This window comes from Corvus moneduloides, chromosome 1, assembly GCF_009650955.1.
Source record: "Corvus moneduloides isolate bCorMon1 chromosome 1, bCorMon1.pri, whole genome shotgun sequence".
NCBI classification, from domain to species: domain Eukaryota; kingdom Metazoa; phylum Chordata; class Aves; order Passeriformes; family Corvidae; genus Corvus; species Corvus moneduloides.
In genome coordinates, this window is record NC_045476.1 from 111,323,315 (window position 1) to 111,611,672 (window position 288,358).

General features: G+C 39.3%; 3 protein-coding genes across 9 annotated transcripts; 1 reads left to right on the forward strand and 2 right to left on the reverse strand.

Moving 5' to 3' along the window:
* Positions 1-24,349: 24,349 nt before the first annotated feature.
* On the reverse strand, positions 24,350-25,765 carry LRRC30 (leucine rich repeat containing 30). The gene has a single exon (XM_032122275.1). It carries the CDS (start codon positions 25,763-25,765, stop codon positions 24,737-24,739), a length of 1,029 nt encoding a protein of 342 aa, XP_031978166.1. The 3' UTR covers positions 24,350-24,736.
* A 25,587-nt stretch (positions 25,766-51,352) lies between these two features.
* On the forward strand, positions 51,353-152,226 carry LAMA1 (laminin subunit alpha 1). The gene is made up of 63 exons (XM_032122279.1): positions 51,353-51,460; positions 72,624-72,794; positions 73,143-73,255; positions 80,356-80,598; positions 86,117-86,296; positions 89,099-89,188; positions 89,670-89,787; positions 90,884-91,062; positions 92,546-92,651; positions 93,147-93,307; positions 96,173-96,313; positions 97,281-97,454; positions 99,027-99,128; positions 99,850-100,061; positions 101,232-101,343; positions 102,249-102,359; positions 103,111-103,238; positions 103,836-103,922; positions 104,172-104,383; positions 104,885-104,991; positions 105,947-106,127; positions 107,363-107,499; positions 110,156-110,392; positions 111,475-111,618; positions 111,966-112,145; positions 112,740-112,925; positions 113,057-113,184; positions 114,200-114,320; positions 114,466-114,603; positions 116,333-116,454; positions 117,334-117,420; positions 117,667-117,860; positions 118,814-118,956; positions 121,863-121,961; positions 122,897-123,008; positions 123,176-123,338; positions 125,745-125,955; positions 126,188-126,304; positions 126,392-126,555; positions 127,715-127,853; positions 129,043-129,136; positions 130,347-130,463; positions 131,884-132,066; positions 132,362-132,516; positions 134,360-134,503; positions 135,291-135,424; positions 135,582-135,732; positions 136,267-136,391; positions 137,670-137,820; positions 138,958-139,102; positions 139,705-139,846; positions 140,975-141,089; positions 141,279-141,449; positions 141,873-142,024; positions 142,513-142,698; positions 143,164-143,326; positions 144,455-144,567; positions 145,641-145,830; positions 147,771-147,929; positions 149,019-149,172; positions 149,759-149,892; positions 150,961-151,183; positions 151,664-152,226. Exons 1-63 carry the CDS (start codon positions 51,376-51,378, stop codon positions 151,822-151,824), a joined length of 9,297 nt encoding a protein of 3,098 aa, XP_031978170.1. The 5' UTR covers positions 51,353-51,375; the 3' UTR covers positions 151,825-152,226.
* A 1,142-nt stretch (positions 152,227-153,368) lies between these two features.
* On the reverse strand, positions 153,369-230,589 carry ARHGAP28 (Rho GTPase activating protein 28). 7 transcript variants are annotated; one of them, XM_032122307.1, is made up of 15 exons: positions 230,304-230,585; positions 188,874-189,073; positions 184,112-184,329; positions 178,117-178,204; positions 176,033-176,190; positions 172,266-172,431; positions 172,062-172,153; positions 170,220-170,297; positions 166,860-167,022; positions 165,593-165,675; positions 164,262-164,459; positions 162,097-162,240; positions 159,820-159,974; positions 159,117-159,181; positions 153,369-157,291 (listed from the first exon to the last, which is right to left on the reverse strand). In XM_032122307.1, the coding sequence occupies exons 1-15, from the start codon at positions 230,432-230,434 to the stop codon at positions 157,200-157,202; spliced, it is 2,031 nt and encodes a 676-aa protein (XP_031978198.1). In that variant the 5' UTR covers positions 230,435-230,585; the 3' UTR covers positions 153,369-157,199. The 7 variants fall into 7 exon arrangements, with proteins under 7 accessions (XP_031978198.1, XP_031978188.1, XP_031978179.1 ...); XM_032122297.1 differs by lacking the exon at positions 159,117-159,181 and having other exon boundaries at positions 188,874-189,052; positions 230,304-230,587; XM_032122288.1 differs by lacking the exon at positions 159,117-159,181 and having other exon boundaries at positions 230,304-230,586.
* Between the last annotated feature and the right edge of the window lie 57,769 nt (positions 230,590-288,358).

Below are 288,358 nucleotides of genomic sequence, written 5' to 3' on the forward strand. Positions count from 1 at the left end.
TTAGTGCTAGTAATGCTATTTTATATACTCACAAAACATATGGCAAGTTCATACTTTTAAATTGGCTAAATCTCTCTTGTTTGACAGTGCTGTACTTGCCCTGAATTTCCAGAAGAATTTATTGAAGTTTGGGTCTCCCACCTTCAGGGCAATCACTTAGAAGTGCCCTGGAGGGGCTGGGTATTTAGCAACAGATCAGCATTTCTAGGGGCAGCTCTTCCAAGGTAGCTCACTTCTCAGAAGTCAAAGCCTTACACATTCATAGCACTGCCAGCAGCATAAGCACAGCTGTGCCACTATTCAGCTGAAACGGGGAGAAAGGATGCATTTAAGGAGACACAATACATTTCTCTGGTTGACTTGGCATAACCTGATGCGATTTTCCTTTCAATTTGCTGCAGTCCCACGTGTAAGTCAAATGGAGCAGTAGCACATGTATCTACAGCATCTGTAACAGTAAACTTGCTTGGACGCTGCTGGTTTGTTGGAAGCGGGGGGAGGTTCTTTGGTCATTTGGAGTGTGTTTTTTAATGTGCAACCTTTGCTGTGACTTCAGGATAGTGGCATCATTTATTTAATTTTTAATTGGGAGTATTTTGACCTGATGATGTCCTTATGGTTTGGCTGAAATGTGTTTACTAGAACAGCAGAAATGTTTTCCCATTCTTAGTAAACTGAGAGCAAATAGAAGAGAAGGTAGGATTTTGGAGGTTATAAAAACTTGTTGCTGCATGCCATCTTTTTACTGCTAGCACTCCTGATGCCCCTAAACCTTCTGTCTGAACTGCCCACACTCATCTTGAAGGTACACTGGAAAGTCTCATCTTTCAGTCTAAAATAGCATCAGTCTTTTCCATTGCAAAAGCGATCAGGGAGATAAAACCATTACAAAAATCGGTTCACTGGGGTTAAGCGAGTGTCACTCAGCTTTCAAGTACTACATTGTGAGGTTCCCATAAATGACGGGAGACGAGCAGGGGGAAGTTCGTTCTCTCAGTGTTGCAAAAGCCACGTTCTTGCACTAGGCATGAGCAGGAATCCATGTCCACTGGGGAGAGGCAGCTGCTGAGGAGCTTCAAGACGCTTATAGTCAGCAAACAGCACTCTAAAGTAGTTACTAGAAATACTTGCCTAGAAAACTTGCTGACTTAACCAATTTAGCAAAGATCTTGAACCTGATTCTGGACACAAGCAAACAAAAACCCCCTTGATTCATTTATGTGCACAGGGTGGAAAAAAAGGGGAAACAAAGCCTTGCATACTGACCTGGTACACTCATTATGATTAGCACAGAAATCATGCAGTCTACACTGAGCAATTCTGTTCTTTTGGGTATCTGCAGAAATGGCTGAGAGCAGAATCATCCTCCTCCTCAGCTATCCAGAGTGTTCAGCAAAGGAGCATTTTTGCTAATGGTATTTGGTTTCTAATACCTTTTAACTCACACATTAAGAATGGAGACAAACTCTAGAGACGGCACTAAGAGTTTCTAAAATGTGGGTGATAAAGATGCTGAAGTCTGCAGATGCAAATGGTTTTGAATGAGGGAGACTGAAAACAGGAACAATATCAGCTAAGCTTACTTTTGGAGTTCTTCAATTATACTTTGTGAGGGAGAATAAAGGAGAAAGCTTATTTTATGCAAAATCAGAAGAAAGCTTTAGGCTTTTGATTTTTGAAAATTAAACCTTATTATTATATAGTTAAAAGCTGGAAATGATAACTTCTAAGAAAATTTTTTCCTTCCTAACCAACAAAAAACCGAAAAAAATCAACTAAATTTAAAACCCCTCTGTATCTAAACCTGAAAACTTTGAAAATAAAAAGTAGTTTTGCACTAAAGAGTAAAAGAATAATTTTTGCAATTCAGCATATTTAAAGACAGTTACAAGAAACAGAAAATACAGGGGGACAGAATGAGAGAAGTGTGAACAGACATGTACATGCATGTATGGGTACATATGTGCAAGTGTGTGTGCTTGCAGATTGAATTAGGAACAGATAAAAAATGCAATATACAATTGACCTTACTGCTGCAGTCTCAACAGACGAGGCGGTTGGACAGGAGATGTCAGATTTTAGCTGCCTCTACTGAATTCCTTTTTTCCCACAAATACCTCATCTTCCATTTTAGTCAGGAGGGAACTTTAATGATTATTTTCTTGAAAAGTATGAAAAAGTACATAGGCATATGCTGGTTTAAGGCATATCCATAATTTAGTAGCATTAGCCCTGTTACTGTTACCACTATGTTTCTGATAAACAGGTGTTCTGGTCGAACACGATGCAGAAGTAAGTTTGCTTACAAATCATAAAGATTTTATAAACCATAGAGATGGTGGAAACACTTCTATGGATTTCCTGCTAGCAGTGTAGTGATAAAACAACCACCACCACCACCAAGTGAAAGAAAAAAAGAGCCCAAAGAAATTAATATTTCATATTTGTTTGACATGTAAGGAAGTCTAACTGAAATGAACTGGGGGTACTAGGGTTGACAACATTTAACATGCCCTGAATGGTATTCGTCACCACCCTGACTGATCAACACCACCAGGACGCTCATACCTGGAGCTAAGTTAGGGTGAGGCATGAATTCACTAAAGGGCATGGCTGACACTCTCACGCAAGTCTCCAAAAGCAGGAGAAATGGTTTGCCAGAAGAATTCTAAAGTTCAATGGCAGATGTAAAGTCCTTCCCCAAGATGGAGTAATCCTGTGCTGTGACATAGGTGGGGGACTGGCAAAAAGGCAGCTCTGCAGAAAAAGACTTGAGGCCTTTGGCAAATTGCACAAGAGTCAGCAATGCACCCTGGCAGCAGTGCAGGTGAACCTCTTGTTGGGCTGCTTTAGCCCAGCTGTAGCCAGTGAGCTGGGAAAAATAATTATTCCCATGGTACTGGAGGGACTTCACAGGAGATACTGCACTCATTTCAGGGATACCCAGTTCAAGAGAGACATGGACAAGCTGGACCAAGTTCAGTGGAGGACCATCAAGTAGCTTGGCAGCTGGGGGACATGACATGTGTGGAAAGGGAGCTGGGGTTGAAGGAGAGGAAGTCTAGTGGAGTGCTAACTACCTTCCACTGCCTAAGGAGGAGTTACAGAGAAACCAAACCTCTCAGAGGCACAAAGAGAAATAGAATAACGAGTTGCACCCAGGGAAATTTGGACTGGATATTAAAAATGTTTTTCTATGCAGAAAAAGTGTTTAAGTCTTGAAGCCAAGAAAATTTGTGGAAACTCCACCACTGGGGATTTTAAAGTTTGACAGGTAAGGGCCCTGAGCAACCCTAATCACACTTTGAGATCACTTCTGCTTTGTAGCAAGAAGCTGGACTTGTTGACCTCCAAAAATCCTTTCTGATAGGACCTTTCTATGCTTCTTTGAAATGATTTAATCACATGGGGAATTTAACTGACCAGGAAGAAAAAAAAAAGCAAAAGTTTACAAAATCCTGTAAAACTGAGCAGAACTAATTAGAATTAGAAAACTGCTTCTATAAGCCTGCCCTAAACTCCTGATTCACATCCATATAGCTAGTTTAGGTAATGCAAGCACTCCAAAGACTAGTAGGTAATGATCCACATGCAGAAAGGAAGTTTAATGTAACAGTAGCATGTGGGTCAGTCCAGACACCGGGGGGCAGGAGACGTTTATGTTTTCTGCCCTGTCACTTTCTGGAGGTTGATTAAATGCAGTGTCTGAGAGCAGGTTTGCATCCTGACAGTTTGGCTTGGGGCATGAAAAATTTGAGCCCTAATTCCACCTTTGAAATACAGTGAGCCTGTAGGCTCTCAGTGGAAAAAGCATGTGGATCTGGGATATGAGAAGAAAGCTGCCTGTGCCAAGAGACAGAGTTTTCCAAGCGGAGCTGTGCCTTAGGTCTACTGTTCTTGACACAGGAGAATTGGATAAAAAGCACTCATATTCCTCTCCTCACAGGGTTTACAGCCTAACACCAGCTGAAAGTGGGTATGGACAGACTTTCTTTCAGAAAGAGCTAGGCAAGGTAGAGGACACTTACTGTCTCTTTATACGTTAGTAGCAGTTATTGAGCTCTTTGTGGAAGCAAATGTTTGCTCAAATGCTATTCACCCTATCCCACCCCTGAGCTGAAGAGTGTCTAATGTCTTAGGGCATTTGCTAATTGTCAGTCTGCAGCTTTGTGAGGGCAGGAGAAAGTGAAAGGGAGGTATTCCCAGCTCTGCTGTGAGAGTTCTTCAACTGATAAGAACACAATTCTTTATTTTTATTTTAAAAGGAAGAGGGTTGGTCACTTCTCAGAGGCTTATGTTTTGCAATTATACATACACACTTCTAATAAAGGCTGGCTCTGTAGCTCTACCTTACAGTTTTTGACTGGGTGACTACTTACTCAAAGACATATGCAAGCCAGAGAGCATTAGAGTTGTGTTTCACTTGTAAGAAGGATGTTCAGAAACCAGCACCCCCAAGCTCAAGTATACAGGGAGAACTATGCAGATCCAGCAACCTCACCCTTGCCGGATCCCATGGCCACTGTGGGCCATGTGGGGCAAGAGAAGGAGGTAATTCATTTCACAAGTACAGCCAAACATTTTCTTCATGGTTGCTTCTTCGGTGCAGGGCACAAGGGAACCTGCAGCACTGATTGAACATGTAAGTAGTGACTATGCTACAGAAGAGGGGTGGGAGTAATAGTTCCTGAATAGTTCCCCTGTAAATGCATGCTAGAGTGTTTTTGCTGGTAAACCTTTGCCTGTGGTGATAGTATTAATGAGTAGTTTAGTGTTCAGTGGCTGTCTTCTGAGTTGGCAGTGGCAGCATAAACCAGAACTAGTTCCTTCTCATGAAATGTTAGTTTTTATCTGTGGAAGTCTCTACATACCTATCTCCAGTGTGTTTTAGTTTTTTTATGTTGACTAAATTATAGTCTCTTTCCAAATTATCTACTAGACAGCATATTTACTTACGTAGCAAACTAAAGAGAGAAATATTGTCCCTGTTACCAGACACTTGATCTATTAATGCCCTATGACCTCAATAATAAATTACTTCAGATTTGTGATAACAAATATCTGCTTGGTCTGACTACACAAATAATACTGATTTGCCCCTTTTCAAAGGCCTTGTGCAACATTGCCAAATATATTGCATGCTTGTTGCAAATTCAGAAGTATTTATTGATTCAAGAAAAGTCCGAATCTAAAGTGTTAACAATGAACTTACCTGAAATGAGTGTCTTTTTTTCCAAGAAAGATGGTCCAAGATGATTGCTTGAGAGGCAGGAGTGAAATCCATGCAGTCTTAAATTTCCATTTTCAAGAAAGTAGGTCCTTGCTTCCAGACTTCTATCAAATCTGCTTATGTTCTTCAAAACATGATGTACCACATCTTTTCTTTCGCAGAGGTGAAGCCCTGAGCCTACCAAATGAGGCAGAATGTGAGTTAAGATAAGCAAGGATATATTTTTAAAACCCTCTTCGCCTATGGGCTTCAAGCTGTAACTTGCCCCAGTTACTCTGACAACTTCAATCAACCTGGAAGTTCATTATTTCTTTTCAATTTATAAAGCCTGCATTCATATTATAAAGCAGAAGATAATCCTTATGAGTTAAGATAAATCCATAGGCAATGCTCACTTTAGTTCTAATTAGAATCTGCACGTTTATTATGGAAAATGCAAGTTGTATGATTTAATCTTTCATATTGACAACACTGACCATATTATTGCTATATTATAAGTTTGCCTTTCACATATATAGCAATATAAAAAGGATTATTAACTTAAATCCTGTATTACAAACACTGATCCATGCAGTGAAGCAATTACATTACAGCAGTTTAATATATAGAGGCATAGAGCTCTTTCTACCACAGTCAATAGCAATTTAGCCATTAACTTAAATGAAAGCAAGATTAGGTTTAAAAGAGGTAAAATGCATTTTTTATAGCTACAGTTAATGACAATGTCAAAGTAAAAATAATGAGTCAAATAATTCATTGTGTACAAGTGCCACTACTATCTAAAAAAACCACACTCAAACCAAAACCTCTTATTGTTAATGGCATTTATATCATCAATCAGAACATTTACAACATCTGGAGAAGGTAATAATTGCTTCAGCTTGGTTCTAAACTTTATCTTGGATTTAAGTCCAAGTAGTAATTATCAGGGGCTCATGTTCATCAGATCCTCAGAGACATCAAAACTCTGCAAGCTGCTGGGACTTGTGTCTACCAACTCCCCACGTGTGAGGAGTTTGATGCAGTAGATGGTCCCTGGAAGCACCAGTTGCCATTAGCCAGAGCTGACTGTCTATACAACCTGAGTACTCACTAGTTCTCCTTAAAAGAGGCTATTCTTCTCACTTTACACAGTATATATGTATACATATTTTATATATATATATGTGGTATATGGGGGTCCTGGTTGATGGCAAGTTGAACATGAGCCAGCAGTGCCCTGGCAGCCAGGAGGGCCAACCCTGTCCTGGGGGCATCAGGTACAGCATCACCAGCCGGGCAGGGGAGGGGATTGTCACACTCTGCTCTGCACTGGGGCAGCATCACCTTGAGTGCTGGGGGCAGTTTGGGGGGCCACAATATAAAAAACATATAAAACTATTAGAAATCACCCAAAGGAAGGCAATGAGAACAGTGAAGGACTTGAGGCGAAGCCATATGAAGAGTGGCTGAGGTCACTTGGTCTGTTCAGCCTGGAGAAGAGGAGGCTGAGGGGAGACTTCATTGTGGTCTGCAACTTCCTTGTGAGGGGAAGAGGAGGGCAGACACTGATCTCTTCTCTGTGGTGACCAGTGACAGGACCAGAGAGAACAGTGCAAAGCTGAGTCAGGGGAGGTTTAGATTGGATCATAGGAAAAGGTGGGTGGTTGAGTGCTGACAGGCTCCCCAGGGAAGTGGTCACAGCACCAAGCCTAACAGAGTTCGAGAAGTGTTTAGACAATGCACTTGGGCACATGCTGTGATTCTTGGGCCTGTCCTGTGCAGAGCAGGCAGGTGGACTTCAGTGATCCCTGTAGGAGTCCTCCAAGTCAGGATATTTTATGAATCTATGATATACTTCAAGCTGAAAGCTCTCACCTTGCAAATTGGAAACTGAGGCTCAGTTCTCTCCTCTGTTGTGACCCTGACAAAAGAATGACTGTCCTAGCTCACAAACTAGCTAATAAACTAGTCACGGGTGTCAGCTCCCTATCCACTTGCTGTTGAAGCAATTACATCACACACACACAAAAGTGAGGAGGTGAAAAGTGAGCACAGAAGATCCTACCTGTACCTGCAGAAGACCTACTTGGTCACCTCTAAGTCAGGTGAAGGAAGTTTTTTTCTAATGATTCTCGCAGATGTGTGAAACTCTTTTTCAAGAAGAAATGCCTTTACTGACAAGTGCTCAGACTTTCCAGCTTTGCTTCTCCTTAGCTATTCCAGGCAATCAGCTTAAATTGAGCGTGTAGCAGGATTCTCTGTGACATGAAAAATTAGAATTTGATTTTCACTGGCTATGGCAGAGAACTGAAATTGTGTTTCTCATAGCCAGTACTCTGACTTCTGCACAGTGTTAGACTTTCTAACTACATCAGGGCTCTTGATGATTTGAATATGGATTTCTGGCTCCACCTCTATGTGAGGTAAACCTGTGCAACTTCTCACATAAATTATTTGTAAAATATGTTATCTTCCTAGAATGGCAGCTGTAAGTCTAAAACAAAGGCTGGGAACTACTAGGAAACATACACACAACTTGGCAGAATTGAGAGTTAAATGCTGGCTTCCAGCTCTGAGCAGAATTCCAGAGGCTATTAGGCATTTTGTATTTTTGCAGAACATTGCTTGTCTTTGCGGTGCAGGAGATGAGGCAGCCAATATCAAGAAAATATGGCAAAATCCAGTATACCTAAGAGGAATGAAAATATCAGTGTTTTCTGCCCTGAGGAAAAGTTTGAGATTAAATAAGAACCAAACCTACATCTTCATGTATTTGAAACCAAACATTAGCAAGAGTTTTTTTAATGCTTGAAAATACCTCTTTTATTCCTTTCTTATGGACATTGCTGAAGAAATGAGTGGGTGGTGATGTATTCAAAGCATGTCTTGTCATGTCTAATTAACTATATAAAGAAATCAAATAACCTTCTTCTTCAAATATATATAGGCCATTAATAAGAAATTATTATTTTATTGATAGAGCTGACTATTGGCTAGGAGAAAAAAAATGTTCTTGAAGCTAATCAAGACCCACATTTTTCCAAAATGTTACTGAGGACCATTAGCACTCAGCTGTCTAAAGCAATCCTCAATCAAGTGATTTAATAGAAACAATATCAATAGAATAAAATATTGTGAAAGAATATGTCTCATAGTTTGAAAAACTGTTCCTGGGATTTTATTTTATAACTTCCCATGATTTGTCTTAGGCTTTTTTATTCTTACAAATGGAGACCATTCTCTTATGATAAAGTTCTAGCCAATTGACATTATCTGTTAATTATTTTTGTAACATATTCATTGCAGAATTTGTTCAAGTAAGAAGTTATTGTTTAATTTCCATGATGGATGTGCTCATTTCATGAGTATTAGATTAGTGGAGAGTATACAATTTGTATTAACACACATATGTCATTAAAGAATACATTGTTTTCCAGCTGTCTTCAAACAAAAGCAAGCCTAAGAGATACTGATTTGCTTTTTCAACATCTACTCATGTGGCTAGTTCCAGTTAATATTCATGTGAGTAAGGATTACATAAATCAGTCTAAAGATTTTGCTTTTATTTTCCTTTGTTTTGCCTGATTTTTCTTCCATGTTCATTCTCCTAGAAAACACACACACAGTTTTTTCTTGAGATTGCTTTCATAGTAAAATTAATTTTTATGCTAAATGCAACCAGAAACAAACCAAAAGGGCAACACTTCTTTCCTAAAGAGGATTAATATTTCTGTACGGTGAGGGAAATTCCTGGATTTTGAGGGAAACTGAAGTGAGGAACTAAGTATAGGTCTTCACTCTCTAAATCCCTTAATGTCAATTAACTCCTATAACAAAAAAAAAGGGCCAAACATTTACAGGGTGTCAAAAGGGCAGCACAGATTTTAGAATTTCATGCCAAATTAGTAGTTCCTGTACTTTGCATTGTCCTAGCAGCCAGGAAACTCCTGCACCTGCAGTCATGGGTGTTTCAAATTCAGATTTGAGGCTCATTGAGATTTAAAATTCTAGAAGATGTGTGGGCTTCAGACAGTCACAAAATCTGTCTTGAACTGCTGGTGCTCACTTGCTTCTAGCTCAAAGCTACAAGGCAAAGGTGATGAGGAATGTAGTACTTTCAGTAAACCTTGTGCCCACCACATCTAGGCTGGGAAATGCTGAATTTCACTGCATCACCCTGCAAGAAACTCAGAGCACAAAGGGACCCTCAACAAGACGATGGACAGAATAGTTGATCTCAAAATGACAGTAGAGTATGATTATGGTTTACCTCAACAACAGAAGGTGCAAAGAACTCCTGGCTTCCACACCATAGATATAACTTTGGTTATCAAAACAGGATTTAGTGCCTAATTTCAAAACTATGATGTGATCTTGGCACTCAGCAGTCACTTAATCCTGGTGGCATTTTACCACCTTCTTTTTGACATAACGTACTGGGAAGCTGAGGTGCAAAGAAGACCAATGCCTCAACCACCTGAGTGGATGCTGGTGTCCAGGATCCCAAGTCAGGCTTGCTTTGATATTGTATCTTCCATGAAGGTCACTTTTATTTTTTTACTGTTCCCACACTTCCACAGGAAGACATAAAAATATGGTATGGGAAATATTAGCTTGGTGGGAAGGTTTCCTACTACTCAGACAAATATAAACTATGTGCCAGTACCCGCACCTCCCACGTTCCTCCCATGTTCCAGAGTAAAACAGTGCTCTGTGTCCAGCCCAAGCAAAGAAGCTATGTGGGTCACCACCCTCAGACAAGTGTTCTACCTGTTGGATTCAGGGGCACAGCAGCTCTTGCTGGCAACTTCGGTTCAGGACACAGGATGTGAGCTGTGGGGAAGGATTCAGACACCCCTGTGTGCCCAGGGTTTCCTATCTGCACTAGGCAGCTCCCGTTCGCCTTGTGGGACTCTCACCTTCCTGATCTGAAACACCAAACTTTTTTTTTAAGTGGTGCCAAATAGTGGGTTTCAGTTTCCATGCAGGTGACCAGGGACCTCAGGATCACACATTTTGGCACCAAGTCTATGGTTTTTAAAAGGGCGGAGTTAAGCATTTGCCAGGACAGACAGAAAGCAGTTGCAATTCCTCTATTTTTTTTCTTTTAAGACTTTATCTTCAATAAGGTTCCAATTGCCTTGATGCTGGTTGATTTTAGTGGATGTGTTCAGCAGCTTTCAGGATAGAACTGCATTAAAAAGCCAGCTCATGCATATGCAGTTAGTGGTAAATAAACAAGTATCTCTCTAATTAAAACACATCTAGGAAAGTCTAAACTAATTTAACATCTAAATGACAGGTTATAAAGAGGTAAGGCAAACCCAGAAATATTAGCCTTTTAAAAAATTGCTTGGCATAAAAATTGTAAAATGAATGGAGATAAACATCAAGGCATCTTGCATGAAAAACCAAAGGAAAAAAAAATCACTGAGACAAAGTTATGGAAAGAGATAAAAGTCCATGTGTGCTGCAAGTGAGAAGACATGGCAGAAACGTGCTCAGCTTCCCCAAGATGCTATTAATGTCTGAGAAAAAACACTACTGAAATGTAACAAACTAATTAAATTTGTCATACACGGGAACCAACGGGAATAAATTATTATGCAAAAGCAAGGTTTTCCCTACATAAAGCAAATGTTAGGAGTTGGTGTGGTGGCAAGTAAGGAGTGGGGTGAAAGCAGGGCTGCCCAGGGGATGCTCACACTGAGGGACCCTGGCACTGGAGCGTCACACTTGGATGTGGATGGACCCGATCACAAAAATGGGGTAAAATGCCACGGAAAGAGAGAGGATTGGAAGGAAAATTGTGCCTGCGACTTCCTACAAAGGGGAAAAGAAACTGCAGGACTGCCAAAGCAACAGTGCCATCTGCTGCGTACTCCCCTGTGAAAGCCAGATGATTTTAGCTGTCTCCTGCTCTGCTGCAGCGATGGCAGCAAATCTGAGAGCCCCCACGTAGCACCGAGCTGAGGAGGGCAAGATGAAATCCAGCCCTCCCTCTGGCCCAGCCTATGTACCCAACTGTGTGTACAGGCCCCCTGGGAAAACATGTCTGGACTATTGTTGCTAGAGGCATTCCCCATTTGGAAAAATAAATAAATAAAATATTTTCTCTCCCTCAGTGTAGCAGGACCCTGTGCTCAGACACTTTTGAAGGATCAGTCCACTATAAAGCTGTCTGTCAGTGAGACAGGCATTGTGAACGTGTAAGCAACCAAACAGCTGCTGTCCAATCCCTTTCCTGTGATGTATTTCTGTCACCTTGTAAAAGGGCTTTCTGTTACTCGTGCAAATCTGGTGTCAGTTTCAATCCATATTTTTATACACAGTCCTTTTCACAGTGTTCATTACATCTCTGAATGCCTTTATATGTTATATTATCTGAAGCAATTATAACAGAAAAGTCTAATCAATATTATGAATTTTTATAATGCTTTCCATCATGGCTCTCAAAACTAATTTCTAAATATTGAAACTGACAGAACTCATAAAATACAGGTGTAGCCACTCCATGCACAATTCTGGTGGATTTAATGCTATAATCCACATATTCATGTTTATGCATCTAATAATTTTAGTCTTTACTCAACACTCTCACTTTTTTAAAGAGTTGCCCAAAAACATATTCAGGACAGAGCAGGAATGGAGTTTTGATGAAATGATTCCCTTAGATGTGACCTCCTTCTGGATGTTTAACCTCTTTCTTAAGGATGTTTTCCAGGATGGATAGTCTAACATCATTAGCTCAGGAGGTGCTAATTTAAGAGGCTCCATTAAAAAAATCCCCCATACTAGGACATTTGGCTTCAAAAATGTTTGTAGGCAAAAGGCTGTTCTTGGCATACTTCAGCATCTACTAATTTTCCTCATTAGACCACTCCTGAGGCACGCACTCTTTTTGTACATGTGCTACTGGATCCCTGCAATTTGTCTGCTCGGGGTGTTCAGCTTTGGTGTTCTGTTGATTTGCAGACTTTCCAGCTGTCCTCCATGTCCTCTGCTACTGTTCCTAGACTCATTCACGATGCATGGAGGCAAGACTTCTGGAATTAGCCAGTGTGGGATTCTGGGGCAACAGATGCTGTGTGGTAACTCAGAGATGCTTCATATTGCAGACCTGATCTTCACAATTAAGGGTCCAGATTTGAATTTCAGAAAGTGATAAAGCTTGTGATGGAGGATTTGCTGTGATGAGGGATAAATTCCAAGGACTGAAGTCAGCTCCTTCATGGGTTCAGAATATGAATCCCAGTTTCTACTGGTCATGAATGAACACATGCTCCATCACTAAGGTACCTGAATGTCTGCCTTAGCACACATGGGCTGCATCAAGGATGCATTTTTTCTGATTTGGACTCTTTCTTGGCTTCTTGGAAGTTTACATGATTACTTTAGATTGGAGTAGCTGTAAGATCTAGAGGCTTCACATTAATTATTAACCTCAGTATCTGACTCCTATATTTTAAGATCTACAGCTCTGAAAAAGGAGACACTGCTGGCAGTAGCTACCTTGGGAGGGTTGAAATTTATTAGAAATCAAACTAATCTATACTGTCTCCTGCTCAGGAAATTGAATTCTAGGAGTTTGTGAGAGTCAACTCAGAGTTTACGGAGACTCTTAATTCACATGAATGAGGAACATTTACATTGAGATAAGAAAAATATGTTGATCTGTTTCTTGTTGCAAATCAAATTTAGTCATACTGGAATTCAATCTACCATATTTAAACTAGTTAGCGGGGCCTTCAGAAACTGAGAGCAGAGGCTTTGTTCTTTAAAAATAGATGCAAGATTATCTATTAAAAAGAAGAGACACTCATTTTGTGAGTAATTAGCCAACAGACAGTTATAATCAAAGAGTAATAACAAGTTCCCATTATTTGCTTATGGGCCTCTGCTGGCTGAGGTCCAACAGTGGCAATTTTTGAGAGAGTTTTTTGTACTCATGAGCTTAATCAAAAACAAGACTCAGCTCTGTATTTGCCTCCACAAAGTCAATGGACTAAACTCATCAAAGTCGTAGGGTTAAAATTAGCTCAATGAGTCTTTGTTGAATTGTTTATAATGCAAATGGTGGCTATACACAAAAGAACTAACAGGGAGTCTGTAGATGGATTTGTTTCTTTGTTACCTCACTGAGCAGCTGGAAGGTGTCTCCATGAAGAAATATAATATATGACTTCTTGTGAGCCTGAAAGAAACCCTACCCTCCTATTGTGTAAACTCTCTGCTGCCCTTTTCCAAGAAGGTGATGGACATCTTTGTGCCAATGCTTATTAACTACAGTTAAAAACATTATTAAAAGCTCACAGATGCAATTTATTCCAGCTAGCACAATAAACCCTAAATAAATACAGTTATGGTTATTCCGTCTGAAGTCAGAAATTTCAGCATTTGCTCTGCCTAACACTTGCTGGGGGAAAGTAGAACTGAACTTCAGTGAGGAATGGGTGTGGGAGCTGTCTCTGGGAAGTGAGGAATTGCTGTAACCCCTGCAAGCCATGGATGACCAGGCCCAGTCTCAGGTGCCTTTGTCACAGCAAATGCCTGTAGGGATCCAGTTTGCCTAGGAACAGCTTTCTGCTGCCAGCACCCCTCTGTGTGGAATGAAGACATCTGACACTGATGTTAAGTGAACAAAGCCTTTTGAAGCAACTGAATCCCAGTGCCACAAGCATGTTCTGGGGTAAAAGCAGATGGAGGGAGAACTCAGACAAGGTTTGAGGGGCTGTATTAAGCTTTTAGCAATATCTCCATGCTCTGGCTAACCTGTGTGAGTGCTGCTCTTTCTGCTTATGTGTTCTGTCAGCAAGGAGTTAAATTCTTAGCTCAGACAAGGCTGAAGAGGTGCACATTTCTTGATTTTCAGCTTTGCAAAAACCTTTGACCAACATCTCAAAGTGTGACAGCCTGAGAACATATTAATGAGCAGCTACTTCCCAACGGGAACTGTAGTATCAGCATTTCTTCTCCCTGTGTTGTTTTCTGCTGCTATCATGAGTGGCAACGCGGAGGTGCATGAGCAGCTCAAAGGTGGCTTCAGCAATGCAGGTACCTAAAACAGCCAGGAGGGTTTGGGATATGGAAGCAGATATCCTATCCTTGGAATGACAGCTCTCTTTTATCTGAAGATGGGGTTATGAATATAGCATTTATTTTTGTACTACCAAATAGAAATGATGACATAATCAACCAGCACTTCTGCTGTTATTCTGCAAGTACCAAAGTACGTAAACTGAAAGGCCAGAGGAATTATTCTTTTGCAGTTATCCTTAATTCCTCTGTAGATACAGAAGTATAATGGGGAGCCAGAAATGGACCTCTACAATGCCCTATTTAACCTATGGGAATCTTTCCCTAGAAGAAGGGGTGGGCACACTGTGTCAGAAATTATACACAGTGATAATAATATATTAGACAGGAGATAATGAGCCTTTGAGGGATTCCTAAATGTATTACTTGTTAATTTAGGAGGTACCCTGATTGCAACTTATGAGGTGGTACTAATTTAGAAGGTATCATGAGTAACTCTGCTTGCTGGAGGGCTGAAATGTAAATCCCATTGTGCAACAGGGAAAATGAAAATGCTCCTTCCATTAAGTCTGTGATCTGTCCTGCACTTGCCACAGGGAATAGCATAATTTAGAAAGCTGCCTTCTAGGATGTTGAACAATCATGCCTCGTCAGTGAGATCTCTAGATTAAAAATGTGAACATTTTTACATTACTAGAGGGATTATTATATTTTGTTTAATATTTAATATATTTGACATCAAACTACCATGTAACGAGTATAATGTATTAAAATGTCCTTCTAGTCATATTATTTCCCTGCTTTTATGTAATAGGACTCTAACTGCATTTTCTCAGTGATACTGTACAGTGGTTTGATTTATATTTTGTAGTGTCAGGCTGAGAGGGACTTTAAGATTGTCATAGTCAGTTCAGATCTATCCCCGAGTTTCTACGGATCCTGAAACAGGAGGTCCTCCTTGGAGGCAGAAGAGTTTTGGTGCCCTTCTTTAAATGTAAAACTGATGCAGCACCACCTTCCACAGAGCTGGATGCACCTTCAGGCACCCAGCAGCAAGCAACAACACTGTTTTCCACACTGACTGATTCCTTCCAGAACTAGTGAATGAATTTTACTGTTATGCTGTTACAGCACCTTATACCATAAAGCATTGTGTACCCTGGGTCCCTCCCTCTTCACTGCTGCACACCTGCAGCCCCCACTGTTCTCAGCAGTGTGGTAAAGCTGGGAGGAGCTGTTCCCTTGGTCCTGCTTTGCTGGGCTGAGTACCTCATGCAAGGAGACCCCCTCCCCCAAAAAAATCACCTGATAGTCATGGCAGGGCAGTTCTGAGCTTCACACCACACATGCACAGCAGCTAGGTCACTCCAAACCATGTAAGCAAATTTGTGCCTCCTTATTGGATCCTGTTGTCTTTCCTTTCTTTATTCTACCTTTTTGCCTCCTGTCCTGAGGTTTACGTGAGTAGCTGTCTGTGAACAGCGTAATTGTTACTGCTGTCTGTAATTGTGGCTATGCATTGTTGCTCCAGCTTCAGACTGCAGCTTCCCTTACGTAGAAGTAGGAGTACATTCCACACAGGTGAAAGGGAGGGAGGCAGGCATACTTTTACAGTAGAGAGAGAGATATTGACATAAATCTCACTGTCTACAGCACATGGTAAAATCTGTTCTTGTTTTATGTGTTTCTAAATCATTCTGTAGCAGTAGGACCACAGGGGTCCAAAATTCCTCACTTCTAAAGTAACAGAGACGGTGAATTTATGGGGGGCTTCACAGGAAACAGGAAGGGATCTCTGGAGAATGTCAGGAGAGGACAGGACTTCTTCATGGTGGTTCACGGACTCTTTCCTGTACCTTTAACATTGCAATAGCCCTTCAGGAGCTGGTTAAGATAAATGTCCATCTAGAATCATATTGGAAACTGAGGATTTAGGAGGTACAGGGACACAGAAAAATGACACTAAGTGCAAAGTATATTCTGCTCTTCAGACTAGTTGCTGCTCCCTGAAGTTTGTTCTCCAGTTTTCACTTATTCTAGTTGTTTGTCTTTTTCTTTTTTTTTTTTTTGTTATCACTCTGTGTAGTTAATGAACAGAGGAGTCTACTAATGATTAACTTGATTTGGATGCCAAATCCAGAAAAGGAGAGTTGAACTGGCATCAGTCAAGCAGTCAACTTTAATTAAAAATGTTGAAACTCATTAATAAGAAACAAAGAGAGAAAACAAAAAAAAAAAGGAAGGAGAGTGGGGAGCAATAGGAAAGAGAGAGCATAATCAAAAAAGAATGAAGGACAAATCAGAGGAAAAGGCAACAGAATTAATGGGAAAATGCAGATAACTAGTACAGAAAAAAACTGTACATCAGTTCTCCTGGCTTCTTACTACAGTGATGAAACGTCTAGCAACATCCTCTAAAGTGGTAATCCTTTCTCCTTTGCCCCCCTTGTATTTATTAATTATCTGATATTTTAAAATATTTGGTTGCTTGTATCAACTGTGGCAAGGCAACCGTGGGGCTTTTCTGCTGTGGATTTGTTGTTGAATGTGCACACAATCCTAAGCCCTCCTCAGAACAGCCAGCTGCTGGTTTGGGGAGTACAAGAGAGCAGGGACTGTTGGGACAGTTTGGTGATCATCACCCTGGCAACACTGGCAAGAGAAAAGCGATGCTTGTCTTTATCCAAATCTAGACTGTGCTAAATTGATGTAAATGTGAAAATGACTTGCTGAGAAAAGCTATTAGCTTCATGGAGAAATCTTGAAATGTCACTGCTTTGCAACGTATTAGCCTTGCTAAAGAACATTAAATAGCCTCTCTAATGGACACCTGAGACATCAGGAAGAATTCCGAGTGTCTAGTGAATTCCCACATTCTCCCCTAAGGTTAGTCCCTATCAGGATTTGGACATGCTGGATGAATTTTCTCACCCATGCACTCTAATATCTGCATGCCAGTCCAAGAAAGATGAAACATCTTAACTGCTGTAAATTCATAACTTTGAGCCAAATGATAAATAAATTAACTCTCCCTCTGATATGAGCTTTGTGAAACTGAAAATTTACCAGTTCTTACTAAGAGCAATAATTTCCTTTCTGTTTCCCAGTCTCCAGGGCATCGTTTAGACCAGAGCAATCTCTGGTCCTCCAAGTGGGACTAGAAAATGTAGTACCTGAAGTCTGCGTGATACTGGCTTTATGTTTTTACACAGTATAAGAAGAGGCTATGTAGACTCACAGTAAAGACTGTTATATTTGCTTATCCAAATAAAATATGGACGTTGAAGGGCAAGGTTAAAAGACATACATCAGCTTTTTACAAACAACCACCTACTAAAGTTTTTCTGAAGTAAGTAAAATATTGAATCAACTCTCTCTAGGAGCAGCCCAGACAATTGAGTGTGGAAATTCCATTTGAACCTCCTACACACATCCAGGCCAAAATAGGCTCCAGAAGCATTCAGTTTGGTGTCAGATACATACATTTTTCTCAGACAAGCAGGCTCTGTAGAATTTAACTTCTTTTCTTCTTTTATGGGATAAAGAATGCATTTTAAATAGTTTCCTGTGAGAGCTACCAAATGTTTTGTGACAGAAAATGAATATGTCTTTTTGCATGATTATTGATCAATCAAAAAAAGACCAAATATGAATTCTTCCATATTTTAAATCCCCACATAGATTGATAAAAATGCCACAGAACTTCTTGATGTCTAATGGTAAAAAACATACAGGAAAACGGATGTGTAAGTAATTCAAAAGCAACATGATTAACCGTCACATGTTTTAAGTCCTGTTTTGATGCTAAATTACCAGCATTTTATTTGCTGCAGAATATGCTACTTTTCAGTTGGCTCATACATACTCTTCATATACTACATTGCAAAACATGGTAACAACCTCCCAAATACCTCCAAACATACACACATGTGCTTAGGGTGATTTCATTTAGTGAATTGAACTCAAAGTTAGTATTTTTGTGGCTTCATTTGTAAGTAGACGGAACACACAAATGCCATTCTTCACAGTGTTATTTTCAAACTGGAAAGAGAATGTAAGTGTGCTGAAAGATATAGAGGACCCTTGTGCATAGCAATAGCTGTGGAAAGGCATTACCTTAACCAAGTCATGCTTGGTTGAATGAATTTCCCAAAGTGAAGGTTTTATTCTTCTGTACTCTTCAGCTCTCCTATCAGTGCCATTCACAGGGCACTAGATTACTCTATACCAGACAGACTTCTCTATTTACACAAACAATTTAGGAACTATTAATAGCTTCTGTTGTTCCCTGTAGTGAAAGTATGTATACATGCATGGGCCAGTACAGAAACTCTATATACATACACACACAGACTTTCATTATGTTAAAAAAAAAAAGGAAAAGACAAAGAACAAGCAAGGAAAGTATAATGATAATAGCCATGTTTTCCAGGTAGAAGCAATTTTTTACTGTAACCATTTTCCTGTTACTCACTTGGTAGTTTCTTTTAGCTGATTTTGGAATGCTGTTTCTAAAAATACAGGGACTTCTTCTGTACGTGTCCTGCTTACACCTGTTTTGAGGTGGAGCATTTTAATAGCTAGGGAGAAAGGATTTTCTGACATCAGAAGTATCTGTCACAGAGCATTGCAGGTGTGTTGTTTCTCTGACACATCTCAGCAAATCTGAATGTTATACTGTACTGAGAGAGGGTGCTTTGTGCCCGCTGCACACATGCTGCAGAGGCAAGGAAGGCCAGTCAGAGGAAGGCATTGGTACCCTACAGCTTCACTGACCTTACTTTACATGCTTAAATTAGTCTGCAGATGACCTGGAGCTCTCTGTATCCATCTCTCTCTATCAACCATGGAAACAGTGTCTGGAGAATAACCGCTGCCTGATACCTTGAAGGCAAGTGCGTAAAGCTGGTGTCGTGAGCATGACACCAGTTTTGGGTAGGTTACTCATCCTGTCACCAGTGGTTGTGGAGCCTGTCAGGCTCCTCTGTCCTGCACTCCTTCCCTGCAGGGTGAGAGATAAGAACCTGTGTACATTTTGATGCCCACTCACACCCGGCAAAGCTGCCTTTGCAGAAGGAGAAAAGCAATTCATTGCTTCTGTGAACACACCAATGATGCAAAGGCTGGAGAAAGTGAAGCAATACTTATTTCCCTCAGAGAGTTGTATCAAAAGAGTAATTTTTGGTTTTTAATGTCTGGAAAGTGGAAATTAAAAGCAGGCTATCCATCAATGAATTTATGCTATCTGAAACTCCTCTGAGCCCTAGGAAAACATAAAGCTTTGCCCTTTGGTCTTCTTTTCACTCTGCCTGGGTAAGCTCACTTTATGGGGCAGCATAATTTGCAGTGACCTTTTCCGAAGTTGTTGATACATTTCCTGCTTTGCTGGAAACCACCTTTTTAGCCATGCATGATGTGACTCCACATACATTGGACTATAAATTTCAGGCTTTGTCATTAAACACTGCAAAGTAAACACCTGCAAAGGTGGCTGTACTGGTGCAGGATGCTATCAGTTCTGCTGGGCAGTGCTGAGGGGCAGTTTTTGAAGGCTGGCTGGCTCTTGTTGCACCGCAGATAAATGCATGGAATCAGTGAGGGAGGGTCATATTTTATAATTACTATTCTGCCTCTTACTTGTACAGAGGAATGATCATGCAATTTTATAAAAGGAATTTCAGACTTACTCCATATGTGAGTATTAAAGTCAACCTCTGTACCGATATATCTAAAGCCTTATTCCCATTTAAACATTTACTGATTTATTAAATCTGGTTTTTGCCACATATAAAATGGGAGAAGTATATATTCTCATATCAATACAAGCCCTTCTAGAGTCAGAAGTTTTCTTTTGTCTGTAAATATTTCAAGATTTCAGCTCCTACATGTGAGAATGGCAGAAGAACATGTGACATAATAATATACATGTTTTCTTAATATTTTATGTATTATTATATATTGTTATTTTTATATAATTATTTTCATGCATACTTATTAGAACTCGGCCACTCAGCCTGAAACACTCCTTGAATCACTTAAGAGCTGCTGTCTGAAGGCTGTGAAGCAAATTTGCCCTTGAAATTTGGTGAAATCATAATGCCCAGATGATTAGTTAATTTTCTTTGCTTTCTTGCTTACTTTCTTTCTTTACTTCTATTTATTTCTCATGTGCTGAAGACCTTTGAGGCTTCTGTTTTTTCACTGTTTAAAGAAATAAGCTGAAGTATCAATGGTTTTTCTGCTTGCAGAACTTAAATGCTGTGGTATGTTTTTCAAGTAATGTGCTGGCCTAGTGAAGTAAATGACAAGTCCAAATCTCTCCAGAGCCAATGTAATATTTTTTAGATTCATCCTCCTTCACTAATTTAGAATTACCAACTGAAAGATCTGGCTTCCTGAAGCTATCTGAAGCACAATAAGAAATTAATTCATTCATATTCTAAAAAATTTAAACTGCAGAATGCATATTCTTGTAGTAAAATGATTAGAAACTGTTCTTTATGTTGACAAAAAGAGAGGGGAATTTTGATGAAAACAAAAAAGAATGGAGAAAATATTGGCAAGTTGGTAAAAAGAAGCTGACACATTTTTCAACCAGATTAATAATCATAAACTTTTAAATCTGAATTTCAAGATATTTCAACTGGACTCTGCAAAACTCTGTTTTGAAATGCCACTGCAGTCCACATCTTGGAAATTTTCCACATCTCTGAAATGGGTCTTTGTAGGTTCTTGCTGCTTTGCTCATGTAATGGGCTGGTGTTCCTGGCCAGGTGACATGCCCATGGGTGCCCCACAGGGCTGCTGGAGCAAGGCAGTGTATTTTGGGAATTTACCAGTCACGAGTGGCATTAAGAATTTGGCCCATGTGCCAGAGTTGGCGAGTGGCCTCAGAGCAGTAGGCACAATACATTTCAGCATTAACTTCCAGTTAGGTATTACAGCAATATTTCAGATGAAAATGTTTTTCTTTCAGTCAAAGGTTGAACCACTAACTTTGGTTAGGCCAAAAGCCTGAAACCTTCCAGTTTTCAAAGGCTTAGCTTGTTGACTAGACTTTAAATTTTTCACAGAATGCATCTTTCTTTTCAATTTAAAATAAAAATAAGTGGAACCTTTTCACCAGATCTGACGAAATGTACCACCCATGGGATTGATGACAGCTGAGAAGAAAATTCTATAGCCCTATTGTGTATTACATTTATTCCAGCCAGCTTGACCCCTGACTATATTCTTTCTACTTTGTTCTTGTTTTTTGCTTTTTCTTTTGTCCACATCAAGAGTTTTTCTAAGCACCTTGAGAGCCTCCCTGAGCAACAGCCATAGAAAAGCCACCATGCCAGAAAAGAATCCTTTCTACCAGTGGAACCCACATTGTCCATTCCTTTAAAGAACACTACCACCACCAAAAATAGTAGATGAATCAAATGTTATGCTGCTGTGAAGCTTAGGATAAGAAAACTTCAGTGCTTACCAGAAACAAGAGTAATATTCTGCATACAGTTCTCTGAAAGATTATAAAATTAAACTTGTATCATTTGATATACACATAAGTGGTACTGTTGTCATATATTATGAGATATGACTACAGGCCCTGCAGCCTTTCAGTTCCTTTTTTCCTTGTCATCTGCACAGCTAATATCAGATGACAACGCTGAGATCCACCAATTCTTTTCTAATGCCCTGCTCAAAACTAGAGCCAGCATGTGACATTATGCATTCTGTCTCCCTCCTGTGCCCTTGCTTGCTTCTTCTGTCTTGCTCCCTCTCAGATGCAAGTACATATGTCATTAGTTGCCTCTCATGCATATTTCTATACAATAACAGTGGTATACAATATTTTCTTTTTATAGGAAGAATTCAGAACACTACCTTCAGTCATGAGAGATAATTTTCTGTATCTCTTGAGAAAGCTCTATAAGGGCCTTGGCTGAGGAATGAAAAAAAGACTAAAGCAGATCAGTAGAAATTATTTTCTTAATGGTAAAATCTGAATTATACATTAAAGTACCATTTATTCAATCAATTTTATTATTCTGTTTAAAAAGGCAGTCACTTTTATGTGTTTCATATGCTTACAAAGGTTTATTAGCTTGAGTAAAAGGTCATTATTATTCAATTGAGTAATTTAATTTTAAATTATTGGTATTGCACTTCATATTATAACTGCTTTCGCAGATGCATTTGATTATGTCAAATTTGCCTTTTAATCCTCTGTCTGGAGATCATTTTCTTGAATCATTCACTGTTTCTCACCCTCATAGTGGTATCCTAATGAACACACGCAGTCCAGCCTCACATCTTCCATGTAAATTACTGTGCATACCTCTCCTAGTCAGATCATATCAGAGGCTATCTGGTGTCATATAATCCTGGATACTGACATGTGGAAAATCTTTTCAGGTGATTAATGCCATAGGCATCTAATTTTCCTGCAAAGCAATATTGCAGTGTTTACGTGAATGCCAGACTAAGGGATATGAAATGAGCATTTAGAAAAGTTAATAATCTGTCCCTAATCCCCTCCAAGAATTATCTGTTGGTATTTCTAAAAATAATTGCAGCTTTATTCCTTGTTGCTAATGGAATCACATATTAATTTATTAGATGCATTTTTCATTAAAAACTTGGAATTTTGCACAGGTGAAATAAATACATGTAAAGCTACACTTAAAATATCTTTGCATTTGAAATATATATTAAGTAAAAAAATTCACAAAATATTTGTTTTCTTGCTTTGTTTGCTTAATGCTTGAGCAAATATGCCCTTCAAAAAGGTTTAATGTTTGCTAGAAACATAAGATCTGTCCTTGACTGCACACTTGGAGACTGTGATTTCCAGGCCTAACACTGAAATTCTCAGTTAAGATATAAATCATACACAAAACAATCCAACACAATAAAATATCAGGTCAGGCAGACCCAGGGTGGAATATTCTGTGAGCAGCAATTCCTCATTGCTAGCATTCAACACCACACTGATAATGTCAGTGTGCCCAAAGGTGCTGTCTTTACTCACATGTACCTATGAATTACATAATTGTCTGCTTTATCAGGCTGCTCCTACCTCTGCTGAGGAGCTTTTCCCTCAGCCAGGGATTACCCATTAACTTCACTAGAAGCAGATCAGTCTTTCACAGCCTTCTATAATTTTGAACAAATTATGTTTTAGAAAGTAATCATTGATTCCTGAGATTTGACATAGGAAGCACTTTGAAAATGGCTTTGAATACTCATAATTAGCTCAAGAATTACAGTCTCATTCCTCTCTTACACTGCCATTACAAGCATTTATCTCAACTGATTTCAACAGAGCTGCTTCTGTTTTACACTGGTGTGAGGGAACAAGAAACCCAAGTTGCATAAATTGTTAACAGCTCTTTCATACTGCCTCTTTATTACCAGATAAAACTTTGATGAAGGACATTCACAGAAGATCAATATGAGAAACCTCATAAGACTTGACTTTTATGCTGCTGGCTGATACCGAAAATCCCAGAAATAACTATTTGTTTTTGAAGCTCTTACTTAAGGTGATGACTGGGTTGATGCTGCTTTTCTTGAAGGAAATATTTCAACTTTAGGAGATGTACTGCCTCCTGAGTAAAGTTACTTCATAGCTTGGATTGCAGGGATATGGGAAAGGGAATGGAGAGCAGTTGTACATGTAACAATGAGCAACTCCATCCTTTGTGTGAGGGAAGAAGCCACAGTCCTTTCTCTGCTTTGTGCAGATGCTGCTCCCGGCTGTGATGCACTGCTGTCAGCATCCTAGGAGGCTCCAGGGAAGGGTTGCTTGTCTCACCAGGGGTACAAGGAGCTCTGGAGAAGTTTGGGATCTACTTCCAAAGAACTGGGAAATTGCCTCATCACTGGCAATCTCTACCTGTAATTTATACAAGCCAGAGCACAGCTGTGTGGTAAACAACAAGTGGTATTGAACTGGCCAGTAATATACTGTCTGTGAGCTAATATAGCTCAGGATATATTCACTGCCCAAAGCAAACATTTTCCTTGAGATTCACTTAGATAGCAGTGTTTGTTTATGTCATGGTTTACCTGTGTATGAAGAAGTGAGCAGGAGTAGAAATGCAACGGCAATCACAGAGAGAAAGTCTAATTTATATTAATATTTCTCCAACCTAATAGCTGTCAAATACACATTTCTGCACATCCAGCAGTCTGCTTTAACTTGTTTCTGTCAAATGACGAGCAAATATTTTATCACAAGTTTGTTGTTGGGTTTTCTTCTAAAAAAACCCCCAAGTATCACAACAGTGAAGGTTACAGAGGTAGCTATTTTTAGAAAGTTTGCTCTTCACACACTTAATCAAGACCATTGTACTTTACTTGCTTTCCTCCAACTGTTACTAAAGCCATCCACAGCCTTCAAAATCCAAGCATTATGAAGTGGAAATGCCTGTGCAGGAAAGCTCTCTGATGTGATTGAGTCTTGATGACAGGCTTAATCCCAAGCTCAGCAGAAGCTCAGTTGTGCTCCTTTTTGTCCCTGAGGTAGTTGAAGAGGACGTCCAGCCCCCCCTCAACAACCTCAGGCAGGGGCCGGGACAAGGGGTTGTGGGCGATGTGGAGGCCTTTGTCCATCGGGTTCCAGGCAATGCGGCGCAGCCGGCGCAGCAGGTACAGGTCCTCTGGGAGGCTCTGGATGGCATTGTAATCAACGTTCAGCAGCTCCAGGGTGCTGACATAGCACAGAGACCGTGGCAGACTGCGTATGTTGTTATTTTCTACAATAAAGATTTGCAGATTGACCAGATACTGGATACTCTCTGCGATGTTTTCCAGCTTGTTGGACCCTAGGTGCAAGAAGTCTAAGCTTCTCAGGGCGAAAATGCAGAGAGGAATTTGCACAAAGCGGTTGTTACTGAGGTTCAGTTTCCTCAAACTTGTCAGGTCGGTGAAGCTCAAAGGCAGTTGTGAGATGCAGTTGTGTGAGAGGCTCAGAACCTCCAGCTTCCTGCACAAGCTGAGCTCTGCTGGCACTTCTTTCAGGCAATTCATATTGACAAACAAGACCTTCAGGTTCCTCAGCAGCCCGATCTCCTTAGGCAGACACTTGAGGCAGTTGCCACCCAAGTTCAGCACTACCAGCCTGTCCAGCTTCCCCAGCGAAGGAGGAATCACCACCAGCTGGTTGCGTGAAAGGTTCAGCTTCTGCACCTCGTGCAGTCCCCACAAGAAGTCAGGTGTGCTGGTCATCCCTTTCATTATGAGGCTCAAGCTGACATAACGCAATCCCCGTTTCAGCAGTGACTTGGGCTCTCTCCCTGCGAGAAGGGCGTCTTCCCATGCAGGCAGCTTTGGGCCTTTCCTAAGGAAAACCATGCTCCTTCGCTCCTCGTTCTTCGAGTGCTCAGTTCCCATAACACTCTGATTCACTCCTGAGAGAACTGAGATTTTATTCCCTTGCAATGTGCAAATGCCAACAGAGGATGACAGCCTGCAGGAGGTGGGAAAGTCAAAGCAAGGAGACAAGGAGGAGCCTGTGAAGTGCATCTCAGTCCACCGGAACAGTTTCCACAGCTGCTGAGGGAAAGTTTCACTTTTGGGGGCTTATGTTGATCTTGGTGCACAGTCTGTAATGAAACACTTGCTCCTGACTTGTGAGCAAACCTGTTCAATTCAAACTGAATGCCACAAGACAGCTGTCACTGTCATTTGGCCTGGGCTTTATTGGACAGATATGTATCTTCACTGCAAAAAGGTCACAAGGATGCTGTATATAACTTCACTATGTCAGCTTTCTTGGCTATCTGGTACATATCACGGCTGCAGGACAATTAGCATGAGTGAGTTAAAAAAAACCAAACAAACAAGCTAAAGAAGAAAACAAGCAAAGAAGCTGTCATTTCAACTCAGATTTGAAGGATGTTTTCATAATCACTTTTATTTTGGTTCCTGATTTCTCTGAAGTAGTTACCAGTCTACCAGAAAATTTTGTATGCTGCAAAAATACTGATAAAGACTTTTTATGTCAGTCCTTGTTTTCTGCTTAGTTAAAAAAATAATGTTCACAATAAGTTTTAGCTTTTATATCTCCTTTTTGGTGAGGATTGGCCTCTCTCTTTTCAGAAAGGGTACCAACTTCACTGCAGGAGTGACATTTTGCAGTAGTATCTGTGCCCACTTGGATGATTTCTTGCTGCACATGGCACCAAGTGTGAGCAGTCATATCACACAGTTCTAACCAAATTACTCTGTCCTAAACGTCCTGTGATACTTTCACATCTATTAACCAGATTCTTGGGGTCTGATTCTTTTGTGCTCTAGAAAATGGAGCCTCTTGATGTCCCTTCCCTTGTGAACTTTCATGTCTTCCTGGGCTATTCTGGGGTACAGGGAGATGAGCAGTCAAATAGCTTGAACTGTAAGTGACATTTAGATCCAATATAGAGGGGCTGATGGAAGAAGAAAGAAGCAGTGAGGTATAATAATACCCAACAACAGCTGAAGTGAGCTCTGCTGGTGAAAGGAAATTGTATTGCTACAGGAGTACATACGCAGTGAGTTTAAACTCAAAGGGACCATAAAAAGGATTTGCAAAAGCTCCAGGTATCATCTAAACTAGTTGAAAATTGCAACAAATAGTACAAGACTTTCAGGACTTTTCCTCTCCATTGAATCAATGGTGATGAAGGTGTGTTGTTGCCTTCGGAGAGATTTGGTGATGAGTGTACCCTCCCTTACCATCTCATTTCAGAGATCCTCACCTTAAAACCTTGTGTTAGCTCAGATGCTAAAGGATTATGCAGAAAACTGCATCTGGAAGTCAAAGCACTCCAGCAACCACTTTGGAGTCAATCCCCACCGCCCCTTCTTACTGCCAAGCACCACTCAGTCTCCTCTGAGCTTTGGGTCAGGGCTCTCCTTTGAGCTTCAGGATCCCTCATAGAGCTGCATCTGCTTGGGAAGAGAGGGCGGAGAGGGGGCATTCCTGCAGTTGTGTCTGAAAAGTGGGGTCCTTGGAGACCTCAGGAGAGCAATCAGGACCACGGGGAGCAGTGCAAGACAGTGGCGAGCTGAGCGAGCTACGCAGTTAAAACGTGTTTGAACAGGGCTGTGTGACACAAAACCAACTTGTGCTGGGGCTGAAATATTGCATTCCCTGGAGTGCCTGGATGAGCCTGAAAAAGGCTGAGGCCAGTTGTATCTGGTTGGAGTGAGTTGGCAGCCTGTGAGTCACAGATCCCTCCCTCACACGCACTTTTTGCCAGTATTCCTCAGTTTACAAACAAATGTTATACTAATTGCCATCACAGCTGTAAGCTCTGACTCAGTGTTCTTGTTAACCATCATCCCCACACGCTGCCCAGAATGGGAGAGGAGATGCTCAGGGGGAAGAGGAAACCCAGTGGCTTGGGCAAGACTGGGCCTTGCATGATGGGGCCCTAAAATGTGGCCCTTCATTCCAAGCCGGTGGAGGAGAGAAAGCATGAGCCTCTCATGAGCTCTGCCTTTGGGTTGTCTGCCCAGCTGCTGTTAAAAATGCAGTTATTCTCAGAGAGCATCCATGGATTTGAACATGGCATTTTGCTTCTGTGGGGCAAACGCAAAGGGAAGAAAAAGGCTTTTTGGAGAGCATGTGTAAAATTAGGCATTTCCTTTCTTTTAGTCTCACTGCTGAAATGAGGAATCTGCCTCAGAGAATCTGCCAGAATCTGCCAGAGACTGGCTTTGCTCCCTGTGGCTGGGCTCCCACCTGTGACCATGGCCCCATGGTCACTTCAGAGCTCTTTCTTCCACAGGTCACTTTTAGTAACAAATGAAAACAGAACACAAAGGAAGCACAGTCTCCCTGTAGCCACTGCCTCCCCCCATGGCTGGCCAGATATTTTTGGATGAGAACGTTGTTCCCATCTCCAAAACACACTGGAGTTCACTGCCTGGGGACTTGGCAGTGCCTACTGTGGCTTCTCACCACAGAAATCCTCGTTTCCTAACAGCGTGACTCAGCCAAAGTGCTCTGTACCCTGCCCTGGCTTTGCATCACACTGTCCATTTGAAACTAAGCCTGTGATACAGCCCAGCAGAGTCTGGGCTGGACTGTTGCTGGAAAGCTTCACCAGGGGATCTCTATCAAAGAAAAATTCTTGCTCTGCTTCAGCCTCACAGCATCTCCTGCTATTGCGCTGCTGTATCTCCACTGCCTGCCAGACATCAAGCAGCAGCAAAGGGGATTTAAAAAAGAAATTCCACATCTGCAGCTCTCATTGTCCAGTTCCCTTCCTGCCTCTGTGAGTATCATAACCTCTGCATGAAATTAAAAAAAAAGACAAACCATTTCCTATTCTTTGTTCTCCAACAGAAAAACAGGCTATTGAGCATGCTTGCAGTTGTGGAGATGGGAAAATCTGAGGTAACCAAATTAATTTTTTTCCTGAAATCGAGATAATAAAACCACAGTGGCCTCATCTGGACATCTCAGGAACTAAAATTCTGTACGAAAATAGTCCCTTGTCTCTTGGTGTCCTGGACTGGCTTTGTTCAAACTCTTCTCAGTTCCCTTTTTTCTGTGCTGCCTGCTGCCCTACCCTGGCCCATGCTGCGCTGGGCTGTGAGGATGAATCCATTCCTTTGGAATGCTCTTAGGCAGCACTGACCTGTGTCCACACAGCCTGGCAGAAAGCAGAATTTTGTACATGCAGGTTTGGAAGCCCAGATTGGTGGGCTTTACATGACACAGTGTACTTTGTAGATTAAAAGAAAATGTTAGCATGCAAGGGAAAAAAATAACCCAAAGCTTGTTGTAACAACTTTGTAGTCTAACCAATATAATAAAAGAAACTGCACTATTAACAATGATAAAAAACTGATAAGCTGACAAAAATGACAAGCTGTATTTTCTGACATTCTTTGACAATGCAAATTATTAGATTTTTTTTTTCTTAAGGAATCAGGATTGTCAGCCCTAAAAAAACCTGAAGATGAGTTCACAAAAGACCTGGAATTTTAAAGTCTATTATCTTTGGGATCTTTTATTTGTCTTCAGGTTTTGAGTCTGCAAAATGCACTTGGGAAACATTTTCTAGCTTTTTTCTGCATCCAGGCAGGACTTGCCATAAAACCAATTGCATTGGTTTTAAGTCAAAGTTGAGATCATCACATAATTACTTTTCCATATGATGTGAGCTTTTAATGAAATATCTGATACCATCAGGCCTTTTATGAAACCATAGCTATTTTGACACACTGAGTTTAAATTTTGTTTTTGCTGCAAAACCAATCCTGTCATTGTCTTTTAAATTACTGAGCTTACAATAGATACCTATAGTTTCATTATCATATACATATAGGTTCATAATTGATTTTGAAACAAGTTTTGTGTTCTGTATGAAGGAAAAACCTTATATAGTTCCTCTGTCTCAATAAGTCTACAAATGTATTAATATAAGAAGAAATTCTTTAAATCTTTAAGCATAACCATTTCTAAAATGCTGGGAAATTCAACCCACACTCTTTTGGAAGAAATTTTCATTTCATTCATTACCTAGGTCATAATAAACACCTGTTTAAATGAGGATGCAGAAGCTACCTAACCATTCCTGTGACAGGAAGGATGATTTGGCTAAAAAGGGTTAACTTGTTCCAAGTTCAGCAGAAAACAACAGTCATGCTGGAGAAATATTCATTACAAATACAGCTGCAGCTATTGAACCGTTTTTGCTTTTGCCATTTCTTTCCTCTGAAGTAAATAAAGGGTTTTAAAAGTATCAGTGCCATTCAGACTGCCAGAGAAATCCTCTGGTTGTAGTACTAAGGAAGCAAATTTTGTAGGGTTTTAACTACTTTGTAGTGGTTTGTTGATCTTGCAGCTATTCTGAAATATTAAGTCAAATTTCAATGGTAATTTGAGATTTATGAGATGTGACACAAGACAGAAACAATTCTTAAGGCAATTTCGGATTTCCTGTTAATTTGTTTTTAATTATGGTGCTGTTAACAGCTTTTAATGACTGTTTGTCCCTGGAGCTTTCTTGGAATGTTTCATTAAGGTCCCATGTGGAGCTGCTGGATTGCCTGACCCATGAAGAATTGGACCTTGAGGTGAATGACTGCTTGTGCAGGGGCTCATTTTTCTGCAGGCCTCTTGACAGAAGACAAGCTTGAACTGAACATAGTATAAAAATATAAAAGAGAGATTTGGGGTTGTGAGCGTAAGCGAGCCTAGAAATGACAGGCTCTTCCTCCTGATTGTCAGGGATAGCAGCAATTCTTCTATGACATGGGATTACAGGAAGTTTTATTCCTTTTTTGCAAACTTGCCATAGTATTTTGAAATTCCAGAAAATACATGAATGACTGGTTTGCCACCTCCTACTTCTGCCACAATTTCCCTATGTGTACACAAGTCAAACAGCTGGTCTGTCTGTCTGTATAAACAGAGGCAACCTGTGATCCTACACTGTGCCATCATCCATGTTCTCTGGGGCCCTGTTTCACCTGGTGCCCATGACAGTTCTCCCTGGCAGCATCAAAACTTGCTTCCTGTAGGTGCTTGACCACTCTGCAGGAAAAGGGGTGTGTAGCACACAGATGTGCCCTAGGGCTCACCACCATCCTGCAGGACTGCACAGAGGGCTCTGCCCTGCTTTATTTAGCCATCTGCACACAGTGTTCATGACTCAGCCTTCTCCTCCTCTTATGGCTAGTGTGGTGACAGATTTGACACCAGTTACAAATGTATCTGAAGTCATTACATGGAGGATAGCATTGCAATATAGAAAGCATACACTGCTCTATTTTTCATCACTACATTTGTGAGCAGTCACATCTACATTCATAAATTTCTGTAAAATAGCCTGTACCTGTCTGGTAGCAATATGGATGTTTGCTAAATGCTGCTCAAAGGCTGTGGCTTTCTGAATAAATTTGAAAAAAAATTTGGAGCAGATTGTCCAAATTGGACGAAGTACTTTTACTATAACTGCTGCCACATGCCCTCTGCCACAGGTACTCTTTTCCACAGAGCTCTTGAAGGTCATTTTCCTACATTTTGGATATGTAATAAGAAAAGAGAAATTCTTGGAAAGTAGAAGAGACAGCCTGATAGTTCCTTGTCTAAATCTAATCTGATATATTAAGACATGTTTCTTGGCCTGTCTCACAGAAGCAGTTAGATCATGTAAGTGTCCATCACGTGCCTACACGGTTGGCCGGCCTTCCTTCCTTCCTTCCTTCCTTCCTTCCTTCCTGCCTTCCTTCCCGCCTTCCTTCCCGCCTCAAGTCTTTCCAGACTTATTTCAGTGCCTGGAACAGATTCAGTCCAGCTGCCTGTGGTGTACAATGCCCAGCTTTCTGAAGCATCTTGTGCCCAGGGATTACATGTCACTCTGGAATGACGGGAATATCCCCACCCCTTGTAAAGCTGTTGCTCAGATTAGCAGGGTTTTCTTAAACATCCACGTGTGTGGAGAGTCCAAAAATAAGCATGACTCTATGGGCTGCTGGCAAAACTCCCAGTTCCTCCTCCAAAGACTGTTTTAGTATTCTAAGTTTAACGGGTTGTTGTAGTTGCCTAGATTTCAGGAATCTGAGTCCAACCTCTGTTCTGGAAACAAAAGGCAGAGAAAACCCTTAGGGTCCCAAGAGGAGAGAGGAATTTCCATGGGGTCCTACTTGAGGTACCTGTAGTTCAGAGACAGATGGGACTTAAGCAAGACCATCCGTTCAGCATTATCTAGTAACAGTCTTTAAGATTCTCCTTGCTCAATCTGCCAACATGCTGATTTTAACAGAATTTTTAGAATCAGCAATTCTCTCCAATCCATAGTCAATGTCAATGTGCCTCTGTTTTGGCTCCATGAGAGTTTGTATGCCACAATAAAGACCAGATGACTCAACGTTATCTATTGCATAATTCATTGCGGCTGTACCAATATCTCTCATTTTTATTCTAATCGTTTAGGTGTATCTGAAAATGCTGGAAAAAGCCAGAGGGAAGTTGAAAACTTACTTCAGAAATATTATGAAACACTAAGTGATCCAGGTCTTTGTGCCTGATTTAGTGTATAAAATAAATGCATGCTTCTCCAGTTGAAAGCACAAGTCCTTTTTATCTCAGTCCTCACGAAATTTGGTAAATCAGTACTGCAAATCAATGGGACCCAGTATGAAGGGGTTTAGGTACTTCCATCCAGAGTCCATTACAAAAATGATTGCAAAAAAGAACTTAGGAAATAATTCAATCAAAGCTGTTGTGGAGCCTTAATCCCATATCCATAATTCTTACACAAATTTTACTGATATAAGAAGAAACTCTGCATTTACCTTCATATGCCTGATAAATGATGAGAGAATCTAATTAAAACTCCCTAAAACACATACCAGTGTCTCAGTTTGGGATTTTTCGGAGACATTATCAAATGAAAGAGCAGACATCCCTCTAGACATTTGAAGACTCAATGCCGACAATTAATAGCTTGACTTTTAAATTTCCAAGCTCTAATTTAAGGAAACATATTGAATGCTTAGCTCAAAGGGCTTTAGTGAACACATAAAATTTCTGAAGCAATCAGTAAAGCAATACATCTAGGCATTATTAGTATGACAGTGATATTTAAAATGTTATGAAATAATACAGGTCACTGTATGGTCAAACAAAAGCTGGTGAGATCTGAGCAAAGTTGCAGGTAAGGGGAGCTGAGGACATCACACAGAGCACAGCCTGGAGGCAGAAGATATAGCTCAGTAGGAGAAAAAAGCACATGAAAAGCAACTTGCATAAAAAAACTACCTTAAAAGTAATAAAACAGAGCAAATCAAAGCGAAAAATACGCCCAAGTACAAGCAAAAGGAAAAAGGAAAAGAAAGGCCCACCCATAATTGTCCTCTCTTATTTTACAACCTCTAATGAGCAACTTCCCAATAGAGAATCAAACACGAATCTGTTCTGTACCTGAACATCAGAAGAGATTAATTGTGGTGTACAGCCACAGGGTTTCAGCACTTACTGGACTGTGAGAAGACAGGATCTTGTAGTTAATGATTCCACCTGAGGTGGAATGACAGCACATTCGGCAGCCGTGCAGGTAAGTGGAAGGGGAGCACTGATGCTCTGATATGTGGCCAGGTCGGCTAACAACAAGGTAAGCTTTTTCAAAAAGGTGGAAAATGATGTGTGGCTCAAAAGGATTGCAAATGGCATTTAGAAATGAATTAAAATAGGAAGTTGGATTGGGGTGAGCAGGGTAAGAAGCTGAGGTATTTTATTTTTAATCATATCTTCCTGGACCAGGGAAGATGACAAGCAATATTTGCAGAGGGTTTGAAACAACAGTGTCAGCCTGTGCATTGGTCATTACTACACGCAGAACTCAAAAAACTGATGAAAGTAATTCTATGATATGGTTGCCTGTGAGATTGGAGACTAGACATGGTGACCCATATTGTCCCTTCCCATATTGTGGTCTTAAATCTGACCTCTTCTTCTGCTGTCTTCAACTCCCCTACATGTGCAAAATTCAGGAGCCTTGGTTCACAGGCCACTGCATTCATATTATCTTTGGTGCTGATCTCCACATTTTCTGCCTCACTGCATTTCACTTTTAGTTTACTAGATTTGAACAAATGTAGGCAATTAGAGGAAAGTGCAATTATAACAGATTTGCAGATGACAAGAAATCTTATTTTTAGCCAGGGCTGAGTGCAGATATGACCTGGGCTGGTGGGCTCAGAGCAATGTGCTGGCAGATGCTAGCAGAAGGTTACAGTCTATTTCCTTCCCTCTTCCATGGAAATGCATTCTAGTTTTCCAAGGCTAATGATCTTTGCTAAGCCATTTCATGAGCCCAGGCTGAATATACAATATGTTACAAATGTCTTAATTCAGTCAGTTTGGCATTCCAAAAATTATACTCTCAGATGTATTTAACCAGCAGTCTGGAAACCACTGGTGTTCAATGGGTTTAGACAAGTAACATTTCAGGAATATAGATTTTGGCAGCTTCACTTTAAAAGCCACTAGTGGAATTGAGCAGCAAGAAAAGTGATTCTAATATGATGGTTTTACCTCCCCCTTAAATGATGGTATCATGATACAGAAATAATAAATGGTAATATATGGGGGAAAAGGAATGGTGCTAGTCCCCCACTGATAAGGCAGAGCAAACATTTGTCTGCAGCCACCTGTTCTTGAACTTCTCTAACTGTACTTTTTCACTCTCTCACTCTGGAGCAAACTATGTGCAAGTGGGAAAGAGCTAAGTGCATTTCCTTGGGTGGAAAGCGATACGGAAATACCAAACACTGTCTGCTACCTGACATAAATACTGATCTAAAAATACACCACCTTCCCCCTAAACCCCCACTTTACATCATAAATGAAGCATAAGCAGACCCCAGAAAGACTGAAGCAGAATGTCTACTGAATTTATGATTAATAAGCATGTCAAGTTTTATAACAGCATCCTTATGTGGACACAGCTAATGGCCTTAACATTGCTTCCAGAATCAAAATTGAATGGTTGAGCAGATTTAGCTTCAGGAAGGCCCACAGTGATAAGGGAACCATCAGAGAAAATATGTGTACACATTTTTCAACCTGTCAAGTGAAAAGAATCACAGATGATGATAAGTCAAGGATATGCCCTCTCCTATATGAGTTGTATGAATGTTTGTGCTGAACAAGGCTTCTTCCTAAACAAGAGGGAAAAGGTGAATGTAAGCAGCAGCAAGATGCATGATTATCCCTTAAATTACACTCACACAAGAGCAATAATTACTCTGAATCAGCATTTAAACAGGGAGAATTGGGATTTGCTGCTCAAAGCTGCTGTAAATTGCTAACCCTGTGAGAAGTGCAGGAAGAAAAAAGAGCACAGGTAAGTGCGGCAAAAAAGGGGGCACAGATTTGGGTAAGCAACAAACAGATTTGAGAATTATATAGATTTTTTGGGGGAAGGATTTCACCTGTTGGTTCTTATCAAAGCCTCTAGAATACATCTCAGGCCCCAGGGACTGAGCCAGGCTGTGGGTGCTGAGGATTAGGAAACTGTAAGCTGGAGGACAACCTAAGGAGCTGCCAATTTGATGTACATTTCCTTCCTCTGAGGCACTTGGTGCTGAAGACAGGGCTGAAAGGAGTGTGCACCAGCCAGGCCTCATACAGAAAGACTCAAATGCCACAAGAACTTGTTCTGTTTCTAATTAGGAAAACAGTGTGTACAGATACGGACACAGGTAAAATGGAAAGCACTGGACATGGCGTGTTGTCTAAATATTGATAATTGCTGCTGGATCAATCTCCTGGGAAGGTCAATAATTGTCTAGTTACAGACGTTATTTGTGTCAACTCAAACTGTACCCTGCAAATCTCATAAACAAATCTTAGCTATTACTATAATGCTTACATGCTTTATTAGTTTTCAAAGAAGTGCTTTGAAAGAAAAAAGATGCTGTAAAGGTAGAAATCATAAATTATGGTGGATTCTCCATTAGCAGCAGTATAAGGCCATAACATATCCTTGCAGAAGTGGTATCCAGATAACTTATTGAACTATCCAGGCAATCACTGAAAGCATTTAAGGAGACTGTCATCTTGAGTTGACATGTGCAGCATATAACATCTGCTACAAAAATGTTAACTGACTTTGTGAGATTCTATTTCTATATAGTAAGCACATCTGTGCACCACTGATTTGTGAGAACATCAGCTGTGGTAGACCAACAGTCTCTCTCTCTTATTTCACAGCCTGGCAAACTTTTTTCCCACTTTGCTCTTACTGGGACAGCCTAGCAAACACCTTTGATGTTTTTACCAGAGAATGGACCAGCAGTGACCAACAGTGCTACAGAGGTAGTTTTTCTTAACCAGCTGCTGGAACTGCAGTGCTAATCTATATGCAGTCTATATTTCTTACACTACAGTATGTACAGCTTGTAGGAAGTATTAAATTTTACTATTGCAGCTTAAAAAAAGAAAGAAAAATAGAATTAGGCAAGACACTGCAGCACTAACTCCAGCCTCCTCCTTATGTGCTCCATAGCGAATCCTTCTCAAGACACCAGGGAGCACAGTTTCCACCGCACAGCTCAGCTGAGGTTTAAGCTTTGGCATCACCACACTTGAAACAGCAGAGCTCCAGTTCCTGCTCTGTGCTGACCTGAAAGCAAGGGTGGCCCCTGATGAAAACTTACTTCCTGAGACATTTAGGCAATCTGGGGTCTTCTAACACAAGTGCTGAGAGATGGGCTTTGTTTCAGACATAAAGAACACACGTGATATAAATCCCTCTATTCTGGAGAGGTCCCCATTGACAAGAGGTAAGCCCATCTACAAGACAGGCTGGAAGGAGGATCTGGAAAAGTACAAGCCTGTCAGTCTGACCTCAGTGCCAGGGAAAAACATGGAGCAGTACATTTGAGTGGCATCATGTGGCATACACAGGCCAACGAGGGATCAGGCCCAGCCAGCGTGAGTCTATGAAAGGCAGGACCTACTTAACTAAACCTTTATCTCTTTACAGGTGGCCATTATTTTCATATGGTATAGACATATATTATATATTTCCAACATAATTATTAAAATTATATTAACATTATACTATGTTCTATGTATGTTTTGTAGATGTAAAAATAACTTTTTTATGCAATCTATTGCATTTAGATAACTGTGACTAGGTAAAGCTATTTTGTATTCTGGGGCATTGACTAGACAAAAATATTTTCTAAACAACAGGCCAAATTCAGAATCAATGTCAGTCAATGCTGTTTATTTTGGAAGTCACACCTGTTAGTTTTTAGCTGGAATGTGACCCTCTGGCTTTGCATCTTAAGCATTCACACATCTCAAAGTCAAAAATGGGGGGGCTTTCTTACAGACTCTTGCAATCACGTCTCTGCATCCCTTCCTTATTTCTGAAGTTAGAAAGAGCTCTGTCTACTGATTAATGGAAAACTATGCCTGAACAGCTAATTTCCTTTAATTCAAACTCTTCATTGGCATTTTAGTGGCAAGTAACTGTACAACATCTATTGAATTTGTGCAGTCGTTGTGGCAGGTAAGACACGTAACATAAGACACATCTGCTCAAGTCTCTAGATCTTCATTGAACAGAGATTTGCACACAGTGCTGAAGTTATTAAGTGTACATCGTATAATTTATTAATGGAAAGCCCATTAGTTCCTGACAGAAGCTAGGAAAACAAATAGCTGTATAAATATTTAAGGTATTAATTCAAAGACTTTCAAGGAACATGCAGGGGACACTGGAGTATAGGAGCCAGGCCTTCTGTAAGGCTTGTGATTGCAAGATTCCTTCGTGAGATTTCTTCTCTCTAAACCACTGAGCATCCTAGTAGAGTGTAAAGGAGTCATTGAACTACTTCATCAATTATATAAGAATAGATGCTTAAATATATCAAACTATATGTACAATTCAGGATAGATTGTCTCAGCTGATGATGTGATTAAACTACTGAAATATTGTTTGCTTACAGGAAAAGATACTCAAATTGTGCTTGTATTCAGATGACAAAAAAAAAGATTTGAAGTCTCTTATAATATTGTGGCATTTTGTCAGAATATCTCTTATTCAGAGAGATTTTGAAACTGAGATCTTTAATATTCCTAGGTAGCTTACAGCATTGCCCACCACTGGCTCTGGCTGTGTTACTTGATCTTCTCGTAGGATTAGGACTGCCTAGGAAGCATAGCCTCACAGCTTTTCTGGGAAAGCTAAAAAGCCATGGCACGTGCTTACTTTGTTGTTTCCAGAACTGGAGATGCCTCAGAAAGAAGACGTTCGTCTTTCTGTGGCTGAAGAGTGTTCAGCCCTGGCCAGAGAGGGGCACACTTCTCCACAAGCAGCATCTGGCCTGCCTTTAAAACACAGCCTGATTATAGATGCCTCTTTCTCCCCTGCCTCTGGAGGTGAAGATGGCAAAGCGTGGCCAGAGAGAGAGCAGGCAGCGCAGACACGCTCTGCCCAGTGGCACAGACATGGTCAGGAAGCTGGAAGCTGGGGCAGAGCCATTGGGTACTTGTGACCCGGAGCTTTTTTTTCGGAGGTGTTAGTCTTGGTTTAGCCATGTAACTCCCAGTTTATGTGCCCTGTATGCAGGTCACACTGCCTTTGGTACCAAACCAGGCGCATTCCTGCACCTCCAGCACTTCTGCAAGAGGAGTTCAGGTGGTGTATCGCTACCACTATCCTGTACCCCAATCTCTTCATTGAGTCACTGGCCATTTTATAACTCTGCCCTGTGAAATCTCATCTATAAAGTAGAAATTTGGTACATTGGCTCTTCAGAGAACGGGGTAATCATGAAAACAGAAATATTATTGCTCTAAACCTATTTCCTCACAGTGCCTCAGTCCTGATTCAGAAAGATCGCTTTTAGAGATAGAAGGATAATTCAATCATCATTTAGTTTCTCTTCCTCTGAGACTCCCAGCCAGAAATGATTTATTGAAAATTGTCATGATAGCTGTTATGTTTCAGATATTCTTGGAAAGGCTCTGTCACAATGTGTAGCCGATTCACATGGACACAAAAATTAACTTTATTTTAAAGACAAGTGTTTTAAAATATGTATTAGAGGGAAAAAAAAGAATTTAAACTGAACAACTATTAGCTTCCCTAGATAATATATAGTTTTTCAGTAACAATTGCCTATTAATTATTTACTGCTAGCAAAAGATTTGATCTCAAGCGAATTCTTTGGATTTTGTTGGCTTTGCTGCAGTCGCTGCTGCAAGTCTGGCATATGGTAATTCCAAATTCCAGGCTCAGTTATTCAATTTTAGGGTTTTTTTGTGGTAAAGTTCAAACTGACTTTCATGAGAGATTTGCTTCAGGATGGGATGTGGAATTTATTATTTCGTCAGTATTACACCATATTACATACAATATATAAAAGTTAAACCCATTACCTTGGCAAAGCAATTAAACCCATGAACTTTGAAGGTGTCCTACTTTTCAAATGCAAATAAGGTAGTTCAGGAGGAGCCCAATATCAGAAAATTTTAAGGAACAAATGGCTCCATGAAAGTTATTTTTCAAAGGGATGAGGGTAATGTGGCATTTAAACAAAGCAAAAGATAGAAAACATGCCCTTAAATGTAGTGAAATGCTACAGCCAAGAGGCAGCCATTGTACTCAAAATAATTTTCAACCTTGCACATCAGCTCCAGCACCTATACCCCTCTCCCATTCACACTTTTGCAACCTTCTCTGGACTCTGTTTCTTGTAGAAATATATCAGGGAACAGTGTGTGAAATAAGCCTGATACTGTCAATCTTTGGGCACTATATGCATGATGAGGACACTCACACAGCTGATAAGTTACATCAGGTGGTGAAAAATAAATTAATAAATATGTAAAATGAGTAAATAAGCTCCATGCTTTATGAAATAAGCTAATGTTAAACTGTTCAAGAGTAGAAAAACTCCCCTACAGACAGCCTGTCTCATAATTTTTTTCCATCATAGTGGCTGTTTTGCCTGCCTGAAGCATCCAGACCTGGCCAGCCACTCTTTAGATGCCACCAGTTCCAAGTCCCTGCCTGCAGCAGGGTCTGCAAGAACCTGAACGTGGGGTTGCTGATATGCTTTGGGAAAGGTGTGGGGAAAAAAAAAAAAAAAATTACCATTAAAGAGTAAGCTGGTGGAATCTGCCTTGTGACTACTGGTTGCACTGATGTCAATTAGCACATTGAAGTGGGTGTTAGCAGGAAAGGAGTTCGAGGTTTTGACTTGCAGTTTTACAGTGCCATCCTGTGGCTGCCTTAAATGCTGCAGAATAAAATCAGGAACACTTGGAGCTGACTGAAGCTTTTGCTATGTAGCAAGATTTTCGCAGGTCTGGACAGTGAAACTATATTAAATTGATTAACAGTAGTTTATATTTCTTGGTTTAAATATTTATGGTTTATTACAAGCATTTAATCTTTAATGTGTTTTAAGTAGTTCTCTACTTTTAAAATACATGTATTTTTGTATTAGTACTAAAAATTTGATTAAGAACCCTGTAAGAATACAATGCACCAAGGCACAGCCTCGTCACAAATAACTTATCAGTGTCTGAAAATTGAGCCAGTGCAAAAGCTTCAATACTTAAAATAAGACTGCCCCATAAACTTTGTCCTTTTGCCCATATTTATTCATTTATGAATTAATAAGCCATCTGATTTCCCCATGAAGCAAAAAGATATATGTGTTCTCTTCTGGGATCCCACCACAAGAAAGACATCGAGGCTCTGGAGTAAATCCAGAGAAGGAAGGGCAAGGGAACTTGTAAAGGGTCTGGAGCACAAATTCTATGAGGAGCAGCTGTGGGTGCTGGGGTTCTTTAGCCTGAAAGAAAAGGAGGCTTGGGGGAACCTTATCACTCTACAGCTACCTGAAAGGAGGCTGCAGTGAGGAGGGGTCAGTCTCATTTCTCAGGTAACAAGTGACAGGACTAGAAGAAATGGGCTCAAGTTGTGCCAAGGGAGGTTTAGTTATCAAGAATTTTATTTTCCATGGAATGTGTTGTAAAGCATCAGAACAGACTGCCCAGGGAAGGGATGGAGCCACCATCCCTGAAAGTTTTCAAAAAACTTGTGGATATGGCATTTGAGACATGGCTCAATGGTGAACATGGTGCTAGGTTGATGGTGATCTTAAAGGTCTTTTCCAGCCTTAACAATTGGATGATTCTATGATTCTGTGAAAAAACCCCAACCCCTCTGGAAAGTTTTTAGCCTACGTGTTGTTGGTTTGGGATTTAAAGTTTGGGGTTTTTTCCTCTAGGGTCTTGAATTTGTGGCTTCATTGCCATGCCAATTAATTCAGTCTTACATGTTGTTTGTGTCATCAGCTTACAGAGATCATAGAGTAATTTGGAAATGTTATAATAAAAAGTGTTCCCCCAAAATCACAGTATAAACTCTATATGCTTACCTATGTTTATTTTATAGTTGGCTTGTATTTGGTCAGTCTTTGTCAGAACAACTTCCAATCTGCTGTAGTTCTTGATATTTTATCAACAATCCTACAGCAGTAATAGGTATTTTTTTCATGTTCCTCTATATCATTTACGAAATACTCTAAGGGGAAAAAAAAAGAAAAGAAAAAAATTGCTTCATTTTACTCTGCATGAGATACCTGTCAGGGGTTTTTTCCTTGCTTTTACACATGAGGAAAGCTAAAAAAAAAAAAAAAAAGAGAGACAACGATGGCTTTGTGGGCAGCTCAAGATGAGATATACAAACATTATCTTCAGGCTGATGGAGTCTCATACCAGATATTTGCACATTCCTGAGAGTACCTGTGGTGGGGTTGCCTTGGGCTGCAGAGCAGTGGAAGGGAAAGGGGAAAAAGAAGAAAGTTTTTGCAGATGGGGAAGAATTTTAATTACCTCTCACAGGACACTACCTTTGCTTGCTCCCTGCAGGCCACCAGAAATATGCAGGGAGGAATCCAGGAACAGTAAATCCAGCACTGCAGTGTCACTTAAAATCATCATTGACTAAAGTTTGGTAATGTTTTCATTTGTTTAAACACAAGCATTTCTTGATTGAAGTCAAAGACAGCTAGAGAGCTCAGCTCCTAATCTCTCAGCTCATCAAACTGATTGGCTTTGTGTCTTGTTCTCCAAAACAAACCTCTAATTAGCGCTGGAATTTACACAGAAACAGTCACCTTAGTAAATACAGCCTGACGATCCATCCATCATGTGTATAATATTTATGTAGGCACTGAGACACACTGCATATCTTTTCACTGTGCAATTCAGATTCTAAACATTTCCAATACCTCATAAATTTTTAATTATAATTCTTTCTAAAGTGGAGCCAATACCTCACTACATATTAAAAACTGTTAGACTTCGTCTTCAGTGATGAGCCTTTGTTTACACAGCACAAAAGACACAGCAAACACTACTGCCAGCCTCAACAGCATTTAACACAGACTTTGCACTGTGGATAGCTATGTAGGTAGATAGGGAATCCAAAAATAAGTTCTACTTAGTGCAATTTCACTCGACAGGTATTAACCTTAGATTGCCCCATAAACTTTGTCCTTTCGCCATATTTATTTATTTATGAATAATAAGGCATCTGATTTCCCCTATTTTCCAAGTCAGGCTATTCTCTCAACACAGCTTAAAGACTGATCCCATAACTACCTGTAGTTAGTTAAATGTAAGAGTATTTAATTCAAAAATCATACACTTCAAATAATGCAGAGTTCATTTCAAAGATAAAATGTGTTAACTCTGTTTCCATTCTATATATTAATGGTAATGTTTGAATAGTAGAGGATGTCTCTAATAGCATTAAAAAGGTGAAGCACAGAGATTTCCATTTCACAATTTCCCACTTTTATCCACTTGTGAAAATTGAGTTAAAACACATGTAAGGGTGCCCATAAGGTAGCAGCAAAGCACAGTCACCTGCTTTTATAGACAGGAAAAGTTGGTTCTGGTTTTAAAATAATGCTCTCTCTCTCACACATTGGGACACTCCTACCGTTCCTCAAATTAGGAACCCGAAATAAATTTTTGAATTATTATTTTTTAAATGGCTTCTGGTTTTAGTTTTAGGCAGGGCTAATTTCTTGTAAATTGGAAGTGATAAATTATTTAGTTTGCTAATAATGGCATTCCAGATAGGTGTAAGGCACTTTCTTGCAATAGCAGGAATGGCAGTTAAGGTTAAAAAATAGCTCACATTATGCTCACATTTCCTCCCACATTAATAAAGTTAAATTGCCTCTTGAATTGGATTCTATGGCAAATTTCTATAACAGAAGCTTAAAGCTGACATCAAATTCGTGTTTAAGCGTATAAATAAATTACTTAATTTTAAAAGCTTCAGAAGACAACTGGATCTGTTCATTGTTCCACAAGTTGGACTAAGGCCACATATTTAAGATCTTGGCTTTCATCTTATGCCTTCTTGAAGTTTTATTTCTTGCATTATCTCTATATAATCTACAAAAAAAAAAAGGTAATGAATCCTTGTTAATTTCACACCAAGATCCTTTAACACAGATTTTTTTGCATAGGCAGGTGTATCCTCTGAGCAGGAAAATCTCACCACTTGCCAGTAAAAGATCAACCACCAGAACAACACTGGTGTCCTACAGATCTTTTCCCAACTGCATACCTGACTACACTTGAAAAGAAATGTGAAATCACTGAAGAAAAGATCAGAGGGTGTGATTAACTGATTAACTCCTATTTAATATTTTTTGCAAAATAATAAGGAAGCAAAAATTGTCCACAAACTCCAACTGCTCCCACAAATTAATTGTGGTTTAAAAGTATGAGCTAAATTATAAATTCTCAATCCACTCAGAACTGAGATGTTAGGAGCATAAATTAAATGCCATTTAGCTTGCACATCTCTGTGAAGGCCAAGTCATATTCTCACTGCTTTGTAATACAATCTGGAAGTGAGGGGTTTGGATCCTTCAAGTTCCACAAGTCTTTCCCACAAGATCATTTTGGAGAGGAACAGTAAGATTTTTCATGCTTGTCTTGGTTTGAAAGACAGGTGTCTGCTAAGGAAGGCAGGAGCCCCCCTTGGAACGGCAGATGCGACCCCCCTTTCCCTCCGAGTTATTATAATTTTGAAATCAAGGGGCTTTTAGGCAAAGATGTGGGAAATAGGAATAACAGTTCTTTACTATTATATATCTCTATGTGTATAACCAGTCAAACAAACAGCAATAACTCTGGCAGTAACAGCAAACAATCACAAACCCAGTGCCAGCCTTCTCGGCTGTCGGGCCCTTTCCCCTCGGGTGCAGTTCCGCTCGCAGCCGGCAGGGGCGCTGGCGGCTCCCGGTGAGCAGGGCAGGTGCGATGGTTCCCCCGCGGCTGCAGGGGGCGCTCCGGAGCGAGCTCGGGGAGCACGCGGCACCGGTGCCCTGGGATCCCGGGAAGGGATGGGACAAAGGCTTCACAAACCCCTGGGCAGCTGATCCCAATGTCCGGCCGGACCCTCGGGAACAGCAGGCTGGAATGGCAGGCTGGAACGGCAGGAACGAGCACAAATCCCGGGTGGCAGACGAGATGTATCCAGACTTTCCAGGTGGGAAACCCCTGGAGGTCTGGGAAGGCACGTCGAGCACGGCTACAATGCAGCGAAGGCTCGAAGCAGCGGCGGGGCAGGGCGGCCACGGCCCGGCTCCCAGCGGGGCAGGGAAGGTGGGCTGGGGATCCTGGGTTTTTTCTCCACAGAAGGAAAAGCAGCTGACGAAAAACAGCCTCCCTCTCCAGCATTCGGGACCGACTAACTGCACACGCAGGTGAAACAAAAGAGTAGCGAGATGCACCCCACCCCCCGGCTAGCTCTTCGTTTTTCTTAAGTATGCAGCCATTTGTCCCCCTAGCAACACGTATGGGAAAAATTCCTTTAACAGAAAAAAAAATAGGAGAACTCCTAAAACCCCAACAATGCTGTTAACATTTGTTCTTCATGTTATAGATGTCTCTTGTGAACTTTACTGTGGTCATTCTTTAGCCTGGATGGGCTACTGAAGCCTTCAATCTCTTGTAAAGTTTAATTGAAACATAAGGAAGAGTCTCATGCCCAGACTTGGAAGAGCATTATGGAAGGGTAGTTGCTGATTACCTGTAGTGACAATATTGTATTCGCTATTGCCTATTGGTTCCATTTTTTCAACAAAAGAAAAATTAATGTTAATTCACTGTGATCTTTTGGGGAGGAGTGTATTTGCCATAATACAGTCAGTCCTGTTGGATAATAACCACAATTTCCAGCATGTGACCTGTATTACAGAAAATATGCCAAGACTTGCCTTCAACATCATTGATGCCAATGAATCTATTCAGATTCAGCAGAAACCAATTGTTATAAACATATATTATAGTATTGGCTGCTCGCAAAGTATTAAGGTAGATATTATATAACGTTAGAAATGCTTTTTGCTGTGTGGATGTAGTTTTCTCTCATTTTAGCAAGAATGTTAGCGAGTGTGAGCAATTAAGATAACCTCCAAGCGAGCAGAGGATGAGGCCCAAGAAGCTGCTAATCAACACTTTGTCCAGAGAACAAAAGGGCCCAAAGGCTACTGCAACCGGAGAACGAGCGGCCAGGAGAGTCCGAGAGCCGCTATCACCGCTCTGTCTGGGGGGCAAAGAGGCCCAAAGCTGAAATCAGCCCTGACTGTCTGGAGAATTAAGAGATCCACCCTACCATCGACTCTTACCTAGCGGGCCCAACCCCAAGAATCAAAAGAAATAAAACCACAAGGGAGAAGACTATGCATGCTCTAATAAGGCGGAACCAAGGAGTGGCCATGCAGAACAGCTCCAGGAAAAGTTTTAATATGAATAGAGAACAGACAGTAAAAATGGTATAAAAAGGACTCACCTCTAGCATCAGGTGCGCTCTTGGCAGAGCACCAAGGCACCCGGCCGTTATCCCTTTGCTTTATTTTATGTGTCTCTTATTGTCTTTATATTAAACTCTTTAAATTCTAACAGGAGAGTGAACCTCGTTTTTCGCACAAACCATGCCACCCTTTGCAGGAACAGCTTTGAGTTACCCAGTATCTCTTGCTGTCTGCATCTCCTGCTTTGAGAGCCACGAAGAGACCAGCTGCAAGCAGTGTCTCTATAGTCAGGTGCATAGGCACAACACAGGCATGTGAGGTACTTACCACAATATAAGGAAATACTTCTGTATTCAATTTCAAAACAGAGAATCTGAGGCAACTGCACTCATTTCATTGGGTCTATCCAATGCTGCATCAAAGCAGGGCTCCCAGGATGATGAGATCTAGGAATTACAGTCTATATTCCTCTTCTTATTAGTGTTTTATTATTAAAGCACTTTTATTATGCTAATACCTGTTGTGCCTTTCTTATTTAAACTGGGGAAGGACCCTGCACAACCAAGCAATGATGATGCTTCTGTGTGCTCCTAATTCCTGTCCACATCTCCTTCTTGGCAGGGCTTTTGACCTCTTTGCTTGGTACCTTCTTCTGAGCAGCCTGACAGGAGGTGGCTGGATCCTCTGCCTTTAGCTCCTGGGATAGATTACGTCTGGTAATAGGAGGGTGACTGACTGTTCACAGCCCCTGGAAAGCTGGATGAAGGGTACCACTAATCCTAGGTGCTGTCAGAGTGAGGGACATGGACGTGCATGAACATGGGGCCATGTATCAGGCATGGGTGATAGCCCAAGCTTTAAAAATCCTCTGTGTTACGGCAGTTAGGGTTCTGAGAGAAGTATGAATTTACACAGTTTCCTGGTTTGTTCTGCTCCCTCTTTGTGGCATCCAGACTGTCCTGGAGCTCCTGGTTTTCTCCAAAGCCAGCCCTCCTCTCTAGTGAGCACTTCAGTCCAGGCACCTCCTGAAGTCAGTGAAGCTTGTACCATGAAGCAGGCAAGCCTTTGCGGGACATTGCACTTGGGCACAGCTGACTTGGTGTCTTTTCTGGCTAGGCAGGAGGCACTCAATTTGCTTGTGCCTTTTCCACTGGCCTATGACAGCTTTGTGCACGCTCCTGGAGCAGCTGTTTTGCAGACTCCTCTGAAACAGCAGTTTTTCTTGAATCCTCATGGAAGCCTTTGTCATCTTAGAGACAAATAACATGGATTTCAAATTACAGCTTGAAATAACTTTCAGGAATAGAAAGGGCACGGACTTTTGCTGCTGAAGCAGACTATCAGGCTACCAGCTGAGGAATACCAGGAGGAACCTGGAAGATGTCCTGGCCTACATCTCTTTTCTTGGGTTGCACTTCCAGCCTGTCAAGCTGCTGAGGTAGTGTCTCTGTTGAGAGGAAGTTGTGGGCAGGGTGTGCTGTGAAGAGCTTTTTGCTTTGAATTTACTCCTCTCTTTAGTCTGTCACAGCTCAGATTTATTAACCTCTGGACGTACTTCTCTGAGGGAGGGAGAAATATACTTGAAGTGTTCTGGGGAACAGCTGAAGAGTTATCTAAACCAGCTTTTAGCAGTGACTGAATGTTTATATTAGCAGCAGACAGGCAGTTTATTGTATTGTTTTTACCTCTGATTACAAGTGATAATCATTTCCAAAATGCTTTTTCAGAACACTTGGGTGGTGCTTATGAGATAATGAGGCAGAGAGGCAGAATGGATTGCAAGTATGTGTAAAAAGCTCAACAAAAACCAGCTAAAAATTAGAAACTCTTTGTTGTACAGTACAGCTACAGATAAAAATCTTATTTAGGCTTTTGATGTAGCTCTGGATGTGTTTGTCAACTGGTTATAACAGTATACCTCCTTCTGGAAACTATTCCAAATTCCCTACCCCAATTCCAGCAGCTATTGCATCAGTGATGTTCACAGTGTAGAAATGTCCCTAAACGCATTGGGAGTGGGATGGATGGTAAGGTGGGATGGTGGGACATGCAAGTTATTAAATGTTATGGATGAGGAAAAGCACAGCACCGCTGACAGCTGTGAGTGCCCCTGCTGCCCTCTGGGGTCAGGAGGTGACCTCATGCTCCTGAGGGGCCTGAAGGGAACCTGACATGAACACAATAGCTCTGCCTTTAGCGCAGCAACACAGACAAAAGCTGAAAAAACATAATTGGTGCTCTCTTGGAGTTTACTTAGGTGCAGGATAGCAGAGTGGTTCTACTCAGAGTCTGTATTTGGGTTTTCTCCGTTTTGAGCTCTCCCAAACCTCTGGTTTTGCCAACGGCAATGTTTTTGTCCATAGGTTGTTATCTGTTGGATGGTTGGATTAACATATTCGCTTTGTGCTACATCATCCTAAATATCAGGATTTTCTATTTCTTTCCAATTGAAACAGTCCTTAAGACAAAAGTAGTTAATGAAAATACATCAGAGAGAAAATGAGATTTTAAGAAATTCCCTATAACCACGTCTCTGAGTATTTTTCTGGGTATTTACAGATTTTGTCTTACATTTCAAATTTGTTTGCTTGTTTTGTTTTGTTTTAATTAGCAAGACCAGTAAGTGTGAGGCATTCAGATATCACCATTCCTAAAGTCTGTGCAATCTCTGTCTCTCTTTCAAGTGAAGCTGGAGCAGCAGCAATTTAATTTTTCTAAATATAGATGTCTCCTGCACTATTTGAATGTGTAGTTCTACTAGCTGTCTTATGCATATATGATATAGTAGCATTCATAGTTTCTGTTTGTGCAGATGGTTTCCAGGGAATGTATAAACACGCACAAAAGTGCCCTAAAATCCTTTCATTCTTGCGCACGTTTCTTCACTCATTCGTGGTCTTACCTGTACCACGGCATTCCATTTTCTCATTGGGTTGGTTTGTCAAAGACTAAGAAATTTCTAATCTTCAACTTGCAATACCCGATGCACTTGCTCGGTGTAAATGTGAAGTTACACCTGCTTAAGAAGCTGAAATTCTCCTCTATCTTCATAATCACTCAAAGCTCATTAGAAAACTATGTTAGGAAAAAATTATATTAATGGTGCCATACCTTGAAAAGAGGATCCTTCTGATTGCCTGGTTTTTTGTAATACCAGCAATGAACTGGGGGAAAAGGAACAATAGAAAACACAGTAATCCTCTTCTCGAAGAATGTACATACTGAAATGAAATTTGAGAAGGATCCGTTTTCCTAGGAAATGATTATAATGGGCACTGAACAACGGTCATATCCTCCTGCAAACTAATTAGATGGTGGCTGTTTTAGTTGTATAGAGATGTTTAGTTAAACTATAATAACCAAGTCAGATGATAAAGTCCAGAGAGGGATTGCATTTTGTATTTTCTAGCTCTTGTGGAATATTCTGATGAGGATAAATACATGTAATAGTAAACTGGCTCTTATCATTTCATGGCTGCGAGATAGTACTCTTCAGCTTGCTGTTACTTGAATAAATGGTTAAATTGATCATAAAACATTAAACTGGCAGATTTTATGTTGCGCAGATGCTCCCTCTTTCTCTTTCCTTTGTACTTGGCTCCCAACTGGTACTTATGATCCTGCACAGAGGATTCCTTAACCTGACCTCTATGATTTTAGAACAAACGACACTTTGGCTCTTGAAATTTGTTGACTTTACTCTCCACAGATGTTTTGCTTTGCTCCTCCTTGCCTGTCCTGAAATTTAAGAAGTTCCTGGTGTGAGCAAAGAATGGATCTTTTGGAAGGGACAGATGTGGAGTGTTATTTATTTTCAGGCTCAAAGGCCTTTGATAAGGTTTTATGGCAGAAATTTTTCATTTTATATCTCCTTGACCCATAGATTTTTTTTCTTTGCCTATGTTTTGAATATAAACATTGCTATACTTTCTCAAGTATAACTCATAACTCTGAGTTACATGATAAAAAATTGCTTTTATATAAAATATGTAACTTACTATTATTTTCCTGAGTTTCCTGACTTCCCTGACTTCTTTGATCAATCAAAAAATCCCCAGCCAACCAAGCTGAAGTCCAAACTCTGCAAACAGCTGCCCACAATTTGAAGAATGCACTTGCAGCCTAACTCTACTCATGCAACTCACACATATTATTGTATTTTGAAATATGGTTTTTAATGCAATACCACAGAGAAGGGCACAAGGTTTTCCGAAAAAATAAACAGCATTTTTTAAACAAGCTTACTTTCTTTTCTTAAAAAAGAGGGATTTCGCATTTGAGAGATGGTATTTGTTGACTAAAATTCCCCTGCCTTAACCAATTTTTGGCATAGAGTTCTTTTCCCAGGAAAGTGTTCCTTGCTGCACCTTCCTTGAAATATTCATTAAAGAGTATTGTAGATATGAGCTTTGTGACCTGACAAACCTTAAAGCAGTAATGCCTAAAGGAGATGAACTTTCCTGATGTACTGAATAAATGTGTTTATCTTGAGAAATCTCTACAACCTTTTTGCTACATTTTATGCTAGTTTCATGAGGTAGCTGATTATTAAAAAGCAGAAAAGATTTCCTATGGGACAAAAAGTAATCAACCTCATAGTTTAACAACTGAGGAGAGAACTCATTTAATTTACAAACATGGCTGATTTGTTGTGTTTATGTGAAACGGGGGCTGAAAAAATATCAGCACGGGAACTAATTTTCAAAGGTGGGGATGACAAGTTTGCAGGGAAAGTCTTAACAGATATTTATTTATTTAACACGTGAAAATATCAGCCGTATAGAAAAGTTGTTTGTTGAATTAGCTTAGCAGTGCTTTCTCCCTCCCCACACTTTTACCTTGTTGTTTCGTATACTCACCTTTCCCCTTCCTCCTCTCCTTGCAAAAATCCTCAGTTCAATAACTACAGCTTTCCAGAACGTTTTAGGCACGGGGCTCGGGCTCGCCGCACCCCGCGCATCACCCGCAAGATGCGGTCGGGACCGCGAGTGCCTCGGGGGCGGTGTTGGGGGCCGGGCACGTGCGGTGCGGGACGCGGGGTCCCTGAGCGTGTGAGGAGGGGGGGTGTGTGTGAGGAGGGGTGTGTGTGTGAGGACGGGTGTGTGTGTGAGGAGGGGGTGTGTGTGTGAGGAGGGGGGTGTGTGTGAGGAGGGGGTGTGTGTGAGGAGGGGGGTGTGTGTGAGGAGGGGGGTGTGTGTGAGGAGGGGGTGTGTGTGTGAGGAGGGGGTGTGTGTGTGAGGAGGGGGTGTGTGTGTGAGGACGGGTGTGTGTGTGAGGAGGGGGTGTGTGTGTGAGGAGGGGGGTGTGTGTGAGGAGGGGGTGTGTGTGAGGAGGGGGGTGTGTGTGAGGAGGGGGTGTGTGTGTGAGGAGGGGGTGTGTGTGTGAGGAGGGGGGTGTGTGTGTGAGGAGGGGGGTGTGTGTGAGGAGGGGGGTGTGTGTGAGGAGGGGGTGTGTGTGTGAGGAGGGGGTGTGTGTGTGAGGAGGGGGTGTGTGTGAGGAGGGGGTGTGTGTGTGAGGAGGGGTGTGTGTGTGAGGAGGGGGGGTGTGTGTGTGAGGAGGGGGGGTGTGTGAGGAGGGGTGTGTGTGTGAGTGAGCCCCGGTGGTGCGGGGCGGAGCGGGGGGGGTCTGTGTGTGAGGAAGGGGGTGTGTGTGTGAGGAGGGGTGTGTGTGTGAGGAGGGGGGGTGTGTGAGGAGGGGTGTTTGTGTGAGTGAGCCCCCGGTGGTGCGGGGCGGAGCGGGCCGGGGGCGGCGGGGGAGCATATAAGGCGGGCGGGCTCGGCGGGGCAGGCGGCGTCCCTCCAGCGGCGGCATCAGCGATGGGCAGCGGCGGGCGGCGGCTGCTGCTGGCACTGCTGGCGGCGACTTCGCTGCTGTGGGTGCCGGGGCAGGGCCAGCCCCGAGGTGAGCGCAGAACGGGGGTGCGGGGCTGGGCAGCGCAATGCAAAGCAGGGCAGTGCCTGATGGGCTGGTCTGCAGCCTCACGCCGCGTCCCGGGGCAGCCTTTCGCCCCCGCGGGGCTGGGGGAGCCTCGGCAGTGTCCCCGTCCCCGCCGGGCACCGCGGTGCGGGGGCCGCGTTGGGCTGCGAAGGGAGCCCGCGGAGGGAGGCGGGCTCGGTCCGGCAGTGTCGACCACGCTCTGCCCGACGGCATCCCCCATCTCCTTTCTCCCTGTTCTCTCCCCCATCTCCACGTTTTGCAGCCGCCCTCCCCCACTTTCCTGGAGTCCTTTCTCCTCCCTCGGCGGCTGGGGCCACTCCGCCCGGCCGCCTCCGGGGCCGCCCACTCCCTTTGTGGGAGCCGGGAGACGCTGTGGAGCGGCAGAAACCCGAGGGAGGGGGCGACCCCGCCGCTGCCCGCTCCTGGGGCAGGGGGAGGGCAGCGGCGGCCCGGGGAGCCCCTGGCGCAGCCTCTGTCCCGGCGGGAGAGGGGGCAGAGCCGGGCACGGGCCGCAGTCCCGGGGGTCCCTCTCTGGGGAAGGGAGAGGAGCCGGCAGCCCCGAGGGATGCCGCACGCTGTCGATAATATAAACCGCGTTAAGCTCTGTTATAAGGAGCGGGAAGTGTCCTAAACCACTTTCCGGCCATGAGACAGAGGTAGCACGAAGAAGTAATGGAGATAATTTACAAAAGTTTTCTTATTTTTTTCTTGCACGTGGGCTGGCCGGTGCGTTGTGGCCGAGACACCGGAACGCTCCGCGGCGAGTTCTTCCTCTGTGAATAACTTCATCACACGCATCTTCTTTGTTCGAAGTGCTGTAACTCGGGTTGTCCTGGTGAAACCCAAGCTGCTGAGCACATCGGCTCACTCTGTTGCTGGGTTTCCAGTAGTTGACTCTGCAACGTGCTGGGTTGTGATGGGAAGCGCTGGTAGGCACCAGATGCTCTCACCCTTGGCTTGGGTCAGCTCCTGCTGGGGTCCACAGCAGAATTTCTGCCGATCCCTACTCCCTGCACATGAATCCCATTAGGTCTCTATTAAAAAACAAAAAACAACAACAACAACAACAAAAAAACCCAACAACAACAAAAAAGAGATTGAATGGAAAATGGAAGGCATATGTTGTGCAGATGCATGGCTTGTTTTCTTTATGGTGAAGTATGGTGTTTGAGATGGATGTAGTGTGGGAGATTAGCATCTGGATGTTTACAGACTGCAGTAAAACCGAGTGTTTATTAATATAATTATGTATACAAAATATCCTCTAGGTAAAGAGGACAAAATCAAGCCCAAGTAAATGTCAGAGACCATGTGTCTCAGCTTGTAAATAAATACAATTTACTTTTGTTATGAAAATTCAGTTGTAGAAACAAATGAAATGCCAGACAAAATGATACAAATTTTGCTTTTAAATTTCTTTTTAAGGTAGCATCTTACATACATCAAATAACCTTAATTCAATACTAATTCCTATTTGAATATATACGATAGCATGCAGTTTAAAAGGTAGGAATTCTCCCGAAGCTAGTCATGTGTGGGTGACAAGAGCCAATATATTTTGTTTTTTCATTGACATTTTCAGTGATCTCACTGTAGTAATGTACAGCTTTGTATATTAGCCCACGAGTGCTAGAGGCATCCGGATAAAATACTTGCTTTTTATATCAGTGATTGAAGCTACCAATATATTTGATTGCTTCTAAGCCACCCCTCCTGGGGGTATTTAAATTCATAATTAGATTCTTCTAGTTGAAAGATCAGGTCGAGAGACCATTCCTCCTATCAGATTAAGTTGATAGAATTTTTTTTCTCAGCGTGAGAGCACAGATCATCTGAGGAAGCTGAGTTTCAACCCCCCTGGTGGTAAACTGCCTTACAAAATCCACAATTCAAGATAACTGATCCTAAAACAATGTGAAGAATGCGATGCAGATTAGAATAGCCATGTTACTTTTACAGAAAGTAAACAACTGAAGCTCAGACTTGTAAGCATCGTGATGAAGTAAAAATACATTTTTAAGTGAGGCTGGAAAGATTTCTCAGAGCAGTTGTCAAGAGAAGTTTGGGGAAAAGGTGCATGGCCATGGAGAGTGCTGTGGTAGAACTCAAAGCATTTCTTGTTTTTCTGTTTCGGTTTTGCTTTTGTCCTGTCAGCAAATGAAGAAACTGGGGTGTACCACAACTGCAAGGGTCTGTCAGAAAGTGCTGAAGTCCAGCCTAGGAAAGTAAAAACACTATACTAAAGTCACTGCACTGAACAACTTTGAAAGTTAATGATTGGTTCTTTCAGCCTAAAGATTAATATCTACAATAGCTATAAAATGTAGTTGGTATTTTAACTACAGGTGTTTTGTTAAAGTGTCCCCATCATAGTGAAAAGTTTGGTTTGTATTTTCAGTCGAGTCTTTTGTATCCACTAATGGAGTAACTCTTCATGAAATGTGTATCTCGGTGTCTAGATGCAGAGGAATTATTTTACAACATCAGAAGCGAAAAGCTATTTTGGAGGCTTGTTGTAGCAGCTTTGCTCTGCTGGAATGCATTCTTTGTTATATTGGAGTTAAGTGATACATGTCTTCAAAGTAGAAAGGCAAATCAGTTAATGATTTTGAACACTATTGCCTATATTTCATAAATTTGACTCTGCCACTGTCAGGTGATTTTTCTATAATTAAAAAAAATAAAATTCTGCTACTGTAAACTGTGGTAGTGTTAACTTGGAAGGCTACAGTTGTAGACTAAATATTTCCTCGGCTGCATCTCAGTTTGTTTATGTTAGCTGGTGTGCTGAAGTAGCCTGCTCTGTTGTTCCTGTCTGGGGTTTTGGATAAGTGCTGATGCTCAGGGAACTGAATGGCCCCGGGAAGGTGCTCCATCTGGGCAGAGATAAACAAAGGTTATTTCACATGCCTGTCACCTGTTGGATTTCAGACCTGCCTTGCTTCAAGGATCTGGTTAAGTATTCTTAGGCTATGACTAATATACAAATTGCAACATTATGGTCAGCAACCACATTTTTTGGCTAAAATATAGGTGATATAAATCATGTTGTTAAAGCACTTTCCCAGATTTATGTGGGAGATTTATGTTAATCTCCTTAATGTGAGGTGGCTTGAACCCACATCTCCAATCTCTGAATAGAGTGTTCTATTACCAAGTTGCTGTGACAGGTAATGCAGGGGAGGAGGAGAAGTGTAAGAGGTCTCTCCAGACCTCTCTTTGAAACTGAGCTACTGTACAGCCGAGATAGCCAGTTTCCTTCCAGAAGGAAAATGGGCAAGGAAAATAAAGCTGATGCTTTAGCTGGATCATTAGGGTGCTCAAGATGTAAGGAGAATACAATTGCAGGCCTTCATCTCTTATTTATTTGCAACAAGCAGCAATAAGGTGTCTGACTTCAGGAGAAACTCTTTTATTGTACCAGTGTCTACTGGGGTTGGTTTGTTTGTTTTGGTTTTTGGTTGTTTTTTACTGGGTTACTCAAGCCTGGCACCACGCATGGGGTGGTTATGAACCCCACTTAGTGAAGAAGGGCTCTTTGGTGCTTAATTCAGGATGGTGAGTTCCACCTCAGAAGTCATGTGCTTTAACTGTAGGAGTGACAGCATTTGACAGAAGTTTGGGGTGTTGTAGATCTGGCTGTTGATTTGTGAGCCTATGTACGTGTATCTTACACTCTCAGCTGCCTCACTACAACCTCATGCATTCAAAGGTGTTTCGTGAAGTGTTATAGTTTCTTCTGACACTTTTAAAACTGAGAGGCAGGCTTCCAAAATGTACTTGGATGCCCAGAAAACTTTGAAGAAAGTTTTGGAGTTTCAAGGTGAGTTGGATGTTGTATTAAGTGCTTCTGTATGAGATGAAAAAAGTACCTTAAGTACTTCACCATACTGCATCTTGGGTTCATGTATACTAGTGGCTTGAATAGACCTTGTTGCTATCAGTCTTAAATATCAATTTTTTTCCCAACATCTACAACAGAGTTAAGTGTTACAGAAAATGAAAAGGTTTCTATCCCCTGCAAAGTCTTGTCTTTTACTTCTAAATATTTTCCTTTAACATTTCTGCTATGCTTCCACCAATGTGAATATTGTTTCCTGATGAAAGAACACTAAAAGAACTTCAAGTCCCCTGAGACTTGCAGAACACTTAAAAGCAGTGCTTTTTGCAACTTACAGTGTGAGGCAGGAGACAAGGAGCTAAAGAGTGAGTCTGAGGCAGAATCATTTAACATTGTGGTAAGGTAAAAACTTTTTAATTTTTGGCAAAATTGGGTAGAATGGTATACTTGGCTTTAGTTTTCACTTCTTCCTCAGGGCTGGAAATCTTAATTACAGTGAACCTGTACATCCCTTGTGTCTTTGGGTAGGCTAAGTAGCAGGGCCCCAAGACCCTTATTAGCTGCCCACACTCTTTTTTAATTTGTTAGATTGTGTGAGAAGTCTCACATCCACCCACAAAGGAACACAGGATCAAGGTGGAACAACCAATAAATGAGAGAAATGAGCCCCTGCCAGGGCTGTCCTCTGACAGCCACCAATGTGTTATGGGAGCAGCTCTTCAGGGCTTACAGGATGGGGGTGATAACAGTCTAGAGGGGTATGGGACTCGTTATGGCATACAGGGGAAGAACATTTTGGGATCACACACAACTTATTTTGGGATGAATGGAGGAAGGGCCAAAGATGGAGGGGATCAAAGTGGTTTAGGAAAGAGTGAGTGTGTAGGGAGCCATAGTGTGTGTGTGTTGTGGGTGGTATGTGTGCAAGGCAGTTTGTGGCTCAGTGATGGGGGGAGCTGTGGGCTGCAGGGGCTCACATGCCAGGTACCAGCAACAGGGGAGATCTGGGGGCTGGGGGGGCCACAGTTACTGAATACAATGAGGCTCCAACTTCAGGTATTTAAGAAATCCATGTTGTGGATGGGCTTTGAAGAAAGCCATATCTGTATATGAATATGTATTTTTCCCTGGAGCAGGGAAGAGGATGAAACCATTGGTGGTGGTTGCACTTGTGTGTTTTTGTCTTTGTGCATCTGCATGGCTGGCCATATGTATTTGCATATATCCATATGTCCATTGCATTATGTGTGTGCCTGTATCTGTGCCTGTTGGGAATATGTGCACAGCTTTACTGGTGGCTGGGCCTGGGAACATGGAGCTGCAGTGGCCATGTCTCTCTCGGCCTGCAGGACTTGGTACACCCCAGCAAAACTCTGTAGAAGAGCAGATGTAACTATGGAGCTCTTGACTTTCATTTCCTCTGAGTCTGTTTGGCTGTCAAAGCATTAATGTAGTGGGCTTTGTTCTATGTAGTATTCTAAAAAGGTCAATTTTAGATGACCTGTTGATGATGTCACCTCAAACAAAGGCCACATTGCGTGACTTCAGGAATGCTGACTTTGTGGATACCATTGTGTTAATGTTATAAGGTTCCCTAAGTTCATGATAAGCAGCACAAATATATTTTGACACTTTTATTAAATAGAAATGAGGCTTGATCATATTAAAAGGAATTTGTAGTGTAAAAAAATAAGTGATCTCAACTTGGGGCAAATTTTGCTGATTGAGACCTGACTTGTGGTTGGGGGAGAAGAAAGAACTGAGAAATGTCACTTTTTTGTGGTAGTCTGAAAGGAACATTGTAGACATTTTGTGGGGAAAATGTTGTGCTTGGCATTGATTAGAGCCCTAAATTTAAAATCTGCTTTGCATTTTTTCCCCTCCTTTATTTTGCAAGAAATCACCAACAAGCCACAGACCATTTTCTTTTTTTGCCGAGTACAAAGGTAAGTGGCAGAGAAAAATCCCATGAAAGCATTCTAGGTTAGGCTGAAGATTAAGATAAAAAAATACTAGTCTGTTGTAAATATTTTCTCCATTCCCTGAGGGCTTAAAAAATGCATCTCTAGAAATTCAGGGCTATCAGTGTGTGTTGATCAGTTGTTGATATTTGCATCAGTCTCACAAAACCCCTTCAGGTGGGGTTTGCTGCCTTCCCCCACTTATTTTTTTTTCTGTCCTGCAGACATCCCTTCCTGACCAAACAGAGGAATAGTGTGTTGCAAAAGTTTTGTGAGACAAGATTGGTTAGGTCAGCTTGCAGGAATTGTGATTTGTTAGTTGGCATAAACCTCAGGAGCACATCAGCCAAAGCTTCCATGTATTTATGCTTTTAGGTACTTAAGTGATATCTCAGGGGCTCTGTACTGTACTTCTGAGCTTGAGGATATGGGTACAACTCCCTGGCTTTGAGATTTGAGACCAGTGCTTCATTTGCTTGTGTGTCAGAGCAAAAATAAGGCTAGGTATATTTGTGTACATTCATTTAGTTACTTCTGCTATTTAAGGACTTCAATGATTTCTCAATCATTCTGTGCTCTTTTTTAGAGGCAGGAAAATACTGCTTTTGCCCTGAAATGTAATTTTTTAATGTACATTTTTGAGTATTAAAAGCTATAGACATAAGTTTTACAGGAAAACTGTAAGACTTGTTCTGTTATTACAGTAGATATAAATAACTGAAATTGGGAAAGCATAAAATTGTAAGACTATAAACTAACTTTCAATATTCTAATAGCAAATAAGTGTAGATGCAGATAATTTAAACTTCTCTTTCCAATGTGAAACAGCAGTTACAATTTCTGAGAAGTGCAGGGCAAAACATACCAATAGAATGCTTTGGTTTTACCTGAAAACCTGATTTTTAATTTTTTTTTTTAAGTATCTCTGGAAAATCACTACTGTTTTAGTGGCCATGTGAGCTCAGAGAGACATTGGAAGGGAGGTGGATTCATGGCAGGCATTGTCACCCACTGCCCTTTCCACAAGTTCAACTTGGCAGGCTTTGTAAAGCTGCAGCTAATGTGGGCCGATGGGCTCATGGGCTGACTGGGTTGGGGTTTTTTTTTGTCATTTCTGAGCTTCTCCTACCAGGCAAAGGCTGAGAAGATCTCACTGCTGCTTTGTGTAGGCTGAGTAGATGTCAGCCTTTAGCAATAAATTCCTTCTGTTTTGTCATCTTTAGCTTGTTAGCTTTTGCTGATTTTTTTTTTTTTTAATCTGTCATTTGATACAGTAACAACTCTGTCAGAGATATTCCCTAACCAATTCTTTTAGATTAAATATTCAGATTTGAAAGTTGTTTTGCTAGCATAATATAATTCCTGTCTGTGAGCTCATTTATTGCATCTTGATTCCTGCATGAGAATAAAGGTTAAAAAGCTGTTTAAGAAATGGTCTTCCCACAGTGGAAATTTGTTTTTTCTCCTTGGCTCTGCCTGCATTTTTATTGCTGCTTGCTCAAAAATGACCTTGAAAATAGGCCGATGTCCACTACCTTCTTTATTGTATTTCTGTAACTTCTATTTGCTGAAAGTCTGAAAGTACCTGTACACGTAATTCGAAACAACTCCTCAGTCTTGATTTGATTCTTTGATTTTTTTTTTTTTTTTCCTTGTGGATCTGATGAAGCAAGAAGTTTTTAATAGCAAAATCGTAGCACTGCAAATGAGAAGGGTAGGTCTTGCTGACTGCAAAAAAAATGTTGGAATTCAGTCATTGAGCATAAATGCGAATTGGAGCTGTCACTGATGGTCGCTTAGATTAGTATTGATTGTTTTTATTACATTTTTGAAAGCATGACTGGAATTTTGCCTTCTGTCACAAAACCCTAAGATGTGTGTAAAGAAATGTTTGCGTGGGAAGGAGAGGAAAAAGCCCAGTAGCAACTGAGACATCCAGTGCAATTTGATTGTGGCTGGGTGCAGCCTTGCCAGGGAGGACTGGAGCAGGGATCCAAGTCATACCTCATTTTTTGTGCGGATGCTGGCAGAGTGAGCTTTGCAGCCAGGGCACAAGGCGTTGGGCAGGCTGGGTGCCTGGGAGAATGGCAGCCCTGGGGAGCCTGACTGCACCTCTGGTGCTCCCTACCCAGGCAGAGCTGCTGCCAGGCTGGATGGAGCCCAGCCAGGCTTCACTGACTCCCCCGGGTTATCCCAGATCCATCTAGGGGTATCTAGACAGTGAGTGAATGGGGGGAGTCTAGCACCAGCAGTAGGCTTGTACTTGAAAAACCGGTTAACTGAATTCCCCCTTCCTTGTTTCTTTACAGAAGTGAGAAATCCAGCTCCTGAAAGTCCTTCACTACTGATAAAACTGTGCTAGAGAGTCCACTGGTTTTTCTTGTCTAGTTTTAATTCAAATACATGAATAGCTAATGTGTGTTTTGTTATTCTGCATGCCACACCATTCATATATTTTACTTCCCTTTACAGTGCTGTCTTTTGTGCATATCTTGCACTGCCTTAGGAGGAGAGGGCATAAAAGGCTTGTAACTGTGCGCCAATGCCTCTGATGATTAAGTTGTTTCTACTTTATTGGCTGAGAAGGGCTAGATAACAGAAGTTTGACTTGAAGGTTCTTTGAATTATCAAGATCTGTGGAAACCCTGTGGTTTAAATTAGGGTTGTGAAATATATGCTGTTGAAATTTCTAGGATTCCTTTTATTTACTTGAGCTTGTAGTCTCTCAAATGTGTGCTCAATTCCTTCTACTAGAAAACACCCTTTAAAATATGCTAAAGAGATAAAAATTTTGATGGCAAAATGAAGGATCAAATCAACTTCACTGACTTTGGGAGAGTTGCTGTGGATTTACATTACATCTACTGATACTTCTTCATTCTTTCAATAGTTGCTAGCTAATGCATTCATTTTGTGTGTCTCTTTTTAAATTACCAAAGTAGTTCAATTCATTCCTATGTGACAACGTATCTCTTACAAGATAAAGAAAAAAGTTTGTATAAATAGAAAGCAAATCTGTTATGTGTTGCCATGATTTTTTTACTATAACTGGGTTATTTAGATATTATCAATAAATCTCACTAAGACTTGATCAGAATTTTAGAAACCGTGCATTTTTTTGCTAATGCAGAAATGTGAGCTTGATACTGAAATTGTCTTTAGATGCTAACATGAATTTTAAACTAAAAGTTACAGGAATTGAGTCCTTTCCAGACCTATCCCAATTTATCTTCCTTGAAGTTGGTTTACAGTGTGTCTGCCAATGTTCTCCAGAGCAAGTTCATCAATGCTAAAGGCATGCAGCAAATGCAGAGTCCATCCTTGGATGACCACTGTTTACTTGGTCACACTAGGGTCAGCTTAGTTTTGTGCACATTTGATAATATTGTAATGGGAATATTTCTAATTGAACAAATGATTCTGCAAAGTACAGTGCAGGTCTTCTGTGAGGTGGAGGAGGCAACCCTTGGCAGGCAATGAGAAAGAGATATATGTGGTGGGGTGGGGAACTTCCAGATGTATTGTGTATTGACTGAAGGATCTTTCCACAGTGACGAGTGGCAGGATGTGATCTAAAGGCAGTGATGAAGCAATAGGGACAAATCATGGCTGCTGGAGGACAGCTGTGTTCAGTGGCTGTCTTGGTGTGGGTCAGAGGTTGCCCATGCTGATGTTTATCTCCACTGATGCGCCATGTTGCTCAGAAACTTCACTGTGGGTTCTTGGTGTAAAGGTCTGCTGTTGCTGTGCTGCCATGCCTAACAGTGGTGACAGACACATCCAAGTTTGGGTGTTTCTGATAGGCTGAGAATCCTGCAGCAGTGATAGGAAAAGAGGGTAGGAAGGGGATTCTTGGTGGTACAGTGGCAGGGAAGAGGTCAGGATGTTTGCCCCAAGGAGGAAAACCATTTTGTATACCGCAGAGTATCGACAGATTATACAATCTCTCTAAAATCTGAGCAGCCCTCCTTCTCTTTTCTGTTCTTAAGGACAATGGGAAATAAGCTGCCCACTCTGCAGCTCTACCAATGTTGCTGCATTTCCCGCAGTCATCAGCAAAAAATGTTTAGGGTGTTTCGGGCAGGATCAAACTGTGCCTTGCTATTATTTTAGTGTCACTGTAACATTGCTGAATTTTAAATTAAACTACTTGAACTCTCAGTCTGCTAGAATTTCCCTTAAAAATTGTGCTTTGGGCTGAAATGCATCATTCTTGTTTTCAGGCCAAAGGCAAAATACTTTCAGAACACTTGATTAAAATTCCATGTGACTGGTGGAGTTCTTGAGCATTAATGGCAGTACAGAAGAGAACTTTAAAAAATATTGTTTGCTTTTTCCTCCTCCTTCTTAGTTTTTGAATACTTAAAATTACCCTTTTTAAGGAATTTATCCTGTGTAACACAAATGACTTTGAATTTCATGAAGGCATTTACTGTAAAATAATGAAATAAGAATCTGCACATGGTGGGAGTTTGAAACACAAAAAATATGCAATGGTTGACTTGCTACTAATGTATTTAAACAGTTGCAACTTGTGCCTTGTACATTTGTATATCTGTGTGCCTGGAGACCAGCAGATGTAAGACTAAACAAAGCATGGTGGTTTGCAGTTTTACATTGTTGCCTAGAGTAAAATGCCTAGGGGAAAAAAAAGTAGCAGGATGTATTCTACTTTTTACAGAGAGCAGAAAGCCACCTCTATAGCAGGTTGACAGTAGGTTACTACTGAAATTAAAAAAAAAAAAAAAAACAAAAAAAACCGACAGATTTTTCCCAATTAACCTTTAAAATCAGAGATTGCTAAATCTTGTCAGTAGAGTTAAGGGAATGACCAAGTTTTGCATGTCTTTGGGGTTACACAGTTGCAAATCCTTTCAGGTCCATTCAAGCTGGAGGAAATGTGCTTCCTTTTACCCAGGAAGATCTGGCAGTGATACAGGGCTGTACATGCCCTGATAATGGCTTTGTGCCTGTTGGAATGAAAACATTTTTCTTCCGTGTCTGGAAACAGGAGAACTAGTAGTTCTGAGATGCCAAAACCTCTTCAACTTGAAATAGCTTTTGTTAATAAATAGAAAAATTCCACTTAATTTAAATAGAAATTTAGCTTCATCTAATGCAGCTGCAATTTCTAATACTAAGGAAGTGACAAATCTTTTCTTTTAAATTAAGTGAAATAAATTTTGGGTTTATGTACAGCTAGTTAATAACAAGCTTTCACTAAGTGAAAAATACATTTCAGAGTTCCTTTGTAGTGCACCAACTTCATTTATGATCACAACTAACTGATGATGCCAACTGACTCAAGGGCATTTCTAAGTGTTTTAACCTTCTTAATGTTTACATGGGGCAAAAAGTAGTAACATTTTGTTTGGCTGTGATACTGAATCACAGTACTGAAGTGAGTGGGACCTCTAAACCTTTAAAATTCTTCTCAAGCTCAGGTCTCCTAGAATTTGCAAGTGATAAATGGAAATTTAGAATTAGAAGAGGGCTTATAGATACTTGGGTCATAACCTCCTTTCTATTATAATGAATGATTTGGTATGCAGCCTAAAGCTGCACATTTATGCATGCTAATTTAATTAGGATTAAACCCAAGAGGATTTTCGTTTACAAGTAAGACAGTTGCTTCACGTTGAAAACTGGTGATACAAAAGTTCAGGGGAGATATTATTTAAGGAGTCATATTAAGTGGGAGTGGGGAAAGTCTACTTTGGGTCCTCCATCAGTAAGAACAGAAATGTTTAGTTTTGTTGATATTGGGCCACATCGTAAGTGACAAGTGACTGCCATCCCTAGTCTTTGACATGCCAGTCACACTGCCAGCACTTCTGTTCTGTTTCTCTAAGGTAATATTGTGTCTTAGGCAGCATATATGCAAAACTGACAAGACACTGAACTCTAATAGCTGTGGCTTGTATTTACCTCAGGTTTGAGGGAAGATTGTTCCCAACTGATGACTTCAGAAAAAAGCTAGTGTAATGCTAAAAGAAAGAACAACCTCCAAACCAACAGGCAAAATGATGCAGACTCCTCAATGTGTGGAAAAAGCTTTGGGTGAACAAGAAAGAACTAATTTCATGGTCTGGCAGGTTTGTTGTTCCTTGGCAGCCTGCCCATCTGTCAACTTTTGGCTCTTTTGCTTTGGTGTAAATGCTGTGACAATTTCTGGGCAGATTCCTGAACTGGCCAACAGCATATAAAAAAATCAATACTTGCAAGACATGAGTTGACAGAAGGAATATTGATTATACTTTGGAAATGCATGGTAGAATACTCACAAATTACTTACCTTTCATATCAAGTTGTACTGTCTGATGCTGAAAACTAGCATGAAAGTGAAGTTTCTTTTCATTCTACTACCCCTTAGTTTGTTCTAATTGAAATATGCAGTAGGTTACTGCCAATATTGATGGTATTAGCAATTTTTGTGATAGGATTTCTTATTTATCCCCAGGAACTTTTTGGTTTTTTTCTCAAATCCCTGAAATCTGTGAAGGAACCAAGCCATAATATTAGAAACCACATTCAGGGCTTGGATGTAAGCTGTTAAACCTATTGAATTCACCAGTGTTTTCTATGCTCAGGCTGTCAAAGATGATGCTCACTCCTTTGGGAAACAAGGTAGCTCATTTGTAGGAATGTCTGGTTGGGGCTGAAAAGCTCGAACTTCTTCAGTTTGAAGCATTTGCACCCTGACCACGTCTTTGCATCTTTATTCTCTCTGCTTTCAGTTTAAGTACATATGTTGAGACAGTCTCTGTGATCTACATCTGTGTTTGCAAGCTGAGCATGAACAGACTCAGAAGGTGGGACATGGTGAAGTTTGTACCAGCTAACTTGTTAACACTTAACTTTCTAACTGAATTTATAATACTAGTTTAGACTGAGTACTAACACTAAAAAAATCTAACCCATCTGTGATATTAAAAATGCAATACTTTTTGTAAGCAAACACTAGTTACTGTATAACTGAGTGGACAAGCTTCAGTTTTATTCTGCAGATGTATTAGTATTACTTGGCTTTCCCTTTTCTAAACATTTAATCTGGAAGTCTGGAATTTCTTTGTTGCGGACATTTTTTAGTGAGTTTGATAATTCCCTAATTTTATTTCATTTACCTGATACTCCTATTCCCAATACTGTTGTATGTTGGGAAATTTAGCATCTTGTAGTGAGCACTTAATTGGGACATGTTGCTTTCCTTATTCTTTCTTTATCTTAGTTTTCCAATGCATTTTGTATATAACATGCTTCATACACTTTGAAATTCAATATTTTTTTAGAGCTCAGGTTTTCTGCCCTCCATTGGAAAAGAAAAAGCACTTTTTTGAAAAAAACTTGTTCAAATTCTGTTGCATTGGGCCCATCAACCTGGCTATATGCTGGTGTTTGGGAATTTTAAGGAAGACATGCAAGTTATGCCAGACACTTGCTCTTTAACCTTCACAAACTATATTGAGGAAACTAGTTGTGGGAGAATAGTACAGCTGGCATTCATTCTTGAATGAGCAAACTTTTGCCTACTTCGTTTGCAGTCTGAGTTTGGCAGAATTTTATTAATTTGTAATAAAAGTGTAAGTGTTGTAACTTTATTAACTTTACTAATTTGTAGTGTTGTAATTATTTTCAATACATTTCTGAGCACTGAATGCTAGTTAGCACATCATCTAGCCTAAGGCAGAGCACGGTAGGTAAAAGGCTTTTGCTGTAGTATCCTGTCTGCATTATGGCTCTCATTAATAATGCTGAGTACACATAAGCAACTGAAGGAAAAAGTATTTGGCAGAGAAGACTTTGCCATTTAGAAGAAGGGGCAAGGTTTCATCCTCTGTAGCTTGCTTGTGCTCTAACAGCTTGCAGAGTTCAAACAGAATGTTTTTTGTTACATTAACTGCTGTAATGAATTTTTTTGTTATCCTTTTTTCTGGTGCTCCAGTTGGATTGTTTCAGTGGGATTTGTGAAAGCTTGACTGGATCAGAGCTTTAAAATAATCAGCAGACTGTTCTGAAAGCAAGTTGTTGAGTGTTCAGCAAATGGCTGTAAAGTAATCTGTTTTACAGATAACCTGAACTCATCCCAGGGTCTGATGTGGAGTATACTTCTTTTCTGTGAGTGACCAGGCTCCGCAGTACAACAGATCATGATCTTTTACTTACCTTGGTGTGCAATGCAAACAGAACAGCGATATCTGGATAAAAATACTAAACTTATTCTCATGTGTGTTAACAAAACTGTCAAGAATTTAAGAAGTTGTTCTATTCCAGTTGGTGCTGATGAGGTCTGAAGATCCACACTGTTGGAAAAATGCAAACTGCCAAGAACTCAGAAGGGTAAGAAGTCTAGAAAATGGACAGTGGGAAGATTGAGAGGGTTGTTTACAGAGTCTGGAAAAGTGTGTGATAACAGCCTTTCAGGTAAACAAAAGTTGTAATCAAGATCATGACTGATCATGAATGCAGCCAAGAGGACTGAAAATTTGTTACTTTTAAAGTGATAAAGTGCCAGACTAGACTTGTCAGGGATGTTGAGGAGTATCTCTCATTGGAAGCTCTTGAGAACAGATGGAACTTAGAATGTTCTTACATTAAAAGCTGATTAAATTAAATAAATGTAGTCTTCACCAGATAGTATTTCTGTGATTGACACATTAGTCAGCTTTGCTCTACAGTATGAGAAGAAATAGAGAACGGGTTTTAAGAAAAGATAGTGTTCTGTCAAGGTAGAGGCTTCTTTTTAATCTGAAGTAGTTTTATCTATACATTGCAAATTAAAGTTTGCAGATGTTCTGCTAAAATACCCCATACTCATCAGTTAAATCCTGTAAACTTGATGTTTTGCTAGCAGAAATTCTCTTCTCTGTAGAGCTACAGCAAAAGGAGTGATCAGTTTTCAAAATAATTTCTAACTAGTGGCTTGCTACCTAAACTTGTTGTGTAAGTTGTGGTGAAGCTTTCAGCTTTTCAAGTGGCTTAATGCTGCAGCTAACACGTTTTCAGGCAACATCTCCACAAAGTGGATTATAAGGCAGTTTGAGTGTTATACCCCACATTTCTTTCTGACTCTAAGAACAGAGAATTAGTACCTTAATTCCCATAGTTAGAAGTTAGCAATTTCAGCCCATTTATTTTAGGGAAACCAGCCTAGATATTTGATGTGATTACAGGGTAGGATTCTGATGAAAGTGCATAGAGAAGGTTAAGCTAGGGATGCTTGCTGGTAAAATATAATGAGGATAAATCTGTTGAGCAGGCCAGGAATCTGAACCCAAGCCTGATGGTTCCAGGGCTTTTATTTAGTAAACTCATTTAATCCAAAATTGAATAAGACAGAACAACTAAATCAAATCTGTGCTATTGAAAACTGAGAATGTTATAAAGAATGTGACCTCAACTTCCGCAGTGTAATGCTGTTACATATTTTATGCATTCAAATACTGTGACATTTTATTACATTTTGTCCTTAGTCCATTCTGTTCTCCTGAAGTGCATCAAACTATTCTGAACAACTGTCACTGTGTACTCTGTAAATGTTTTCAGTAAGTGGAGAATCCATTGCTTGTGAGCAAACCAGCATTGCCGGCTTGTTGTGAGCTGCTGATTGCCCTAACATTTTTAAAGACACAAACTTGCAAATGAGACCCCTTCAAGTATTTCTGTGTTCTGAAAAATGACACAATAAAAGCTCATTGTTACTGAATACATCAGCTCTTTATGTTTTTTAAGTCAGATCTACTTTGTTCACTTGCGAATTACTGCTTTATTACACTCAGCACAAAACAGCCAAAATACTTAAAGAGAAATGAGGCTGTTGGCATTGCTGAATGTCTCAATGTTGCTCACTGAAATCTGGTTTAGAGTCTGCATTGTATACACTAACGAACAATCCAGAAAACTTTCTGGACTCGGTTCTTGGCTTGTTTCATATATTCTTTTGTGTTCATTTCCCATCAGTTTGTCTTCTTTGAAAAAAAACCCCAACAAACTCCCTAATTTAGTTAGCTTCTAAGAAATATCAGACAGATCAGTGAATCTGGATTCAGAAGGAAACTGTCTTAAATGTGGCCTTATTGTAAGAGTTTTGCCATCCTTACTGTGTTGATTTGGATACAAAAATGTATTATTGTCTTTATTGTGCTTATTGAACATATTTGGTGATGTAGTGAAGCCCATGTAAAGCAGAACTCTCATGTGCATCCTTCTGTTTGTACAACTGTTTGTAAAAGAAATTATTTTTATCAGCTATGCCTCTGCAAGGAAGATTTTTATTCTGGGGTCTGTCTCACTTTCTTCACGTACCATCTGTAAAAAGTAGTTTTACCCTGTCTGTCACATTGTGAAAATTCGTACAGTTAAACATGGTCAAAAACACAGATCATGCATGCATTTTGTCGAAGTGCACAAATCCACTTACCTTCTACCCAAAACAGAGCAGTGATGAAATATTATTTATCTTCTGATTGAAAGAATCATTAATCAGAAAATGAAATTGGGGTTTCATTCTGATCTAGCTGTACAAAATGCAGCCTAGGATCCTACATTGAGAAAACCTAAATGGAAGGAAGGGAAAAAAATATGTCTAAAGAGCCTTTGATAGATGGCACACAAATGTATGTGATTTTCATATTTGCATTTAGTGATGGATATGTGCTATGGGCTCAGCATGGAGAGTAAATCTAGTGTTGTTGGACTGCAGTGATGCTGCTTTACATGCTCAGGGTATCTGAGCTGGACAAAATGCTCAGTAAGCCCAGGTGTGTCAGACCCATTGCATAAGTACTATGGAATGATTATAAGTACTACGATCTTCTCGTGTGCAGTGAATCAGGTGTATCCAGAATGAAACAACAGATATGCACTGGCCACAGCTGGAGTTGCCAGAATCTTGGACATGTCCCACATCCTTGGAATGCTTCTTGGTGAGAATTTCAGGGTGCTTGGTAGTCTATATATGTAACAAAGCAAAAGCTTACAAACCTGCAAAGAATTAACTTGAGTCTCCAGGGCAGATGATGATATTTACATCAGCAACAAGGAGCTCATGAGGACTTCTGTATAACGTGGTTTAAAGTAGAATAATTCCCAAAGAAATGTAGGCTGTATGCTGGGCCATTAACTTTACAATAGAGGGATAGCTGTCCTGGCTAGAGATGTCTTTTAGTCAGGCAATCCATGACGACCTGTGTGAATTATCAGTACTTTGAATCTGCCCCAATAGGCTGCATGCTCCACCTGTCCCCGTTCATTTTGAAGAATCAGAGTCAATAGGCACACACTGAAGCACATAAAATAGAAGTTGCCTCATCTACCTTAAAGCTCGTTGCCTGTCTTCTTTTTCCCTGGCATACTGCATGCTGACCAACTCTTCATAATTTAAAAATGTTACAACTGGCTTCATTATGAACAAGGTTTTCCCTGAGTTTTGCTGAAACACTAATGCTATGTCCTTCACCATAAGTTCTGCCTGCTGAGCTATGCATACAGCAAATCCATCTAACCTCTGAATTAGTTCTTGTCATTTCCTGAAGGATTGAACATTGTAGAGTGTGGATGTGACAAATTCTGCCCTATCCACATTGCAGGTCACCTTACTAGGGATGTAATTCCCTCCACTCCCTCTGAGCTTGGAGTGTTTTGTCTCTGTCAGAAAGCTCTGAATGACATAATTCTGACCATACCCTCTCAGATTTTCAGTTCTCTCTCACTGAGTTTTAGTCATGCATCTGGCTAAAACCAAATCCTCACAAATGAGAGCAACTTGCTTGAACATCTAATGAAAACATTGTACTCGGCTTTTGTGCTGAGCAGTAGTGAACCCATTGTTATTCTTTCTCAAGGTCAAATTAACATCTATACACTTCATTTTCTGGCATTGGGGTGTGTGAGAATCCCTGGTTTGAGGCAAATGAGCATCAGAGTAGCTGGAAAAAAGAGAAAGAGTTCGCCTTACCATGAAAAGAGCTGGCCAGCAGTTAGAAGTAAATGAGTTTAATTTAAAAATCCTTCCAGCTTTTCTCAGGACTACCACCGTCTCTTGCAAAATGCTGAGCAGTAATTCCAAAACAGAGATGGGTCTGATGGTGGAAAACTGAAGTAACAAGCACTTAAGTGCCAAGTTAGCTGCAAGGTACTTTTACAAATAGAGTATAGTCAATCAAACCAGATTAGTGAGCTGAGAAGTCTAGTGCTGGATTTGGTACAGATCCGTATGGATCTGTTGCTGTCTCTCAAGGCTGGCTCAGAACTACAGTTGCCTAATATGATAATGGAGCCTGATAGCTCAGCAGTGATACAGACTACCACTGGTGGTTTTTGCATGGAGCAATTGCCTTCCTTACTAGTGGGAATAAGATCATAACTCCCCTTCCATCTATCATTTGTGCTGTACTTTAGATAGAAAACTGTGAAAGTTAAATGGATGAAGGGTCTCGAGGGTAAGTCCTATGAGGAGTGACTGCGAGGGCTGGAGTTGTTTAGCCTGGAGGAAAGAAGGTTCAGGAGAGGCTTTTGTCACTCTCTACAACTACCTGAAAAGGAGGGTGTAGCCAGGTGGGGGTCGGCCTCTTCTCCCAGGCAACAAGCAGTAGGATGAAAGGACATAGCCTTAAGCTGTTCCAGGGGAGATTCAGGTTTGAGGTCAGGAGGAATTTCTTCATGGGAAGAGTTGCTAAACATTTGAATGGACTGCTCAGGGAAGTGGTGGAGTCCCGGTCCCTGGAGGTATTCAAGAAATGATTGGGTGTGGCACTTGGTGTCACAATCTAGTTGACAATGTGGTAATCAGTCAAAGGTTGGACTTGATGATCTCTGAGGTCCTTTCCTAAGGGCTAAATGATGCTGTGATGTCCTTAAAAATGCAAATATAATTCGCTAAAGGTTCAGTTTAATGGTATCTTCTGATGGAGTTTTGTGTCTGTTACGGCCACTTGCATTTCACACCAGGATATGACGACAGTCAGCTGTTTATCTGTAAATGGCTCTTTTAAGACACTATTCTTGATCTTCCCTGAAATCAGTGGCTGCACCTCTGCAGTTTGCCTTAAAATCTAATTGTGGTAAAGAGATTCAGAGGTGAACATAATCAGCTAGGATTTGAAGAGATGCAGTACTTTGCAGGAAGAAGCTAACAACCTCTTTCTTTTTTTATTTGGATCCTGGGGCAAAACTCCAGTGCAACTCACTTGGATTGAAATGCTCTTTTTTATCTCTGTGGGACCTGAAGAACTCATCATAAGATAGCTTTGCTATTCCTTTGGCACAAGTATGTTGACTGAAGGTTATTGGATGCAAATTATTTCACTGTAGCAAATGATGTTGGAAAGAAATGGCAGGGCTACTGTGTAATGTGAGTGAAGGTAATGGGTGACCTAAGAAGTAATGGATATCTCTTGAAGACAGGCTCATAGGCCCCTGCACAAATAGTAATGAATACTGAATAAGAAAAATTTTATATCATTTCAGAGTAGTGTTAAAAAGGAAACCCTCTTCCACCACTGAACTTTATTGTCCAGTAGGAAAGCAGAGGGCAGAATTTCTTCTTTGCCTCCATCTTTACATCTGGAGCTACACTGCACATGAACTACATGAGGGGAGAGAAGCCTGTGCAGAAAACCTCTTACTGGCAGAAGAGCTTCACTAGAGTGGTCAATAAGATGTCTTCAGCATCCTCATCTGCATCAGATTTAGGTATAATGAGAACAAGGCATCTGACCTGGATTTAACATCAATGAAGTCAGGATTCAAAAAAAATAGAAAGCTCCATCTCCCTCCTATTAAATTTCAAGTATAGCACAATTGAAAACACACTGTTTGTTATTCATACTGTGGTGCAGAATTTGGTAGCCAAATTTTCAATAGCTGGAGGCAAGTCTTGAATACCACTGAAACTTTTTGCCAGGCTTTCTAGGGTAATGCAATTACTGGGGAAAGACACTTTAAAGGAATATTGAATGTAGCCTTGTTGAGATCACAGAATCACAGAATTTTTAGGGTTGGAAGGGACCTCTGGAGATCATCTGGTCCAACCCCAACTGCCAAGGCAGGGTCACCCTGAGCAGGTTACACAGGAACTTGTTCAGGTGGGTTTTGAATGTCTTCAGAGAGAGAGACTCCATGACTTCCCCGGGCAGCCTGTTCCAGTGCTCTGCTACCCTCAATGTAAAGAAGTTCTTCTTCATGCTGAGGTGAAAGTTCTGTTTTAGTTTATGGCCATTGCTCCTTGTCCTGTTGCTGAACAGCACTAAAAAGAGCCTGGAACCATCCTCTTGGCACCTGCCTTTGAGATATTTATATGCATAAACAGCTAAGGAAAGCAAAACTTTTAATATTGCAATCTGTTTTGATGTATATGGTAGATAATGAAGTAAAATAATTCATACAGTTTTACTAGTGAAAAGGGCATATATTTTGATAAATATGGCTTGATTTTTTTTCAGATTTCCTTTTAACAGAAGAAAATTGTGATTTTAATACCTTACTATTGCAACACTAGCAATTCCTGTGGCATTTTTAATGTGCCATACCAAGCCTCTAGCTTTGTTTTTAGCCCACTGGGCTTAATCTCTAAAGACAGGACTCCTCTTTCCAAAATTACTTCTTTTTCAGAGTTGCTTCTGACTGGAAATGGAGTATCTCTGTTACACCATAACCATGCAAGAAACAGATGCTTTTTAGCTCATGAGGGACGCCTGGAAGCTGATCAAAACTTTGCTGAGAAGCTGTGCTCAATTTCTGTTACATACAGTATTCCCAAAATTTTATCAGTAGCCTTCAAACCAAAGTAAAACTTTGCTCCTTTTAGAAAAAGCAAAGGATTCCTGGTCTGGTAGCAGTAATCTTGAAACTTAGTCTGTTGTTACATTACTCCAGTGCATAAGAGCTAAACTATTTGAAAGTACAGTGAGGTGTTTGTGTAAAGATTAATAAGTGGCAAGCAAAATATCCCTTAGACTTTACAGAGACTGCAGAAAAAGCCTGTAGCAAAGGTCTAAAGTTCAGTCCTTAAATCTTTCAGGTCTTGAGTGTCCTGTTCAGGCCAGTGGTGTTGCTGCTGCAAAGAGCTCGTGTTAAACGCCGTTTTCCGCACCAGCTGAGTGCGTGCTCTACAATCCCTCTTTGATTCTGGCTGTGGGCGACTTGTCCCCCAGGTTTTGATCAATTCACAGTGCAAGAGAATTTTAGTAACTGGGAGAGTTGGTTTGCTAACTCATGTGTTCCTCAGCATAAAGCATCCAAATGTGGAGTGAAATAACAGGGATACTGCTGTCAGGGTGCCAACTTTGCATGCCTTACAATGTGGCTGATAAACATTATTTCTTTCAAGGCCTGTTCCCTGCCATTTTGAACCTGGCCAGCAATGCTCACATCTCTACCAATGCCACCTGTGGGGAGAAGGGACCAGAGATGTTCTGCAAACTGGTGGAGCACGTCCCCGGACGGCCCCTGCGCAACGCCCAGTGCCGCGTCTGTGACCGTCACAGTGCCAATCCCAAAGGCAAGCTTCATGTGTTTTGGATTTTGTTTGTTTCATGGGTTTGTGTCTTTTTTTTAACTCTTCCCCTTGAATACAGAGTGTATTGGAGTGAAATATGTTTTAGTTTTAGTCTCTCTACTATGTGAGTGCAATTACCTTGGAGCAAAGGGCTGACAGAGAGTGTGAGCACCGTGTATCACTGTTAAGAACTGCAAGATCCAATAACAACCTTTTTGTCTGAGGGCAGATTTCAGCTTTTACTTCTTTATGACAGGAAGAGATTGTGGTTCGTGTGATATAAATGTGCTGGGTCAGAAAAATTCAAAGATTTATTTTCAAGAGATGTTTAATTATTTTGCTTTGAAACAGAGCAGCACCCAATTTCCAGTGCAATCGATGGTACCAATAACTGGTGGCAGAGTCCCAGCATTCAGAATGGAAGGCAATACCACTGGGTCACCATCACCTTGGATTTAAGGCAGGTGAGTAACCATTTATGTGAGTGTCATTAAATGGATGTAGGATACAAGCCAATACAATTGATTGCAGCTCCTCTGTGTTTAGATGGTAGGATATGTAGCAGTTAACTGTTGAGTAGCACTTTAGTTAAATATGGATAGTTAAAAGTTAATATGAACTTATTTTAAACAGATACGGTTTTCAATTATTGTTCTAGAGCATCTTGAAGATTTCATTCCTGTCAGACTGGAATGGAAGTGAATTATGGCACAGTAACAATTGTTTGTGTGGATGAGAGTAAAAACTCTCATCCATGTTCTTTGTTGGTAACCAATTCCATCTGTACTAATTCCTTTGTCTTGGTAACTTTCCTCTGTCTTTTCCTCACCCTTCTGTCTTTTCCCCAGGAGTCCGATGATACTATTTTCCTCCACCTTTTATCTCTTAAAAGTTACTTGAAGTCTGTGTTTTCAAGGACTTCTTTTTAGAAAGCAATGTTTTCAAGCTGTTGGCCAAAGTACACATTTTATGTGAGGATGCATCTGACTGATTCTGATCACCATCTTGTTGGAAGGAACACTGGGAAGAAATGTTCTAAACTATCTCTTCTAGGAACTTTTGCTGTCAGCTGTTATGCAGAGTTAGTGTTTATATTTCTGAAACAGTGATTTGTGACCCTGGGGAGATCGGAACTCTCTGGGCAAAAGTTGCTTCCTCTGTTTTGGCCACTCTGTATCGCCAAACTTGGAGGGATTTATCATTCTTAGACAGGAGGCTGGGCTGCTAAACTGTAGAGAGCATTTGCTAATTTGTTAGTTTGTCTGCTAGACATACAAGAATCAGAAGTCTCCTACCATGCTCCAAGAAAAGACAAAATAATTGGTGAAGAAATATTTTTCTTGGCTTTTTCTTGTTGTTTTGCTTTGAACAGATCTGTGTGCTGGCCTACCTAAGTTGTTTGAAAATCATAGCTCAACAATTCCTTATTAATATGGGGATGCTTCCAAACTCTGGAAGAAGAAACTATTACATACTAAAAATGCATACTTGAGGTGTAGAATTAGTAAGAAGCTTTTGCAGGATCTGTAGACCCTGCTTGAAAGTTATTTTAAAGATAAAACAGAAGGTTTAACTTTGATGTTTTCAAATAAAGCATAGGTTAAGCAAGTGCCTAGTTTGCTCTTTAATTAGAAAGCAGAACTGTTAGGAAAATAATCACAGGGTGTCTTTTGTCAGTGACAGAAGGTTCGGATAGGATTTTTGTGTTGTTTGAAGAGTTAGCTTTGTGTTTGGTTTGTAAATGGACAAACAGGAAGGAAAAATGAAGGAGGAGGGGATGCCTTAGTTTTTATCCTCCTAGAACAATTTCACTTTGGAAACAGGCCAGCTGATCTGCCCTCTGAATCTTTTATTCTCCAGTCATAGTGCTCTTATGTTTCAACAAATACATATCTTTCCTCTCCTGACCCACGCTCAGTTTCACTAATTCGATTTGAAAAGTTTCCCCTAAGGGGCCTTTCTTCTGTGTTTTCCCTAGAGAGTTTGAGAGAGAGAAGGCATCTAGGGCTATGCAAACTGAATGTAAATTACTGCTCTGTGAGAAAGGATTTGGTTAATAGAGATTGCTTGAAGTCAGTGAGTTATTAGAGCTGACTTGGTGTGCTTACTTTAAGCGAGTCAGCACAAGTAAAGAGAACACAAAAGAAAAACATGTGAAGGATCTTAGTGATTTTAGTAATTATTTACTTCATATATTTGTTTCAGAATGAGTTAAAATAGTCTTCTGGAACTTTCAGAAAAATATTTCTGGAAGTCAGTGCCTGTGTTCAGTATAACTTCAGCCCTGGTACTTTTTTTTTTTTACATTTCAAGCTTTGTGCATTATATCTGTCAAGTACCGTATTAAAGTAAACAAGTCCTTTCCTTGCCAGAGTAGAGAATATATTCGCACCTCTTTGTGATGTGAAAAATTAACATCTGGTCATTATTTATGGGTTTTTTTGCAATTATCAGAAATTCTAGGAATAAGAGGAATTGATTGTTCCTTGGGATTATTACCAATGTAGAGTTTAGAGATATAATCAAAGCAGTTGGGTTGGTAAATGCTGAAACGTACCCTTGGCTGGCAAATATGGGGAAGATTCCCTTAGCTGGTGAACACTGACTCCACTCCAGTTTCCCTAGGTGAACCTTTATGACTGTATTCATCTCTTGGCTCCAAGTTGAAGGGAATAGAGCATATTCTTTCGGCTAATATTCTACCTTGTACTTAGTCTATTTAGTCTAAAACCAGCTGTACTAAAGAGTAGTTTGATGAGGTCTCAGTAAGAAAAGAGGGCTGGCTACTAAAAGCAGTATGGAAATTGCTGTTTTTACCTTTCTCCTTTGCAGAATCTGTGCTATTTATAGCTAATATAGCATTTTGTAAGGTTAGTGCTTACATCATGATTTTCTAGCTCATATACATCATGACAACTAGGTACATTTATTCTAGCGTGCCTTTCGGTCTTTCCAGGATCCAGATGTATGATAGTATTTCCTTCCCACACCCCACACCACTGCCTCCTCCTCCCCCTTTCCATTAAATTTATGGCAATGATCCAGAACTGGGGAAAGAGTAGTTTAGCAATGAGGTGTAGGATTGATGTGAAAGACACTGAGATTTGATTTATGACCTTGTGCTTCCTACACTGGTAGTTCTACAGAAAGAAATACACAGCAGCAGTTTTCTATAAAAACAGCATTTTTTGCCTGAGTTTGACTCCTCTGGGCAGTTGCAGGGTGAAATTACAATTCTAATAAATCCTAGCTATGATACACTTAAGTGGTGTGATTGAGCCAGCTGTAAAATATTACTCTGTGACACCATTAAACAAAGACTACTTACCTCAGTTTTATTACCATGCTTCGGACTTCTAAAGATATTTAAATGTACTCTGTATCCTTGGTGTAGCAGAAAGGCAGATGTTTGTATATCAAAAAGTTCTTGAACTGCAAAGCAAGACTAGTTCTTCTTGGAAGACCCATAGTATTAAGTTGAGTTGAGAAAACAACTCCACTTCTGATTAAGTCATAGCTCATGGATGTTCTATGAGTACTGGATTACCACTCAGAGGCTGATGTAAGAGTAATTTGCAGTTTCTGCTATTACAAAGTGAAAAGGAATGTAAATATTATAATATGATTTTTCCAGAGCTTTCGTCTTGAAATGAACTGGCAAGAACAGGTTTCTGTAAAGATACATGGTTTGCTGATGTAAAAAAATGCTGTTCTGTTGGCTTCACAGGACTAATGTTAATGAATTGTATGTGGAAAGCTTCCTCAAAAGTCCTTTGTGGCTTTGTAAAACTGATGATGCAAGATTCAGGGTGTTCATCCGTACGTGCTTACAAAAAAATTCTTGTGTAAAATGAATTTTCCTTCTATTCCAAATTAAGGTTTGCACATAATGAATCAAAATCTTAACAGAAAGATAATTAATGAGACTAGAAGTTCTGCTGGATTTAGTGTATTTTGCACTTTTAACATCACAGAATCGTCAGAGCAAAATGTTGCAAACAATTGCTAGGCTTCACTGTGTCTAAGAGCCTGAAGCTGTCTTTATCTCTTAAAACAATATTTCTGTGAACAATATAAGCTGAGATACATCCCTTCATGTAGTCTTCTACTCTTTGAGAGTATTCAAGAACGATGCACTTGGTGTTGCTGGATCTGCATTCAGAGAGACAAGGTTTTTAGAAAGTCTAATTAAAGCAGAAATTTCTTGGTTTACTGGCATTGCAGCTATCAAGAAGAGGTTTTTTTAGTACAAGTTTATTTAGCTGATCTTAACAATCAGGACTGAAATGCCTGTAAAATGACACTTTTGATCTGTGTCTGCTTGGGAATTGCTAACTTGCTTTGACTTGCCCTTTTTACCCTTGTTGTTCAATAAGGAAATTAGTTCTGAGAAAGTTATACAGTCAAATTAAAGTGTACAAATCATTAGCTCTGGCTCAGGTTTATCACATGGCTGGTTGGTGGGCACTGAATGAAGGTGGAAAGTGATAAGAAACTGCCTTTGGTGATATTCAAACCTGAAGAACTTGTAAAAGTCAAATTCTGTAAAATGTGCTCAAAGGAAAATCAGTTTGCATGACGTGAACTTCTTGGCCCACTGTGGGTTGCAGAGGCTGTGGGATATGAGGTCTGCAAAACCCCTACCTACAGACATTCCTTGAAAGATACACATCTGTGTACCCTGTGGACACCTTGGTCCCTTCTTCCAGCTTCATTCCCTTGCTTGGAAACATAATCCCTGAGAATAAAGCTCCTACTGGTAGGTTGTCTAGTGACTTCTTGAGTCTGAGAGCATTTATACAAAATCCTTAATTTATTTATTTAACCTACATTATTTCAGGGACTGACAAATTTTCCTGAAGCTGTTGATATTTATTATCTTGGGAATTTACCTGTGAAGTAAAATGGGATACCTGTGAACTATGTGTGTAAATGGAAAAGTTGAGAAGAGATTGAATTTATTGAATTGTGCATTGAATTTGTGCACAGTTGCTGTGAAAATGTTAATATTTAACTGGCTTTTCCCTTCACTCCCCCCTCACCAAGGAACTTGATATTTAAAGTAAGTTTAATTTGCATACTCTCGTGAATACCTTTTACTGCAGCAGTTGGTTTGTGATGAAAGATATCTCATTGTTACTAGTTGGAACTGGATTTAAAACTAGCCACATCAGCTGCACACTATAATGGGTCTTGAAAAATCTCCATGTAATCAAAAGTAGATCATTTGTTGTTCAGCCAACTGTGTAATAAGTAGGGAAGCAGTTTAGTTGATGACAGCAAGCAGAGAGGAAAAATAAATAAATAAAGGACATATGAGAGTTTTTTGAGGGAGGTTTTCTACCATGGTATTTGAAAAAAGTTTGGGTTCCAGTCTTGCATCTTTTATGCATTTGAGAAAGATTACTGACTTCAAAGGAACTTGGAAGTGCATAGCTGTTTCTAAGCCCAGTCAATAAAACTCTAGTTTTAATAGTTTTGTGAAGTTCTCGTATGTGATGGAGAAAATACCCATACAAGCAACTCCTGTCACATATGAGTCTTCAGGTTTTGGGTACTGAAATGATGATACACCAGATTCTGCTTGTGCATAACTGAGTGCAAAAGGGGTATTTAACTCAATGCCACTAAGTGAACAATGAAATGTGTGTAGGGAATATAATTGTTTGGCTTGAAGTCTGCCCAAATGATGTACTTTGTTCCGTTAAAACCATGTATTTTGGCTTTTATTTTTTCCACTGGAGATTGTTGGCATGATGTAGGCTTTATTTAAAAGGGGGTCTTCTCTTCATGGAAGCTGGATTATAATTCTTGATATTCACTTCGATCAAATTTTAAGACTGCGCTGAACAAAAGAGGATTCACAGACCCCAGAGAAATTTTATTTCTAAGACCGTAAGACTGACTAAAGAGTGAGCTGGCTTGCATCTGCTTGCATTCCTGAAGCATCACAGTAAAATCCTAATTTTCTGTATATTTTCATACTTATTGAAACAATTAGACATGTTCTGTTTTTATGTGATTGATGTCTAAAAGGATAAAACTGGAGTGCCTGTAAAGAAAGTGAAACCAAGTGAATACTGTAGTTTAAGTTCTGTCTGATAAAATTGTTTTACTTTTATAAAGATGATATATGTAGTAAATCATTTGAAGATAAGTACCACCAATGTTTTTTTCCTTCTCACGTGTGCAAGATCTCCTAATCAAAGCTTTACTCACTTAAATAATGCTTTGTTTCAAAAGTAGTTTCCTGAACTGCATATACAATGCAGTTACTATTTATCTTTGTGAGTTTATTTCCCCATTTGGCAAAATCAAAACCTGCTTTCATGTGGCAAGTATTGTTCTTGCTCTGGCTTTAATCTGTATTGCAAGAAAAAAACCCCCAAACCTAAAAATTTAAATTCATAACGGATGAAAGAATTGAGTGCAGCCAATTGGAGCTCAACATAGTATTAACACTACACATGCAGACAGGAATTATGATTATAACAGCAGCCAACCAGGCAGTCTGCTCAGGTGGGAATACATTTCTCTGAGATGGTTGAATCATACAGAGTTTTTCTTTCATCTAAATGTGGCTTGTTATTCCAGTGTATATGAAACATTAAACTCCTGTATAGAAGTGTTATGGATTTGGAAATCCAGCCTTTTTGAGTGAGGTGATGTAGTAGGTATTGGGTAAGGGATGACACAGTGGCTTTGCTGGAAGTGCACTTCAGTGTTCGTGTCTGATGCTGTAGCGAGCTGGGTGGCCAGTGCAGGTAGGCTGGCTGCCATGACAAGGTAATTTAAGAGATGATATGAACTTAATTACTGCCCTGCCTACTCACAGAAGTGCTCAACAGTCCTGTTGTATGGATGAGGATTTCACTTTGGATTGTCAGAAAAATAGTCAAGATACCTGCATAGCTCATATACGTCTTAACCTTACTTAAGAATATTACCTTTTTTATCATGCTTATTTTTGTCACATTCAGCTTATTTATCTCTGTGTATTTTTGGCAGTGTCTGTAATAGTCTGCTACTACTTGAAACAACTTCAACACAGGATGAATTTGGAATGCAAAGATTATTTTTAACACAGGGTGTAAGAAGTTTATCAGAAATGCTATTACAGAGAAGATTACATTCCCTGCTAAATTGTAAAACAGAGAGTTTTTTGGGCTACATCTGTAAAAAACCCCACAAAAACAAACAACCAAGCACAAGAAACCAAACAAGGAAACCCAACCAAACCCCAGATTTTGAAGCCCTCAGTGGTTCAGAAAAGCTAAACATTTCCCACAGATTGTTATACCCAACTAATACTGAAATGTGCAGTATAGATATAGGTTTCAGCTATTACATCAGCACAGAGTGATGCCCTGGACACAATTAGATGGACCTCTCTTGTCGAATGTTTGTGCAAAAAATTTATCCAGAGTTACTGTACCAAATTCTACCCTCTTCCCAGGCAAATCGTATACTGCTTTTAAAATTTAAATTTACTACCCCAGTTGGCTTCTGGTGGTCTTTTACAGTACAGTGAAGTGTTAAAATTTTCTTCTTGCATTTTTTTCAGGTCTTTCAAGTTGCATATGTCATCATCAAAGCTGCTAATGCTCCACGACCTGGAAACTGGATTTTGGAACGCTCCATAGATGGCACGGAGTTCAGACCATGGCAGTACTATGCAATTAGTGATACTGAATGTTTAACTCGTTACAATATTACACCAAGAATTGGGCCTCCAACTTACAAGAGAGATGATGAAGTGATCTGCACCTCCTATTATTCCAGACTAGTTCCCCTGGAACATGGAGAGGTATCTTTGTTTTTGTACTTGCAGTTTGTGATTAAGAACATGGACTGATAGCAGTTTGAAAACATTTGAATTGCAGTTACAGAGTTCATCACCCTCAGCACTACCAGATCATCTGTTACTCTTCTTTAGTAACATTATCTTTACATCACGTACTAGTATAGCAAACTGCTTAATGTTGGGATGAAATACATCTTTGGCTCTATGTGTTCCCATTACTAAACTCTTTGTTCTCTCTTTCCATATAATTTGATGGTAGCAATTAGCTGTGAATTATTAGTTCCTTTATCCCGAAAAGCTATAACAGAGGCTCTGTGTTCTGCCAGTTTTTTCATTTAGTGGAGAAAACTCCTGTGTTAGGAACACCTGGTTGTGTGAGATAAAGCTGCAAACACTGTTGAAGTGCTCGGCACAGCTGGAACTCCTAAACAAGCCTTGGCATTGTTTCAAGGATGTAGCATAATTAAAAGAGCTATGAGTTGTGCAGCCTTGCTGTTGATTGTTCTTTCTTTTAGCAAACTATTCACGGTACTTGTGTAATTTATTACAAAGAGGCAGCCACATAATGAAATGATACATTAAAACCAGCAGTTATTCCATCGTGAATGCTATAGTGTATGATTGTGATAATAAGTGTGGTGTTATCCCATGGAGAATGCTAGTAACTCCTAGCTTCATAGAAATCAATATGTTTTTATTTCTTGGTTTTAAAAAGATTGGACTGTATGTAGCCATTCATGTAAAATTAAAATTATCAGCAAGAAAAGAACCAGTGGAATTCAGTAAAGTCCCATTTACTTTAATAAAATGCTTATTGCAATGTTGTGAGCATATGATGAACATATAATCAACATAGAACCAACAGATCAGATGGAATGAAGAAACCTAAACCTATCTCTCCACACAATTAACCAGAAAACCCTTAGTTTGACTGTATATGAACAGTGCTGCTTGTCATGTACGTTTAGTAGGCCATACAACTCCCACTCCAGGGATGCCAGAAATTCAATTTAGTGACATTTTTCTTCTCATTCATTGGTCCTGATGGCACACATAATTAATTGGGCTACAATATCCAAAACATTGGGGTTTTTTCTGAGTGCAGTGATAGAAAAGCATAATACAAAAAATGGCAGAATGAAATTTCTGTGTACTATGGAGAATCACAGAATCTTTCAGGTTGGAAAAGACTTTTAAGGTCATTGAGTCCAATTATTAACTCAGCACTGCCAACTTCACCCTTAAACTATGTTTTTAAAGTGACACATCTACATGTCCCTCCAGGGATGGTGACTCCACCACTTCCCTGGGGAGCCTACTCCAAAGCTTGACAACCCTTTCCATGAAAAATATTTTCCTTGCTTCCAAACTAAAACTCCCTTGGCACAATTTGAGGCTATTTCCTCTTGTTCTGTTCCTTTATGCCTGGGAGAAGAGGCTGACCCCCATCTGGCTACAGCCTTCTGTCAGGTAGTTACAGGGAGTCATAAGGTCACCCCTGAGCCTCCTTTTCTCTAGGCTGAACAACCCCAGCTCCCTCAGCTGCTCCTCGTAAGTCTTGTGTTCCAGACCCTTCACCAGCTCCGTTGCCTTTCTCTGGACACTACAGCACCTCAATGTCCTTCTGAACTGAGGGGCCCAGAAGTGAACACAGGATGTGAGGTGCAGCCTCACCAGCGCGGAGTACAGGGCGACAATCACTGCCCTGGCCCTGCTGGCCATACAATTTCTCATACAAACCAGGGTGCCATTGTGTAGGGACTCTGGTGGGTTCGGTCTGGACCGGGCGTAGACAGACGGTCGGGAGATCTCTATAAGCAGATCTTGGAACATGCGGTTTATTGCAAAGGGCGTGGGTATAGGGGCACTGCTCAGAGCTGCAGCTGGCAGCTCTGAGCAGGCCTAAGAGAGCAAGAGAGTAAGCGGGTAAGTAACGAGAGAGAGAGAGCGAGAGGAATGAGAGTGAAGAAGAAGTAGTAAGAGTGTGTAAGAGTGGAATGGAATGGAATCGTGAAGTCCTGGTTACAATACAATAAATCATCTTCTGTACTGAATATTCTAATTGTCACTAACCAATCTAATACAAGATACAAATCCTATAGCATTTACATACAGCCTATAAGAGTTCTTATATTACCATAGAGTGTTACATCTTGACTTCTAAAAACTACTCTTTGGACCCCTTCTGCTGAGCTAGTAGGGTTTGCTCTGACCCTTGGACCTGCTTGCAATCAAAGGGTATTGTTCAATCAGGAGGGGATTACCTTCAGTCGGCCATACCATTGTTTTCCAGTTGTTCAGTAACTAAGACTTGGTATTTCAAAAGTGGCTTTCATTTCGATGTCGCCTGTAGTTTTCATAGTCCCAAAATCTTTTGTCAGGCAACCATATTTATAAGGCTTTCCTGTTTCATCTTCCCCAACACCATTGGCCTTCTTGGCCACCTGGGCACAGCTGGCTCAGGTTCAGCTGCTGTCAGCCAGCACCCTCAGGTCTTTTTCTGCTGGGCAGCTTTCCAGCCACTCTACCCCAGCCTGTAGCACTGCCTGGGGTTGTTGTGACCCAAGGGCAGGACCTGGCACTTGACCTTGTTGAACCTCATCCAACTGGCCTCAGCCCAGCAATCCAACCAGTCCAGATCCCTCTAGAGAGCCTTCCTGCCCTCCAGCAGATAAACACACATGCATAAAAGCTGTGACTCACAAAGGACAGGCTGCTCTTTCGTAACTGGATTGTCTGTCAGACAGGAGTATTCCCTGCACAGAATATCTCACAATGTGCATTTATGTATTTAGGGCTTTGTAATTTGTTATCACCAATGTGTTGAACTTAAGAGTGGCCCAGTATGAATCTTGAAAGCTGATCTCTATATGTGCCTGCCTTGTATCCAGCATGTTAACATCTCAGTTCTCTGCCATCTGCTTGGAGAGTCTTGATGTGAAATAACTGTTAGGGTAAAAAGACCACATATCTAAATATGGATGTCATTAATAACATATTTTGCCAAATCAGACATTTTGCCAGTTTAGCTGCTAGATTTTTCACAGGTTTGAAGAGATACAGGTGCTCGACTGCAAGTTCTTTTGTTTGCCTAATTTATATACTGCTTGAAGATCTGCTTCTGGCAATTTACACAATCAATTTAGGACTCATGGTGAATTGCATGGCTTAAGGCGCAGTTTGAAAATGGTCTTGAATTATGAAGGACAAGTAAGCTAAAAAATATAATACAGAAATATCAGGGTGTATAAGCTTATATAAGCAATGTATTAGCCAAATTTAGCAGTGTGCAAGGAGAATCATGATATTTCTTCTTTAGTATCTTAGTCAATATCCCTACTGTTTCTCTCTTTTTCTGCTTGGAAAGATTCCTCTACAGTCTCTATAAAAATTTAAGTGTATTACAGAATTTCTACTAGTAGAATTTCTAGACAGTAGAATTCCTACTGTTCAAGCTTTTAACTTTAGAGTAAAAAAGTGACTCATGTCGTTACTTGAAGGCGCTACTTATGAGTAGTGAGAGTATATATTAGGCAGGAAAGACTGTTAAATGAAGTGGCATGTGACACATGGGAGGTAAGGCCAACTGGTTGTGACAGGCTTTTCTGGGTCTTTAAATCTCTGGTGATAAAAAGCAAACAGTTAGAAATTCCAGTGCCGTGGCTGGGTCCTCCTCTCTTTGTTGAGAAAATCAAAGGGTTGCAGTGAGCCCAGCAAATTCTATGTCAGTACTGAAACGTGAATGACAGTAGGATGTGGTGCTCCATGCTGAAATTGTGTTTGTCTATAGTTGAGTACATTTGTGTTAAAATTTTTTCAGCAAAAGGAGGGCAGTGATACTTGAATATTTGACCAACAGGTCTGCTTTGTAATTCCCAGCAGAAAACATGACTTCTGAATGCATATGTCACAACCAGTTTGCCTCAAGAGAACAGTCTGAGATGTGGTGGGCATGTTCAGTCTTCAGCTGCATAAAACATTGGTACGAGGAGGAAAAATCTCTTCTGCATGTCTGTGACAGGATCTAAGAACAGAAAACATGGTTTAGAGATTAGGAGCATTTCTAACAATAAAGCTGGAAAGGCCTGGAATACATTGCCTTGGAGAATTGTAAAGTAAGCACCAACACTGGTATTTGGAAACAGATTGGTCAAACATTTAACAAAACTCTAGTAAATCTTGCTTTAGCATAGGAAATGGACTAGAAGAATTCTCTGTATTTCTGTGAGAGCTGAGTGTTATATAAGGTGGTGCTAATTTGCAGGATCAGACCTGGAAAATGTTTTGGTTTTAATAACTGTTACTCTGCAGTTGGAAAATGGATGGGCTATTAGAAAAGTGGAAATCTTTGAACACAGTATGTTAGAATATTAAGAAGGAAGGGTGCTAACCAATAAATGTCAAAATTATAATTTTGGGAATGGGACCTCTATTACAAGCCTCTGTTTGTCTGTTTTTTAAATAACACAGTTACTCTCTAGGGAGCCCCTATCTCCACTACAGAATTAAGATTTTTTTAACATAATAATTAAAAAATCTTTAACATGTAGGAGTATTTTCAGAGGAACAATTTGACAGTACTGGACAAAGTTGAAACTATACATTGAAGAGTAGTATATGAGACAAAATTGCCCTTCATAAATGAGAATATGTCATGCACTCTGAAATGCAGGTGACAAACCCAAAACATGACCCTTTGTTTGTTATGGACACCAGGTGAACTGTTGAACATTTGTTTGCTGCCTGTAGGGTAGGGTCTTATTTTCTGTTTCTTACATAAAATGGAGCAGGAACTGTATGGTCATAGGAGACTATATCCTTGTGTGTTCCTAAGTAGTTTTGGAAAGAAGGAAGGGGCTGTTGCCAGAAAAAGCTGTGCAGCTTGATACCAAAAGTCGTTTTAGTGAGGCCAACTGGAATTGTGCAAGGAAGGTGTAGGTCAAAGGAATGGATTTGTGATGGCAGTGCCTTGCTTTCAGTTGTCATCTGTGTTGTGGCTTCCCACTGCGTTCTCTTATCACTGAGTACTCCTTGCTGATTGTGCAGGCCTGTCACTGCTAGGTGTAGGATTAATGACCCCAGATTGAGAGCGTAGACCAGATTATGCTTTGTAATAAGTTCTTTCTATTTATGGAGAAGAAATCTGTAAGGACAAAACCGGGCTTATGGCCAGAGTTATGTATTCCATCTCAATGAGGGAGAGGAAGACTGCAGGAACTAGGGATTCACTTGGTACTTTACCTTGGTTTTTCTCCTTATGCTATCTCCACAAAAGCCCAGGAGATTTGGGACTATGATGAGCTGATAATGGTGGTTTCAGAGCAGTGTGAGTCAGGAAGCAGGAATTTTACCTACATGTAGACAGTGGGGAAATAAAAGGAACTCCAGGTAGTTTAACATGTGACCATCCCGAGTTGTTGGGAAACAAGCTTAAGTTCTGTGGTTTTGATTCTCAGACTGATGTTTGTTGTGGTAAATGAATCACAGATCCGTTTGTGATTAAGCCAGCCTTTCTTTCTAGATTCACACTTCACTGATCAATGGCAGGCCTAGCGCTGATGATCCTTCAGAGAAGCTGTTGGAATTTACTTCTGCACGATACATTCGCCTGCGACTGCAGCGTATTAGAACTCTGAATGCTGACCTCATGACTCTCAGCCATAATGATCCTAAGGAGCTAGACCCCATTGTTACCAGAAGGGTAAGCTGATTGTTCATAAATGGTATTCAGTATAGCTTGATTATAGCTTGATGGGAGAGTCTATTCTGACCTATTTGAGAAAGAGGAAGTACTTAATTCTTGCCATTCACAGAGTGGCTTTGATAAGTTGTTAAATAATTTTTGCCTTCCCTTTGACACCACTAACAACAATATCTTGTCATAAAGAACTTTGAGGAAAAGCTTTTTGAGATTGTTTTTATTTTTATTTGTTTGTGTAAATGATTTATGCTAGGAACTGTGTTTGTAATGCTTTATCATCAAAATATGGTTTGGCTGATGGAAATGCCACTTGAGGTTGCTCTTGATGCCACTGCAGTACCTTTTGTGGTGTATCATGGATTTTGGGACCCAATGCTGTGGTTCATAAACATAATTATTTGAAAACATAGCTATTGTGAGTTTTCATGTCTTATAAGAATTTTCTTCATTTTTTAAAGGCTGTTATAATCAATTGTTTTAGAGCCCATAAATTAATGTTTGTATAGAATTCTGACAGTATTAACTATTTCCAGATTTGATATTGAAACTGGGGAAACTGAGGCCCCAAGCACTTAGGCTGATTTCTTCAGATTCTCACATAAATTCAATATTGGAAGTCTACCTTCACTAACAGTTCTGCAGGATTTCTGCTTTGTATCTTGCCATTTTGACCACCTTAATTTGCCCAAGACTCATAGGCTAATACTTCAGAGGGGTTTAAGTTCTTCTATGAGGGTAGGCTTTCTGATGAGGACAGGGGAACATGAAAAGTGTTTCCTCCTTCCTTTCCTTTGTAGCTCTTTTTCCTGAATAACATCTGCAGGCAACTCTTCCTTGTGCAGCAACAGGATTCTTGCAGTTTGTGGCTTCTGTGATACAGGCAATCCTTGCGTTCTCTGGATGGCTGAGTACAGAAGGCAGAAAGGAACTTGGTCAGGGATTGGTGGGTACTTTCAAGACAACCCCACCCTTATCTTGATCATGGAGGTGGCCATTCAACTGCAGCATTTTAAAGTATAAAATCTGGATGGTTTGCATTTTCTGTCTGACATGGGAATTGCTAGCATGGAGACTGCAAGACCAGAGGATTGGACAGCTGCACCAGCTGTGCCTTGCTGGCAGTAGGGAAATGCACAGCCTGAGCAGGCGAGGTGTTCCCATAAGGCAGACTGGTTGATATTTAGATCTATTGATAGTGTAGGCATATCAAGACATACACCCCAAAAAGAAAGGTTCGACATGGAAGCACGCAAACATACAGCTGGCAAACAAGAATTTGGAGGATGAGCATTGCCACTGGTTTTGTAACATACACAGTGTGCAATCCAGGGCTTAGTACTTCTCCACCTACCATTGCTTAGTGCAGTTTTGCATGAAAAATGACACATATTGGCCAGGGTTCCCAAATCCTGATGTATCACCTTGAGTCTCACTTTGCTGTGCAACAAGCTACAACAAAGATGATGACTTCCAGCTTTCTGGATGCTGTTTTTGTTGGCTTTGAAGACTTTGCTACGGTTGTTGATACCAATTACATTTTGTTTCCTGTATGTAGTCTTGAAAAATGGCCAATTCAGATTCTGAGTGTTCAACAGCACCTTTATTTCTATGTTCCTTTTATTTGTTTCTGTCTGTACCATTTGATTATCCCTGGTCTCTCATTCAACTTCAAGCTGCACACAGCTGCCGTGAGCCGTACACTGTCAGAAAATAAGACAAAGGAGATGATACAGGCAATGCAGTGAGAAATTAAATTCTGCTTTTGTCCTCCTTTCTCAGCCTGAACCTCCTTCTTTATAGTTAAGGACTTACTGTTCATGACAAGTCCCTGAATGGTTTTTGTAGTTCAAGCCCATAACATTAAAAATCCTCCCAAATTACTGAACATAAGAAATTTAAAACCATTAAAAAAAAAAGTATGAAATCAAAGAAGATAGTTTCCTCCAACTCCAAGAGCCTTCAAAGAAATAACAGTCCAGGAGTCAGCAAGTCTGACCACCCAGGGCTACCTCCTCTTCCTGAACCAGCTGACATGAGTGTTGCTAGGTCTGAGAGCCTTGAACTATTCCCTTAGAAGTATCCTCAAAAAGAATTTCTTTTTCATTCCCCTGTAGTACATACTTCCCAGGATACAAACAGGCCAACCATGTTGATATTGCAGCTGTAACTGAACCCAGATGGTCATTTCCTGCCTCTTCTTTGCCTTGAAAATTAAATCCTTTCCTTATTTATGTTGTTTTTGCTCACCACCTGGCAATATTAATGGATAGTATTCTGCTGTATCCACACTTTTTAAACTAAGAGTTTGGATAGAATATTTGACTGGCTACACAGTAGAGGAAAGATCTGGTCTGGAAGTCAGTGTGCAAAGTGGTTTTAAGGGAGGGAGAGTTCCCATTTTAAGGAAGCGTACTCTTAGTCCCCAGACCGACACTAAAATATGGCAATTTCTTATGTTTTATGGATTCCTGTAAAGTGAAAAAAGGATTTTTTTTTTTTTTTTTGCGAGTACATTTTGACTGAGGTCACATTTGGTGGTCTTTCCTGAAGCTGAGGTATTTTACGTACTTACTTAAAAGTTAAAAGTCACTGTTTCTTACCAATAAGGAAAAATGTGGGGAAAATAAAAAATGCAAAAATTGAAGGTTTCCCCAAATGGCAAATATTTTTGAGTATTTCTTTTATTTTTCAAGTCACAGAGTACTTGAATGCTGGTGTTTTATTTTGCAGAGTAGGGCAGGAAGACATAAATACACATAAATGTCTTTTATTCATACCTTTCTCAACTTTGTTTATTTGTAGTACTACTATTCAATAAAGGACATCTCTGTTGGTGGCATGTGTATTTGTTACGGCCATGCTCGAAGCTGCCCTCTGGATGAAATCACAAAGGTATTCTTCATCTCATTATTTGATAATGATAATTATTTGATAATTTGATGATTATTAATAGGAAAACAACTTTTCCTATTCAAATAAAAAAAATCCCTGAGGAGAGTGAGAAAGAGGAAGCTAAAAGAGATCTTATGATGTGTACAAATTTTTTACTATTTTTTTTTTCAGAGCAAGCATATCTGGATTTTGTAGTGCAACTTTCTTGAAGTAAACTCTTCTTCTTTGGCATTGAATTTAAACAATTCAAGGGGTACAAGACATAGTTGGTCTTGCAGCACAGGAGATTTGCCCCTCCTGTTCTGGAAAGGCTATTCCCCAGTAGCTGACGTACCATGGTGGAGCAGTCCAGTGCTAATTGTAGGGTATTTGTGAGTCATGCCATTTTTTGGAGTAAGGCTGATACTGGGCAGACTTTTGGCAAAATTGATTAAACTATCCGTTAAAAAATATTTCAAGAAAGTGAATCTTTTATTCTCAGAAATTGCAATGCCAGTGTGAACACAACACGTGTGGAGAGAGCTGTAACAAGTGCTGTCCAGGCTACCACCAGAAACCATGGAGACCAGGAACCCTTTCTGCTGGGAACAAATGTGAGAGTAAGTATGCACAGGCATTTAGATAGTTTCATGACGTCTTACTATTTTCTTGTTTGAGGTTGCTTTCATAAAGATCTGTACTAATTGCCCTGAAATTCCACAAACTATTAACTGTCTTCATGGGATTGTTCAAAGGTGGAGAACCTACTTCAAATCATAACTGTTAAGATGGTTTTAAATAATCTGTTCAGTGTGACTTTGTGGCTAGTGGAGTTGTAGTACAGCTTCCAGAGTCTCTTTTTCAAAGGGACTTGGGATTTACTGTACTTCTGTAGAAACTAGCAGATTGGCATCAATCATTTGGTTCGCTACTTGAAATGCAAATTTCACAGATTGATCATAAATTTTGTCAGATGAAGAACTTTGTTCTGATAACAAATGTTTTGAAAGAAGCTCCTTATTGGCCAATTAAACTTCAGATTGTCTGATAGATTGACTTAGGCTGTGCCACTATGGCTGACTGTGCTTCTAGGGCTAGTTGGTGCATTTTCTCACTTCACATTACTAATGGATAGCACAAGCTGCAGACAATTAAGAACTTTTAGATAAAATTTAAAGTTCTGGATGGAAAAGTAGTTTAATTGAAGTCTTTGCACAAGTCATAATGTGACTCTTTGGAAAGTAGTTGTTTATGACAGTTTGGACTGAAGTATCCTTTAAACTAAATAAAATTTATACTTAAGTGCTTCTGTGTTGGCTTCTCCGATTTTGTCTATAATACAAATAAGAGAAGAATTAGGCAACTTTTCTTCTGTAATGCAGGGGACAGAAAAAGAAGGAAGAGTTATTGCTAATTGCACACATTACTGTCGACAACAGTCCTGACAAGGTTGTCTTAGTAGGTTATACAGAATACCGATAAAAATGATGCTGTTAAAGTGATAACGGTGGTTTTGAAATTTGCTTGCTTGCTAAGATATATAGTGTATTAAATCCAATGAAACACATGGCATGGTTAAAGGGAAAAAGCACACTTTTGAGGTCAATTGATAGTCTCTTGTACTTACATTTTCAACTTTGAAAAATGTCAGAGTTATAGGAAATGTTACACAGTGTAAATAAGAAAAAAATTGCTGTCTTTTCCGTTCCTTCTCAGAATGCAACTGTCATAACAAAGCAGAAGATTGTTATTACAACCAGAGTATTGCAGATCAGAAAAGGAGCATGGATATTCACGGCCAGTATATAGGAGGTGGTGTGTGTTTAAACTGTACTCAACATACTACTGGGATCAACTGTGAAATGTGTGCTGATGGATATTTTAGACCACACAAAGTAAGATTTAGTAAATATCATTCTAATGTTTTGGTGAATTACAACATTATATCACGTCTATTTCAGCTGATTGTGATTAATATATTGGTTTATTATCAGCTGCAGAATAGCTAAGAACTACAGAGGGGTTTTTTGTAAATGGCATGACACCAAAACTTTCAGAAAAAACCAAAATGCTTGTTCAGTTGTGTGGGAGGGCAGGTCAAGTTGTTGGAGAAGAAAATTATAAGTAAAGATGAAACTTAATATCCTAGTGTGGAAATGTACATGTTCTGATATGAAACCCATTTCTCCTGTGGGTAAAGCTCTAAAAAGTGCCAATAGTAAAGTTTCACTGTATTCAAAGTGCCAAAATTGTGTACCATCCTGTATCAGCCCATTTCAACCAGTGTTAAGGGACCTGGCTCAAAGATCAGAATCTTTGGCTCATGAGATGTTGCAACAAATGCTCTTCTTGGTATGACCGTTGTAGAACTTGTCCTCTCTGAGTATACTTTCTAGTGTCACTCTTTGGAAAAAAGCCATAAACTCTACAAGACATTTGTTAAAATATGGCTGACAGAGTTAAACCTATGAACTTATATAACTTAACATTGCATATAACTGCAGTGTTAGAGGTCTCTGAATAATGAGATTTTCTGAACTAAATTTCTACTCCACATGGTCTTACTTTGGTAGGCTCATGCATATTTTAAAAAACCCATGCTTTAAAAATCTGTCATGAATTGGTGCAGAGACCAAGAGTGAGTCCATAGGAGTATGGCTAGACAGCAGGTACAGCTCATCCAAAGAAGTAAATTGGAGTCAGAGACTGTCTTACAGTTGCTGTAAGAAGCATTGAAGAAAGGTCTTCGATCAACTCATAGCCATTAAATGTGTATCTAGAGGTCATTACTGACCATTGCTTTACAGCTCAAGCACCTTAAAGGACAATTTTCCCTGCAAAAAAATAAAAGTCTTGCCATATGATTTGCATTGCCTTATATTTCAAAGATTTGTAGATCATGAAGTCAGAATGAGTCTTATTAATAGATAAGCTGTCCTTCCACTGAACACAGAGCCAAGGATTTCTTAAATTTCCTTCCTCTTTGAACCAGAATATCTTCGCCAAAAAGCATCCACTCTTGTCTTAAACATTTCCATATCTTTTGGCAAACCTTCACAGTGGTTAATTGCTGTTACTTTAAAAAAATGTCTATTTATGCTGCATGTGTCAGACTTCAGCTTCCAGCCATTAGCAGTTACTACATCTTTGTGCTATTGAAGATCAACTTTTGTTCCCACATTTAAGTTTTTACAAGGCTGTAATCCCCTGATCCTTCTGCTTGCTAAAGCTAGACTAGTCCCTTTATCTATTGCCCCGTATTACATTTTTCCAGTGTTTATTTGTTTTAGTTTTGGTGACTGAAGACAGGAGACATATGTAACTTTACTTTTCCCAGGTAATAACTTGAGAATTTGACAGAGAACTTTTATCTTATAGGTTTCTCCCTATGAGGATCACCCGTGCTATCCCTGTGGCTGTGACCCGTTTGGCTCTCTGAGTTCTGTTTGTGTTAAAGATGAGCATCATTCTGACTCGCAGCGCGGTAAGGGAGCAGGAAGTGCCTTTTCCCTAAACTTCAACTGTGGCTGGATTTGTGGTTGGTGAAGTTTGAGGCAATGCTGTCTACCTGTGAATGGCTGCCTTTTAGGTACTGCTTCAAAACACTGGTAAATCTTTGGGAAGGTGAGGCTGAGGTGTTACATAGTTCTATGGTTTTAAGGTATGTCAGGTCCCTGAATGTGTTCTCCTGTGGGGATTGTGGGCTCTTACTGTGTAAAACGATGTGAGGTGTTGAGATCTAACACTGTTGTTTGTGAATGCTGTTACAGCTGTCACAAAATCCATTTTGCTGCAGTTTCTGTGCATCTGGTACTTCAAACATGAAAAATAGGTGGTGAGACTGACCTTATGCCAAGTATCTGTGTGGAATATAACATGGAGTGTAATAAAAAAGGAATGCTAAATTATTTGGACATCCTGAATCCAGCCTATTGCCTGCTCTGATTTTTCTTTTTTTTCTCTACTTTTGCTCTTCAAGTGACTCGGCCAGGCCAGTGTCAGTGCAGAGAAGGTTATGCAGGAGAAAAATGTGATCGTTGTGCATTTGGGTATCGGGGCTACCCAAACTGCCTGCGCTGTAACTGCAGCCTGATTGGTAGCATTAATGAAGATCCATGCACAGAACCTTGTCTTTGCAAAGTGAGTACTAAACTGCCATTTTTGTTCAAAATTGAGTCTATGCATTGGTTTATAAACACCTTTTTAATAGTGAAATTACTTCATTAACTGGGGAAATCCCTTCCTTTATAAGAATTAACAGTGTACACCTGACAACCTAGAACTTAAAACTACTAATTATTCTCTGTACTGAAAAATACAGTAATTTATGCTGAGTACTTCTGTATGTTACTGATACGACATTTTCTGTAATAGTGGGCCTGACTGACATTAAAATGAAATTAAACCTGAACATGTGTGAGCCAGTCACAGAGAGTGAGTATGCCTAGCTGGATTTGGTTTTAGGAATGAGCTGATATTTCTCTTCAAAGCCACTGATTTGCTTTTAAACAAATGTTGTGTTTAATACAGCTGTTTTGTGTGGAGAAACAGCAGGCATTTGGAAAGAACTATTGGAACACTTGCACTAGACATATGTATGAAATATGATTTAATTATTCAATTACAAAATATAAACCATAAAAATGTTTTAAAAGAGAGCAGTTTTGCAGCATTTTATTTTTTGGTAAATATCCAAACCTCTTAAAATGCCTTGCAGCTGTAGATTCCACTGAATTTTATTACTAAACTGTGTTAATATTTAAAGAAGTTACTTAATTTTCTGAACCAAATGTTAGCTAGTAGTTTATGTATTTGTTGCCAAATATGATAGTGAACAGGAGCCAAAGATAACATGGTTTGTTTGACAATTCTTCTGAAAATTTAGTCCTTTTGCATAATTTATCCGATCCAAAATATCAAACCTACATAAATAACAGGTCTGGGAAAATGAAATTTCTCCAGTCGCCAGTTTAAATACGAAAAAGGAGATACATGCCTGATTCTGAGCTAGGGTAACACTGCATCAGCCAGTGCAGCTAACTAGTGAAAATTTTGGTATAAACTGGACTAGAAACTGCCTTTTTTCAGTGCTGCTGTGGGCATGAGCCTGGCATACAGAATTTTTAGGCCAGATCACAGTCAGCAGACCACCTATGAAGATGAAAGGAGAAAAGCCGTGTGCTCCAGATATCAAATGAAGGGGACAGGATTTCTAAGCCTTTGCAGACTCTGTGAACACAGTAGAAAAAGCTATTCTTTTTTATATGGTACATTTTGTGATATTTGATCCTTCCTGAAACACAGCTCTTGTGGTCTAGTCATTGGGTAAGATTTTTTTTTCATTAAGAAATAAATAATTTCTGTCTATATAATGTTACAGACAGTGAAATGTGTGATCCAAATGCATCCCGAAGACTGAGAAATAAAAAAGCTGAAAAGAGCGTACAAATACTATTTCTGTAAAAATCCAAGATTTTAAGATCTCGTTATCTCAGGGGGCACTTTGCCTGATATTTTCCTCAGGTTTGCATACGAACAAAGAGAAGCAACCATCCTCAATCTTTGAATCAGAACTGGAGATCATAAGTTTTTATTATGCTTTGCAAACACAGAGTGTACTTTGCTTACAAAAACACATAACTTGTCTGTCTAGAGAGGTCTTATGTAAACTTGACATGCCAAACACTGTTTCAGAAGAAAAGACAGTTGGAAGTCTCAGATTTCTCTCTGGTAAGCCTGAAATTTGCTCCATGGGACCAAATCTGATGTAAGTTTGCAGTCTGGAGGGATTCTTGTGGCTGAAGTGAAGGCACCCTGGTAACTGCTTCTGAAAGCAGAATTTGGTCCACAGGCTTTGCATTTCACATGGCAATGCAGAGCTCGTATAGGCCTCAGGAAGGCAGGTGTATGCCTTGCAGTCTTAGTGTCCTAACCATATATATCAGGGAACTTTGTGAGGTGTTCTGTAAAGTCCTCTTTGCCTTTGTAGTGGAGTTTTCCCATAGTGGAAACCAAAGGTTGAGATTGGAGAGTGGTGTCTGTCCAGGTCTTGTTCTAACATGAAGCTAGGACATTATGAGAATCTTGACCCTGGCAATAGGAAGTGTTCTACATCTTACTGTGTGGAAATGCCCATGGAGATCAGCTATTACAGCTTTGTGGGCATTTATCAAATATTTTCTCTGCTGGTTTGTTTGTCAGCAGCAGTTGTCTAAACTTTTTGAAGAAATAGCCACATATTTGCTGCACAAATTTTACAAGAAAAAAATACTGGGTGTACTATTTTGGATTTTTTTTTCCCTGTAAATTCTGCATTGAAAGAGGTTTGTAGCTGTACACTCTACTACCCAATTTGCATGGCAGAAGACCATTGAAAGGAGCTAAAGGAGTGGAGTATCTCTACCTACTCCTGGAGTAGGAGTTTCTGGACCTTAGCCAGAGAATATTTGGAGGAGGAGTTGTGAGCTATCATAAGTATGTGTGGTGTTCTTCCAGGAAGAGGTGGCAGCAGTAGTGTGTGTCACGGTGTAAATATTGAGAGATGGTTGAGAAACTGTTATCTTGAAGCTGGCTGTGGTAGCTCCAAGAGACTGGGGCGAACTTCCTGGATTCTATCTGGTGAGCTATCTGAAAGGTAATCCATCTGGATTCAGAAAATGTGAGATTTTTTCTTCAGAGCAATCTACAAAGTCAAGCTACAAGAGAAGTAGACTGGCAAGCTGACAGGAGCTTTTCAAACCCTGTCTGTGTATATTGCCCAGAAATTTTACTGGGACAGAACCTTTGCCAGGGCTTGTTTAGATTTTGATGAACTGGCAAACTCTGACGAATTTTTCCAATCAGTTTCAGTTTTAAGCTCTGAGTCTTATTCAATAATCCTGCTGTGCTGAAATATGCTTTCTTTTATAACCTTCTGAATGCTGTTATGCCTAAATCCCACCTAATCCATGGTATTTGTTGCCATAATAATACTGATGTGAACCAAATGTTATATGCCTTTGACAGGAAAATGTAGAAGGTGAAAACTGTGATCTTTGTAAACCAGGATTCTACAATTTGCAAGAAAGAAATCCTCAGGGCTGCACAGAGTGTTTCTGCTTTGGAGTTTCTGATGTCTGTGACAGTCTTACATGGCCCATCAGTCAGGTATTTATATGTTATGTCCCTGACCTGTATTCTTTCCTCAGACAGCTGCAAAATGTACTATGTTTCTCTTTGACATGTGCCCAAGTTAACTGCAAATTCTGGTATGTGTCTTCTTACAGAGGAATGGATTTTCAGTGTCATTGGACAGCTCTGAGGTAGTCAGCAAGTCATCCCAGTGCAGGCTTTGGCCCTGCTGGCTTGCAGTAATATCAAAAGCATTGGGTAGTGGAGGCTGCAATAATGCACTGGAAAAACAAATTTTTTTTCTCAGTTAAAGTTTTTTTTTGTGCTGAAGAAATGAACCCAAACCTGTTTCCTTGCTCTCATACCTATTGGACAAGGCTATTGGATCTCTGACAATATGGTCACTACTCTTTCTTGGCAAACAATGTTTATAAATATCACCGTCTTCTGAATAGGCGGTTCTTGAGTTATGGGTTTTGGGGGCCACACTTTTCCCACCAAATTCCTTACGTATCTTTGCAGAGCTAGCCACACTTTGGTCTCCTCTTTTGTGTGCCAATAAAAAGGGAGGAAAACACATAAAATTGACTGAAATTCTAAGATGATTGAGTAAAACTCTGTAAGAAGAACAAAGTTCTCTCATCTTGCTCCCTATTCTGGGACTGTAGTTTTTGCTTTCCTCCAGCTCAAACCTGTCTATAAATGGGGACAATAGGCCTTGAAGCCTTTGAAGTTCTGTGTTTCTGTCTCAGGGAACTCATAAGTATAATGTTAATTTTGTTGGAAGGATGAAAATCACGCTCATTATATTTTTGCTCCTATCTAATAGAGAGGTGGAGACTATCCTAGTCAGAAGTGGCATATTTGCATATATTGGGTGTCAGACTTGGCTAAAGAAAGTGTTCTAGATCCATCACTTTGAATGAATATCTAGGAAGAGGTGGATGTTTTCTCAGTGACACAGCTGCCTGACTTCCAATAAAATTATTACTCTTCCTTGTAGATTTCGGACATGACTGGATGGCTTGTTACTGATCTGTACAAAGCAAGGAGTGTGCAGCCTCAGCGAAGCCAATTTGATGGACCCCGTCAAATAAGTATTAACAACACTGAGGCTGTGAAAGTACTGAAACACACTTATTACTGGTCAGCACCTGAGGCATATCTAGGAAATAAAGTAAGTACTCAGCTAAGAAGTCAAATCTCCTTCGTAGTTTCTCCGTCTTAACTGTAACCTATTGCTCTGAATATATAGTTTCTGTAATTAAAGATTACACATAAACCCCGTATTACCAACTTCTCACTGTATCTCTGCTTTTTAAATCAGAATGTTCCTGTGCAGACATTCCCAGTACCCTCTTTTTGCTCTTTGAGTTCATCCATCTCCCCACTTCCTTCTCTGCTTTTCTTCGACACAGTATAATCTCTCTTGACTGTTAACTGACTTCTATGCTCACATTTCCCATAGACGTGGTTCCTGTCCTGAAACTTACACCCTTCATGCCTTGTCCAATAACAGTAGATTGGACCATTAAAATCTCTTACCTGCTTCTTGGCCATCTTCTGTTTCCAACCAACTAGTCTGTAATTTTTGCCGTTTACTAGCTAAAGCTCTGGGTGTCCTCCTTTTTGCAGCAGACTGACAGAATAGTTGAGGTTGGAAGGCACCTCTGGGGGTCATCTTGCCCAGTTTCCCTGCTCAAGTAGGGACACCTAGAGCAGGTTACCCAGTACCATGTCCAGGGAGATACTTCTGAGTATCTGCAAGGATGGAGCCTCCACAGCCTCTCTGAGCAGCAACCTGTGCCACTTCTTGGGCACCCTCACAATAAGTGTTTCCTGATGTTCAGCAGGAGTCTCCAGTATTTCAGGTTGTGGTCATTGCCTCTTTTCCTGGCACTGGGCACCACTGAAAAGAGCCCAGCTCCATCCTCTTAGCACCCTCTCTTAAGGTGCTTGTATATATTGATAAGATCTCCCTGAGCCTTTTGTAGGCTGGACAGTCCTGCTACTCTTGGTCTTTCCTCATATGAAAGATGCTTTAGGCTCTTAACCATTTTAGTGGCCCTTTACTGGACTCTTTCCCATATGTCCACCTCTCTCTTGTGGTGGGAGGCCCAGAACTGGAGTCAGAACTCCAGCTGCAGCCTCACCAGTGGTGAGCAGAGGGGAACCTTGCAGCCTTAGCTGTAATTATTTTCAGTCCACTCTCTCTGCCCACGCAGCCTTGTTTATTATTAGTATAGTGACACAGTAAATGAAAACAAGTGCAAGAAGTGTAACATTAAGCAGCAGCTTTTGCAGAGGGCTGACTAATTCTAATTTCTTACTCATTTAATATAGGTCTAACTGTTGGTTAACTTACTTTGAAGTAGTCAGCAGCTGCTGTGGGGCTAAGGACCCTGAAAGGTGGAATACAGAATGTGAAGAAGTCCAACATGCTGTGCCCCTTGGCTAGGATGATAGTGTACACCTCTGCTATCTGTTCAGAGTCCTGTTAGTGTTTCACTGAATGAGGGCACTTACCTGAATCACCTGTAGAGCCTTGAGCTAGCTCTCACCACCTGCACAGCAGCAAGCTACATCTTGTCCCTGTGCTGACACTCATGGCATGTTAAACTTTTCCTGTAAAGTGGTATTTGTAAGCCTACAACTGTCTTATAATTTGGACATTGTACTGATCCATGTAATTTCTTTGTATTGGCTGGAGGTTATCATGTTGTTAAAACTTTGTTTTTTGTCATTTCAGCTCACAGCTTTTGGTGGAGACTTGAAGTATACGGTATCTTATGACATTCCAATGGAGAGTGTGGACAGTGACATAGTGTCTACTGTGGATGTCATCATTCAGGTGGATTTTTTTTCAGCTTGTTACTGTTCAGACATTATTAGGAATCTATAAAGGGGTTAGAAAATAAAATAATATTTCTGTAGTAGTAGTTTTGTCAGTTTTAAGTCCCTTAAGAGTCACTACCAAGATTTTGTCACTACTAATTTCTCTGGTTTTCTGATCCATTTGTCTCAAATTGTAGGTGTACAATACTAGTTTTAAATGCTAAATACCTAGAATTTAATCTCTGTCTATATGGGTGAGTTGCTTATTACCAAATGTACAAAGCTGTGTTTACAAACTCGCTGCAATAAACTGGAAAGACTTATGCTTAAGAAACAGGTGAGTGTTCTTGCTGATTGCTTACTTTTCTAGATTTATGTTGCAGTTAAAAAGTAAGGCTCTATATTGAATCCAGGCCCATTATTTCTTAATATGTACTTAGCAATAGAACAAAGCAGAGAGGAGATTCTGTTTGGTAGAGGTGTTTGATTTTTGCAATTCAGTTCATTCTTTTACAAAAGAATTCTGAAATCTCTGAACTGAGAGAGAGTTAGATTATGGTCTTCCTTGAAGCCATAGAAAATGTTGACTTTTTACTTACTTTTTCTTAATGCAAGGAATTTAATTTGATTGCCTCTTCCTCTGTGTTACGTGTATGTGTATTTGACACTAAATGTTATTGCTTAATAAAATTTACATACAAATATGGAAAATGTTTTCTCTTGTCCTTCAATTTCAGGGTAATGGGCAGATTCTGAGTACAAGAGCAGCGGGCTTGTCATTACAGCCGTATGAGGAGTATTCTAATTCAGTGAGATTTGTATCAGAGAATTTCATCGAGTTCAATACAAAAAAAGCAATAGACCGGGAAATGTTGATGACTGTTCTGGCAAATGTGACCCATCTTCTAATCAGGGCCAACTACAACATTGCCAAAAAGGCTGTGTACAGGTAAGTGAGATAAAATATTCAAGTTAATCTAGATACTTCTATTATTTTTCTGCATATGAATCATGATTCTTAGTGGCAATATTCCTGACGTTTAATGTTAATAGCTTCTAGAAAAAATGTTGTTTATTGAATTTTCTTAAGACCAGTCTTTGTCCCCAAAACACAGTCATATGGAGTGTGGGGTAAGGGACATTTGATTTTTAAGATATCTGATAGCAGAAATGTTGTCTTCTGCTTTAAAGTAATAACTGCATAAAAGCCTTATTACAATGGCTGCTTTTTTTAGAGGGAAATGTCTCCAGAACTTTCTACAGTATGCTTATTTGGGTATGTGGCAAATTAATCCATCACTGACTGTTGAAAACCTGTCAATAAAGACATTGATTGTAATTTATTTTGATGTTTGTTTGTAGATGTTATTGATATTCATCTCTAAGGGAGTACTTAATAGGAAAATTAAACTGGAATGGATTAGCTGATCATTCCATAGTCTCAATCCAGCATTGGCCCTATCTGTGTCAGACCTTATAGATCTTTGTTTTACCTGTTCTCCAAGACACAGGAATAAAGTTGTACTGCTCTCAAGGGAATCAGTTTCATCATTTACCTACTTAATTTCCTTAAGACTCACTGACAGCCTTTCTTCCTCATTTCCTAGTTAGAGCATGGTGCTATTAACACCAAGGTTATGGATTCAAATCCTTATATGGGCCATTTACTGAAGAGTTGGACTTGATTATCCCTTCCAACTCAAAATATTCTGTGAATATTCTGTCATTTGTTAGCATTTCATGTCAATAAAATAGGAACTGATACCAGACTTGCTTTGTGCACCCACACCACTCTGGTGAAATTTATGTTCATTTAGGGATAGTGTGTTCATCTTTATGGAATGTTTGTAAAGATTTCTTACAAAAATGTTACCTGTGGCTGAGAAGATTGTCTCTTCTAGTAACAATAATAGCAGGAGGATATGTCTGCTCCCAGGACTGCAAATGCTGTGATTAGTGTATGATCACAGACTTTTTATAGAAGAGATTTGTGCCTGTTCCTCAGTTTTTCCTGCCAGGGAGCAGTGCTCAGTGGCATTACCTCCCCAAAAGTAAACTGTCCTGTTGAAAATAAAGTTTGGGGAAACAAGTGATGTGTTGTTTTCCTGTTTGACCCTAGGCTGGACTCTGTGACCCTGGATACTGCAAGTGCAAATGTTATAGATCTTTCTTCAGCACCAGATGTGGAATTCTGTGAATGTCCTCAGGGTTACACAGGAATATCCTGTGAGGTAATCTCTTACAGCGTTTTATGTATGCAAAATTATCTCCTGTTGAAAAGGATCTAGGTATTAAAGGCAGGCTGCCTTTAATTACACTGCCATTAAAATACATGTTCTGTGGTGAATTGCTGCCTACTGTACTTGGCACAATCCTGTAGATATTTTCTTTCAGATACTCTAAGTGAGATTTAGAACTTATTTCTTGAATTCTTTTTCATGGCACTAAAAAATGATGATGCATTTCAGAATATCAGTGTTGCAGAGGGAGCATCTGTGAAAGCTCTGTGAAGCTGTTTTGAGCTTACCTTACTCATTAATAGCACTTTTTCTGGATCTGGATCATGTTCAGTTTATTTCTGTTATGTACCATTAAGTTTATGGAAGCAATAAGGAACCTTAGCAGGGAGGAATGCTAGCTTTTGGAAGAACCCACAAGGGTGAAATGCATTGTGCAAGGTGGTGTCTTGTGTATCTGTGAATAGCAGATTTAGAGAGGCATAGTCCCCCTGCAGAATAGCAGGAATTATTTTTACAAATAATTTCAGTGTGAAACCTTGTGCTCCAGCATTGTTAATGATTCTGCAGAGGTGGTAGAACATCTCTTTTTCTATTGTCCCATAATAAGGAATTTCACATATTAAACCACACAAAAGTTAACTTGCATGCCTCCAGGGAGCAAAGGGATGAATCAAAGTTTTATGGAGTTAATTCTTATCCCTTTTATCCAGTGCAAGTAAAAAACAACCACCAGAAAAGAGCTACAGTGACATCAATAGGGTTGAAAGAGCATTCAGTTACCGCAATGTGAATGGGTTGGATAGTGGGTGGTCGGAAGTGCACTCTTTGAAAATGTTTTGATGTGTACTTTAAACACACATAATGCTACTGCTCTTTCTCCCTTCATTTCTTTTCAGTCCTGTCTCCCTGGGTACTACCGTGTGGATGGAATACTCTTTGGAGGTATTTGTCAACCCTGCAAGTGCAATGGGCATGCAACTGAGTGTGACATTCATGGTGTTTGCTTTGTAAGTCATCCTTCAAAGTGTTCTGTGTTTTAAGCATCTATTTAGAAATTAGGAGAGCATTTTGACTGTGGGAGACAAGTTTATGGTATGCATAAATTTCAAGCTATGGGTACCAAGTGTTTATTTTTGTTGGTTTTCATTGTTTAGTTCAGAGTATGTTTCAGGGCTCCATTAATGTGTTTTCCAATAAAGAATTTGTTTCAGTTTATCATTTCAGGTGGGGAAGAGGCAGAACTAATATAAAAATGCCATTATCTACAGGCTGATAAAAATCTTGACTTTGCTTGCTGCAGGTTCCTGAAAAGAACAAATTTAAGCAGTGAATAGCTGTTTTTCAGATACATGTGAATCTTCCATGACTAACACCAGTGGAAATTGCACATTACCTTCTAAAGAGAAAATTTAACTCTCAGATCTCTTCTGAAAATTGAAGTTCACGGGAATAAAATAGCTAAACACCAGTAAAAACTAGATAAGCTTGTTACTGTAAATATGTGCAATATGCAGCATATATCTAAGTATGTGTATAAGTAATGTGGCTGGTTTAATAAAAGTATATTCTAAAATGTAGGAAAAAACAATCAGGATTGTTACAACTCAAAAAAAGTTATTTTCAAAGTTCTAGGCTTTTCTTCATGGCTTGAAGAATGGCTTCCTTGGATGTCATACTGCATGCAGATTGCTGTAGGAATCCCTCAGGGGTTGAAAAACCGTCAAGAGAAAATACAAAGGTTTTTTCCATGTCTCACAGGCTTGTCAACACAACACGACAGGACCTTTCTGTGATCAGTGCGTGCCTGGCTTCTATGGAAATCCATCCCAAGGAACATCTGAGGACTGCCAGCCCTGTGCCTGTCCTCTGAGTTCTGCTGCAAACAAGTAAGCTTCTTATGCAAGACTGTCTTTTGCATCTTCAGCAAAACCAGGAACTGGGATTAAAATAAAAGTCTTGACATCTGAAGGAGAGAGAAAAGGACTCTTTTTCATCTTCATTTGAGTATATCTCATAGAAACATTGCTTTTCCAGGTAGACAAATACATAGACTAGGTTAAGAGAGGCTGAGTTAACTGGTACAATTCTGCATGGTGGTTGAAAGTAATAATTCAACCTGTCCTTGAACTTTGCACCAAAATATTGGTTATCTTCCATGCTTTTTCAGAAAACAGCATAAGGACAGAAGTGTTGTACCTGAAAAAAAGGAACTCAGTATAGCTATTGTACGGCTTTGCTAGAATGAAAGCTAAGTTTTTATGAAGTTTTAAAATCTTCCTTTTAGAGAGGAAAAAAAACCCCAAGAGTTTTTAAAAATTATACGTTAATTTTGACACACTGGAATACTACAAGCATTGATAAATTAGAAAAAAAATCACTTGTGTGGTTATATAGATAGGTGTAAGAAAGGGTGGATATTGAATGTTTGTAGAAGACTTGTGGTTCTGTGCATTGATACCAACTGCCATAAATATTGTTGATAGTTTCAGTCCTACTTGCCATCTGAGTGAAGAAGGTGGAATTGTCTGTGACAAATGTCTTCCAGGCTATACTGGTTCTCAGTGTGAAAGGTATGTACACTAGTTTTGGGTAAAATATCTACATCATTGCCATCATTAGCTGTTCGTCATCCTATCTTCCTTGTATTGTTCATACCTCACGTACAGAACATTCCTAATAAAATTTTCCTTTTCATTTTTTCTTTCATTGTAATACAGAGAGACTTTAGATTAAAATTTAATAAGAAAAACTCCCTTCAGTGGGGACAGTGTATGACATTAGCACATTCCAGCTAATAAAGTTTTTAAACTCTGATGCAGGTGTGCTAATGGCTACTATGGGAATCCTCTTATGCCTGGACAATCGTGTGCTCCTTGTGAATGCCATGGCAATGTAAACCCTCAAGAAGAGGGCCACTGTGATCCTTTCACAGGACAGTGCCTGAAATGTCTGGGGAACACAGCAGGTCACCACTGTGAAAAGTGTGCTGATGGGTATTATGGGGATGCAGTGATTGACAAAAGCTGTCGTGGTAAGTTGTTATTATTATTACTCTCAACATTTAAAGAACACAAAACTGTGGTGTTCATGTGCAAAATGGATGGGGACGTGCACCTTTGCTGAAAGAGTTAATCTTCAAGTTGTGAGTTGGCAAGTGTGGGTTGAAGACTCTGGGGTTGGGTTAGGCTGAGGGAAGGCAATGTATTATGTTAGGGTTCGGCACTTGGTATCCCTGGAACTTACTGTCTTGCTTAACACTGTCCCTCCAGTGATGTTCCGTACACATTTTTTACTTCTGAGTGTCACATACAGGGCTGGTAAAAACAAACTTCTCAAATATAGCTATTCAGAGGTGGGCTTTTTTTTTTATTTTAGTCCAAATGCACAGGCGTTACTGTAGGATATTAGCATCTGTGGGATATAAACAGGTGAAACACATTGTATACCAGATTTTGAATTCTGTATAGTAATGAAGGCATATGGATGCGCATGAATAATTTTTTTATTTGGTTTCTTTTTGTCTGAATACAAGCCTGCGCCTGCCATGTGAATGGTTCCCTTTCAAGTACTTGTCAACATGAGACAGGCATCTGTTCCTGCAAATCAAATGTGGTTGGAGAAAGATGTGATAAATGCTTGGTAAGCAAATATATTACCTGTTGCTAATATATACATTTTTTTGTCTTCCTCTTTACCTATAGATACTGATTTGCCCAAATACAAGCTATAGCAGTAAATATGTTTGGGGAGAGGGGTCTGTCACTGGAGGGGAGACCAAAGTGTGTCTGAGGAGGCTTTTGTGGTTGAGAATTACTCTGCATATGCTCCTTGCAGATGTGAAGCTGTGTAACTGAATTAGCACCCTCCTGCATAGGGCTGTTCAGTGTGCTGGCAGTGTGCAGTCAAAAAACCAAACTAAACACTGCTAACAAACCTAAAGGGATCTTAGAGCCGTGCTTCTGTAAAATGAAGTCTGAGTAGGGAATATCTGAAGAAATGTGGTTGGTGATAATAAATACATCATGGCTGAATGCCAACGAGGGATTCAGCTGAAAGGCAGGCCTGTTACAAGAACAAGCAGATATTAACTGGTGATACAAACCAGCAGTTTCCAGTCTATGCTAAGTGTAAAATTGCATCAGAGACCACAGCAGGAAACCTGTGCCCGGTTTGTGCCAGCCCAGCTGAATGACTTTGAATACACACGTACAGGAGGTCACTGACCTGCTCCATTCTGGGCTTTCATTCATAGTCACAGGTATCTGTGCATGACCAGCACAGCCCACCCTCACCTCATGCAGGTCTTTAAATTAGAATAACATCAGACTTCAAAACATAGTGTCTTACTCGTGAGATTGGAGGACCATGAGAGCATTTCAGGGTTGAGGGTTTCACCTGAGTGCATATTGCTTATAGCTGGCACAGTGAAGAGATAAGGCCAGGGAGTCTTTCCACAGCAGTCACACACTGCTGGCCACGATTTGTGCAGGTCAGACATCATGGGGAGTAAACAAGAGAAAACAAGAGTGTATATTGTAGTGTTTTCAGAAATTTATGAAACATAACTCAAATCTATTTATTTCTTATCCAACAGAATGGGTATTATGGCCTGCTTACTGGGCTTGGCTGCGTTCCCTGCAACTGCAGTCAGTTTGGCTCAGTCTCTGAGGACTGCAATCATCAGGGGCAGTGTCACTGTGTACCAGGAGTGGCTGGAGAGAAGTGTGATCGTTGTGCTCATGGCTTTTACGCATTCCAGGATGGTGGCTGCACACGTAAGCTCTAATCCATGATCCTTGGAATTTCTTTCAGCAATATATTGTACATTGAACTCTGGCAAAGGTCAGTTGTTTTGATGATGATACGGAAGAATCTGTCGGAAGGTCTACTAGTACTTTGAATAAGCTGGGGAACAAAACATTTCTTTGCTTGTTGTGTGGTTCCTTGTAAAAGGTGATGACTATGAAATAACTCATAACGGGTGCATGAGAGAAATATCGCATCCTCAATAGCTCCTTTGTCTCTTTATTACAAAACCCTTCAGTACTTCAAAGAGAACGAAACATTTTTTTTTCTGCAGTTGGGAAAGTGAAGAGCTTCTACTACTAAAGATTTTGACCTTATTTTTTTCATTTAACTCTTAAATATATGTTTCATACATCCCATCATCACCTGGATATGTACAAGTTTTAGTCATGATAGGGAAGAAATTGTTCATCTAAAAGGAGAACATGCCATCAAAACCTAATTTGTCATGTTAATAAGATGACCTTTTCAATACAGAATAGCTAAAGGAACGCCTACCTTTTCTCCAGCCAGACAGAAACACTTCTTTCATGCCTCAAACAGTACATTAAAATGAAATACGCAGCGAGATTATGTGATAGGATAATGTTTTAAAATGAATATACTTTGTCTTTACTAAGAATCAAAGGTCCCTTGGGTACCTTTAACCATTTCAATATTGGAAATTTCCTAAATGTTACTAAAACAATTAATAAAACCAGTTCCCTGAAATTCTGCTTTTTGTCTGGAATAGTATTTTGTTTCTTAAATAACCAAGTGCATCCTGCAGTAGTTAGCTATTATAAAAATAGTTATCCATCCCTATTATTCAATAAGCAATTCCTGAGATTAATCCTTTCACCTGCTTGAGAACATTGGAGTATCTCCTGATGCGTTTTGTGTCCTCTATAAAAGAAATGTTTTCCTACAAATGTACTCTACTCCAAAGTAATTTTGCTTGGTTTTGTTGATCCCCCTGTGGAAGTGCAGCACTGCTTTTTAAAACATCGAATAGGCTAAGTCAAGAAACAATATTGGGGCTTCCAAGAAGAAGATGAAATGCCACTCTGGTCATGATTTGTTTCTCAGTGATTAGGGATGGCAGGGAGTTCCTAGTAGAATGGACATATGCAGGAGAAAAGTAAGATTATCAGTGGTCTTGTAGTTTCTTCTCTGTAGCTAAAATGTGGGTAAAGTTACTCATTTGGTCCTATTTCTCTTGCAGCCTGTGACTGTGCCCATACTCAGAACAACTGTGATGCTGATTCTGGCCAATGCATTTGTCCCCCTCACACTCAGGGGCAAAAATGTGAACTCTGTGAAGAAAATTACTGGGGACTCTCTCCTAAATTTGGTTGCAAGGTATGATAGGCTGGATAAAAGGCCATGGCTGTTAAAAGCAATTAGTCTTATGCAAATGTCAGAACTGGACTCTTGTTTTGAGAACCATGATCTTCATTGTGTGTGTCAAAGTGTTAATGCAACATGATCTCATTAAAACGAACACCAGCAAAACAACAGACTGTGCAGTGTTTACTGAGAAACCTTGTTAAGAGGGCTGTCTTTGAAAAGACACTACTACTAGAGTGCTTATTCTGGGTGGGTGCATAGTTCACATTAAAATTGTGAGGTGTGTATTCTAACATTTAGGTGTTTGAGTAATGGTACTAAACCAGGTTTATAGCAGCAATGGGCAACTGGCAACATGGTTTCTGTGCAAATCAATAAGTGATAATATTACAGATTTAAGAACATTGAAATCTAGCTTGTCTTAAAACTTACTGCGGGCATTCCTTCTGAAAATTTGTAATTAAAATGGTATCATGTAGTTAATATTTCATGGATGGAGCAATGGTAGCTCCCATTATCTCAGCTTAATGCTTATGATTAAGCAGTAAAATGCCAGGTCAGTGCAGATCCAAGGAATAGGAACCATTTATGCCTTTAGGTTCACGCAGTAAACTCCTGTCAGATATGGCATTGGTCCAAGCTATTTTATAAATGTTGAGATTTTAAAAAATCCTCATAATTACATGAATGCAATGGGTAATTTCAGTGGAGAAACCACAAATACAATTAACTTGACAAGGTCTGTCATTACATCCAGTAGGTCTTTAAGTGTCAGCCAAATTGGTTGACAGGGATGGGAAAAAAATCTTTTTTCTCTCTTTAATTTTTTGGAGTAATGATGATAAAGTATTCCTAATAAGTCTTCAGAGTTAACCACCTTAGTGATTTATAGTAACATAGTTGGCAACTGGTCTTTAAACCACGACTTTGTTAGCTGTCAGCTTACTGTCATTCTTACCTAACATACTGCAAATACAATGTGCTGGTGGTCCTTGCGCATTTCCTTTGAGGTGCTCCTTTCCCAGGGTGATTCCCCAGCACATGCCAATGAGCAGGTGTAATTAAATATGCAGCTGCTCACTTTTGCTATGTTTTATATCATTCCTTTTGGTTGCAGCATCACACAAATGAACGTGAATTACTCTAAGGTATTTTAGATACTTTCTTGATGCTACGAGCAATACTGTGATCTCCAGGTAATCATCCCAACAGAGGGATATTCCCTATGCTGAATAGTTAGATATGATAGGTTAAGATCAGGAACAGTGTCTTCTGGCAAACCCAGGAGAGACTCTTTGCATGCTCTCTACATGGATGAAATGGGGGAGATACTCAGAAGCCCAGACTGTCTGGTTTTGCAACACAGAATGCATAAGTGGTTACTTCATCTGGCTCTGTTTCTAGTGGACTTCTTGATATTTAGCATCCATTTCTGGGTGCAGTAGTGAAGCAGAGCTGGAGTCTTTTTTAGATTAGAGTCCTTTTTTCAGGTGTGCTGCAGCACAGTGCATTGTACCTTAGAGTCTTTATTTATCTTTATCACAAGTATATAGAGATTGCATACATGCAAATTATTACTATTATTATGATTCTTAGAATTTGATGTTCAGAGCTGTGGACCTTGACTGATATCTGAGAGCCAAAGTTGTCAACCTGTGTGGTCACAAAGTGTATTAAACTAGGCATTGTAGTACATGGTGCTGGAGTAAAAACTGCTTAATACAAAGGGTGCTGTGGGTAACCAGCAAAATTGTGAAGAATGCTAAAGGATAGATAGTAATGCTGCTAGAGCTTGTGGGTCTTGGTGTGCAGGACTTTGTAAGATAAAGGCTTTTCATCTCAAAGAGAGCTGATTGGGAAAAAGACTCAGGGAAAATGCTCACAGTAGATGATGATAGATGGAATGTACTTTTTGCCTGTTCAGTTAGAAATAACCACAGCAAAATTGGGCTTGTTAAGTAACCACAGATAAGAAATTAAGAGTGAAGGCTAATACAGACTGCTTCAAAAGAGAATGACAAATAAAGTACACCCACTTTGCATGTTTGTAATAAAGGTTCATATTACTGATTGCATAATGAAGGATGCACTCTGCCAGGAAACAGTTTCCTTTGGTACTGAGCTGCACTGTATGCTGAGCTTCCCACCTTTGGATGCAATGAGAGTCTTGGTTCCTCATCAAATAGTAAAAGAAGCTGGAGCAAGATGCAGAAGCTATTAATGCTTCTTGAAATCTTAAACGAATGTTAGTTTTAAGATTTTGCTTTCTGTCATACTTATAAAATGACAATACTTATGGATTTCTTTCATTCAGCATTTATTTAATTGACTTGCTGCACTCAGTGCATAGTACTGCAAATTAAGTATTTTGGATATATTTTTGTTTTCTGGAACAGATTCGTTCAACTCCTTTGATTCCCAACCCAACAAATCTTCTATCTTTTTGCACTATCTTTATCCACTGTTTACTGGAAATGCAGTTCTTTGCTGAAATACAAACCAAACAACCTCATTTCTGTGTGGAATTAATTCCCTTTTATTATTGTACAGTAATTGTTGACAAATATTGAGTTTTAAGGGTCACTCTTAAATTTACTGTGCTGTTTCTGTTGTAAAAAAATTTTTTTGAAAGATCTGCTATTTATGAATTTTCTTCTCTTCATCTAAGGCTTGCAACTGTAGCAACACTGGTTCAGCCAATCTCCAGTGCGATGTATTGACAGGTCAATGCCAGTGCAAAATTGAATTTGGAGGACAAGACTGTTCCAGGTGTGCCTTAGGCTACAGGGACTACCCAGACTGTGTTGCCTGTGACTGTGATTTGAGTGGAACCAAAGCGGAGACGTGTAATGGCACTGAAGGAGTTTGTGGTTGTGAAGAAGAAACCGGCATCTGTACCTGCAAGGTACTGAGCTATTTAGCCCCTTCTTGGGAAGCATTAGTGTTTTCTAGACATTGATTGCATTAAAGTCATGGAAGTTATATTGGTGAAAGGACTTCAGAAGGCAATCTGCATCATTTATGAGTACACCTAAATCACTGCTAAAGGATTTTCTGTGACAGTGCTAAACTGGTCTTATTATTAGTCAGGAAAAAATGAAAAACAGTGAAGTTTTTCTGCTCGTACACATTTGGTTTTATTAGGTTTGGGAACAACACATTAGTTCAGATGATGTAGCTTTTTTGAAAATTCAAATTGTAATGATAGGAAGAGACCAGTAAATACTAAATGGAGAATCTTTTTTGTGCTTTTTGAAATATGTTTATGTTGCAAGTTCAAATTCATTTCCTATGCTAGAACCAAAAGCAGTGCTTAAGAATAACTCACATATATTGCTAATAGTAAAGTCTGACATTCTTGTATAAAAAAAGGAAACCTAAAATGCACAGATAGTATAGATTTTTCTGAAAAGGTGGGAATCTGTTCTTGAAAGACTGAGTGGAAAACTTACTTCAAAACAACAAATGCATGTCTTCAATGGCATTTCTCCAATCTCTCCTTAAAGGTACCAGTAGGCACTGACTGTAGTTTCAGGTGTTTCTTGAAGTTCAGCTTACCAGTTGGGAATTGAGTGCAAAAAGAGACACTTGGGAATAGGGCCCCTGATTCCTATTCATAGTGAGCAGTTTATTTACCTTTTGGAGCTCATTTTCCAGATGCAGGTTTGGGAAGAAATTCCATCTTGAATTGAAATCATAGTTGCTAATTTTTTGATAGTCATTCAAATACATAAATTTAACTTGAATGTTCTGTGATTGTTTGTGGTATTTTTGTGTGTGTTTTTTTTTTTAAGAAAGAAAAACAGCATTTGAAAATAAGGAAAAAAGTCATGTACTGCACAGTTAAACATAATACATACAATAATTGATATTCTGCTGTGTAATTTACATAGCAACTAGTTTTTCTTCCAAAAAGAATCATCTTTCATTTAGATAGTGAAGTATTATGAGTGTGCTGTTACTATTTTTTTTTTTAATTTCCTCCAGGAAAATGTATTTGGTCTACAATGCAGCGAGTGTAAACCTGGAACTTTTGGTCTGTCTGCTAACAATGCACTGGGATGTACTCCATGCTTCTGTTTTGGGATGTCCACATCTTGTTCAGAACTAGAAGACCATGTGAGAATTCCTGTAAGTAAAACAGTATGACTACACAGACACAGTTTGTTGTTATCCTCATGTTAAGTACCACACTGGTGTGCACAATTAATGAATCAGGCTGAGTGTACTGACTGGCTGACAGGGGCAGTGGCATAGGTCAGAGCAGAAAAGAAAGCAAATGGCAAAAGGTCATACTCTTTATTTCTGAAATGTTGTGTTTCACTCTTCACTTCTTAAAAAAGTAAGTATCAAATGTGTTTTCTGGTTTTTTGAGTTGGGCATTTATTATTCTAAGATGGACTATTGACTGTTTCAGAGCAGCTGAAACTGTAAACAGGATACTTTGTTGTATGAATCTTTTGCTCTTTGTGTTGCAGATAACATTAACTCCAGATCAGGCCATTCTGCATGTAGTAGCTCAAAGTAACCTGACTGGAACAGTGGAAGGAGTATTTTCACAATTTCCTGATGTTTTATTGGATGCTGCCATAGTCAGAAAATACTTAAATACGGAAACATTCTACTGGAAGTTGCCAGAGCAGTTTCAGGGAGACCAGGTATAACCGTTAAATAATTGGAATGCTTTGTATATAACTTTGTTGTCTAATAGACACTCCTTTACTGTAGAATAGTTACTTTATATTCATAACATTTTTCTGCATTAATTCTGTTCTTGTAGGTCATAATATTATAACTATTCAGTGATAGAACTTATTTATAGCAGACACAAACAATATATTTACATTACCCTTTCCTAAGAAGATTTTTCTTGACCCTGTAAACTGGTAACACCCATATTTAATTACTTCAGAGGTTCTGTGGGGAGGAACAGTGATATATTTGGTTTCATTTCAGAACCTGAAAGAATCCTTAACATTGATACATAGATCATGGAATCTCTGTTGCTTAGGAATTGAATGAAAATTGAGTGCACACCTTGAAAGGGTCTAGGTAAAGAAACTAAAACTGCTTTTTAGAAATATGTATTTAATCTTGGTGCAAAAGCCACTGAGTTTAAGTCAATTTTTATGTTTTATTGCAAATCATTCAAAGAACTGGCAGTTTTCCTGTCTACAGATAATGTTAAAATATTTTCAACTAGTAGCTTGAACCTTAGAATAAATAATAGTAGTCAATTTTAATCCAAACAGCTCATGGCCTATGGAGGGAAGCTGAGATATACTGTTGCTTTTTATGCTTTGGATGGCTTTGGAACCTCAAATTTTGAGCCACAGATTCTAATGAAAGGAGGTCACACCAGCAAGTTGGTCATCTATGTAGACATCCCTTCTCCAGAAAATGGAGTAAGAACTGACAAGGAAGTGGAAATGAAGGAGGTAAGCCAAAACACTGGAGGAACACAGCATTACCCTGAAGTAAACTTGAATGTTCATGGTTTTAATAATAAACATTAATAATAAATAAATAAATAAATAATAACAATAATAAATGTGTTATGTTTCCCTAGGATTCTTGGAAGTATTTTAACTCTGTGTCTGATGAGCCTGTCTTACATTCTGACTTCATGTCTGTGCTAAGCAATGTTGAATATATCCTTATCAAGGCAGCTTATGGCCAGGGATTACAGCAAAGCAGGTAAAGCAACCTCTGATTGCATTTATTTATGGCATTGCATTTACTGTAATTTAACCTACAAATAATCCCATCTGAGCTATTCAGTAAAGACTTACCTCAGAGAAATTTAGAATTTCCTATTTATGACTTTTGCTCTTCCTTTGACAAGAAAACATTTATGACTTTTAATTGCAGCAGAATCCCTCTAATTCTTTCTGTGAAACACTAAATGACTCTGTTGCTTATTTTGATAGCAAAACACATGAAGAAGCACAGGCTGATGCAGTGTTCTGCAGGACTGATGATATAGTTAAATATTTCATATTTTCTAAATTATTTCTTTCCTGTCTTATTTTTAATGGAAACTGAATTATTTGTTTCTTTTTTCAATTGAAGCACATGGTCCCCTGAGTTCTTTGGTTTATATCAATCTAGGTGTCTCCTGTAGCTTGAAACACTCTGGGCAGTGGTACTAAGATAGTCCCACTTCAGAATAGTAGACTTTATTGCCATTTTGAGCAGAACTAAGTTACTAATGAGAGGGAGGGGATGGGATATGGTAGTTGCATCTGTCAGTCTGGAAATGAACAAGACAAGTAAAGATGCATCCAGTGAAAACCCAGCATCTGTACATCTTCACAGTTCCAAAGAATTCTGATTCCACCTCCAGATTTTGTATTATTTTTGATCCACATGCCCTCAACTATCTTCTTGTTAGCTCTGTCCAAAATTGTGGCATGAGACAAATGTTGTCTAATGTTTCTCAGGAAGAATTACATATTCTTGCATGGTGGGTTGGGCAAGTTTTCCAGACCAAGAGGGATCAACCTTTTAATAGTTTCTGATCTCTTTGGTAGTAGGTTCTTAAATCCCATAAATAAGTAAAAAATCTTCAGTGTTTGAGATACTTGCTTGGGGAATTAAAGGAGATTATATATTTTAGCCCTGACTTTGAAGCATGAAAATGTTTTTGGATCTTTTTTTGGCGTTAGTGCATCTTTAGATATTCACACTCTCTTCTGCATATATTTTGTAGAATTGCAAATATCTCAATGGAAATTGCAGTCAAGTTTGAAGAAATGCATCTAGGCAGGCCTATAGCTCATCTTGTAGAGCAGTGTAGATGTCCTGCTGGTTACACTGGATTGTCCTGTCAGGTACAGAACACTTGAACCTTTTTGCATGTCTAATAGTGTGAAAGTAAAAAAATATAAAATTACTTAAATAGCTTTTAAAATTGTTTGTAGCTGTTGATAGCTGTGATAATTTTTTTATATTTAATTTTACTCCCCTTACAACTAGAGCTGTGCTCCAGGGTACTACAGGGGAAAGCATACAGAACTCAGTGTAAGAGAGCCTCACACTGTGATAGCACCTTGTGTGCCATGTCAGTGCAACAACCACAGTGAAACCTGTGATCCTGACACTGGAAAGTGCTTGGTATGTACATCTTATGCATTCTTCTATTGATTTCACCTGAACATACAGAGGCAGTAACCTATCAAAGGAGTTACTGAGAGAAGTATTACTCCCTGTATCGCTTGGATAAAATGTGGGGTTTTTTTTTCCCCCCACAACTCTGAAAGACGGAAAATCTGAATAGTTTCCCTTATGGTCCATTCAGTAAAATTAGCAAGGTTTTGGGGCACTAACATACTCAAAATCATTTATTATTTTAGTTTTAATTTTACTTTTAATATTACTTGTGTATCAGTTGAGTTTGTCTGTTTTTCTGTGAGACTTTTTGGGCTTCTGGACTGCTGGTCTGCTTATGCACGCAAAATAGAATTAAAGAAAGCACTAAGCCATGGACTTAAATCAAGGGCATCTCAAATCAAAATCTTTCTCTCTCAGGAAGAGAATCCTCTGGGCAGCTTTAAATGAGGCTTTTTAATGCCCAGGGACTAAAGTATTACTGGGGTATGCCTCAGCTAAGTTGGTTTGCTCACTTTTCTCATTATATTCCAAAGGTTGTAAAGAGGGGTCACATATGACTAACACATTTCCTCTCTCTTGTGGTCTGACAGCCTGTGGACAGCAAATTCTCAGCTAACCAAATAAGGCACATTAAGTCTGTTCCCTGATATTGCTCAATACTTTTTCCTAATTTTCTTTCAGTTGCTTTGTTTTTCCATTAGTGAATTGGTTAGTTTAAAATCAACTTCTTAATTCTTGAAGTCAGTTTTTAAGTGAGTTTCCTTAGTCCTTCAGGCTTTTGTAAGCCATTCTTTTGCTTTCAGGTTTGTCCAGAAGTATGTATCTCATGAGTAAGAATTAAAGTTCTCACTTTTGCAAGGCCAAAATGCATAGGTCTTTCACACAGGTGAATATTCGTCATTCTTCCTCTTAGTTTCTTGTTAAGGATTAGCAAGTCATCTGTGTCTTGAGATTACTACATAGACATTTCCAGCTGAGGGATGAGTTGGTTTTCACCTTTGACTTCTGCTCCCATACAATAGGAGGTTGCGTTGCTACTGTTTACTCTCATCAACTAACCTAAAATACAGACTAGCAAGTATATGAAATAAAGAAAAAGAAAAAAGAAAGGTAAAAAGAAAAAAGGGGGGGGAAGCAGAAGGTTATTTTTGTTAACTTGGGGGACTAGTCAGTTAAATTGTGTTTATAATATCAATTTAGTGTTTTAATATTAATAGCACTGGTTATTAATCAGTACTCTTGACAAATCAAATGTAGTATCTGGAATTCTAACTGTGGATAGTCCTCAATGTTTGCTGAAATGCTGGAACTGAAACAGAAAACCCCAGGTATTCTGTTTAATTTTTCCATCAGGTTTTGTTTGGGTGGTTGGTTTTTGCTTGGAATTTTTGGTTGATTGTTTTGTTTTTTTTAGGATTTTTTGTTTTGTATTGTGATGTCATGGCCTGAATTGGATTAATAGCAGCAGAAATACATAAATTTTAATGGAAATTTAGAGAAGAAATTAGGTCAGCCTGCGTGAAGGGGCATTCATGTAAGAGAAAATACGCTGCTATTCTGTTTGTTTTTGCATAAAAGGTTTTTTTTCACTCAGAGAATGCTGACCAATGGGTAGTGACATGTAGAGATGATTGTTGGAAACTGTACACAGGTATTGATTGGGGGGTAGATAAAGTTACTCCTGTTGTTTGTTGTTGTTTTAAACTGTCTGAATGACTTTTTTGTGTCTCAGAACTGCAGAGATAACACAGTTGGTGATTACTGCAGTGCTTGTGCCCCAGGCTACTATGGAAAAGTAATTGGATCTGCCAATGACTGCTCTCTTTGTGCCTGTCCCAGAGCCAACCCTGTTAGGTAATCAGAATTTACTAAACCCAGTGTGCATTTTACCATCCCTTGTTTCTTGTGTTGTATGTCTAACCTCCTACTCCTTCTGCTCCTCCTACTATGACAGTAGGAGTTGGTTATTGTTACATGTTACTTATTTTTAGACATTTGAATGCTGCCTATTTTTATTTAGTAAATGGAACTTGCATTCTGAGATGTTCACAGGTACTGGTAACTGTGAAATTTTAAAAAGATCAGGTGATAGATGAGACAATTTTTTCTCTAAGACTAGAACAGACACATTGACTGTTTTATAGATAGTTAACTAAGTTGCTGTGATATTGTTTAGTTTGAAATGTGGGTCCCTTCTTCATTCAGAGAACAGTACTTTTGTATTTACAAAAATTCAGGCCATACCCACTCAATGCAGGAACTTTCCATGAGATCAGTCCAAGGGGAAGAACAAGGACTCTTTTGTCTGAAATTTATACATTTAACTTTGTATTTTGAAAAACAAAATGCCGTGCAAGCTGGGTTTTTTTTCAGAAGCTTAAAAAGCATATTTGTTGTTTGCTTTTGTATAATTGAGTCAGAATGAGAGTCTAGAAATTCATGCAAGTCTCAGTTAAATACGTACTATAGCCATATCATACAGCATCCATTTTACATTGTCTTACCTTCTAAAAGGAAGGCCATAATGTGCTCCAGCATGTTATGCAGTAATGGAGCCACATTGGAAAAGCAAACTTAACACAACTAATTTAAAGTACAAATACCGGAGCAATGCATCAGATTAAACAGAAGATTCTGTTGCTTACAGTGTTTAACCTGTGGCTGAAGGTGTTGTCTGTCTTTGTATGGTCTTTTATTTATATGATAGCAGCTATTTGTTTATCCTTCCTCCAGTTTTAGTCCCACTTGTGTCCTGAAAGGTGTTCAGGATTACCACTGTGATGCTTGTCTCCCAGGATATGAAGGACAGTACTGTGAAAGGTGAGTTACACGTGATGTCCCCGTTTATTCCCAGCTCCCAAGGACAGTTTGGTTAATATGAGCCGTATGTGTACTCAGATTATTCAGTGCTCATAAATAAATGTATAAATGAATGCTCAAGGACTTAGAGTGATTTGCTAGTTACTGTTGAACTATTAATAAAAAACCCAACCTATCAGTAAATGTGACATCTGATGTCATGATGAATATCCCCTGATGTTCGGCGTGCCATTCCTCTCCGTGTAGGTGCTCCCCTGGCTATTACGGTGACCCTCAGCTCCCCGGTGGCAGCTGCCGTCCGTGCCAGTGCAATCCGGGCGGTTCTGTTCACGGGAATTGCGATGGTGCCACTGGGCAGTGCCTCTGTAAGCCGGGGGTGACGGGACAGCTCTGTGAGGAGTGTGAGCCGAGGCACCTTCTGCTGGAGGACGAGTGTGTGTGTAGGTGGTTTTTAATTTGTTTACTTTCCCAATGGGCTGTGGTCCACTCAAGTGATATTTATGTGGATGGGTTTATGATGTCAGGCCCTGTTGTTTCTGTGAAGGAAAGAAATGTTAACAACTCATTTCTGTAGATGGAGAGGTTTGGAGGAGGTATTCTCTGGAGGTCCCATCCAACCTCAGCCATTCTGTGAACACAGAGCAAGCTGTGCAAGAGATCATAACATCAGACAGGCAGTTAATCCTTAAATTGCTTATTTAGTGTTACAAACAAGTTTAGGAAAAATAGTTTTAAGGCTTTTTCTGACTGTATAATACCTTTATTCATTTGAATATTTTGAATTCCTATGTCATTGACGCTTTGGATGTGAGGTTGCCGTGATAATACTTTTGGAATTATCCCAGGTTTATAGGCATTCTACACCAATAATAAGTCATATTCCCCCAATAATTAGTCTTGTAATTCTTTATGAGAGTGTAGGTAGCAGAAAGACACATCTAGTACAATAATCTGCTTCTATAATGACTCAGGATTTAGAATTCAGGTTTTATTTTGTATAAGTAATAAAAAAACAATCTGGAAAGTAAATAGAATTACAGGACTGTAGGCTTGAATTTCCTGTCCGCCAAACCTGTTTGACTGAGTGGCTTCAACATGAATTTATTGCAAAATAGCTAAATAGGCTCAAAAATCTTGTAATAGAGCAGGCAGCTCAGTAGTTAGCAGGACCAATAAGACTCTAGTGTGTGCTAACCTAAGGAGAATGTGTTTGGAATAAATTGACTCTTGGGCAGGAAGGGAAAGGCAAGACTACAAATCTGTGTATTTAGAGTTATTACACTTTATCACTCTTAACTTAAATGATGAGGGCACATACTGTCAATATTGAAATTGCAGGTTTTTTTGTCTTCATTTTAATACTAATATTGCTTCCTTAAAATTGTTTATCTAGCTTGTGATGACAACTGCACAGGAGTTCTGTTAAACAGTTTGGATAATCTCAACGAGGCCATACTTTCAGTGAACCTCACTGGTATTGACCGTGTGCCCTATGGGATATTGTCGGAGTTGGAGAATGTGACACAACATCTGAAGGTAAAATGAACACATAAATAGTAGAAATACTCAGTCACACCTTTAAAGCAAAACTTGCAGCTGCTCACAGGTGCTGGTAATTTGACAGAAGGCCTCCTGAAGTTCATGGCTTGATTATGTGTGATACCAGATTAAGACCGTTATGTTTGCTATGGAAGTGTACCTTAAGTGATTTAGCTGCCTGTATTAGTTTATTTTCATTTGTTGCGCTGGCATTTAAATAAGTAGATTAAAATATTTTTCAATCAGCAATAGGACTTTTGAATGTGCTGTATATATGTACTTCACCTGGATTATGTGCATTCTTAAGGCTGGCCAGCAAGGGGATTAATTTTCAGTAGGGAAGTAGAAACAGCAGGCCAGGTCTTCTCCCTTTTTGGTCCCTTTGCTAAAGAGCTGCCAAGGCATAGATCTAGAGGCTGTTTCCCCAGAGTCCCTGGAGTCCTTCTCTGGAGTAGTAGGCTGCTTCTCCATTAGCCAGGGTGCTTGGGATGCAGCAATTTGCTTTCTTTTTGGCTGTGTGGCAGTCCCAAGTGCCTTACTCTCTCCTCCATCTCAGGACACTAAAGTCAGGTGGAATGTTTCCGTCTTGGACACTTTCAGGCTGCTTGGGGCAAACTTCCCTTCAGCTCCTCCCCCCCATAAACAAAGCATGAAATACCACTTTTTGTGATTCTAGAAGGTCATTTATTGTTGCTGAGGAATAAGTTCATGTGGCCTCTGCACAAAACCAGAGATAAACAGGATCCTCCCTGCTTCATGACTACTAAAAATAGAAACATTTATTGATAAGAGTCTTCTCAGCAATAGTCAAGCAGGCAAGCTCTGAGTCAGAAACAATGCTATCTTCTTTGTATTTCACCATATCACAAGAAAATCAAAGTAATGTGAGCCTTTTTGTGCTGCCAAATTCAGCAAACTAAAATTTTGAATTACAATTTCTTCTATTTAAGATATAAGGCAGAATGAATTCCGATCAGTGAACTTCAAAATATTAATAAGTACAATATTTGATGGCAAACTTGATTAAGTTACATGTTTATGCTTCAGCAGAGATACTCTTATTCTCTACTTTTGGTTACTAACCTTTCAGTTTGAAAGCTTTAGTTATGCTTCCCTTCCTTCATGTCCTAAGGCATACGTGTACTGAATTATTGTAATACTTCAAGGATACAATTTAATTGCTTTCTGTAATTATTTTGTGTTTGTATAGGAGCATCATCAACTTTTACTTGGAAATATTGTTCATCTGTAGTTTTTATTTAGCACTTTAATTGCAAAGAAAAGTCAAATCTTACGTAAAAATAAAGGTAGTTTAAGTTTCTACTTACTTGTTGCATAAATTTAACTTTCTTAACTATAGTAAGTTTATAGTAAGTTTACCTTAACTACTTAAGTAAGCTTTTACTTACTTCTTACTTTTTAAGTTTTAGTACATACATTTTTTCAATATTAAAATTAAATCAAAGCCAGCTGGCCCTTTCTTGGAAGTGGGATGCTTAAAGTGGTATAAAACTTTTTGTGACTCATGTAATTTTGTTTATGCCAGTATTTTTAAACAACTAAATCTAGGGGGTAAGTTGATAGTCTTATAATTTTTATCTGTTTGGAAGCAGGTATTCCCCTTTTTCTGGATGCTTCAAGGCTACCTTGCCTTTTGCCTTGTACCAAAGTAACTGTGGCTGGATGCCAGAAAATCCCCAAGGTTATTTCTGTGAATTGTGAATCTTCCCTGAAGGGCTGTCCCTTGCACTGGGTTGCATCTGCCTCATGCTGGTAGCTTGGGAATCCAAGTAGTTCCTCTTTTCTCTACCTTTCTGTGAGTCCTTTGGTAATGAAAGATTATCAAATCAGGTTGTCCACTCCTTATTGCTTCTGCACCTCCAGACCACTGGAAGACTTCAGTTGTTCTGTTTTTCTAGTTAAAGCCTTCTGCTTTACTCCTCCTGACATACCTAAACTTGGTTGCTGTCCAGTTCTGCTTTTTTGAACTAGTCTTTTTAAGAAACTTGCTGGGCTTTATTCCAGGAGGCTCAAGAGCTTTAGCTCTCTTTCACTTGTTTTTCATGCTGAGGAAAAGACTGTGAAATTTCCATTTCACAAGGCTGTTGGATACTCTTATGTATTAGTTTTTAAAATCTTGGACTTTACTTATATGCGTGTATGTATGCGTATATATATACACATACACACACTGTATTTACCATGGTATTCACAATGATTGGCTCTGAAACATCTGAAATCTAAAAATAACCTTTCCTAGACTTTCTCTCTCTGTAAGAGATATGCCCTAGGTTTCTTTGCATCTTTAGAGAAGTGGTATTCTGTTGCAGGCCTTGACTGTATCAAATATTATAGACTTGGGCACAATGACCTACTAGTTGCCTTATAGAGCAGATTTGAGGTGACCTTGAAGGCAAATGCAGCATATTATTCTTTCTCATTGACAAAGGGACTCACAGGACTACTTATCTCCAGGGTCATCCTCATGGATACACCCTAGTGCAGCTGTTCTGACAGAACCAGCTGCTGAAATGGAGCAGCTATGGGATTGGATGAAACATTTAATTTGAAGGGCCTTGGAACTTCTCAAAGTAGTTTACTTGAGCACTCAGACTGTGGTGAAGTTGAGACTCAGGAATGCAGAAATGCTGTTTCCTTCCTTTTTACGCAATTAAAAATACAACATGGCTGGATTCTTGCTTATTTAAAGAAATGGTACAGTGTGTTAATGAATTGTATGTGTGTAATTACTTTATATCATCTTGTGTGCTTTGAAAATCAGTCCTTTCAACAGCATATAAATAATCTAAATAGTGTGCATAGTTATTTTCTTCCCAATACTTTCCTGGAGCCACAAAGAAGTCTTCAAATTACAGTGAGCTGTTACTTCTCCTTTCTTATAGAGGTCTGTAGTTCCTAGAGAAGATTCAATTTACTCATTGGATACAGCACAAGAAGGTCTTCTGAATTTATCAGGAGGAATTGATTACTTGCATGAAGAGGTAGGTGCTGGCTTCTTTATTCTTAGGTTATCTGGAGAAATCATTTGAGATTTCATAGCATAGTAGCTTAATGCCAGAGAGTTATTCAGAAATTATTTAAAATCTGTAGAGTTCAATAAAAGAATTCAGTCAATTCTGTAAGCTTCCTGAAAAGGGGAGTTAATTGCTCTGTGGACTTCTGCAAACTGCAGTAGTTTATGATATTGTACAGAAGATTTACATGGTATCTGTTAAAGTTAAGTTATTTTGTACTGTGATCATTTAATATCCTAAAACTGGAGAGAGTGACTTACTTTCTTCTCCTTGGTTTTAACATGTGGAGCTTATTAAAAATTATGTCGTACCTGTAGTATTGTGTTTAAAATGATCTCAGGAGAATTAAATCTGTTGAAATCTCACAGGAAAAGTAGACAACATTTTTATTCTTTATCCAGCTTTAACAGAAGAATAATTGTAGGTAGGAAATAGAAAACAGTACTTCAGCCATTGGATCCCATTTGCTGACCATATGTTCTTATAATATTCTGACCACGTGTGCAGAATCTAACCAGGTGCTTCCACTGAGTGTTGTTATTGCTAATACTGATGTATCCAGAACAGTGATTTTCCTAACAAACATTAGTTGTACCTAAAAAATTAAATAATATTAACTTAGTTAAAGAAATGGCTTTGATAATTATAAGCTCACTGATTATGGAAATAATTGATAACGCTGATCTGAGAGCCTGGAACTTAAATCACAGTTAAGGCATCTGCAAGCATGGAAGCATCAGAGATTTATGAATCAGTTAGATCTACCTTATCAAAAAACATTGTTTCCTTACACTAAAATATTCTCAATATTAAGAAAATAAGCATAAAAACCATAGACAAGTGTCAGGAATTAATCAGTGTTTTAGGAGAACTGTCGGATATTCTCTCTGATTTTATTCTAGACAACTAGATTTTTGAAAAAAGCTCAGCAACTTGACACAATGACTCAGAAAACCAGGAATAAAAGTCAAGAACTGACTGCCTTTATTGACACAGTACATACAACCATCAAAGGTATCCTGTTTTTAAGATATTTCCATTTCTTCACAAAATTTAGTAAGGGTATGTCCTTTGCAACTCTTAAGTCGTGTTTACATGGAAAATTCTGCAGTTTGCACAGGGGATTAAAATATGCTTTCTTTTTTTTAAATGGTATGACTAAATTGTTTACTCCTACTCAGTACTTGCTGAAGTTGCTGTGTCACTGAATGAAACACTGGGGCTGGATCTGCCGCTGTCAAATGCTACATCTCAGCACCTACAGGATGATATGTCTGCCCTTTTGGATTCATTGCGCAAGAAGGATTTTGTTCAACAGCACCATAATGCTACCACAGTCCTGAAGTAAGCCTGTTCTACCGAAAACTCTATTTCACTTATGTCTCTGCATTGCAACACTGCTTTTTTGACGAGATATCTGGAGAAACATTTTGCCATAATGAGTGGCAGTGTGACAGATAGTTAGCCCAGGTGGACCTATATGAGCTTTGTTTTGGAGTTACTTGATTTGATGATACTTGGTCATCCCAGGTGATACAAATCAAGAATAAAGTCTTTTAGAAGTCTGTTAAAAGCAATAGTAAAGCCTGTTAACTTAGATGTGATACAAAATTCCCTTGCAATAAGTGAAAAGACTCACTGATTTCAGATTCTTTCAGATCTGACCCTAACACACGTCTCTGTGTTGATTTTGGCTGGGAGATAGCATAAAACTGTCTCAGTTGATTGCAAGCACAGGACATCTCAGGCCTGCTGAAGGACATGACAATTGATTGTCACTGGAATATGTATAACAAAGATCTGCAAATGAAACCAAAGCATTTTTTAAAGCATTCTGAGCCATTGTTTATGGTTGTATTCTGTTGTCTTGATTTGTCCCCAGTTAAAGGCTGTTTTGAAATGGCTTTTATAGTCATTATTAGTGCTTATTGCCAGACTTGGCAAGACAAAAAAATTGCTGTTCCAAAAGTCAGCTAATGTTTTGTTCCAGTTTCAGAAATACTGACTAATGCCATAGCACTCCAAAAACTGTAAGAATGTTAATATTGGCTTCAAGGGACGAGGATTTAGACCAGAGTAGAATATTTCTGAAAATTTGATTTTTTTTTTTTTTTTATTAAAAGCTTTGGATTAAGGAGGATAGAGTGTTTGTGTTGGTAGTATGTCTCATTTTGTTCAGCAGACTCTTCTGCTGAATGTAGAACTGTATAGAAGCTATATAGACATGAAAGTGGACCAGAAATGTACCATTCATTCTTCTTCCTATTAGGAACTTCAAATAGATTTTTTTCCACTTACAAATATGTCTCAAAATGTTTTGTTCCATAGTAAAAGAGTGTTCTGACTTCAACATCAACAGTTTTTGAGCTGTTATAGAAGGTGTTTGAAAATTAACTTTTTCAATTATAGTCTCTGTTGAAATTTCTGAAAACTCTCTGATAAGGGTCTTTTGACAGATCAAGGAAGAGAGTTAATATGTTCTATAAGGTTGTTTGCTCTGCAGAATTTCTTATGCAATGCAACTGTAAATTCAAAAATTATTTAAATAAGCAGCTTGCTAGTCTGTATTTTAGGCAGTAGGTGTTGCTACATGACTCACAGTGGACTGAGTTTGTGATAATGTATTTTAGGTAACATTTGTAACCGAGGTCTCCACACATTTGCCGTGAAAGGCAAAGTCCCCAGACAATTAGGAATATAATCTTTTTACTCTATGCTGAAGCAGAAGCCATTATTGACTTGTAAAATACTTTAGATCTTGTAATGTTTTAAGGCTATGGCTTCTGACTGTAAGGACTCTGAATTATTAGTGTTAGGAAATATATGCAAATGTGCATCTGCTGTTCAGTAAGAAAGATGGAATGTGTTTTGCTGTGTATATCTGTGAAATAAACTAGGTCTCTTTCACTTTGGCTAAAGATCTATGTGATATGCAGTCAGATTAACAAGGACAAACATTTATATAAAAATACCATTACAGGAGTTGCAATTTTCAGCGTATGTACTGAAATGAAGAGAATCAAAGGAATAGACTTTCAGGATAATTTTCAGTTCTATTCCTTCAATTCTGGAAAGTGTTCAAATGGAAATGCAAATATTCCCAAATAGAACAGCTGAAGCAATTAACAACTGACAGATTTGGGAGGATTTACTATTTGCCAGATAATCTCTGTTGCTGATTAAAAATATAAGTGCAGAGATTAAATTATTTCAGATTGTAATGCTGAAATTGTTAATTTCAGTGCTCATTTTAATGAGGCTATTTATTTTTATTTGATATTTAAACTTTTCTGGACTCTTGGGTATATGTCTTTCAGTTCTGTTTACTTGCTTCTTTCCAGTGCCAATCCTCATAAATGATGTTTTGATCCTACATTCAAAATATGAATCACTACAATTAGGATATAGAGTAATCCCAGAGGAAAGTTTCTCAGAGATTTTGATTTGGGGGGATGTCCCAAATTAAGTCCAAACAAATATGATTCGTACTAACCCCTTCCCCCTCTAGTCATTAAATACAAATTTTATGAACTGCATTACTGTTGTCTCCCCAGGCAGTCATCATTTTGTGTGGTAAAATGAATAACTAAACTACCATGTGTATGTGTGCTACTTTAGAAAAAAATGGCAGACTTTTGTAAAAAGATGCATATAAATTAATTTCACATGACCCCATTTTCTCCTTAAGAAATCCATGCCTAAGCGTCTCCTTCACTGTTTCTTTAATTTCTGATTCCTCTTCTTTTTCAGAGCTGCAGAAAAGTTGTTGACCCAGGTTCAGAAAGAATATTTCAAACCCCAGCAGGAACTTGCTGAACTAAAAATGGATGCAAGCCAGTTCTTATCAAAGCACAACAGCAGACTGCAGGATGCTCAGGACCTGATGAACGAGGCTCTCGCCAACATCAATGAGACCCATCACTTGTTTCCTCTTATCTCCAGCAACCTGGCAGAGCTGAATGTAAGAGTGGACAGTCAGTGTTGCATAAGAAATATCGAATATATGATTGTTTTTAGAAGTTGATTTTTAAATTTTTTGAACATATTTAACCATTTTAATGTTTAAATATGATACCTGAAAAATTTAAAGGAAACCAGACCCCTGTTTGAAAACCATAATATTATGTGTTACGTGAACTCATCAGTATAGCTGACTTTTCGGACTACTATAAAACACTTGATTTATGCTACAGGACAAAAAGCTAAATATAAAGGAAGGTGAAGAAATCTCGAGCATGCTCATTAAAGAAGGGAAGGTCCTAGTTAATGCTGCTGCTGCTCTTGCCCAAGATGTAAAGAACTCTACATCTGTAAGTCCTTAGGTTTTAACATCCTCTTTGAGACTCTCAAGTGTATTTTGCTAGTGGAAAAAAAAAGGGAAACATTTTGTTTTGCAGAACGTGGAAGTCCACCAGGATGGGTTAGTCCTGTGGAGCACCAAACTGAGGCATCACGTGGATGAGCTGGTGATGCAGATGTCTGTGAGAGGAGTGCTTGACCTGGTGTACAGAGCTGAGGAGCATGCCACCCAGTTCCAACGACTTGCAGATACACTAGAGAGGTGATAAACTCAAGAATAATGAAATCATGAGATTTACATTAGTGTCAGATTTAATATAAATAGGGAGAGGCTTGATTCACTAGCTGAATTCCCTGTCCATGGCAGGGAAGTTTTAGTAGATGATCTTTAAAGGTTCCTTCCAACCCTAAGGATTTCATGATCAATTTTTATTCCCCATTTGATTTGAAGTGCTTTTTACTTTTAATGCCGTGTAACTTTATGAAATGATGTGGAGGAGGGTTGGTTAGTCTTGCATTTCATGTGGCTGACTTACACAGTGAATTGTGAATTATTAAATGCCCAATGAGTATATCATGGCATAGCTTGAAAAGCATCCGGTCTACATATGAAAAATTCTTGGCAATATATCTTGGAATGTGATCAAGAAGCTATTCTTACTATGCCTCTATTATTGTTACTTTCAAAGTGTTCTGCAGAAATGAGTGGGTTGCAACTTCAAACCCACTCAGATGCACTCTTAGAATTTGAAAGTTGCTAAGTCATTCCTGTTAATTCAATGGAAATTAATCTTCTATCCGAGGAATCCTTCTAGGATGCATCTTGTTTTGTCTTTTAAAGTCTGCAGATATGTGTTAAAGTTAAACCATATCAGATTGGAACATTGACATCTATTTTAAGTTTAAAACCAGAAAATTTTGCTCAGAGTAACATTAAGCAATTCTTGACTTCACCACAGCCAGATAAATTCAGTAAAGCAAAATTTACTATGGATTAAATTTCAGATACTTATAATCTCTACCTAGATTCTGTATCTGTACTTAGTTTTCGAGCTTCAGATAGGGGCTTGTTCCTGTTCTGTTTAGGCAATATAATTTGTTTGTTCTAAGGGTCTTTATAAATTGAAAAAATTAACAGAAATAAAAGGGAACAAAATAGAAGAAAAAAAAAAGAGATGGAAAGGAACAAAACAGAACAACAGCTAACAAAATAGAAAAAACTCTGCAAGAAGAAAACCTTTTAACTGATTTTTTTCAGTTCAAAAGAATGAATTTAAAGCCCCTTATGCAACATTGGGCAAGGTGTGCTTGTTTTTTTTCAGAGTGCATCATGTATTCTGGAAAGATGTGCATGTTGTAATTGAAGACATGGAACTCAGTGCTTGATTGAAAACAGATTTGCTTGTTAATTGTCTATTTAGTGGCCTCTCTAGAGTAAGAAATGTGACTCTGAACACAACTGCTGCTATCTACACTCACTCCAGTGTTAAAAGTGTGATTGAAAGAACAGAGAGTTTGGCAGATGATGCATCTAGAGTTGTGAATGGCCCCTTGGATTTTGTAAGTATCAATGCTAGTGTTTTAATTTATGTCTTCACCTTTCTCATTTTAGAATATTTGTTCTAATTGTTTCTGCACTTGCTGAAAACGTGAGTCTTCTTGATGGAGGCATGTCCTTGATGGCAGCCTGTCCTACCAAGTAGTACGTACTGTATCCTGAATCCATACTCCAAGACAGTAGTGATAACATTTCAAGTTCTGTTTACCTTCCTTTTCTCTCTACCACAGTACCATTTTCCCTTTATTTTGTTTGCTTTTTAATGTCTAATGCACATTTAGCTGGACTGGACTTGATTCTGTGAGGGTTTATATCAGTCATCTGACATGTATTCTTGTAGAACTTAAATTCCCAGGCCTCTAATGCTCCCTTCCACCTCTGGAATTATTCAACGATCTCCTTATTTGACCTATCCCTCTTCCATTTCTCTCTAGATATTCCCAACCACAGCTACTTTGTTTAGTAGAGGACATTTCATAACCAAATATATGTCTATGTCTCATCTACCATCCCACTGCCTTCCAAGATTATCAGATTGCTACTGAAACAGTAGATTAAAAAGACCCGACCAGTTCCCAGTCTGATCTTAACAGTTTCCTATTATTTCATTTCCCCCCTCACATTTCTTCATCATGCACATTTTACCTGCAGAAGCAAATGTGTGATAATGCATTTACATGACAGCGATCAAAACAGTTGACATTCTTTTGTGAGCTTGTATGTTATTATATAGCACTCTGTCTTACTAAAGCTTTCTACAGCATGAATCCCTCAAGGTGTTTTTCCAGATCTTTTCAGTTGGAGAAATGTAAAAGAATGCTTCTAAGACTGTGATTTTGAAATATCTCACCTTAAATTGCTCAGTGCTGGAAATTTTGAATTAGGCCTGGAAGTAGAATTCCCAAAAGACAACACTGAATCACTACTAGTATTGAAACTAGAATTTTGTAGGTTTTGTTTCATAGCCATCTCTTTTTTTTATTAAATCACAAAGAGATTCAATGTCACATTCTAGGATAAATGATAGCAACTTGTATTATTTTTAATTGATACTTAGTAGGGTAATGAATAGAATAGCTCATAAATAACTAGAATGGTCAATAACTTTAAGTAGGTGTCTTCAGATACTTAAACGTTTTCAGTTGAATTTCTGTTTTTCATATGTGGCAACTTGATGTCTGTGTCTTTTAGCCAGAGGAGTCTTTCAGTCTTCTGGGAAAAGAAGCTCTACTGCTTAGCTCCAAATTTCAGAATGAAGCCAAAAATCTGAAGAAAAAAAGTGATGGTCAGTTCTACAGAATTCAGGCTTCTGCCTCTATTTCTTTTTTCTATTTTCTGTTTTGTGCTGGGTTTTTTTTAGTCTTTTTTTGATTTGTCTTTTTTGTGTAGGGTTTTTTTTTTTTTTTTAATGAGCATAAGCTAAGGTAGATATATATGTGACTGTGCATATTTTCGTGCAATTAAGATTAATGTTTTACGGATTTGCACAGTATTCTCATTTTTTTGGGTAAGAATATAATTTTTCTCTGTAAACATTTAAAAATTTATCCTTCACTCTACCACATTTACCTATAAGCAATACTTGCAATGGCTGTTTTTTCCAAACTTTATGAATTAAATCAGTAGAGATTGTTCAGTAGAGAAAGAAAAAGCCAAATTCTTGAAAATTCCATTAATTTGTTTTTATTTAATGAATCATGGATGACACAGGTATGTAAGATGACATGTTTAAATCCTAATCCTTTTTACTTGTTCCTGTTGGACGGCTGAAATACAAAAACAGGCTGAATTTCTTTGTCTCCATAAATTCAAAAATACTTTTGATTTTTTTATTACTCCAAAGATACCAGGAAGGCATTGAAATCTACACAATGAAAACTCAAAAGCATTTTGAGCGAAGGCTTTATGTAGGAGCAGAAGCAGGCCCTTAGTGAAATTTTTTGACAAAATTAGACAGAAAGGGAATGTTTCACAGAGGTAAACTGTATCTGTAAAATGGTCTTGTCTTGCAATACCAATGGCTTACAAATATGTATAAATTTTATGTAATTTAGATGGACAGAATTACATACCTTTTTTGTTCCTTCTATTCTACATATTTTAATTTCTAATGAGAGGATTCTGCAAACAGATCACAAATAAGTAGAAAAAACCCACTTCTTTGGCTCCTGTTACATAGTATAAAATGTGAAGAACACAGTAAAAATTATTAGGGTTCAAAATCATGGAATAATTTTATCTTACAGCCTTTTCCTCACAATGTTTGTAGCTCAGTCTCATGGAATTGGCCAAAAAGGGTAGCTTTGAGCAGAATGGTGCCCACAGGAGCTTATTTATTAATACTGCATTCATTTTGCATTCCTGTTTGTAAAATGCTCTTTCTGTTGGAAAAAAAAGTTCCATTGATGAGATAAATGAATGATTCTTATCCCTATATTTTGGTTTTGTGTGGGTTGTATGGTATTTGTTTATGCATATGTTATTTCTTTCAACAGGACTTCTATTTGGATTGAATGGGTTGAACAAAAAGGTAGAAGAGATTCAGGAAAGTACTAATAAAATTGGCAACCAACTAAATGGTTCTCTGTTGACACTCAGAGTATTGCCTAACAGTAAGTGAAATTTATATTGGCATTCTCCTTATTACAGAACTCTCTAGTACAATTGTAATGAAACCCTGTTCATTATCTGATTGCAGAAACCTAGCAATAAACTATACTGGAGACTTCATTTAGCCTCCTAAATATTTTACATTCTTTTTAGTAAATCCATTAAACATAATTGGGTCTGTAGTCTGATTCACATTTCACATTGCTGTAAATCAGGAGGGGCTCTGGTAGAAATAGAATTACACTGATATGAAAGGAGAGTGAAGTTATAGAATATTTAATCCCACATGCGGAGAAACTTATGTATGGAACTGTGAGATTTCACTTTCTTTTCTGGCTTGTTTCAAAATTGTTTATACTAATCTGTGGATTTTACAGTCTGCATGTAAATGTTTTCTTGTTGTAAATGCTGACTTCACTTAACTGATTAAAATCGGTTATTTTCTGCGCTTTTCCAAGATGAAAAAATTCCTTTTTTCAGTCATTATTTTGAATAAAGGCAAGACCTAGAGTTCATGGAAACTAGTAGAGAAAATTGCTTTGAATTTGTGAATAAGAGGGTCTGAAATACTTTGCCAATCTTAATAATGTGTTTTAAGTTAGAAAAACACTGTTTAAGATCTATTGTTAGGGTTGTTTGAGTCTACTGTGAATCTGGATTAGAATGCTAAGTTCAAACCTTAAAATAACCATTTTGCAATTCAGAGACTTAATTCATGCTAAAGGGTAATAGTAGTGATGAAATTACTCTGGATATGAATTGCAGCATGCTATCTAATGTAAAGCTACACATTGACAATTAAGTCATTAAAATCACAGGAGTGTACTCCTCAGCTCACATTTTTGAATCAAACATTGTTTGATTTCAGCTTTGTTGTTACATTTCTTGAAGTTGTCTCTTCTTTTTCCCCTCTGGTCAGAGATCCATGGTGGCATTGCTCTCTGTGTAGAGGGTGGTGAAGAAGGATCCTTGAAGGTCTAACTGAGGCCTTTTTTGCCAGCCACAGCATCTTCCCACCAGTGTGGGCAGAAGGTGTAAGGGGCAGGCTGAGATTTGGAGTGGTGCACTCAGTAAACTGGTGCTTGTAGCCCAAAACAGAGGGTGTAATAGACCTTCTTTCTCACCAGCTTTGTATAGGATTCAAAACTTAAGTCTCAGATGAGTGTCTCTGGGTGCCAACACTCATTTAGGGGACTTAAACACTGTGAGCCTGATGTATTCATACAACCTCCTGTTGAGATAGGCAGAATCAAGTTCCCCAAACAAACAAAAATACAATTCTTACTATGAGAGGAATGTAACTGACAGCATTTCTAGTATTTTGACTATGTTTGTAGCTGCTGTTAGGAACCCAGGCATTTGCTAGTCACAAGTATGCATGCAAGTTTTGAATATTTTTTTGACCTGGGAACTGTGTTTCAGATACCAGGAAATACATGCTTGAAGTGAAAGAGCTGGCTGTGTCTGCAAACATCAGTTCTGTGGTGGATTTAAGTCAGTTTGGGGATTTCAGTCAAAAGCTAATGAATACATCCTCTACATTGTCCCAAGTTAATGACACTTTGAGGAAAACAAGTGAACTCATAACTGATTCATCAAAGGCTGGTAAGTTTGCTCTGTAGAAATGTCACTCCTTGCAGAAGCAGTACCAATACTTAATTTTAACAGGCATTAAATATGAGTCTGATGGGCTGAGAGTTTCTTCCTAATTCAGTAAAAATATGCTTGCTTTTTTAAAGAGACCTATAGGAGGATTCACATGGGATGTATCTCCCTTACTGATGTTTAAAATTGCTGAAACCAAAATGGTCAGAAACTGGCTACCTTGACTAGGTATTTTAGCCATGAACAGTACATTTTGCTTTCACCCTGCCTCAACATCTCTTTTATGTTTTCACAGCATTCACAGCTGAAAAACAAGTTAAAGAAGTTGAAGCACAAGCAAGTCTTTTATTGGATAGACTCAAACCTTTGAAAATGCTAGAGGAGAACCTGAACAGAAACCTGTCTGAAATTAAAGAACTTATCAGCCAGGCCCGGAAGCAGGCAGCATCTGTAAGTTCCATCATCCCAGACTTAAATGACTTTTCACTTTTAGCAGGGAGGTTCTTTGAGATAAGGAGCCGAAAATTTACTTTCAAAGTACCTGGCTGTTGTTGTGGAGTCTCAGTGAAGTCCAAAGAGCACTGACTGATGCTAAAAAGCATACTGGCAGGGCTGTTGGTACATTTTAAGGTTTTAGCATCAAGTTTCTTACTGCATTTGTGAGTTTGTCAGAACAGCTACCTAATAATTTATCTGCTATTTCCTCCTGTTTCCTATAAAAATGATGAAACACAGTATGTCAGAAAGCAGTCATGAGAGATTTTGATGAGAAAGAGACAAGCTGGGGGATGGCACTGCTGTTCTCTTTAGTACAAGATGTTAATTTTTGAGGTTATTTAGAGATTGATGTGGGGTGCCCGCATATAACATCAAGTACCACTACAATTTTTTATCAAGAGTGGTGATTCTATCAATAAATTTGCATTTATGGCCTGTCATGTTCATATGTTCTTTGCAAGAAGCAGCTCATCATCCAGAGTGCTTTAAGACAGTGTACTTGTTTTCGAATCTCTGCTTCTCCCTTAAAGACAGCAAAAGTGAATCAACTGTACTATGGATGTCATTAGACTGTGAGAGAAACATGAAAATGGCTTTGCAATGAGTAGTTTTTGGTATGCTGTTGACTTAAGTGTGGGTATGTTATTGTAAGGTTTAGGGAGGTTTTGTTTAACAAAACAGAATGCACTCAGTTCTTTCTGCAAATCTTCTTAATTATATGGTTATTGCTCCTCTGTCACAGTCCACTGAAACTTAATGAATCCACTGCATAAAAAAAGGGAATGGTATTTTCTGAGGTATCATAAGCCACAGAGGTTCCTGGCAAGGTGAAAAGAAGTACTAGCAAAATCCCTTTTTCCAATTTGTAGGAGTTTGTTCTTTTTGGGGGGTGTGTGGGGGTTAGGCACTTTGTTTGTTTGTTTTGGTTTGGGGTTTTTGTTTGTTTGTATTTTTCCTTGGGTTTTTTTTGTTTGGTTGGTTTTTTGTTTGTTTGTTGGGTTTTTTTTGTAACTTTTTACTGTACAAGAGAAACTTGATGTATCTGTGTCCAGATGCATGCATACACACACATGCGCTATATGCACTTAGTAGTTACAGGTATATCCCATGAAGTTAATGGAATTAAGGCTTTTCTCTTGCTAAAAGGGATTTTCTGTCGTTATACCACCAAGCTGCTGGATGCTTGGTTGCATTTAGCTTGGATCAATATTTTATCAGTATACTAAAAAGTGGTCAATAGAGTTAGGGAATACGATTTATTTAATTTTTAGAAAGTTGATCTTGCAGTATATTCACAAATTAATTTTTTATGTTGTGTAAACTGCTACAATTTTGAAGTAATCAGAATTATTGCAGACAGTCTGCCTTCTTAATTTGTTTAAAAAAAAATTCTCTCAGCAAAGACTAGAAATGGTTTCCTTTATTTTTAAAACATTTTGAATTTCTGTATCTCTTATTTTCTGATACTATGACGTGGCTTTTTACTGATATATGGCCTTCTGACCCAAGATTTATTGTTATTGTCTGATGTATTTGAATAGTTTAATTACTAATTCAAACCTCCTAATTAAGTGAGTGTATTAAGACAGATTTCATTCTTTTCTATTGTGAATCTCTTTATCAAGTGATACCTACAAGATTGCAAAAATCTAACCCAGGTGGCAATACTTAGATTGCATGAAAGTATCTCAGCAAAAGGCTTGCGTTTGTTGGTCAGAAGCTAACTACATACTCAGAAATGTGTGCTGTGTACACTGAGACTTGTTTGGATTCCATTTGCTTCTTTTCCCCCCAGATTAAAGTTGCAGTATCAGCAGACAGAGATTGCATTCGTGCCTACCAACCCCAGATTTCATCTACAAATTACAACACCTTAACACTCAATGTGAAAACTGCTGAACCAGATAACCTCCTTTTCTACTTGGGTAGCAATGGAAAGGTAAGTTTCTGGTGTACGTTTACTGAAAATGATGGCAGTCAAAAATTTTAGATAGGTTTTTTCTTACTTGGTTTCAAACTAAGTAACCAAGTGAGGCCCCTTGCAGACAGATGTGTTCACTAGGGATGTAAGTATTTTTGTGCCTTAGATGATTCCAGAGATTCTCAAAGGTAGAGAATAAAAGCACCAGATTCCTTAGCCATTGCCTCTTGGCTCTGTGGTGAAACTGCCCCTTCCTTTTCCTGTGCTGTGCGTTAACCACATCAGTGTAACACTCTCTGTGATCCTTTCATATGGCATTCTGGAGTGTATCAGATGATTTGCTTGGTAACACAGCTAAACTTCTTGAAGCTGGCCCTCATGAGCACAGTGCATCCACCCACTTGAAAGGGAGCATGATGGGTTACTGTCACACTGCTCTCCTCTTCATTCCTTCTGTAATCCCAATAAATGCACAGCTGTTAGCTCCTTGTGGCATGCTGTCATGTGATAGTACTTTTTGACTGACTGGTAAGTCATCTCACATATACTCAGAAGTGTATATTTCTATACATCTATGTATCTGTGCATCTCATGTTTATATATATATAATGAAAATATTCACCTACTTGCATATAACTTGAGGGAGTTTTGTTTCATTAGAAGTGAGTGAAAAGCCTGATTTTGCTAAAAGTCAGCTCCTGTAACATGGGATGTAGGGACATGAATCTGGGAAGACTTTCTCCGTGTTGCTGGTGAAAATACACATTTGATGCCATGAATTAGAATAGGCTCTGCTGTTTCTCAGACAGACTTCCTGGCAGTGGAGATGCGACGTGGTAAGGTAGCTCTTCTTTGGGATTTGGGCTCTGGCTCAACAAGAGTGGAATACCCTGATTTTCAAATCAACAACAACAAATGGCACAGAATACATGCCACCAGGTAATTAAAACAAGGATGTCATAAGTGTTGTACACAAACCATCCACTGAGTTTTTCAGTGATGAGATTTTTCGTGTCCTTAAAAAAAGAAGCCAATAGTATTTGTTGATTAAGCCTGATGATTTCTAAGACTATTTATTAGTGTTTGTATTTGGCAGGTTTGGAAAAACAGGTACACTCAGCATAGAGGAAGTGAACTCGGATCAGAAGCCTTCACCTAAATCTGGAACGTCTCCGGGGACAGCGAGCGTATTGGATGTTAACAAGTCCACCCTAATGTTTGTTGGAGGACTTGGAGGGCAAATCAAGGTTAAATTCTGAGATCAGCCTTCTGTTAATTGTTTTGAACATGTTTGAGAAATACTTCTGTGTTAGAAATAATTCATGATTTCGTTACTTCATCAAGAAATGCCAGGTACTCTGAGAATAAAGCGGAGATGCTGTAAGGGTTTTCTAGTATCCTGAAGTTAATTTTCCCTGGAAATTTTTGCATAAAGTTTTAACCAGGACAGGCTGTCTCTGCATGCACCAGGTATAGACATTATAAAATGAATTTGGGTTTTGTTTGCTTCTTCCATGGCTTCTTTTAGTTTGCAATTGTTATTCATGCCATGAGATGTGTAAGTAGGTCAAGGACATAGTTATTTTACTTTTTTTATGTATTAATCTATTATTATTTGAATGATAATTGTTCATAGTTATGCTAAAACATGTTGTTCTCTTATTATGATTTATATCTAACAAAGTTAAAGCTCAAGGAAAACAACCAAGCAAAAATTGTGCTGCATAATTTTCAGAGTACTTAACATTAATTATATTCATGAAGTATTTCTTGTCTTATAGAAATCACCTGCTGTTAAGGTGACCCATTTTAAAGGGTGCTTAGGAGAGGCATCCCTGAATGGCAAATCTGTTGGGCTCTGGAACTACATAGAAAGAGAGGGCAAGTGCAATGGCTGTTTTGGAAGGTATTTTGTCTCACTCTCTTTTTTTTTTTTTTTACAGGTTTAGAATAATTCACATTTGTAATACTAAATTTTTGTGTTAGCTAAAAATAACAAGCTCAGACGTTGCAGTGTTTCACTGATCATTACCTTACAGTTCTGAGCACATTAATCTGAATGTGCCAGTGGTGTCAAATAACTTCATTGTATGGAATTCTAATTTTTTAATCACTTTCTCAGAGGAGTTTTATTGTTACCCTCTATTTTGTGCATTGGAAGTAGGGACTACCAGTAAACCAAAATGCTTTGGAATCTTTGCTTTGCAGTAGTTTTCCCTAGGACAAATTTATTCTTTCCTAGGGTAAGAAGCAGTGTAAAAAAGAAACCATAGCAAAAGTGTTGCAACTGAGCTTGGTAACTTTTGCAGACTGCACTGTTTTTATGTTTAAGGAATTGAAAAGAAATATGCTTGTCCATGTTCCCTTTGCAGAATATTTCATGTAGAAACAGCAGAGGGTGCTGCTTGATTGTATGAAATATTTTTTACAAGTCTTGTACTGCAGGGAAAGGGGCTAATAGAACATGTATTGTAAGTGCAATTATGTAGAGCATTTCGATAAATGGATGACATGTTTTAATTTAGAGGGTGTATGCTGTAACAATTATTTTTTCCGTTAGGAAATCATTTAGTTTGGCTTTTATTTTCTTATATAAGGGAAGAACACTTATCTTGTGTGCATCCCTTCCCATGGCTAAATCATGTGTTGTGAAGTTCTAAAATGAAAGCAGCCTTTGGCTGGAATCCTTCAGTTATTCATTGCATCAAGATTCAAGTATTTTCCCACACTTTCTAAGTTACTGCCTGGGGGCTGCACTGACTGAGCAGTACCTGAGGGGGGCTGATCAGAAAGTTGGAGAGAGACCTTTTACAGGGGCATGGAGTGACAGGACAAAGGGGAATGGATTCAAACTGAAAGAGAGTTGGTTTAGATTAGATATTAGGAGGAAACTCTTTACTGTGAGGGTGGTGAGACACTGGCACATACTCCCCAGAGAAGTTGTGGATGCCCCATTCCTGGAGGTGTTGAAGGCCAGGTTGGATGGAGCTCTGAGCAACCTAGTCTAGTGGAAGGTGTCCCTGCCCATGGCAGGAGGCTTAGAACTAAATGCCCTTTAGGGTCCCTCCCAACCCAAACCATTCTGTGATTCTATGATGTAACTTTTCTTACATTGTATATAAAAATTACTGGGAAAACACAAGTGTTCAGTTAACATTTTTATATTGTTTTTCTACTTCTGTAGCCCACAGGATGAGGACACTTCATTCCATTTTGATGGCAGTGGATACTCAGTTGTGCAGAAGGCACTCCGCTCAACAGTGACTCAAATAATAATATTTTTCAGCACCTTTTCGCCAAATGGGCTTCTTCTGTATCTTGCTTCAAATGGCACTGTAAGAAAATGGATCAGATTCCTAAACTGTCGTAAACTGTGTTTAGATCATTTGGTGGTTTCTTGCTTGCTTTATTTTTCAGCTTACTTATATTAGGCCATATTACTGCTTTTGTGTAGTTCTTCACCTATGATTGGCATCATAAGCCAAAGGAGTAAAGACAAGAACTCTAGAGACAACTGATTAGAGCAAATACTCACCTAAACTAAGGGCAAAATTAAACAATGAAAAGAATTCTTCACAATTTATTTTCATTTTAGAATAAAATTTAATTATTTTAGACTAAAATTAATGATTACTTAACTAAAGGATAGAAAAGGAAACAGTAAGGCTGACAAACTAGTTGTTTCAGTTGAAGGAACATTTTCAGAATGTAAAATTGTTTTGGAACTGAGCTTGCAGAAGGACAACATAATAATGAAAAACCATATTGAATTAAATCTGTAAGATGAGAATTCAGTAAACTGAAACAAATTAAACTCCTGCAAAAGCAACATAACGCAGACCCATCACCAGACCTTCATTGTCATGTCATACAGTTTACTGCATACTTAGATGATGGTTTTCTGCTCCTGATGGAAGGAAAAGCTTTGTTTGGATACAGATTCTTTCAGAGTCACTGCATTATTCATTTGTTTTATGTACTCACTGCCTGAATACACTGCACAATAATATCTGATTTAAGCTTTACAGTTCAGAGGGGGTACCTTTAATGCAATTCAGAAAGTCTTTTTTACTGTGTGAGGAAGGCCTTTGCTTCTTGCAGAAAGAACATCATAGTGTTTGATCATTATGCTAAGTGTCAAATCAAATTACTTTCAACTTCATCCAAAACCAGGGAAATGTGACTTGGTTATTTAACCCTTCTTCTGCTGAGTAATCAAACTTTACAATGCATTTAAGTAAGAATAATAAGAAAAGAAACCAAAAATACATCCTTGTGAGATACTTGTAACTTAATTTTCCTAAATATAGTGAAGATGAGCATCTTGGGCCTAACAAATAGTCCAGGTACAAGAGTTACAAAATCTTTTCCACACATAGCCCAAACCTGCCAGGGATGCGTTCTGTAGGAAGATTTTATTTCCAGGAATGTAATCTGTTGTTTGTTTTGGGTCTTTTTTTTCTTCCTCTCAGAGAGATTTCTTGGCCCTTGAGCTTGTTGATGGCAAAGTGAGGCTGACTGTTGATCTTGGTTCAGGACCTCTTGCTCTTACAACTGACAATCATTACAACAATGGAACATGGTATAAAATCTCCTTCAATCGGAATAAGAAGCAAGGTAGGCTACAGATTGAAAAATCCAGGTGTCAGCCCATTTACAAATACAAATATCTAAGATAGCTGCAGGGAACATCACTGCAACCAAATCTGATCACTTCCAATGGAGTCTGTTTAGCAGCCCCACCTATGGTACTTTGCTTTTAGAAGGACTAAAGTGTAAATCTTGGGCTTGGTTTAGCACATCTCATAAAGAGCAGGTAGTGTAGAAACTGCTGGATGAAAACATACCAACAGGCTTTAAAGACTGCAAGGTTTTTGTCCAAGTCTCTAGCTGAGGGATCACATTTTCTCTTCTGCATTTTAATATTACAACTGTTTTGTGGGGGCCTGTCTTTCGGCAAGAATGCATACATGCTAATAGTTATAACATATTCTCATATGTATCTATTTTCCTGTAGACCACTCCAGATTTGGTTTTGGCAGAGAGGAATGAATGAGATTAACAGAATAGCTGGAAGTACAATAAATTTCTCATTCTAAAAATAAGAAGATTGTCCACACATGTCTGAGTCAATGACTACATTTTCTTTTATTACGGACAAGATTGCCAAAAGGGCAGAATGGGTCCTTCTCCAGATCTTTACTCTCTTTTCTTTGCAGGAATTTTGGCAGTCATGGATGCATATAACCTTTATTATAAAGAAACGAAGCAAGGAGAATCTCCTGGAGTTGCCTCAGACCTGAACCGCTCTGATAAGGACCCAATCTTCATTGGTGGGCTGCCAAGATCGAGGCCTCTGAGGTAAAGTGTCTGACTTTTGCACCTTTGCTAAGACTCTTGTAAGGTGAGGGGAAAACCTTTACACACTCTATCTCCACTAAAATGAGAGAAAATCAGTGAATTCTGAAGTCTAGTTTATGACCATGTATACCACAGAATTATCTGACCTTAGACTTCAAACTCTGATATTTTGCTTTCCACTGTCTGACACTGCAGTTCAGATCAGAAATATTTTTTTCCCCCCTTCAAGGGTGATTTCCACCACAGCAGCTGCCACAGCAGCTCTTTGGGGCAAGCATTCACCACTGCTGTCTGCAATGATGCTCCTTTGATCTCTACCTGTGAGAGCCTTGCGTTTTCCAGATGGCATTTATGGGCAAAACTATCCTTAAGGATAAAAGTTCTACTTTAGAATTCCTGTAATCCAATAACTTGGAACAGAGGAGAAACAACTGTGAACAGATAACAGAAAACATTGCAAATACATATTTTATAGCGTGTCTCTAGTTTATGGGTTTTTTTTGCATTGCACATCCATACTGAACTTGCAAAGTCACATTTCTTCCGCTGGCTTCACAGTGAAAAGGTAAATATGGCAAGAGAAAATCTAATTAAACTTTCTGCACACTCTTGACAATAAGGTAAATTCTAGTACATTATTGGTCTCTGCACAGTTATTACAGAGTGCAGACTTGTTAATCTTAGCTGGCATACCAGCCTGCAAGGGATTATGGCAGGACAGCCTTAGATTTCTCAGCCTTAAACTGGGAACCAAATTAGGCATCCTCCAGACTTGAAAAATGAAAAATAAATACTGCGTAGTAGACAGCTACAGTTACCCTTTCACACAATCTATTTTATTTCAGCTGAAGATTCACCTAAAAGTTTTGGGAAAAGACCTGACCTGTCAACACAGCATTACACACTTGTGTGTTTTCATTTGGGCAACACATTTTCTTGACTATTTTTAAGACCAGATTTAGTATGTGAGAGTAAAACTTAAACCACGTCTCTTTTCACTTACACCAGACAGACTGCATTCTTTAAAACAGATCTCTCTTTCTTTTCTTATTGAAGAGAAATTAATTTTTTCTCCCAAGAGATTTCAAATACTACTCCTTGGAAAGAAAGCCTTGTTTTATGTTTCAGGAAAGGTCTTAATAGTAGAATGTATGTGGGATGCATCAAGAATCTGGAAATATCTCGTTCCACCTTTGACTTGCATAGAAATTCATATGGAGTAAGAAAAGGCTGTGTATTGGAGGTAGGAAACTTTAAAGTTTTGTGACCTGATCTTTCTTTTTATGAACTAGTGAATAGTGGTGTTTACAGTGAGTTGAAATGGATTTATCTCTAAAAATTCTAAGGTAATCTAATCCATATTTGCTTTTTTTTCTTACTGTACACTATGTAGGGTTAAATACAGTAATTATTTCTGTTCTTCATAAAATAGCCTATTCACAGTGTCAGCATCATGAATAATGGATATATTGAGTTGGTACCTAAGTCCTTAAGCCCAGAGTCAGAATTGATGGCAACTTTTGCTACAAAGAACAGCAGTGGCATCATCCTTGCTGGACTCAGCAGGGGACTGGAAAAGCGACGACGAAGACAAGCACACTTGGCAAGTACTGAAAAAAAAGATTTCTGGGGGGTTGTTTTTGCCATTTTTATTTTGTAAAATCAAGTCAGGTTGCTATTGTGTATCCGGTAGACAGTTGGAACTTCTAGAATCCAAAGACAAAATGTTACTGTTTCCTGCTCTTAAGAGAGGAGTGTTAGTGAGTGTGTGTGTGTGTGTAAAAAAAACCCTGCACTTCAACTGGAGTTATTTTGACCAGAGAAATGTCCAGCTTTTGTGTTTGCTGTTACAAGGCTTTGCACTCTAAGAGGTACCAATACAATTCCTACTAGTCTTTGAGTTTCATTTAAAAGTTTACAACAAGGTTGGAGGTAAATTTTTCCCATGTGTGCTCTTTTTAAACACTAAATGAGTGTCTGAGAATTGAGCTATAGTTAAAAATTAATCCTCTAATTAAATCTACAGCCCTTCTTTTCCATCATGCTGATTGATGGTCATCTTGCAGTGCATGTTAATGCTGGAGATAGAGCAAGTACTAGGAAAGTAGTTCTTCAGTCTGCTAATGGAACATACAGTGATGGACAAGAACACTCTGTCATCCTAATTCGGAATAAGAGGTACATGTGACTGCAAAGAGTACTACCTGTTTAATTATTGTATGTTGTTTTCAGTTCACTGCACTCTCTGAGGAATTGCCTCTGCTAGCTTATTAGGTGGGATAATCAGGGCTGTGTTTTTCTGCTGTCAATGCAGATTTTCTGATTTACATGGTAATTGTATAGAGCATACAGCCACTGATAGAGGTGTAGCTAAAAGCGCTCAAAATCTCTAGACAGTTTGGGGCACTTGAGTACAAGCATACTAAGTAGTATTAGCAAAAAGATACACAGCTATCAAAATAATTTAGAAAGATATTTCACAACACTTTGCATGTTAAAAATCATCTAAAGAGGAACTTCCAGTTTTAAAACATTGAAAGGATTATCAAAGTGATGGAATCTTTATTTATTAGAAGAGGACATTTTGAGGCTGATAGGAATGCTTTTCATCTGAAAATGACTCTCTAAGACCTTGTTGAATGTTTTCCCTACTTTATCTTTTTCAGGATCATAACTGTACAGGTGGATGAAAGTAAACCTGCAGAACTGAGGCTTGGTTCAGCAGCAGAAATGAGCCCCATTAATATTTCCAACTTCTATGCTGGTGGCATTCCAGCAGGAGAGGGCATCTTAGGGCTAAAAATGGCTGGCTCCTTTCATGGCTGTATCAGCAACCTTATTTTTAACAAGGAGTAAGTCAGAGGGGTAACTGCCTTGTTTGGGAAAACCGTGTGTAGTAATCGTTACATGTAGTTTGTGATCTCTTGCATGACACTTCCATTTGCCTGATTTTTAACATAAGATATGCATGATACTCGTGATCTGGATATTATAACAGCCAGAAAATTGATATTGCCAGCTATATTTCTAAATAGCATTAAAAATGTCTTTAATGTTTATAGAGATGCTGCACAAAACACAGCTTTCTCTACTATAATTTCATCTGTAGTAACAGACAGAATGGCCTTCCAAAAATATTGTAGATTCATATTGTTCTGTGGACAGATTATTTGCCACTTCTCAATCTGTTTGTCACAGATGCCTCTTCTTTCCTTTTCTGCTGTTACTACTGAAAGACCTTGAAAAATACTCTCCTCCTGCTTGGGAGATAAGTAGAAATGCACCTCCTAAAATGTATTTTCTAAAAAAAAATACAGGCTTTTATATTTCACCACATCCATGAAGTACGAACACGTGGATATGGACAGCTGCTTCCTGTCAGAGAAGCATAAACCAGCTGTACAGCCATCAGGCACTGCAATTCAACCTGAACTTCAGGCTTTACCAGTTCCCCTGAGACCTCTCACAGATACAAAAAAAGTATGTATTGCAGCAAGGTTTTATTGCTGCCTCTTTTGTCCTTTCTTTGTGGAGAATTATCAAATTAGGGACTGTGTGTATTTGCTTCCTCTGTGGTATGGAATGGATCAATAGATGTATATTTGAAATTATTATTTCCTACAGAAAAACAGATACTAACCTTTGTAGCAGACTGTTGGCCATTTGCAATGGAAATGTAGTTAGGTTTATCACTGTTCAGGCAGCAGCAACAGAAAAAAAGAAAAGAAAAAGTGGAATGATAATCTCCCAACAGAAGGACTTGACAGTAACTATTATCTTTAGTGTATTCCTGCCAAAGGGACTGTGCTGAGATTTGCATTAGCTGTGCAGCTCTGCATTCACATTTTCCTGGTCACACACATGCAGCCTCTGCTCTGTGTCAAAGAGGAGGCACAAACCACTCGAGAGACACACGGTGTCTGAATGCAGCTTGCACGGCACCTGTTTCCTCTCACGCAGTGCCTGTTACCAAGAGAGAAGGCAGCATTACTTCCCTCCTCCTGCAGCTGCATATCTTTATAATGAAGGGTTTCCAAAGCATCCTGAAACCATTTTCCTGTGGCAACAGAAAGAAAGATTTTATACATTTGATTTTATAAAAAAGCAAGGTTTCATACATACAACTGTGACTATAAAAAGAAATAAGTTGTCCTTTTTAGAACTAAAGTATAGCTTTGACTCATACTCTGTTACTCAGCTTTCCATACTCCAAATCGTAACAAAAATGTGTGTCCTCACAAAATGGGAAAATATTCCTACCAAAGCTATAAGATTTTCATACTGAAATTGTACTTCCAGCATTAGTTATCAAAAGAGCTATCGATTAAGAAAAATAGTGAATATATCTCAATCTACAAACGTTTCTCAGTAGAAAAGGCTGGTGCTGTCGACAAGACATAGCTTAATCATTAGAACTTGTTCTTTTTGAGCCTGAATATAGGTTGGAATGCTTGTGAGTTTAGTTAATTGATGTTTTGCTGTATACTTCGTGGTTATCTTGCGGCTCAGTTTTGCTTTCTGCAAAGCTCTGTGCAGGCACACTGTCATTCAACAGTTGCTGGGCAGCACCTGATACTGTTCTTGTTGGTAAAGTCATTTCATTAACAGGTAGTTTGTGCAAAAGATGAACTGCCTGATCATGTCCAAGGTGCTCATCAGTTTGGACTTGCCAAAGGCAGCCACTTGACCCTGCTCTTCGATCAGTCTGCTGTCAGGAAGAAGTGAGTATATCCTGAATTACACATGCACACACTGTTATTTTGTATTGAGCTACAAGAAGGGCAGTGATGGTTTTCATGATTGATCACTGCATTGCCAGATTTGAACATGGCCCTCACTTCAGGTTTCTGTGGGCTCCTCATGGAAGAAAGTATCATATCCCAGGTTAGTGATCACAAGTTCAGTAACTCATTATCAGAGTTCGGCAATTTTTTTCTCTCAGATTTAAGAGTCTCACTGTACCTTCTGTAAGTACTTTGATTTCTTTTTACCACATACTGAGCTCACATCTGGTCCCTATTCCTTTGTCTGATGCAGATAACATCTCACCCTCTCCTCTCTATTTTCTGCAAGTGCATCTTCCATATTTGAAGGTGTACTTGAAGGAGACAAGACTACTGAGAAAAATCATTTTGTTGAGACTTAATGTGTGATAGCCTCTCTGCCTCTTTTACTTGTTTGAGAGGCTCCCAACAAGGTTGCCAGCACACAGCCTGCAAGTCACTTGTAATTGCTTCTTGCAACTCAGAAAGTCTCCGCAGGCATAGAGAAAAGAGTGGTTTTTCCTTTTAGCCATTCTCTTTTACAGCTACTGAGCAAAGGACATTGCAGAGGATTGATGCCATGTAGTCTGAACCTGTTGTCTTCATAATAAATGGCTCATTCATCTCCTCTACCTTTTAAGCCTCCCTCTGTTCTCATTGTGGCCATTATTTCCTAGCAAGCCTGGCTAATAGTAATGGATGCCATAAAGTTATCCAGGAATGGGGTCCTTTCTTGGGGCAACAGGCAAGCCTGCAGTCACAAACAGCTGAACTTGTCCCTCTTAAAGTTCATCTCGCTCTTTGACAAGCACCTTTTCTATTTCTGACAGGTACAGCACTGATTTCCATTATTAAATACATTATAAGTCACGCTTTCTTAGAATCAACCCAAATTCTACTTTTCTGGCCTTTGTAATAATAAATCTCCTTTCATTATAATAAACTGGTTCAGGCTGTTCTCTGTGTCCAGAAAAGCTTTTCATCACTGCAGAAGAAATACCTTTCAGTAACACTGAATTTTTATTGTCTAGACTTTCCGTCCAGCTGAATCTCAGAACCTTTGCCTCCAGTGGCCTGATTTACTACATGGCTCACCAAAACCAGGTTGATTATGCAGCCCTACAGCTTTATGGGGGACAGCTCCATTTCTCATTTGATTTAGGCAAAGGAAAAGCGGTAGCTCTTCACCCTGCTGTTGTCAGTGATGGAAAATGGCATACGGTAGGTAGTCGCCAATCTTGTGCTCCATTTTTTTTCCCTGGAGGTACTGGTATGGGTTTTGCCTGCCTTATCTGTATGCTTTCTGTGTTGCAAAAGCAAACTGGTTCTAACCCAATAATGAAGTCATTCAGAAAACTTTTATTTGATAATAATTTCCTTTTAAAATTGTCATTAATTGTACATCAAATCCATCTTCCAACTACTGTAAGTATCTCAAACTATTTAGGAATTAAATAGTTCACCAATTGTGTAGTAATGGTCATCTTTAACAGAGAAGGACCTAAGAGAGAGGTGTAAAAAATCTGACGTTTTCCACAGAGAGCTTTCAATGCATTACGTCACCAAAGACCTGCACTTCAGTGTGTGACAGGGTGACAGAGATTTGTGGGTGCAGTTTTTCTTTTCTCCCACTTATTACCTGACCATGTCACAGCAGCTAGTGACAACAGGGAAGCACTGTCTTTCCTTTCCTTGGTTGAGGCAAGATGAGAAAGGGGAACATTTTAAATGAATGGAGCCAGGGGCAGGACTTGAGTAGAGTTTTGAGAAGAAACTATGTCTACAGCTTGGAGATGTCACGTAGCATTCACGGCCTTCTGCACAAAGATTGCATCAGTTTCTATTGGCCTGGTTCCTCTGAGCAGCCCAGCTGCTACTGGCTCTGGCTTTCTTTGTGAGAAGTGACTGGGATGTTCAGAGGAGTTTTAGAAGTAACTAAGTAACTGAGGGACAACACTTTTCCTAAAGGCAGGTGAGGATGACAATATTCATCCTGCTATGCTTCCCCTCCCTTATCCATATGTGAAACCTTAACTCTGTGGGACAAGGTGATTGATGACACAAAGCTGCCAGCTTTCCTAGGTGCCTTGGGAATCAGCAGAGTTCTTTTGTTTTTTTATAAATAATCAGCAGAAGAAAAAACAGCAAAAACTAACATGAAGAAAGCAAATGTGAACGTCTGTCAAATATCACAGTCAAGCTCTGCTGCCTACCCTGAAAGGAAGAATGCTCCAGGACTTACAGCTGCATGTTTAAAATTACATTTACTCACATAAAACTCACACTGACACTATCCACATTTTAAGAGATGAGCACATTCTGTACAAGAGCTGACCTATGACTACCCTGGACATAAAAGCAGGAGCTTCAGCCTTCTTCAGAGGTTCAGGCTGAGTCACACCACTTCCCAGCTGAGGGTGATCATTGCAGTCCCTCTGCAATCAATGTAAACTAATACACATTGCTACTGAAAGAAGCACTACTTCTTTCATTGTCTGCCCTCTGCTCATACCATCCTGTTTTACTCCTTTATCCCCTTACCAGCCCAGTGTTCGTGAAACTTCATGTTGAACCTCGTCATGATTCTGAGTGGGGCTAAAAGTAAATAGAGGTGGATAAATGGCTAGCTGAGTTCCCTCAGCCACATGTGAGTAATTGTTTTAGGGCAAGAAGAGCATAGGGACATGAGCGAACAAGATGGGCAGAACTGGGCAGCTTTTTGGTTATAGCAAATATAGCACTGCCCATCATAAAATGACAGCATAAGAATGTGCACTTCAGAGAGCTGAGATGGCTCAGCTGTTGGGCAGCACAATAATTGCAGGAGACCAGCACAGAACACCCTTCTCCAAATTCGGTGATGTACTCATATCCTAAGGCAATAAACTGGTGATTTAAAGAAATGATAAAACACTGAAAGCCTTAGGCAGGACGATATGAAATCACTGTGAGCCCTTGGGAAGGCAAGGAAGCTGTTTAACTGCTTAGTTGCATTCAGAAATGGTGTCAGCCTCAGGAAGAATTTCAAGAGGGTGCCTGAGAACAGAATACTATAGCAGTTCAACCACTAAACAATTGTCTTGCTTATTTCTGTGGCAAATGATGACTAGGTAACCAATTTAGCTTACTCATTTATGTTCACATGCTTTCCTTTTTTCCAGGTAAAGACAGAATATGTTAAAAGAAAAGGCACAATCATTGTGGATGGACAGGAATTGGTAGCAGTCAATGCTCTGGGAGATGGTAGCACCTTGGATGTGGAAGGAAAGCTCTATGTGGGAGGACTCCCCTTAGACTACGTGCCAAAGAATCTTGGGAATGTAAGAAGGTTTGGGGTGGGGGGATGTCTCTGGCATTTTGCAAGACTAAAATGAGCTTAGTGCAGCAAATCCAGGGAAAGAAGCAACAAGGAAAGTAATGACCCTTTACCAGATAAATCTTTCTAGCTTTCTATGGCTTAATGACTCTAGCAACAGCTTGTATCCTTGTGTGTTAGTAATAGCCCTTAACAGAACTTTTTTTCATTCTGTTTCTCTGTTAAAAATGGATAAAGAATATAAATTCCTGTCTTTCACAGTATAAGGTAAAAACATGACCTACAATCTCAGATATGTAGTACTTACATATGTGTATACTTACATATTAATTTTGGTATACGAGTCCTATTGCATTCAAACAGAAATTAGGTGCCTTAAATATCTCTGAAAGACTGGGTTTCCCTGTCTTTAGATTAAAGCATATTTTAATACAGGCTTTTAGAGGGCAAGTTTTTGTCACCTTCCTCCTTGTGCAGCCCATTATATCAACAAGGATTCCAGTGATGATGATAATGTTTCTCATGGAATTGTAGAATATCCTGAGTTGGAAGGGATCCTCAAGGATCATCGAAGTCCAACTCCTGGCCCTGCACAGGACACCCCAAGAATCACACCATGTGCCTGAGAGCACTGTCCAAATGCTTCTTGAAGTCTGTCAGGCTGGTGCACTTCCCTGGGGAACCTGTTCCAGTGTCCAATCACCCTCTGGAGTGATTCAGATGAATCTTTTTGATGAAGAGCACTTGCAAAATGTCATACAAAACCTTGATTTACTCATTAATTTGCTGAAGCATGTTTGGAATGCTTTTACTGTTGGGCGTATCCCTGCTCACAGTCAGGCAAATACAGTTCTTTCTGTATATTACAGACTGTGTATACTCTGCTGCTAAACTATTTGCTTTTGACTCTTAAGACATTATGTACCTTACAGAATTATATGTAATAATATAAATTTAATTGTGTAAATATTTTAGATTCTGCTGTGTTTTGTTCAGATAATATTTCATCTACAATAACATCAGGTCATCATCACTAAGAGAGCATTGCAGCGGTCTATACTAAACATTATCTCTTGTATTTCCATGTGTTCAGGTTACTCACAGTATTCCTGCCTGCATTGGTAGCATGACAATTAATAGCAAACAAGTGGACAAGGAGAGTCCTGTCTCCATCTTTGCTGTGAATAAGTGCTATGAAACAGTGCAGGATGGTACTTTCTTTGATGGAAGTGGCTTTGCTGCCCTTGGTAAGTGTCGTTAGATGAACACAGTACGTTACTGAATTAACGTTAATGGAAACACACTCCTTTTGGGCTTTACCAGAACTGTGTGTAATTAACAGACTCCTCACACAGTGAGGGCATGCCCTACATATGGATATCTAACTGAGTCCCTTTACTCCATCCATCCAAAAGTGGTCATTTCTGCAAAGGGCTATCTTGCACAAATAAAAGAGCTAATGATTTTAGCACTGGGAAAGAAACGAACCACATCTTTCTTCAGCTAAGAATATGCATGTTCATGATGCTAAGGTCTGTTGAAGAATATGAAAACAAAATACTTGAAGTAACATGAAGGATGACATTTGTGTTCTGTACTGTTTCTTACAAATGAGATAGAATGGATTAAATCTGAATTAATGAAGAAAAACTTATTTGGGAATTTATCTTTTCCAGTACAAAATAGGAATTATGACTTTGGAAAACCTGTTTTCCAGAGGTTCTGCAAAGTCATATTCCAGCAGCATAATTAACAAGATTTTTAGACCTTTTATATTTTACTTTGTACTGTGGGTTCCACGTCTTCTGCTAGAGACTTTTAACTTCTTTTCAGTCAGAGAAGGCTACAAAGTGAGGTCTGACGTGAACATCACCCTGGAGTTCCGTACGACAGCGGTGCACGGGGTTCTTCTCGGGGTCAGCAGTGCCAAGGTTGATGCCATTGGACTGGAGATTGTACATGGCAAGGTAGGCTGCCCTGTGCAGGCACGCTCATTTCACAAGGCTTGTTTGAAACTGGGAGGCTAAAACTCTTGGAGTGCATGAAATATACACCAGTGAAGTGTGATGGAGGCAACTTCCCACAGAATGAATATGGGACAGACTTTCAGTCTCAAGGTTTCTCATTGCCGTCATATGATAGAGTGCGATTAGCAGAAGTAACTGGAACTCTTAGGGTTTTTAATTAGTGTAATTTATGTTAGTGTGCAGCTCCTCTGACCTCCTGTACTACATACCTTGTATGTTAGACCAAATATATATCTTTTTTATGGCTTAATACTTTTTCTGCCATAAAGCTATCCTTGTCCTTGAAAAAAATATTACTTATACAATGCACACTGTTTTGTAGCCTCTTCTTCAATATTCATGAGCAATTAACTCATTCTCTACTTCTACTGGCCATTATGTTCCATAAACCTTTTAACAATCAATACACATACTTCTCCAGTCACCTCTTGCATAAAAAATATACACTTGATTGCTCTTAAGTGTTTGTTTTTGCAGAAATAGCTCATTTTTTATTCAAAGCTTCCTAGCTAGAGACAGTGTTAAATATCAGTGTTTCTGTGGGACATGCTTTTCCAGTTAATACTTACATATTAATCCTCACCACAGAGTTGAGGAAATGTCAGCTGCTTTGAAAAATAAATGCATGAAAAAAATCAATACATTTATTGGCAATGACAAGTGCTTTCACTCCATTCTACTTTCTATTCAGTTAGACACAGTAAATCTTCTTTCAGATTTCTGAAGTCTCAGGTTCTGTGAAAACGTCTTGATTTGTATTTGTAAGAAACATTGAAATCCCTAGTGAAGCCTATCAATGGACCATTGCACAGGTAGATCTAAGTCTTTTAGATTTTAAAAACCACTTTCACAGGGATCTACTCTATCCATCAAAGTAAACATCAACCTTGCATATTGCCAAACATTTAAAACAGAAACCTCTGCACCAGCGTGATTGTGCTTTTATCTAGGCAGATTAGTTCATGTATTCTTACTTAGATCTTCACTGGCATCTGGCTGTTTGTACAGGTTTTATTCCACGTCAACAATGGAGCTGGCAGAATAACAGCTACATATGTACCAAGAGGCACAAATAGCTTGTGTGATGGGAAATGGCACAAGCTTCAAGCAAACAAAAGCAAACATCACATTTCACTGGTAATTGATGGGAATTTGGTTCACACTGATAATCCCTACATCCAGTCAACATCTGCAGATACGAACAATCCCATTTATGTTGGAGGTTATCCTGGTATGTACAATAATATTTCCCTTCCCTTATGTCCTTCCTGCGCTCACTCTCACAAGAGTGATGCTTAATACATGCTTGCTTTTGGTTTGCCATGGGAATTGTGACTGCAATTCCCAAGAAATGGGAATCAGCTGTTGCTTCATATTCTGTTAAAAAATAGTTTCTATTTTAACTTCAAAAACACCCGTGCAGAGTGGCTTTCTCCTCTGTTTTCCCCTCTCATCTTCCATTGTCCCCTGGGAAGAACTATTTCTGCAAACTCTGCCAAGTTATTGCTGTGCAGGGCTCATGCTTGAATGGAGCACTGACTGACCATGTTGGGATGTCACAGTTCATCCAAACATGAATGGAACTTGATGCTCCTCAGGTATTGGTTTTATCTCTCATTTCAGAGGGGGAAGAAGTTTAATAACCTGGATCTTTGTATTTTTTTCAGTTTGGTGGAAATAGATTTTTACATATTTCGTGTTTGTTTTTCAGCTGATGTGAAGCAAAACTGTCTCACAAGCAAGAGCTCATTCCATGGCTGTTTGAGGAACCTTGTTTTGACTAAGGGCCAACATACAGAATTGTTTGACTTTAGCAGAGCTTTTGACCTGCGTGGAGTGTTTCCTCATTCCTGCCCTGGGGCTGAGCACTGAACTGTAGCAAAGCCTGTCTGGACTGAGAGAGGGCTTTTTTTTGTTGTTGTTGATCTGTTATTTTGCATTCTAATTTCATAATGAAAAAAAGAACTGGTAAGAACCTGCATCTCTTCGATTTTTCTGGTTGTTTTCCAACTCAGGTCACTTATTTTTTTTAATCAGAAGTTCTATTGCCTGCATTTTAACTAAATGGTTTTAAACAACAAATACCTCTACAACAATTTTAATGGCATTTATTGGGTATTTTTCTTTTGGGAATTTTTATTAATCAGTGTTTACGGTATGTTTTCTTTTGATTACTTGACAGTATTTCATTTTATTGTGTGTTGACTGTTTTATAAGAACATAATAATTTTGGACCACATAATAAAACTACAATAAACTGCATTATTTCATGTAGTTCAGTTGTCAATGTATTTTAGTTAGAAGAAAAAGAGCCTGAAGGTAAGAAGTTACAAGTATGCACACTTGAGGGAGGTTGGAACTACATAAACTTTAAGGCTTCTTCCAATCCAGGCCATTATATGACTCTGATTCTATGAAATATAAGTGGACACAGTCCAGCAGAGGGAGCAGGAGACTGACTAAATTTTTTGAACACATAATTTTGAAAGTCTCAGATTCAGAGTTTAATGAATAGAAATTTCTTGGTTACACTTCATAGGGTAGCTCCAGTTCCTTTTCCTTCTGGCTTAATATCCAGTGCTTCTGACTCTCATTACAGATGCATTGGCTAGAAGGATTATGTTCCTGTTTATGCTTTCATGGAATCTATGGCACAGAGATGCCTATGAAGGCATAATATGTTGCTGAAGGAACAATTTGGGTCTTATTTGGGAAAAACTATCTATTTTGGCAGTGAAAACGAATGCATCATTCTTTGTAAAATAGTATTTCTTACAGGACACAGGGAGGCACTTTTGAGGCCAGTCTGCAGTTTTATCTTTTTCTTTCTTACCGTGCCTGCCTCTGTTTCTAAAATGAGTCTTCCAGTAGTTCTCTTAAGCCAGGTTTGGGGGAAGTGTGCTCAATCTGAATCAAGTAAGGACATCCATTCATCAGCTGGCCAGATCATTGAGCAGTGACAAATGTGTCCCATACTTTAAAGACAGTTCTTTGCAAGTCAATTCCACCTCCTCTTTGTTTTCTCTTTGAACTAGCGGTATTTTTGTTTGCTCCTTCCAATTTTATTTGACTTTTACTATGCATTTGTACAATTTGTTCTAAAGTTAGTTTCTCCTCTATATATTTTGTACTACTTCAAAAAGTACTGGCTGAAATGAAACTCCAAAGCAGTTTGCTATTGCTTTCAATGAAGCAGGATTCCAAGCAGTGTGTTTTGTACATTGCATCGAGGTAGTCCAAGAGAAGAGCTCCCAGAGCAAAGAGCTCCTCCACTTCAGCAAGGGTGGCAGAACATGGTCCTCTGTATAGCTGTTCAAGGGCCGTAACAGCACAGTTGCTTTTGAAACAGATACACCACTGCTCTTTGTAATCTCTGCCCCCTGTTTCTATCCAAAATATGTTTAGATCTGAAGAGCTGGCTTTGTTACATTGTTTTTATTTTTGACACAGATACAATACAATGGACACACTCTGCTGTACAAATACACTTACATGTTGGCATACTTCAACAAAACACGTAACATAATGAGGATTGTAAGGGAAACGTACATACAAACACTTTGCTTTGATTAGTGGCATTGTATTATTTTCCAGAGAAGACACACACTAATAGAAACCCATTGAAAAATAAAAATGAAACACCGTGTGTTTGTATTCATTGTCTATTAACCCCAACATCTGATCTCACAGGGTTCACATTACAAGCATAATTTAGAAAACATAGTTTGGACTAAGTTTCATCCATATCCCTAAATATGTATTTTACTAGGGTTTTTTTTGTAATTTCAAATCTTGCCTCATACAAAAAGAAATACTTTGTCAGTGTTAATGTCAGTGTTAATGTGAAATTGATAATAGTAAGTAAGTAGTAAACGTCTAAGCCAAAATATTTTTCCTGGAAAATGCAGAGTGAGGTAGTTAATATTATACATGGACACAGACACATTTGCACACACACACACTTTCTAATGACGTTAGCTGCGTTTACAGGTTAAAGCATTCCAGTCTGTTTTGCAACACCTGCTTTTTACAATACTCTTTGTGTTGATATGCAAAATGCTGTCCTTGTAGAACCATAGAGTATATAAATGCTTGAGGCATCTTTGGAATTTCAGTAAATTTCTCCCTGCTTGCTACCAATTTCTTACTAATAGCTTTCCACACATGTTACTTGTTGTTAGGTGACAATCCTCTTGTAACTTAGTTTTGACTTCAACTTCTGTTAGGAGGAATGAAATTCCTCATGCCTCCACCAGCATCTTGAAATACAAGACCTGAAGTTGAGACCTCATATCTCAAAATACTATTGAGCTTGTTCCATTTGTCTGCTGCATATTAAATCAAGTTAGTGTACCAAAACAACACAAAACAACTTAATGTGGAACAGTATTAACCACAGTACACATGGGTCATTAGGGGCATTTGTATCAAAAGAGAATTATAACATTCTGTTTCAGACACAGGAGGTATTTGGCCATGCTGTAATAGTCTGGGCACTCTATGTAGAATCTGGTTCATCTGCTAATATAGTTAGCTAATAGAGTTGTAGGCAGTTTTAGCAAAGAGCTCACAGGGTGGGTTTTATTACATCATATTTGACTTTCTTAAGTTGCGAAGTGGTAAAAGTCTTCCAAACCCGCTTGTATTCTATATGGAACACAGGGAGATCTATTTCAGAAATAACATTGATGAGGTCGAGAACATGATGAGCAAGTTGCAGTGTGAACACAGTGTGTCCTTCTCCTTGCACAGCCATTGAGAACACAGAGTGAAGAGAGTGGGCAAGATGGAGGAGGTCAATGTATTTCTCTGGAAGTACTGTTGGAAGTTAGCTCATTTGCTATGACATTTCAAATTATTTTCTTAATGTTTAGGCTTTCTGTATAGTCACAGAACTCCTTTTAGTTGGCTACGGATACAATGATGCTTAGTATTTATATGATTCTCTTTGTATTCAAAGCACTTTCCACATAAAAAGCCTTTGCTGAGTTTGTTCTTCCCAGATGGATGTTTATAACTCCTGATCTGCTCTGGGAATTGTTTGGCTGCATCTGAGAGTAGAATTTAACTCAACTAATTCTCATGTTTCCTTTATATGGAAAGTACTAGTCCTGCTTTACAGCTGACAGACAAGGGCAGCATAAGCAGAAAGAGCTGTCCATTGCCACAGAGGGAACTGAAGGGTATCGGGAGCAAAGCACATGACAAAACGTTTATGCTTAGTCCTATAAACAAGTCACAGATCAACTATATCTTGTATACTTAAAATAAATAGTTGTCAAAATAAGGAGTGTATTTTATAATACAACTGTCCTGTTTTTCTCCTGGCTGCAACTATGTTTCCTTTAGTGTTAAGAAGAAAAAGGAGAAACAAAACCAAAAAAACCTGAAAAAAACCCAAACCAACCAAACCAACCAGAAAGTTAAAAAATGTCACTGTTTTAAAGAAAATGAAGGGATAATGTTGCTAAATTTTTATCATTTTTTATCAAGAAGGTAAGAAAGAAGACAGGATCTGCCCTCTGTAGACATTATTGTTGCTGGTAAAGTTACTGATTTAATGTTGATTTCTTTCACTGACCACTAACAATGAAAGTTAACTACTGGAGAACATGGTTAACTTGACACATTTTAGAGCTCTGCTTCTGTTTCAGATCCTCATTGCACAGCTTCAGCAGAGCATCACAGGTTACAGGCTTTCTCTGCAGGACAGCAGAATTTATGTTCGCCTGGATGACTTGGTTGAGAGTGCTTTTATATCGTTATATGATAAACAGAGCTTCTGCCTCATCTCTGTGTCCAGATCAGGTACAGAAATCATTGCTGGGGATGGTTTCATAGTCCAACATCATCTAATGATGGGGACATTGCAGTGCAGTTGAAGGCATTGGTTCCACTTACTGCATATGACACAGATGAAAAAATACTTGGCTCTTTTCCAGAGATTTGTGATTTCCCTCTCAACAAACCTCTAGTTCACCATAGCCCAAAGTGAGATGACCAAGTGAAGAACATTGCTTGCTCTTGTGACTAGCTCCAAACCAGACATCCTATCTGACATTCCCAATGCAGGTGCAGCCCACTATTCTCTTGTCAGCCTGTGTGTTTCTTAGACTGCATGTGAGCTGCAATTTGCTATGTATTTGTAAAACCCTCAGCACAACTGGGCCGGTTTTAAAGACCTAATGTGTAAATTATTAAATCCCTTTTCTCATTGGAAACCCTTTTTCTTCTCCATGCTGTATTATACAAGACCTGAACAAAGATCTCTCTTGTCGATGCAGCTGAAGAGTATAAAAACTGCTTACATATTAAAAGCTAAAATAAACAAAATAAAAAGAATTAGGTTACAAATTAGAAACTATAATGTTTAACGAAAAAGATGATGACTGTAAGTGGCACCATTAACACATCTCATAGTCTGGCACTACACAGATTTAATTCTGAGTGTATCAAGTAAAAGGCAGAGCTAGGGGCATATGGCCTTTCTCACCCAGCCTTTGTCTCCTGAAACTTGTGTGACAGGGGAAGGAAAAAGAGCGTGGTTCGTGGCATTACAATTGCACACAGCTAAGGGATCCAGGCAGCCTATTTTGGAAGACGGTAGTGGGATACACAGTGGTACATACATTGAGCAGTACAGCTGTGTACAGTTCCTCCTCCTGCCTCCCTCCCCCAGAATCAGGTACTCATGAGGAGTGACTGAGAGACAGGTATTGCAGTAACACACACTGTATGTGTTTACTCTCAGCAGAAAGCTTTGGTTTTTTCACAGCTGTCTTGGCACTGCTGCATGTTGAGCTCCTGCCTTCCATGCCTGACAGACGCCTTCTTTTCTCCAATGTCTCTGTCGTGCTTCTATGTTATGCTGTGGTCAGTAGTGTTTCATTCATCTGATGCCACTGCATTATTTCCAAAAATCTGTGTTCTGACACCAGGTCAGGAAGCGAACAACTCATGCGACAGGTTGTTTTCTGTGCACCGTACCTTGGTCTGCCCTCCTCACCTCCTGGGCCAACTGGCACAAGTGTAATCCATATGAAAACATAACAAATGTGGTATTTCTCTGATGGTTCAGAAGCTGGAATACCAAAAGTACTGTGTGCTGACCATCAGTTGGACAGTACAGTAGGAAGGAATGATGTCCTGTAGCTACCATTTTGTTTCGTCTCTGCAAGAGCTGCTTAAAATGACAGGCATCACTCTTGTCCGTTTGGCTTTAGTCCAGTATACTGCTGCCTTCTGCTTCAGCTGGCTTTTGGTTTTATCACCCATTCTGCCTGAGGATTTGCACGGTAGACATCTAACATGAATGCATCTGGATCCAAACAGTGCTGACCTGAAAAGGAAATTGTCAGCCATGAATCACAGCAAGTTCTGAGTACATAGGGACAGAGCTGTGTTAAAATGTCCTTGAACGTTTCTCTGACATGCACACAGCAAGCCTAGTTTGGTGCGTCCATCCAGCTAACATCTTGCCTGGATACACAGAGTGCCTTTGATAAATTTGCCAGTGATTTTACTCTTTGAGAGTCATGAATTCACTTTCACTTCCAGGCAGGATGTTCTGCATTACACTGAGTTATGGACAAGACCTTTAGTCAAATGGTGAATACGGTTTCTTTAGAAGCATCAACAACACTGTTTAAATGCTACAGTATGGGGGGTTTTATTTCTTTGGGTTTACTGAGCTGAAATTAGAAGTCCCTGACTTCTCCTCTATACTATTTATAAATGCTGAAAAAGTAGCTCTGTAAACAATGTGTTCCCATCCAGCAGGATCTTGTAAAGAAATTCATGGACGGCATCAATGTTTTTGGCAATTGCCAATTTGTTGGTTAAAAAAAAAAAAATCCTCTGAACTCTGCTGTTTCATTAGCTGGTGATTGGGAAGTTGTGGCTGCCTTTGCCAGAACGAGCCATTTCGTGCCTCTTAGTTGAGTAATAAGGCAATAAATTCTAGAGTTAAGTTGATTTGTTGGACTATATTGCGTTTACATGGGGTAATGAAGTAATTTAGCTGGAGAGGTTACTTTGCTGTGACACAGGATTATGGTAAAATTTTTGTACAGTTACTTATAAGGTCACTGGGGTCCTAATGATTGTGAAAGCAATATAAATGAATTAATGGATAATCAGTGGACTAAGGTACCCCGAAGGATCTAGGACTATAAAAATAATTTTAAATGAAGATGCAAATTAAATGTCCCAATTTTTTGAAAGCCCATGGTGGGAATATTTGGGATTGTTTCACAAGGCCTTTAGGATCTTTCTTCTGTTTTAGCATCAATTGGTCATCCTGTTTAGACAGGCAAAACAAACCACTAATCCAATTTAGCTTTTTGTATCATCAGTAATAAAGACTGATTCCCAATTGCTGCTGAAGTAAGTCTGTGATGTTTTGTAATAACTTTACAGAAACTCTTTAGAGCTGAATCTAAAAGAAATAAGAAATAATCTAATCAGGTAATTCACAACTGACTCCAACAGAGCATCCAGAATTTTGGTATGAACAGGGAAAGGAGAGAGCCAGGACTGTGCAATATCAAATTAAAATCTGGTTTTTGACGTTTAGGCCAGAAACTTGTGGGGCAAGCCATTGTTGTTTTTACGAGAAGTGTCACTGCATGAAACAGAAGAAGACAAAAGCCTTATTGCAAGGAATTTGCAGTCTAAATAAAGCACACAGGTTAGTGTGAGTATAGAACACCCACACATGCAGGGGCTGAATTCTCTGTTCTGTGGGTTTTTATTTGAGGGCGGTTAACACTAAGGTACAGTAAGAAAGAAGAGGTCTTGGAAAAAGGCTTGACAGCAATGTGGAATGTGCTTGCAACAGGAAGACTGAGGATATCTTAACCATGGAAAAATGCTCAGTTATGAGAGTGAGAGAGGTAAGCAAAAGGTCAGATGCATTTGGCAAGACTGTGAGAAGTGCTGCTGAGATCCAGCCGCTGGGTTCATTCTCTCCTGTGGGGTGCCCCTCCAGTTACACTGAAGTTGGAATAAATAATGACATTGATTTTAACAGCTTTTGGGTCAGGCTCCTTTCCTCCAAATGGACTGGAGGGTAGGAGAGACCCAGCTGTGTCAAAGTAGTGCTGCCCTGAGGTGCTTTAGGAGGTTAAGGACAGTCAGAATTAATTTTCAAAATTGAGACCTACCTATATTTCCTCCAATTTCATGTAAACTTTGGATCTGGCCTCTCATGCTCTGTGATGATCCATGGCTAGGATGGAAAAAAAACTTTCAGTTTGTCTTTCTGTTATAACCACTGCCTTATCACCCACCATCTATGGTAAGCTTAAGTTTGATATTTTTTCCCCTGTGAACTGCCTTATCAAAAGCAACAACTACCAAATGGACCACTGCAGAATAATGAGTCTGCTACAGAGATAGATTACTGCATCACAGTCAACTAAACCTATATTATTTATTCAAAGAACAGAGTTACGTGGTAACATGGGAAGACTTCGCAGAAAAGACTTTCAGATACAATTTACCATTTCCCATAACTGTTAATAATTATTACCTTACAGAAATAAAAACATTTTAGACTTATAGACAGATGTAAACCAATCCCTTTGGGTTCTCTATGTGGCAGGTCTATAAAATATATGTTTAATGTACATTTTTAGTAGTGGTGTAAGGGAGGGCAGATTGATTCTGCATAGGAGCCAATTCTTAAGTAAAATAAAAAGAGTAAGATCAGTGGTTAAAATTTCTTTGACCAACATAACCATAAATTAGCAATTTTAGATTAGAAGAAGAGTTCTTGTAACACAATGAATCTTTGAGGAGGGAACAATCTATTCATTTATAATTCTGACGTTGTTCAGGAAAAACAAAATGTTCTGCTTTACCCACCTGTTTTCACAGTGGAATCGAGCCAGGATGTCTTTGGCTTTTGTTTGGCTGTTGAGTTGAATTGCCATAGAGACTTTTGAATGCAGTGGAGCATAAACTCTTATCACCCCCTCAGGTATGTCAGACTGCAAGTATGGAGGAAAAGTGACAGCTCCCTAAAATCAATATTCAATAGAGTAAGTCTAAGGCAAATATTGCTCTAGCTCCATTCAGAAGCAGTTCTGCACCCTCATTTCAGGTTACTTGCAAAAATCACTGTCCTGCATTCACTTGGTTATTCAAAAGACATTTACAGTCATACAAATGCAAATTTGTAGACACAAATCAGATACAACACAAAGACACAAACTCTTTGGTAAGTATCACATAAGTACACACAGGGTAAAGCCCTTGAATTTAAATTTATTTCTGTTAACACTGGTCAGTGAACCAACTGCTTATTTAAAAACATAAAAATTATTAAAAATATCTGTTCTTCCTTCTAAAGATGAAATTCTCCCAAGGCATAAAAATCCAGTTCTCTGTTTCTGCTTCCTATAGCTTCAAATAGATTGAACTGTGTGTACAGTAAAACATCAAGGTACCATATGGTTTCTGTTAATTTGAAATTTGACCTTGTGTAGGGTTCAAATGATCATCTATGAAGTTTATGCACTCTTCCATGATTAGTGGTGGATAAATCAATTAGCAATGTTTGCATTCCAGTTCTAATCCAGTTAATACCATGCTGACCAGAACACAATAGTCTCTCCAGTCTCTTGTCTCTGTGTAATTTAGAACATCTGAGACCTGGGGATTGCGTTAAGTGCTCTCAACATTAAACTAAGTTATCCAAACAGAGTTTGCCTCCAATTTACCCTTCATATTTCAGCTCCTTGCCATGGCTACCCTCACTTTTATTGGATGTAAAGCCAATTACTCCAATCAATGGACTTGTCTTCCTGAAGGTGCAATGACTGCAGTAATTGACTCTCCTCAGAGAAGGAGTCTATCAGTGTTCATCACAGGCTGAATTTAACTTTGCGACACGGTAGTCTGCATTGTCATTTTAAACGAACATCTCTGTCTCCATCTGCAGCACCAATGTATGTCCTACCCCACCTAAAATATTTCAGTCAGTGCTGGCAAATTCTTGAGAAAGGTGAATCAGAGTGGATTCACAATTCATATAAAACACTTATTCTTTCTACTTTTTTCCCCATACATTACCTTCTGCGTTTTCTCTCTTGTCTGTACATTCTCTATTTCTTATAACCTTGTGAGATCATTCCTTCCTAACCTGTCTTTTCTTTTGTTCTTCAAGACTATTCTTCAACAACTATAGAGTCCTTTATCATTTCCTTGATTACTTCTCTTACAATTCACCAGTCTTCATTCTTCTAAACATTTATGGAAGACTCTAAATACTTTCTCTCCAGGTTATTTAAGGTAGTTACTACATGGAAATACTTGTAAGTCGCTGTAGGGACTGTGTATGTTGTGCATAGAGATACAACATGCCTTGTTGTCCAAATTGTATGTTGCACCTAATATGTAAGATAATTTTAACTGTCCATCAAAGCAGCATACCTCAAGAAAGTTCCTAATCTCTGTTTCTAGGCAGCAGAGAAAAGTTGGTGGCTTTAAGACTTTCAAAGAAAGGTTTTTCTATCAGATTTTCTTAAGTCCAAACTGCCTCTGGAGCCCCGGAAATCCTCTAAAGTATCCACCTCTCTCCTCTGACTATACAGGGAATAACAACACAATCTACTTCACTGGGGACTTAACATTTAGACCCAGTTTAAGTGTCTAAGGTAGGCAAACTGAATTTTCTGTCTGCTTAGGAAGTTAGTGCAAAGCTCTAAGACTAAAGCTTGCAAGGAGAATATCAAGTTGCCTGTACCAGGACATGGATAAATACAATTAATCCTAATATGGACCATCTTCCTACTCAGCCACAGATCCATGCATTGGTTGAGTATCTACAAATCATTGCTGTCAGGGACAGTCCACACATAAACATTTTCTTATGAAACACGTTAAAAACCAGCATGTGTTTGTAAACAGCTTGCAGCTTTGGCTGCTGGAAATCATTCTGCCTTCCTCACCTTTTCTCAATCAATTCCCAAAGCTTTGTCTTATCAGGGTGTTGGACTGGGAAGCACACCTTTCAAGATAACTCTCAAATCAGCTTATTTTGTATGGCAAAATTTCCTGCCCCACACCCAGAATCTTTTGTGAGATAAAGGAGGGAGGCTGTTTAAAGCTGCCCTTGAAAACTGTATCTTTTCATCACACCTCTGGTCTTTCAGGCCTCTCTCGTTCCATCGTCTTTCTCCTCAGAAGTTTTCTCACTCCTTTGTCAAACATCAGCTGTCTCTTGCTGTTGTTCATTGCTGCCTCATTCATTTTTCTCACTTGGGAAATCAGGAAGGATGGGACCTAAAGGGAGGAAACCAGAGCTGAGAATATACAGTAATTTTTCCCCAGTGTGTTGGGTCTTTAGAAAGGCACCAAATTTTAGGCAGCAGAAACTCTGTTTGTTCCTAGAAGATACCTGCCATCAGTAGCTTCCTCTAACAACCTACAGTTATTCCTTTGGTGAAACTGTAGATCATCTTTCATGCCATATGAAACTTTATAGTGATATTTGCAGCTGCAGGAACTTTATTAGGGAGTAGTCTCTGCAATCCCCATTATACCCTCCCTCTGTTATGAGGAAACAAGTTGAGACTGTCAATATCTTCATGCCGACCTTCAGAAGCCCAACAAGTAGTACACACTTTTGGCCATTGGCAAGCATAGTCCCGGAAGGGATGTCCTTGCTAAGGGGTGCTTACAGCTTCCTCTGGGAACTGATAGAACCTATCAGCTGGCCAGTTTGAATATGGACAATTCTCTAAGCCACTTAAAGTTGTGACCGCCTCTGTGATCCACATTTAAGAATAGACAAACTCCCCCTCCAAGCTCTCTCTCGTTTCCGGCGCTGGGACAGGTGGCTGCGGGCCCCGTGTGGGGGCCAGCGGGCCCGGCCAGGCCCTGCTTGGGCCAGGCCGGGCCGGGCCACGGCCATCCTGGAGCCGATGGATCTGTTCCATCCGTGGAACACCCCCCACTGCCTTGCCGTGGGCAGCCGGAGCGGCTCGGCTCTCCCCTCTCTCCACTGCGATAAGAAAAATTCAACATTTCAGCTGCAAAGCTGCAAGGCCGAGGTGAGATTAACACTTTTTATTGCTGTGAAGAGCTGAAAACCTGAGGGAAGAGAGAGAGGAGATGCTTAAAGCTGAAATTCTGTTGTGAAGCTATGATATATCAGAGTATCCTGTTGTAATTTCATGAAGATATGGGGGGTGGAGTGTTCAGCTCGTAAGCAAAAGCACCTGCGCTGAGATAGGCAGATGCTGATGCAGCTGTAATTTCATGAGAAGTTTGGACAGGGAGGGATGGACCAGATGAGGACTTTTGCTCCAAACGGGAAAGGAGAAAACCTCAGTTCCTAGAGATGCTCCCAGAGATAGTCCTAAAGATGAAGATGATGAAGACCCTTTGCTCCCAGGGAAGGAGAAGGGCCTCTGTTTTTGTTTCTGAATGACTCAACCTTAAAATTGTACCCCAAAAAACTTCAAGAGTGGACCCTCAAAAGCAGTTGTGGGAAAAGCTGCAAGTCGGCAGAAGGGACTCACATTGCGAGCAGAGAGACTCCTCTTCCTAAATGGACTGAACAATATTTGGAAGTGGGCGGCTGTCTCATTGTGATAATGTTTTCATAGCACGAGCAAGAAGAGACTTCTCTTTCTAAATGGACTGAACAAGGTTATTATGGAAGTGGTAAACAGACTGAACATCTTAAGGGTTGTCTTTTTACATTGTCAGTGGGAGAAGGGAGGAAGGTGGGGGGAGGAGGAGAGTTCTGAAGTTATGGTATAATTTTTTTCCTTCTTTTAGGTCTGTTAATAAACTTCTTTATATTCTTTCAAGTTTGGTGCCTGCTTTGCATTTCTCCTAATTCTTATCTCACAGAAGATAAACAGTAATGAGCGTTTTGGACCAAACCACTACACTAAATTGGTGTTTCCGCCCGGTTACAAACCCAACCTGCTACAGCCATTTTACTGTGGGCTAGACTTTGAACAGACATTTAATCTCATTCAAGTTTAGAAATATCACCTACACATCCAGATTAAATCATTCTTCTATGCATTACTCTGTATAAACAATGGTGTGGGACAGGTATTTCCAGAGGGCAATTGATGCTAAAATAGATGTCTTAGATAAGTGAGGTAACTCTAAATTCAGAAATACCTGTCAGGGTGTCTCATTCTAGGAATAGAAGACTCCATTCATTTTCCAAAGAAACTGTTTCTCCTTGGAAGGTCAGCTTACTCTGATTTCTGAAGATCTCCTGCATTTAGCAAAATACTGCACTGTAATGGAACCATAAAGGGGGAACCAGCACTACTCACTGTCCACAGGATGTCCTGGTACCGAATTAAAAGCCGCACAATGTGCGCAGTGGTGGCAGCTGCTTGCATTTCTTGCTGGTTTGCACGTTTCCCTTTGTAGATGAAGAGGTTTGGTGCAACAATCATAGACACATTCCACAAATTCATCTTGTTTTTCCCCTCATTAGCAACCACCTTCTTCAGGAACTGAAGAAAGGCCTGGAAAAAAACCAATACTTGTTTAGTCTCAGGAAATAATTTACTTCTGAAATGCACCATTTTCAAATGCACATGTCTGGCCGCTATACTTGCACTTGGAGGTGAAACGTAGTGGTTTTTTCATTGTGTTTGGATTAATCTATTATTTGTTGGTACAACCACCTGTGTCAACCACAGAGGAATAGTTAATGTTATCAAAACACACATTAAAATATTATCTATCACTCAGAGCATAATACCAAATTTATAAGGCAAATACGGTGTCTACACTAAGGCTCTGAATCCTTTAGTAGAGGTAAGATGTACACGTATTGCAAGGGATTAGTTACTTTTTTCATAGATTACCAAGTGTTCATTTTGATGTACCTGGCCAATGTCTTTTATATCACAGCCACTGAGGTGATTAGTCTGTATTCAAATGTGCACCAGTCCCACACGTAATACAACCTGAAGAATTTCTGCCAGTAACCCCCAAACTTTAATTCTGGGATAACAAAAGCAAGAAGAGCTAAGTGGTTGTTCGTTGATGTTATTTCTGCACATGCTTGGCAGAGTCAAAGGAAATTAATTTTCCCTTTTGGGTAGTTTATTCAGAATTTTGCTTGAATTACTGAAAAGCACAGACTGCAGCTATAGTTAGAGCTGAGGTCTACCAATGAGTCTTTCTGCAACATTGTTCTTGTTTCAGCTGGGATGGAGTTAATTTTCTTTCTAATATCTGGTAAAGGGCTGTGTTTTGGATTTAGGATAAGAATAATGTTGATAACACACCGATGTTTTAGTTGTTGCTAAGCAGTGTTTACACTTAGTCAAGTGTAATCTTTAGCTTCTCATGCTGCCCTGCCAGCAAGGGGGCTGGGGCAGCACGAGGAGAGTGAGAAATGTGCCTCTTTGAAATGAGTGCTTCATTCAAGAAATGATGCCTGGGATCCAGCAGTTGGATACCCCCAGCAACTATTTCTTAGTTGCTTGTAAAAGAAATGACAGCCAGGGAATTTGAACATCTTTTCAAGGAAATCATCAAAACCACAGACGAATACTTTCCTGGTGCAGCATTTGAAAAAAATTACGAGTTTCTCATTTAAAAGTCAAAAGCACCACAGATGGCAGGTGATAGCAAATGAAGAACTTACCTTGGCTGTGTCTCTGTTGGCTTCAGGCATCAGCATGATCAACAGATGCAAAGCTTGTAGTTGCAACTTGATCTTGGAGATTTCTAAGGACATGAATATTTAATATTTTTGAAATCCCAATTGCAATTGGTTTGTTCTAAAAACCTTGTGTGTCAGCAGTTCTAGAAATACCAACTAGTGCCTGGTTGAGACTAGCATGTTTAAGTGCTGATTAACCATACACTTTTTCCCAAATATAAGATCACCTCAATGAGTGGGTTTTTCCTCATCATCTTGGATATTTGTCACACGGGGACACGATGCTCTATAAAATTCTGTCTATATAGTAACAATCCAGTATTTTTCAGTACTAGCTGTGTATTTGTTGTAGGGAATGAAGTCACTTTGTTCTGCACAGACACCTCCAGTTCAGTCTTCTCCAAACTGCTGACCCATTGTAACTGCATGCAGCCTGTGACTCACAAGGCGTACACTCAGGTATGTGAAGTTTATGGGAAGATGTCACCTCCTTCTGCCCTTAAAACTGCTCATGGGGACACTGAAAGCATGACTGCAACCTTAGGTAAAGATCCTCAGTTTTCTGTACCAATTTGCTAATAAATTCACCATCCTGAGACATTCGGTCTGTCCTAGATCAAGTGACTTTACAGTGAAGTCATAGGTATGGCAAGGTACAACTGCATTCTTCCTGGAAGAAAAATGAACAAAATGTACTGAGATTGAGAGGGTGTATGTACACTGAAAACAAAGCCCAGCTGCCTGAACCTTCTGTGCTCACACATACCTCTGTACCAATGGTCTGACCTCAACATAAACCTTAACAGAAATAAAATAGGTCCAGTAGATCCAGTAGATAAAGGACAGGGATTTGAGTTTACCTTGCAGAAGTTTTCATTTGTGAAACCTACAGTTAATGTGAATCAGAGTCTCTATATGAAAGTCATTGCTCAGTCATTGTTTACTCACAGATTTCAAATTTTACATTAAACAGTTGTGTTATTCACACAACAAGCCTATGCTATTAGCTAAATGCAGACACCTTTTCTCATTTGAAAAAAAAATCTTGCAGAAAATTAAAATGTTTAGGCAAAGCACTGGGCCTGTTTTTCTCTCTACTTCACAGAGAAAAAAAAGAGAGAAAAAAAATTACAGAGAGAAAAAAAATTACATGATTTTTCTTTATATACTTCAGAGACAGAAAAAAATTGTAGCATCTACTCATGCATTTTATCATATTAGAGACCATATTAACTCCATTTCCACATACTTTCTACTAGTGTGATGAATGCAGGCAGATATTCTACTGTGAAGAGTGGGCTTGGGAGTTCTCTTATAAACATTTTCAGCAGCCCTGCTGCATCGTTATTTCGTACTTGGTCCCAGTCAAAAGTGTCGTCATAAAATTTTGCCTCAAGTTCTTGATGGAGATTCTGAAAGATAAAAGAAAGATAAAAGGCCTTTAATCATTGCTGCTGATCCAGCAGTTTGTGATCACTTCAGGAATCCATTACAAGCAGCAGGCAGGTTTGTACAGCACTTGAACTAAAGCAGCCCTAAACCAGTGACAGCCTAGGTACAGCCATGTGGAGTTCAGGGTAGGTTAACAAATGAAGTTCCTGCAGATATTTGGTAACCCAGGCTAAATTTGGTTTGCTATAGCTAGATTTCTGCCAGTGAACAATTTGAACCATCATAAAGCAAGGCAATTTTGTACAATGTCTTAGAACTAGAAGCAGAAAACTCAGTTAACACAGCTGTTCTTTTTGCTTAAAACACTCTCCAGAGGTTTTGACCCTTAAGTCACAAAGGAGTGGTGTTTCTTCCTCACTGCCAGTGAACTTGCTAGGTAGTCTGAGTTCATGGGTCTCGAGCAAATGGCTTAAAATTAAGGTCTTCCCACCTCTAGAAGGAAGTTTTATGTCAGGATAATTATAGTTAGATTTGGTCAAATTGTAGAAAAATAAAGATACAAAACCATTACTGTCAGAAAAATCTTAATGCATAAAAAACCCCCCAAACCTCTAAAACACAGGAGAGATTTAAGATAGAATTGATGATGATGCCATTTGGGTTCCTGTTTAATCCCCTTGTTCTCCAAGGGCAGCATCTTGCTCCATAAGAGAGGTCTGTTTAGTTTGGAGTGTCACTAACCAGTGTTCAACACACATATGTGAATGGGAAATACTCAGCAAGGTTTCCTAGTAGGAACAGAATTTGGCTTCAAACCCAGACCACTGTTCAAAAAATGCAAGCTCCTCAAAAAATTGTTGAGTTAAAAAGATTGAAGGCCAGTATAGTAATATAAGGATATCTATAAATAATGCAGTTTTCACAATTATTACTGGCCAAACACTGTCTTATCCCTGGGAAATTTGCTGCTGCTTTTTAGGAGACCATTTATGACAACATATATCTGTAGCAAATATTCAGTCTCAGATCTTGATTTTGTCAGATGTACTTTAATATTATGCAAAAGGTTCAGTCCATTCAGGCAGAAAAGCTTTTAAAAATGAATTCTGTTTGCCATGTCTCACATGAATGGAAGGAAATTACATATCAAGTACAGTCACACATAATGAGGGAGAATGGTTGCATAAATGGAAGTAGAAAGTCGTTCAGGATTTGGCACATAATGTTACAGTCTCATTTTTACTAGCACATTTTACTGGTTTTAATCTGGGCTATCTCAGCTTCCTCTGTATTCCCATCCTTTGCAAATAACTGATACGAACACCTAGACTGAATTCTCTCCTGTAACTGACTGGAAATGTGGAACAGAAATCCTCACCTCATCAAAAGCACAAGAGGACAGAATTCTACTCCACATTTTTCTGCTGAGAACTGGGAAAAAGCCATAAAAATAGAAAGCAAGATTTTGGAAACACAAACATTTTATATATATATACACACACTTACACTTTTATATATATCTCCACACAGGTAAGCATATATTTTACACACTCGATTCCCTCCCTCCCCTGCCTCGCATGCATGTATTTATGTATGCATCCAATACTTTTAAAATGTGTGTTGCAATTTTTTTTAACATGACTGATCCTTCACTAGAATCATACAGTTTTGGTTCACTGGAGTTTTGTTACAGAGGAAAACTTGTATTCATGTCTTCTATTCTTTGTTTTATAGAAGAGTAACCTTTAATCATTTCCATATGCCTTTTCTTTCTCCAAACAAGACTGAAATAAAGTTGGAATGCCCTCAAGTCCTAATGTCATAATAATGTATGAAGGCTTTTGAAGAATGAAATCTGGATCTGCTTTGAAAAAGCCTCTTTCTTGCTCATTCCTTGTTGGACAGACTTAAATGAAACCAAAACTCAGATAATTTAAAACTTTCATATGGGCAGTTTAACTTACCACCTAGTGTAGGAGAGTTGCATGTAAAGTCGTATCTCATAGCAGCTCCCAGGATACAGGTTGTGAAAAAGAAGTGAACAAGACACAGTACAGTGTATGCAAAGAATATGAAAATAATTGAATTAGAGCACACCCCTGCTGTGTAATCTCAGTGGAGAGGTTGGAAAAATTTGAGATTGTGTGAAATAAGATTTAGGCATTTGGATGAAAAAATGGGGAAGCTGAGAAGTACAGGGCAAGTTAGGAACTCCCTTCTGCAAGATGTGACTCTTTTCAAGGCCCTGGGTACTTTTATCAATGCACAGAGTCAAAGGAGCTGGGATGCTGCTGCCTATATTTGGAGTGTTTCACGTAATGCTGCTTTTTCTTATTCAGCCATTTTTATGATTCCTGGCCCACCGATGTTTAGCAATCCCCAACATTTGTGTGGCTGCTACAATGTTGAGACTTCCTGCCTCAGAATACAGAACTAGCTTTCTTGAGGATGAGAAAGCAGGAGTAGGATGTACTGTAAGGTGTTGCTTAAACCAGATCAAAAAAAGCCTAGGCAAAAAATAACCAAAAATCTGGGAAAGAGGTAGACACTACTAAGCCCAGAAAAAACCCAACCAAACAAAAAACTGCCTTGTTTTTCCAATTTGCCTCCTCCAGCTCCTGGAATCAAGTTGGTCTGGAGAAACAATTTCAAGTATTACTGGCCCACAGTGTCAGGTTATTGGGTTCCAATTATCCTGTGTTCATAGCCCACAAATAGCCTGTGAAAATCCAGTACTTCAGGCTGCCAGCAGTGAAGAGAGGACAAATTTCTCTCACTTGGAACACAAAACTGCAAGATCACAGATGATAAATGAAAAATAAAATGACACAGAGGTTAAAATGACATAGAATAAGATGTTTATCTGATGTTCACTCAGTTTAGAAACTCTGAATTTCTGAAATAAATTAAAACAGAGATAAGATCACAACAATTTTGGATGACAGAGATAAACTGAAAAGATGTCTCAAAGTTTTGTGGGGAAAAATTGCATTCAACATCAAGTCTGTGCTTTATATAGAACATTAACTAAAGCAATAGACCAAATGTTCTGTGATTTATTGGTTCCCAGGAACTAATCTGACCTTTCACTGGCAGGAGTAGGAATGCTGAACTACACAGATCAGTATTTATGAGCAGTCTGAATTTGTGCGAATGCTGTATTATTTTACATAGATATTGTGGTCCAGAAGATGGAAAACTTGGCTTGAGTGTATACCTTGACTCTGGAGGCAGATCCAGGAACTCGTAGAATTCCTTCAGTTTCCAAACCTGTTTCCTCAAGCTTGAGCAGCAGCTGTAAGAAGAGACAACAAAATTGAAGAAAATATTCAGAAATGCTTAAGAATACTGTTGACTTTTTTTCAATCCAGGTATCCTTGAAACTAATCTGGAAAAGATACATTTCTATGGAATCTGCTAATGGAAACAAGCCAGCTCATGTGAATAAACCTACCTAATTTGTTCGCCATATTCCTGACCCTGAAGTAAGGAGGATACAGAGTATAGAAAACTGCTAATGCAATAGGCCCCTCTGTCCTTGAATTGAGAGTTGGTACTGCTATAGAACAATTAATACATAAATGTATTAATAAAAGAGTAGATATACTTAAATACAATGGTGTTTTGAAGGAAAAATAACCTCTGAGAAATGTTTAAGTGTGCCCCAAGAGCACAATGGAAATGCCTATAGATAACATAGGTATTTTGGAACTGAGAACTCAGATTAGAAAATGATCCCAGGGTATTTTATTTTGAAATTTCTGTGAATAGAGGACTAAAGTTTCCACTCTAATTTGTTATTAAAAAAAAAAAAAGGTTTGGTTTTACATAATTTTGAACATAGAGGAAAAAAATAATTTCCCAGCATTTAATCATACAGTTCTGGATTTTCACCACCAGATCTGCTTCCTGCCCTAGCCTGGATTCTTCTAATTTCCCACGGTATTGATGCCTTAGGTTTTAACTTTTGTATTTTTCAAATCCTGTACTGCTTAGTGTGTAACTCTGAAACTTCTTCTAGCCTGTTAGATACTGTTCTCCCATTCTGGTTAGACATAACAAACCATCTCTAGGTTTGCACTTCAAGGACACCTTGTTGTCCCAGGCCCTGAAATATGTAAATTAAAGCCTCTGAATGGGGGGGCAAACTTGGGGTAATTACTTAATTACCTGAAATTGTAATTGGAGAATTAACCCTGATATGCAAATGGACCAAACTTACAAAACTGTGAAAAACCTGTGACCCAGGGTCCATCTTGGGTGGAGCCCCTCAGGGGCTTTTGACTGCCCAAGGTGTACCTATTGAAGGGCCCTCAATAAATACCCACTTTTATTCCTTTGATCTTATCTAGCCTCTGTTTACAGGTAGCCACTTCAAGGCATCAGTTCCTTGACAGGGGAGCAGTGGAGCTGATTGTAAAGACATGTAAATGTTCAAGTTGTGTCAGTCTTTTCCCCTGACACTTCTCCTTTTGTCAGTAATTACAGAGAAATCTGTTGCAGTTTTGAGTCCATGTAAATCTGTGCAATTGCACATGTACTTGTGTCTGTGTACCTACCTCCAAGACATCCACTGGGCATCTCCGTACAGCCAAATGTCTCTTATAAATACCCTTGTCTTGCCATACAAACCTCAATGAGAAGATACCCCTTCCATTCTGGAAATAGTAGCTAAGTAATACCTATGGTTTGAATTAATGTGAAAGTCAGACTCCTGAGACAACTCATCTCTGCCACTTCTGCACACACCATTTTGCATGGCTCTCTAATTTAACGAAAAAGGGAAACAAAGACATTTGTTTCCCAAAGTTTCCTGCGTGGTATCACATAATTACAAATCAAAAAGGGTCCCCACCACAAATAAAACACCAAAAAAGGAGCAAATTTTCTCTCCTTGTCACAAAATTTTCAAACCACAATACTCAGTCAAACAGTCTGTAGACACCTGCCAGTCTGTAAAGCCTGCATCTTCTCTTATCTGATGACTCTTTTGAGTGTCAATACAAATGGTGGAAAAGCAAATATTAGTGAGTGACCAAGCAGGCCAGATGATACTCACTTTTTGGAAGATAAGGGGCACTTTTATTCCAGGAACCTTCTTTTGATCATTCTCCAGCAGTACAGTCAGAGGGACTCCGAAAAGACCATTCTCTTAAAAACAATAACAGCAAATGTGAAAACGAGAAAACACAGCCTCGTAAGCATCTTCTTTCAAAGCTGATTGACATGAAGGTGACTGCAAAGGGGATGCCACACACGGTACCTCGTCCCCGCACCCTCTCCACACGGTTCCTCTTCAGTTCCACGCCCAGCGCGTCGTAGAAAGCCGTGAGCTCAATCAGGGAGAGGTAGCGGATCTTCTTCATGTCTTCAGGAGAGAGGTCCCCAACCTCTGTCAGTCCGAACCGGCTTTTCCGAACAATGAATTTCTACAGTAGAGATGGGTCGCATCTTTATTTGCACAAAAATTACAGGAAATGAATTTTTGTTTCAAAAGAAGCGCCCGTATTGGCGCATGGGATTGGAAGTCATGTTAGGGTAGATGGATAACAACAGGGAGACTAACTATAGCCCTCTATATTGGCCTGGTGTGGTGACATAGCTTGCATCCACCTGAACGTAAAATTGAGCTGCTTGCTCACCATGCTCCCTTGCAGTGTGACTGGGAGGTGGTGCTGAAGCACCTCAGTGCCTGTAGTCCCGCTGGGACAAATGAGTTACGTGCTTCTTTTAAACATTTTTACCGGTTTCAGCAGGACGCAGCATTTTGCTCTGCTTCTGCCTTCCCCAAAATGTCTTTGAATGCTGTTGAAGTCGCTGACACGGTTAATCATGGATATGGTTGTATATCAATTGCTGTGTGTAATGAATCCATGCCTGCTTTGCATAACGCTATTAATTTATGAGGACTTACAGAGGAGTTCAAACTAAAGATCCGAAGAAAAGCCCAGAAGCAAAATTGCTTAGTCCAGAAGCCAACCTGACAACTTAGTGGTATTTTTTATTACTCAAGAAGCATTTAGGCTTAGAAACAGGACTCCCAGCAGCTAAGAAATCATTTGCTCAAGTAGACTTGAACTAAACGGTACTGAGTAACTCGGGGGCATGTGAAGATGTCTACATATTTTAGAAACTGCAGCATCGTGGACCAGAGCCAGGAATGTTGTGTCATGACAGATGCATTTGTACAAATGTCAAAAAGAACAAACACCCATCAGTTTCTGACATAATTGTTAGACATAACAACAAAGTCGTAGTAAAAAACCTGCTTTTCAAAGGACTGTGGATCTTTGGTTTTGTATGGTTTTTTAATTTATTGTAATTTAAACCAGGAACTTTTAGTCAGAGGTATAAATAAATAGTGTTACAAAACGTCTCTTTCCTTTAGGTAGCTGAGTGGAAACTCAGCCTCCAGCAATGTTTTGCTTCTGGAGATTTCAGCTCAGTCCTTCATTTTTTTAAAAAAATTGGAATTCAGAATGTTTAACCCATTTTTAAATTAAGCCAGTCAAACTGATTAAGAAAAAGATAAACACCCCTCCCCCCCCAAACCAAACCACACCAAAAATTAAACTTCAGATTTCAAAAGGAAGAGAGTACAATGGACATCTAAATCATGTAGTTTAAGAATTTCTACATTACTTTGCACATGGTTTTTCAATAGGAGTTAATAATAATTGGGGGAGAAAGAGTGTAGAGAATGGAATAACTTATTTATGTGCTGCCTGGGGCATTTTTAGGCCAGAATATTCCCTCCTTAGAATGCAGCAATTCCACTGCTACCCTTATTCTGAGACAATGTAACAAAAGCTGCATGGGGGGATAGCCTTCTGATGATACATAAAATACTACAGAATATCTACACATTTTGGTTCCAGTGATGCAAAAAGCGCAAAAGTAGTCAAAATGCAATAAATTACCTTGAAAAAAAGGAAAAAAATCAGATTGTATACATATATTTTCTGGGGGGAAAGAAAAAAAATTCCAAGCACTGCAAAACTGATTGAAAAGGCTGCTACAAAGATTTTCCACAGTGTCTGTTTGACTCCTAGGGTCATTGTGATGTGATGCTGTGGTTAATACAAGTTTTAGGGCTGGCCATCATTCTTCTGTCTTGTGTCACAATTTTCTAGTGGTTTTTCTTAAAGCGGTGTAGTATGCAGGTCTGAAAGAGGCTGTGCTATCCTGAAATTAGATTACTAACATTTTGGCTAAGGACCGTGTCTGATATTTTGCCACGTTGTTTCTATGTGGAATTATGCAGCGTACTCAGTCTCGTAGTTCTGTAATACCTTCAACTAAGTCACAAGGATCATGGTCCCACGCTGGGGAAATCACATGTACATCGGGGAAATCCCTACGCTCCTGGGGACATCCAGTTGATTCTTCTAGGAGTCAGGGGACTCCCCGCATGCAGGGGACATGCTATTTTGTGATATATAATATCTCTCTGTGCAACTCTGTACACACTATCAATAAAGCTGCCTATGCTCTCAGAGCCTCCCTGGAAAAAGTGTGATGTTGCTCAGCCTCCAGTGCAGCCCCGCTGTCCCACCATGGGGAAGGAGGGACAGTCCTTCTGAGTGTAGGTGACTGGTTGCTCAGTGTAACAGAGTGAGAGGTGATTTTTCTGCTGAGGCCCATTACGGTCTGAGTCATTATGGGAAAAAACCAAGTACCACAAGTGGCAGCAGATGAAGTAAGGGAAAGGCCAACATCAACAGCTATGATTGTTGACTTTATTCAGAAACTCTCTGCAGTGAGCTGGCATGTTTCTTGTGTGGTCTTCTGAGCTCACAAAATTATGTCCTGCATGCACAGCAGTTCAACTCCAGCACAATACTGGTGTTTCCTAAAACTTATCAATTATGAAGCCACAGATCCATGATACTCAATGTAGCATCGTCTCTTCCCTCTTTGTCATCAGTTTCTCTGCTCTGTCAACTGGGAGCTGTCTGAGCTGTTACAGAGAACAATTTGTGGGTGTGCATGTGCTTTAGTAAACACCAAAATCATGATGAGTGCAGAGATACCCTTACTCTCCACAAGACACCAAGTTACCGCCACAAAAAACCCCAACCAACCAAAGACACAAAAAAGGCACAGGGATTTCACGTAAGTTAGGTAATTTACTTGGTGTCTTATCATTCAACATGGAAGCTTACTTCTGCATCTCAGCTTCCTCTTCCTTGGTGGAATCTGATATGGACAACTGAATAATTCTCAGATAATTCAATATCTGTATGGGTTGTAACAATTTCAGATTAGTTTGGGACCTCAGGACATCACAACATTCAGGAAATTCTTCCAAATAATTCACATCCATTTCATACATGTCACTAAAGAGGTGGTATTGCAAGCACTACATTAAACCTCCAGTTTTCAGTGATGGAAGTTGTGAGGGCTGATGGAAGTAGAAAATTGACTTCCATGACTTCACAAAATAATTCCAGATAATGACAAAACTGCTCATTGTATGTCTGGTTGGATGACATGGCAAACTTTTCCTGAACAATTCATGTAGTATCTCCTACAGTGTGATTGCACTCAATACTGACTGGAGACAGCCAGTACTGCTGCAGGACTAAGGTTTGCTTTCCTCCCTCCATCTGCAAAGCAATTTTAAATCCATGTGTTATGAAAGGCAGATAATCTGTGGGGGAAAAAGTAGGAAAGCAGACCAGTAATGAAAATGATTGTTAGTTTTAATGCCAGTAAGCAGTTTTTATTTCTGTATGAAAAAATGATGGATGATGCAATATTTGTGGACTGAGCTACTCATACTCATCTGGGTGCACATGTTCATGATGGGTGCAAGTAAAAATGTGGCTTGGATATCCATATTAACTTTGGTGCCTCCCTGGGAATCAATCACAGGCAGTAGGCAGGCACAGTGAGAAGTCTCTACAAAGCACACGCTGCAAAGGACAGATCACGTGTCTGAACAGACTCCAGTGTGCTGGGGATATAAAGCAGGAAATTGCTGTGTTAAAGAAAACAATTGAGGAAATACATGGAGAAGAAACTTACTGGCAAAGCCGAGTCTTCCTTTTTGAACCTCTGGTTTTTTGGCCACTCTTGGGTTTTTGGAAGGACTGCAATGGATTCTGAGAAAGAGACCTCATAGGAGAGCTCTTCTGTTATGGATGGGCTGCCTTTATCTATTCCACAGTCTAGACAGCTCTTAGCTGAAAATAAGGGAAATTGTATATGAATGATGAATAGATGCTTGCATTTAGTACAGAGACATTAAAAAATTGAACCAAGATGACAAAATTCTTGAGAAAGTAATGAAGGAAGTGCTTCGAAGAAGAATTTCAGTGCAAACCACAGCATGTTCCTGTTTTGTCTTGAGGAAATAACCCCTTAGAAATAAAATCCCTATTTTCTTTTTAGATTATTTAACTTGTTGCTTTCTGTGAGAAAGATAGTCAAGCTGGAACTTCCTGTTTATCAGGAATTACCAAGTTTTTGTACTCCATCCTTGTCTACCCAGGCCAGCAAACTGTGGTGGCACTTGTCAAATGAACAATTAAAAACAAAAGGTCTTGACAGAAAAATGCTGTTGACACAGTTTCTCAGGTTACTGGTGACTTATTTACAATCACAAGACATTGTGCATATATTTTATGTGGTCACATACACATATTTCTCATTGTTGATAGTTTAGGTGTCTAGGACCAAAACAGGACAAAATGTACAATATTCCAGTTTGAAAAATGCTAAATCTACTGGCATTTCTAGTAGATACTGTGAAATGACTTATTGCTCTTCTGTAAAATTTAGTCACCTCCTTAAATTACTGGATGTCAGAGGAAAATTTTTCAAATCAGTACAATCAAGTCCAGAAATACGCTATTGTCATGGAGGCCAAAGTGTGATAACATACATGAGTTCCAGGGTTGCCAGCTTTCCTGATGGATGTCTAGTATCTCAGGTCAATTTTTAGTTTTTCTGTAAGGTTCAGGTCCTAAACCCAGTTGGGATGGAATAATAAATTTAATTGAAAGTGAAGTAAAATTTCAGCCCTCAAGACTGCAGAGAGAATTTACTAGCATGACACAAGAGTACTCAAAAGCCATGGCAATCAGAAAGTGAATTAAAAAACATTACATGTCTTATAAACCTGTGCATGCCCCATGTTCTCTGAATCATTGCAATTACAGTTACAGGGACTTTTTTGCAACACCATTTATTTTACAAGTCTGATATGAAGAAAGTTAAGTGTGTTATTAAGTGGCTTCTGGTTTCTGTACTGTGGCTTTAGTTTTTGTGTAATGTCCAAGCCATTTAAGATGTTTTCCATCTTTCTTTCCACCCTTGGACCTGGGACCACAGACTGCTCATAGTACCCCTGGGCATTTGGTTCCGCATTTGTTTCAGCAGAACTGCTTGCAGAACAAAAGTATCAGCAGAGCAGCTCTTGCCAACAAGGAAAATGTCTGTGGCACTGTATCCAAAGATAAATAGCCAAGGGAAGTATTTAGAAATTTGGATATTAATATTCCTTTAGTTAAGCCCTGAACAATGGTGATGGGAAGAGCTTTCAAACTAAAAGATGGACGTTCTCATGGGTGGTTGCTGACAATTATCCAGACACTGAGTACAGAAGAGCTATTACTTTCATTAGCACTGCCAATCACTGTCAGGGCAAAGCATTTAAGGGATAAGACCATTCATAGATCAGAACAATAGGGCAGAACCAGGAAAACTACAAATTTCTAATACTACAGTTTCTGCAGTATTGGAGAAGAAGTGTGGAGGAAACATGCCTCTTTTTTTTTTGGGTTGCACCAAGAAAATATACTGATGACGTATTTTGGACAAATTCTGCACCATATCGTTTACAGATTATTTTTACATTCCCAGCCTTGCAATGATCAGCACTTTTTAGATGCTGATCCCTCAAGGGCAACAGTCTGTGTCTGTACAACACTGGTCTTTAGTGGGAAACTTTGGTTCCTGCATGACAATAAACTGACAATGATCTTGTCAAGGAAATACATGCAGCACTGCCCCAACATGAAAGGGGACTAACCTCTGAACCACAAAAGGGTCTTTCTGTCATTTTACTAGGAGGAAAGTGAACACTGGTTACATGTTGTCATACTCACAGCTAACTGATTTCCAAACTGGCTTCTGCCCAGGAAGCTGGATACCATTAGAAGATACTGGTGACACTGGAACTGTCTCAAATGTGGGCTGATAGGCAAGGAAAAACGATCAGACTGCAGTGAAGGTAAACGCCTACGGACAGAAACTGCTACAGTTCAAGCAACGGTGTATCATTCCCAGCTTACACTCTTTTGACAAGATTAAGCAACCTGTTGTGATTCTTCAGGGTGTATTTTTCATAGCCAAGCCTGAAAATCAGTCTTCCCCAAGACTGCACAGATTTGGACCATGTGGAAGTCAGTACTATTGCAGCTTGCTGTACCTAATGAGTCCTGTCCTATAAAATGACTGAAATTAGCTAAGTAAATTGCTGTACAGAATTAGACTAACCGAAAGGTCCTCCTCAAATTGTAAATCATTCTGGCTTTAATCATTTTGGCCACAAATCTTTTTGAAGACTCTCTGGCACATGTTGAGTACTACTATTCTCAGGGACCTGTCAGAAATCAGTCTGTCTGCTACTTCTTGTGATTTGGGCTCCAGAAAGTTATTAATAGATGGATGTCCTCCCATAGGTTATACACTAATACTTGTATCAGTGAACCGCAAAAAAAAACTTGGGGGAACAAAGAAACATTTTCTATAGTCAAATTCATTTCGTTTCACTCCAGAAATCATTCTGCACTGCAGAGAAGTGTCTTGGCAGCCCAGCGGGTGACTTTGAAGCACTGTCACTTCTTCTTAGCAGTGGAGTTTTGGCCTTGTCCTCAGCAGTTTTGTGGCCCATACGGACAAATCTGAGTGTTTGTGTTCCATGGGCAGTCGCAGCTCAACTATTTGTTCTTGAGTAAAAAAACAGCAAACAAAAACAAGGTCAGGAATTTAAAAAATGCTCTGGTTTACTCAGTGAAAATAACCACAATGTTTCAAACCTGTCTTATATTTTTTCTGCTGTTATTTGCATCCTTGTGGGAGTCCCTGAAGCCCGCAGCCTTTCTCAAACCTGCTGTCTCACCCGCCCTGAGCCTGATGGAGCAGACCCAGTTTTCCAGCTGAACCCGCAGCTCTGGGCCCCCATGAGTCCTCAGTATGTCTTTAAATCACTCTTCAAATTGCTAAGTCAGCTGTTTATCAACAAGTAGCAATGCCTCGGGGCAGAAATTCTGTTTTCCTCAGTTGTGGTCAATATGTGGAGCATTCAGGCTGCTAAAAAATGGCAGATATTTAAAAGACAGACAGTTCTTCCAATTGGAAGCCCGAAATAATGTTACAGTTGTTTTATTCAATTTATGCCCTGAGCTATTCGGGTAACAAAGTGAAAGGAATGAGGGACTTGTCTTTACAAACAAGCTGTGGGCCTGCTGGTAGATAAAACTAGTACTGAGAGATAAAAGAAACAATGGGAAGGATTCCATTGATTGATGAATGGAAAGAAAGAGATCTGTCTTTACAAATAAATTATAGGTCTGCTGATAAATGAAATTGGATATTGAAAGATGAAAAAAACAATGGGAAGAACCATAAATTCCATAAGAATTAAAATAAAGGGGACGGGGGGGATTATACATTAGAAGGGAGTCTTAGGTATTAGGCATTTTGGGGAGTCTGTACCTCCCAAGTACCTCAGCCAATGGGGAAAGAGAGAGGGAAATGCGGTAAGGAAGTTAGGATAAATAGGAGGCTGCGCTCTCCAAAAATTTGAGAGACGCCAGGGGAAATGCCCCATGGCCTCTCCCCTTATTTGAATAAAGTAACAGGACTCCTCTGTCTCCTTTTTGGACATAAACCTCTGTTGTTTGTGGATTAATTTTCCTGACAAAAGTCAAATGTAACATGAATATAATCTCTCCTGAGAGAGTCCATTCAGTGGCTTGTGAACTTGATAGCAAGCAGGATTTGAGTCACATGGACTTCCTATGCCAGAAGACTGTAAGGACCATTGATTTTTTAGAAATGAGAACTGGATGCTTTTATGATAAAATCCCACAATATTTTCACAAAAAGCTTCAGGACATAAAAAAGTACTATAAAGTTCAGGTGGGAGTATAGAAGTGGAGATATGGCTAAACTTGCCTCAGCAATTTGGGAAAATCAACCATAAAAGTAGTTATGCTTCTCCTCAAGATCCAGATGGAGAAATTAATGGTAAACATTAGCAACTGGCTCATCTACTTTCAGTGCTCAAAATGTCTGACCCTGTGAACAGTATTCAGAACAGATTTACAGTCAGTCAAGTTTATTAATTAAAAAATGCTTCCAGCCTTGTTACAGGAGTGAAATGAGTCGTGAAGCACCTGCAGTAACCTGGTTCTGATAAGCAGGGCAGAGCTGGCAGACACGGATGTGGAAGATGGAGTGGACTGCACACCTCTGCCTGGCACCCAGCAGGGCTGGCAGCAGGCTGCTCTAGCCTGGAGCAGTTGAATAATGTGAACTGTGCACAATAACTGGGGTACCTAAAAATGTCATATCCTCAGTCCCATTTCCCAGCCTTCACAGTGAGAGTGTATAAAGAAACCAAATCTGTGTCTCCTTTGTGAAAATGTCTTCCTTTCCCCCACCTTGACTTTTTTAAATCTTAGGATAAGATGTAAAAATGAAGGGAAGACTGGGAATAAAACCTTTTTAATGCATGAATTTAAAGATCCACATTATTTCTATAGTATAAAAGAAAATTAAAGAACTTTTGAAGATCTTCTCTCAATGAATGTGAAAGACCAGGAGTCAAATTGTGTCCTTAAATAAACTGGGACAGCTTTAGTCATTTTCCTGGGGCTCCAGCAAAGGTGAGGCTTCCCCTATCCTGATTTCTGACTGAAAGTGATTATATGAAAAATGAGCCCACTGTTTGCTGCCCAAATATACGCAGGAATTTCCAATGGGAAGAGGAAATCAGAAGAGCAGGGAGAGGATGGAGATGAGGTAGACAGTTCTTTAGTAGCTACCCTCATTGTAGAAGATGTAAAACCATATCATTGGAGCACCAAAGAGACCAAATGTTATTTTCAGCCCTGCAGCTAAGGGAAATAAAGGCAAAGGAGGATAACCTAATAGCTCTGGCCAGGATCCAATTTTCCCATGCTTTGAATATATTCATATTTCCAAGTACTGCCATCATAAACACCTTTTACATGCAAAGAGCTCTGGGTTAGTTAGTGATTCTTCTTTAACTAGGACATGATTTTGTCACACATTGCTGAAGTAAAATGCTTGTAAAAACTCTTCAGGAGTTAATTGCAACATACAGGGTAGGGCTGTTAATGAGCACAGTGCTTCATTTCCTCTCTTCAATAACAGAATCAATGTATGAGTGTCCCCCATTTGTATTCTGCTGTTGATTTTTCTAGGCTCTGAGCACTAGCAGAGCCGATAGCTTCTGATGGAAGCGGCAGGGTACCAGCAGGAAGGAAAATCAGGCCACTGTGATTAATAAACCATCCAATTTAAAACTTGGTAGTGTGGCTGTCAGTTGAGTCTGCTGGCTGTAGACCTGTCTGAAGCAGAGCAAAAGCATCTCAGCGTGGACAGGCTGCTCTATGTGCCAAGGTATGGCTCTTGGAAGGGTGATCTCCCACAGGGGTAGCTTTTCGCCCCTAGGGATCATGGCACATGAGGGCATGGACCTCAAGGCAGGATGGCTGGAAAGGCACCCCTTCGTCTGTGGTGACTCATGTAGAGCCTGGCCACTAGGCAGTAGTAGCAAAACATCTGGCAGGCAGAGTTTTTTCAGAACAGAGAGAAAAAAACTGGGGCAAATCTATCTTTTTCTTCCCCCACTCCAGATGACAACTAATTTATGCCTCTTTAGTGGTCCCCTAAATCTCATTTCAGGTGACCCTAGTGAGCTAATCACCTTTTCTCTCATTATTAGCCAAGGAAGAGAGTAATCCACCCTGTGACCCATCCCTCTAGCTCTTGTGATCCTTAGGTTGGTGGGAAGAGGGTGTAAATCCATCCTCCTAATGGGGAGGATTATAGAGTTATGTGAAACAATTAGAGCTGGTTTGCTATTTACAGCACGTTTACTTCTTCCCAGCTAAAAGGCAGGATGGGAAAGCAAAACTCCATGTCATTTCAAGCAGTCTCCTTACCAGCCTCTTTTCCACAGCTGTGCTGAAAAGATTTGTCCCCTCCCATCCCCTGTCACTCTTTTCTTTTGGCGGGCTTGTTTTTAATGCGCTTCTCCTCCCTGTTCATCACAAAGATTCACCAGCAGCTGTAGGGCCACGCCCAAAGAGGCAGCAACGCCGCAGGGACTGCTGACACCCCCTTAAAAAGGCTACTTGGGAAACCCTTGGGTTAGGGACACAAGCTCTTCTGAAGTGTGTTTATCCCTGAAGGGATGATAATTAGGACAAAGTTTCTAAATCCTGTAACAGGAAGGAGAGATAGGAGCACTGGTGAATAGGAAAATTAAGAGTCTTGGGGCCTTGCAGGCTTTTAGAAATACAATGTTTCACAGCCTGCTGGAGGGAGGTGATGGGGTCGGCTGCAGTTGTGTTTGTGCATCTGTGTTTGACGTCTAAGTAAGCACTTACAGAACTGCATATTTTTGTGGGAAGAAGAATTAGAAGACAATTACTCATTTGATCTTATCTTTCAGACTTTCACAATGCAGAACTAGTGAGTGAACTGAATTTTGGAGGAGGTAAAACACTGATTTGAAGGGCAATGACTCTGAAGATCCAAATTCCTTTTCCAATTGAGAAACTTCAGCAATTGAGAAGGGGAAAAATAAGCAGGTCAAAAATAGATCAATAATATGACCATCTGAGAGGAAATATACAATATTTATTCTGCTGATTGAAACTTATTAGGAAACATAAGCTTTTGTAAAAAAAATTAAACACCTTAAGGTTTGCAGATACTTGAATCAGGATAAGTGGGCTAAGCTAATTAGAAGTACCACCAGCTTTTTAATGTTCATGAAAACATGCCTGATGTTTTCTCATGAAAGAAAGACTGCCCACAGGAAACTACTGGACACTTCTGGATGTATAGGTGGGATATGTGCAAGAGGTTCAAGAGAATTCAGATACTTAATTTGGAGATAAATAATTTAATTATCTGGACATTGTATCTTTGTAATCCTAACATAACTATGCAGCTACAATTTTGTTTCCCAATTTTTCTTTTAATTAATCCAATATATCAAACCTTGAGGAGAAGGTAGAAAACACAGGAAGGGACAAAGTGGTATCTAATGAAAAATAGTTTCTTGGAGTTCTGCAATGGCAAAAATTTTAATATTAATTTCAAAGGTGAGCTTGTGAGCTTATTGGCGACTCCACTGAAGATATCATGAGTGATAAACATAAAATCATGCGTGTTGCTTTGAGCAGTGGACTAAGCTCACACAGCTGACTGCATTCACCAGAATCAAAACATGTGGTGACAGGAACTTGTGCATTCAGAGCTATCCTCAGGGAAAAGTGGAGGAAACCTCCAGACGTACTGCTGATTTCTGAAGCCATGAAGCAAATGAACAGTTAATAGGTTTTCATTTGCCACGTTAGTGAAATGCAACTGCCAGTGTACAAGTTACAATCATGCTGGCAGGTGTTTAATTGCTTATGCATATCTGAATCCCAGTTGCTTCATGAGACCAGTTTTACTTCACTGCTGAGACTGCTGAGTAAATAGCAAGTGTCCCCAGAAGCCATCAAAAATTTGAATAGGTGCCAAGAGTAACTCACCAATTTCCAAAAAATAAAGGCGTAAATGTTAGTCTTGATAGGAGGTTGCATGAGGAAGGCTGGTAACAGATACAACGTTATGTTACTGGTTAGTTACAAAACTGTGTAACATCTATCGTATTTGGTTTCTTCCTTTCCTCTCAAATGTAGTGTGTACAGTCCGGTCCTAGGGTCAGAAACTGCAAATGGCTATCTGTGCACTGTCAGCAGGAAAGGGTTCCTGTCTGGCACAAACCTTGGCGAGCTACTTGCAAATTGCATAAAAATTAAGATCAAAGACATTCACGAGGATACTTACAGAAGAGTCACTGGTGCCAAAGATGTCTCGCACATCCCGGACTGTGTGCTTGTTCTTCTTCCTCAGAGTCTGAGTGTAGGTGTTGTACCTCTTCTGTACAGCAGCAGCTTGAGTTCTGGTCAGAGTGGACAGCAGGGCTTGGCCATCCTCCTCTTCAGCTCCTGAGATCAGTGTGGATAAACCTACATCTTGCAGCCATTCTGCCTCCAGTTCTCCTTCTGTTGAGAAAGACAGCACGTTAATAAGCCTGACAGTGGAGGGTGAGGGGGCTGAAGGAAAGGAGTTGGCATGACAGACTGCTACCCCAGCCTTTACCTTGAGAATACTCTAATTCCCACCTTTCTTAGGCCAAAAGTGCAAGTTAAATTAGTTTTGTAAACATACTGTCAACTTTCAGTTTGTCAGCGTCTGCACAGCAGAGGCGTATGAGGAGAACAGAAGAGGCATTTCATCAGCATATGCATGTGAGGAAGGCAGCAGGGTAACCAGCCTGACAAAGCAAGGCCCCTGGAAATTAACCCCTAATTCAAGAGCATAAATCCCCTCAGTTACCATTTGCACCACGCTCACCATTTGTAGCATGCTGTACTGGAGAAGGCCATTTGGCTGATGGAAAGTAAATTGGTATTCCAATTCAAATGAACAGAAATACTGAAGGCATGTATACAACAGAACGATGTATTTGCACACTAATGATGCAATTTGAGATTCCAGAGGGTTGGCTGGTAGTCAGACAGCTAGTGAAGAAGCCACACTGAGAGAAGGGTGGTATCCACCTAGTCCAATTGCTTGTTTTCAACAAGATGATTAAGAACCAGAGCTGCTCACTAAAGAACAAAGCTCAGGAAGGGGTAGATGTCCAAGAGGTCATGTAGGGAAGGAAGATGCAGAAATAGCCATCATTGCATGCGAGGTATCATCCTAACTTCTAATGATTACAGACTCACTAGCACTGTACACCCCAGTGTTTCTTGGTATCTCAGTTAGTGACTAATATCTTCTTTAGACCTGTTCAATACCTGCTTCCCAACTGGCTCAATACTGTAATTGGTTCCATAGTGAGGTTATGCATTGTGGGAAGAATTGTTTTCGATCCTGGCTCTACTAGACATGGCAGAAGCTTCTGGCATCTTTTCACAGAGCCACACCTGCCGTCCCCTCACTACCAAAACCTGTCCATGTGAAGACAATACAGGTTTTCAGCTTGCTACCTGTTACATTAAATGAATATGCCCTATCATTATTTGACTGGGAGAAGGTCCCCACCTACCTTTTCTGCATCACCCGGTAATTTTGAATTTTGCTGTCATTGTTTTTGATTTGTGGTCTTTTTCAAGTAAGCAGTCATAGTCTTTTAAAATTTCTCTTCACATAGAAGATTTTGAGGTCCTTCATTTCAGTTTTGTGAGCAATCCCAGCTCAGCAGTAAGCTGCTTGACACAAGAGAGTAATTTCGTTCCAGCCCTGACTGAAGAAGAGGTACTACAAATAAACATGTCAAACAGGAAATGGATTCATTTGCAGCATGTTCTATAAAACAACTTCTCAATGCACTTATTGTTCTTGTCCCAGTGCCAGTCTTAATGGCAGGTTGGTATTTCCACTATCCCTTTATTGACTCTTCTTGACATCAGAATGCAGGCTGATTGATGGACACCAGTTTGCTGCACTTTGGCAGTTAGATACACAAAAGAGAAAATTACAGGACTGGGCTGTAGGGACAAGCAAAAGCATCTTATGCATGTGCCATCACTGACTCCATTGTTAACTGCCCTGCCTCTTTACAAAGCACTACAAAAATAGCTGCTTCTAAACCCCCTGCTCTGTGTTAGCCAGGGGTGTGACCAGCCCTGTATCGCATTAAATAGCTTGTCTCTGCTCTTATCCTTTCTGTATCCACAGACAGGATGACAGACTGTTCCTTTTCCTTCTCTGTAAGCTTTGAACCAGTGGTTCTCCTGCTATTTTCACTCATTTCTAAGAAGGTCTCTTCTCTTGTGTGCCACTCTTGGAGCCACATCTGTCCATGTTTCAGCTTTTAAATTATATTAATTTTGGCTTTTGTCCTGACATATTCTTTCCAAGAATTGAGTCTGTAATCAAACTTGCTATGAAAAACAGCAGAGCAGACATGAAATTCTGCCTGCTTACTAATCACCCTGTGACTTGTTTTCTCTGGCTTTTGCCCTTTTCCTGTTACAACCACTCACAACAATAGACTAACATAGCAACAGCAATCAGAGGAGTAAAACTACTAAAGACAAGAAATTTATGCATTAAAAACCCCTCAAAATTTTATGACACATTGGTATTAAATTACGGTTAACCCCCACCCCCACCCCCACCCCCCGCCCCCCCCCTTGTTATTTTACAAAGCATTATTTTTATAGTGTTAGCTACTTATACAGCTGGGTCTTGATTCTGTGTTTGATTCTGCTCCACCAGAAGACAAACAGACAATTGAGAGGGTAATTGAGAGTTTGCTAGGAAAGAGGCTTGTCTTGCTTTGAATTTCAGATATAACCTGAAATAGCTCACACATATAACCTTACAGCCTTCAAGCCTTGTAACAAAAATTGTAAAGCAATTCTGCACAGCATGGGCATCTTAAATACCCCATGATTTTCTCCTCCCCAACATTTTCATCCCTTGTGTCACTTGTTATGATCTTGTGTTCTTTTTTGACTGTATTTGCTAACATCAACAGAGTAAGTGTCTTGTTGTCTGTCCCTTGCACATGATGTCTGGCAAATCACACTGAAGTTTTGACAGTTGTGCCTGCCTGGCTTCTATCACACTTTGGCCTCCTTCTTAAGGATCTTCACCTCTTCCTCTCAAAGACATCTCAAAAGGGTGATGAATATTTGCTTTTATTTTGCCCTGAGGGTTTCCACATTGATTTTTAGTGTTTTCATCGTCAGCACAGAGTATTATCCTATTAGGGCCTTAATAGAACTCAATATTATTTCCAAGATTTATAATCCCAGACTGAATATATTCCTGATGTTAATAACTAGGACAAACACTGCCTAATTGTGTGTGGGTGTATGCAATACATATATATATGTTTAAGACAACAATATGAAGGTAAATGAAGTGTGGAGATATATAGCATTTTGACTTGCAGTCTCATTTTTAATTCAGGACAGAGGGGAAAAAATCAATGCGATGAGTTGTAATCAGACAAAGGGTAACATGGAACTGCAGCAGAGTTTGGGCTGTTGAGAGGATTTAGTTCAGCAGTGATGAAGCTGATGGAAAAGTTTCTGGAAAATGAGATGTTGAGTTGCCTTGTCCTACTGAGTTACCCAGCTTGGCAGCTCACAGATTTGTGTCATTCCCCTGACTGTGCAGACAAGTCAGGGACACCTGTTAGTTCATCCTGACAATTGCATGGAGGAGGCACTGAGAGGTTCACAATCTCCTCCTGGAGTCTCCAAGCTAAAGAGTATGATCAGACAGGAATTTTCCCAATAAGGAACAGAGGAGTGCAGTTTGGATTTAAGCTGGCCGACCATAATCTTCACGGCAGATCAAGATTTCTGGTGAACTGATCTTCCCCCTTTGCTTCCAGGAGAGCCCAGCTGGAAAAGAGTGAATGGGAGGTGTTTCCCATGGAAACAGTACATGGCTGGAGCTAGATACCTCTGTGTGGGTTACTCACCATGACTGGTTGCATATTTGATTGCTTAATAAAGTAGTACATTTCCCCCCTCTACACCATTCTTCCTGGTAGCAGAATTAATGACATCCCATTGCACGTCAAGGTAAAAAAAATGCATCATCACTCATGTTAATAATTGTGCGGAAGGAACACACCATCGTTTCAAAATCTATCCCTAGATCAGCAGTTACCAGACTAGTGGCAAGGAGCCACAGAAGGGTTGCAGCAGTTATCAGAGGGTCACAACCTCAGAAGAAATTTGGTTTCATTGTATACACCTGGAGTTTTGTGTTACACAATATAATGCATTTGTGAGTGGGGTCCTAACTGGAAAAAAAATGGGACCTGCTGTTCTAGATGTTATCAGATCCTGATAACACAAAGCTGCATTGCAACAAGCTAGCACACACTATTGCACGCTCTTCCAAATACAGTACCTGACAAGAGAGGGGAAAACATGAAGGTAACAGAATGAGGTAGTAATACCTTCAGGATACATTGTATAAGTGATGAAAGGATTTGGTCAAGTGGAGAGTCTGAACTAGGTAGGCCTCCATGCATTCAGACTTACCTCTAAACCCTCCTTGAATGGTATCTTAATTGGGCAATCTCAGAGAAACAGGTAGATATCAAATTCCTGATAGCACTAAATGACATCTAACCAAAAACTGCTTCAGGACTTTAATAATTTCTGAATCATATCCTACAAAAAGCCAGAAAATTTAAAATTCCAGCATGCTAAATGAACATTTTGCTACTTTAAATATTTTAATTTGGTCTATTTAATGCTGGAAATTTAGTTTTCATTGAGTGCCTTTCTTCTCTGAATTACACCGTATCTGTCCTCCCGAAGCATAAATAAAGTCAATGCAAAGAAACTTACTTCAGAAGTTAATTACTGGCTCCAGTGTATAAACCAGACTGAATTATTATTTCTTGCCAGTCATTGACTGTGATGTTCAGAAGTGGAGCTACAATGATCATAGACTCAGCCTAGCACTTTTGCTTGGACTGTGACAACGAGGAAGGAGATCAGGGCATGACTCTTTAGAGAGGAGGCAAAGCCAAGGTATGAGGAAGAAGTGTTTGTGTGCTCACCATCAGCAGGTTTAAACTCCAAGAGCATTGCTTCTTCAGATCCATCTTCTCTGCTCTCCTTGATGCTCTCTACTTCACACCAGAAGTCCTCCATGGAAGTGCTGTCCATGGAAGCCTGTGAATTGGAGCGACTGAATGCAGGAGGTGCTGACTCGTTGGAAAGCATCCGGTTAATTCTTCTACAACGAGAGAGAGACTTTCTGAAAAGAGAGAGTGATACAAATAAAATGATCTTTCTAACTATTAATCTACTATTATCTTATTCTAAAATTATCTGTGCTAACTTGTGCCATGCAAATGGAGCAGGCAACCAGGGTTTGACCTGTGACTGTACCAGGAAGTAGGGAACAAGGTTTTAGAGGCCAAATACACAGTTCTGGTAATTGTCACGGTCTCTGTTGCTCATAACAATTATAGATGGATATGTATTTTGCATCTAATTTATCTCTTTAATGTCCTTCAGTATTTCCCACTCTAGAGGGAACTCAGGAAATGCAATTTTTATTTCTAATACTGATATCCATCTAATGAGACACTGAAAAACTATTTTCATTTCTTTGTGCCTCAGTTTCTCTTTCTATCCCTTCCTGTTTTCCTTACTGGCTGAAATGCTTCAGTGAAAACTTCTCTGGGGAAAGACAATGAGACTTGAGAACACTGAAATATTTTACAAACTCATCTTCACTCCAAAAAAGAATTAAAAACCTGAAATATTTTAATTTGGAAGAATAATTACCTTTTATTTTAAAACACTTAAAAAAGATTTGGGTTTTTTTTCTTAAATTAAGTTAAAATAATTTTAAACAAAATTTGACTTTGAATTAAAATAGACAGAAGGTTGTGATCACAGGTTCAAAAAATTATGATTCACTATAAATCTAGTTTCAAGTTAAGATTCAATACAGTGATTGAATTAAAACAACGTTTGTTTATTACTCTTCTGTTCTTGTCTTTTCCCTACTGTAAGTACTTGCAGCTGAAGACAGTTACACAAATTCATTCAAAATCTCATATGACACCCACCATGAAAATCGTCTGACTCTGCTCTTTTGCATTATTATGGCTGCAATACTGTAAACAGCTTTTGTACGAGTAATTACAGTAGATATAGTAATCAGTAGTAATAACCACAACAATATTTGTACAAAGGAGTTAGGAGGTAATACAATTTTGGCACAGAGCTAGACCACAGGAATTAATGGAAAATTCTGACATAAGGTCTTCTGAACCTTCACTTATCTGAATTAATTCAAACGCAGTTCACCTTTCTCTTCCTTTTCTGTATGGCATTATCCTGCCAACACGCCTTTGTTTCAAACCACACTTTTACTCCACTAAAAAAAGCGTATTTCCTTTTCAGTGTTTCCCTCCTTATCAAAGTTTTCTTAATGGATGTATAAACAATGTATTATTTAATAAAGCTGATTGAGCATGCTTCTCCCTCATTGCACTGCTGCCTCTGCTTTGTCCTCCTCATCAGTGAAGGGCTGGCTGCTTCCCTGGGGCTTGTAGAGCCTCCTCACTTTATCTGGGTGGTTCCTTCTGGGCTAGGTCTGAGCCCCAGGCTGGGGAGCTGTGGTGGAAATGACAGAGCACAAGTCCAGCTTTGGACATAATCAAGCTTTATAAAAGGAAAAGCTCAGGCCTTTTCCTCTTTTTGAACGCTAATAGGTGTAATATGGATAATTCATCTGCCGAACCAGCCCCTGTGCTCTTGGAAGCAAAGCTGGGAAGCAAAGCTTTCTGATGGGTGACAACATTGCAGCAGGAGAGAACATGCTATGGGGCGGTGGAGACACGTTCTCTGGGAAGAGAAGTGCTGTCTTCAGAGTTTCTCTCCTTTTCTCCCCTCATAAACAGATTGTTTGCTTTAAAACACAGTGCTGAAACTGTTATTGTTTTAATTAGAACAAGCCACAGTCACCAAATGAGAGAGGAATTTGTGACACAAGTGTGGTTAAAGCTATTTGAGTGCTTCGGTCGTAGCTCTCCCTCTGGGGAGTTGTGAGTTTGAGTTGGCTTTTGTTCCCAAAGCCTCACGTGACTGGGGTACCAGATAAATTATAATCATTGGAATTATGCATCTGGACATGTCAGCCTCTGGGGGCTTTTTATGGATTTCCCTTTCTTTTATGGATTCACCTATGTATCTTCCCCACATTGGCAAGTAAGAAAAAACCAAATATCACTTAAATATGATGAGTTGATACTGTACCATGCATCCCTGAGCAGAGGTTTTAACCAGCAGAAGCAGAACACCTGAGAAGCAGCCAGAAAACCCCATCTCTTCAGCTGGGAGCTAGGTGGGATGGGGAAACAGTGCCCACCAACCAATTGCTTGTTGCTGTAAAAACCTGAGCTCTTTCATTTAAAAGGTGATCATGAACACAAATAAGGAAAAAGGCAAAACTTCCTGGTACTCTAATGGTGTTTGGGGCCCCTGTTCACTGGACATTGTGCAAGCAGAGGAGATGCCAAGGCCTGGTGTTTGTCCTCCTGCCACAGCTTGTCCCTCACCAGCCTCCTCTTCAGCTCAGGGCCTGAGACCCCCACACTGCTGCTCACTGAGAAACTCATGTCCCTGCTTAACATAAACCTTTGTGAAAAGTAAGTCCCTACATGTGCTATATAGCACAGCCCAGAGCTCCCGAGCCAGCAATTGCAGGAAGGAATGCTCTCACCAGTCTGGAATCAAACACGAGCTGGGACGAGAAGAGGGCATCCCTCATAGCATCACTGGCTCCCATCATTTAGTCATGGTCAGGGAATTTAAACATTTCTTGCCCTCCCAGTGTGAATCTTGACCATGACCTTTGTGCTCTTCAGGCGCCACACCACACTGATCCTTGGGCTCCAGCTCCATCAGCACTTCAGCTGGCTCGGACCAAGGCTTTTTATTTCACCATATTAGGAAAAAAGAGGCTTGGTGGGTTGCTGCTTTTCTCCCCACAGTGAGTGTGCTTATTTTGTAATATTACCATACCAAAAAGCTAAATGCAAAATAGAACACGTAGCACGGCAACAACTGCTGTGGCAACCAGCTTTGCCAAATATGTCTAAGGTTCCTGGGTAATTAATGTGCATTTACAACAATATTAAAAGTATGGAGCTTATTTGGAAAATCAGCTAACAAAGTCTCCTGAGAACTTCATATTTGAGGCTTGTTATCTCAACCTGGATTAAACCAAGCTGTGTAAAATTACTATAACAAGAAAGGTTAGGCGGAGGTGCTTTATCCTTGTTGGTAAACATCTGCTTCCAGGTCTGGGACAAACCTTCTCCAATTATTCTGAGCCTGCCTATTAAAAGCTCATGTGTTTGAAAGACTTCCAGCTGCCGTTTTGACCCATATACCTGTGGCTTTTGTCCTGGAGGAAGTGGTCTTGTCTTTATGTGATAATAGCAGTTGTCTCCCATTTCCTCCAGCCAAACCTGCTCAAAACAGTTTCAGGAAAAAAAAAATCCTACTGAGGAAGCAAAACATATTTTTCACTGCTTTTAATTAATTCTTGAAGGGCACTGTAAGAGCACTGACTTAGCAATCTGCCTGCCTGTCTCAGAAATAGCTCAAGAAGCCCAGGTTGCCTGTTACCTGGGAACTCTTGCAAAAGAAAACCTCTGTTCCTGACACATTTTTTCACCCTCAAGCTGTCCTTTTTTTTTGGTCTTTTTTTCTCAGTGTCTGAAGAAAAGTTTAGAATAAGAAAAAGTTTTCGCTAAGATGATTTTGTTGTTCCTACAGAAAAGTTGTAAACCAATCCTGTTAGGTAAGCAGCGATCACAAAGTTCATGCTCAGTTTCTTTTGTTCCCTCACATACATGGGCAGTGGTGAGCTAATCTGAAATGGTGATTAAACACAGGAGGGATCTCAGATCCTGGCTTCCTTGATGGAAAAAGTTGGGAGAGGAGTATGAACCTAAAAGCACTGAGCAAAAATTATAGCAACTCCATGGGATGAGCTGAAATGTTTTCCAGGGTGGAATAAAATAAAAAAAGCCACATAAAATATTGAAAAAGGGAAGAAAAAGAAGGGAAAAGTATATAAGAACTAATGTTATCAAAGAACTCCTCTATTACTGGATATTCACAGGAGAAAGAGTTAAAAAGTGCCAGGAAGGAGAAATATGATGATATCATTTAGAAAGCTTTCTGTGGAAAGATTATTGCAGGGAAGGAGGGTATTTCCATGGGGCACTAGAAAGCTGATTCAGCTGTGTGTGACTGTGGTTTTGGCCTGGTGTATGTTTATAATGCTGATGAAATGCAACAGCTAAACAGGCCTCCTGACCCTATATTTTATCTTCCACATGTGCTGCAGTAGTGTGTTGTTCAGGATCTGATACCACCTATTGATTTCAGGATAGCCAGGACCAATCCAATAAGCTATTCTTATCCCATCCTCAAAGTAAAGGTTTGTAAAACCACACAAAGAGCTGGCTCAGTGACACTTAATGATTGCTCACAGGCTCAGTAATGATAAAGCCAGGCTTGTATTTTGAGTTTAATTAAGTAATGGATGGTAAAGAATCCATAAAACAAATGGGAGCAATAAAGCCATCTTGCAGTTAAAAAAAACACTTAATTGTTGTTTACACAAAGGGACAGGACATCTTATTCTTGTGGGTTGTTATCCTTTATTTCATTTGGTGGGTCCTGAACCTGCTTCACCACAATTAGTCACGTTTATAGGAATGGGGAAGGTGAAGGAAGCAAATTGTCCTGGTCATTGTAGGACGAAGATCCACCTTTTCACATTGCAATCATTCTATCAGTATAACCACTTGCTCGGCTCCTCCCAAATGTAAAAAGGGGGATGGTAGCTTGCATTGAAAGGGAAACAACATTTATCCTTTCCTTATTAAGAGCTAATCTAAATTGTTAGCAATCAGTCATGTACCGTTATTTCTCTTTCTTCTAAATAAAATGTATACAAATTCCAGGCAAAGGAAGAGTCCAGCAATGGGAAATAGTATTTTTGTGCACAGTTCACTCTTTACCCAAATCTCATCTTCTGGTTCCTTCCTGGTGACCTTGCTCCTGCACTGTTTGTGGTCTGCTTATTTCCTTCTCCCCATGCTTCATGGCTTCTGATCACAGAGAAGGGTGTGTATATCAAACAATATCCCCCCAACTCCATCTACACACTTCTGGTTCTGATTATCTTGCAGATGTTAGGCAAGTTGTAGACAGTGGATGCTAAATCTTCCTTTTCCTCTCTGTAGCATCTAGCATAACAAATACTTAAACTGTCATGCTCACTGGTGCTGTCACCCTGCCCCCCTTTGTAACAGAGTATTTGAGTGAGAGGCAGAGGAGGGTTTTATTTCATTATTAACTTTCTCATCCTGTGGCTCAGCAGAACTGAAAAAACATGTGAATCTCATTGCTCTTTGTTAACAAAGATGGGTTTGAAAATAAGCTGTTACCTTGCCGTATCAGTTAGATTTCAAAATGCAGGAATTCTCTACTTTGCCTGTCTTTGTATTCTACAAAAGATTCTTCAAAATATATTTCTGTCAACTTTAATTTTACTCCAGATTCTGCACCTGGGGTGGGTCAACCCTCGACATATGCACAGATTGATGAACAAGATGCTGGAGAGCAGCATTGCAAAAAAGGGACCGGGATGTCCTGTTGATGGCAAGTTGAACATGAGCCAGCAGTGTCGTGGCAGCCAGGAGCGCCAACGCTGTCCTGGGGGCATCAGGCACAGCATCACCAGCCAGGCAAGGGAGGGGATTGTCCTGCTCTGCTCTGCACTGGGGCAGCCTCACCTCGAGTGCTGGGGGCACTTTTGGGCACCTCAATATAAGAAAGACATTGAGCTATTAGAGAGCATATGGAGGAGGTCCTCAAAGATGGTGAAGGGTCTAGAGGGAAAGCTGTGTGAGAAGCAACTGAGATCACTTGGATTTTTTGGCCTGGAGGAGACTGAAGGGAGACCTCACAGCAGTCAACAGCTTCCTCATGAGGGGAAGAGGAGGGGCAGGCACTGATCTCTTCCCTCTGGTGAACAGCAGTGGTGCATGAGGGAATGGTGTGAAGCTGCGTCAGGCAAGGTTTGGGTTGGATATCAGGTAAAGGTTTTTTCACCCGGAGGGTGGTTGGGCACTGGAACAGGCTCCCCACAGAAGCGGTCACAGCACCAAGCCTGTCTGAGTTCAAGAAGAGTTTGGACAATGCCCTCAGGCACATGGTGTGACTCTTGGGGCTGTCATGTGCAGGGCCAGGAGCTGGACTTTAATGATCGTTGTGGTCCCTTCCAGCTCAGGATGTTCTATGCTTCTATGATTTTTTGGACCAAAAAGGGTTGTCTAAAGAATCTTAAGATTTAAAGACTTAAAAGAGAAAATATTTGTAAGATTTACAGGAATTAAAAGTTTCATTTATTTAATTATACTTTGTCTGCAATTCATCAAGGTACTAACAGACGTTAGAAGATTGAGTTGCAGAGTTTGCAGGTCAGTGTTACCTGCCAACATTTAAAAATGAGTTTCACCTTGGGTTCTTCAACTGTCTTATGCAACTTCTTCGTAAGTGGCAGGGAAGTCCCCCGCTGTAACAAAGGTCACATTGTGGCCACTCTTCAGGCGAGCATGGAGATTGCAGAAGAATCTCTCTCTGTTTGTGGGTTTCAGTGTGAGGGCTCTCACAATCAAACCCTTTGAGCTAGGGCAGTTCAGGGAATATACGCTCTAGGTATTGCCTGCTGGCAACAGTGACCTTTGGGGACATAACCCAGACCTCTCCTCCACACTGGCAATCACATCACTTCAGCATTGGCCCGATGCAACAGAGACAGTGCACTGCATGGCTGCAATGTGTCTGTCAAAATCTGAAAGGGACTCTATTTCATCTTCTTTCCCCTTACAAAGCTATAGCTACAGGGCAGAAGGGGTTCCCAAATGATTAACACTAACAAGAGTATGTTCTGTTAACCATTTTTTTTTTCAAGTGAATTGTAAAGAACTCTTTTCATATATATTAAGAGGAAGCAGCATAAGCCAGTTTTCAATGTTGAAGACTAAAGAACGCAAACAGATTGTGGCAGAATATGTTACATGTAATTATCAGTGGGTATGGACAAGATAAGAAACATCTGGACATGCCTACAGGAGACAAAAGCTGGTCATGAGCAGCTGGTTCAAACATCTTAAACATTTCCAACACATATTTATTGTTAGAAGTGACAAATTCTTTTGTTGTGTTGATGCTCGCTTAAGACCAATTTCTTTTATATGAAAAACAAACCCATGTATCCAGGGCAGGACATAGTTTTCCAGGAGGAAACATAGGCACATAGGCCATGTACTGTGAGCTTACAAAATCCTGTGCTTCCAGAAAAAGGTTAGCTCTATTGTGCCTTTACAGTACAAATGACTTGTGTCTGAGCATGGAACACACTGGATGTCACACTTCATCAGTTAGAGCTGACGAAAGGCTCCACAAGCATCAGGCTTACTGTGCATGCACTGTACAACTTAGCCACTCCTGTTGAGTAGATGCCTCCATAAATTCCATCTGGCACTCACCCAGAGAGATCCTAGTTAGCTGAGCACCCCAAAATCCAAGGCAAACCCTTCAGATTCCACCTGGACTGAATCTGAAAAGACGTTGTGTGGCAGTCCTGGGTTTACTACTATAACATTACCAGTCCTTGGCATGAATCACTCAGTGAAGGCACACAAATAGCATGAGGCAGAAATGTTTTGTTCTGCAGTTTAGGGCAAGAAGCAACCCGGTGTCTTATCCAAAGTAGCAAGCAAAGATGGTTTAGAGTAACATGAAAGAAAAGGATAGCAGGAAGCACAAATACTTTCGATTCTGTCTAAACACTGGTACTGCACAAAGTGCATGCACTCAGTCGCTTCTCAGAGAGTGTAGCAGTGAGGAAGATCTCACAAAGGGCAGTGGAAAAGCTGTCATTCTCTTTTGCTTCCCACTGCTCTGGCAGTGTCACTTCTAGGGTAACTAACAGCCCTGTAAACACTCCCTGGGTGCAGCATGGTCTCATGTCAGCTGGAGTACCTCAGGCCACTGTGCATCCATGCGCACGCAACTGCAAATACCAAGGAGCTAGAAGGAGGAGGAGATTAATGTGCAGACTAATCCAGAATGTTTTTTTCACAATAAAATTGATAAGCCTCTGCCAGTAACTCACATTAAGCCAGATTTATTATTTGTAACACAACAGGATACAGTTAAAACTCCAGGAAATGCACAGGTTCAAGAGCTCCAATGGGGCTTAAATCATTGACCAAGCAAAGAAGAAAACCAAGTAAAATGCATGGGGGATATAAACTTGACAATGTTAGAGGAGTTCTGGCTCTAGAACCACAAATTAGAGTTTTTAGAGAAAAATAAATATTAAAATACTCAGCAGACACAATGAAGCACTGAAACATAAGGGGGCAAGCTTTCTACAGCTTTCAATACATCTTCTAACATTGCCTGCATTTATGATGAAAACAAGAAAGAATACACATTTTTATTTTTGTATCGCTCTAAAGGAGCTTTCCTTTCGACCAGCATGATTATTATCATTAAGAAACTCACAGTATTTGTAGGACTTTCTGAAACACTTCAAAAGACAAAGTCAGTCATTTTGGTTGAATTAAGGTAATAGCCTAAAGAACTGGACCATACTGTCTATTGGAAGGCATCTAATGAAACTACATACATTGCAAGTGTAAGCACTTTAAGGTCCTGATAAAGCAATGGAGGGAGGCAAATACATCTAGAGAGTGAACATGTAAACTAAACAGGAGCTTGAAGCCATGCAATATGTCTTTGAAGTTTTCTTTGTGCTTAGTCTTAAGTGAAGTCCAGCTGTTACTTTCTTCCTTCCTACAATTAATGAATGCTTTTAAGTAAATGTCACCACTCCACCCATTACACTTTTTTCAAAGGCTTCAGGACCTAAGCAAACAAGCATTACTTGACTTATTGGTTTTTCCTTCAGATGTTTTTAACATATATTGAAGGCCATGGCTGAGCTACAAAATATGAATAAGTAAACTCGAATGTATTCATTTACATTTTCGTCATGAATGGTATTCATGACAAAATGTTTTGAACATTGTGCTTAATAGTGTTCACAGTACTGGACTGAAGTAATGTAAAACAACACACTGAACTTTTAAAGCTAAGCAAAACACGACCTTTAAAGTTATTTTATTGAAAAAAATGCATATTCACTGAAGATACTCTTCAGTCTTTTGACAAGAGTGATGAACAACTTCACATTGTCATGAAAATCCTGGATCAGATTCTCAGACTGCAATAAACTGTTACAACCCCATTGGCTTAATTTATCCCTTATGTTTAAATTCAGAACATCATTCTTTGTGGTACTGCTAAGGGTGAAGTTATTACAAATCACAAAACTTCATGAGCAAATGTACACCATTTAAATTTTTCTTGGCAGTTCTGGGTTGGCTGTCTGGCAATTCCAGACTCTCAGCTTGTATTTTTCTGTGCTGTTTTGTACTTTGTGCTACATTGAATCAGTCAGAAGGAACAAAAAAATTTGCTGGAAAATTCTGTAGCCAAATAAAAATCAAGATGTGAACTTAATTCTATTTTTTGCCCCTCAAGTACATTGGTAAAGATTGTATGAGTTACTTTGGAAAGTGTCCCACACTTCCTGAATAGTATGTTCTTTTGTTAATGAGACTGCTTAGAAAGCAGTGTAGATAAAGAATGTGCAATGAATAAAGAAATGGAGAATATCTCAAAGCACTGGGTTTCTATTTTTACCTGAAGAAAAATGGTTATACATCAGCTGGAAACTGATAGAAAGTACACCAACATGGAAACTCTTGTCAATGTCCTGAACAGTCTGGGACTTTATTGTTGATGACTTCAGGCAATTTGAGGCCTCATCTCTAATTCTGTCTCCCTTTCCATCCCTCTGTCTGCAGATGTCCCTGAGCCCTGCTTCTTTCCCTTCCTTTTCCATTTTCCAGAAATCAAGTGCCTCTGAGCTGGGTGAGAGATTTGTGTGGAGGTGTAGCAAGCAGAGAAGTTGAGAAGGGCTCTTTGTGCAGGGAGGGGGTGACACCAATGCAGCACAGGGGGACCAAACACACAAGGCATGGGATGGGCATTGCAGCTGGTGGATGTATTCCCACATGATCCTCCAACAGCATTTGACTGCTGTATTTCCTTATCAGCAGAAGTCACACACCAGCCCCTCTTTCCACTCAGTTCCAAATATTTGTAAAAAGTACAGTCAAAGCAATGAGGACATTTTACATTCTACAAAAAGTAATGACTAAAAAATCCCAAACAGCCAGGCAATATTAACAGAAGTAAATCCTCTTGACTCTGCTGAACCAATAGAAGTTTTGCCGATGTAGTGCACATTTCACCTTCAAGCTTTAAGAAGAAAACTGTATCAGAATAGGCTTTCGACCTACATTTTTGTGGGGAACAATGAAAAATGTATTTCTTGCTAACTCACTCATCTTCTTTTGGTGAAAATTTTAGGCTGTTTCACTCACTTTAAAATTAAAATTAAATTGCAGTATATTATTGATAACCTTTCCTATTCAGGACATCAGTAATTATACAAACATAACTATGTAAACATAAAGCTGAATTTAAATCAAAAGCTGGTAGAAGACTCCTATTGGAGATTGGTCTAGAGAGTTTTCACTTAAAATGTAGATATAAAACTGTGCTGGCAAGAACCTTCTGAGTTGCCAGATGAGTCTAGTAGCATTAGCAGTACTACGAAAAGCCATGGTGAGATGATGGCAAATGTCATCATAAGAAATGACAGAAAAGAGCTAAAAATGAAGACCAGAGGCTAGAATTTGGTGGAGACAAACACAACAGACAGGGAACACCAAACAGGTCATCATAGACCTCTAAAGAGGAGAAATTCCCAGTTTAAGAGGAAACAATGGACAACAAAATCAAATTTAGTTTGTTATTTTCTCAGGTTTTCAATGAATGAAGGAGGAATGAAGAAGTCAAGAGTAAAAAAACAAAGCATTTTCTTATACTTTGGCTATACAGTTCCAATCAGTGGGGTATAAAAGGTTTTCTGTGATCTTAAAGTAATTTCTAGGCTTTTGGTAAAGAGATGGAAAGAACATCTTCATGACAATTTTCAAGGCCACACCCTAGATCTTAAGTGGTAGTTTTCTAATTGTGTCCAAATGTTTGTACTATGTGCGTGTGAAAAACATGACCTTTCTACGTAAGCAGTCAAATGAATTAGTGATGCTTCCAAACCACTAGGACTCCAGTGAGAGCTGGAAATGTTAGACTAAGACACAACTTCTTCACAATACCCACAAAAAAGGCAAATACCAGAACAAGAAAAATCACCTTCTAAATGGGAAAACTAGTACATAATGCACAGCAGCTTTCTGGTTTCCTTCAACAACCATTTTCTTCTCCTGCTTATATGATTTTTGAGGTTTGTCTCAAATATTTCATCCATGAGGACTCTGAGGAAAGCTGTAGCATGCCAGCTATTTCAAAGCTAGGTTTTCAAATATACTGCAGCTCCTGAAGCTCTTAGAGCTACAAAGGCCATTAATATTTACAAAATACAGTGCCTCTCTCTTTAGTACCTCAGTGATGTGAGTAATTCTGAATCCGACAAGCAGCCCTGTTAAAGTCAGCCAAATGACTCCTGTGCATAGAGCTTGACTTTGTTAACTTTTTAAATATTGATGCTGGGGGAATAAGATGTAGCTCCTGGAATTCTCTGAGGAAAAAGAGCTCTTGTTGGGAGGAAGACTTCAAGACTCAGAAGACATTAGAGGGATGGTATTATCTTAGCTTGAAGCATCTTAACATAGGCACAAAATGCCTGTTCACGTTCTCCTGGGAAATAGAAACCTTAGATGGCCCAGAAGTGCACTAGAAATTTCCTCAGCACCTTTTGTAGACATCATGTATTACAAGAAGAAGTTACTTTTGGTTATTTTGACATTTACTGTTTTGTACTGGCTTGTTGTAAGCTCTTTGGGGTTTGCACCAGGTTGTGCTGAGACAATGGAAAGAAGACTTTGGAGAATTGCCTCTTTAAGCTGTGTTGAGTACTTTCCAGCCTGTCACAGCCCGGAGTCTGAACCCAGATACCAAATTATCATGCAGTAGATAACAGCAGAATTTGCTAATTATCAAAACACCCCAACCACTCCCTGTAGCACCTAATTAATTATATAGGCAAGAGCTAATTCATCATATCACAACTCCAAAGGCATCAAATAAAAATTACGGAGGTAGGTGAAATGAGATCTCCAAAATAACACAGATGTTTTGTTACAGAAGAGGGTTAAAAATACAAGCGCTAGTTCGTGATTTAAAGCTATGGTACACCATGAGTGAAACGACTGCTTCTGTAAGTCTTACAGAGCTTGGCTGAAGTTTCTTTCTGAGCTTCGCAAGCCTGTACATATTCTTGGCTAGATAACCACTAAAAAGTAATTAATATTGCTATGCAAACATAGTAAATCATGTCTGGAAGCTCACATGCTCATGTCAGAAGAGTACAACTAAGCTGTTTTTGTGCCCTGTCATTGTGGGTTCCTGCTCCTCTTCCCGCACCTGCCTAGATAAGAGCCATGATCCACGATAGGAGGTGAAGATTCATCAGGCATTCATCCTTCTTTTAATGATTGTGTTAGATCTTTCACTGTGCAGGCACTTTATGAATGTTGTGAAACTGTAATGCTATTCTTCCCATGAGGACACCAAATTACTTATCCATGCTTTTGACATAATGCATCGTGGCTGAACTGCTGCAGCTCTCTCTCTCTCTGGATGATTTCCAATCAAGGGCTATATTTACGTCAGTTACAATTGATTCAAAATGCTTCCACAGGATCTTGAACAGGCTAACACATCTTTGTGAGTTTAATCCAAACCAGATGATATATGGCTTTATAGTAAAACAGGGAATAATCATGCTCGCACCTCTAGTTCTTTGTTTTGAGTTGGTAGCCCAGGTTAATATTCAGCCACTGCTTGGACCAGCATATTTTTTGGACTTTCAGGTGACTACAGATTATGCTTCCAAAAAGGGAGTAAGGCAGGCAGTCATCTAACTCCTATTTTCAGGAAAGACTGAAGGATTCCAGAGCACAAACCCTATGGACTTACAGGGAGAGTAAATGCTCCTGCTGTCAAAGTCAGTTTTGACTTAGGCATTTAAGTCACAGAAGAACTTTTGAAAATTTGCCTTCAACTTTATTATATATCATTACACTCTTAGTCCCTGGAGTTCTTTTTCTGTGGGCATTAATCTTGCCCAGTTTTCTGGGACTTTGACTACCTAAATTCCTTATCTTTTAAATTTGGCTTTGATTAACACAGTGGTTATTTATTCTTTTGCTTGGCAGGAGTTTCTGCAAGACTGCCATAAAGTCAGCCTGTTTGTTTTGTATTCTACTGTTAATCCCTTTTTCCTTTATGACATACATTCACAGTATCCTAAGGGGAAGATTACTATACATTTATACGGATTCGTACTCACACATAAATAAATGTATGCATACACAACAAAGATGGCAGCAAAGGGAGGGAACATTTAGTAATCTCCTAAAAGCCATTGTGAGAAAGTCTAGATAACACATGAAATGGAATGTTTTATACAACACGAAGCAGGGGATCAACATTAATCAGTTGCTAAATGAAAGCATAATTCAAGATAAGAAATGGAACAGAGTTTCTTCAAAGAAGTTGGAATCATTTGGGTGGGAGAAAGTTCTGTCAAATTAAGAGACTGTTATATCATTATGATAACTTACACACTGCTCACCACCTAAGGTTTTCCAAAATAATGCATTTGAGGAGACTTTCTTGTAAGAATTAATTAAAAGAGTTGAAGAAAATACAATATTGCTTTGAGTTGCTAGGTTAATTTTCATCAGAATTTGATCATCATCTTAAAATCTCAACAGTGGAGAATTTGTAGCTATCTAGAAACATCTACATTTCTGTGCCTCACAGAGACTTTCTGAATTAGGAATCACTTTGCAAATTTCCTGGAAAGCCCTGCCTTAAAAAGCCCTACCATCTAAGAGTGAGCTGCCTTTTCATGGCATATACAAGATCACCTTCACTGGGAACAAATAGGAGAAAACCCAGTGATGGGAGATCCTTCAGATTTCTTCCATTCATATGAAAAATGAGTCACAAAATCAGAAAAATGAGCTTGGACAATCATTTATGCTAGTAAACTCTATCTCCCATCCTGATAGAACACCACTGAGACTTGTAATGACACTGTATTTACTGAAGAAACTCTATCGGTGCTAGGAGTATAATCCTCCAGCAGAAATTTCTCAATAATCCCACTGATTTGATTTTCTTTTCCAAACAAATCAACCAACAATCTAGGGAGCAAAAGTCGAATCTCCAGAGATATTAGCTGCCTGGATTTCCTTTCAGCGAGACTTTGTATTTGACAAGGGAAGAAGAAAATAGTTGCTCTTTCATCGTAATCAAATCAATTAAAATCAATTATGTATTTATCATTTTGACCATGATCATCATTTTATGCTGTTCTGCAGCATCTGATGCCATTTCAGACTTCCCTTTGATCCCCAGTATAGGCCTCATGCTGCCCCTACAGAGGGAATAACAGGGTAAGAAATCCTTGAAAAGCTTTCCCCAAGGCAAGGAGTATTATTTCTGCTGATGGTCATGACCTCGGCTCATGATATTTTGCTGCAGGGGGACTTTGGAACCAGAAAGGTTGCGCTGGCCATGTCAGTATGTGCAAACTGTCACAGAGCAAGAACAGCTAGAAGAAACTCCTCAAGCACTCCTGATGTTTACTCTGGAGGTGCTGAGCTGTAAGTCTCATGCCAGCCAGCCAGTGGGAGAGAAATCCCCTGGAATCCTTGTGCAACAGATGAAAGAGCCTGTTTGTGAGTGTTGGGTTGATGGTCTATTGTTTTCATTTAGACTACATAAATAAGCTTCCAGTTTCCTTTAAACTATGTGGACAAGTCCTAGTTTCCAGCTCCCTTGAATTTCTCCAGTTTTCATCACGAGGTAAACAGTTTTAGCTGCTCTTCCCCACCAGTCTCCTGCCACACTGGATTTTTACCTGGTTATCAGTGACAAGCAAACTGAAAGTAGCCATTAGAAAGAGACTGCACTATCTGCAAATCCTTGCCTGCCAAGTGTACAGGACCAAGCCAGATCTGAGCACAATTTGAAAAATGAAGATTAGGGTAACATATTTGTGAATGTAGAAGCCCTTTAGCTCATTTAGCTGTGTAATCTCTATAAATGCATCACTTACATTGTCAGACCTGGCTTTCCTCCCATGGAACAAGTCAGAAGTTTCTTTTTTGTTATAGCTAGGTTTGTATAAAGCTCTTATTGAGCAAGTTAGAATCTGGCCATGACACTGAGCTGAAATCCACGTAATTGATATAAACATCTATATGACATCAGAAGGCAAAAGTTGAAAAAGGCAAATTTCTGACCTCAAATCAAATGAGAGCAAAAATAGGAAAATTTGTGAACAATTCAATTTGAAATGAAGATTCTTCTCCCTCTGGAATATTATTCCAGTGGAACACATTTTTAAACAGAGAAAAATAAAATATTATAACAGAGTATAACTTTCCAGATGCACACCTTATTAATAAAACCTTGAAAGTGTTTATGTTAATAGATTCTTGAGGCACATTTTAATACAGCTTGAGTTAATCAAACCATGCATATGCCCCTCCTGAAGTTGCTTACACTTGCATTGTGTCCAGTTGTTTTTCTACAGTGGATCTTTTTTTTTTTGTCCCCCCTTTCCTGCCTGGTAAAGCTGGAAAATTCCACTAGTGATAACTCTGACAGATCGCTCCCCCTCCTGTCACTCCTTGTTTAAGAAAACAAGAGGGAGAGAACGTGGTCTGAAAGGCTGAGAAACTACTGATTTAGTAAATTCTACAAAGTCTTACCTCAGAGCAGAATAGAGCCTTGGTGTTATCCTTAAAGGAGCAGAGCAGAGTCTTTCCTAAACCCAACTTCTTCATGCTCCCAGTGGCAGTGAGTCCCTCCTCAGCCTATAATCACCGAGTTGCATATTCTGGGAGCTATCTGACAGCCTGTGGCAGGATATTCTGCCTCTAGTCACACAAGGGCTGCGAGAACAAAGAGTGGTGGAGCTTCTGGCCCTTCTGGGAAACAGACTGACACTGCTCCATCACTATTTAAAGAGCAGATGCCTTCAGGATAAATCCTCTTAGTATGTTTTCCTGTTTGTGTCAGAACTTAAACCTTTTATCCGTTTCCTAAGAGGAGAAATAAAAAAGTAATCAGCACTAAGCCGCTCTGTAGCTCAGGAGAGTCCCTGTGGGGTGGCTCAGAAAAAGACAGAGCTGGCCTATGTGTCCTTCTGAAGGGATATGAGACACTGCCATTAGCATAATGCAGAAACTCATACATGGCCAGATGCAAACTGATGAGGCACTCTTTCTGCTCCACCCAGAGGAGAAGCACAGTGTGCAAAGCTAGAGAGGAAGGAGAAGGGAGCCGGCGTACAGCTGTTAAGAAATCAGATATTTATGGGGAAGCCTTTCTTGCTTTCCCTACAGTGGGGGGTCTAGATGAATACTGAAAAAAGCATTCACCAGATTTATATGAATAGTGGCCCAGAATTGGGTTATGGCCACAAGATCAGTGAAGTCTTGAGATGCAGTGATAGTTTTGAGCTGCAGCTGGGGGATGAGGAAACACGCTGTGCAAAATATTCCCTGCCACAGGCAGTTAATGCTGTCAAAGGAGCCCTAAGAAATAACTCTTGAGTTGGTCAAACTTTACTCCCTCCACCAAGCCTTTGTTTATGCATTGAAATGCTTAAACGGGTCTGTCAAATTTACAGCATTCCTGTCATCATTCCTCCAGCCTGAAATACAGGAGGAAAAGCTAACTTGCTGGTTATAAGCTTTTTAATATCCTACACTTCCTCCAAAGACATGGCTAAAACCCTACAGCAGAATAAAGGAAAAAGAAACCCTGTTACTTAATCAGAGAAAGCAAAAAAAAAAAAAGACTGAAACAAAGGAGAGAGAAGGGAAAGGACTTCCTGAATCAGACAGAGATTTCCTAAGGGTCAGAAAAGAGCAAAACCAGAAGTGGTTTGGTTTTACAGTTCATCTTGAAGTTAAATTTGCTATGTGTTTTAAGCTGGACTAAATGTTACCTTTCTTTCTACTGGGAAACTTTTATGATTGCACAAATCCTTGAAAATTTTGAAAACTTCTAGTAATTTACCATTGTCCGTAGGTCTTTTTAGGGACTATGAGGTCATGCTTTAAAGGACAAACTGCAAGGAAGAGCAAACGTGGCTCAGGAATTTGGTAGTGGACTGTGGGGGTGCTCATGCTACAAATCCAGCTGATAGTGGTGGTGACCAAAAACTGCTTGGAAGCTCCTGCTGCTTTGCCTGGAATTAGGAAACGATGCTAGTCCATATCATCCCAGCTTAACACCTCTACAGTGTTACTTTCTACAGACATTCAAAGGCAACCTCTAGGCTGAATAGTCATGAGACTGCCCTCTCTGCTTCCTTCAAGGATGTCATCTCCCTCTTTTTAGTGAAGTGATGTACTGTCCCCACTATTACTCTCCTTGTGTCATATAAATATGGTTTTTGGATTGCCTTCTCCCGAGGTCGGTCTCTGATGAAATTTGTACAGTAATCAGTAACAGTGACTTAGGTTTTCCTAGAAAGTAAGGTGACCTATGGTTGCATTTTGTAAATATGAAATTTTCAAGCCATGTTCCTTGTGGCTCACTGCCTGTGGGGTAAAGAAAAATTTTTTGTGAAGGGAGACGAGGAAACGGAGGTCGTCTCACATGCAGCAATTCACAATGAGTGCATCTTCCCTCCGGCTGCTGTCAGCAATTAAAACACTCCCCATGTTTCAAGAAGTGCTGCATCCTCTCTTTTAATGTTATGTGTTGAACCAGGATGTGTGAGTTAGAATGCTGCTTGCCACAGCCAGCAGAAAGTCACCTCCAAAGAGCAATTCAGCTCACCCATGGCTGAGAGGTCTGTCTTGCAGTCCCATAAAGGGGGAGAACAGTGAGGGGCTCACCAGAGAGCTATTAAATGCTGCAAGCGGATAACTGCTCACTGGACATTAGTACATTTAAAATTAAGGGAAGTGCGACCCTCCAGCTATAGTGTCCTTGCAATTAACATATTTTACCTCCAAATATACAGTATTTTCTGTAGCTAATTTTAAAACAAGCATTTAGGTTTAAAGGCTTGCCATAAAACTGTGTAAATCTGTCTAAACATCATTTTTTGGCCTCACTCTTTCAGGACCAGCACAGTGGTGAGCCCTAATCACATCTCTCCTATGAAAAATAAGGAGTGGTGAACCCATATACACAGGTGTCCCCCTAAAGATCTGCCTGCCCCACATCTTTATTCATATTTGAGAATTCTGTCTTATGGTTTGTACAAAGTAATTCTGAACAAATTCCATATATGGGACATGATGATGGAATATTTCAGCAGATATACTGAATGCCATACCTCCGATAAATACTCACACATGGTTTCACGCTATTCTTTTTCTAAATTTAAATGTAAGGCCAGTCAGTCATAAAAAATTAGCTATGCAAATAACTGATTTTTTTCAGGGCTTTGGCCAAACAAGTAATTGAACAAACTCTTCATTTAAAGTTAATCTGAAACAAAGCCATTTTCTTTTCCTGTATAACTTCGGAAGGAAAATAAACAGTTTGATCTCAGAGGTTTGTTTTACTTTTCTGTTGAAAGTTAAATCCACATAAATTAGGAAAAAAGCAGTTCATTTAGAAGATGTTGAAATGAAATGTTTCAGCTTTTTCTGATTTTTGCCAATTTTTTTCCTTGGCTCAAAACATGCTCTTGTAGGTTATTCTGATCAGCCCAAACTTTCTTTTCCCTTGAAAAAGAAATGTTCCTTTTATTTTGGTTCCACTTCTGAATACAGTCTCCTGTTTTAACAGGTCATGGCTGCCGGGGAATAGCTTTAAGGACTTGTCTAACTGATGTCATATGCCAGGCATGAAAATAAAGCTACAAGGAAGGAACTGGAATAATTATCATTGGATTAATTATTCCACAGAAATTCAACAGACATGATTATAACCATGTGGTGTTTTCTTCTGAAACATGACTGCTCTTTCCACAGTGTCTATATATTGATCTATTCCAGCTGTAGTGAGTAAAATACAGAGGCTCTTCTCCAAGCTGGATTTTACATTAATACTGGGATACATTATGCACACATGCTCCAAATCTGGCTTGTTTCTTGTAGTATAAAAATGGCAATATACTAAAGTTTAATAAGTGATGTATTTGAAAGCAACCATGTAGATAGAAAGAAAATAGTATTTCATGGCCAAGCAGTCCAGACCTGACATCAGCTCCTCAGATGTGACAGAAGATTAAACCTTCTCTTAGGAGATCTCTGAAGATCTGCTTCTTCTGTCTGGGCTTTGGCAGAGGATCTGTGAAATGTTCTACCTACATTCATGATTGATTAATTGTGATCTTACCTCTGCCTAGGAGACCATTAATTTACAGAATAGGGATTTTTCAAAAAAGAATACTTAACCTCAAGACCATTTAGGCATAAAACCAGTCAGGCAAGAGGAGAGGGTTTACAGAGCTATATAAAAGGATTGCAAAACGTCCAGTGCCTATCTACGAAAACTGTGGAACAGAGAAATCCTTGGAGTGCGAGTAGGAAGGGTTTAGTTTGGCAACACCCATGTCCCTCCTCCCAGGAGGCCCACAGGCCACCGAGCTGGGTTTCACAAACACACTGAAGTGGCTTTCTTTATCTGCAGGAGCACTCGGCACACGCTGCGAAGGTCACCTTGACAAATGAACTTGCCTGGCAGAAAAAAACCCTTCTCCACTAGTAAATTAGCAGGAAGGGACTGAGCTTGTTTTGCAGGGCCTACTGCGATAGCCGTAAGCCAGGGCTGTATGTACACTGGAAACAGTGTCTGGAGCTGTGTGAGGGGGGAGCTGGGTTTTGTGCTGAATTCACAAACACAGTTTTTCTCGGGTGGGTCTTTGATCTTTGGACAAACACTATTTCCCCCCTTAGTTTTCAGTCAAATTGTCAAAGGTGACTTCTAACAATATTCTCCAATTAGGTCTTCCAAGAAAAGCCTGTGTTGCTTCTTGTACTAAACAATATCATAGTCAGGCTGTTATTTATCCTGATTCCAAAGATTTACAGAACAGTTCCCTAAGGAAGCCACTTAGTGTCCCTTAGAGGCATAATTTCTTTAAAAGCTTAACCAAGAAGGCCAAAAATGAAAAGCTGACAGTCTGGAAGAAGAGTTACTGACTGAGTAGGACATGAATAACAAACACTCTAAGTCACATGGCAAGAAGAAAAAGAAGAAAGAAGAAAGAAGAAAGAAGAAAGAAGAAAGAAGAAAGAAGAAGAAGAAAATAATTACTTGTTAGTATTGCTGATGTTGCTGATTCATTGTTGTAAGCCATAGTACTGATGACATTGCTGAAGCCGTTTTCACCTGGAAAGAGGGACCTCAGCTGATTGTCTGTAATGTTACCACTTTCTATATTCTCCAGAACCAATTCCTGCCAACAGCCAGACAACAGACTCATAGAACCTCAGAATCACAGAATAGCTTGTGTTGGAAGAGACCTTGAAGATTATCTAGATCAACCCTGAGCCATGTTCCAACCCTCAACCATGAATCCGACCATGCTTAGACCATGAACCCACTGTGCCTTGAAGAGGCTTTTCTATGTATAGTTTGGATTACTCCTCAAAAGAAGTGAAATTCTGGTCCTTAAAAGCAATCTTTTTTTTTCTGATCTTCCCCCCTTTTGCTTTTTCTCATCCCAAACCATCTTTCAAACTAGTTTTTCTTTTACTTCATCTACTTGATGTTGCTCCATGTCTTTGACGCACAGGGAAATGCTAGGGGTAGGGTTCCTGCAGTCTAAAATGATTGCCTGCCTCTCTACTCCAAAACAAGAATATTCATAACATATGATGTGGGCTGAGGGTTCAAAGATTATTATAAAGAGTATAGAAAACCCAGGATGCATGACATCAAGAGCTGAAGGATTACTGCAGCTTGAGCAAAAACAGAGGAACATTGTTTAAACCCAAACAAAGCCAAACAATGGGTAAAAGCCCTGGCTTACTGATTGCCAAATGTAAGACATTTATTCTCCTTCCTCCCTTAGATGTTAACCAAGTACTTCTGCGCTAACTACAGCTAAACCACTGTAATGTATCAAGATATTTTTATATTAACAGATGTTCTTCACGAACGTAACTTCAGAAGTAACTGCCAGATTCCTATTTGGCCAATAACTTTTATTTTAAGAACTGGGGTGGGTTTCTGCCGAGTTTCTAATGATCGCTTTGCTTCTCCTTAAAGGCACGGATTTAATTTGGAGAAAATACCTTACTAGTTTCACTTATTAGGCAATGTTAATTTAATCAGCAGTATTACTTGAGCAGGATAGTAAATCATGAAATGTGTTCCAGTAAAAGGACTTTAAAAAATCCCTAACTAAACAGGTATCACATCTGAAAATTCTGTTGGACATAAATAGACAAAGTAAAAAAGAAGTTTTTGCTTTCTGTATACAATTATGACTCTGAATATGTTCAATACATTACAAATTGCCCATCTCCAAACAGAAACAGAAATATACATAAGTTTCTTTAAACAGAAACATACATAAGCCAAAGACATATCTAATTACAATGTATACCATAAATATTAGGTTAGTCTAAGATTTTTCTAACTATTTGACATGAAAGCAGAACTGGGCTTGCCAGCGAGGCAGAATTTGACATGCCTCTCTTGTACAATGCAGTGAAATAGAGGATAGGGCAAAACAAACTTCTATTACCAAGTTTAAAAGAAAGAATCTACGTTACCCATTCCATCACAGACATTTCAACATAAAAATAAAATTATAAGATATTTGAAAATATTAGTATGAGATTAAAAAAAAAGTAGATAAAATACTATTACCACTGCCATAGGGCATTAACTGCAGTTGAGGCCACCGATCTCTTTTCCTGACTTCAACCCAGAGACCCAGAGCCCACCACGATCAGCACTTGGCACACCCAGTGCAGCCAAACTCATGTCAGTGCCACCTAAGAAACAAAGACCATGGCTAGTACTGCTGAAAGTGGTGTTTTCCCTTTAATTGTGCAGGTCTGAATGGCTGAAGGTACTGGAGACTCAGGCTGGCAAAGGCACTGGGAAATGGGCATGCTCCTTGTCAAACGCAAATGCCTTCCCAAGTCTGAATGGGGTTCCTGCATGCTTTCAAGATCAAGGCTTTCCTCAACATCGAGAAATCTCTGGCTTCAACAGCACTGTCCAAACAAGATATACCTGGACCCATGGTTTCCATGAACAGAGATAGATAGATAGATGGATAGATGGATAGATGGATAGATGGATAGATGGATAGACAGATAGATAGATAGCACTTCAGGACAGCTTTTCTTTCCCAGTCCCTCTCACAGTTGCACAAACCCAGCTGGGAGGCTTGAAGAGGACACCAGCCATGTGACAATGTCACAGGTTTCATGGAGTCCTACAAGATGATTATCTGACAGTTATTTCCTCTTGCAACACTGTTGCAGCAAAGCTCTTCAGCTCCCTGTTGTTCACGTAACAGCTGCTACTGATCCCAGCACCAATGGTTTCATTGGTCATTGGCAGATCTTTTTTGCACCGGCAAGGCAGAAGATAATTGTTGATTCAAACTAATAGAAAGTTCTGGATCGAAGAGGCAGAAAATTCAAGATATTTTATAAAAGATGGTGTTTCAAAAAGGCTTTTGTGGCGACATTGCCAACACTGCAGTAACACTCTCCTTTGCCAGCTGATGTAATTACAGGCAGTTGGTGTTCGGATGGTCCAATGGACAAGTGTTTCACAAGACCTCCTAAGAGCTGAGAGGGCCACTTATGTCTTACAGGACACGAGCTGGTAACTTAGTGGTGGGTTATGGCTGATGGGGAGAAGCACGTGTTGTAAAGGGGAGGCAGTGAAATCTGGCAATGTCACCCACACAGGATACATACAAGCACTAACTGATAAAGATGCCCCTTACTCCCTGCCCCACCAACATCTGGTTGGGGGTGCAGAAGACCTGCCAGGAATTCCCATGAGAATCCATTTCTTGATAGGGCTGCAGTGCTGTGTCTAGTATTCTGGACAAATTCCAGCATACACCCAGCTCTGTTTACAGTGCTCATGAAATTTCAGTCTGCTGCTTATGTCACCCGTGCTTACTGTATCTGTTTCCATGTGCTGTGAAAATGTTGCTGTGTATTAATATTATTATTATAATAATAACAGTAATTATTATTATTAATTGGCGGTGTGAGTCAGAGGCAAAAACCTCCTGCTTGCTGTCCTTTGTACTAGCTACCCTGAAAATTACTATTCACCATCAGGAGCCTGCAGCCCACCTGTGCCCATGCAGAGTGCTGTGCTCCCTAGCCATGTCCTGATCGCACTTCAGGCAGAAAATGTCATTTTATATCCCTAAGATAGCTACATTTCAGTGATAGAATTGCTTCTTTCTCACTAGATACACTCAGAAAGTTAGGGGTATAAGAAAAGCACAGCAGTAACAACAAAAAGTCAGAGATGTTCCCATACTCAATTACATGGCAATTTTAAAGCTGCCTTCTTGGGCCCTATGAGGCATAGTGCTCTGGTCCAGTGAAGAATGATTTCTAGCCTCAGAGGGTATAGACATATGTAGATTTAATCCAATCAGTGATCCAGGACTACACTTTTGTCTTTTTCAGGCCCTAGGCTTATCTTATATCTGAGGAAAAGAGGTAAGTATTTCCTTTATTTTTGTCTCTCTTTCTGGCTGGCTGTTTAGAGATTATATCAGCTATTTGAAGACAGACGGACATTTGCAATGCTGGTAAAAATTTGTAGTAGAAGTGGAAGTGGAGAGTGGAGCAGGGGGCAGAGGAGCAGACATGGTGTTCCTGGAGAGTGTGTTTTTCCACATGGCTAAAAATGCTCGGTGTCTGCACTTCAGCAACACAGCTGATGCACTGCACGTGACAAACACCCCCCCCCAAATACACACACACACCCACACGCATGCATGGATGCACAAATGTGTGCAGAGCACAGGAGAGACCACACCACAGTGAGTGTGTACACCTCAAGGATTTTTAAAGCATTAAGGATCAGCTGATAGAGGAATTACACAGCCTGACCCTGAAACTAAAACCTTGAGCAGATTTGCCACGACAGCAAAAAGCATCTCTGCTTGTTTCATCATTCCTTTCTCACCACGGTCCTCAGACTAGTTACAAATCTGGCTACAAGATTTGAAAATTTGCTTAGTAATTGTAATTTACAGCAGCTCTTCACAAAGATTCACTATTATTGGAAAGAGATGGAAGCTGTGTGCACGGAGGTTGCACATCATGTTGACAGCCAGGGTTGGAGTTATCGACTTGAGATGTTTAATGTAGTGCGTGCTGTCAGACACACCATGAATTCTGGTTTACTAGGGATTTCTTTGATTTGATTTAACAGCTTATTGCCCCTTTGGAGTATATGCTGACTATGCCCGAGAATTTATTACACACTCTCCTTTTTGCTCTATAGCTGAAGTTTTTCACTGGCTGAGCAAAAGGAGTTTTGAATAACTCTAGGCAGCACCTCAGCTCAAGCAAAAATATTGTCCCCTGGAGTTTCCTCAGAAGCCAGTGGTCTATTCTGGAGTTTCCACTGTGGGCAACCAGTGGTCTAATCCTCCTTGGAACTGACTATTCAGAAGAAAAAGTATGGGTGTTGGAGTGGAGTGGAAAAGGAAAAATCTCACTTAGAAGTGCCAGGAGTCAGAGCTGGAAAGAGTTTTTCTGACAAACCAGAAAAATTAAGCAAGGTCTGATTCCTTTGAGGTGCTCAGCACACTGGCCACGATCCAGTAAAGCACTTAGACATTAAGTGTGCTCTGGAGAGTGCTGTAGGGAACAGCCTGAGCACTAAGTACCCGGCAGGATCAAGCTCCAAATAGGGACCAGACATAAACCAGATGGCATTATGTCAGCTTTGCCATATTAATAAGTTATTTTGTTTGCATTTTAATCTCTCTCTCCTTTTCTCTCCATTTTTGCTTTGCCTTTTCTATAAAAAAATTCATGTGTACTTGCAGAGGAAGGAAGGTACTGAAATTGCCCCTTATCACCTTTTCTCAAGTATGGAGTTAAAGCAAGAGTTGGGAAAGCAGCTGCTTGTTTTTAACTTCAACTTAAATCATCAGTACTTGGAAAAGGACCATCAGGAGTCTGGAGCTGCTGAAGGAAGGAAAATGCTGACTCTGTCCTCTAATGAGCTCTCCAAACATGTGTTGAGTGTGCTATTGCACTTGAGAGAATCAGTGCCTGCATCAGAGGTTATTTTAATGCCTTGAGGTTTTTTGGGGATGGGGGCAGGTAGGATGGCTGAGCTGGAAAAATGGAAGGCAGCTTTCTGCCTGTTTGTAAACTGGGTTCAAAGTGAACTGAAGTGAGAATGCTGCCATGCAGTGCTCAGCACTCACGCATCCACTGAGGTCACCTGCCAGGAGGCAGAAGGAAAAAAATCAAGTTCTAGTTGCTGCTTTGTTTTTTCAAACAAGCTCACGGCTTTCCACTTTTTTTCTTTCCAGCACAGTTACAACTATGTCCAGAACTTCCTCAGACTTGTGATTTGTGCAGATGCCAGTTTTTTACATGGATGCTTTTGAAATTGAGCACTGCCCAACTGGAAGCTGTCCTAGCTGGAGCCACTTTGCTGCAGGGAGGACACGGTCTCCAGCCGAGGTGGGACACGTGCTTCTTTCTCTGCACTGCTGGCACTGCTGACTCTCAAGACAGAGCACCCTGGGCTCAAGTCTGAGGCTCAGAGCTTGGATTAGGGCAAGCCAGCTGGCTGCCAGGCAGGTTAGGAGTATTTTTGCACAGGCTGCAAGTCATCGCTTTGTTGGAGCTGTGCGTGTGTGTGGGTTGTGCAGTGAGACTTAAGAGGAAATTTCTGTGATCATTTTAGCATCCAGGCAACTGGAAAAGGAGCTGATGGAGGCGCCAGACCTTTGCTTTCATGCCTGCATTAATCTTCTCCTGGCCTTGGAGAGAAATTTTAGATGAATTTAACACGTGTTCTCAGAGCTTTCATTCTCAAAGTTATTTGTGCTGTGGATCCTGACCTGATGAATGATAATGCCAGTGAATTGGCCAATATAAATTAAACTTCACTGGATAATAATTTTAGTGAGGATTCCTGCTGCTGTGTCGTTATGTAAGGAGCTGACAGTTGACTACCACAGCCTAGAACTTTTGAGAAACAGATTTTCCTATCTCAAAAGCTAGTGGTGGGGACTGGAGAAAGCAGTAATGCCTCTTTATTTTATATCTATATATCACCCAAGAAAAATATTTTCTTAGGTGTAGTTATGGAGTTCTTTTGGTCCAGGGAAAGGAGTTTCAGATGAATATAATTATAAGAGTTAAGACAAATAATGTTATTGCTACTGCTGGAGAAGTTCCTAATTAGCAACCGAGCTATATTAACTGTCATGTGAAAGTTTAGTCCATGGCAAATGTGGCATAATTCAGAGTAATTCTGTCATGAAAGAAGTAAAAGCCTAGTTAAGTTACTTTTTATTAGCCATGCACTAAGAGCAAGTCCCCAAGTGGTTATAAAAGCTCACAGTGTAAGTGGCAGCTTATTTGTCATCACAACTTGGTTGTGATTTTGAGCCCTAATAGACTAGGAAAGAATGCAAGTAGTTTGGGGATAGTTGACTACCAGACAGTATGGACATGGTGGGAATATGACGAGAACTTTTGATCAAACAAGGAACAAACTAAAACCAAGGCATTTTGCTTTTGTTAACTGACGAGTCTGCTAGAGTGCCCTCCAGGAAATGCCCACATAGATGTTATAGCTCCAGGAGGTACGAGTGTATGGGCAGGTTTTTCTTTGGTTCTCCTACACTTGCTGTCCATAGATTTGCCATAGAGCTGCAGTTCTGAACGTTGTCAGGTAAAGTTTTCTGGCCTCACTGTAACACTTTGAGGCAATGATACTAGCTGGGAAAATAGTCAGGAGAACCCCAGAGCACCCCCCGGCACATCCCACAGTCAAGCTTAGAAATCACCTGAGTTTGTCCGTCAGGAGCAACTGGACAATACAGTTAACTGTCCATTTGTGAAAAAAGTACAACCCAACAGTTTTGTATAGAACATTTCTAAATGAAACAGGATATGACTAATAATGTGTCAATCAAGCCTAGCAAACCTTGCAGGAAACACGGGGCAAGTGCTACTCAGAATAAATTTGTGATAAAGTTTGTGTCCAATGAAAATTAGAAAGCCACAGCAACTGAGAGGAGCCACAGAGTTGCTCTCATTAGTTATCTTGTCAACAAGATTGAACCAGCCCATACAACAAAAAATGTTCAAAGTACTTAGAAATATAGTAAATCAGAAAATACAGTAAATCATAAAATTTTCTATGGCACAGACAGTACATGTGCCTAAGTCAAGGCTTTCCACTCAAGATATTATCTGATTGCTTTTTTCATGAAAAATAAACTAATTTCATTTTTGTTAGGCAAACACTGGATAGTAGCATGAGGTCACAGCTAACCAAGAAGCTACTCACTTATCATAATTTCCAGGGAAGCAGGACTTTCCTATTTACATATTGTATAGGATAGCAGTCAAAACTCAAATACAGAATAGTAAATCATTTGACCTTGGGGCATTTCAAGGGTTGCATCAAAGAAATGTACAGACCTGACCTTGCAAAAAACTTCTGCCATCACACCTGCTACAAAATGTGTATTTTTGTATGCTTTCTTTGTGAAAATGCCCAGTTATGTGTGTTTCAGCTACTTCTTCAGACTTCTGAGTAACAATTTCAACAATCCCTATTCAATATTCTAGTCACAAGCTTTCTTTTCCACATAATCCGATCACAGAACTTTTCAACAACTTTGATTTCAAAAAGTGCATGATTAAATCAGTAATTTAAGTAAACCACCACATCAAAACAAAACACTAAATTCAAGAATAACCTTCAGCTAAAGAATTCTCATGAGCTTTCATCTACTTTCATCATGGTTTTAGTCTATCCTTCACTTTACTACTTAGTAATGGAAAAGTGTATCTATGCCACAAGACCTCTTCTAATGCTGTCAAATATTACCCATTTTCAAAGAATGACTAGCCAGGTTTTTGTTGACAACAAGGCAAAAGTGAAAAAATCCCTCAACTACATAGCAAGAGGCATTTGCATGATAGTTGTTAAAGTAGATCTTAGGATGTTTTCTTTTTTACTTATGTACTTCTTATTTTGTTAACTAATTGCCACTTTACCATTAAATTTTGAGGTTTTTTCCTAAGTTCCTTTAGATTCTTTTAATTATTGGAAATTTTCTTGGTTAAGGTTCGGATGCGCAACGTATTTTTTTAATTTTATCTTTACATAAGATATACTTTTTGAATATACATATAAGACGACATAAATCTCCACCAATCTTCTGATCTTACACACTTAAAAATTATATAGATAGATATTTCTATTTATTTCAATTGATGTCTATAATCAGAATCAATTGAATTCATTTCTAGAAGATACATAATCACCCACAAAAACCAAAATACCTTCCCTGTTCTTAAAATCTACAGGACTCATTCCAAAACCACAGAAGACTAACTCAGCAAAAGTCAAAAGTAATACCAAAAGCACACAGACTATCATAGGTAGGAGAAAAAAATCCCACAACCAATACTTACAGAATTTCTTAAAATCTAGCTGTTTCTTTCAAGCTGCAGGCCAGAGGACAGCTGTGTATGAGGCAGAGACACAAACAGTGCATCCTTTGTTACCTGTTCACAAGACTATTTGAAGTCCACTAAAAAGCAAACTTCTCTTACAAAAAGACAAAATAAGATGAAGGAAAAACACATAGGTGATTTTGCATCAGCCCTTTTGCTTTCTGCACAGCAATTGTCATGAAGATTGCAAAGTAGAATATTTTTTTTCTGTTAGTATCGGTCACTTTGAGTTTTTATAGCTGCTTGGAGATCTGCATCATTGTATTTGATTTCAGCTAATCAAGCATACAAATGAACAGGAATGCAGACACACAGCACTGTAAAAAAACAAAGAAGGAAGTTTTTTCAAACAAAATCCCCTTATTAGGCAGTGGTTCCAGTGATGCAATCAGAATAGGAAGGAAAGTCTGTGTTGCTTCATTGTTTTGTTTGGATTTTGGAGTCCAGTGCTAACTTGTGATATTTCCATTTGTAAGTATATTTCTCTGAGAGCCATCCAAAAAAGTGACTGTGATGAATCTAAAAGGAAAAATATCCCATTGAACTTGCTAAGTTTTTCCATCATGAGTGACCATTACAGAATTGCCACACTCAATTATCTTTCCTGTGTTGCTCAGTAGCTTTTGGCTAAGTTTACTGTTTTTCACCAAAGTCCAAAGTGGATTCAATAGAAATGTAATTTCAGAGAAATTCAACAACTGATTCATCCCTGTGTGGAATTTAGGAGTTTCTAAACAAGAGAATGGAATGAATAGGATAAATGACAAAAAGAACTGCAACATGTATTGAAGATGCAGAGTTAGTCGCAGAATGCTGACACAGGACATCTTCAGAGGCAAGCCCAATGCCTACTGTCACCAGGAGGAGTTCTAGATCTGACTTTCAGAGTGGTGAGATGTCAATTACATTTGTAATCCAAAGATTCAGCTCTCTATAGCCTTCACGGTTCAACAGTAAAAACAAACTCTTCTCCAGAGTGACTTATCTGATCAGCCCATCATAGCACCTCACTCTAAACAGGATTTTCCAGGTGTCATGTACAGAGCACTGCGTTGTCTCTCTGGCTTTAGATATCATGGTTTAGGTGTGAGAAAGGACACCAGTGGCAGAAATGTCAGCTCAAGCAAACAGGAATTTTCCTTATGTCTCCCAAATATAAAATGCACAACAGCAGTCTTGCAAAGTGAGCAAACTCTTTTAATCAAATATAAAATTGAAATTGAAGATTAAGAGATTTCCTCCCCTTCTATAAGAATATGTCACTCCTCTCACTGTATGTAAGGATGTGTAGTTCATTGCTTATCCCTGAGATCTACTCATTGCTTTCAAGTGATCTTCAGGAAATGATAAGTTTGGTCTGCTATAATCACATCATAGGGCATTATTCATTTTATAGGTAGTTAAAAATTACAGAAAAGTGGTATTATGTTTTTAACTAAATATAGAGCATAGAAAAGTACAGAAAAATAAATACTGAGCTTATTATCTTCAGCTATACCAGTTGCTTAAGTATACTGACGTCAGTGAATGTTTTAAGACCCTGTGAAGATGGCCAAAGCCATAAATATGTATTTTCTCTAAAGATACCAGAAAAACTCTTCCCACTGTTTATGATTTTCCTGGTTTTTTATGGTACTCGGTGCAAACTGCTGTACTTCATTTCAAAGATGAACCCCATACTAAGTTTGAATTTATTCAAAGTCTTCAAAGGTTGTCTATCAAATGTTATTGCTATGTCCAGGGAATTCATGGGATATGGCTATTTGTGGGCTTTAGGGTGGCCCACAGATGTGTATCATGTCAGCATTTGGGTCATTCCTATTGTTGCACAGCCTGAGGTCCCCTTAGTTTGTACGAAATATAAAATCTATCCCAGTGATGGAAACTTGTCACCAATAGTCTCAAAGGAGGTAACTTAATCTAGCCATCCACTCCACTGATATAATTAGGAATGCACTTTGTCAGCCTTTGAGGGTTTAACTACAGCTGGCTGGGTTCAAGGCAGTCTCAGAAACCAATCTGTTCTTAGTAACACCATCTCCTTCACAAAATTACAGACATACTTTCAGCAGATATACCCAGCTGACTGCTGAATGATGTTTTTCCACCCACTTTTTCAGTGGTCAGTGTCTTTTTTGGTGTAACGGAAGGACTGGATCAATGCCACGAAATGATTCAGAAACCAAAGGCTGAACTGACAGCTGAAGAATAAAGGTTATAAACCTTATTTACAGTGTTTGAATGTGGATCAATGAAATTTCTGAACATCATCATATTTCTGATCCAGCTGATGAAATTTAATTAGAAAGGAGATTCTAATAGATATTCAGATGCTGACTGGCCTTCGTCTTGTTTAAGAAAGAAAAGACTTTTTAAGGTCTATTGTTCCAGAAAATCAGAACTCTACTCTTCAGATGGATTACCTAAGTTAAAGGGAAAAAATCTAACCTAACAAAAATGTATAATCTTCTTTAAATTTATTCATCAGAACTAGCTCTGGAACCCTGCTGTACCCTTGATTGTTCTGCTGGAGTCTACAGGGATTCAGATGATGAATACTTTCATACTGTTGTCAATAAGATTTTCTAAGAATATCACAAGCAGCACTCCTTTTTCATGCTCTTTTCCCTGGTAGGAACCTGATTTGCACAAAAGAACAAGATATTCTGCTATGGTTCAGGTAAGTTGAGTAAAGCTTCCCCTCTAGGATGCAATGTATTTGAGAAAAATGCGGTGTAACTTTATACTTGTTTATGTACCTAAACCTGAAAATACCCAGCCTAACCTATTAATCAGCAGAGTGGCCTGTTCAGAAAAACACATACCCTTTTTTTTTTTAACCTTATCAGTCCTGAAGCATTAGTTTAAACACTTTGAATTCCAGCCCTCAAGTTTCCTACAGTCGTGTCAGTGGGCTGGACACAGGCTCCCCAGGGCCAGAAGCGCTGCAGCTGAGGTAGCACGTCACCATGGCTGTTTTTTGGCTTGGGCAAAGCTCTGTGCTAACGTGGCCATACAGCTCCTGGACACAGGCAGAGGGAGGTCAGATTTGCTTGCAGCCACCCCATAAAAGTATGTTCTGAATTCCTGTGTGTGCAATCATTATGTGGTAATCTTGATATCCACTAAAGCCATGGATTTATTACCTTGCTGTTAAACCATATGATGTCAGATTGAACCTCTTTGGTTTTACATTTTTTTTTCATTGCTTTATTTGGTTCTTTTTTGCCTGTAATGCAGATGTTCAGTAGAATACAGATATCACAGCTGGGCCTTAAATACTGTAGTGCACAAAATCCAGTGTCCTGTGTCTGAGAGCAAAAAAAACCAAGACTGTGAAATAAAAAAGCAATACACATCTCTCTTACTTCAGTAAGTTTCATGTAAGTAGGAGAAGATAACCTCTGAAAATTACAACTTAACTGTATCTTTTAGAATTCTTGTTAGCACTAATAGTGTTAATTATAGGCATCCTTGTTATCCACATGAATATCATACCCCATGTTTGAATCTGGAAAGAGAAAATGAGCCTCCAAGGACATCCTATGACAATAAACTCCATGTGCAAATGGACGATTACTTAAAACTAGTGACTCATTGTTGCATGACATATAAGGCAATTAACTGCAGATTTACTTGTGTTCATGTAGACTGAAGCAAGCTGGTTTGGTTTGCGTGATCTTACTGCATTGTTGAGTGTGGCACAGTTAACTTCAGGGCAGGGCTAGCTAAATCTTATACAACAAGTTCAGTAGTTAAAAAAAGGCATAAGAGATGGAGCCCATTAAGGGTGAAATGCATTTTGACCACACAAAATAGTTGCAGAATCAATGTCTCTCCCAAAAATATGTGGTGTGCTTCGTAAACACAGAATATGGAGGTCCCATATGATGAAAAAGGCTTTTCAAAAATTGATGTAGTAGGTTCTCTTGTTTGTTTATTTTTAATTGCTACTCTTTGTCAGAGGTAACAGATGGCTTAAACAAATATGCTTGAAGAAAATTCCAGTTAATATTTGACTTTTGGAACATGTAATTCTGTTAGCCACATACTCTGAATCATCAATGACATGTGGGTAACTTTAAGATTCATGCTCCATCTATGGTCTTGCATATATTTTACATACACAGGTAAATTAGAATAAATGAATACTTCCAGAAAATTCACATTACCAGTAATGCTAGATTCTCATGGGTTAATTGCTTTTTCTAATTGAAAGAAAGGAGGGAAGAAAGCAAGCAAGCAAGACAGCATCAAAGGATTGAAGCAGATCACTGGAGCTTACAGTGAAATGCAACCTCTGGGTGGCAGATGTAAGAAGGACCTTACATGAGGCAGACACTATTGTTTCAGCAGGTGACAAAAGGTTCCCATGTATTTAAAAGAGTTCTTTCCTTTGCTTGGAAGGCTGTCCTGGCTTCCTTCTTCCTACCCTCTCTCCAAAAGTGAGCACTTACAATGTGAAATCCTGCTGCAGTTTGAGTACAAAGGCTTCCCTTGTCTCTGTTCATCAGGAAAAACTCACTGTTTCCTTTCACTTCCTTGCACATGCATGATATGGGCACCATCTGGCCCAGAAATGGCCAAGGACAGCCAAGCTTGGAAAACAACTTCAGAGAATGCCCTAAGGCCCTAGGCTTCCCTGCTCCATGTTTCACCTGTATTTACACCAAAGATTTTATAATAATCTCTGATACATCCAGACAAATATTTAGAACTCAAGTTTTCAAAATATTTTTGAGTAAAGGAGGGAAGTATTGCAAAAAGAAGATAGGCCTAGTCACCGTTATGTTTTAATTATCTAAGACTTCATACTGATGTCCTATTCTGCAAGAATGCTGTTGAAGAAGTCAGCCTGACCTGAGACAGGAGATAGCATAATCAGATCATGCCCTGTAAGCAAAGTTATTGACAAAAAGATGTGAGTTCTGATGACTTGAAAAAACCTCCATTACTACACCTAAGTGTCCATTAACTCAGTCCACATGTATAAACAACGCTCATAGCCCACTTGATGTTTCCCTGCATGATTTATAATTGACCTTTTTTTAAAATTAGAATTAAAAAAAAGACTAAGTCATGCTATAACTATCCAGTTCTTGTTCTTACACTAAGGTTAACCTTAAAAATGCACTATGCACGAAATCACTTCTAAATTCCCTCTTGCCCACTAGGTATGATCATCACTGGGCCAAATAACAAGGTTGGGTGTTATTTTGTTCTGAGTTTTCATTAGCAAGAGAAAGAGAAACTGAGGGTGAGGAGGCTCTCCACTGCCATACCTGTACTTTGCATTGACTAACTCAGAGTCTGGCCATCTGCAGACTCTGCAGGAGTGTAGTTAGCAAGGAACCTACAATTCCATGAGTCAAATTCAGGCCTTTATACATTTATTATGCCCTTCTCAAGTCTGAACATTTGGAAGCTAGGGATTTTTTTATTAGCTCTAGTAAAATATGAAGACTTACAGCTCTAGAGCTTCTTCCATCTCTGCTAGTAAACTGTGAGAGTGACCTGATGTCTGACATCCTGAGGTTTCATGCACAGGTGTTTAGAACACAGTTCCCTGGCTCGTCTCTTGCTTTACTTGTCTTTCATCTGGTAAATGATGTCAACACAGCTGGACTTCCACATCTGATACCTGTTCTCCTCTGTCTCTCTCTGGTATACACTTGTTCTCCTCTGTCTCTCTCTGGTAGGGCTCTTCTACCCTCCACAAAAAGCCTTATGGTCATTATTTTGCTCATCATCTGCTCAGAGGACCTTCTGCAACCAAGAGCTTTTAAAAAAAGGCTTGTATAGTCCTCAGGTGGAAATTCATTAACAGCAATACTGAGTAGCAGAGGTTTCTGTCTCTCCTTTGTTCAGCTGCCTTCTGCCTAAACAGCATATGTACATCCTAAACTGGATGATTTTATGCATCTGAAAATCACACAGACTTACAGTAGCTGAGTATTACATACAGCATTCTAAGTAAGACACATAACTGTCTTTAAATGAACAAGCTGATAAAAGGCTCCCTGCTCCAGTGTTTATTCCACTCTCCTCAGAGACTCTGACAGTGTCTGGAAAGTTAAGATATGGTAGGAGAAGAAATGAATTACAGAAATGAGGAATCCCTCACACATCATCAATCTTTTCCTCGCATTAATTACAAGGGATGCCAACTCAAGCACTTCTGCTGATCTCTGCTGAAATAGTCCTTCAGGGTAATAGGGCACTTTTTCAAACATGTCTTTTAAACCATTTCATGTTTTGACTTCAAAATCTCTACCTAAATGCCATTCCAAAACCCATGTGTCTGGTGGGATTTGAGGCCCAGCTGTAAACTGCCCAACTACAAAACAACATTTGTGAGTTATTTCTTTTCTGACTCCAGATCCTTTTATTTGCACACAAGGATGAGAATCAGGTAATATATAGGAATATAGTCCTTCTCCTGTGCTCCTTTGCTCCCTCTTCTTCCCACCCCCATGTATTCTTTTTTTGTCTTCCTGTTCTGAGTCCCTAGCACTCAGACAGGACTTGGGAGATCAGGGTGGTGTGAGTCAATTTCCACTGAGAGAGAAAGTAGGAGGCAGGAAAAGGAAGGCCAAAATACCAGGTAGGATGCCTAACTTCAGTCACCACCTTGGGATGTGACTCTGGGCACTATTCTCTGGGTACCTCTCCTGTGCTCTTTCAATGCACCCACCCTGGTGGTACCTGAAGGCTTCACAGCGCATGGTCCTGCCTTTCTGGCAGATGTGCTGCCAGCTGGGCTTGCTCTGCTGTGCTGCCTGGCCTGCTGGAGCTAAGCACTGGAGGGGGTCAAAGGGTTGCTCTTCTGCGGTTAGCCAAAATCCAGGATGTTAGCTTGACTGTTTGCTGTGGATACCCCACACTGGTTCAGGATGTGATTCTATATTTGTACAGCGCTATCCAGATGCTTTTCAGATACTGTTCTAGCTAAGTACTTTTACTAGTACTCCATAGCTGTGTCTTGCAGTTGCCACCTCTGCACATTTTCCACACGTTTGCACTGAATTACGATGATCTCCTGAACCAAAGTAACACTAAGGTTGTGGATTCCTGGGAGTTTTTTATGCCTGTGCTGTCAGGCTGCCAGATGCAATCTGAACATGTCTGTGTAGGGCATGCAGGGCTCTCAGGTCCTACTCTTTGGTTTTTTGCAGGCAGCTCCAATCCTCATGTAATCAGAGATAAGTGACTTAGTTAAAAATGAATGGGGCAGCTGGCTAAATGCTCAACCAAACAAAATGATCAAAGGAACAGCGCCAGATGTTCTTCATTAGCTCTACATATGGAGGTACCAGGGAGAGCAGCAGGAGCACCAAACTAAAAAGAAACCAGAGAAGCCAACTCTAGTTTCAACCATAACATGAGGAGCTGGCTATAAATACTACATTCCTCAGTGTGGCTCCCAGAGGATGTGCTGTAAGTATTTCTAAAACCTACAGGAAAAGCGTATCTACTATTGTCTGACTTATTTATATGCATCCTCCTGCTAAATATTTTATTAAGAATTATCATTCTTAGCATCTATAAAAATATACTTTAAAAATCGTATTTAGAAAACTTCTGTAAGTTGTAAAAAGGGTTATTTTTTTCCACAAAATTTATTTTTTGCCCAGCTGGTGCCAATGCTGACTCTTCTTGGCTACTGATTTGTGGGATTTTCTACACAACTTTTAGTACATTTTAAAATTCTAAATTCATAGTTTCGGAGTCCAAGTTACTGCAGAAGGTCCAAGTCATGTCAAGATTTACTGTGGAAAAGGAGCCAGATTTTTATTTTGTCTTCTGGGGAAGTTTATGATAGAGTGAGATAAACATCCAAAATAGTTAAGGTTGTTTATCCTGCATCACTAAGAAGACATTCTTGACATCACTTGTGTACAACTGAGCAGGGGAGCTGCTCAATCAGCACTGACAGAAATCCAACCCAGATCACCCAGCCTCGGGGCATACAGACCTTGCTTTTGTGTGATAAAATCTGCTTCTGTTGGGATAAAACCTGAACAGTTGACATAGCTCCTCCTGTCACAAGACAAATTTTGGTGCATAAACACTCTTCCTTCAGTTGTATTCCTTCCAGGGAATTATTTCGGGACACTTTACCTCACCTTGACATAAATCTGTAGTATCTTGGGGCTGACAAGGAGGAATGAATCCTACAAAACAATCTGGTGTCATTCTTGTCCAGTGTAATGACTTGACTGTCAGCTCCAAATCTGCAAGTCTTAGGCTTGGAGAGCAGGATCCTGGAAGTTGCCAGCAGGTAACTCAATCCACACAGTATCTTTCAACCAATATAGGAATTATTCCTGTTCTTTTTTTGACTCTACCATTTAGTGATGTCTGCCTGAAAGTCACTCCCCTGACAGCAGGAGGAAGGAGACATGCCGAATACAAAGGGATTGGGAAGGCATTTCTCTGAAACAACTGGAAGTACCAGACTTGCAGTTGACTAGGGAAGAAGGTGAGAGGGACTCTTGGCTGTGTAGATCAGTGGTGCTAACATCTACTTTGTCCTTTACCTACGTAGCAAGCTCCTCGGTTTGGTAGTATATATGCTGCTCTTTGCATGATTATTGATTGAGAAGGTTATTCCATGTATAGAAAGCTTGATGTGCACTTTAAAAGCTGCTCTCACCCCATTCTGCAGGAACAAACCCCATGAACCTGCTTTTTCTTTCCCTTCTTATTTCATGCACACATAAGTGACAGCCACTCACTGCAGTGAAAATGGGTTCTTTGCTGGTTGATGTGCTGGTAGCAAACAGGCTGAGGAACTCACTAATTATCATACTGGAGTCAAGGAAAGCGGGAGCATGACTCACTTAGGAATGCTTTGTCTTCCCCTAATTGCTTAATTACCTTAGAGGGCTCACTGGCCATTTGGCATAGAGGTCATGCCTGTTTCCTTTGAGCACAGGAATAACTCCTCCTAGCTACTCCTAACAGGATAGAAAGGGGATGTGAGGAAGACATACGGCCATGGCCCCACTTTTCCTCTATATAATCCAGGAGCAGTATTTGTGCACAACTACAAAGTCTTTCATTCTCTGAAACGAGGATGCCAAAGCTGACCATTATGTAATATAAATCAGCACTTTCACCTTTGCACTGAGACAGGATCTGTATTGACAGGGATAGTGTGATATTTTGGGTTCTTTTGTACTGGTACTTGTGACATCTGTTTTCTAATAAATGGGATTAAAAAACAGTAATGGGGTTGCCACAAGAACAGGAATCTTTCCCACTATACTTGTATGCTTTAGAGCTAGCCTGACTGCCAAGCAAACAAAACAGAGATTTCCCCAACACCTCATTCTCACAAACAATAAATAAAAGAAAAAAGATATGAGTAATATAAATGCATATAAAATGCACATAAAAGCAGATGGCAAGCTAAGGAAAGAGACCTTAATATCCCATGAGAGAAATGGAAAAAGAACTTGCTAGTTGCATGAGCAGAATTAAAGGAAGGTTTTCCTGGAGCTCTAGGAAACCCGACAGTGCAGTTTTCAGGGCTCACCCCAGCCCACGTACAGAACTGGTAAAATAAGTCTTCAAGATGCAACAAATGGCAGAAGATAGAATTGAACTATATGGATAACTGAGGCAAAGATATTTAAGTATCACTGTCTTTAGTCCCTCAATGAACTCGTTTTGGAGGATGGGTGGAATCTGTGGTCCCTTTTCTTAACCATTTTATTGATGCTATCCAACAGTAAATTTGGAAGCTAGAATTCTCCTTTGCAAATTGGTGATGGCATCACTATGCAGCCAAACTTTCATTCTACTCTCCTCTTCATTACTTCTATGAATTCTCCATCCTTCACTGCACACTGATGCATCCTCCATTCAGAGCAACCAAAGCAAATTTTCTCCTGTTCTCCTTACAGCCCACCAGCTGCTATCCCCTAACTTATGATGGGTTATATACCCACTGGGCTTATGAATGAAAAGCCTTGCAGCTGCTGTACTTCACGCTGACCCTGATGCTGTCAGTGTATTTTAGAAATGCGCACAGGATGCCAGCCTGGTTGGCCCTGCGAGAGCTGTGCATGGACGTGAGTCCAAGTAGTCTGATGCATCTACTGGTCTAACCTTTCATGTACATGGGCTTCTCAGATGTGTGTCTGGATTGTCAAGAGTGTTTAAGATTACTCATTTGTTTAGGGGCTTATGATTGTTACTTAAATATTTCCTTCTGTTTTTATCAATGTCTTTTTAAATGGTGGGGTGTGGTGCAGGTAAATGCTGGCTGAGGTTGCATTAGGTTCCACTTTTTGTGAGAAAACTCTGCTTAGAAGGTTTTCAAAGAGTAAGTTTTTGCAAGAGAAAACAGCTGGAAGACACCTCCAAGCCTGGCTCTGGTGAGTGGAGATATTCTGACATAGAGTGCATCACTCTAAAGCAAGCAAAATGTTATGAGGAGAGGAAGGAAAATGAAGTATCTTGATTCCTAAGCTGAGAGAGAACTGGTCAGCAGTTTATCAAATCAAAGGCTAATATCCAAGAGAGATTCTATTCTCATGGATAAACATCTCAAGTACGGACTTCATTAGAGCTACATGTAACTTAAGCATCTGACTTCAGAGGAAAATCAAGTTCTGAGTACCAACTGTTTTTGTTATCAAACAAAAAACAGGTGACACATCTGTTCTTTTCATGCTTTTTTGAATAATTTTCCTTAAGAGTTAAGGAGTTAGCATGTCATAGTGTGGGTAGCTGCCTTAGGGATCAAGGAACACCAGACAGAATCTATAATAAAACTTCTTGCATTAGGATGGCTGCAGAGGAAACTATACAGAAAATGCAGTCCAGGAAAGAGCTCTTAGAAGATGAAATAGGGATTAAGCCAGAGCCTACTTTACCATTTGCTAAAACACTCAGTGCATTTGCCTTCATGGGTTCTGCATTCCAGAGGACTTCATGCTGGGTTAATAAAATCCCTCTCTTGAACAGGCTTTGGAAACTCAGCCAGCCACTGACTGCCCATATGGCAGAATTTGGCTATTGCTATTAGACAGCTGCAGGAAGTTGAGGACAAGAAAGGGGAGACAGCACCAAAATCTTATGCATATGTAGACATGGAGAGACACACGGCTTTGCCTCATGGCAGGAGCTTCCAAAATATGTTCTTCATCAAAATGTCAGGATCCGCTTTAGTTTTTTACTTTCAGGAACTGTAATTGGCACTTCTGCTTTTTGTAGGTGATATGCATGTGATTTATGTGTGTGATTTAAACCCTCATACACTCTGAGCTTAAGTTTCAAATGCATTTTAAAACAATTAGCACATATAAAAGAAAAACAGCAAAACACCACATCTCTGTTGCTCACAAACTTAAAGGGAGATTGAGTTCAGTGCTCTTCCTAGGGGAAGAAACTGCATGCTTCCCTGTAACCCAATGCCAAACCACTGCTCCCTGCTTTGAGTAGCAAATGCCATTCTTACTGCGTCTAAAAGCCCAGACTCTGTTTCTTTTCTCAACATGTAATTATGTATTTTGGTACTGCGTTCAAACAGCAGTTTAACAGAACAAAGGAGTTATCTTTATGAGACAGCCAGGGAAACACACAAGGAACAGGATGATGCAGCTAATCTAAATAATGACATTGAAAACAAAATAGCTATTGGGCTATAAATAAACAATATGAAGTAAATATCATTATTTTTATCAAGAGAAGACACAGACTTAATTCGTGGGGATAATGTCATCTGCTGTTTCCTTAGACTTTAGTTCTTATTTTCTCAGTCAAGCCATAATGCAAGATTTCCTACTTTCTTCAACTTTTTACAGCATGAACTTTTATACCACTTCTTTTGGAGAAAATTGCAAAACTCAGACATGTATGTTTAGGAGAAAGATCAGATTTTCTAAAATACTGAAACTGCTCAAACCGCTTGTTTTTGAACTGTGCAAGTACATGCATTCTTACAAGGCAGGAAGGTAAACATACACACGACTGCATTAATTAAGACAATACTTAGTTTCCTGCAACACGAAGGAATTTTCTTATTTAGACTAAGACTTTAACGATGCAGTCTCCCATTGTGTGTATGCGGGTGTGCAAAGCAGCAACCTCAACTTCACAGAAAAAAGCACACGGGTCGGTTCTGACCTGGTGAGCGAACAGAGAAGGAATTAAATAATCCTCTAAACCAAAGCCAGAATCAACTTTCTGAGCGCCAAGCTTAGCCAGTCCCACCGCCTCACTTTTTGGCAATACACTCCTAGAGGACCTGAGCAGAAGCCTGATTCACGTGCCTTTTTACATGGGGATGGTCTTGTTCAGTATCCTGGGCAGGAAACTGGCCTGATCTGTTGACTTACAAGGTTTAAAATAAGCACTCCTGTTTCCCCCGTCCCAACCCTGGGCTGAATGACTTCCCGGCGGGCGCAAGAAATGTGCCGAGAGCAAAGTGCTCTGAAGTGTCCGAGCACTCGGCAAATGCTCTCAGGCTAACACACAGCCAGCAACACACACGTCCAACACTGGCAAAACATCAGGGCACGGCACCGGTCCCCATCCCTCAGGCTTTACCTGCTGGTGGGCGAATGGCTGGGGGGGATGTCCTGTACAAAGCTCTGCTCCATGCCCGGGATCCTGGCCGGGCTGTGGGGATGGTAGGCTGTCAGCACCACGCTGCCCGAGTCCTTCATCTCCATGGTCATAGGCACATGCCGGCCCCGCTGCTGTGACACTGCCGGGAGGGCGAGTGGCTCTGTCACAAGCACCAGCCCATGGCCTGGCGCGGCAGCAGCCGCTCGCCACTGCCGGCTGTCAGGAGAGCTGTGGCACCGGGACACGGCTCCTCTCCCTGTCAGGGAAGCTGAATTAGCATATATTCAAAAACACCGCCCACAAACTACCCACGGGGAAGTTACTACGTTCCTAGGAAACGAGAAACCTGAGACAGTCCTGCAGTCCTGCATCGAACGCTTCCTCCCCGAACACTTCTCCACTTCCTTTTTTTTTTACCTTTTCTTTTTTTTTTACCTTTTCTTTTTTTTTTTTTTTTTTGTTTCCTTTTAACGGCACATTTTGTGATACTCCTCCTGCTCCTGAGTTAGTTTTGTCTAAGTGAAACTATCTGCTGGTTATGCCGCGTGGGGAGCGCTACTCAAACACAGCACAAGGTTTGGTGGAGCAGGGCGTCTTACAAGGGATGCAGGGACCGAGTGGGCTCTGCTCCCATTAAATCACCAAGGAGCGGGAGCGGTGATTTCCTACATGCCGGATCATTTCTACAGCAGGGAAGTGCACTAGCTGTCTCCTGAAAACAGATTAAGCTTTCATTTTGCCTGATATGGCTGTGCACATGATGCCTTACTAAGGCATCACGCATATAATTAAAAAGGCACTGGGACATGAGTGAATTACTTTTACAGCTGTGTGTGTTCCTCTGGAGCAATACTGCAAATAAATGCACACCAAGATGCTTGACATTTTTTCATAATTTGACTTGATCCCTTTACATTAATTAAGTGCTTTTCAGTCAAAAGGAGACAATCAAGAAAAAACCTCGGGGTCCTATTCTGGAATAATACTCAGAGAAAGCTCTGTAGACAAAGTGAGAAAATTTTCACATCCCTTTATTTTCCTCTCCCACTTCTTCAGTGTTTGGGGTTTTTTTTTAAAAAAGAAATGTTTCTGGTAAATGGCAGTTCCTGAAAACTACTGTCCTGCCTGTGAAATCATGTGAAGGATGTCCCTAATTTTACTCAGTGGGCCACATGTCTCTGAGCACCTTGTGAGCACAGGTGTGAAACACCAGCCTCCATGCACCTTTGTCACAGCTGCTGGTGGCATCCCGAGCACAGGTTCTCTACAAAATGCTTGCTGGTCTCCTCTTTTGCATCTCCCTTGAGTCACGGTTCTCTCTCCAGCACTGCTATACAGCTACCTAAATTACACTGTCAGTCTCTGCAGCTGGTGAAGTAGCTCAGGTTTTGAATCATAAAATGATTCTTCTCACCTCCACCTTCCCCCTGAACTGGGACACAGTGGTTTCGGTCAAACATGTTGCTGCGACTCATGTAGGCAGTGCCCAAGTTAATTTTAAATTAGCCAGCATAGGACACTGATAAAGGTACACTTGGCAGCACTTCTTGCCAGACTCACCCAGGAAGCATAAATATTTGAACATACAGAGCCTCTTAGCCTGCTCTTGCAATGCTGTTAAGATATCCTGGATTAAAAATTTTAAGGCCAGGTTGCCCAGGATAAATTCATGGCTGCTTAAATGGTAGCATGGAGCCCCTCTGGGAGCCTCCGTGCAGCCATGTACAGATGTTAGAAATGAAGGAGAAGGCTCTAAGCTATCCCTGGAAGCACAATGTGCTTTCCAGGGCACCCAGATCATATGCCATGGTGCCACCAGTGACGACTGGGGTGAATGCAATGACCAGTGTTCTGTGATTACTGGGGTATTCAGGAAAGGGATAGGGCCTGAAAAATTAGGGCTGAAACCATCATAGATCTCATATCATATTGTGGCTCTGTGGACCACTGACTGAATGCCAGGCTGCTGCTACCTGGTCCCTGGATGACCAGGGATGCTGCTGCCAGTGCCACTCTTTTCCCTTCCTATCCTGGTTTTACATTCTCCTTCCTGAACCAGAAGGTGAGAAGTCCCCTTCTCTGATGAGGGGGAGTAAATTGTAAATAGATATTTATATTTGGCAAAAATGCAAATCGATATTTTGAATATTAAGCAGCCAAAGTGCATATATCAAACAGATATGAGAGCAAAAAATTGATAAATATATGTTATAAAATATTTGCTGGCACCCTTTATGGATGTTCTTCACAATTTACTTCAAGAAATTAAACACCTGAAAAAGCACACATAGTGGAAAGCACCAAACACTGTCAAAAAGGGAGTGGGTGTCATTTAGGAGATCAGGGTGCTGACAAAATATTGGCTTAACTTTGGGAAAGCCTTTTTTCTCTCGTTTCTATCATAACACTAGTCTTTTTTCAGTACCATCAGCCAAAAAGTGATGATTATGTGCTTTAAGCTATGTGTAGATAAAGCCCACAGTAGAAATGCAATATATTTTTAGTATTGTTTTTGTTTTCTCTTTCCATAATAAAAAGCCTCAAACACTGAAATGACTTAGAAACTATACAGATACCATCTCAAAAGAAAAATACATATAAAGAAAGGAGGCCCACGCTTATTAAATGGGATTTTCTCTCTAAGAAAAATAAACATGGAAGATTTTATTTGGAGATTTATAATGTGCTGGTGCACAAACTGGAGGCTTGTATAGAAATGGCAGACTATTTGGCACAAGTACAAATAGATATTTTGAAAACTAATCAACCAAAAGACATATATTAAACCAAGAGCTAAAAATGTTTATATGCCTAATGGCTCTTGGGGTTAGACATCTGGATATTATTGAAACTCCAAAAATATGCTAAATCAACTAGGCATACATATCAGGCTTTAAACAGTTTTAGCTGGGCTAGTCACACAGTCACAAGAAAAGTGTACAAGACAACATGAGCTGGACTCCTCCTTCAGTTCTATCTGTGCAATTCTGTTCCCAATGGAGAAGTTATTCTCCTGGTTTATAAAGAAGCAAGTAGGAAAATATTTTAATCCAATATGTTTGTGTTTCTACAAGATTTCCCTGTGAAGTACTCAGGACTGTGACAGTCCTAATTGTTTTTTCAGATAGTTAATAGCTTCCTAGACCTTTCAAATACTATGGAAATGCCATTTTAGTGAGAAAAAAGTATTATGAGGATGCTTTTGGTGGCAAGCAGTAAAGTGAAGGTGCAGAAAGAGAAGAGTCTGTGGCACATGATCCCATGAGCAGCTGCCTTGGGTTTCGTAGGCAAGGGGCTTGTGCTTTCAAATTTTATGTTGTGCTTGTGTCAAGGGGAGTGCTTTGTACTTCCACACATGTGGCAAAGTAATTAATAAAAAATAATTGTATAAGGCTAAGTGGGCCTGAACTTGGAGAACTAGGAGTGAGAAATTTTCACTAGCCTATTGCTCCAGAAATGTAAATTAGTGGCTGTATACTAGTATGATCAAGCCTTCAGCTCATCTATTGAAGAATATCTGTGAGAGCCATATACAACAGATATAAACACACAGAAAGTCACTAGTTAAAATTTACTGAAATGAAAAAGAAACTGTCATTGTTATTAATATCAATTTTGTATTTACATTGAATTAATTAATAAACATTTTGGTGGCAAGATGATGGCCAGCCTTTGCATAGCACATTGAATGTCTGCTGCTTGGAAAGGATGCTTTCAAACAGATTTTTAAGCAGCCTTTTCTGGCCTGGTTCAAGGGGGTGTTGTTACTGAGAGGAATGGGATTTGTCAGCTAGGGGTTCTTGTCCTGACATGGTGGGAGCATGCACCATTATATTATTAGAGTAGACCCACAGAGCCCTGGAAAGTGCAAGATACCCCTTTGAACTACAAATCACACAAAAATCTCTGAGTGATGAATTTCAGTAGTCGTTTCCAGCTTAAATTATCCAGGACAAAGTTAGACAAAATTAGCAAAACTCTGAAGTTAATTCTGGACTGGTTTAATGTCAGCTTGGATTAGATTAAGTTTTATAAGGAAGCTGTGTAAACCACAGCATTTTTCACTGATTAAATCAAGGCAAAATGAGTTGAGCAATACATAGAAAAATGTCATCCTAGCACTGCATCTAAATTTCCTCATCCCTCTTGCAATAAATTTTCTATGTGTCTGTGTGAAAGAAACCAAAACCAGAACCATTGTATTTCTCCATGCTTTTGGGTAAAAACAAACAAACAAACAAACAAACCTAAAGGGTGTGTCTTTTACTTCTCTAATTTGTCATTTGGATGGAAAGATGTTTGAGGGGTGGGGAGCAGAAAGCTCCATCACACCAAAGAGTTGGTGTCAGCTAAAAGCACCTGGACAGACTGAGAACAAGGAGTGATACAACATTGCATAAAAGCCAAGGAGAGTGGTGTGTGCATTTTCCACTGCCCAGTACCAATTCCCATGAAAAAAGTGTTTGAGAAGGGGCTGACTTTGTGTCAGGAGAATTTTAACTGTGGCTTGAGGTCTATTTCCTTTCAGATAATTTTATGTATCATGAAGAATAGTTTTTAATCTTGATTTAGCCCCTGAACTTTATATTCCAGTGATGCTGGAAGGGTTAGAGTCCTTTTTTCTATTATAAAGGAGAGGTGTTTGTGTGCCTTGATGTGGGCAGCTGGGAATGTGAGGGAATGGGTGAGACCCACTGCTTTTATAACACTGAAAAAGTAGCAAGTAAAAAAATAAAAAATTTAGAGGCAAATCTTTGTTATTCTGCTTTGTCTTTTCAAACTGAGAACAGAAACAACATAGAGAAAACTGTTGCTTTTCCTTTACAAGCAGGTTAATTAACAAGGATATTTAAACAAAGAGAATAGAAATCAGGTATTGTAGCAACTGGTGGTTTTGCAAAGGTTTGTAATTAAAGTATGAAAAAAAACATTCATCTTTGTTAAATATAGCCTCATATTTTTCAGTTCCAGGCTAAATTTAAATATACATCACATTTTGGTGAAGTTTAACATGGTCTTCTTTTTATTGATTTACTATGGATTCTTTTATCCTAAAAAGATACAAAAACATGGAAAAAAATTCTTTAGGCAACGTTGTGTAGCTTCTTGCTTAGCAATGACCCTCATTTGTTTTCTAGGAGTTCAAAGGTTGATTCTCCTTAGCCCAGATGAAACTACCCATATATTATTCCCATGTTAATTATGTACAGAAAAGGAAACTTCCTTAATCTGCCTGCCACAATAGGGCTTTCTGAAGGTTTACTTTGAGAAAAAGCTCATATCCTTTCATTCATCCATGAGGTTTATGCTCCTTCATGACATGTTGATCTAACCACTTCAGCTGGGACAGCTGACATCCACAGCTGAAAGCTGTGGTCTGTTTTTTTTTTCTGTTCTGAGGCAGTAAGTAAAAATTACATGAAGGAGTGGTAATGTGGTTAAGTTAAGAAAAGTAGCACTGGGGGAGGCTGCTTGCTTCTTTGAAACGTTCCTCTAAGCACAGGCTGAAAATGGGAACTGGTTTCTGCAGCATGGAAGGGGAAAAATGATCAGGGATAGACAGCAATGAACATTCTCAGTACGTGTGTCTTTGTCCTAATACCTCTGAAACAGCAAAATTGGGTTAGGTATTTGAATTTGGTACAGGGAAATTGAGTTGTCATATTCAGATTATACTTATTTATAAATATTTATATATTCCACATCATACAAATAGGGTAGGAATGAAAAATGAAATAGGAAGATAGGTTTTTGTATAAAAAGCCAACCAGAGATTTTTAATTTTATTATTTTAAAAAGTACTGTTTTCCAGGGGCCAACCTCCTAAGCAGCTATATATATGTAGGTATATGTATTTGTTTAGGATATGTGTATATACCCACATTACACCTCCCCAACTTCCACCTTTTAACCACAGTTTTAAATTTAAAAAAGGTATTCCTTTTGTTTTAAAGGCTATGAACGGCAAATGCAATTTCTGAAGTTAGTAATGATTTGTGAGGATGCCTTTGCCCTTACAGCACCACTTTGGTGGTATATCCGAACATAAGAAAAAGACTGTTGCCCCTTTCTTTTTACAGACATAAACGACTTCACATTCAGCATTTTTGTAACATTTTTAACCCTGAAACTACAACATTTTCTAGGGATGGCTTTATGTAAGGTACAGTGGGCATTTCCCAGTAACCATGCCAATGATTTCTTCCATTGTGCCATCTCGTAACAGCGTGTTTCCCAGGCAGTAGCAGTAGCCCACAGCTCTGCTGGTGAATTTGAAAGCTGTACTGAGCTGGATAGTCATCAGAGGACTGCTCTCTTAATTAAACCACTCTTTGAGCTATGTTCTGAGGGATATGTGTAAAACTTGACGAAGAGAGGTAGAAAGGTGTTAATAGGAGCCACTGATGTTCATCAGGCACATAACCAGACATCAGTATCAGCTATCTTGTTTTGATTGCATTCTACTCCTTCTTAAAATCAAGAGCTGTGTTTTTTAAAATTACAGAGTCTGATAGCACTATTAACAGGATTTGCCACATCTGCATCCAAGGGGTGAAACCTCAGATTCTCCTTCCCATCTAGAGAATGGGGGTGTATTTCTACAAAGCATAGCTTACATCTTCGTCCTGCTTTCACATTCTGTGGCTTGATGGCTTGAATTCCTGAAGTTACTAAATTTACTTTTGCCCTTGCTGTGCAAAAGTGAAGAAAGTACCCGTCTTTCCTGCTAATTTCTTCATAGTGCTGCCACATCACCACTGAAACAGTTATTAAGGTTGTCAGAGGAAATCTTACTCTGGTATTGCTCATGCAGGCATGATATCTCAGAATTCCCCTGCAATACCTGTGTTAGGTAAATTGTTGCAGAATGAAATGAGTTAGAATCAAAAGGGATTTTGCTGTTTTGATAGAGACACTTTTATGAGTTAGTAACTTCAGATTTAGATCTGCTGCAAAAGTAAATTGATGTCTGTTGATTTACAGCGGCTCTAAAGACTTTCAGTAAGAGGAAGCACAAATAAATTCAATTAAAGTTTCTATAAATGAATTTAATGCCATAGTTTGCATGAATGTTTGTTGCAAATTTAAATCCTAATTGTATAATTTATGAACAGCAGGAAGACAATGTTTTCAAATTTAAAATGAAACAGACTAAATATATCTATATAAATTTAATACGCAGCAGAAAAGCACTGCATGGTATCATTATTAATATAAATATATTTTCATTTTGAAATCATATTATCAAAGGTATGCATTTCTTTTATAGCATTACTAAGTTAAAGATACGTGTGGCAACTGCACGTTTCATTAACCCCTGTATGAACACTCTGCGTTTTAGGAATAGAGATATTGAAATATCAGCCTGCAGGAAAGAAGACTAGCCTGCCAGAGCAGGGAGCTTTTTCCAAGAACTCAGGGAAAACAAGAGGGTGTATCACCTTTGGGAAAAGGGGCAGGCAACTCATGAAATGTTTAAGGAGGTCATTAGGTCATGCAGAAAGAAAATTAAAGGCAAAATCTCAGTTAGAACTGAATCTGACCACTTCAGTAAAGGATAACAAAAAGTGTTTTTATAAATACATCAATAACAAAAAGGAAGTGCAATGAAAACCTCCATTCTTTATTAGGCATGGGGGGAATATAGTCACCAAAGATAAGGAAAAGGCTGAGGTACTTAATGCCTTCTTTGCCTCACTCTTCTACAGTAAGACTGGTTATCTCAGGGCAACTGGCCTCCTGAGCTGGTAGACAGGGATGGGGAGCAGAATGGGTCCCCTGAAATCCAGGAGGAGGTAGTCAGTGACCTGCTGTGCACTTAGATGCTCATAAGTCTGTGGGATCAGCTGGGATTCATCCTAGGGTGATGAGAGATCCAGTGGAAGAGCTCGCTGAGCTGCTCTCCATCATTTTCCGTCAGTCCTGGCTAAATGGGGAGGTCCTGGATGACTGAAAGTTGGCCAGTGTGGCACCCATCCACAAGAAGGGCAGGAAGGAGTTTTCAAATTTCCACAGACATTTTCCAAGCTGAATTGTGGCCAGGACGAAACATTATTATGGCTAAAGTCCACTCTCTTGTAGCCCTATAAACAGTGTGGTAGAGTGGACCTCACCAACAAAGTTTGTTGTGATGGTGCTTTTATATTAAACCTGGTTTTATTGATACTTTTTCCAGTGAGTTTTTTAAGTGATCTTAAAATACTCATTCATGAATCAGCAGCCTGAAAGGAGGTTGTAGCCAAGTGGGATTGGCTTCTTCTACCAGGAAGCTAGGGATAGGACAAGAGGGCATAGCCTTAAACTGTGTCAGGGAAGGTTTAGGTTGGCTGTTAGGAAGAAATTCTTCACAGAAAGGGTGATTAGGCGTTGGAATGGGGTGCCCAGGGAGGGGATGAAGTCACTGTCCCCAGAGGTGTTTGAGAAAAGACTGCACTCAGGGCCATGGACCAGTTGACATGGTGGTGTTCCGTCATAGGTTGGACTTGATGATCACAGAGGTCTCTCCCAGCCTAATTGAGTCTGTGATTCTGTGACTCTGTAACTGTATTTTGCAGGAAAGTGCTGGGTGCCAGACATAACTATAGAGGGAACTGCCTGACTCACAGTCCTGTGCCCTAATCACATGTGAGGTTGCAGCTTAATTAATCAACAGTTTGGGAAGCACTTTTGTAAAGGAATGGGTAAAAAATAATACATTTAATCATCCACAGAAAGAGAACCACAAGAAGACATAGGGAGGGCATACCATGTGAGCTACAGAAATGGCACATCTTCCCTGCAAGTGGCTGGTTAGAGATTTATTGTCTGCAGGGGGTGTGCCAATTTTGATGGGGTATTTAGGGAGACTGGAAGGATTTCCACCTAATGGTTATTAAATTATCCAGATTAGCCCTAAGTGGAAACACATAAATGAACTTTGCTATAACACATAACAGTCATGTTTCTAGGCTACTTTTATGTCGCAGTATTGAACACTATGGAATTAAATATGTTTTAGAAGCACAAGAAATAAATTTTGTCACTGCTTCAAGGTTGCATCACCTTAGTGAGCTAAATGAGCTGTCATAATCATGGGAGTGACAGAAGAGAATCTTGCAATATGAAGGATCTGGGAATTACTGGCTCAGGAGATTACAAAGAACACATTGGATTTTTTTTCTTAACAGCAAGCATGTTGAGCATGAACTTTTCCCTCTGTGATACTGGCATAAGGAATTTTGTTTCATAGTTGAAAGATATATCAGAGTTTAAGGACATGGAAATTTCCCATTAAACTTTGTCATTGTACATTGTTCATGGAAAAATCAGGATTCCCAGGGTTATTGTGCCAATTTTGTTAGTGTAAATTGCTAGCCTTCTCAACTCAACAGAAAAAAGTTGCAACTACTCCAAAGGCATTTCTGCTAGAGGAAAAAATATAGCGTGTAGCCATTATTTATTTGTTTCATTTGTTGTTTTTTTATTCACATGTTTTTTATCTGTGGCCTCAATGGGCTACAATCCATGATATGCAATCCTGTTAAAACAAAACAAAGTCCCACCAGGGCTGAAATAGATACATTTTCTCCAGATTAATTTAATAGATGAATGTTTCACACAATAAGGGAGCCGAGACTGCAGATGACTCGTTTTTGGTTTGGAACTTCAGGGAACAGATGGGAAAGTGGCAGCATTAATGTGCCTTAATGGATCCACAGGACTACATTTATTATTTGGCTTCAGTTCACAATTTGTTTTCTTTTTCTTTTTTTTTTTTTTTTTTAATCACTTCAGAGTCTTTTCAAAATCTTTTCCCTTCATTTTTCCACTGCACTTTTCCCCCACTTTTGATCCTATCTTTTTTGTTGTGATTACAGGTTTCAAAAGCGTGGACAGTGTCTAGCTCTTTTTCCAAAGTGAGTACTATATGGGGGCATGCTGAAGGGAATAGACAGGAACGTGCCCCCTTAGCCTCTGCTCCAGGAAGTGTATTGGGGAGTACGAGGAGAAGAGCCTGCAGAGAATGGCTCAGCTCATGTGGTCTTCCTAACCAGCATCTCCTATTGCTGCTGTTGGAGACAGAGGATTGAGCTAGATGGACCACAGAACTGACCTTCTGACCTTACAGGGAGTATCTGGTGGTCCTCAGTTCACAGAATGAGTTTTTATTAACTCTTACTTACTTATTATTTAAATTACTCTTAGTATTTACTCTTGTCTGCTATCCATCCACATGGTGCAGAGTAAGGCTTGGCTTACATTTAAACACAGCATCAAAAATCTCTGGGCTGCTACTAAGAGCGCTGTCTTTTTGTATATGTCTTCTGTATGTTATGTGCAGCGTAGCTTTCTTCTATTTCTTGCAAACAGCAGTTTCATTATTCCTCTCTGGTTGTTTTGCCCTCTGACATTTCATTCTTTCCTACCTTCTACATAACTGGAAAGCAAACCACAAAAATTAGGTGAAACTTTGAAAGAAAGAGAGAAACTCATAATTCATTAAATATTGTTCAGAATTACTCAAATAAGGGGAAAGAAGCACATAAAAAATACAGGTACAGGTAAATTGGCAGGTTTTTGTCCTCCTCAAAGTCTTATCATTTGATGAATGAGATAATACAGGTCTTTTAGTATACAAAAACACATTTCTTGTATAATCATGGTAAGCATGCATGTCTCAGCAAAGATTTAATGACAAAGATATGTGGATAAAGCTGAATTACAGCAAACAGAATTTTATTTAGTCATCCAAGTCTTTACTCAGCAACCAAACTGCCATGTCAAATCTGGCATTTGCTTGCATAAAAGAGATAAATAAAATGCTGAATAAACCTCATTTTCCAGGGAAATTACTGGTATTGCAACAAACAAAAAGTCTTTCACATGCAGAATGCAAGGCCACGCGCTTTCCTGGGTGATCCATTGTATCTAGTGCCCAAAGTGTGTCTCACTCTTTCTCAAAACAAGAGCTATAAATAGGCAGGCACTTTGTGCCATTTCAATACTGAAATTGAGTATTACACATTCCAGCAACTTCAGTTTTTCAGCTGGTTATTTTTATTTTCCTTTGTTGTGACTGAGCAAGTGAGCCCAGCCTACTGAAATGTGACCCACTCCTTGAAAAAAAATCTAGGAATAACCTGAAAGGCCAGGAAAGGGCTCTACCTAGAAATATCCTTGAAACAAAGAGGAGAGAATGCAGAAAAGTAAATGAGAAGGCTGATCTGAAAACAGGGAGTATTTTGTTTGAAAACAGCAATGAACTTTTGTCTGAAACCCCCTGACTTTACTGGTGTTATTACAAATCCCAGTCCCGAGTGAGGAACATCAGGAGGGTTGAAGGGTTTTTTGTGGCAAGTTAGAAGGCTGACTGAAAAATGTTACTTCTTTTTTTATTTTTAATTTTTATTTTAATATGGCCCTCCATTGTTTCTATACCCTGGGATCTGGCACTCAGAAAGCCAGTCATTTCCTCTGAGCACTTTTAGAAAACACCAGGAATGATATGGAACAATAATGTTCCTTAAAAAGAGTTTCAGTTCATGGGAGAATTACTGCAGTATGAAGACTTGTTTATAACACATTACAGTGACTTCCTCACCCTATTATCATTAGCAGTACAACCCTAAAACTTGCAATCACCATCCTGCTAGTGAAAAATTCTTAAATCTGCATTCATGTCAGCAGTGGTTTCCTGGATGCCCTATGTGTTAGCAGACCTTGGTGTAATGCCAAGCCTTTAGGGTTCACCTGACTGCTGAAACCTGTGCTGGACCTGAGCTCTGGCATCCATGTGGGCCTTGTGTTACCCATTTAGGCAGCCTGGAATCTGTCTGCTTGGGAATCCCACATCCCTTGATGGCAGTCAATGGCAAGGGGTTGTTCCTCTTCCAGAGACAACCACAGGCAGAGCCATCAGCCTTATCTTAGGCACTTCATTAATGGTAGATGTATAGAAACAGAAAGTCACAAAAGCTGCATCATGCTGGGGCTGTTGAAAATGCAACTGTGAAACTGTGTTTTTGGAAACTGAGGGTGCACATGATGTTTTTCTGGTAGATTTACCAGCTGTTTTGCCCAGCCTGGTCTCTGAGAGTATTCTAGAGGAACACTCAGCAAAGCTGACCTTGAGCTAACAATAAATAGAATGGCTTTATTCTCACTCTTCTGAGGATTTAAAAGTTTAGTGATGAATTATAGAAAACTCCTGTTCTCAGGAAACACTGTCTATGTGGGATCATAACTATTCCATAAACTGGCAGACTGTGATCCTTGTGGTCTCATATTGATGTCACTGCAGTTTTATTCTGGGCTAAACTTCTCTGACCAAAATAGAAGTGCTCCTTATTTATGCCACTGCAAACAGTGTTAGCACAAATGGTTGATCAAAGCAACTGGTCCAGCTTGTAATGGCTGGGTTAGGACGAGCACTAGGAGCTGTGGCTCTGAGGTCTTGCAATGCTCAGGAAAAGGCTCATTTGCACAAATCTTTGTTACCCTGCTGCAGTTTTGGTCCTTCATTAGACCACCCTCTTAGCCCCTTGGCCCTCTGCCATCTCTCCAGTGATTCTTTGAGCCCCATAGACAAGGCTGCAGATTGGTTCTGTCATTTTAGTTCTTAATTTTCACTCTGTGTGTTGCTTTGGTTCTTAATTTTCTCTCAGTGGTGAATTTTGTTCAGGATGATTCTCTTCAGGCGAATAGGAAAAGGCCAGTTTGGGGACCCCCAAAGAACATCAAAGTGTTTACAGCTGGTAGTGAGTATACAGGGAACAATGCAGGACACCGAACATGTGGACTTAAACAGAGGAAAAGGCTTGACCATGACTGCATTTCCTGTGCTGCAGCCTGCACTCTAGTAACGGGTGTCTTTGGGTGCCAACTTTTCATTTATAAGCTGATGAAAATGGGTATTTGTGCTTGCAGCAGCTAGAAGGGCAACTATCCAAATGTGGTCTGCTCTGCAACACGCACAGGGCTCTCTCTGCAGTGGTGGCAGCCCTTGGTGCTGCAGATCCTTTGATAATTTGCCCTCTACTAATCAACCTAACTCCTATTCCCACTGTGTGTCTGAGAACCATATCCTCATTTAGATTGCAAGATTATTGCAGCCTATGTGCCAAAAATAAGTTGAAAATTATATTCTTTACCTTAAAGAATATAATCTAAAAAATACTTTCATGATTCTGAATACCTCCCAAGATTTTCTTCCTTTGCAATTACTGCACCAGCCAAGAGAGATTGTCTCCATCAAATCACTCAATAAAATGACTTTCTGTCAGAGAAGCCTACTCACCCGACTTTGTGGAGAGGATCAAAGGGATTCCTTACTGCAGATGGTGTGCTGATTCTATTGGAGTAAAGTGTACTTATGATACATATGTGCCACTTGAAGTTGCAAGTAATCTGCTAAAGGGCTTTATAGTATTCTGCTTCACTGTAACACAAAGGTGAAAAGAGGGAGGCATGGTCCCCAAAAGTGGTATATAGTCCCCTGCTTTGATTCTCTTACTGCTGTGAATGGTGAATTTTGTGTTACTGTTTTCTAGTCCAATACTACTAACATAATTTTTAGGAAAGGGTTAGAGAAGTAACAGTTATCATATTTACGAAAAGAAAAACCCCACAAGAGCAAAGCATGCCCTTTCACCTGGACTGTACAACTAGAAAACAGAGAAGGCAGCATAAGAAATGTTCAGCACAAGGACAGGAAAAGCCTGTCCGACTCAATATGCCTGGTATTTTCTTTCTGCCCTTGTTTATCTGAAACTCACTTCCCTTCTTTTTCACTATGCTCCTCTAACTCATGCTGAACTGGTCTTAAATTTCCAGCACTTTTTCCATTAGCACTACGTAAAGTCTTGGCATAAAGTAGTTGTGATGGCAACATTTCCCACTTTCTTCTAAGTTTTGAACTTGGGGAAACTCTAATCTCTTTGCCTGTAGTTTTAAAGGCCAGTGCAGACAGTGAGCACACAGCTTTCGTCTGATAGCTGTGTATGCTTTACAACTTTGCTGAGTTTTAAAATTCTTGTGCCAATTTAGATTAGTCTGAAAACTGCTCTCATAGACTTTTAGATAACCACGGTTGCTGTGGCTATGCTTTTTGACTAGTTTGGCATGGAGATGTCACATCAGTATTTCTTTTCCCACTTAATCATTGACAGGACAAGGGAATATTGGAAGGAATCCATAATTTTCCCTTGTGCATTAGTTTTTAATCAACTGGGAAACATCTGTCATATTGCATGAGGCAGGTAAATTTCTGATAGTTGTGAGGCACGAAGTGAATGTACTCCTTCAGAAGCTGTGCCCATTGATTTACAAAAGTCCCATTCAAACTACACATGCCTCAAAGATTTCAGAATGTTTAAAACTTATACTTCAACTAACCCTGCCATTTGTAATGATCTCTTTTCTTCCTTAGAAATAGCTATACATCATTCTCTTTTGTTCTTTGGGATACAATTTTTATTCTACTCTAGCTCTTAGTCTTTGTTCTGTACCTTTTATCCAGTAATCTTTGATGTGGAGCAATGCTAAGTATCCTCTGAAAACCTAATTAAATTAGAATTCCCTTTATCTATCGTGGCAGTAATATCTTCAAAGAATTCTAACAAGTTAGTTAAGGTTGAATTCTTTTGCTTCATTATTGTCCAAGTACTTTGAGATGTTATCCTTCTAACAGTGAGCTCTTTTAAATAGCTTTCAATAAATTCTTAAAACAGTCTTCAAAAGTTATTGGATCCCCATTTCATCCTATCTTTCCCATGTGACATTGTTGATGATTGACCTTAAATTATGTATCTTTGTTGTTTTATACAAGGATCCCAATGTAAGATAGTGAACTTCATACAAAAAATAAACTATATGTTCAAAGGTTCTCATTTTCTCATTCTCTTTCTCCTCTTACCTGTTAATGCTCATGAACATTGCTTTGATTAAAAGAAATTATACCAACCAATTACATTATATGCCTAACAGAATATATTTTTTCCTCCTTGAATTTGAAGAATGATTGCTAGTGAGAACAGTTTGTTTTGTATTTCCTCTACAAAGAATGGAAACATAATAAAGACTTAAAAAGACTGGTTTAGGATGAGTATTTAACCCCATATTAACCTCCTAATTTTCACTTTTCAAAATTCCAGTCAATATGTGAATTTGATATATAGATGGAACAAGAGCATTTGGATTCATATAATGTCTTAACATTGAGAGCTATGCTATCACTTATGATGGATTAGTTTTAATTTAATTTTAAAAATAATTTCTAGGGTTTGGAGTTTGGGTTTTTTTTCTGTAATGCTCTGGAAGTCCCAGCTTGCCAACTTGTGTTCCATTTGCATAGCCATAAGCATACCTTAAGCTTACTGGAATAATTTGCAAAGGACCTACTCAACACCTGGCTTTCCTGAGCTGAAGGGCTTTCTAGGCTGATTCCATTCCTGTTGCTGCCAGGTCCCTCCCACTGTGTGACCTTTCAGTTCCTTTTCCATAGCTTCTATACCCACGGTAAGGCCCAGGGCCTCCTCCAGCACTGAGTTAACCAGACACTTTTGCAGCCCTGAAAATCATGGCTAATGAGCCCAGCGTAAGCAGCAGCGCCCAAGGAGAGGGAACCCCTCATCAGGATCCCCACTTGAGGGCTTGCAGCAGCCCTGTTCCCTCCTCTGCTGTGCCAAGCTACAGATGGAATGGGTTTGCAGTGGCCTCCATGGCTGGTGACGTCAGTGGTATTACCATTTCTGTTTAAACAGAGGAACTTTAATGGTGCCCTTTTTACATTAACAGTACTGTCTAGGTATTTGCATGAACTAAACAAAAGTTATGAAAAATCAGGGTATATTGAACTGGAACCCCACTTTTTTCTGTTTTGTTTAGGTGGTATATCCTTTCTGGCAGGTTTACAAGCATGTGTTAGACAACTGTTTTACAACAAAAACATTCTGCTACAGTCATAGGTTGATAGAATGACTATCATTTAAGAGGCCCTTTGTTCTGACTTCTCATATGTTTCCTCATGTGCTTACAGTCTGAGATTCATTTCTCTCTGAAATTGAATTCATCTGTTCGGGAGAAAAAAACCCTATCCCCTCATTCTTGAACTATGAGGTCTTTTTCTTTCCCCCCATGACTGATTTTCATAGTCCTGTAACTGATTCTCATAGTCTGAAATGATAATTTTATAGCTGCAGTGAGCACAGAAGAAGTGAAGCTCAGCCCCAGGAAGCAGGTAACTGCCTGGACTGCCTGTGGAGAGCTGTGCTGAGACACCCATGTCAACTTTGAAAGAGGTGCCCCGAGCACAGAAAGCATCCCTGTTGCTGCTTCACAGAGGGGACTCCCTGCTCTCATCCCTTTTAACACAGACCTCAGACACAGACATTCATTAATAGCAGCCCGCTGAGGCAGTGAAATACTATACCAATAAGAATTGCCTGCAGTCACAAGCTGAAACAGAGCCAGGAGCTCAACCCAGCTTGGAGTTCCAGTCTAGTGCCTTTTACCACTTCCTTCTCTCACATGACTATTTACGTTACTGACCTTTGGAAGAAAACAACAACCCCCAACTAGATATTTATATATGCTCAGATTTGAACACAGGATTCCTGCTTTTGAAAAACCTTTAATACCTCTGCAGTCCAAAGATCTCAGTAAAGCCCAGTGTATCCAAGGGAAAGCACATACTGAAGTTGAAATTTGAATTCTCCTAACATTTAAAAAGAGATATAACCAGCCTGGTAAATCCTGTTTCACCACATTATTTCCCTTCGGCACAGAATAAAGGAATCTAGGGACAGTTGCTGGGTGGCTTCTAGGAAAAGTGAAGCAGCAAAGTGTTAAGGTAATAACAATGGTTTAGCTCTTACAGGGATTTCAGGAGCATGGTCTAGATTGCTCTCTGCTGCAGACTTCAAGCTAACCATCCTTGAGAGGAGAGCATTTCCAAAGCTGCGGTCTCAGGTGCCTCAGTTTCAGATAAGCATATGGTGAACCAAGTGTCTATTTACGTTGTGGAAGTAAAAACGCTATCACTTGGTTGTCATCGTCCCACAAGTTTATAAAATGTTCCATTTGTTGAATTTATTTGCTTAAAATTGAAATTTTTAACTCACTTTTACTGATCTCAGTGCCCCTCTGGATATCAGAGAGTGTCAAGTGGTTCAACTAGACTCTGTCACCAGGGCAGGTGGCCAGCTCTCTGTGGAGGGAATGCTGTCCCCCTTTGCTGAGCAAATGTTACCTGAGCCCAGTCCTAGATCACCAGCCTCCACCACCAAACACAGGATTTTGGCTTGGAGAGGGCATCACAGATGCAATGAGCAAATGCAGCATAGCAGTGCCTCAGCTTCTAGATAACCTTGGGGTCATTAGAAGTCACTGTAATTCAGAGAAACCCTTATGTCCTCCTAGAAAGTGAAACTGTTGTAAAAGCAGAAGAGTGATATGTGAGTGCTCAAATTAAAAATAAGCAAGGATAAGAACAACTCATCTCTTTAGGTATTCAGCACTAATTCATCTAGAAGTATCATTTCATCACATCAATAGGATGTGTTGCCCTTTTACAGTGGTATCTAACATAAATTAAACTGGGAAAAAGTCAACTAACTCTAAAATTAGGGGACAGTTTGAGTTACCTGCCTCCAAAATGCTTTCTAAGGGAATTCCTTACATGTCTGTGTTATCAGTTAGCATGCAACATGAACTGATACAAGAATATATGTAAAATACAAATACTGTACTTTGAGCTTCCTGCATTCTGAAGAATGGTATGGTAGTCTGGGAAGAAAAAGATGTTGTTTTATTGTAAAGAAGTCCTAATGCACCAATGATCTTTGTGTTCAAACACTGACAGCAAAGTCAAAACACAGCTGTGAGGTCTAATTTTAGGGGCCACTAACCTTGATCATGCTCTTTTAATAATCCTCCTATTTGGGAATTCAAAGATTCAAGGAGGGCATAACCTTGAGGGTTTTAACCAGTCCTTGAAACCAGTATTCACAATGTGTCATCTGATTTTAGAAACAATATTATCAGAATGCACTGGTAAATAGTGGCTTGACCATGAAGTCTTTCTCTGGTGTAGGTACAAAATTAGGTTGCCCTGGAAGCTGAAATGCCATTTTAAATATAAATAACACAGAGAATGTTTTGGCTGAAAGAGATGTGCTAGGAGTCTAATATCACACTCCTGTGTCAATCATAATATAGACAATGAAAAGAAATTAAAGTCCTTCAGTTTTTAAATCTTCCACCAAACTACTTCTCATAACAGATTGTCCCTCTGAAGAGGAACTTTGTTAGGGTTTTCTGGTAAATAAATGAGGAATTACTGAAAAGTCCTGAAATGAACCTTATTCTTAAATCTTCTTTCTTTTTTTCTGAGCATTCCAGGTTGAATCTTAGCAAACTAAAGCTTTTATACATATTGGAGCCCTGCTGGTTTTGCAAAGCTGAAGAATTTGCTACTTTCAAATGTATTACTCATTTGAAACCTTCTTACATGACAGCTGACTTTCAGTAAGCAGAAAAAGTATGTAAACAGTGACTATACATGTAATTTTATTCAGTAAGAGAAAACTGTGATTTGTAAAAGGAATGAAATAAAACAAGACTGTGCATCTATTAAAACATAAAGACTAAGGGAGATTTTAGTCCTGTCCTGCAGCTCAATGGCAGTGTTTGAATGATGCCCTGCACAACCAATCTGAAAGTGCCAGAAGGACAATCCCAGTGTACAGCATTTCTGCAGAAGGGAATAGAACTAAGCTAAACCTGGAAGAGTTAAAACTGTGCCAATCATATACAGTATCCTCTGTTGCTGTTAGGAATCTCTTGCCTGAGCATTATCGGCAGTTTTTAGCTTTGCTTGTGATGGCACAGATGAATAATATTCCAGGATGGCATTAAAGGAAAGTTCCACAGCAAAATATACTCCCTATCATTTTTCTACCTTATGACCACAACTCTGTACAGTCACTCCCACATAACTACTCAGTTGTATTTCAAAATCAGAATGATTCCCTACATTCCTGGTTAGCACATTCAGAGGTTAAACATAAACCAGAAACCAACACTGATTATCATTAAGCATTCCTGTGCCAAATACCTTGCTGAAGCAAAATGATAAAAGTTCAGCACGTAATTCTTGGCAGGTATGGCTGATAATTTTTTTATGCTTCTATTAATATTCTTGGTTTACTATGGTCTCACAGTTACTTTTATTCATCTATATAAGTCCACCAGTTTAGTCTTGTGAGCTATTGTTTCTGATTCAGTACTGTATCACATACCAAAAACAGGCTGCAGGAGTTCACAGCTCATGATTATATACTGTAATGAACTACTGTGGAGCTCAGGTGGTATCATGTGAATTGGCAAAATGTTGTGTGAAATCTAACTCTAAAAGGCAGCTGCAGAAAGTGTGCACCTATTTGCTCACAATTTTTTCACACTTAACCTGAATGTGCACTGTGGGATGGACTGTAGTTTGGTTTTACATCCTATCTAGTCTTGTATTTATTAGCACAGACTGTTCCCATCCAATTGTCAAAGATTTTTTCACTGATCATGTTCTTCAGTATGTAGGAATGCTTTTTTTCTTGTTACTCTCTCCCAGGGTCTCCAGGCAATCCTGAAAAGGGTGGAAAGAAATGAGCTGTTCAGAGACCCTGGTCTGTGCATCTGCAGTTCATGGAATGGAACAGTCTTTCAATTGATTCATCACTAACACAGTATTTAAACCCTGTCATTATCAGAAAGCACTTGTTCCTGATAGTGCAAATTCATGAGGTTTTCTGAACTTAGTTGAAACTGGCATCAGAAATAAAGCCACAAACCTAAAAAATATTAAAGCATGTGGGAATACTTGAGATACATATGGAATGATATACAATTGATCTTACGTGTTATATCTTGCTGTTACTGGCCTTCTCCATACTCTGGTGCATTCATGTAGATTACAGGCTAGATGATGAGAAGGTGTATCAGCCTCTAGAACAGATTTGATTACACTCCTCCAGAACTCAGAAGTGACATACATTACTAGGATCTATCCAAATCCCATTCCTTCTTATATGAAAGTTGATAAAAAGGAAAATAGTGTCAGCACATTAAGTACTTGGCAGTGCAATTAGACTTATTTTTTCTTGTTTGATAAGAACAGTGTTACCATGGATTCATAACACAATGGGTTCTGCTTATGCAATAAAACCCACCACCTTATCCTAGCACTTCAAGTCCAGCAAGTATTGGCAGATATAACTTCCAAGAAAGGCTGCCAGACACAGGCAGAACAAGTCACAGAAAAAAAAAGAATTTCTCTTTTTTTTCTTCAAATGGGAGAATTCAGATAATTGTTTACTGCCTTTGTTTAGTGACACTGGAATAGATTCTGATACAGGCCACTTAAAATAGTAAAAGGTTAAACATTAAAAAAATGCAAGAAAGTGTGAAGTAAATAAAGTTATGGAATTCTCTTGAATATTCGAAATAGCTTAAAAAATTTCATTAGAATCCCTCAAATCTGATTGTCTGCAAAACATAATCATTCAGATCCTGTTTAAAGATAAACATACTGTGATAAAAATTTGACTAGCTCAGCCTTTTCTGGATTAGGTCAAAAAGACTGCAAAGGTGTGAAAGACTGGAAAAGAAAAATGTTTTCATAGATATATTTTCTTTAAAACACCTTTAAAACCTCTGATTTTCAAGGTCCTTATAAAAATAGCCAGCCAAAAAAAAAAAAAAAATTAACTGTTCCTAGATAGTTCTTTTATAAGCAAGAGCAAATGAATCATGGCATAACAGAGATTTTTCGTCTCACTTTTCCGATCAAAGTATTTCTGGTTTAAGAACTGAGTTGAAGCATTAAAAAGCAAAGATGATCTACCCTCTTCTTCCTAGAATCTTTTTTTCTACTCTTCCAACCTGAGATACTCCCTTTATCTCCCCATAAGATCAAAAAAATATTATCAGAATTAGAAATACTTCTTCTCCAAGGATTTTGTGTGGTTCCTCTTCTTGACAATGTTTTCAAATATCCCAATGAAAGTAGAATTTCCTTGCCACAGAGAAATCCCCCAAAACACCACTGGAGAAGTCTACAACTGAGATAAAAACTTCCTTTTAAGGATTTTGGGTTTTTCACTAAACTCTCCTCAAAGTCAACCAAAACAGTTCACTCTGCTCCTAGGAGGCATTTCAGCATTACTTGGAGCTTTTTTGTCAACTGTTTTTCCCTTAGAGGAGGGAACATTCTTGTCTACTTTGCTCTTTCCCACATGTGTTTTGCTGTGAATGTCTGAAGTTCCCATCAATCTTATCAGATTTAGTCATAGAGTTTGAGTAGGTTAGAATTTGTTTGTTGGAAAAATAATCTTAAAAAAAATAAATTGTAATCTGAAGTTCTTAGTTGATGTACCCCTGTTGCATATCTAAAGGAATTTTGAGAATAGTAGCACTGATTTTGGAAGATTTTCTGACTACATTTAAAGAGCAAAATGATGGGAAAAACTTTTGGCCAATGGCCAAAGCATTTTACTTTGTTCAGGAATGTATTCTGTCCTTGTCTGCTTGTTCATTGCTTGCTGCAGTGTGAAAAATGAATCTTTAAGCCTTTGGACAATACAAATCAGTGTTTATGCACTGCCAATGTTTATTATTCTTCCTACCAAAATCCATATTCAAAACAACAAGAATGAAGAAATATGTTTTGACCTCTATTTAATGAAACATAAATTTACCTAACTATTTAAATCCTGTTCTCATTTAGCTGAATTTAGCCAGAATAACTTAGTCCATGCATCATGTAATGTGACAAATCAGCTACATGATGCATGAAAAAATCCTGAAGAACTTGATCAAGAAAAAGTGTATTAGCTTAGAAAGTTGTTGATTTTCAAATGCAACTACTGGGACACAAGAGGAGTAGCAGATGTGGCTCTAATACTAATTTTGTCTGAGAGGAGCAGCTATTAGGCAGTCATTAGACACCAGCCTCTTCCTGTGATGCGGACGTGGGTTTTCCATAAAACACCTGTCCGACTACTGCTGGCTGTGGGCCAAAATACCTGCGACAAATACAAGCATCTGTTTATGAGCAGCTGCTAATCCTCTGTCACACAGGATATGAGATGCGAATGGAAGAAATTAATATTGTAATAGAAAATTCCAACATTAGAAGATAGCTTATCAAGCACAGAGTATGTTCCTAAACTTTTACTATTACTACTTAGAAAAACAAATTCAATTATTGCCATAAAGTTCTAGTTATTTTTCTTCAAATAAAACTTGATGTTGATTACATTTTTTGGTGATGGAATTAATGATTCCTTTATTTAACTTTTTTCTTGTTCTAAATGACCTTATTAAGACCATGAAATTTAACCTAGTTAAATCTTCTTCTAATTTAATCTAGTTCAGATCACAAGAGCAGAAATCCATCTGTTCACCTACTTTACGTGTGAAACCATTACATAACCTAGTTTTGCATGAAATATTAAGCTTAATATACTTTTCAACATCCCTGGGCTAAAAAGAAAGCTGAGCTTCTAATAAAATCAGAAATTAGTTGATCTGAACATAATGAAGTGTGATGTGCTACATTTTATAGAGGACAGAAGTAAATGTGTCTGGTTTAAGGACATCATGAAAGCATAATGTTTTCCATTTGTAATAGTAACAAATGGTCAATTTCTGCTGTCCTGCTGCTTATAACAACATGGGCAGATGGCTCTCAGTGCAGGAGGGATCAATCAAACAATGTCAAACTCTTGAACAAAAGAATGAATAACCTATATGAATAACCTATAAAATGAGGCCAGTTAAACATAGTGCCTATAATGAAAATATAAATTGATGTAACAATGTTACTATTCTGTACTAAGACATCTGGTATTTAACAGGATCCATATTTTGAACTTAGCTTACCCATCCTATAAAAAAAAATTAGTATTGGCAAGCCTTTGCATCCTTTATTCTTTTCTACTGTAATTAATCTTATTTTGTAGTTGTCAGACCATTCTGGAAGAATTGAATCAGGTTGCTCTAGGACCAGAAGTGATTTACATTGCTAACTTACATGAAACAATCTTTGCTGGTTTTAAGAGTAGTTTTCCAAATGGATCTTCATCTAATATACCTTTTTACCAAATTTTGGTGAATGAGGTAACAGAATGACAACCTATTCCAAGTGTGATGAAAAGGACCAAAAGCCATAGCAAAACCAAATTTGCTAGATGAGAAACCCTTGTCACTGAGGGGGAAAAATTCAAATGTAAACCAATTCAGTTCTTTAACCCATATTGCTATTTTAAGTATTGGCATCCCTGGAGTGGACAAGGTCATTTTAGAAAGGGAATAGCAGCTGCTAATTTGAGAGTTAGTAAGACAAGTGAAGGTATTTATGGTAGTTGTAATAGTATGAAGAATGACCTCCACAAAATCTCGAGAATCTGCAGTGAAGCACTCCAGTAAAACTACTCTAATTATTAACAAAGCTTCAATTACACCCCACACCACATGCCAACAGTTGTCAGTGGCTACCATACTAAAGACCCTTGGTGAGCCTACAAGGATGTAGCATAATCCTCATTCTCTTTACCCCAGTTGTCTGAACTTTTTTATTGTTAATATTCTTATGCTAAGTATTTCAAACATAAAAGGTTTTTTGCCAAACATGAATGATGATATGTCTGTTTGATCTGATCAGAAATGTAGTGAGCTGTCCAGGAAAACAGAGGCAAGTATAGTATTTTGGTGAACTTAATGAGAGGACTTTCAACTGCAGGTTGAATTCATTATTTTAACCTGCACTTGCTTCTCTGACATCTATTGTCACCTAAATGCCTCTATATCCATATGTAGAACTTGCTTCTGAAAAAACATCTTGCCTTGTTTCCAGGTTGGATATAATAATAAGATATCACATTTTAATTCGTTACAATATCCTGAAAATCAGGTAAATCTCTCCTACAGAAACCAGAGCAGCCAGTTGGTCTGTTGTGGCTACTGAGCATGCCAAACATTGTGCACAGAAGCCAAAAGGTAAAACATGGATTTAAATAAGGTTTCACAAGAAGCAAGCCTCATGCAGACATGGAAAGCTTTGGACAAGAGGAGAATGGAAGCAAATGGACCAGGTTTCACAATAGGAGAGGCCCAGATGGCAAGGTGTGTCTTCTTGAATATGGTTGCTGTACTCCCAAAGGTTCCCTTAAGGAAGGGAAAGATACCTTTTACTGTCAGGATGGTGGTTGGTTTTAGATTTAAAAAAAAAAGAGTGCTAGAGATTTGTGAATGCCATGTGTGCAAAACTGCATGAAGATCCAGAGAAGGATGGGTGAAGGGTCTTTCTCGGAAGCCTATGCAGGACTCAGTGTCAGATGGTTGTCTCAAGGGCCTATTTGTCAGAGGAGATGGTTGGCAAGGTTCCAAAATTGAAGAACAAGAAGGCACGCTAAAAAAGGAAAAACCTGATGCTTGATGGTTTAATATGGAGATTTTCACGGAATGAATTTTGATAAGAAATGAACCTGGACCAACTCTAGTGTGAATTCATGACATTAAATGGATGACGTGATGTCTGCCTAAGTTCACTTCTGTGTTTCATTCACGTACATTTTGCATTTCTATAGATTTTTCAAATGCTGCAAAGCCTTTTTCCAGCAAAAGTGAATGACCTCTATATGACCTGTAAAGTAAGCATTTCATCCCTATTTTATGCGAGTCTGGTGCACTGATTAGTTGACTGACCTGGTAATACACCCAACAGAGCTGTGGCAGAACTGGAAGCAGAACACTGATCTTTTCCTATGGCTTATTACCCTGTGCCTTCTTATGACAGAAAGTCAAACTATTTCGCTTTCTTTCCCAATGGTTCATGTCCTTTGTACATGTACCTTAGCCTCAGAAATCTACCTCAATATCTTCAGATCCATCCTTCTGCATCTTTTCTGAGAATTCTCAGAATTCCTCAGCAATTCTAGCTGCGCTCTTTACTCCATCGTGCTCTGTGAGGTATGTGCCATAGCTTGGTGAGCAGTTTATGCCCCATCTGGCACATCAACAGGCAAAACATGAAGGAAAATGAGTTAACTTTTGCACAGAAAGACTGATGACTGGGTTTCTCTTCTCTAGTTCTGTGACAGTTCTTGTGAAACTTGTACGAATTTAACTGTTTTTCAAATTTTCATTCTTCCATCACACCTCTTTACATTGCCTAATTAGGTCAAATTGATTGGGGGGGAGGTGGGAATTGACATAAAATACATGCTTGCAATATACCATGCCTCTAAAGAAATTAATTAAAATCAAGCCTAACCTAAATCAAATATATACTCCATATTGAAGAATAAATTGCACTGAAAAAGTAGAAACAAACTTTTGTAGGATTATTCCTAGAACAACTTACTATTGAATTTCTTTCATGTTCCTTTGAAACTCTGGTAATTGTGAATATCTGAGGTGAGGAATGAGACTTTAAAGTTAAGGCATAAATCCTTGGGTCTTGTTTTTCCAGTCAGAGGAGAGATTGCAGGGAGGAAATATTCTGTAGGGCAACTGATCTATGAAGCTGAGCTAGATCATTCAGTCTTTCACCCCTAATTGTTTTATGGATCCATTACATATAAGGATTTTTCCTAGCCAATATTTGGCAAAGGAAAAGGCCACTGCTTGACAAACGGCCTTTCGGTTCCTGTTCTGTCTGGGCCTCCTGATCCCACTTTGTTTCCCTGTCTGGTATTAGCCTTCTGTTTGGCTGACTTACAGGTGGGTAGTGTTATTACACCAGGAGTGCTTGGCTTGTGTAAATACATTTCTGTCAGTATTTATCATAACAAACACTTTTTCCCTTTCAGTGGATTCCTAATTAGAGTCTGAAAGCTGTTTCAAGGCTGTCTTAATATATCAAGGGCCCAGTTCTTCTTTCAGATACATAAAAGTAAGACTGGGGACTGTAATGGAATCAGTATAGATTTAGGCCAGTGAGATAAAAGTCTAACCCAAGTTTTTGCTTAGGAATATGTTTTCAACTATTTGGGAAAAATAAATAACATGATGTATTTTTTGTGTTAATAGCTTGATGAAGGTGATTTTTTTTTTTTTTCCCTCGATGAAGGTGATTTTCATTACGCTTTATTCCCATGGAGAATGTGTGGTTGTGATGAACACCTGCTGGTGAGAAGGCTGCAGGCAGTGTTACTGGATGTAGGGTGCAGCTTAGCTGTCTTTGTCTAGCAGAGGTTTAAAAGCTTTGAAGAACTACAGCAAGGAAAAACAGTGAGGACAGGCTCACTCTACAGCTGGTGACAGGATTGTCCAGAGGCACAAGGTATTTTAGGGCCTCTATTGCCCCTTGTGCAGATAATGTCAAGTTGTCAAGAAGATTGATAAGGACATTTCTAGCAGGAATGTAATGTCTCCTATCGCAGGAGCAGAGACTAAACTGAAGATCTGTTCACACTTGAGCAAGCACGCTGGAGTGAGCACGCTAGCACTCAGGGAATTGCTTTAGGAGAACATAATGCCAAAATTCACCAACAAGACTTCTAGCAGCCTACTCCGAAGGGAATCTGGCATACAGATAATGTAGGTGATGGAGTATTTTTTTCACAAAGAGATACTTCATATTTACAGATTCTTCGTGAATGAATATGCTGAGGGTTGGAGATGTTCCCATGATCTACTATGAACAGCACAAAGGAAGAGCTTAGTCCTTTTAATCTGACTAGGAAACATGAGCTTGTCCAGCACTATCCTGTTCATTCTTAAAGCAGTCTCAGCTGGTTTTCTCTAACAGGATTGATTCAGAACAATCATAGGGGATTTTGATTATTTTTTCTGAAAAAGGAAGGAGTCATACTCTATCATGGAAACAGTCATAAGAACTTTGGCAAAGTCTGATAGGAAATAGATTCTGAACATGACATTTTTTTTCCTTAGATCAGTGTGAATAGAGCTCTTAACTCCCAACACTTTGCTATTTTCCTGTTGCTTAATTTAATCCTTCAGTTATAATTGCCAATTTGGTTTAAATGTGACAGTTTGTTTTAGTTACAGGACATCTGAAGTTCATAGTAGTTTCAGCACTGAATTCAACATGCAAATGTGAAATTAGGGCAGTAGAGCAGAAAGATGTCCTACGGTTTACTGCCAAACCAATGTTGGGGTGGCTCAGCTCACTCAGGAACCGAGATTGTTACATGCCACTCAAGTCAGGGCCATCCATTGGGTGGATTTCCCTGCCCATGACAGCACGTCGGAGGGCGGATCATGGGACGGCTCGGAGGTTTGAGCCACATCCCCCTGGGTGGTTCTCAGACCCAACTTACCTCCCCCTGTTCTAGAAAGTTCTCCCTTCCTCAGTTGTTCATTGGTTCCCTGTTGTCACTCCGGCCTCCCTGTTTTCCCCATTGGTTTGCATTTAATGGTATCCTCCCCCTTGGTTGTACCCCATTGGTTGCTTCCCTTTTCCCTGCCTTGTTCCACCCCCATTAAAAAGCCATGCACGGTTTCCCTCGGGGCCTTTCTGGTCCCTGGACCCTCCAGCAGTAAATCTGTGTTGGAACCCATACCAGAGGCCCCTCTCTATTCCTTTATGTCCGAGGTGACATGAGCCCAGACACCGGCTGCCTGTCGTGCCTCCTCTGAGGAGGAAGCAGCACATGCATCCAGCTGGCGCCCTGCTTTGCCACCGAAGGTGTTCCCAGAGGATGTCATGGAAGTGACGCTGCGTTCCCTCTGAGTGAGGGCACGCCAGAGCTCGACCCTTTCAAGCCAGCCTCTTAACTCCCAATACTTTACTATTTTTCTGTTGCTTAATTTAAACCTTCAGTTATAATTGCCAATTTGGTTTAAATGTGACAGTCTGTTTTAGTTACAGGACATCTGAAGTTCATCGTAGTTTCAGCACTGAATTCAACACGCAAATGTGAAATTAGGGCAGTAGAGCAGAAAGATGTCCTACAGTTTACTGCCAAACCAAGGCTTAACTCTGTTAAGTCCAACATAAATGCTTAGGTCTTTTTGATTTTATTTTTCCTGGGTCTGTTGTCTGACCAAAAGTATCAGATTTAGCCCAGTGCTGTGTTTGTTCTAACTTCTGATAGCTAGAAAGATCATAACAGAGGAATCACTTGTTGATAAAGGATGAGAAGGTCAAAAAACAACTAATGTTTTTACAGACATGGTTGATTTTTTTTTGAGAAACCTATGAAATAAGCTGTTACATCATACAGGGTAGGTATTTTTATTTCCAGAACCCAGAATTAATTAGTGTGTGTGTGTGTGTGTGACTCTGGTTTGTACCTCTCTTTACCACCTTAGAGCAATTGCTTATGGCTTCTGTAAAAAAGCATACTGTCATGTGGAATCTTACAGCTGTATCTGTCTGTATCAACCAAATTTGAATATGGCATTAGCAAACCCAGGCACATGAAAAACACAGAATGCCAAGATTTCCAAACCACTGGAGTGTTTTCCAGGACTGTATCCTGATTAAGTGATTCATGACCTCATTTACAGGAACCAATTGATCCCAGAGCACAATATGCTGAACAGCACATTCCTGAAAGGAATTTGCTGATGTATTAACAAATTGTGATCCTAAGCAGTCCTGCTTTAAATTTGATCAAGCACTTGATATCCTAGCAACATTTGAAAGGGAGGCTGAGTCCTGAGAAGAAAATGAGTGTAATCATTTGTGGAACAGCAGTGGCATTTTTACGAAGAAAGCCATCTGATGTGGCAGGGTGTTTTCAAAACTTTTCTTGCAGACAGATGTTCAACTGAAAAAGCTCTGATTTTTCTGCAAACATGCAGGAGGAGGCACAGGCACTTTGGGAAGTAGATTTGTTCACAAAATCACTGCTATTTGATGTATTCTTCACACATGGATAACAAACAAGATAATCAAGCCAATGATCACAGCTGTTAAAAACCAACTGTGTCAGGAAGAAAAGCATGTGCTAGGAATTTCCCACAGAGATGCTTTGAATAATAGAGTTACATCGCTGTCCATCATGTAGATGCCTTTTCACTCTTGCCAATATAAAGCTATTCAATGTAAAATCTACATGCAAAAAGTAATTTAGATTTGTAGACTATTTAAGGAAAATTATATAAAATTCAGCACCTTTCCATCACAGAAGTAGTAACAGAAACATAGCTTTAATAAGATTTTTCAAGCTACAAGCTTTCTATAAAAAATGTAGAGATTCCTAACTAAAGAAGTGCCAGTCTGATATCTGAGACTAAAATGTACAGATGTGCATTAATTTTAAACTGCCAGGATGAAAAGTTTCCAGAAATCACAGCTTGAGGATGGATTTCCAAGAGTTTTGTGCCCAATGACTCAGTTGAATACTCAGCTTCTTTGATAAACTGGTGTTGATTGCAGAAAATTTCAGCTAAGGTTCATCCTTCATTAGATTACAAACTAGAGTTTCTATTTCCTTTTCCTGTTTTTCTGTGTTTACAGTTTCAGTCGTTTTGGAAATTGGTTGTCAGTGTTCCTCTCCACAGAAATATATAAGGGTTTTTGGCATGTAGCTTTTGAAATGCATTGAAAAGCAGGTGAAGTATCAACTAATTTCCTCCTGACATGAGTGCAAACAGAAAGCTTCACAAGTTTCAGAAAGTGGCCATACAAAAAGCACTGATATTCTAATGGTAATAAAATTTTACAAGAAATGTCTGGTTTCTGGTAATAAATTGATTGTTGTGCATAACAAATTCTAACTAATTTGGTTCCTCAGTGTTTCTAATAAGTTTTTCCTGAAATTAGATCTTCTTACTGTTCAGAATTCGTTGAATGTGTTAATCTTTAGGTCTTGTTTGAACTTTCAAGACATTTCCTTTCTTAGGAAATGGGTATAGGGAAAAATACCTTCCTGATTTTCCTAGGTCAAATCTTTATATTCTTTTAATTAGTTTATTCAAGCTGATTTGGTAATTTTAAAGTCATTGCATTCATTTAGGTAATTACAGTGCACATAACATAATAGTTTAGTCAGGTAAATATTTCACCTCTTCAGTGAGGAAATTACTGATCCTCTTTCAGTAAAACAATGTTGGATATATTTCAAAATACTTCTTCACGAGCTGTGATGGAGCTAGATCCAGCCAAATGGAGCTAAACAGAGCTAAAAGAAGAAGAAAAATTTCAAGTTGCAAGTTGTTCAATTTTCTGCTCCAGAGCTAAAAGGAATGCAATTCCTAGTGCTAAACTTTTCTGTAGATTACAGCTGTTTCTGGCCACCCAGCACATTTACTTGATGTTTCCTTGCAGCCATTTGGTACACAGGATTTGGTTTGAATAATTTTATCTATAACATAAGCACATCTGGGAGTGTCTCTGGGGTCCTATGATACCCTGCCTGAACGTTTGGATGGCAGAATTTGAGCAGGATGAGACCTTACTCCTTTCCAACCTAGGGAGGATGGAAACACATAACAGGATCATATGGTCATGGAAGCAGGAATGCATATTTTCTGTGGAGCATGCCTACTTGTGCAGTATAAACACAATTTCTGGGGACTTTGGTCCTTGAAACAAATACACCTTCAGTTATAAGACCACTTATATTTAGGATAGGGCTTTTAAAAATTGTTTTAAAATACAGATAAAAATCAAATAGAAACATAAATAAAGGTTCTGTGTGATGTTTATAGCATTAAACAATAAATCTCTTGGGATACCTACCTTCTTTGAAGCAAAGGAATATTCTGTGAGAGAAAACATGCTAACAGAAATGCACACGCTTAGTTAAATATTGGAGCTGAAACTGCACAGACACCCAGACCAGTGCTGAACATGGGTGTATATTAAAAGTATGATTTGTCTCAGATAGGAGTAGAGGTAATGAAGTCCTGAAACATATCATATATAATGTTTTTAATGAAACACAACATCATTCATGATGTATTACATAATTGTGCAACTCTTCCAATAGAGAACATATTTACAATAAGTTGAAAAATGGCAATCTTTTGGCCAAATTGTTTCCCATTTTCTCCTTTGCAAAAGGAGAAAAGATTAAGCAGGGTTTGTTTACAGAGTGTCATTACACTCAGTGAAGTGCTGTTAAAAGGAAGCTCGGGTAACTTTAAACCTGTGGAATCAGCAGAAATAGGAAACCATCGTTTGAAAACAAAATCTATGCAATGCTACTTGTGTTCTCCAGGTAGGACATCTTAGGATTTATGCTATCTTATTTTGGCACTCTAAACCAACACACCTGTTTAAAGCTAGTTGTCCATGTTGTCTCTTTCTCCAAGTCAGTGATGAGAAAAGAACACCCAAATGGGGCAGTTTTTCCCACCTGAAACAAAGATTTATAAATTGACAAAATTTCCTTTAGATGGATCAGGAAATGAGCCACAAGATCACCTTGCATTTATTCAGATGGGCAAAAGAAAAATTTTTCCATTAATTCATTCTTACAATGAATGCTGAAGAAACAGTGCAGTGGTGATTCAGAGCGTAATACAAAATGAAGCAATATTAATTGCAGAACTATGTGATTTAAAATGAATACAAACATGCAATTCAATTTGATTCTGAGGAAATTATCTTTTTACTATGGAGAAAATAAAGAAACTTAAGATGAAATTTATTACGTGTTCCAGGTGTAAAAGCATTAAGATTATGTGTAACTACTCAAATATACATTTTTAGTAGTATCTAAACTACTAAACAGGAGATGCAGTTACATTCCTGCTCTTAAGCTGTTAACCTTCTATACTGGTAAGAGAGTTAAAACTGGGTTTACTGTAAGTGCCAAAGAACCATGTTTATGGTGAAGAGATTTTATTCTACATTTTTTTTCTAAATTCTAAAAGGTAATTTATTCCAGTGATCCTTTTCCAGCAAAAGTAATTTCCCCCAATAATCAGAATAAAGGCAAATTGTGATAAAAGGTGAAAGCAAAGAACTTTATGAATGAGAAGACAGAAGAACCCACATCTTGAGTTAGTTGCTGATGGTATTTGCAAAGACAAACGAGTCTGAGTGATGCACACAGATTACAATAATGCTTAACAGTTTAAAAATTATCTCAGAAGATTTCCTGTGGCAGTACATAACTTCCAAAGAGAGAATTCTCCTCAGTAAATCTAAGTACAGTGTGAGATTTGCATTGAAGAAGACAGAATATGAAAAATTTGTTGTTTGTGTCATATATTCAAGTATTTTGCATTTTAAAAAAGTTCATTTGAGACTTAAACTACACTAAAAAGCAATCATGCAGAACACGAAGTTTGCACACAATGAAGTTAGCAGACAATGAAGTTACAACAAAGTACAACATGCATTAGGAACCATAAAGACAAGCAGAAACATTGAGACAGATTTCAATGAGAAAGAGAAAAGCAAGAAGCTAAAAATAGTCTAACAAATCAGTCTACCATAGTGTTATCTTTCAGAGACATGTTTTGAGCAATGAGAGCTTAAGTGGAGGTAAAAGTACAAGCAACAGGTAATATATCTGAGAAATCTCAGGCAACTGCTGATGGAAGCAGAAACAGTAAAACTGCAGTTCTGCAAGGCACGGATAATGCAATAAGAGAACATAGTCCCTGCCAGGAAAATCACTGCAGACACTAGCACTGTATTCAGGAGACCAAAATCACCAGTATTGCCAAATCTGTGTAAGCATGGTGGGAACTAAATTCTCATCAATGCAATTAGTATGATAAGAAATGTGTTGGCACATCTTAAATCAGACAAGTGAGTTTAGGTAAACACCTATAAAATTAACTATCTTTGATACAAATAAACTATGTGTTTCCAGAAATCTGAGCTTAGACTCAACTGACTGATCCAATTTTAGTTTTTGAACGGTTCATAAAAGTGACAGAGCACCACCACAGACAAATCTGATTACTAAATGCCTGCCTCCTGGTTCCCAAGGGCTTATTGAACGTGACGTGCTACATGTAAAAATATTTTGCCACATTTAATATAGTACAGACAGACTTCAAAAAGCATAGTGTGATTTGTTAGTTGTCTGACATTGGCCAGACAGATTTTCCAGTAGGACACAAAATAGTTCCTATGTTCAAAAAATACCAATAGCAGTGGTAACAGACCTAAAAGGAATTTTAATCACCTGGTTCATCCCTTTGCTGTGGTATTTCACCTAAGACTTCTCTCTTATAGAAGCAAGAGAAAGCATAGATTCCTAAGTCTTGTAAAGAAGAATATATTTTCTAGATCTTGGTTTGGTCTTTCCCACTCCTGCTTTTTTGTCAAGAATATAACAGTTTATCTCTGTTGAGTTTCTGTTTCATGTGAGCCACATGGCCTTTTTTACCTTGAATTCCTTTCTGTGTCTCTATTTGTGTAACTAAGCAGACCTCTTGCAATGTGATTTCCTTATTGAAAAATATAATAATAACATTTTGAACTCCTATTTTGTCTTCTAGTTTGCTTGGAACCCCATACGGGCTTAATTTGAAAAATGTCTTTCTCTACTGTCTAGACTTTTAATTTAAATGTGTAATATTGCCAAATCCATGACAAATTACTGTACCTTTTTGATTGCTATGGTATATATCCTAATTCGTACACGATTATCCTTTTTTGTATATTAATCATAAGCTCTCAAAACAAGAAGGTTGTTCACAGAAAGACCTAGTGCAATCTGAAGACCTTCAGAATAATTCCTTTTCACAATAACAATAAATCCTCATCCATCTGTGACTAAAACTGTACTGTGTAAGAGGTCATTAAAATTAAAAGAGAGACACCCAGAGGACAAAAATAAGGAGTGGACCTTGCTGAAGTGTCAAACAAAACCAAATGTGTTCCAAGTACTGGTAAAAATTCTAGATTGATTTTCAGTCATCTTTTTTTTTTGATGGGGACTTTTTTTCCTCATGTGCACTAGCTTTGCTCCATTTTACAGTTCAACAATTTTTATCTCATTCCCTTTTATTTTTAATAAAAGCCTCAATGTGAACATTTGTGTTGATGAGCTTTGATTGCGTGAGAAAGCTTAGAAGTACAAAGACAACACTGAGTGCAGCAATAGCATGCTAAATTGTATGGGTAAGGATTAAAAAACAAATCTGGGAGAATTTCTAGTGGATGCATATGCCAACATCTTCATCAAGGCGTCACTTGCTCTTTGAGCAGGCTCCTCCATAAATTTCCTATTCCAGATTTCAGAAAGGTAGAATAATAAACCTCTAATCCAAATTAGACATAGAATATATGAAAACAGGGTCCTGAGGTTGTCAGCATTGTCCTCAGGACCCTACTTAAAAAGACCTACTTACAAGTCACTAAACCTTGTTCTTTTTGCCTGTTGGCCTGACCAGGCCAAGTTGAATGGGGCTTTGAGCAACCTGGTCCAATGGAAGGTGTTCATGCCCATGGCAGAGGATTGGAACTGGATGATCGTTAAGGTCCCTTTCAGCCCAAACCATTCTGTGATTCTCTGATTCTGTGATTAGATAGAATGCTGGTAGAGTGTGGAAAAACAAATACCATATATTTGCATATAATCTGAATAAAAATTTGTTGCAGTGGGGATACTGTAACACACGTGTATCAAACAAGGAGGCCGTGGAAAAGAAATACATATGGACTGATTCTTGAGAGATGTTTCAGAGATGTTTATTTCTCCAGCCGCATGGCCGGGATCTGCCGAGGAACTCTCACAGTCACGGGACCAGCGGGTCCTTGCCCATGCAGGGGAACACAAACCAACCAATGGGGAACGAGGCTGAGCAGGGGCAGGGAAACCCCGTGTCTCCCCCCCAGGGCTACATGGCGGTGAGGGGGAGACCCCGACAAAAATTTAACAGTAAGTTGATTTGTAAAGCCGATGAAGCTAATGTTCCTTCTGGCTTTGCAAGGAAATGTCTTTTTAAAATCCCTTTTAGTAATTGCTGCTGATACACATCTGCAACACAAATCAAAATGTTTAATCTTATGAAATGATATTGCCAGATAGATAGATGAGAACCCTGTTATAGTCTTATCTCTGCAAGTAAGTAGTGACAGTATAAAGCTTTATTTGTAATAAGTGTAGGTTTCCAGAATAAGCTTTTCCATGTAACTATACACTGATATATATATATATATACTATATACTGTGTTTTGTGTCATTACAGACTTAAGAAATAAAAGAAGTTGAATTTATTGTTCAGATGTAGAGGAATCCAACCTGCTGTTTAGTTTTCCTACGAAAAATTCTAGTGCATACTATGTATGCAATGTAAGTAGGAAAAGCATTCAGAATTTATTTATAACAACTACATTATTGACATTTTCTAGTTATTTTCAAGAAATGTGTCAGTAACTATTTAGACAACTTACTTTTTTTATGACTCATACCTCTCTGACTGGGTTTTATTTTCAATGCAATGATATACTTCAGGCGTCAAGGTCCCAAATCTCTCTAAAACTCAGATATAACCACTCAGACAATATACTATATCTGGACTATGGATGCATTTTCCCCCTAAAACCTAAGGAAAGGGAAAAAAGGCACTGATACTATTTATGCCTTGAAATTAGGCAAAGCTGTTCTGGATGTGATGTGATGATGTCCTGTGGTTCCTAACTTGACATACCATGCAGGCAAGAGACTAAGTGTGGGCCAAAAACATAGGGCCAACAAAATTTCAAAGTTTTCTTATGAAGTGCTATTGAAAGAAGTTAAGGACATGGTTATGCCTGTATGAAGTCACAGTGGCTGTTGAACAGCTGAATTATCTTCTGGTCTCATACATGAGTGGTGGGAAAGTCAAGTCTTGGTGCTGCCTGTTGGGGAAACAACCAGACAACTGTGCTTGTTAGGTGAGGTTGTACAGTTGGCAAAACTGAAAGACCTCCTCAAAATTAACAAATGCATTAGAGAGTGACTAATTATTTATATACTCAATATTTTTCTCAACAGGCTGATCCTACTTAATCCCGTCCGGTGTTATTTTAGGTTTAGAATAGAGGATAGAGTCATTTAAGAAGAATAAGAATGACATCAGTAGAGTAAGTAGCAACAACTGAAGGATAGAGTTTTCCCCCCAAAGTCATCTGTTAATCTGAAATTCTTCCTCAAAGAAAAAAGGTATAAACAATATTAAATAATTACCTAATGAGCTACGAAGTGTTGTCAGTTTGATAATTTAATAATATTCTTCAATATAGGAAGGAAAAACTGCTTAAAAAGAAAAAGAAAGGAAATGCTCCATTGTCTAAACCTTTGGTGCTAGAAACAGTATTTATTGCTGTGATGTTTAACACAATATTTATTTACTGTAAAGTTTCTAGAACAAGTGATTCTTCCTGTATTCTATGGGTTTTGCAGAAGACTGACTATGGAATCTATAAATTATTTCTAGTTTTTGTAGCCAAATTTACCTTGGTTGATATAAGTGAACCTAGACTTCAGAGGTCTGCAAAAGAGATTAACCATGACAAGCACATTAAAGGGTCTACTGAAGTTTTTTCAGATGTCTGCAAATATAAGTTCTCTCAGATGAACAGTATTAAAATACATAAATCTGTCTGTCTAGCTGTCTTCAACAGACATATCTGCAGACAAATCACCTTAACTAGCACAACGGTGTATCTGTCTTTATACCTGCTCATGTCCTTCTGCACTGAACCTGTCACTTTTCTTCACGTTAGTGTCCTGCTCAGATCATATCTGATGCAGATATGGCCATATTCTAAAAATTAGTGTTGCAAGTTTGTGCTATGGCTGCTATTTAACAGTTTATACTTAATGAGGCAAATAAGCCAACTTTCCTGTTTTCCTTAGACAAAGTCCCTGAAGTTGCCTGCAGCTGAAGTCCTTTGTGTGAATCCACTGGTAACTGCTTTGGAACAGAACAATAATAGGACAAAACGAACCCTCTTTATATTCTTATGCAAACACAGTGGATTGTACAGTAGTGGATCATACAATTGCAACTTTGGACAATCATTTGTAAGTGTCTTTTCCTTGCTTTCAGCAAAACCATTATCAAATCCCATTACTGTAAACTGTCTTCTAGTGATCAAAAATAATGATCCAGTTCACTTTACCCTCCAGCCAAATGAATCCCGTTAATTAAAATAGCATTAGCATTCCTAATTTTATTTTAGTTGGTAGTTTTAATACGCAACTTTCTGGTAGCTCCTACACTTACTGATTCTGCATTTTATGGTTCTGCTCTTCAGGCTGGAGTTTTCACTAGCAAATAATTGTACACCATTCATTGGACATAGAGTAATGAAGTTTTGAACTTTTATTATATTGAGATGGCTTTAGATTCCCTTTGGAATCTGCATGGTTATTTTATAAAAATCTTTAATGCTTAACAAGCACTACAGGAAATTTCAGTTAAATAAAGTTATGCTGGTGAAGGATAACAGACGGACAAAACAAAACTGTTTTAGCAGCTTGTGTTTTATGAGAAAGAGAGGTAAGGGAGAAACCACCTACGCGTTCCAGGGTGACAGAAGCACTAAGAGAGCATGTTCCCTTTGAGCTTTCCAGTGCTGTGATAATCAACAGAGCTCATAAAATGCAGCACTTCATGGGCTTTTGGCAGTGTGAGCCTTCAGAAAGACATAAAATTATTGCCAAAAAAGAATCTTAAAACCTTGGTTTTAAAACAAATATCCTGCCTGCTTTCTCTAGCAGCACTAAATTGTTCCTGAAGTTGTTTGTGTAATGTGCCTATATCCCTTTATCTGGATTAGATAAAGGAAATGAGGTTATTGTATCATTGATCAAAACAGTGTATTAATGGCCTCCTTCTGGATTGGGCCAAACATACTGTCTACATTTGATTTACTAAAGTTGAGAGAAAGCCTGCAGAGTTTGTGAATCCTAGGTAAGTATGCTGGGTATGAATGTGTGATACAGAGTCAGCAGCAACATGCTGACTGCTGCTAATAACAGATGGTAATATTCAGTGTGAGTTGGTGATGTTAGTCAGTCCAGCACAGCAGCCAAAATCTTTGCCAAGATTGTCTCTCCCTCTCAATGTGCACCTACCCATTGAGAAAAATGCTCTCACACACAGTCTTGCTATAAATTTATGAGAACCCCTAATGCAAAATCTTTACTCTTTCTAGCTTTCTCTCCCAGGGAACTGCTCTATTCATTACCTGGGCTTAATCTACTCCCTGCAGACTGCACAGGCAACTAACTTTGCCAAAACAAATGTTAGCACAGGGCTTCTCTAAACTGTGGCATTCAGCTATTGTTAGGCATGCACAGAGTTTATTTGGGTTAAAAATACCACATTTTAGAGAGTGGAAAGATATTTTATAAAACATAAAATTCCTTGCACTTACAGTACTTTAAAGAAGATGCTTGTGTTTATCAATTGACAAGACCAGTAGATACAAAAAAGGCATCTTAATATTAAGTGTCATGGTATTATTAAGCTTTCAGAATAGGGATCAATAGATCTTGACAGGTCTCTGTACACCTCAATATCCAACTATTTGTAAGGTGTAAATCTTGTAGAACAGATGCAGAAACCCTATGTGAAATTCCCCTGTTTTTTTACTCCCCCACAATCCAAGAACCCTCTGCCTGGCTCCCCACTTGATGTATCTCTCAGGTCCTGGGGTCTGATCACAGAATCACAGAATATGCTAAGTTGGAAGGGCAGCTCTGTTCTGCTTCAGGTCTTTGCTGCTCCTTTTTATTGCTGGAGCTTGATCCAGGTAACACCTACGAAGAAGAAAGTGATTTGGGCAACAAAGTACAGCCAGCTCTATCCCTGGCCCATGCACAGGGAGGCACAAGGGTGTTTAGAATAACACAATAGGATTCAAGCCTGAAATGTTGTTTAAAATCATGGTTAGAGAATTGCAAGAAGGCTGCTTCTGAAAAGAGAGCTTAAAAGAAACTAGAAGAAAAACATTTTATTTATCAGCCAAACAGATCCTAGTTATGAATTCTTTCAAGTTATTTCCTCTTGGCCAGCCTACTTCAGCTGGAGGGCTGCTGCAGACTGGAGGCACCACCACTACAACAGCTCACTCCAGCTGAATGCTGCAGGAAGGCAGAAACTCAGGATAGTTATTCTGCATTCTTAAAGCCAAAGTAATTAAACTGTGAGGTGGCATTGTAACAGCTCAAGTCAGATTTCCTGGATAAAAATGAAAAATACCCCACCACAAACTGTGACCTAGAGTTGCTTTTCCTCTGTAAACTCATTTAAAGATGTAAGATAAACATAAAATTTGGCTGTGTAAAAGAAGGAACAATGAATGTAAGTAAGTAAGTAAAATGTGTATAATGGCAGATTGATCAGAGAGGAGTTAGATTGGTACAAATGTTGGGTAATAGCATGAACTTTCCATGTTTTAAAGTAATGCACTGCCAATTTTCCCCTGCAAATTCTTTCTGACAGGAAACCACTAGAGTATGGCATGGAAAAAAATATGTGTGACCTGTGCAACCCATATAGATTCAGGCAACCTCAATGAAATAAGACTCTTAGGTTTTAATCAGAAAGAAAAAGCTTGGAGAAAAGGAATTTCTTAACCCCCAAAATTGGAAAGGTTCTTTCCACAGCCTGGTCTTGAGACTAAATTTTCTCAGCACAAGTGAAGCCAGGATAGCTCTGCTTGTGATGGTTAGGACAAGAAGGGAATGATCAATAGAGACAAAAAAGGAGTGAGAAAGCAATGCCAGTCCAAAGCTGGTCTGGCAGACTTCAGAGTGGAGATGTTTCTCCTAATGATTAAAAAGTAGACTGGTCATGAAGGTATACCAGTTTATCCAGGGCTGAAGAAGTTTGTGGATTGGGAAGGTAATCCCCTGTTTGTATCTTCTCCATTCTCATTTTCTTCTTGCATTAAGGTTATCAAATAATCACAGAATATCTGAGGTGGGAATGGACCTCTGAAGGCTGTTTGGTGCAATCTTTCCTGCTCAAGCACAGCCACCCGGGGCCAGCTGCCCAGAGGGGTTTTGGATATCTCTGAGGACAGAGACTCCACAGCCTCTCTGAGAAACCTGTTCCAGTGCTCAGTGTCACAGTAAAGAAGTGTTTCATGATTTTCAGAGGGATCCTCCTGTGTTTCAGGTTATGCCCGTTGCCTCTGGCTCTGTCACTGGGCACCACTGAAAAGAGTTTGGTTCTGTCCTCTTTGCACCCTCTCCTGAGGTGTTTGTACATATCAGTGAGATCCCCTTGAGCCTTCTCCTACCCAGGCTGAAGGGTCCCTGCTTTCTCAGCCTTTCCTCACCCACAAGGTGCGTGAGACCCTTAATTACCTTTGTGGCCCTTTGCTGGACTGTGTTAATATGTGTCACACACTGAGGAGCCCAGACCTGGACACAGCACTCTAGAGAGGGACCTCACCTGTGCTGAGAAGAGGGAAAGGATCACCTCCTCTAAACTGCTGGGAACACTTTGTCTAATGCAGCCCAGGATGACCTTCTTTCCAGCAAGGACACATTACTGGCTCATGATCAACTGGGTGTCCAACCCCACGGACTTTTCTGCAAAGCTGCTTCTCAGCAGGATGGCCCCCAGCATCTCCTGGTGCCTGGGGCTGTTCTATCCCAGCTGAAGGACTTTGCACTTCCCCTTGTTGAACTTCATGAAGTTATGTCCTGGGACAGAAAATAATCTGATCTATTATTTTCCCTATGGCTGAAAACTTTACTTTTCTAAAAGCTTTGAAAAATGTTATTCTATTACTATATACAAATATATAAAAGGTATACTATATTTTATGGGGATTTTTTTTTCTAACTCCTAGATAACAAAAAGGAATTCAAATTTATTTTGTTTATATCTATTTTCTTCTACTGTGTTTTTTTAGGACAAACGCAAACAAGAAGTGTAGTTCTGGTATGTGTGAATATTGATCAAAGACTTGGTAAATATTCGCCTTACTGAAACCACACTAGCTTTTCCCAGGCAGGCCGTATTTCTCAAGATATCCACTTATCCTACACTTGGTTTGTACTTGTAGTAATTTCCTCAGTAAAGAAGCCAAACTTAGAGGTTTCTTGATCCCAAAGGAGCTTTTAAAAAAATATCACATCTGTGATGGCACAGATGCTACACTCCAGTCCTCAGGCGCCATGGGAACCTTAAAACAGAAGTTAGATGGTGCTGTTAGTAATTTAGCTGTTTCATCCTTGAGATCTCTTAGAGCTCTTGGGGGCACATGATCGAGGCCTGGTCATGTTTTAGTGTTTGTTTTGTTGCTTTGTTCCATGTCCCTCCTGCAACCACTTCAGTTTCAGACAGGCCCTTTGCTGAGCCCACTACAAGATTACAGAAGGGGAATTCCTCTTATTTCCACAGTGGATGTCAAGGCAAATAATTTGTGTAGTATTATATCCTGATGATCAGCTGTCCCTACTTTAAGTCTGTGGCTTTCTTCTGATGTGTGAAGGATTTAGTACTAGTTTTCATTTTATCTTCTTAGTGTTACCTTCAAATTCTGGTTTAGTCTACACTGGTTTTTTTTCACTTGATATACCTGAATTTTTATCAACCCCTTTGTTATATTAATTAGAACATGCATGATTTAAGCAATTGGAAAGATGTTTTCCTGTTTCTAGCAAACATGTTTCCTTCCCATTCTGTCTTGTTTTCATCCTTATTTAAGCCTTCCCTACTTCAATACAATATGCAAATCACCTGTAAGAATTTAACTTTCTTAGCTCCTTCTTTCAACCTCCCTTTTCACAGGCTTCTTACTTTTACGTTGCTCTGTTTCTTCACGAATCATGAAAAAATACATGAACTGGAAGAATTGTTTTGTTTGTGGAACCATTCTCTTTGGTAGTAGGGTGTATGTATGAGGCCACAAATTGTGTTCCTTTAGCACCAATTCCTGTATGTTAAAACCACTATGATTCAACAGAAATGGACTGGATGACTTCTTGAGTGGTATTTGTAGCAGTTGTGATGGAGAATGATGGTCCAGATATGACCTCCAGATCAGGAAGTCATTACCTAATTGCTGAAAACTGAGATGGAGTATCAGGGGAAATATTATCCTTTCTGCATTTTCCATCTCACATATACCTCCCAAAGCATACCAATCACTGTCTAAGACAGGATACTGAGGCAAATGGCTTTTTTGGTCTAACTCCATATTCTTGTTTTTATAAAAAGTAAATCTGTTAAAAAGCAAATTCTTCATGGAGTGAGGTAAATTTCCCCAGAACTTCATTTCATAGGAAAACAGCAGAAAAAGTTGTGATGTTATTCAATTCCCTTCTAGGGAACCTGGTTGCTTGATTACTTCTCTGAAGTGCCTGTACACAAATGTGCACAGCATGGGGAATAAACACGAAGAACTGAAAATCTGTGTGCTGTCACAGGGCCATGATCTCATTGCAATTACAGAGACAGGGTGGGACAACTCACATGACTGGAGTATTGTCATGGATGGCTATGTACTTTTAGCAAGGACAGGTCAGAGAGGTGAGGTGGCGGAGTAGCTCCGGGGCAACTGGAATGTATCGAGATCTACCCAAGGACAGACACATGGTGTTAAACATGGGTTATGGCTCTGGGAGAAAAGGCTGTCCAAGAGATATGGTTAATATTTAAGAATTATTTTCTCTGAGGTCAAGACCAGTGTATCTTCATGAAAAGGAAATCAGGGAAAAGGCACAGAAGACCTTCATGGATGAGCAGAGAGCTCCTAGTATATCTCAAAGGCAAGAAAGAAATCCATGGAATGTGGAAAATGGGACAGGTCATGTGGAAGGACTATGGGAACATTGTCAATGTATGCAGGGATGCAATGAGGAAGGCCAAGACCCACTTGGAATTGAGACTGGCAAAGTACATCAAGGACAACAAGAAGGGCTTCTACAAGTATATCAGCAGCAAAAGGAAGATTAAGGATAATGTTGAGGTGCTGCTGAATCAGATGGGTGTATGGTAATGGAAGACACAGAGAAAGTGGAATTACTGAATGCCTTCTTTGCCTCAGTCTTTACTGCTGAGGATGGCTCTCAGCAGTCCCAGACCTCAGAGGTAAGAAGTCAGGAGAAAGGAACAATTCCCCTTGGTCATAGAGGCTTGGGTTAGAGGTCAACTAAGCAGACTTAACACCCATGAATCTGTGGGCTCTGATAGGATGCACCCATGGGTGCTGATGGAGCTGGCAGATATTGTTGCTCTGCTGCTCTTCATCATCTTCGAAAAACCATGGAGAACAGGGGAGGTGTCTGAGGACTTGAGGAAGGCCAATGTTTCTCCTGTCTTCAAGAAGGGCTAGAAGGAGGGCAAGGGAAACTACCAGCCAGTCAGCCTCACCTCCAGTCCTGGAAAGGTGATGGAACAAGTCATTCTGGGGATCATTACCAAACATTTAGAAGAAAAGAAGGTCCTTAGGTGTAGTCAGCATGAATTTAGCAAGGGGAAGTGATGCTTAACCAATCTGATATCCTTCTATGATGACATGGCAGGATGGGACAATGAAGGAAGAGCAGTGGATGTTGTCTGCCTTGACTTCAGCAGGGCTTTTCTCTCAGAACATCCTCATAGGTAAGCTCATGAAATGGATGGACAAGGTGAAGTGGATCAAGAACTGAACGGCAGAGCTCAGAGGGTTGTGACCAGTGGAGCAGAATCCAGTTGGAGGCCTGCAGTCAGTGCATTCCCCAAGGATCAATACTGGATCCAGTCTTACTCAGCTTGTTTCTCAATGACCTGGATGAAGGGATAGACTGCACCCTCAGCAAGTTTGCTGATGACACAAAACTGGGGGGAGTTGCTGACACACCTGAAGGCTGTGCTGCCATTCAGTGGGACCTTGATAGGCTGGAGAGCTGGGAAGGAAGAGAGGGTTCAACATGAGGTTCATCAATGGCAAGTGCAAGGTCCTGCACCTGGGGAGGAATAACCCCAAGTATCAGCACAGGCTGGAGGCTGACCAACCTGAAGTTTCTCGTGTTCCAAAAGTACTTTTCATCCAGTCTCCTCCTTTCAGAAACATGTCACAATGGTCATCACTGATTCTTTCAGAGCTTCACAGATCTTGCAGTCTTGAAAAACTTTGGCAAATCAAAACATTCAAAGTCTTCAAAACACAACCATTCTCAAGAATACACAAAATATTAATCTCTTCCTTGCCTATAAGAAGAAAACTGGTTATATTGAAACAAAAGGTTGCTGCCTAGTGTTTTCTTGCAGTTTCTACTATAAAAAGCATCAAGGCAAAACCAGATGAAGAAATACCAATTTAAAAGTAAGTTACAACCAGGATGCAACTCGAAATGCTTTTGTCTTCTATTATGGACTGCCCAGTCACACTTCACTAAGCTTGATCACAGCTTGATTTCACCTTTGTGTCTACATTATAGTTCTTCCCTTGAGGGAGCCTGGTTAGCCTACCCAGCTTTCATCCTGTTAGCAATGGATACAGAGTTTTTTTTCTTTTTTTGGAAAGGTATTTGATTATAAATGTCAACTGATTTTGAGGCTATTTGATGGTCATAAATTTGAAGGAACACACAGAGTTTGTTGTAATTTCGAGCTGTTTCTGAAGGTCTGCCCACAGAACCTGCTAGGGCACTAGGCATTCCTGTGAATTTGAGATGTTCTGTTTACTTGACTTATTGTGGAATGTAAAAATTCTTAATTACATAGTGAATTTTAACAATTAGCTGTGACATGATTATCAATGTTTATTCCTAACTGCTTCAGAAGATTTCTTGTTCTCCTTGCTGTTTCATTAGCCACAATTTTGTACTGACTTTAATAAATGTAAGTAATTAACATAATTTCATTAAATGATTTTATATTTTAGAACATACATATTTATATACTCATGGAGAGGAGCAGAAATTTGATCATTCTTAAACAGCACTATCTGTAACAGACTTGGGACAGGTTAGCCTAACTGAGAGGAAAACTTATTTAAATTAAAATGCAACACTTTCAAATTAAACTCTGAAAGTAAATCAACTTTATTGTGTCCTGTGAGCACTTACATTGCAGGAAAGGCTCATTACTTTTACTGAAAGAGCTCTCATCTTAAACTGCCAAGAAACAAGTAAATACTCACATTATTGCTTGGCTAATATTTTATTGGGTGACTTGAGCATAGCCCTGATAAGAAACTCACTGTGTAGATTTGGTTTGTATGGGGCTTTCCCTGCAAAAGAAAGGATAATGTAACTTATTTCAAAACCAGACCTGTAGTAATAACTTGGGTGCAGGTACCCAAAGTGACATGCGCGTTTCAGAATCCACAGTGCTGAGTTTCTCTCCTGCTGTCCAGCTTTACTTAAAGGGAAAGCTTTTTTCAAAGAAATCTATTTACTTCCATAAAAGTTGTCAGAAATACTGGATTTTCCCTTGCTTTTTGTCAGGATGTGAAGTTTGCCTTTATAGATTTCCACATTTTCTGTGAAGCCCTGAGCCAGCTCTGCCAGTCTGGCTATAAAGCTGTTACCCAGCTGTCAGCTGGTACAGTGATACTGTTAATAGCTCCAATATTTCAGGCTAAGTCTGTTTAGGCTTCCAGGAAAGATGTGTTCTGCTTTGGATGTGCTCAAGTGCACATCAGTTACTCCTTACTAGCTATCAACATATCTGTTCTGTTGATGGTTTCCCTTCTATTCACAAGAGAAGAAAAGTGCAACACGCATCACTTCCATTTATCGACTCCTAAGTCTTGCATGTGGCCTAATTCTTAATCCTTATACCTCTTCTCTTTTTCTCCACTGTTTCCTCTTGGTTTGTCTCCTTCCTCTGCCCTTGCTCAAGTGTATACATTGCTGCACAGGAGGCCATCCTGCTACCTCCATTGCATGGTATCAAAGAAACAAAGATTCTTCTTCTTGTCTCCCTTGGTTTTGGAATTGAAGTTAGTACTCCCTAGACTTTCCCTCTCATAGTAAGGAATGAATCATAGCTTAAAAAAAAAGTCCAAACCCAAAATTAGATTCCCTTTCTCACATAACTGCAGTAACAAAGGATTTAAAAAAAGATTAAAAAAAAAAGACATAGCAGAATACTCATATAAAAGTGAAAACACAGCTGCAATATGTCAATAGTGATTTTTATGCTGGAAGGAAAAAATACCTTTTTGGAAAAAAAATATAAAAAATATTGTTAAATATGGACCATTTTTAAAAAGAAGAATCTATTGAATTATAATTGCCATTTAGAGTTGGGGGAATCTTTAAATGTTCTTTACCTCTAGTTTTTTATTCCTTCTTCTACATAAGGGCAAGTTTTTTTATGTCCCCAAAATACAATAATTTCTAATTGTAATAATTTTAACATGTACATAAACCCTTGAGAGACACTGACAAAATGTGTACATGGGCTCAATTTAATATCAAATTTCAGATGCAGAAAATGAGTCATCCAGCTCATTAAGTACATAGCTTGCTTGAAGTCAGGGATAACTTCTTTGACCTTAACAATCCTATTAGCAGGTTTACCTTATTTTAAACCCACCAATGTCTCATTAAAATAAATGACCCTGACTATAAAGACTTTTAACTCACAGCCCAGGCAGATATTACATGATTAATCTTTAGTGGGTCAAGACCACAGTATTCACTATCTGAAAAATTTATCACTTATGTGCAATAAGATATACAATTAAGTATAAATATAGGTTCTCATGTCTGGACCTACTTAAAAAAATACATATTCCTTCTTTGCAAGAGTATTGAAATAATCTGTTTAGCTTGTACAAAGAATATGTTTTCTTTTCTCTCACTGCACAAAATCTTCCCTTCATCAGACATTGACCAGGATTCCCCTCTCCTACATCCTTTCCTAAACATTAATAGATCTTTTATAGTTGCAACAGCTATGAAAGAAAAATACTTTAATGATTTTAGAGGAAATGTACATTTGTTTCAGAACTTCCAGAACATATATTTCATACCCTGAAGTATGAGTGCATTCACAGCTTTGAAATCTACAGCCTTTTAATGACTCTTTCTAGTCACTTATTGCAGTCATAAATTTTGTAACATTGGATGGAACATTTCTAGGTGGGTTGTCAAATAGGAACTCAATAGTTTAATGTGCTGTGCTCTTTACATAATGCACTGTGCTAACAATCAGATGGAATTTCCTAATTAAATGTGGTACAAGTTGTATAATGCAGGGGTTAGTAAATCTGTATTACTGACTCAGGAGCAAGGCACGCTAAATTATAAACGATGATCCCCGGAAATTGAAGCATAACATTTGCAAGTTTAAGAATCAAGACGGAGTCAATTAAATGTAGGCTTAATTTTCCTTTTAAACTCACAGAATGTATGCAGGTAAGAAGGGTAGTATTTTTTTAGCATAATATGTGGTTTTTAATTTAACATTTCCCAGTTGAACTTAGTCATTGTCAAGGTTTTTAACCATGGATAGGGTTAATTTTCTGCAGTACCTGCAAAGGGGAAGAGGCTGGAAGAGTGTGGGTGTGGCCAAGACCCTGTATTATTCAACGCCATGTTATGTCATTGCCAGGGCATTCTTTCTGGTGGAGCAAGCGTGGCAGATGGAGCAGTGGCATAATGCTGGTCCCAGCCAGAGGGAGTGGTTTGGGTGGGATGGCTGCAGGTGGGTTGAGCTCCACACTCTGTCTTTTGTACACTTTTGTTATTAATATTGTTGCTGTTACTGTTTGTTTTCTTATCTCATTGCTGTTTCCAGTAAATTGTTCTTATCTCAACTGGTGATCTTTGCCTTTTGTGCCTCCAGTTCTCCTCTCTGGCCATCCATGGCCAGAAGAGAGGAGGAGGGGAAGCAAGTGAGAGGCATTGTGGTTTCGGAGTCCTGGTGGAGGGGACACTAAATACCATTCCTAAACCGCAATGGTCAGAAAAAAATCGAATTAAACTCCTATTACAGGAGCTGTGAAGGAAATGCAGTCCACAGCTCAGGAGGTTACAGTCAAGAGGGAAGCATTAGCTACTCTGCGTGACAGACAGGTGCCTCTGATTGTTATCCAGCAATTTATTTTTCCCTTTCTAAAAGGCTACTAGAGGCAATGAGGTAGAAAATTTCTGAATATTCAAGCTACAAGAGAGATGGTTATCTGGCTTGGAAGTGACCAAGTAACAAGAGAGATGGGAATTCTTAGTAGTTATTGACACTTTGTGGACAATTGTAATTAACAACAGGCAAAAATTCAAGGGATTATCTGTTCACTCAGAGTATCGAAAGCACGCACATTTTAAATGGCATTCAAACCAAATAATATTAGAAGGATTGCATAACAAAGCACAGGGCCACTGTGTTTTAGCAATGCAACATACAATTTAATCCGATGTAACTGAAAGTTAGGTTTTCTGTTGGATGGGACAAATATGCTCTACAGGAGATGATACTAATGGAAATGGTGATCTTAATTTTTCAATCAATGTTCATTGATCTTATGAATTAGAGTGTGAATTTTAGAGTGAACGTATCTGAAACAGTATGAATATACATAACACATATCTATTCGTAAGAGCTTAGATTTGATGGCTCTAATAACAAGACTCTTAGAAGAACAATTTTTTTCTGCAGAAATTAGAGGTGTTTATAGTGACATGGAAAGAAGCAAAGCAGGAAATTGTTCTTCTGATGCATTAATTACTCATTTTCTCATCCTTTTTACAAGGATGTTCAATAGCTAAACAAGAAATTAAGAGATTAATTTAAGCTGTCTTCACTTATTCTGTCATTATGCTTCACTCAGGCTTGCATGACAACAATGCTGTGGTATGCCAAAGCACTGAGGATGCAGGAATGATTTGTGTATGTATATGAGTTTATATGTGTCTATCTGTGTTGATTGATGATCAACTCCCTGTTGGCTGACATTCCACTCCCTTGCACTATCTGAAAAGAAATATTTGAAAAGTAGGAGTCTACTTACTTATGTAAGTAAAGAGGCTTAAATGCAGAATAACTTTTACTCACAGATGGATAAACATTATATTTATATAATATAAATGCTATCAATGGCAAGTATTAACTGAATTTTTAAACTTGATCTATTAACCAAAATAATTGCTAATGTAACTGAGTATTTGGAATGTTCTAAGAAGACTTCCAAAGACTCTGTTGAGCTTTAGATGAGGTTTTCAAAAAGGTGAAATAACATTGACCCAAATCCATTCATGACCTTTTTATGCTATCCTATTGGAAAAGCTATGGACAGTTTGCAGCGCTAGGCTCTTTCAGTAATCTTTGTATTATTTATGTATGTATGTATATATCTATCTTTAAAAATTCAAGATGCTTATAATTAATTATTAAAGATTAAGGTGCAATATTTTAGACCATAATGATGTGGTGAGGATACATTTGTAGCTGAGATATCACCTAGTCACTGTCACTAAATGTCTGTTTCTATCTAACAAGTTACGGTGCAGTTGACACTGTTTTATTTTCCCTACTGAAACACTTTAATTTCTTAAGAAGCATCTCTGGAATATTGTAGTGTTGCTTTTCAAGTGTCTATATAAGGCTAGACTTGCTGTTACTGAACACTTAAGTAGACAGACAGGATAAGCTTTAAAGAACAGCTACTGTTCTTAGCATGCTGAGAGTGTTGTACTATTTATTGTATGGACTAATCTGCAATTTTTAAACAGCAGAGGTGAAAATACAAGACAGTTGTCCTTCACAAAGGGAAAGATTTATTTTCTACAGCTAACATGTATAACTATACTTAATGAAGGAATGCAGAATAAAGAATAATTAAGAATTAATATTATTGAATAAAATACTGCACAATAATTCATGGCATTTTAAACATATCCATAATTAAATATTTCAGTTTAATGTGATAACTCATAGGAAAGAACATTAGTTATAACACAATCATTGCCCGTGTACTGTGAAAAACTAACATTCTGAAAGACCATGAAAATGACTATTGCTAATCTATTTGCAAAAGCAAATGTGAAGAGTCCCTAGATTTCTTTTCACACAAGGACCCTCTATATTCTGTTGAAAAAATAAGTGTGAAGGCTAAATGCTAAGTCAGTGTTTTGCCTGTGTGATGCCAGTAGTAGATAAAGATAGATAAATATACCGTCTGTAAGCTGTGCCAGCCATGATGATACAAAACCTCTTGTGCTTGGATCAATCTCACTGCTTTGTTTGGTCAAAAAAGTGCTTTTAAGTAACATTACTTGACTGTTTATCTCCTGTTCAGTGACACAACTTCATGAGTCCTCAAGAGTTCATTATGCAGTCAGTTAATGAACAAGAAGAGGAGCTGCTTGGGACAGGACTTCTGCTGGATCTCTGTTCCAAAAGAGGTTAAATGCACCTTCTCAATGCAGACTCTGCCTTTGAAACCTTGAGAGTGCTGCTGCCTGGAAGCTGCATGTACGCAGACCTTGCTGTGCATGTCTTCCTTTCTACTTTTTCCCATCTGTACACTCTCGATGGCACTTTGCTTTCAAGTAGCCAAGTATTTCTTCAGATTTTATGTATTTCCATAGTCATGTGAAATCAGGTAAGACTCATAACAAGGGGACAAAATTTCTGGAATCAAAAGCATGGCTACAGAACAGGAATTTACATCAAATCAATTTTCTCCGGGCAACTGTGTCAGGGCTGTCTATGCTTAGACCCCATGTGAGAATCCTCGAAGCATGCATATTTCTATCCAGACAGTTAAGAATAGATTCCCTTCATCTGAGAAAATGGAAAGCCAAAAATATTGGATGCTGCCAGAGGAAGTTTCTTGATCAAGTTATTGTCAGAAAGCCTTGTAGGGTCTTGTATTTTTTTTCCTACGAAAGTCCCATGAGGCAAATGACCTACTTGAGTCTGTCGTGGAAGGAAATCCTGGATAAGGCGGAGCTGGAACAACACAAAAGATCCAGCTGTTTTTGTAGTCTAGTGTTTCCAAGGAGGTGACAACTGCTGAAGCCACTTGTTAATGTAGTAACACGAAATAGTCTCCACAATCACAGTAAGCTCCACAAGTCTTTGGCACAATGTTCTAACTGGAAATTGTTGGCAAATAGCATTGAGCAATAGCAAGATGATGAAGGGGCAATATTAAGGCAGTCTTGATAAATCATGTAACTTGATCGTTTCAGTCTCTCACTCACCAAAGTCAAAAGACAGCCTTTCCTTGTATTAACTGATTTCTGAAATTAAAAACTTGAAAAATAATTGCAGAATAGTTCTTTAAAGAATTTAATAGCTTTTGTTAATAGCAGAAATTTTACCCTGTGTTCAGGATAAAACACTGTTACACTGCGAAGACCTCTGCAGAAAAGATTGTGAAATGAAAGCTAAAACGAGCATTTATAGCCTATAATACTAACAGTGTTTGTATTGTCACCTCATAATTGCATGAAAGTTATGTATATTGGTTTACTAGGAAATACTGGGACAATATTCTACATATCCTTTTACATGATAATATTTCTACCAAGCTTATTTACTCATTACCAAACTATGATCCATCTTGCAATTAATGATTTTAATTATATGCAGGTACATGGTCATTTCATGCAAAATAGTTTCAGCAGCAAGCAGTTCTTCAGCTCAGAAGTGTTTCAGTCTCTGCACTTAAGAGCGAGCTCTTCGATGATGCATAAGTTTGCTCTCCTAGGGAGAATGGTCTGCATGTAAAGTTTAATTTCTTTTCAACACAGTTCTGTAACTTCCCAACTCTCATTTCCAGGGCCCAGACACAACATGAGACAGTCCTGCTCTCTCTCAGGGTGAAACTGCAGATTTCCTTCCTGGTTTAATTTCGGAAGTTACACGCAGCAACCTTGGCCTCTTCAGTGCTGCTGAACTCACTGTACCTAATTTGTAACTTGAGCAATGTTTTGCAAGTTTTAATTTTATATTGAAAAACAAAGACCATTATTTTTAATAAAACAGACGTGGTTCAAACGAAAGAACATTTAAGAAATGGTATTCAGATACTTGCATCACAGCCTATTTATTCTACCAAGCATGATATTCAGCAGAAGTTAGTGGTTTTGGTTTAGATTCAACAAAGATTTTGCAGAGACAGTTACTCAGATTTCAGACTGGGAATGAGGAAAGCAACACAGTTCTGGGACAGCTTGCACAAGAGGCCTAACGAGACCTGCATCCTGACACTTTTAAGAAAGTATTTGCCTTTTGTTTTTCTAGCTCCCCTGAACTTCAGAAAGTACAATAGAGAGGCACTTCATTCTGCAGGGGAGTTCTTGGATCTGTTTCATGAAATTAGTATTTCCCCATGTTCTGCACAGGCTGCAGAAATAATTCTGGATGCCTCACTACCTTCCAGCAGTATGTCCTAATAGGAGCTATGTCATTTATTATCAGAGCTCAAACAAAATCTATGTCTGCTGTCAAAAATTATTGTTTGCTTGTGGCTGTGATCCTCATTCTTCCATCACCTGTAAATTGTAGGTACACAATGTAAATATGAGCTGTGAGAAATAATAGTGTTGCAGGGGTACTTTGGGTCCAGGAGAGGCAGAGGCTCAGGTTTGTTCTTGTCTGTGAGCAGCTGACTGACTCGGCTCTCTTACTAGTGAATCAGTTCATATTGGCCAAATATGGTCTGACCTCTCACCTTCCTTCTCTTCTTCATCTTGGCTGATGTAACATGTGCTACCTCCTCAAATAATTATCCATGGCTGCAGGACCAGTGGGGCCAGCCTTACTTCAGACCTTGTAATAAGCTCTTCTAATATTGAGAGTGCTTGCACTGGCAACACCATGGGTTTTGCCAGGAGATTTGGTAGGGACCTTCTTGAATGCACTAAACTGAGTGAGAATGTAAGATTTTGGTGGTCTAACTGGCAGACAAAAACCAGTGAACCAAACTAATATACTTGCAAAGATATTTTATGTGTAGACATAACCAATGTGAACCTTGTAGAAATAAGCAGAAGAGCACCAAAAGAAGTGTCTATGGGTAAAATGTTTTGTCATTAATGTTGTAAGATTAAAACCAGGCCAGGTCTAAACCCTCCTCCTTCCTACAATCAACTATTTTCTTGCTGCAAGCACAATTAATGGCCCTCATGTTTCATACCTTGGACAAAACCTTAATGCCTTCCTCACCTGCCTTCCTGCCAACCTGCGTTGCCCACAGCCCCTCGGTACTGTAGCTGCTGTGAGAGTTGTCTGTGTCCAAGGCCTCCAGTACTCACAGGAGTCAAGGAGGGAAACAGAAAAGGGTGAGAAACTCTCTGAACCTTGATAAAGAAGCATTAGGGTGTAATTTGTATTGGGCGACATGAGCATTTATGAAATAGCTCTGCTTTTTTATCTCAGACTAATACAAATTTGTGTTGCAAAATGTCCTTTCACTGCTCTTTACAGAAGAGCATGGGTACACAGGCTTATGATCTCAGGGGAGCATGTTAACAGACACTTAATGCTCACATACGAGTACCTATATTTGGAAAACTTATGACCTTTTATTTGGTACTTTCGCTTCTTGCTTTTATTGAAGATCTTTCATGATATTACAGTTAATTGAACACAAGATTAATTCAATCACCACTTATTAACAAGAGAAATCACAAAAAGTAGGCCAGAGGTTTGAGTGAGCAGCAAAGAATTTCCTGATTTAGCTTGCCATGCACTATTTTATGGCAAAACTAATTGACATTCTTCTGGTTACTATTTACTTAAATACTAGTTTTCTATCAGAGACAAAACAAAGTATAATCCCTACAGAAACCTGAGCTGCTTATATTAAAGTCAGATGGGATGTAAAATGGAGAGTTTCTGTTATTTTTGGCTCAGTAATATACAATTATGGTAATTTCCACCAGCATACTCAGTGCCTTGTGCTTTTGTGCCAAAACAGAAGAGGCCTTTGCTTGGCTGTTTCTTTTCCATCAGTGACAGGGTGACTTAAACATGTTAATGCAGGCTAGAGACTTTCTGTCTCAGAGATAGCTTTGCTTGCACTTGAGAGATAGAGGAAACATGTGGAAGGGTTTCATATGCCAAGGTCTTTATTATGCACAGGGGCACATAGGTATGTGAGCACAGAGGTTGTTATTCCTCCCCAGTGGCCACCATCTTCCTCAATTTAATGGCTAACTCTGAGAAAGAGGCTGGTAAAACCTTGCCAGTAGCTGCAGGTTCAGCTAAGTTCAGCTGTTTCTTAATAGTGGCTCAGAAAGCACTGACAAGAGCAACACAGAGAGCAGTAGGGAGCCAGGGTACTCCTTTGTCCCCTAGTTCATTAAACATTCCTATGAATGTCAGCTATGGGTGAAGGAGACAAAAGGGCTTTTACCAGAATCTCCAAAACTCTACTAAGAGCAACAATGGTTTCAAAAGTAAATAAAAAAGATAATAATTAATTATAAAATTAATTTAAGTAACTTCTTTGTTACATGTATGTGACTAGATCTGTTGAAAAATGTTATAGGATGAAAGTTAAAGGATTTTTTAGATATCTTTCTATCCTTTACTATCAGCTTGGCAGGGACAGTGAATGAGAAATAAACTTGCTTTGCATGCTGGTGGAGAGGATGTTGGATTCCTTCTACTCATGCTAACAACATGTGAAGTAGGAAATGGTATCTACCATGTTTACAGGAAAAAAACAGGTCTTGTAATTTCCATTTCCACTTAGCACAGAAAGTGAGAGCAAACAAAATTAGAACAGAATTGAACTTTTTTTCTTCACCTGAAAGAAACAATATGAACAGGAGTGGTGTAATTTCTTTTCTAGACATGAGATTCTTATTAGATTTGCCAGAGCTATCTAAGTAAAAATACTGTTTCTATTGTCATATGCATCATTAAACAGAAAGCTTACAGTTTGCCTGCAATACACATTTCCTCAGGCATAATTGCCTTTAGCTTGAATTGTAACTATTCATACCTCAGAACCTTCATTCATTTGAACTGTTGATATTTGCTAGCACCTACTAATGATTTGCAACATGAATATCATAGAAAGATATTGTTCTTTCCTTTAAACAATTGACAACCAAAATTGAATATTGAAACATACCTAAGGCTAGAATTCACATTTATTAGACAGCTGGCATCTACCTCAGTAGACTACAATTAGCTCATGACACATAATCAAGCAGTTTACAACATTAATATGCTGTTCAGAAGAGTGGTAGTAATTTGGGTGCTTCCCAAAACAGCTGGTCGCCCATGCCAAGACAGAAAATACAAGGTTCAAGATGGACTGTTTGCTATGTCTTAATATTTACTTCCCTTAGGGACAATAAATATTTTCAAGTTTATGAAATTATGTGACGGGTAATGCATTGAAAAACTGGCAACTGGGCTTTGCAAAGTACCAAACCCTTGCTCTTGTGTAGAGTAATTACATAGACAAGGTTTCACCTTGACTGCATTACCAATGTACAGTTTGCAGATAAGACAAGTACTAGGCAATTGCTTTGTGAATTTCAAAGAGCAGTGTCACTGCTGCAAACTGTATCTTGGCCTTGTCACTGTGTGGATTTGAATGTAAACACACAGCAACTAAAAGTAAAAAATAGCCACGTTAGTTCCATTTCCCATCTCCAAGCACTGCTCTCTCAGAAAGCCTCCTTTCCACAGGGGATGTTTCTGATCATGACTCATCAGCTGGCTGAATAAAATCTAAACAGATAAGAGAAAAAATACTTTTCTACAACTTAATGCCTGTGACAACCCGTTAATTCTGCTGCATATTATTGCAAAGTTTATGTAAGACCTCTGTTATTAGGTTGATTCAGCTCAGAGGGATGTGATATTTTACTTTTATGACTCTGTATAATCCTTTGCCCTGAAGTTGAAAATGCATTGTCCCCTGACTCACAATAAGTGATGAATTACAAGGTAGTGCTGCCAATTTTCCAATACTCACAAGATGAGAGATGTAAACAATCATTTCCTCATAACAGCAACATGAACTAAACTAGGTTCAACAAAACCGAAGGAAAAACTGCAAAACAGCAAAACTAATTTTACTCACAGACTATGATTCAGTACCTCCTTTGGGTCCCATATTTGAAATTTTGGTTATAAAAATTGTGGCATTCATTTCAATAAGCCATCAACCAATCAAGGTCAAGTCTGAATAGCATTAATCTATGAATATGCACACTTTTGTACCTATATGCATGAACATACACACGTGCATTGGTTGTCAGTTTTATTAATATTCCACATAGTATGACAGTTCAGAGACTTAATTTCTTAAGACCTCATGTGCCTCCTCACTGTGATTTCTTTTTTTCATTTTAGATTGAACATTCAACATCTCTGTATGTTAAACCAGAAATATATCTTTCTTTTACCCCAAGTTCAGCTTCTGATAAAAGTGCCAAGAAACCTTAGAAATATTTCCCTTTTCCTCAAAACCTTAATTCTGCATTTTATTTTAAATGCTGCCACAACAAAACTACAACTCAGTCATTTTTATTGCATGTCTTAGAGCTTTGTTTTAATTACATTGTTAGTTAGAGGCTTCAGGGTTGAAAAACCTTATGTTTTCACCACTCTTGTCTTTGTGGTTTGTAGAAGTACAAACTTACCCTGTAAACCGAGACACATGGAGGAAAGGATACCTTGTAGGTCAATAGGGGAAGAGCTAGAGATACGTACAGATACAGCCATATGCAAAAATGCCTACATGCTAATGCCTGCCCACTCAAACCTTGGGAAAATTCCACCCTATATTTTTCTCTGCTTTCACTGTATTTTTTCTGGAGTAGCAAATATCTTAATTTTCCACTATGTTTGACCCTGTAGTTTCTCTGTATCTATGAAAGGGTGTAACCTTCCTTTGTTATTACTCATAGGGACCACAGTATTATCCACAGCTTCTTTTCCTTGCTGAACAGGAATTGAAGTCTCCATGAAGAACAGGGTTTCTCATGAGGACAAGAGGAAAAGTGATTCACAACTCAGTGAATGTGAGCTTTAAAAGAGAGCTAACAACCATGACCAAAAACTACTAATGAAATTTGAAGAACAAGCCATACCACTGCAGACAAATAGGAAGCCAAGATTTTTGACTGTGATGCTATGGTTGGTCTAAAAACAAGGCTGCAAAATAACAAACTGAAAGAAGAGGTTAGAGCAGGGGTGTGAAGTGACTAACCAGGAGAAAGTGGTGACAAAAAGGTGGGACTTATAGAATTTAGTGAAAAGGACATTTTGGATGAGGTGAAGTGGGAAGAGTTAGAAAAAAAATCCATAAAATCAGGCAATCCAGTAACAAAAACGCAATAACAGAAAAGCAGGTAAAGAAAATAAGGGAAAGAAGATAATTATTTAAGCCACCTTCCCTTTTTAGCAGGCCAAGATGATAAAAGCTGCCAAAAACTTTGCAAAATGCAACATTGATTCAAATCTGGGAATTTGGAAGTAATGAATTCCCTTCACACTTATAAGAGATAAGAAACATCATGCAGAGCAAAGATAAGTAGGCAATTTTGGAAAAGACTACCCAGGCAAAAAGCAAAGAGAGTGCCATATGTCTTCCGACATGCAGCAGAGATGTGGATGAGCAGGAGGAAATTCATACTCCAGTGCATGGAGGAGGGTCTTCTGGAGAAGATTTTTTACTAGGTCACTGTGCATGTGATTGTAACGTTGCATGCAAAAATAAGGAGGAGACAAGATATTGTAGGTGCCAGTAACTTACTGAGGAAATGCTAACAGGAAGTTGGGATTTGAATGTTTGCTTTCTGCACACAAAAATTGTCATAGTACCAAGAGCTGTCTGGGTCACCTCTTGTAGCAATTCTCATTATCAGGCTAATTTTTGTGAAGCAACAATTTCTGGCTAGGATTTTCATGTTAGGGTGAAAAGAAGAGGGCAGAATAAGGGGGTGAAAGAAGCCAGCTGAGAGATGAAAAGAATACTAACAGGATATTTGTGTTTCAAAAGGCGTCCCCTTCAAGCAAAGTTGTTTTACCTAATCTTGTTTGCAAGCTCTCTATGGGCTCAAACTGAGACCTAAATGCTGTTATCCATGGCATAGAGGCAATGTAGAAAATTCTCTACCATTCTGGAATTCTGGATGTGGAAGACACGTAAAGATAACAAAGCACTGAGAGTAGATACTATCACTATTCCCTGCAAGATCCAGTACTGATAAGGTAAGCAGGAGCAAAGTATGGGCACAAGCATCTGTATG

What these genes read in the sequence shown, in the direction of transcription:
- LRRC30 (XM_032122275.1), bottom strand. Translation starts at nt 25,765, where the DNA reads ATGCACTTCACAGGCTCCTCCTTGTCTCCTTGCTTTGACTTTCCCACC.
- LAMA1 (XM_032122279.1), top strand. Translation starts at nt 51,376, where the DNA reads ATGGGCAGCGGCGGGCGGCGGCTGCTGCTGGCACTGCTGGCGGCGACT. An exon ending in ACACAGGAATATCCTGTGAG is followed by an intron (nt 101,344 to 102,248) that starts GTAATCTCTTAC and finishes ATTTCTTTTCAG; the next exon opens with TCCTGTCTCCCTGGGTACTA. An exon ending in CCCAGAGCCAACCCTGTTAG is followed by an intron (nt 116,455 to 117,333) that starts GTAATCAGAATT and finishes TCCTTCCTCCAG; the next exon opens with TTTTAGTCCCACTTGTGTCC.
- ARHGAP28 (XM_032122288.1), bottom strand. Translation starts at nt 230,434, where the DNA reads ATGACCATGGAGATGAAGGACTCGGGCAGCGTGGTGCTGACAGCCTAC. An exon ending in AGCCATTCGCCCACCAGCAG is followed by an intron (nt 189,074 to 230,303) that starts GTAAAGCCTGAG and finishes CTCTCTTTTCAG; the next exon opens with AAAGTCTCTCTCTCGTTGTA. An exon ending in TGCCCCTTATCTTCCAAAAA is followed by an intron (nt 170,298 to 172,061) that starts GTGAGTATCATC and finishes CTCTTCTTACAG; the next exon opens with CTGCTGCTCAAGCTTGAGGA.